This window comes from Heloderma suspectum, chromosome 12 (assembly GCF_057233095.1).
Source record: "Heloderma suspectum isolate Gila_16-S chromosome 12, 16-S_ref, whole genome shotgun sequence".
Classification (NCBI taxonomy): Eukaryota; Metazoa; Chordata; class Lepidosauria; order Squamata; family Helodermatidae; genus Heloderma; species Heloderma suspectum.
The window spans coordinates 20783538-21071895 of NC_139469.1; the positions used below are offsets into that span (position 1 = coordinate 20783538).

At 44.6% G+C, this 288358-nt stretch overlaps 5 protein-coding genes across 11 annotated transcripts in view; 1 reads left to right on the forward strand and 4 right to left on the reverse strand.

The window, feature by feature from the left end:
* The window catches only part of LOC146336660 (uncharacterized), a 24075-nt gene extending 17585 nt beyond the window's left edge, over positions 1–6490 (reverse strand). The window contains exons 1-2 of the mRNA XM_084817875.1: positions 6438–6490; positions 5322–5430 (exon numbers count right to left, since the gene is read on the reverse strand). Of these exons, the coding sequence (XP_084674001.1) occupies positions 5322–5430; positions 6438–6490 (162 nt within the window). The remainder of the gene's footprint in view (positions 1–5321; positions 5431–6437) is intronic.
* An 8445-nt stretch (positions 6491–14935) lies between these two features.
* Positions 14936–154889, reverse strand: MRTFB (myocardin related transcription factor B). 3 transcript variants are annotated; one of them, XM_084818660.1, is made up of 17 exons: positions 154665–154672; positions 145982–146032; positions 118745–118911; positions 50180–50245; positions 48875–48930; positions 46192–46267; positions 42376–42537; positions 40526–40707; positions 34864–35007; positions 31008–31255; positions 29182–29335; positions 23570–24592; positions 21382–21528; positions 19763–19918; positions 18556–18693; positions 17458–17518; positions 14936–16739 (listed from the first exon to the last, which is right to left on the reverse strand). In XM_084818660.1, the coding sequence occupies exons 3-17, from the start codon at positions 118896–118898 to the stop codon at positions 16204–16206; spliced, it is 3303 nt and encodes a 1100-aa protein (XP_084674786.1). In that variant the 5' UTR covers positions 118899–118911; positions 145982–146032; positions 154665–154672; the 3' UTR covers positions 14936–16203. The 3 variants fall into 3 exon arrangements, with proteins under 3 accessions (XP_084674786.1, XP_084674787.1, XP_084674788.1); XM_084818661.1 differs by lacking the exon at positions 145982–146032 and having other exon boundaries at positions 154665–154889; XM_084818662.1 differs by lacking the exons at positions 46192–46267; positions 48875–48930; positions 50180–50245; ... (1 more) ...; positions 145982–146032; positions 154665–154672 and adding an exon at positions 45031–45100.
* Positions 154890–169051: 14162 nt separating this feature from the next.
* On the reverse strand, positions 169052–196184 carry ERCC4 (ERCC excision repair 4, endonuclease catalytic subunit). Its single transcript, XM_084818665.1, has 11 exons — positions 195706–196184; positions 190634–190814; positions 187022–187217; positions 186093–186300; positions 183011–183191; positions 182011–182139; positions 181077–181187; positions 178355–178934; positions 176142–176234; positions 173835–173947; positions 169052–172295 (listed from the first exon to the last, which is right to left on the reverse strand). The coding sequence occupies exons 1-11, from the start codon at positions 195973–195975 to the stop codon at positions 171562–171564; spliced, it is 2796 nt and encodes a 931-aa protein (XP_084674791.1). The 5' UTR covers positions 195976–196184; the 3' UTR covers positions 169052–171561.
* Positions 196185–197070: 886 nt separating this feature from the next.
* On the forward strand, positions 197071–207382 carry NME3 (NME/NM23 nucleoside diphosphate kinase 3). Of its 4 annotated transcripts, none has more exons than XR_014785567.1 (6): positions 197071–197189; positions 199454–199584; positions 200632–200733; positions 202119–202231; positions 205029–205257; positions 206438–207382. XR_014785567.1 is itself a non-coding variant. In XM_084818666.1 (5 exons), exons 1-5 carry the CDS (start codon positions 197147–197149, stop codon positions 205144–205146), a joined length of 507 nt encoding a protein of 168 aa, XP_084674792.1. In that variant the 5' UTR covers positions 197071–197146; the 3' UTR covers positions 205147–206295. The 4 variants fall into 4 exon arrangements, 1 of the variants encoding a protein (XP_084674792.1); XR_014785565.1 differs by lacking the exon at positions 206438–207382 and adding an exon at positions 206008–206294; XR_014785566.1 differs by lacking the exon at positions 206438–207382 and adding an exon at positions 206013–206294.
* Positions 207383–207421: 39 nt separating this feature from the next.
* The window catches only part of MAPK8IP3 (mitogen-activated protein kinase 8 interacting protein 3), a 101848-nt gene continuing 20911 nt past the window's right edge, over positions 207422–288358 (reverse strand). Inside the window, exons 5-31 of one of the 2 annotated variants that reach the window (XM_084818663.1) lie at positions 281578–281601; positions 274902–275043; positions 270155–270398; positions 267858–267957; positions 266373–266491; positions 252069–252126; positions 249832–249984; positions 248859–248913; positions 245927–246057; positions 242170–242226; positions 240152–240322; positions 238483–238609; positions 236253–236348; positions 234021–234182; positions 232982–233147; positions 231075–231260; positions 229723–229909; positions 227978–228100; positions 226101–226181; positions 224484–224551; positions 223444–223592; positions 221512–221683; positions 219287–219400; positions 217985–218023; positions 215920–216102; positions 213541–213684; positions 207448–211997 (exon numbers count right to left, since the gene is read on the reverse strand). In XM_084818663.1, the coding sequence (XP_084674789.1) occupies positions 211876–211997; positions 213541–213684; positions 215920–216102; positions 217985–218023; positions 219287–219400; positions 221512–221683; positions 223444–223592; positions 224484–224551; positions 226101–226181; positions 227978–228100; positions 229723–229909; positions 231075–231260; positions 232982–233147; positions 234021–234182; positions 236253–236348; positions 238483–238609; positions 240152–240322; positions 242170–242226; positions 245927–246057; positions 248859–248913; positions 249832–249984; positions 252069–252126; positions 266373–266491; positions 267858–267957; positions 270155–270398; positions 274902–275043; positions 281578–281601 (3373 nt within the window). In that variant the 3' untranslated portion in view covers positions 207448–211875. Of the gene's footprint in view, positions 211998–213540; positions 213685–215919; positions 216103–217984; positions 218024–219286; positions 219401–221511; positions 221684–223443; positions 223593–224483; positions 224552–226100; positions 226182–227977; positions 228101–229722; positions 229910–231074; positions 231261–232981; positions 233148–234020; positions 234183–236252; positions 236349–238482; positions 238610–240151; positions 240323–242169; positions 242227–245926; positions 246058–248831; positions 248914–249831; positions 249985–252068; positions 252127–266354; positions 266492–267857; positions 267958–270154; positions 270399–274901; positions 275044–281577; positions 281602–288358 lie in introns of both variants that reach the window. The other variant, XM_084818664.1, reaches the window with a different exon arrangement.

Consider the following 288358-nt stretch of genomic DNA (forward strand, 5'->3'; position numbering starts at 1 on the left):
TCAGCCACCTCACCTCATAAAGTTAATTTAAGTACGTGCAATCCTTACAAACCCTCCGCAGCCTCCTAACTTCCTCTGAACCTCTAACCTAACCTCTTCCTAACCTGTCCAAAAGGAGCCAGTTGGCTTAGGGAATTCTCTCTACCCCCCACCTCCGCACACATTTCCAATCACCATTCTTCTTTTCTTCTCCCCTCCCCTCCCCTCCCCTGTTCTCTCTCTCTCTCTCTCTCTCTTCTTTATTCCACCCAGAGTATATCTTGGGGAATTCTTAAAGAGAATTCTCTTCAGTGGGCAAGAGAAGTTCTGAACTGTATTTGACTTTATACAAACAGACAAGAGGGTTGGTTTTTCTCCTTCTCCTCACTCAAGTCTTTGAGAAGAGTGGGTTCACATGGTTGCAGAGAAACAAATCTGGGACTGTTTTGTCAGTTGCCATTATCCAGCGACAGGAAGGGCCATAGCTCAGTGGCAGAGCACATGCTTGGCATGCAGAAGGTCCCAGGTTCAATCCCCAGCATCTCCAGGGAGGGCTAGGAAAGAACCCTACCTGAAACCCTGGAGAGCTGCTGCTGCCAGTCAGTGTCAACAATACTGCGCTAGATGGACCCAGGGTCTGACTCAGTACAAGGCAGGTCCTCTGAACAGAAAGCTTTAATAAAAATAGGAGTTTCTGGTTTGCTTTTTAAGTGGAGGGGAGATAAATATTGCTAATTTATGCAATCCTATGTATGCCTACTGAGAAGTCCTGAAATGTTTAATGAGGCTTACCCTCAGGAAAGTGTGCTTGGATTCCAGCACAAGTTACTTTTTCAGGGAAGTTTGCACCTTGATGTTCTGCATGTTTACTCAGAAATAAGTCCTGAGTTGTGAGTATGGTACTGCAGGCTTAATACAGTGCCTACCCAATTCTGTCTAATGAACTGACTACCCTTTCAGCTCAGTCCTATGCTTGTTTTGTCATTTGTGGGTTTGGTGGGTTTTTTTGCATGAACTCTCACTTCAGTGGTGAGGGAAAGGCACTTAGTGCATGCTTAGAGTTTCTCCATAACTTAGCTCTAGTTTTGAAAACAGACTCAATGGCTGAATCCTGGTGAAGTCTTGGCATAAATGAAGTTATGGGGAGGAAGATACAATGAGAGCTTGTGCATAACAAGGAGGAGGTAGAGAGGAGTTGCACAAAACATCTGTTTTTATGAAGAGTTGCTGGAGGATGGTAGGATGAGGAGGGATGGTTGCATGGAGGGGAATAGAATTGGTAGGGGGAGAATGTAAGTGCTCAGAGGCGCTCTCTATTTAAGAAGAGCTGTGCTGCATCAGACCAAGGTCTATCTAGCCCAGGCTTCTGTTCACACAGTGGCCAACCAGATGCCCATTGGAAACCCACAAGCAGGACATGAATGCAATAGCATCTTCCCACCCATGTTCCCCTGCATTGGTGAAATGTAAATAAATTCTAGTAATTCTAAATTAGAAGGCATGTATATCCTTCAGAAACTTTGCAGGTTTCTTGCTTGGGGGACAACTCTAATGACCTGTGCATTTTCTTACAAATTTACTCAAAAACTATTGGGGAAGGGATGAATGGAAGGGAAAGCAAATCACTCCCTCCCCCAAACTGGAGAACTCCCCTTCCACATGAACTGTGGCACCTATCCTTCTGAAACTTTGCTGGTTTCTTACTTGGGAACAACGGTAAGCTGTCTGTAATTTTCAGAACAATGGTCCACAAGGAACATAGGGAAGTAAGTATGCATTCTTTTGGAGACTTCAAAATGTCAAGGCCACCCTTGTACAAAAAACCTTGTGGCTAGCATTCTGAAATTTGGCAGACATGATCTCCTCTGATGGTGCAATGAATCCTGAAATTTTTATCCAATTCTTCCAAGGAATAAAAAACGTTATTGGCAGTTCCCTTTAAAAGAAAATATAAACCCTGCACCTATTTTTCTGACATTGGGCAGGTGTGATCTCCTTCTAGGGGGCTACTATGCCTGAAATTATCATCCAGTTCTGACCAGGAGAAAAAAGTTAGTTCCCCCCCCCCTAATTTCCCATGGTAGTCAACAGGAAGCATAAAGACTCATTTTTCCAAACCTTGACTTAGGTTTGGTGCTGAGCTGAAGTGGTCTGACTACAAATTGGCCAGAGCAGAAGTGGGATGCTTTCCAAAATGCTGAATTGGAGTCTGAGTTGAAGTGGGGTGGGGGATCAGTGCACACTTCTTATGTATGTATGTATGTAATCTATACACACACACAAGCACACTGCATGCATGCACCACACACACACACACACACACACACACTAGATGTGCGCTTAGACTCGTGTGTGTGTGTGTGTGTGTGTGTATGCACAAATTTGTGTTATGGGCCTGTGCCCTGGATCTTTTAAGACTCTAGCAACGCCCCTGTCCCCAGGTAATTGGTAACAGGCCGTTTCTCCAGATGTTCAGCCGGAATCTGGCTTCCTGTAACTTGAGCCCATTATTCCGTGTCCTGCACTCCGGAATGATCGAGAAGAGATCCTGGCCTTCCTCTCTGTGACAACCTTTCAAATACTTGAAGAGCGCTATCCTATCTCCCTCCGTCTTCTCTTCTCAAGGCTAAACATGCCCAGTTCTTTCAATCTCTCTTCATAGGGCTTTGTTTCCAGTCCCCTGATCATCTTTGTTGCCCTCCTCTGAACCCACTCCAGCTTGTCTGCATCCTTCTTAAAGTGCGGTGCCCAGAACTGGACACAGTACTCCAGATGAGGCCTAACCAGTGCTGAGTAAAGGAGGACTAGTACTTCCCGGGATTTGGAAGCTATACTTTTATTAATGCAGCCCAAAATAGCATTTGCCTTTTTTGCGGCCACATCACATTGTCGGCTCATATTTAGCTTGTGATCTACAACAATTCCAAGATCCTTCTCGCTTGTAGTGTTGTTGAGCCACGTATCCCCCATCTTGTAACTGTGCATTTGGTTTCTTTTTCTTAGGTGCAGAACTTGGCATTTATCCCTATTAAATGCCATTCTGTTGTTTTCTGCCCAGCACTCCAATCTATCAAGATCAATTTTGTTTCTATCTTCCAAGTTATTAGCTATTCCGCCCAATTTTGTGTCATCTGCAAATTTGATCAACATTCTCTGCACCTCCTCCTCCAAGTCATTAATAAAAATGTTGAAGAGCACTGGGCCCACGACTGAGCCCTGCGGTACCCCGCTCATTACCTCTCCCCAGTTTGAGAAGATCCCATTGATAAGCACTCTTTGAGTCCGATTCTGTAGCCAACTGTGGATACACCTGATCGTCGTTTCATCTAGCCCACTTTGAGCTAGTTTGCTCATCAGGATATCATGGGGCACTTTGTCGAAAGCTTTGCTGAAGTCGAGGTATATGATGTCCACAGCTTTCCCACAGTCCACAAGGGAGGTTACTTGATCAAAAAAATAAGATCAGATTCATCTGGCAGGATTTGTTCTTGACAAATCCATGTTGGCTTCAAGTAATCACTGCATTGTTTTCAAGGTGCTTACGGACTGATTGCTTCATCATCTGCTCCAGAATTTTCCCAGGGATTGATGTTCAGGCTGAGTGGTCTGTAGTTCCCAAGTTCCTCCTTTTTACCCTTTTTGAAGATAGGGACAACATTAGCCCTCTTCCAGTCATCTGGCACTTCTCCCATCCTCCATGATTTCTCAAAGAGAATAGACAGTGGTTCTGAGAGTTCTTCTGCCAGTTCCTTTATTACTCTAGGGTGCAGTTCATCTGGCCCTGGAGATTTGAACTCATTCAAAGTAATTAGGTGTTCCTTGACCATATGCCTATCGATCTCAAGTTGCAATCCTGCCCCTTCAGCCTGTACTTCGCCTTTGCCAGGGGGGTCATAGACCCTCTTTTGGGAGAAGACTGAGCCAAAGTAGGAATTGAGCACTTCCGCCTTTTTTTTGGTCATCTGTTATCGTTTTGCCATCCTTATTTAATAGCTGAACCACCATTTCTTTCCTCTGTCTTTTACTATGCACGTAGCTGAAGAAAGCTTTTTTATTGCTTTTAGCATCCCTCGCTTATCTCAGCTTTAGCCTTCCTGACGCCATCCCTGCAATTCTGTGCTACCTGCCTGTACTCTTCCTTTGTTGCTTGGCCTTCTCTCCACTTCCTATATGTGTCCTTTTTTGTTTTCAGGTCATCTCTCAGCTTTTTGTGAAGCCACATTGGCTTGTTCTGTTGTCTTCCACCTTTTTTTTCTTGTTGGAATTGTTTGTGATTGTGCCTTGAGAAATTCCTTTTTTAAAAATTCCCACCCATCTTTGACTCCTTTTCTCGTTAGAGTCGCTTGCCATGGGACCTTACTGATCATCGTTCTGAGTTTATTAAAATCAGCTTTCCTAAAATCCAGGGTACGGGTTTGGCTACACTCAGCTTTTGCTTCCTTTAAAACCATGAACTCAAGTATAACATGGTCGCTTTCCCCCAGAGTTCCTGTAACCGCTACTTTACCCACTAAGTCATCTGTTGGTTAGGATCAAGTCAAGGATAGCCAATCCCCTTGTTCCTTCCTCTGCTTTCTGTAGGAGGAAGTTATCCACCACATAAGTCAGGAATTTCCTGGAGGGGCCATGTTTTGCAGAATTTGTCTCCCAACAAGTATTGGGGAAATTGAAGTCCCCCATTACTACTACATCATGCTTCCTTGAAACATTGGCTCTTTCCATCTCCTCTCACTTTAGAACAGGCGTGCACAACCTCAGGCCCAGGAGCCAAATGTGGCCCTCTGGAGGTTTCAATCTGGCCCTCTAGGGTTCTTCAGATGGCCCTACCCCCTGGCTCCACCCCCTGTCCTCCAACTGACAATTGTTTGTTTCCCTGCTTTTGTGTAGTCTCTTCTCCATTCTAAAAGGTTGAAATGCCTCTCCTAGGGCTGAGTTACTGGTTGTTAAGTGCTTTGAGATAAAATACGCTAGTATTTTTGGTACTTTTGCCTCCCCCCCCCCCTTGCCTTCAGTCCTTCCCACTGCTGGAATGTGGCCCCTGAGAGCCTTTTTTCCCTCTGGGGATCCCAGAGGGCTGGATATGGCCTCCGGCCCAGAGGTTCTCCACCCCTGCTCTAGGTCATTGTGGGGAAATTAAAATGGCAGCTACCTGATGCCAGTTGGATGTGCACTGCTCCTGGGTAAACCCACTGCTGAGAGGCGGTGGCATAGGAGAGGGCTCATTGATGTTGGCCCCCTCAAGCCGGGAATTGGTCCTAGCCAGGCCCACCTGCCACAGGTGAAGGATGTACTGTGAGCTTTTTTTTCTCCCTTCCACCCCTCCCCTGCCCAAAAGTTCTTACCTTGTATTGGGTGAGGTACAACATCCCATTCTTGGCGCCTTGGAGTTCTTCCGGAAAATCTGTCTGCCCTTCAAGCAATAATGACACCTTTCCGTGGTGAGCCAGGACCCTGAAACAAAAGTGGGTGGTAGATCACATCCCAAAGAAATGCACTATGAGGAAAGCGGGAGACCTCACAGGAATTACAGGAATGGGGATGGGAAACGGTGGCACCTTCCACTTGGTTTGAGCCATGTGAGTAGAATAAACTGCTCCTTCATTCTACTGCCCAAGGGCTTTGAACTAGGATGGCCTCCTAACATTGTCAAAAAAGAGGAAATGCATCACCAAAAAAAGAGGACAAAAGTGTCCACCACGCTCATCACCGCAAAAAAAGTAACAAATGAATGTCATTCCCTTCAAAAAGACTCAGTTTGGATTCTTGCTTCTCTGCTTTAAGCATAATGGATCATCTCTCCCACTACAGTCAAGTCCCACATTTTAAGTCACCGCAACTGAACATTATTATACTGTTGTTGCTTTTAAAGAAATGTATTTATTGGTCTCGTATTCCAAATCCTACAATAGCGACTAGAAGCATTACATGAGAATTCCAGTGATATAGTGCAGCTAGGACTGGCAGGGACACAGCGCCAGGATGTTTCGATTAGCAGGGACTCTTGTCATCTGCCACCCCCACTCTGAATTCTCTGTGCTCTCTGAGTTTAGCTGCAATCTTCACAGATGCTGGGGGAAAATTAATTTTCCCAACAATAATATATTGTTTCATGCTGTAATGCAAAGTATTTTGTGGTGACCTGGGCTTGAATGGGCAATTAAGACCCATGAAGCTTTACAAAAGATCTGCTTTGGGTGGAGATGAAAATGGCTAATACTGATTTGTTGATATGGATCAATTTGGCTGCCTGAATTTCTGGACTCTTCTCGGGGTCATGGCTATGGGGGACTGTCATGAGCACCTGAATGTCAAAATTTACCACACCACTGGAAAATTCACAGACGGTATGTTCCTTTATACAAAGTCATGGTGTAACTGGGTTTTTCCACATTCGCTGCTACCAGTAAGTACTGAATAAAGCTTCAATTCCCACTCCCCCTGGGAAAATTTCCATTTACCTTTCCTCGGAACTGTTGGCTGACCTGGAGAACTGATACCGAGTCACCTCCATGGCGAGAGGCAAGTCCTCTTTCCGTTTCAAGTGCCCACACACTCCTTTTAGCTGAGGAGCCCTGGGGACAAGTGTCAGACAAATGTGTCTGAACCATGTAAGTATCTCTGTGATGTCAACAGGTGAGGTAACAGCATAGGCCTTGACTTGAAATTGGGATGGCTGGAAACCCCTTATTTATGTTTTGAAGGGCTGCTCCCATATGGCCAGGTTTGGAGTCATCTGACCACTCTTTTCGCCAATGGGACATTTTCTTGTGGTTCAGTTCCGGTGCCAGGGCATTTCACATTTTAAAAATATTTATCTAGTACATTTATATCCCAACTTTTTCCCACAAGGAGCTCAGGGCTTTGTACAAGGTTCTGCCGCTCCCATTTATATCCTCACAACAACCTTGGAAGGTGTATGTGTATTTATGTATAAAGGAAATGTGTACTCCACCACTTCAGGCCTCCCAATTAAAAATTAAAAAATTGCTATAAAAATGAGATCCAGACTTAGCCACTTTAGAGCAGACCCACTGAAATCAGTGGGACTTAAGTTAATCATGCCTAACCTCAGTTTTATTTATTTCAGTGGGTCTATACTTGAAGCATGACAAAGTCATGCTCCACCCCAATATATCAACTGCAATCCTATACCAACTTACCTGGGAGTAAGTCCTATTGAATGCAATAGGACTTACTTCCAAGTAGATGGGATTGCATTGCGCATCGTTAAAACTGCAGCACAAGAGATATGGCACGCCTGGAGATAGTGATTAGCTCAAGGTCACCCAGTAAGCTTCATGGCCGAGGGCGGCACTTGAACCTGGGACTTCCCAGTCCTAGTCTAATCCACTACACCATTCTGCTCTCATATGGCTGTAGGTCAGTGGTAGAGCACACGCTTTGCATCCAAAAGTCTTAGGTTCAACTCCTTGATGGACCAATGGCTGACTCAGTATAAGGCAGCTTCCTATGTTCCTGTTTTCAAATTAAAAATGTCAGAAAATAACAGAAAATTAAAACCAGTAACATCCCTTCCTCTCATTTGAGATCAAATCACAAAGATCTATTTAGACAATAATAACAATTATAATCATAATCATCAATCAAAATCGTCACCACTCCTCCATAAATGAACAATGTGGAAAACTCACCAGGCCTATGAAAAAATGTGTTGGGAATCTTGATATATTTTGGGAAAGGTGACCAACAAAATCAGCCGTCCTATAACTTGGTCGCTCCCCACTTGAACCTGTTGGGTAAGCTTCTCCATCACCAAAATATGCCAGATTCTATCAGCCCGTTGGTTTGTTGTTGTTGTTGTTTTTACAGAGGAAAGCCTCTGTTTTCAAATATCTGGGTATCTTTGGTTTGGCCACCATTAAAATAATACAATTCAATAAATGAACGTTCATCCATCAGCAAGGATATGTTGATGCCAAAGTGGTGGTGACTCCCCTTCTCCTATATTATAAGAACGTCCTAGGGGATATATTATAATCCCGCAAAGATGTTAAAGAGAGACCAATAAAGATACTCTCCCAGTAGTCAGTGCAGTTCAAGGATGAGATTTTAAACTGGGACTCATACTTGCTCTTCATAGAGTCAGCATGGTGTAGTACTTAGAGAGCTGCACTAGGACCAAGGACAACCAAGATCAAATCCCTGCTGAGTAGCCATAAAGCTCACCTTGGGTCAGTCTCTTTCTCAGCCTAACTGACCCCACAGGGTTGTTGCAAAGATAAAATGGAACAGAGACTACATGCACTGCTCTGATTTCCTAAGAGGAAGAGTAGGATAAAAATGTGATCTTCTATAATAATAAAAGAGGATGTGTGTCTGTCCCTCAGGCTACTCCCCCTGGCTTCAAAGTCTATTGACTGCAAAGTTATGTTGTGGTTAGGGAAGTCTGAACATGGTATTGCAGGCTTCAAACACACAGACACATCTAAAATAACTAAAATTAATCAATGTGCTTTAAAAACCAAATAACCCCAAGGTGCACGCCCCTAGGACTGCTTTAGTACACATGCCAAGTTTCAGGTGTCTAGGCTTCATGGACTGCCCCTCCATCTGCAGAGGGGCAGCTTCTCCTAAGGAGAAAGGAGTGGGAGACCCCTCCCTCAGGGGGCTATAGGATGCACTCCATGCCTAGGTGTGCAGCATCCATGTCTTCACTAAGACGAGGTAGGCACAATGCATCCAAGTCTGACAGCTCCGTAACTTTGCTTGAGGTAATACTGAGCAAGCATAACAAATGATGACCATATATATTAACTGGTTTATTTGACACACAAATTGCAAAATTGCTAAGATAAACATTTTTCCTTAGCTACAATACTGCCACTATGTACAAAATATATGATAAAAGTACTACACATATAAAAATACAGTATGCATTACATATATACAGTACAATGTGCAAAACATGGCAAAAATCAACATATGGAATTGATTTTAGGGGTGCAAACAGCAAACACAAAGGCATCATGGTTTCCTTTACAAAGGCAATGAACCACAGGATGCTCTGCTTGCCAGAATATTTAAATCTAGCACTTAAATGAAGAGGCCTGTACAGACTGGTATTTACCTTCTTTTTTTCATAAAGTGAGATGCTAAGACATAATTGTGACTATGAAAAGAAGAAGAGAAACACCCATCATGCTAAGCATGATTTCTACCGCAAGCAATACAACGAAGGAAAGAGATCTCCTTTATGTGGAGATCTGTGCTCATTTCGTAGCTTTGTTTCACAACTAACAAAAGGAATCTGTATTGCTAGACACCAAAACAAAAGCAACCTCAAAAATATCTACATCTTCAATATAAAATAAAAATTCCCATGGAGAATGTCTGGGGCAGAGGGGGATGGGCAGGGCAGAGGACTCCTCTTTTTCTTATAGACTGAAATGAAGGTGTGTGCTCCTACGCAGTAGAAGGTGGCAATGCTTTGGTTCTTCTCATGGGTGGTTTTGCTCTTACCACGCATTCAAGGCCCTGGATCTTTTCAAATCACACCCTCTGTAAAACTTAAACTTTGAAATGCTGGTTTCATAGTTTGTATTAGAAAAGTGAAGGAGGCACTCGGTGCCTCCTTCACAATTGTCATGGCATTTGCCAGATGTTTATGTATTAGTAATTTGTTCAGACATGTCACAACTTTATGTTCTCGAACACAGTGTAAAATGTGTTGCAGCTTAATCAAATGGGCATGACAGGTTCTAAGATGAAAAATGTATTTTTCTCCCAGTTGGGGTCATTAGGCAGAAGTCATCTTTTACATGATCTTGTAACATTTCTTAACTCAATGTACTAGGTTTGAAAAGAAACAGAGGGGGGCTGCCAATGATGAGGCCTTGTTAAGATGACTCTGCAGCCCAGTTTCATTTTTCCAAAATGTGACATTTAATCCCATCATACATTAGCCTCCTCTCACTAAAGGGTTTGCTTATCCAGAAATATGTGCAACAGAAGTTTCCATATTCCAGTTCTAACAAAACTTTTATCACTACCACCATTTAACATCTATTTATAATAATTCAGGCACAATCCAGCCGAAGTGAAGTACTTTTGAGTCCCCTTGATTCCAGCGGCACTTAAAAGCATTTAATTTTGGCAGGCTCATGACAAGGCTCGTGACCATTGTATTGATGCTACCCATTAAGTATAGATTATGCATCAACTAGCTCCTTAATGCATTTTACCCCCAGCAGTACAATGCCTTCCTGGTTAAAGTATTCTATGGCTCTCTGCGTTTCAGAGCTCTACATTTCTCAAGAATATATCATGAAATATTAGTAGATAAGCTACTTTTTGTGAGCAGTCTCTTAGAATTTCATGGGTCTAGGTTAGGATTCTTCCAGAACAAACAGCTTACACAGCACAGCTCTGAGCACTGATGTTGGCAAACCCACACGTTCAATAGATAAATACTGATTATTTTTTATACAAAAATGCAGTGCAGCCCTAAGCAGGTTTACTCAGAAATCAGTCCCACTAAATTCAGCTGAACATATTCCCTTAGTCATGACTAACCTAGATCCCATTTATTTCAATGGGTCTACTCTAAGTAGGACTAACACTGGATTTAACCCAGGGTATTTCAAATTGCAGAGCTATTCCCCCACCCCACCCCTCTGATGAACTAAGAAGATTGTATTTTTTTAAAGTAAACTCCATATGAAGCAGTCATTTCTGCAAGTCTACCACATAGTTAACTCAAGAACAGCTGTCAATGAGACTTGGGTATTTGTACAACAGGAGCACGTGGATTTCTGCCACAGCAACTTCCATGCTAATTGAAACTCCAAAATATACCTTCCAGATGGCAGAAACTGAAACTGTGGGGAGACCCTTAAGTTCCCATGAGTGGGACACTCCCACAAATGAAGAAACCAGGCAAAAGTGATATTTGAACACAATGGATCTGGAACTGAAGCGTACTTTAGCAAGGAGGGCATGCTTGGTACTGCTGAAAACATTTCAACTGTTTGTGCATTGAAAAAGTCTACACTAGCAGTGAGAGCCACATGACCAAACAATCTGTTTTGAAAGATAAAGATTTAAAATGTCTCATGTTACAAAAAATTGTCAAGTGCATAAAAATTACCCAAGCAAATATATATATATATATATATATATATATATATATATATATAAACTTTTCACAAATACCAGGTTCACATACATGTGGTAACTATTGTACAACAGGCTGCACATCTCAGAACATATGATTAAAAGCAAACTATTATTTAGAAATGTTTCATAATAAAGCTCTATTCTGAAATGCACAAAAAATATCACACATTCCTACTCTAAAAAATAAATAATTTTGTTACAAATGTTTCATGATCCCTTAATGTTTTTGTAGAAGAAAGTTCTGCATGGGTTATCACGCACCTGAAGGGATTTTGTTCTGGGGTGTGTATGTGGGTTGCTCCTGGTTGCACATGCTCCTGCGGCTTGGATAGCACACTAAGCGTGAAGGTATTTGTGTAGCGCAGCATCACAAAGTACATCAAGTTTAAGCTATATTTACATGTGCTCTCCTAATTGGCCAGGAGTAGCCTAGTCAGTCTGTAGTAGTAAGATGACAAAAAGCTCTAGGATATCCTAGAGATGAACTGACTTAACTGTGGCACATTCTAAACCAAGGAAGGTAGCAGATGAATCTTATGATATAAGCTGTTGCTTACAAACTGTAGCAAAGTGCTTCTCAAACTTTCTGATATGTTCCTGGGTAGGTCACACAATGGGAGGCTTTCCCTCCCCATTTCTGGGGCTTTTCTTTTTCTTTTACCAGGCCAACAACTCACTACTACAGGCCTGCTCACTCCCTTTCTATGACTGGGTTCACACAACACGCTAACCCACACTCAGTGGTTGAGTGTGGGTTGTTGTTGAATTGTGGGTTGTTGCTGTACTGAGGGTTATCGTGTTGTCTGAATGCAGTGTGTTTTCCACAGGATGGCTTGTTAAACATGCAGCATGGCTTATTTTTCTCAAAAAAGCTATCTTGAGAACACATGATTTGTTGTTGGGTTATTCAGGGTGGTTAACAAACCACCCTGTATGGTTAACAAGCAACCCTGAAGAAAATGCACTGTGTTCAGACAACACAGTAACCCACCCTGCAAAAAGCACGCTGCGTTCAGACAAAACAATAGCAACCCCACGGTTCAACAGCAACCCACACTCAACCACTGAGTGTTGGTTAGTGTGTTGTGTCAACCCAGCCTGTATGTCATGCTTCAGTTCTATTCAAATATGTACTGCCTATATATATTAACATTCAAAACTATAAATGAAGTAGGAAGTTGTTCATTGTTAACTACTGATGTGATTGATCATCTTGGCATTTTCTGTTGTACAGTGGGAAAGTAAGGCTCAAATGGTAGAGTTAGTTAACAAGGGACTCCCGAAAATTTGAGTAAGTTTACAGGAGTACCCCACTTCAAACTGTTTGAGAAGCATTGCTTAGCAGATAAATCTGATGATGTAAGTTGTTGCCTCATGGCCACAAGGAACCAGCTGCTCTCTAAGGTGCCATGGTCCTTTCTCTTCTCGCCTATTTGTTCTGGGGCAGGATTCAAAGAGGAGAGAGATGCACAGAAGTGGGAACTATGCAGGCAGACAGATCCTTTTGCATCAATTCTCACTGCTGAAGAAACAAGCTGCTTTTTTGATAGCAGGGTTTGCTGCATGAAAAGTCAAAGAAACTCTATATGTATGATTCTTGCATGCATGCATCTTCTTTCTCTTTGGAGTTTGGCCCTGCCCCAAACTTTAAAAAAAACCCTCAAGCTTTGTTACCTATTCATCTCTGTAATATTTAAGTACAAGGTACAGACAACAGGTTCCATTTTGTGTCTATCTTCTTTGGTCTATAACATTGTATATGGCACATCACAGGAAATATACTAGCTCAAAGCAGGGTAGAGCTCAAAACTCATTGGTGTTCCTACTACACCTAAGATAAGCTCCATCAGTGCTAAGTATCTTAACGCAAACTGACTTTTGTGGGAGAAAGTGATACTTAGCATCTCATTGGGAGATACTCAGCACCTCAAAAGATTAGCCTCCATCAAAGGATGGCCAAGCGGAATGGTAAAGCTGAAGTTATGCATTCTCTCTTAAAACCCTTACATATTCGCCAATTAAAACCACCATCACATATATGCTAAGCCACAAGCCAAGACAACAAAAACTTAATGTAGTTATTATGTATCAGTGAATCATATTACTGACTGTACAATCTCCAAATAACCTATGGCAGTACCAAGACAAAGTGGCATAAGAACATTCCCCCAAACATGGGTCCCAAATGGATTTTTAGTTTATTTTTGGTGTGAAGCTACCCTGACATCAATAACATTTTCTATAGCGTTAAAGCCCCTGTCAACTCTAAAGCAAACCTGAATTGGCATCTTCACAGTTGTGGCTCTAGGAGAAAAGAAATTGCAAATATGCACTGCAAATGTGCAACTGGCTCAAAATGCTGCACACAGACTGAATAAACACCAAGCTTTGCAGATATTGGTTGGCTTGACTGGACTTATCATTACCAATTTTGGTGTTTCTAAGAGATTCATAAGTACATTAAAAAGAACAAGGACACAAATGCAGGATCAAAATATTATTGATAATGAATAGTCCAAATTCTGATAAGTTTCTATTATTTTTGAAAGTCAGATAATTTTGTTGCACTTGGTATGAAAAAGAGATCCTTGTTCTGAAAATCTGCCTGTACAAGAAAAATTAATTTCTCTTCATAAGTGTGAGTTAATTTGAAATTCAGGTCCTTGTAGAATAGTAGTTTTCACGACATTTCTTCATGGTTAAAAAGAAGAAAGAGCTTTCTCACGGGAGTTTACGTCTGAGCTATAAGGTTTTTTATCATAAAATTTAGTAGCAAAAGAGGCAATAGGAATATCTACCATGGTGCCACTGTTCCACTACTGGACTTAAAAGAATGCAAATGGACCTGATTCAGAGAGGTTCAATAGCAGTACAAGTCTGGATGTACTGAAGCATCCCTCCTCCTTCCTGCCCAAACAAATTATCAGCTGTAGCTCAGCAGCAGAGCACAAGCATTGCATGCAGAAGGTTCAGGTTTCAATTTCGGGCATCTCCAGTTAAAAGGACCAAGTGGTGGATGAGATGAGAGATCTCAGCCTGGGGTCCTGGAGAGCTACTGGCAGTCACAGTAGTCAATACTGGGCTAGATGAACAAACAGTTCTGACCAGGTATGAGGTAGCTTCCTATGTTCCTATCAGCTGTGGATACTGGGAGGGGAATCCATGGACCACTAAAATGCACACATACAACGTGCACTGAAGATTCCTTCCTTTGGCACCTTTTTGGCAGGGCCAATCTGTCTTGCTAGATTGGGGAGAAGGAGCATGACAATCATTTACATACCTTTATTTGTTCACTTAGAATCTTTTAGAAGTGGGAAATCCAGAGATTTTAAAAATATCTTGGGGCAGAATCCAAAGGGGTGCTTATGACTCTGCCAATTCCCTTGCACCCCACCGATTCTGCTGTGCAAGTGGGACCCACCACTTGTGCAACATGATTTAGTACTTCCCACAGGAAGCCCTGAAACAAGCGGAAACGCTCATTTCTTGATTGGGACAGCTCAGCAGAGTTCCCTTCTGTGAGCTCCACCAACCTGCCCCATTCCAGAAATGAGTGTTTGTGCTTGTTTCCAGTTGCCCTGGATGCACTACATCTTCCTTCCGCAAGCAGTGGGTCCCACTTGCAGACGGGAATTGGTGAGGTGCAAGGCAATTGGCGGAGGTGTAAGGGCCCGCTGGATTTTACCCTTGGAGTTGAACATTGGTGTTGTAGCTTTATCATTCACAGTATTCTTAAATTTTAAGTTTCAGACCTCACTTAAAAGAAATTTCTAATTCTGAATTTGGATCTGGGGACATGGATTTTTCTGTTAATTTTAAAAGTTTTAACATTAATTTAGTGTCTATGAGCTGGACTCAAAGAACTGTGAGCTAAAGCAAATCAGCCATGAGCACTGCTCCATAAACACGGTGCTATAGTAAGCAGAAAAACTTATCTGTGTTTAATTTCTCTTTTCTCATGAAATGTTATAGCACGAAGTATAAAGTCGCCCCTTCTGCAAAAGGAAAATGCTTTCTGCATGTGGAAGGGCACTTTTGGATCCAAATGAAAACTTAGGAACAGTAGTAAAACTGATTGTAAGCAAGCAAATAACTGTTTGAAAATACCTATTGTCACCATATAGATAATAATTGATGTTTCCAAAACATGTGACCTATTACATTTTTTTTCTATATGCACCACTGCACTTCCTATTTCCTCTGGATGCAAATTAAACAGGGCTGAGTCCTGATTAAAGAAATCTCAGTTGACTACTCGTAAGTTTTAGTTGATTACTTAATCAATTAATTGATTAACTCTGCATAAGTCTGCCTATGAGAAAAAACAACAGTTGCTAAGGAAAAAAGTACACTTCCCTTGTTTTGAGATGATGCACATTTACGTTGCAGCAGGCAACCTCTCAGAAGAGGCATTACCCTTTCTCACACACAGGAGGAAGAGGCATCCCCAAGATGGTGCTTTCTATCTAAAGCTTTAGTAAGTACTTGTATTAAAACCTAATTTTTAAAAATCTGATGCCAAATTTTTTAGTCTATCACGTTTTTGTCAAGTCATCTAACTGATTCAATAACTAAATGTTGCAGCCTTAAAATTAAGTATTAGCTCAAACTTTTAAACAGAGAGAACAGGGGGAGAAAGAGACCTTTTATAGTCATGAACAAATCCAAATATAGTCAACTTCAACCATTTTATACAATCCCCTCAGGGTTTTTTTTGACTCAGCCAGAGCTTTCACAATGCAGCTTAAGCTTGACTCAGGCTGTCTACAGTCAAGTGCAGTGATATTATGTCTTTGCTCAAATACATTTTGTTTTCCTCTTTACAATGAACTAAGATCCAATTTCTATTCCCTCCCCTTTAAATGCTTGCCAGTGATAACTTTTCATAGGGTTACAAAACCATCTTCTTATGCTTTTATCTTAGTGGAACATAGTAAATCATTTTTTGTTTTTACGACCTATGATTAAAAAAAAATCATCCCTAAAGATCATTTTAAAAATAATCCTGGAAACAAGGATAGTGAAACAATGGACCTATGCTGTAAATGGATCTTTAGAAACCATGGTCAAGTAGGCTTTGCCTTCTCAGTTAATCTCCCAGTGTAGATCCTGTGTATCAAGAAAATCTGCTGAAAACATACTTGGAGTAATTGAGTTGAGAGGAGTTAATCCTGATGACGTGTTTGGCATGGTAATGTCTAACCACTCCATGTTGTCTAAATTTGTGTCCGGAAGGTCAAGAGATAAACAAGGATTAGAAGTAATGAATTGGGAATCAGATGTTTCCATAGGTGATTGCGAGTGATCTAGTATGCCAGAGTGATTAAGGAGGTCATTTGGAAGGTCCTCAATGAGAGAGAAAGGCTCTCTGTCCTCGCTATTGCTCGGCAGCTGAGGCATTCCGTTCCCTGAAGGTAGAGTTCCTTCTAAGAAGGCTTCTAGTTGGTTCTCCGAACATAAAGAGAAATTGCTTGTTGGTTCTAAGGAGAGAGGGGGGGCCATTTGGACTTGTGGTGGTGGACGAGACACCACTGTGTTCACTGGCATTGTGGTGATGTTGGCAGTAACTGGTCTCATTTTGGAAATCAAAGAAGGTTCTTCCTTGGTAGGCATGGAAATCTCTGTTTGCATAAAAGGCAATGACAGATAAATCAGTAAGATATTTTTTTATTGCAGAAAGAGTAAACAAAAAAAATTTCTCTGCTCACTTGGATGCATTATTTTAGTAAGGTATTTAAGTTTTGGACACACTGAATTCACATTACTTTTAAGGTTTGTGTAGTTTGATATACAAAGAGGTTATCAAGCCGACATCTGGACAACTGTGTCAGTGTGACTATAGACATATATTGTATAACTTATACTACACAAACGAGTCACATTGCCACTCCTTGACACACTGTCTGCCATCTTTTTGTTTCAGTGAATCAGTTACTTGAATCAACTAAGGTAGCCATTAAGACTCCTTGCGAGACTTTCAACAGCTTGGTTCACAGACTATTGCAATGATCGAAGGACAAAAGATACCTGAGCATAATACAATATATTGTAAACCCCTGCTCATTAACAAACCATCAGTAAAAGGTTAGAGATGAGGACTTTGCCAATCTGATGCAATGAAAGGTTTTCTGCACAGTTACAATCACATTGAGAATGAGCTGCTGTTCACTGCTGAATAATGAAGAACTCAGTAACTAACACAAGTTGTAAAAGGCATCCATTTATTCTGTATCTCACTCCCTATGATGCCCAAAGCAATCTCTCTTTAAGATGCTGGACTAAACAGAAAAAGGAATAGGAATCTCCCTCTATCATGTACTCCATTTCAATCTAACTCACCTCCACTCTTAATGAGGATTTCAAAGAGGTCATCCATCTGCTGGCTGTGTGCACTGGAAATCTGTAACAGAGAATTATTCTTTATTTTATCACACAAACCTTTCCCTAAAGTGTGAGGATGATTCATTTTCTGCACTACGTCAGGATCACAATGGGGACTGTGTTTGTATGGCTGCAGTACACCTGATGTTTGTACTTAACATAGGGATACCGGAGATCCCGTTTGCTCCTGAAGAACCAAAGGTCTGGTACATATTTAAATTAGTACAAATGTATACTAGCCAAACAGGCAGGATTTTGCAGATTTGGGATATGTTTTTAAAGGAATAATCCAATTAAGGCTGGAGTCCTGTACATATTTATCTGGGAATAAGCCCCACTGAATTCAGTTAGAATAAATATTCATAGAATTGCGCTGAAAGAGAATTAGTAGCTACCCCTCTAGAAATTAAGATAATCAGAATTTTCTGTCAGGTATGGAGGTGTGTTCTATACAATGGCAGGCATGAGAAGAATTTACTATTGCCCAGCTGGCAGATATCACCACAGAGAAGAACCTGTGGCCGTCTTGGATTCCAACTCCCATCAGCCCCAGCCAGCATGGCCAATGGTCAGGGATGAAGGGAATTATAGTTCAACAACACTTGGTGGACCACAGATTCCCATATCTGATATACCAGAACACCACACTAAACGACTGCTCAAAGTACAGGGAGAATCTTCATTCATTACAGTAGGCATGATGCAGAAAAGAAGGATAGGAAATTTCCCTCTTGCTGAGATATAATTCAGTTCAGGGCTTTACATGCCAGTAATATGATCTTGGATTGATTTGAACAGCTAGCTGACAACCAATGAGGACAGCCCATCAGAGGATAGGGTGGTATGGAAACTCACAGCCTGCTAAAGGTGGCAAGAAATCCATAAAGGTGGAAGAATTTTGAGCGAGACAGAACTGAGGTAGAAAAACTGAGGGGATCATGTCCCCCTTAACCTCCTGACAGCTGCTCCTGTTGATCAATACACAAACTAGGACATGATTATTTCGCGAGGAATAGCTACATCAGGTCAGTGGTTGCATTTCTGTGTACATCCTACCTCTCGTTGAGAAGCCTGCAAGCTGCGAGTCTGTTTGATGGCTTCTTCATAGCGTGGGGGGTCTTTTGTCTTGGTTACTGAATTGCTGAACAACGTCTGCTGTAAAATGTACTGCTGGGATTGAGATGGGGAGGTAGGCTGCATGAAACAATGGCAAACCGTCAACAAAGCGTTCTTGAATGGCATTTCTAGAGATCCATATCACATTCTTTTTTTCCCTTTAGAACAATAATGTCTTGTATGTTATCACAATAATGCAGTGGAAAGGAAATCCATACATAAAGAGCCATTTCCCGTCACATGGCTGAGCAGCAAGTGTAGCCTAATGCAGGGACAGGAAACCTCCAGCCCATAGGGCACTGGCCTGCAGACTACACTCCTCAGCCTGCATCCCCGATCCAACTAGACTTGAAAAAAGCCTTCCATCAGAGCCAGTAGGCAGTTTTTTTCAAGGCAAACTGCTGCATGAAGGGGTTGATTTGGACAGTGGGTTGCAGCAGGGGAGGGTTAACACATTGCCTCCTCCCATGCTGTAATTAGGCTTTTAAAAAGCCTCCTGCTGGAGCCAATGGGAAGCTTTTCCCAAGTCTTATTGCTGTGAAGGTGGAGGGTGGCAGCATCTTTGTATATATGGTATGTGTGAGTGTGTATGTATAATGAGTATAAATATATGTGTATGAGTGTGTGCATTATGTGTGAGTATGGGTATGGTGTGTGTTTGTGCATTAGAAAGAGACAGAGGGAATGAATGGGTGTTTTATGTGCATGGAAATGAGTGTGTGTGTGTGTGTGTGTAATGTGTGAGATGTGTGTGTGTGTACTGTATGCCTATGAATCCATATGCGTTGCGTGTTTACAAAAGAGTGTGCTTTGACTCCCTCCATTTTTTGTAGGAGGGGTATCCACCTCTAGCATGTAGCCCCCAAAAGGTTAGCCACAAGGGAATGCAGACCTCCAGCAAAAAAGGCTTCCCCATCCCTGACTTAGTGCATTACAATTCAAAGGTTTCTGACCCTACCCTATCTGGAAGATGTCTTGAGATCAAAAGTTTAGGTCAAGGAGAGGGAGTGCCTCCTTGCTTGTCCAAAATTCTAGAAGGTTCTATGCTGCAGCCTCTGAGTACACATAGTGCCCTAAATACATTATAAAAGCCACAATGTAACCATCTTTTCATAGCCCATCTTTGTTTTTGGAGAACAAAATATACCTTTTGAGGAGCATTGGGCCCATTTTGCACCAAGGGCATCTGGTTCCCTGAGTGAACTGTGGCATTTGGTGCCTGATTAAACAAAGCTTGCTGTAGCGTTGTTACAGACTGATTCTGATAGGAAAACACTGTATTTGGTGAGGTAGGAGGAAATACCTGTAAAAACCAAACACATTTACTTAAAACTCATGTAAGATACTTTTAAGGCCCCAGTGCCCAATATCACTGAACCAGAGAGAGTCCAAATGGTTTCTTTAACAAGTTACGTTTTAGTCAGCCTTCAAAAAGTGTTCAAAGATGGGGCACACATGAACCCCCCTGGATCGAAATAAACAGGAAACAGGGAACAGGCAATACGATTTTAATATGGTCCTAGCAGTCTACCCCACTTCATATTGTGGGTAGTCATATACTGCACCAGCTATAGCTTATGAGCAGTCTTCAAGGGCAACCTCACATGGTATGTGCTGCAGTCGTGCAGCCTGAAATTTTCAAGAACATGGATGAGGGTTGCCTCATCTGGTCTCTCCAGATCAGAGCTGCATCCAGCTCTGCATTAAAATGTATTGCTGTTTTTATTGTTGTTGTTGTTGTTATTATTATTATTATTATTTACAAAGTGCTTAACATTGCTGGGTGTGCATGCTGGTGTATAGTGGTTGTGATAGTAAGACTGAACCCAGACTTGGCTCCCTGGCTCACCTTAGGGCATCTAACTGCCCACTTCTTCTGTAGGTTCCCATGTACAGCTGGCCCCAGTATTAGAAGCAAAGTTGACCCCGGTATCATGCAAGGGCCTGGAAAAGAGTGGCCTGTTGAATGCCCTAAGGTGAGGCATGGAGAACCCTTTTAGAGGAATGGCCATGTTGAGATACAGCAAGTTCAGAATGACAGCAAAGCACTGAACAAGGAGGGAGCATACATGGGAGGTCACTTCACACCCTGCTCTGCTCATGCCAGATAGAGGGTTACAGCCATAGATTTTGTCTTGTTGTTTTGCAGTAACAATATACCAAGAGCTTCTCCTGAATACGTTCCAGTAAAGTGCATGAGATTTGTGGTCTTCTGCATTTCCTATAGAATAAAAGTTGTTCACTGAAAAATTATTCCTGTCCAATGAACCACAAATTAATGCCAACTGAGAAAGAAATAAAGAACTGTCTTCTGTATCAAAATGTTAAAGAGGGTTCAGAGAATGAACTGCTATGTAATTTAATTTAGCATAGCTATATTCAGAAGAAACAAAATCAGGTCATAGATCACAAGTTCTCACTGCAGATATATTAGCAAAAATGAACCAGGATTGTTTTCCTACTCAAAAGAATGCAGTGGGGTATACCACTTTCACTATTGCAAGGTGATATCTATTCAAGCGTTTGGAGTGCATTAAGGTTATAATTATTCTAATAGTTTTATATGGAAAAATTCAAACCTAAACTTAATCATCAAAACAGAAAAATGCAGTATTAAGTTCTGCATCCTACTCCATGCTATATCCTACTTTACAGAAGATAACATACTTCTAGAGCACATGGGTGATTTTACAAGCCATGAAGCAAAAAATTAAATAGTTTCAGCTAAAGTATTCGATTAATTTGTACTTATATATATTCGCCAACCTTTCTGTTTTGTGGGGTATGACCAAGCGGATGCTGTGGGGAAGCATTTTGATTGGGCCCTGAAGTGTGCATCTGTGATACTTTCTGGGCCAAACTAGAAGAAGCAGATACTTGTGCCATGGTTGGAATTCCAGCTTGTGATTGAGCCTAAAGGAAGAAGAAAATGGCTTGATTTCAGTTGGTACAGAACATAGTTGCTTCAACATCAAGAAGTCTCAGAACCATTGTTTTCCAACAGCTCCACAAACAGATCGCTTACATAAATTAATAAATCCAGGACCATCACAATTCCTTTTTAGAAATTCTATTGTTAAAGTCTTCGGCACATAGCTGGGCATATAGCTATAAGGAATGTGGTGGGTTAGCAAGTTCACAGCCCATGAGCTATACCTGTCATCTGGTAGTGGTATGAGTAGGCAGGCAGATGTGTCATGACTACTCTGGCTGCCACTGGCTTACTTTCTATGATCTCACAATGGACCTTTGCCACTGCTGACCAGGTAGCTGAACGCAAAGGGGAAATGTTAGAATTTTAGTTATATGATAACTATATTAAAAATATTGGTAAGTGAAAGTTCACTATCCTTTTCTGCATGCCAAGTGATTGCACATGACATCTTGTTAATGTGGATGAGCTAAAAAGTTTTGGAGCTTTTTCACAGGCAAATGGCACTTGTTGCTTATATATGCAATACATCCCCCTCAGAGGTTTGACTGTAGGGGATATAATTCCCCATTGAACTGTGCACATCTATTTTGGCCTGACACAGGGAACATATGGCTACTTAATACTGAATCAGACCATTGGTCTATGTTGACTGCCAGCAGCTTTCCTGCTAAGACCTTTCTCGGCCTGACTAGCACAGATCCTTTTAACTCATTCTGAAAGGCATGGGACTTTCTGTATGCAAAGTGTGCACTACCACTTCATTACTGCTTCTCCCTTAATATGCCGAGATGCACCTTTTAGGAATAAGGGAAACTAGCAGTACAGCCAAAAGCACACACCTTTTATTATGCACACCTGACAGAAGTGTCTATCAGCCCAAGCTGCGCATGTCATATTGCCCATTAATCCTGCCCCAGAGAAATTGTGGGAGGGAGAGTGCTTAGGCAAACCCAAGTCTGTTTGGAATAATCCTTCTGAAGTGATGATATCACTTACCTGAATTCATCTGTTCCAGCTCCAGTCCGGCAAGGATATATTGGGAGAGTTCAAAAAGTTGTGCTTGTGTCCCCACCGGTTTCCCACACTACAAGAATGTGTAATTTCTTTGAAATTGTTTGAATTTGTACATGTGAAACATCTCATTTCCTTCATTAGTTTATTCACATGTGAATTTCCCACATATTATATGGTAGGCCGTTTATAAGGACCATCATAATTATAGTAATAAAAGTTTGTTCTATTATTTAGCAATCTAAGGGCACAATCCTATGCATGTTTAGACAGAGAAAAGGCCTACAAGTCCCAGCATTCCCAAGCCAGCATGGCTTGGGAATGCTGGGACATGTAGGCCTTTTCTCTGTCTAAACATGCATAGGATTGTGCTCTAATTCTGTGAGCCACTAATTCTGTGTATTGAAGCCGCAAAGTCACAACACCCCCTGCAATGGTAACGGGGCCTGACCCTAGCAGCAAGCATGGCCTTTGCTGCTACCTTACATAAGATCCAAAGGGCCATGGCAGTCACCATAAATCCTTCGTGTACAATTTTACATCCAGATAAAGAAAGTAGCATTTAAGACTTTTCACTTGCACCTAAGGTCCATGGCCTCATCCTACTTACTACACCTAGGATATTAATTTAGTTGCAGTAATGGAAACCTGTTTCGATAGATAGATAGATAGATAGATAGATAGATAGATAGATAGATAGATAGATAGATACAAATGTTTCCTTAGAATTGGGCTGCCCAGGCTTGCCTGCATATCTGTCAAAGAACTGCTAAGCTATGATTTCAGCTGTTTCATTGCTAGAATGCAAAATCTCTCCGTCCCTACAAGATGTTATTTACAGATTTCTTCTTTGTTGTCCATCCATGTAGTTAAGAAATAAAGTTAGTATTTTACAGTCACTGAAGCTAAAAAAGTAAATTTCCTTTGACAATCAAAGTGTCAGTGAACAGGTTACCCACATTATAATCAGCTGATTCAAATAACTGAAGATTGAGAAACCTTCCATACCTGTACCTGAATACTGCCCACAGGTAGTTGCACTGAAGTGCCTGAATTTGGACCCTGGAGAGACAGTGGTAGTAGCAGCTGTGCTGTTCCTTGTGCAGTAAGTAGAGCTTGAGGCTGGGCAACAACAGCAGTTTGTGGCTGTCTCTGTGAACTTACGTAGAACTGAGATATGACATTTTGTGGTTCAGCTTTGGCCAAGGGTACTTCCTGCTTGATAACAATAGCCTTTTTGGCAACTAGATTCTGGACATCCACTGACACTGGTTGTCCTAAAGAACAGTTGGCTTCAGATACTGATGGTCTTGCATCAGAGCAATCTGCTAAAGTGCCTTCCTCTTTGACAGCAGGACTGATATGTTTCTGATTCAAAGGCAGTGCTGGATTAGTGGGGGCTTGGGATTGTTGCTGATGACCCCGCTTTTCAACCTCAAGCTGCATTTTCAGCACCTCCACAAGTTTCTGCTCTTGTTCCAGTTTTCGTTTGAGCTCTTCAATCTGCTTCTCCTTTTCTTGAAGTTTACGGTCCTTTTCTGCTGCATCAAACTCCACGCCTGACACGCTTCCACTGCTGTGGCTGTCTTCATTTGTCGTCACCCTCAGAGGTGATGTACTGGGGAACTGTGATGGGGACATCATGGTCATAATTTCTGTCAAAGTATCTGCCATGTTGGTGTCATCGGTGCTGAGACTGGACTGTTCTGAAGGAGTTGGGGAAATGGGCAAAGGGGAGCCAATGCATTCCATGTGTGTCGATTTGCTGCCATTTCCAACAGATGTTGTTTCTGAAGAAAAGCTGGGAACTGAACTAACTACCGGTTTATGTAATGTAGCAACAGGGAATACTGCAGCCACTTCCCCAGGATTACTGGTACCATTAGTGGAAGGAGTACCTGCCAGTGTATTACTTGTGCTGACAGAATTATAGTTAAGATCTTGATAGGGTTTCAGACGCTCAATAAGATCCATTTTAGTTCCAGACACTGGCAGTCCTCTTAGCTTTAGTTCCATTTTCAGTTCAGCTACCTGAGATTTAAAAACAACAAGTCAAACAGTCAGCAATAGTGGAAAAGAGGACAACAAGTTATCTAGACAACTCTGAACCAGATGGCTCATTCTGCACACAGGAGCTCTTATCATCATCATCATCATCATCATCATCAATAAAATGCATAAAATTAGACATATTAGGGAGGAATGTAAAGTAAATGGGAAAGTGGGTCAGTTGGGAAAAGCCAAGGTGAACAGATTTGTTTTGAGGTATTGCTTGAATGTAAAAACAGAGGAAAACAGTTGGATGTCAAGCAGAAGAGTAGTCCAGTGATATGGAGCTGCAAGGGAAAAGAGACACAGGCACGGAATCGAGAGAGCAATCTTAGGTTTAAATGGTAGACTGGTACCTGCAGAGTGAAAGTTCCAAAGCGAAGCATACAGAGGAAGAAAAAAAGACAGATATAGAGCAAGACTAAAGATACATTTGAAGGGAAGAAGAGGGGAAGAAGAGAGAGGGAGCCATCAAAGAGAACAACAGAAAGGAGGAGTACGAGTGTAAATTATCAAACAAGAAACAACAATGCATATGTGAGGTCTCTGCATGCAGAAGTTTTTCGAGTTCACTGTTGCGTTTGATCACCTCTATGTACATATCTGTACGATCCTCTCCTGCATGTGCAGAGCTGCCACTGATTGCAGTTGACAGGCAAAACTTTGTGCCTATACTGGGACACTTATGGGGCTCTGGATTGGGGTAACCAATTTAATTTACATTGCTTTTTGAAGGAAGAATTTATTTTCTAACATATTGGGTATACATTATATATTTGCATCTTGTGCATAAAAGCATTTTTGTATTAATTATGTCATTTTGCTTAGTAGAAGACTAAGAAATAAAACTGAGAACCCCTGATTTAATTGTTGAAACGTTACACTGAAACTCCTGAAACCAAGAAGTCACCTCAAGTGTAACAGTTATAAAAGACAGGCATTTAATCAGTATAAATGTAACAATTTAGGTGTCAGGGTGGACACTGAGCCCATAGTATCCCCGAGTAGTTCCGATTCTGAGGTGGAGCAGCCGCTCCTGGGAGAGGAGTGTGCTCATCCTTCCCAGGGCCAACAGCTGGCACAGATTCCTCCCACTGGTATTCCTGACATAGATAGGGGTCCTGGGAGTGAGAGAGCGCGGGAGGAGGGCTTGCTGGACATGCGATGCCGACGCAGGGAGCGGCGCCAAATGGAGGGCGCGGAAAGGAGGCGTAGTGCCTGGTTAGCGCGCAAGCAACAGTTGCGTCCAGAGGATCCAAGGGAAAAGGGGAGGGACTCTCCCTAGCCCATAGGTTCAGGGTCTGCCAGTGATTCTCCTTCAAATGGGGACCAACTGTTCCAACTGAGGGCATAGGTATTCTGCTGCTCATAGCTAGTCGCTAATAGTAGAGTTGTTAAGTTGTAAAAAAGGAATAAAGCTTTGAAAAGAATCCCTTTGTCTGTGTCTGGACTTGGCTACTGGATTAGACTGAAAGAGGCCGTCAAGGAGCCCTTGACATTAGGAATTTAATATTTGAAGTCAGGCATGTAGGCCATAATCCAGCAAAAAATGAATGCATTAATTTACACAGCTGACTATGGAAGTGTGAAGAATTGATTCAAACTTGCACAGGTAATCTCTGCAGTTTCATCACTGACAATGTTAACAAGGATCATGGCCATTAAAAAAAAAAGGTTATTAAAGCCTGTTTTTCATGCTTTCCACTTTTGTAGAAACTGAAAATCTGTTAGTTAGCTTCCATTCCAAGACACAGAATACATTGTTCACTAGAGGTCTCTCTTCTTCCATACTAGAAGGGCTACGGCAAGTATTATTTTCATGAACACTGAATATAAGAAAAGTATTATTTACATGAACACTGAATAGAAGAAAAGAATGAGCCTGATAGCACCTTAGAAACTAACACTTTATTACTTTTAAAATATAAGATCTTGTCAGCTGCAGTCTACTTCTTCAGGCGCAGAAGTATTAATAGGCAAGCACTTGAAGACAGTTTTCAGAATTATAATTTACTACATTTTTATCTGGCTTTTCTTCCAAGGAATTCAAGTTAGCACGGTCGGTGTCCTCCCATTACATGTATCCCCACAACCACCCCTGTGACATATAACAAGCTGAAAGGTAGCAACTGACCCAAGTGAGCTTCATGACTAAACAGGGAACTGAACCTAGGCCTCTGTAGTCTGAGTCCAATAATCTACCCACTACATCAATAATCTATCCCTCAGCTTGTTCGTTATGTGGAATTTGCTTTTATAAAAGGGGAAGGCCTTTACAATGCAAACCACAGTATCAGAGAAGCAGTATCTAAGGTTGTTGTCAACCAAACTCTAACATGAATTACAAGTACGTCTTCATTAATGCTCTTTCATTAATACTCTTTCTAGTAACTGGAGAAGACACGCTTTCATCAGCTAACGGCAGCCACAGAAAAGGCCTTACTTGGACTGACTTCCAGCAGCTTCAGCATTTGATAAGCTAATTGTGCACATCTGCTGCCCCACAGTGGATGAGGTTTATGGCATGCCATTACCACACATTTAAAAGTTATAAATGCTCTGCTCTGTTCTCTACCACCCCAATTATCCTCCAGAACAGGCTTGTTTCAGAACCATTCTTAGGTCTGCAACAGAAGGCAAGGCAAGGTCAAAGTTTTTTTCCCTCTGGGTTTTTAAATAGGTTTATGTCCATTTAATCTTTTTTCCCATAAACATAACATAGTCAAATCTATGTAGACACCAATGCAATCTGTTGACAAGGTGTAATACAAAATTTATTAAGGAAGGATAGATTCAAGAACAATGGAGATAGTTGCTAGCTTTATTTGGGCCTATGACAATATTATCGGGGTTAATAAATGAGTACAATTAATTTAGGTTTACTACAGTTTCTGCTTTCAATAGTCCCCTAGCAACTATTGTTTCCCAATCACCTACACAGGATAGCCAAAACTTGCATGGAGATGTTCTAGAAGTTCAAAATACTCTGTTCAGTGTTTCTGCCATGATAGTTGCTCGTTCTTCCTTCCTGAACACCAGAAGCTTCTTTTGGTTGGACAAAAGGGAATGAGTTTGACAACACGTGTTGTCTCAGTGGTCATTCCACTAACACAATCACTTCAGCTAAAAAGTTTTTCCACCAGCCCACAGTTAGTAAGTGTTGCTTTATTTTACTAATAAATTCTTATACCCTACCATAGGTTGATTTCCATCTCAGTGAATAGTAACTAGATCTGGGAGGAAGATTCAGCAGAACGAACGCCATCTACTGCGTGGATACAACTGCTATGGCTATAAGGGCCTTCCTTTTGGTTTAGGCCTGGCTATATTTCTGTTCTCACTGATCAGCATATGAATGTCTATCTTTTGGAAAACTGCCATAAAACTTCACAGTGATATAAATTAAAGTTCAGCTATGCTTTGCTGCAAATCTGCAATTTATGTTCTTTTCTTGATATTTGTGCATGTAGAAACCATCCTAGGACTGAGCTGAAATTGCCAGGAGCAGGCACTTTTCACAAGCTGCAAAAAGTATTCTCACACACACACACACACACACTGTCAGGGTTGGATCTAAGCCCAGAGATCCCTAACGCAGTTCTGATTCTGAGGAAGAGATAGAAACCGCGGGAGAGGAACCAGTGCGCTGTTCAGAGGAGCAGCCAGGAGGAGAGCCCCTCCCGGTACACATTCCTGAGAGTGATAGTGACCCTGGTAGGGAGAGGGAGGTGCAACAGCAGTTTCTGGATGCTAGGCACCGGTGCAGTGTCAAGTGGGAGACGGTGGGCGCTGAGAGGAGGCGCTCAGCCCGCTTGGCGTGACGGCAACAGCAGCGCCCTGATGCCCCACAGGAAAGGGGTGGACTCTCTCCTCCTAGCCCATAAGTACAGAGGTTTCCCGCCTTCCCCTCCAAACGGAGATCAACTGATTCCTAAGGTTAGAACCCCTGAGTGGGCAGCTCTCTTAAGTCTCACTCGTAGGATCAAGCAATTAGCACCTGTAAGCATCATTAGGTTGAATGGAAATAAAGCCTTGGAAAAGAGCCCTATTGTCTACCTGTTGATTCTGGCTACCTGAGGATTTCAGAAGGCAGCAGGGGCGACCTCCCGACACACACGGTGGCAACTTTGAGGGGGGGATGGTGAGTGGGGGTGAAACTGTCAGAGTGAGGACACACTTCCTGCCTTCACTCTGAATTGGGGTTTGTGACACTGTCACATTATCAAATCTGACTGACTACATGGCAATGTCACAAACCAAATTTGAAGGGAGGAAACATTACCCTCACTCTGAAATGGCTTTGTGCTATCGTCATACAGCCAGTTCTGATTGGCTGTGTAGCAGCATAACATGATCATGCTGATTATATGATCCCTGACTGGCTGGGATACCATAGTCAGGAAGAAGATAGCACTGAAGCATCAGCCAACTGTGTTTGTAAACAGGCTGCAAATAGCAAAGTAAGCAAAGGGGGTGGGGTGGGTTAGGGAACATTTCAGGCTCCCTGAAAGCACTACTTTCTGGTTAAAAAATGTTCACTTATGAAATGTCAGTGCAGCACTTATTTTTACCTTTAAGTCATCCAAGCTAGAAGGCAGAGGTCCTGGTTTTCTGTTGGAAATATTACTGTTCTGTCTTGGCGTGCTGGCTACTGCTGAAGATATGCTATTGCTCAAAGCATTCAGTGGTGCATTCCCAGTGTTTCCCTGTTTGTCACTCACTGGCCTTCAAGGAAAAAAGACATTAAAACTCAAAAGCAACATTTCTCTCTTACATTACTTTCTTTTAATATGTATTGCCTTGAATCTTAGGTAATTTTCCGTTTAATATGAAGCTTTTTATGTATTCTACACAAAGTCAATGAATCTAAAAACACACCAACCATGTTGTTTGGGGTTTTTAGGTATTTTATTATGTTAATATAAAAAACATGGTATAGGCTGATATTTAAAATGCGGGAGGGAACTCTTATTGAAATGAAGTAAGAATTTATAAAGCACTTTGTGCACTATATCCAACAACAGGTTTCCCATGGGCTAAACGGCAATGTGGAACCAGTCAACCCCACATTTCACCATGCAAAAAGGTATGTATGAAATGGCTTTGCATTTCCTGGAAAAGGAAAATCTGGCAGTCTCTAACAGGATAATAACTACCGCCAGTTTATCAGAGGAGCAGACAAATGCCACTGAAACAGCCGTTCTTGAGATTTTTCACAATGGCCCCATAGCAGGAATGTGCCCAACAGCCACAATGTAGGGCTTGCAATGTGAAATATGTACTTGTACAATACATGTTTAACAAGAGCAACTGTGTAGACTAGATGAAAATGTGTAACCCTTTACCTCTGGTGGTAAGGACTGGCAGCCCAATCCTACAGGTGCCTGCAAAGGACTGCTGCTTCAATAGTGCTTGCACCAGAGAAGGATTCCTGGGAGGTATATTCTGGCCCAAACTAAATGAGACATTAATTGCGGGAATGAAACTAAGGTGCACTTTTTTGTGCCTGGAGAAGCCTAAGCAGACTCAGGACCATGCGGGTGGTGACTTTAACCCTTTCTCTCCCTGCCACAAACCTCACAAAAACTGCCTCTCCCAAGCTGCTATTTGCTTTTCAAGGGACGCCTCCATTGCCATCAATAGGAAGGAACTTCCTTTGAAATGCAAATGGCAGCTTGGAAGAGGCCATTTTTATGAGGAGTGTGGCAGAGAGAGAAAGAGTTAAACTCACCTGTCACATGGTCCCAAGGCTGTTATTTACACAACAAAAAAGTGCAAGTACTGAACTCACACAATTAACACCATTTCTAGTTTGGCCTTCAGTCTGTTTGGACTATGGAGTTTGATACTTGGTACTCATTCTGGGTGCAAGCAGAGGAGCTGTTCCTAGTCCTGTATATATGGATAGAACTTTGGTTCGTATCGTCATGTGCCCATCTGACTCATGCAAGCTTTGATAAATGCTGTTGCACTGGCCTGAGCTACTGCAATGGGTGTGTGTGTGTGGTGGGGGTGAAGCAAAAGCATCTGATCCTATCCATTTTTGTCTTGTATAGCAGAGCATACAACTGGGCTTTATGTCATCTCTCTCATTAATCAGATCAACCCAGTTTATAGTGTGCATTAAAAAAACATATGGGGTTGCAGCCCCTGCTTGTTGAATTGGGCTTCTTTTACTTCCAAATCTTCAGGGCTACAGTGAAGCATGACAGGTCCTGCCTTCCTCAATTGCCTGACTTACAATTGAAATCGTCCATAGTCCAGAAACCTGCTCCACCTCCAAACTCACTGCAACTTCCAGAAGACCAAGGTGGGCAATTGCAGTTGAGATTTTTCCCTACTGAAAACCACCCCCTTCTCTCTCAGAAAAAAAAAAAATTGGCAAAGCTTCACATACTTGAGTGGTGCAGGAAGAATCGCCTGGTAGTTGTAGTGTTGCTGCTGCTGGCTCAGGATCTGTAGTTGCAAAAAAAGCTGCTGTTGCTGTAGCAAGCGAGCATAGTTGGAGTCCATCTGTGGCTCATTCTTCTCACCTTTCTGATCAGGTGGGATGTACTGATGGTACTTCAGCTTCTTCACTCTGGGCTTTGGTTCTTTGCATTTCTTGCTCCGAGGCTTGTCATTTGGGTTCTTGGGTTGGGGCTGCTATTCACAGACAGAAAGTAAAAACTATGGTTGGATCCAAAGATGAATCTACATCCAAAGCTGTTGTTCGCTACAAGCACTAGTAGGGATTTTCCTTCTGCGTATGGTTCTTTGGATTCAAATCAGATAAGTTGTGAAGTGCCTTGAGACACATTAAATCTGACTACAATACAAGGGGATATAAAGCATGCAAAAGAAGAAGCTAGTTATCATGAACACGCTCTGGGACTTGACAATGGGGCTCTTATGGTATCTTGTTTGCAAATTGTGGTTGTTTTGAAACTGATGGACTGCCTTTCCAAAGAAAAGCTCTGCCCAAAGTAACATACAAAGCAATGGTTTAAATCCAAGTAACAACAGCCACATGTTCTTAGTCAAAGAAAAAAAAAACCTACCTGTGTACTCCACTTACTCCTATTCAGCAGAACCTTTACTACTAGTAGTATTACTGTTATATATTTTATTTAAGAGAGTTGGCCACCATTGTTCATGCCCTGGTAACTTCCTGTTTGAATTACTGTAATTTGCTTTTTGTTGGGCTATCTTTGAAAACTGTTCAGCATGTTAACAGGTGCTAGCCACACATAATATATTATACCATTTATGATAGCTTCTCCAGCTTTCAGTCTGAGTTGCTGCTCAAAGTGTCAGTATTGACCTTTAAATCACTAAAAGGACTGGGACCCGGATAGTTAAGGAACCTCCTCTTTTGCATTCAAGAAGAAGATTGCAAGCTTCCGTGTTGCATTTGAAATTAACTACAGTTCCCCATTATGACAGAAATCAGGTTAGTTTGGTTAGTTCAAACAAGCCAGGATCATACCGTGGTTTCAGATCCTGGCTTGTTCACCAACTTAATGAGGATTCCCTGAGTTCAGACATAAACAAAGAACCTTCAGGGTATTTTAAAATCAAAAGCAGAAGGTTTTGATGTTTTCCTCTTGCACGTGAAAGAGGTGGATTGGTGAAGGGAAGCCGCTTGAGCTGAAGGGCTGCTGCAGCTGGTGCACATAATGGGAAATCATGGCTTCCCATTATTTATTTATTTAAAACATTTCTTGGCTGCCTTTCAGGGCAGAAGCCCTCCCAAGGCAGCACTAAAACAAAACAACTAACTTTCCAAATGGCACATCAGTGAGGTGAAGCATTAAAATGCGCCCACACACACACATTACTTCTCTCAGTACTAGTAATAGCAGTATTCTATGTTGGCAAATGACACTGTCTATCCCCAAGCCAGCAATCATCTCTGGCAACTGGTATGGCTCACGGCCCCAGATGGACAGCTGTTTCCCCATGCACATGAAAAGATGCAGTTATGAGGCCCAGTTGAGCATCAAAATGGAAATATGTATCCAGATGTACTTGCATCTCCAATGGATATGCACAAAAGGCTGCTCATCTCTCTTGTTGGATCAGGGCAATTATCATTGAGCATATAAACTTTTTAAACTATTTTATACTGGTATATTTCTTTGACTTTCAACGTATCTATATGAAATGTGGTGAAGAGTCATATTAGCTCAGTTCCTAAACAACATCACTTCTGTTATGCCATAGATGTTCTGAAAGTCTCAAATGTTGGAAAGAGAAGGGGGGAACACAGAATTTTTAAGAAACCATTTGCGTCCCCAAAACAGATTTACAATTATTTCTTATGCTCCTGCCCTAGCAGGAAAACCCCCATTCTGCGAAAGCTTTATGTAATCTGCCCAAAATGTTCAGAAATTAACTTGCACATATCACAACACCATTCATTTCTTTCTACCAAATAAATCAAGAAGGGAAACGGCACAATCAATGTTAAGCTGAGTTGTAACTTGACTAAAGATTGTCTATCTAATTCAGAGAACTTATAGAGAAAGACAAAATTGGTCAGGAAAAAGTATTTAAGGGCTTGTAATAGCCACTCAGGTTTTGACAAGTTGTGTTTGTCTTATCACGCTATTCCTATTTAGATACCAATGCCACATTCTGTGTCTACTGTGAGAGAATTGATGCTTTACAGACAGGCATTACCTTGGACAGATTTTAATGAGCATCCAAAGGGATGTTTCAAACATGACAAATTTTTTTCTAATAATTTGAATGTGCAGACTGTCATCTTACCAGTCTATAATAATGCATACCCTCAGAACAGATAATCATTCATTTCCAATGTAATGGTCAATAATTTTTATGTTGGACTTCATGCCATAACCAAAAATGCAATTCATAGCCCATTACTGCAGTTACAGGAACTTAATTTTTAAGGCTAATTCCTCACAACCACTGCAATGAGCTGATTTAACTTCAGTTAAGAAGTCAAAACAACTATATGACAGGTTTTATGTGCAAGAGCCTAATCAAAACCCCAGCCTCCTATTTATGGCAAAAGTCCAGAAGTCCCCTATCTAACTTCCTTTTGGAGACAACACTGAAACTATATACCTGTACGTACATATGAATGTTTGCTTCCAGCTTCCCAAGGAGGGGGAAAATGGGGATTCCCTTAATACACATGCAGCACATTTCCTGCATGGAATTCCATGTGCATCTCAGAACCATGCAGAGTTCTGGATTGTACTTAATATCTATAGGTATAGATTGGTAGCATTTTACAGATCACCATAACAGGCTCAGTTTGCTTAACACCTGCTGTTAACTATTTTGCTGAACTATCTCTCAAAAGAATGGGAAATTAAGATGACCCCAGTCTGTGGCTTCCTCAGCATTGTGCTGCTGGTGAGCAATAATCCTGTTGAAAGAAATATGATACAGAGACAGCATTTCCTGGCATCTGTTGGGGCAGGAGTATTGGCAGATCAACATCCCTCCTCCCCAAGAACTATCTGTCCCTTCTTAGGAAAAGCTGCCGCACAAGTTTGAAAACTGTTGTCTTAAGAGCTTTAGGTGTTATTTGGTAGTCTTTAAAATCTAACTACTGCAGCAAAAGCTGGCATGGCTTATAAGTGACATCACCATTGTGTCTACTTAACTCAGGGAAGTGTCTTATAAAACGATTTTATAGAACTGGCTGGGGGATGTCTTTTCCTGCATTCCTTTCAAGGCCACTAATCCAATGTGCAGTATAAATAAATCTTAGTTATAGTCTGAAAAATATAAATTCTACAAGAATACTAATAACTAAGGTGCAAGATATTTGTTTTAGGAAGATGCTGAACATCTACTGCAAGTGTCCTCCTCACTCCATCATCATCTCAGCAAATGCACGTTTGGGGACAACACATTTACCAATATTCCTTCTTGGACCAAGTCAAAATGCAAACAACTCTGGATAATTTGGAAATTACTATTTGGTGAAAGCTGTAAATGTACTAAATATTTTTATACAATTATTGCTTATTTTCCTTAATAAATCCCTTCTTTTTAACATACCAGAACTATATTGTGGCAAGAATGTGGGCTGAAAATGAAGATATTAGCCAATAGCAATATGACCATGATTAATCCTCTTTATGATGGCTTACGTGGCAATTAAGCTAATAAAAAGTTTTCCTTACCCATGCAATTTTATTTTTCAAATGACTGTTTCAGAAGATGTCCTTTTTGTTAGGTAAAGCAATATCCATAAACCAAACACATCCAATGCTTTTGTTCTTCCCTACCTTTATTAGTGTTGGCCCACTGCAGTGTTTCACTGCAGCCACGGTATTTGTGGTAAGAGCAGCAGCAGTTGTAGGGCGTGTAGTGTGCTGATCTGTGACAGATGGCTTCAAAAATTCAGGTACTGATGATGGCAATGTAGGATACTGCGAATAAAGGAAAGGATACAAAATGAGAAACTACCACCCAAACATTTTCCAAATTAGGCATCGGCTGTTCTAAGACAATTTATAGCACACACGAATTCCCAATGCGGGTCAGAGCAGTGAAATTCTCCTGAAATTCTGAAGACAACAAATGAAAACAAACTTTCCATTATTTAAAGACAAATCCAGATACATTCATGTTTCAATAGCAGCCTGTGGAATAAAACAATATTTTTCCTTTAAACGTTTGTGCCTTCCCTTTGCTACTGAAAGTATCCAAACATATCAGAGAAAGCCGCTGGAAACAGCATACCAGATAAAGTGAACTCACACTACAGGGCTGAGAGCATTTTGTTGAGGCAGGAGGGATGGGGCAAGTGTCTGGTGGGTAGTGTTTTCCTCCACACTCAAGGTCTGATTTCTCCAGCCTCTCCTGCTGCCAGTTTTCTCTAGGATCAAAGCACTAGGATTGCTGGAAATAACATTCTCACCAACTTACCAGCTACAAGCATATTAGGTACAATCCTATGCCCTTTGAAGAAGTGCTCCAATGTTGGAGCACTCTGAATATCCTATGCTTTGTGGGCAGAGCAGAAGGCGGGCTGGTGGTGATTTTTACCTCTGTCCTCCTTGTTGTTGTTGTTTTCTCTAGATGGACTTCTGAGCCTGTCTAGAGAGGTTGCACTGCTGGGATAGGACCAGGCCTGGAGAGGCCACATGTTACTGTGTATCCTGGTCCCTCCCCTCCCAGCAAAATGCTTCCTTTTTCCTCTCTGCAACTTGTATTTGCAACATCAGGAAGCAGGCGTGCAGTTCTTTCCAGAGAAACACAGTCACCCTCCCAAGGTCATAGCAGTGTCTATGGGCTCAAGAGGGGGAGACTCCAAAAATCCCTATGATCCCTGGGACACTCTCCCAGGACCAGAGGATTTCACCCCTAACTGCTTAAATTACATTTAAAATAATTTTAATTTAAAAAAATTAAGGGAGCAATCCTATGGTCCCTAGACAGTGTCTGGGGGGCCATAGGATTGTCTGATTTACAAGCATCGAGGTTGGAGACAGGTCCCCGACCTTGGAGCCAGTAAACCATGCTCCCCGCCCCCGCCCCCACCCCCTCATAGCTGGCATGGAGAAAACTGCATTGGCTATCTCTCTGCACTCAGAAACCTGAACTCGGAAATGGGGAAAAGGGGCGGAGACCAGGGAAGCTGCCTTACGTAGTTTACTATGCTCACCCTAGCCTCTGTTCCCCCTGCTCCAAAGCGCTGCGGCTAGATGGGTGAAATTGCCTGTCTAGACAAAATGCAGGGCGGTTAGAGAACAGAGCCAAGTATTTTAATGCTCCGGCATTAGGATACTCGGCAGCTTCCAACTTCAGAGGCTACCAACTATCAACAAAGGATTGCACCCTAAATCACGAAATGTATTTAACTGCAATTCATTACTCTTTCTGAAGGCGTTTTTAATTGGTTGATCTCATTTTTTGATCAAGTCACCTCCCTTGTAGACCGTGGGAATGCTGTAGACATCATATACCTCGACTTCAGCAAAGCTTTCGACAAAGTGCCCCATGATATCCTGATGAGCAAACTTGCTCGAAGTGGGCTAGATGAAACAACGATCATGTGGATCCACAGTTGGCTACAGAATCGGACTCAAAGAGTGCTTATCAATGGGACCTTCTCAAGCTGGGGAGAGGTAACAAGTGGGGTACCGCAGGGCTCAGTCCTGGGCCCAGTGCTCTTCAACATTTTTATTAATGACTTGGAGGAGGAGGTGCAGGGAATGCTGATCAAATCTGCAGATGACACCAAATTGGGCGGGATAGCTAATACTTTGGAAGACAGAAACAAAATTCAAAGTGATCTGGATAGACTGGAGTGCTGGGCAGAAAACAACAGAATGGCATTTAATAGGGACAAATGCCAAGTTCTGCACCTAGGAAAAAGAAACCAAATGCACAGTTACAAGATGGGGGATACGTGGCTCAACCACACTACGAGCAAGAAGGATCTTGGAATTGTCGTCGATCACAAGCTGAATATGAGCCAACAATGTGATGTGGCTGCAAAAAAGGCAAATGCTATTTTGGGCTGCATTAATAGAAGCATCGCTTCCAAATCCCGGGAAGTACTAGTTCCACTCTACTCAGCACTGGTTAGGCCTCATCTGGAGTACTGTGTCCAGTTCTGGGCACCACACTTTAAGAAGGATGCAGACAAGCTGGAGAGGGTTCAAAGGAGGGCAACAAAGATGATCAGGGGACTGGAAACAAAGCCCTATGAAGAGAGACTGAAAGAACTGGGCATGTTTAGCCTTGAGAAGAGAAGACTGAGGGGAGATATGATAGCACTCTTCAAGTACTTGAAAGGTTGTCACAGAGAAGAAGGCCAGGATCTCTTCTTGATCATCCCAGAGTGCAGGACACGGAATAATGGGCTCAAGTTACAGGAAGCCAGATTCCGGCTGAACATCAGGAAAAACTTCCTGAGTGTCAGAGCAATACGGCAATGGAACCAATTACCTGGGGAGGTGGTGGGCTCTCCCACACTGGAGGCCTTTAAGACGAGGCTGGACAGCCATTTGTCAGGGATGCTCTGACTTGGATTCCTGCATTGAGCAGGGGGTTGGACTCGATGGCCTTGTAGGCCCCTTCCAACCCTACTATTCTATGATTCTATGATTCTATGAGTGCAATTTCTTTTATTTTTTTTTTAACTGTGTTTTAATGGATCTTTTCTTACGTTTTAGTTAAAATTTTCTTTTTAATCTGTATTTTATTATTGTTGATCACCTGTTTTGGCAGAAAGGAGGGATACAGATTTAAATAAATAGATAAATAAGAAGAAAAAAACAATTTATCAACATGCACCCCATGGAAAGTTGAATCAGACTGGAAGCCTTAAATGTTACCCTTGACTTTCAAACTCTTCATAGTAAGAGCCTGGCCCTTAATTTCAATTATATTTTGTGAATATTAATGGTATCAAAAAGTTTACATGCATTATTTACATGTTGTGTTAATACATTATTTTCTTTAACCATTACTGCTAGATTCAGACTATGAAACTGCCCTGGAAGATCCAGTATGTTGCCCAGCAACTTACAGAACAATCCAACACAAACTCTGCGCACCGCCATTTTCTGAAGTTGGCTTTCAGTTGGTCCCTCCCTGACTGTGAAATATCTGAGTGCAATTTTCAACTTGAAATAGAAGTCAAGGTTCTCTTCCTGCTGGAACCATATCCTCTTTGGGTTTTCGTTGGGAGAAAGGCAATCTCAAAAAACACTATATAGCTAGAGCAAACTATATAACGCAAGCCTTCTCTTTCTGTTCCACTGTCAGTTCTTGACAAAATAAAAGCTGTTGCTTAATTGTGGAGCCAGAGGTAGACTTCCCCCAATACATCTTATATGCTTGCAACATGTATGTATTTAAAGCAGGCAACATGGGTATGTATTTAAAACAAGACAAGAAGGAAAAAATGAGACTGAGTCTGCATTGCTTAAATATTTAAAACTAATTCTACTCATTAAACTATATACCTATGAAAAATGGTAATTCCTCATATCTAGTTTAAGAATCAAACTAGACGTTACAAGGAAGACATGTGCAGGAGTCTCCTGATGGTTTACCCCATAGATAATTTTCCTGCTCAAAGTCAAGTCCATATCTGTTATCTTTCCCTCAGTGGGTAGGAAAACAGTTTTGAGTGGACCAAGCCCTCTTCCCACTGTTCCTTCACTTTAATGGGCAGCCACCTGCACTTGTTTTTATTAAAAGACATCCCACTCAGAGACTGTTCATGGATTTTCCATGTAATGTTTGGTTAGGCCTCAAGGGCACATCGTAAAGTTTGGGATTAATAAACTACCAATATTATGCAAGAATCAATCTCTTCAAGGGAGGACACAAGGCTTGAGACAGAAACTTGGAGCTTGGTAAAAAACAACAACTTAGTGCAAAGTTTCCAGCACTTAAATATTTTTATGACAAAGATTTCTAAAAAGAACTGTATAAATAAGCGCTCTGAAATGTTACTTGAAAATTAGTTGGCAATAGTACAATAGTAGGAACACCTGATGCTGTGCAACTACTTGCTTCATCATCAAGCTTTTAGTCTTATAAAAATTTTCCCTTTTTAGAGAAAAAGCTTATTTATTTTTATACTGTCTGTAATGAAAACAATTTTATTTTCTTGGCTAACCGATTGTTCATATGGAGGGGCGCAATCTGGCATAGCTTTTCTATTCATAGCCAGTAAGTGGGTTGATTCACATACAACACTGGGCAGATTCTCCTTCCGAACACTAGGAAATGAGCTCTATGCTTGCACAGGATTGTGAGATTCTGCTATAGGATACCTGGGAGTGCTTTTTGGGCAGACCAAAAGGCTCAGTTAAGGAAACAGCTGTGACACCATGGGCAGAGATTTCCAGCACAACTGAAGGTTTCTACCCAAGCCTTCCTACCATAGAAGGGTGGGGTGAGGTAAGTAGGGGTGTGTGTGTGTGTGTGTGTGTGTGTCGGGGTGGGGGGAAGAGAATGAGAACTGAATCCTGGTCGGAAAGATCAGTTCCCCACCCTAACGTTTTAAAGATACTGAACCTAAAACAGATATGCTATGGTCACACTTGTGTGGTATGTAAACACTGAACAGGGTCTAAGAGAACATGATCTGCAGTCCAGTGTACTGCTTGTTGTTCCTAGTTGAACTGAACAAGAGGCCCAATACTTTCATCTATAGACATGAAGAAACTGATCTAGCATCAATCTGCCAGCTCTTTCAGTATATAGCAGTTCCCTGTTTCTGGCAAGAAATGACTGGAAAATAATCAAATTGGAGCTCTGTATCTGGGTTACTGCCAGGGCTGTGCATGTTTCAGTGACTCCACAAAACCATAGAGTTTGGTACTGGGCACAGTATTCAGCATCCTGAGATGCTTAACTTTCATTAAAAAAATGCAGTGTCTGTGGAAATCTAAGAAAGGTCAGGGGATGGAAGGAAGAAGAGGTCTGCCGGGGGGGGGGGGGGGTGCTTAAATGCCTTTAATAGGCCTCTGCCAAATGTCCCATTTCCAGATGTCTTTTACATTTATGTTTATTTCCCACCTTTCAGCCAACTTCTTTAAGGCAATTAGCCAAAATCAATTATGCAAAAGAAGCCACTATACGCAAGTTTCATGGAAAATATACAGATTACAGAATCTGTTTTTTCTTGGCACAGATACCCCTGGCTATTATATGTGCTGGAGGTCATGTTGAAGAATAGCAGGGAAGATTTTCTACTGCTTCAGAGATGGTTCTGATACCTGCTTGCTATGCATACACATCTAAAGAGAGTGAATGGATCAACCGACCTGAAATAGTGAACATTTTCTAACCACAAAACCATTAGGATTTATGTAAAATGCAACAGACATTGAACAAGGGGAGATAAACACCTTAAGAATGCTTAATTGACATCACAATATGGTGACACTCAAGTTTAAGGGATGGATTCTGGCAATATACCTGGTTGGCAGAGGAGTTTGGTGTGACTGGAGATGGTGCTTCTCTTGTTTTAGATTCACCAGGAGATGCTGCGGAGCCCTGGGATTCCTGACTGGCAGGCTGATCTGGAGATAAAGCATCACTACTGTCCTCATCAAATGAGAAATCATCCAAACCTTGAGAATAGTTCTCCTGACCAACTGCTAAAAAGAAGAAAAAAGTGGGAGGATACTCCTTTTAGCTCTGGGATTATATAGAGAAAGCGTAATTCTCACAACCAACAGACCATGCGATTTTTTTTACATCCATGTCCCAGTTCATATAAAGCAGTGTAGGGGCTTTCTTTAAAAGGAATGCATGGGAGTGGAATGCTGAACTCTCCCCTCTCCTGTGCTTTACCTACCTTCAGTCCACTGCTCGGGGTACTCTTCTCCATTTCCAATATCAAGGTCAGAATGGTAGAAAAGTACCTGGAGCCACAGATTGTGAGGAGGTAAGATACAGAAGGAGGGTTCAGTGCCCCCCCCTGTACTCCTTTTACTGTTTAAGTAAGTCCCCTCCCACTTTGTATGATTAGGGCAGACCCATGAACAATGGCCCTGTCATGTCTAGTTTGGCCATGTATATTTGAGGTTATTCCTCATTGCTGTCAAGACGTTTGGTGTACAGTACATACTCTGTGTAAAATGTTCCAGAATGGAAAGGGCAATAAAAAAACTCACCTGCTTAAGGGAACATGTTCTAACATATATCTATATCTCTTTCTGGGGTTGAGGGAGACGACAAAGGCCTTGACTTGACGATAGCAACTGTCTTACATATTGTCACATAATAAAAAGATTAAAATTCCAAGGTGGGGAGGGAGGAGAGAAGAATACAACTACCTTAAAAAACTTTTTATTGCAGGGTGAAGCTGTAACATGTAAGGGACCAACCTGGTTTGAATCATATATGTATGTAGACTGTAGTTGTCAGATGCACACTGGCAGCAAATCCCCACTCCACACACACAGAGAACAGACATGCAAATATGCTCTTAGGGCCCTTTCTAGATATCTGTAAATTATTTCCTTAGCACTAGCCTTGATCTAGTGTCAGTAGTGAACTATCCTTTCCCACAGAATGGGCCAGGTGATGGGTAGCCATGTTCTGGGAGATAACCCCAACTATGTGTGCTGCTTAGAAAACAAATGTAGGGGAGAGATGTGCTTCAGTGCTGGAGGTTCAGAGCATTTAAATAACTTTTTAGAAACTGGGGGTGGGGGACAAAATGGTTCAAAAATATCAGAATATTAAAAAGTCACAAATAGCTTGGACACAGTGAGAAGCAGCTGTGCTACTGGTCAGTAACAATGTCACAGGCACTATACAATAAGTGTGATTCACAGCCCTTGCAATTGCACTGCATGCATCGGCTTGCTTGTGATGGGAGGTGGAGTTACATATTCCCAGTCATAAAATATAGCTATTTGAGTGCTGCCAAAATGGAATATCCCAGCAACAAAAGTGCTGCCTTGAGGGAAACAATCTGGATCTTCCATAGCAAATAACAAATGCACATTCAGTATATATATCACCAAAACCTCATTGCCTGGAAGGTCCTTAAGACTCAAGTTTTCAGAAGAATGTAAGAAGAGCCTTGCTGGATCAGATCAAGGGTCCATCTAGTCCAGAATTCTGTTCACACAGTGGCCGACCAGCTGCCCACAGGAAACCCACAAGCAGGACATGAGTGCAACAGCATCCTTCCGTCCATGTTCCCCAGCAACTGGTATACATAGGCATACTGCTTCTGATACTGGAGGTACTGGAGGTTTCATTTCCCATTCTCTTCTGCAACAACAGACCCATGTCACAGCTCTTCTACTTACCTATAATTGCTTCTTTAACACTGGAATCTACAGGAAGGATATTTTTTTCCACAAGTTCCATAGGGCCAGGCCTCTGAGCAATCTTTTCATTCAGATCATCTGCCAATCGTGCTCTCTTCAGTTTCATCTGAGTTGCCTGTAGAGAGGGTTCTGCAAACGTCTCTGAAAAAATGGGACACATTTTAAAAAGAACACGTGTAGTTCATTTTTATGGCTTTTGAAGAAAATAACAATAATTGGGTTTTCATCTTTTATGTTATGGACACAACTTTCAAAGTCTAGATCACATTTGTTATTCATTGCAATAGTATCATTTTGAAACAGAGAGCATCAATAAAGTGCTAGTTTATTGGATTGACCTCAGATTAGCTAGGAAAGGTCAAATATTCTGGATGACTGATATAATTCACCCCAGGGCTAAATATTTTTGGTACTGTACAAGCTTTGCAGCTGTATCTGCATTTGAAGCATGAATCAAGGTACACATCTCTGAAGAAACAAGCAGATGAAATCTAGAATCATCACATCACTGTTAATGATCCCAATACTCACCTCACCTCAATGAAGGATTCTAAATCACTTACTGTGCCCTGTTTTTAGCAACCAAAAACTTTACACTGCATAAGGCAGTGTAAAATTCCCAGATCAAACAGATGAATAGGAGAACCCCAAAAATTTCTTAGCAGAAGAAGCTTCAAAAGTTTTATTGACCTACAAGAATAGGAGAGGGGCAAGCTATAGGGAATCTGAGCTTTTATTTTTCAAAAAAGGGACGCTTTTAGCTGCCATGCCTGGACAGATGTAACAGACTATGAAAGTGCATGAAACTGCGTCTTTGTAACTGTAAATGTTCCATGTCCTTCACGTCCCTTCTGTGTGCATTTGGACTTGTAAGGGAAATGGCCAGGCAGAGCATGTCGAAGCTTAAGAGAAGAAGAGAAACAGTTGGCGCCCTGTACAGTGAGGAGTGAAATATCTGGGAGTCTGTCTATTAAAAAGCTGTTCTGCATTTCCAGAAGATAGAAGGAACCGAAGAGAAAGGGAAGATTCTTTGTAGGAATGTGTTGTAGATGAAAAAATACATTGGAAGATTTTTGGAAAGCTGCTGAGGGCATTTGCAAGGTAACCATCATCATCTTTTCAAGACGAGGCTGGACAGCCATCTGTCAGGGATGCTCTGACTTGGATTCCTGCATTGAGCACGGGGTTGGACTCGATGGCCTTGTAGGCCCCTTCCAACCCTACTATTCTGTGATTCTATGGTCACACCTGGGACTGACCTTTGGTCCCCATTCAGCCCACTTGACAGCAGCTCTGTATCAAATAGCCATTTAGCAGGTGGTTGCTTGCAGAAAGCCACACCTTTTTGATGGCTGTTGGGACTAGTTATATACAGCACAATACAGGTATTTTCAGGTCTTTTTTAACTGTTGTTACGGATTTTACATCTATAAGAATCTATTTTTATTTTGTTTGGCCTCCTTATCCCCCACCTCATTTTAATTACTTGGATTGTGAGTCCTGTGGAATATAAAAGTTTGCATTTAGAAAAATTGGAGTGGAATACAAACCAAACAAACAAACAAACAAACAAATAAATAGGGCCAGCTTTTTGTATAGATGGCTATAATGAGTCTGTGTACTGATTAACATCTTGTAATGAATAGATAGTTTATTGGCTATAAAGAAAAGGCACTCTGTGATTTAAAAGGACCAAAACATTTTCTCAAAATCTTCTGACAAGATTTAAAAGCACGAATATATTATGGCAAAAATTCTTGTGGTGGTGGTCCTCCTTGCTGAGCAGATTATCTACTCCACAACAGGGAAAACACTTCAGCTCTTATCACAGTTCCTTAGCTAAAATGTGCTGTCTGAAAACTGTTTTACAGACTATCTTGCATAATGATGTGCTATTTTCATTTTTTTACACAAAACACACCATACATGTCTTAACAAATCTTAACATAAATCTTAAAAACTCAGTTTTAACCAAATGATTTCCCACCTTTAGGGCACAATCCTATTCAGATAGGCGGCCACCTCCAAACTTGGAGGCGACTGCCTATCCAATGCAGGGCAGGAGAAGCACGAAGGGGATCGTTCCCTCTGTGCTTCTCCTGCCTTGCATTTTCGGCTAGACAGCTGACTGCAGTTGTCTAGCTGCGGGAGGGAAGAGCAGGGGAGGAGGCTGCTGCACGACACATTGGATATGTCGTACATTGGATGTGTTGTACAGGCATTTCCACCCTCCTGGCCCAGAACACCCTCCAGGAGCGGGTGCTCCTGCTCCACGCTCCTCTTGTGAGCGCGGAGCATGGGGCTGTTCCGTGTTGCCTCTGAGGCAGCGTGGAAGCGCGGGGAGCTTGGTTCCCAGAAAACCCGATATCCTATGGCCGTCTAGTGGCCATAGGTTTGCTCCCTTACTTTGTTAAATTAATAGAATCAGTGTGGTCTAACACTGAGTTTGAGTGCTGGATTCTAATCCCAATGCAACAACAGGGTTACCATAAAACATGCAAGGAGTTACTATTCACCTTATTTCTCTAACTGTAGAATGGGAATAACCATGATCTCTATGAAAACGGCAGGGTGGTAAAGTGCTTTACACTCTAACATACGTAAAAATAAATCTTCTCTGACAGATATACTGACCCAGTTTGCACAGTTACCACTCCCGCTGTGGCTTGCTTTCTTTCTTTCTTTCTTTCTTTCTTTCTTTCTTCATTCATTCATGCCACCGTGGGTTGCAGTGCTTGCTGGCAGCCATTTTGAATATTCAAGCCACAGTGGGTGGGCGCCATGACTTATTGTGTTGTTGGCGTCGTTAATAAACTACCCACAACCTTGAAACAGTCCATGGGTTGTGGGTGGTTTGTTAACCACACCAACAACCCTTCATTGTCGGATTCAGATGACACGACAAGCCACACTGACTGCCTGCCGCAGCTTAAATATTCAGAATGGCTGCCAGCACACATCACAACCCTTAAATAGGCCATGCTGGGTGCAGCGATCATGCGAACCTGCCCACTGTGAGTTTGTCTTCAGATTATTGTTGGTACATCTCTGAGTGTTCAAACCTGGATAGATATTTTAACATTCTGGTAAGTTAGGGTCTTTTTGCGTTTTTATGACTGAGCCAAAGGAGGTCAACAATAATCTTGCAGCTGGGGGGAAACCTTCCATATAATTAGAGCAAAGAGATTTTACGAACATAAATTAGAAATAAATTTTTAAAAAGGAAGATCCAATGCCTTCGTCTAAACCATTTGGATTACTTATTCAACTTCTTCCACCTAGTTCTTTGGTTAAAGGGCGCAATCCTATGTCTCAGAGATAGCATCTGGGAGACATAGGATAATTTGGTTTCTGAGACCTGAGGTTGGAACCAGAGCTCCAATCTCGGATCCCAGAAACCGTGCCCCCTGCCCCCTCCTCTTCCCCTTCATAACTGGCATGGTTCTCTCTGCACTGACTATGTCTCTGTGCTTGGAAACGGAAAGTAGGAATGGGGAAAAGGGGGTGGTCCTGGGGGTGGAGAGGGGAGGAGACCGCGGAAACTGTGTTGCATTGCTTCCTATGCATGTCCCAGCCTCCTTCCCTCCCCCTCCCTAAAGCTGCAGCTAGACAGGCAAAATCACCTGTCTAGACAAAAACGCAGGGCAGCTGGAGCACGGAGGGGAGGATCGCCTCCATCCTCCAGCCGCCCTGCACTGGATACTTGGCAGCCTCCAACTTCGGAGGCTACTGACTATCTCAACAGGATTGCGCCCTCAGTCTGTTAACTAGAAAACAGGACATCAGGATCCTCACCTTCAAGAATGTGCATTCTGACTAACTCTGATCGATCAGGTCTACTGCGTATCTTGTGCTTCAGAAAGTTCTCAGTCTGGAAGAAAATACATGTACACAGATACACATTTCTGCTACTGGTGATTCACACAAAATATTGCAGCTTACAGAAACATCTTTGGGAAATGGCTTTCAGAATATATGCCTCATGAATGGCTGTCAGGAAAGAAACTCCTGAAATTCTTTGCTCATAAAAAAATATTACCATCTGAGTGTTTTGCCAAATGTTCCATTTACTGCAAGATTATGTTTTATATTTATTATTCAGTCATTAGAGAATATTACAGAACATCAGGTTCCTAGCAACTCACACAGTGAATGATAAAATGCAGACTTCTTCCATTAAGATTTTACAATCCTAGATCTATCTCATTAAAAAAAATACTTTTTATAGGTGACATATTTCAAACCGATTCTTCGAAACAATGATGCAAGCGGATAGAATATAAAATATAGAATTATAATTCTAATTGGTCTAGCATTTAGGATTCCTATCAATGAGCAGCAGCTATAACCAACAGATTTAAAGGTACCTGAAAACAGATTTTGATTTTTGAAAAGAAATTAATGCTGCTGTAATTTCCCCAATAGTACAGTGTGCCCATTTTTCTAGTGCACTTATGTTGAACAGATTAAACTGCATTAACAGCATGTGTAATGTGAGTCAATAGTTCTCCCTAAACATCATTAGGAAATACTGAACTTACATTATTCTATGATGGAGGCCTATATTATATTAGAATCGAAAACATTATAACCAGGAGCCAAAACTGTTAGGCATACTCAAGAGCACTCACACACCCAATGAGATTTTTATTTTTTTCCTTGAACAGCAAACCACTGTGCCATATCACTCCCCTCAGTTTCAAAGCAGATGAAGATGCAACACAGGAAAATGGTATTCTCGAAACAAGTAGAACTAACTGAATGTGTTCACATGGCATGACAGCCCACTGTGGCTTAATTTACTAGCAGGGGCCATGCGTTGTGCCAGGTGCCCATGGGCACCATTTTTATATGGCGTCTGACTCACTGTGTTGCGTGGACCCAGCCAGCAGCGGTTGAGAGTTAAGACAACCCTCAAATAATCCATGGCTTGTTATCGGGTTATTTGAGGGTTGTCTAACCCTCAAACAACCCCTGCCACCTGGGTTTGCACAACACAACAAGCTATGAAAAGCTAGGCGCCCGTGGGCACCATGCAAAAGTGGTGCCTAAGGGTGCCTGGCACAGTGCAAGAGCCCCCGCAGGTAAATTAACCCACAGAAGGCTGTCAAGACATGCCAATAGGCTGTGTGTGGTTCTCTGTGGATATTAGCCAATAACTTTTGATGGTCAGGTAGCCATTCAAACTGCTACTTTAACCTAAAAAGTCTCAAGTTTAGAATTCTAAAGATTAGATGTATAATCTTAATGCTAATCATGGCATTGTTTATCTTGACCTGTTGCCATTTTAATAGAAAGAATCCTGCACCATGGATGTCTGGCTAAAGCCAGGGGCATTGCTAAGCACTTAAAAGATTTGGGCCCCAATCTTAATTGCCATGCAGAGGCAGGATATTGGGAGGGCACAGTGCACAGGGAGGGGAAAGGTTAAACCTTCTCTACCCAGCTGTGATCCCCCTGAAAATCTCCCCCACATGACAGCTAAGCTTAGAAAACAGCCTCCCATTAGCACCAGTGGAACAATTTTTTTAAGTTTGATTGCCATGCAAGGGGAGTTGGGGGCACTGCAGCATGCAGAGAAAGGGGTCAACCCTTTCCTCCACATCTGCAATCCCGCCCTGACAATTCCCCCCTACATGGCAATTAAGCTGAGAAATAGATCCAGGGCCAGGGCTCCATGGGCCCTGGCCCAACAATGCCCTTGCCTAAAGCTGTACATAATAACTACGATGACCCCCCACTCCCAACATATATTCTTCTCTGGAGAATTAAGAACATTCAAATATGTGAATCAAAAAGATTAAACACAACTGGCATTTTAGTGTAACAAGTGGCTAGGGTACTTCCTAACGCAATAATTGAATTGTCAGGTCTCAAATGGATCTTACCTGGAATTATCTACTGTAAATCTATATCCAATTGATCAGCCTGGGAAAGATGAGAGTGACTGTGGAGGGGGCTATAAGACCTGGTAGGTTACCATACTGTTGCCTATGTTTGGATGGCTCATAAGAACATAAGAGCCATACTGGATCAGACAATCTAGTCTAGCATTCTGTTCACACAGTGGCCAACCAGCTGCCCACAAGCAGGACATGAGTGCAACAGCACCATTAGAGCATTAGTTGCTCTAGAAATTCTAAATGTTATTAAAGATAGCCCCAACATTTAGTTTCAGAGTTTATAATCTATTTCAGTTTATTTATTTATTTATTCATTTATTCATTACATTTATACCCCACCTTTCTTTCACTGTGGAAGTCAAGGTGGCTGGCTACATGTGGTTCCCAGGTGGTCTCCCCTCCAAGCACTAACCAGACCCAGACCTGCTTAGATTCAGCAAGGTGGCTGCCTCAGGTGCCTTCATACTATGACCTGGGACCTATTCTATTTGTTTCACAAGTCTTCCATATCTTACCCTTTCCAAAAGCAATCGTATGTGAAGAATGAAGCAACATGTTTAAACTTGATTCCTTACCCTGGCTCTTTCCAAGCTCTTTATCTGCTCATGGAATGCAGCTGGGCTCTTCAAAGCTACAATGGGGAAATAAAAGAGAGAGATGAAACTATGAGAACATGCTAGTAACAACATTATACACTCAGTCACGTTTGTCTCTACTAGTTAAGGAATGTGTTCTATCTGCAATATAACAAACAACTGGATTCCAAATAGTTCCGTGAGTATCATAAATATGGGCTGGGATGTAACAAACCATTAGCAGAAGAAAAAGGGCTATGTGTGCTAGTTTTTACAGAGGTATAAGCATCAGCGCACGAGGTGACCAACTGCATAGCGGTAGCAACTGGAAACTCCTTTGAAATTTATGTGCTTGCGCATGCAGAACAATGGATTGGTCCAGATGTTTGGCAATACATGAATGAATTGTTCATGCACTACCCTCACCCCCACACTCTCCTCCTTCGCCTTGTAATCCCTGCTTAATTAGTAACTTTCTGCTTTTTGTCAAACCATAGTTTGGTGTTATACCTGAACTGTCAGTTATGGCTTGCATGAGCCTTGTGGGTTGCAATCCTGGGTTGCAGGGCTCACACAAACCATAGTTTGTCTGTTTGGATGAAATGGTAAACTATAGTTCGACCCAAAAATAAATAAATCAGGAATTTACTAATCAAGTGCAGTGCACAAAGGGGAGAGTGAGGGGAAGTTCCTGTAACACAAAACCTTGATTTGGTGTCACATGTTAAGTAAGCCACTGATTCCAGCAATATTTTCCTCATGCAAAGCTCTACTGTGCTTGTGTAAGACAACAATAAAGCACTCCCACATGTGTTATTTTATATATATATATATATATATATATATATATAGCGTTCACATGTGGAAGGAGGTCTTTAGATCCTGGTCAACTGAAAGCTGTTTTAGGAAACAGTGCAGGCAAGTAATAAAAGTTTTTTAGTCATATGTTTCTGCAGCAATGCTTCTTAATTGTATACAGCACCCTAATTTAAATATATGAACAATGATCAAGACGCCTGTGGCGAGAAATCAATCTATTACTTATTAAATTACCAATTAAGCCATATTATTTCAGTGAAGTAAATTCCACGTTTAAAAAACAGCAAAACAGTATTTTTCCCAATGACCTTTTATTTCCAAACCTTAACATAGCACAGATATTCTGTGGACACACACACAGTTGTGATTCTCCTTTTGCTTTTTTATGGGTACTAAATGTTACTCACTACTTCCTTTCATCTTTAGCAAGACATCCAAATATTCAATGTTGTACATACAAGCTGCAGAAAATAAAATTAGTCTTACGTGGCATGATTCCCTGGTCCACCAGCTGTTCTCTTGTCCGCCTTTGCTGGAGCCTTAGTTGAAGTACTGGCAACAGAAAAAAGGACATCATTATTTGACAAGCAGGAACACAGTCTTACAGACGGCAAAATATAATGGGTGCAAGGCAGTGAGTTAGGTGTACATAATTCTCACTGAAATAACTGGACTTAAGCCCTACAGTTAAATGCTTAATTTAACTGTAGGGCCCTACAGCTTTCAGTGGGACTTAGGAGCATCTAACCTGCTTCAGAGATGGGATTATATCTGATCTTTTAAATTCAAGTCATGAAGAGATACATATTTTTGCAGTCCTATATTTAAAAACTAGTGGTTGTGATAGGAAATCTTTAAAATACAATTTCTTAAGGCCTTTTGCAGGCAGTAATATTACTTTCACTTAGCACTCAGCTTCATATAAACAGTCACTTTTCACAGCGGACACTGCTTTGGTAGGATAAATGACACAGCCCAGCACCACAAGCCCTAAAATTACTACGGTGCACAGGAAAGTATTGTTTTGACCCAGAGGTGTTAACACACACAACAAACACTAATATTGTCTAATTACCGCTGATGTTCTTCTCTCAGTGGCATTAATACCTGATATTGCAGAGTGATGGTTACCATGGATGAAAACAGGGAAAAAATAGCTGCTTGTCAGGTGTTTACATGAGTAAATGTGAGGGGGAAAGACACTAATTAATTTGGCCACATATCCCTGGCCTTGGGAGCTCTTTGAGAAGCAGAGTATGCAGGAGAAACATCCAGTAGAGAACAAACACACAATCATCAGCATCTCTATGTATCAAGGGTTTCCCTTCCCAATAAGCGTGAGCAAGGCTGCTGTGGTTAGAACATTTTGTATGTTTTAAATGAACAGAACATTCTCCTTTCTGATGTTAAGTAGCACAATAATTTTAACTTGGATATTATACATAAACGTATCAGTAAGTTTCATTTTGAGGGTTGTAGAATACTGCCAAGACATCAGGGCTAACTTTCTATGGGGTACTACATTTCTCCTTGCAAATGTTTGTTACAATCAATCCTCTGGGAAATTCTTTCATAATTGTATATAGCTTTCTTCCAAATCAAAATGAAAAGACTCTTTAAGAACTGGCGTAGTTAGTGGATAAGAGTTCGAGCTCGGAAGCCCCCAGTTCAAATCTCATTTGATGACTTCAGGGAAGGCACTATTATCTCAGGCCTCCACCTACAGTATGGGGATTATAATACTAGGAATGTTCTAAGAATAGGATTAAATATGAGAAATGATTCTAACACTTAACACAAACTGGGCTAGAGCAGACAACACCAGTCACAGGTCTACACCATATGTATCGTGGGAGTGAGCGCATTCCTGTCCACCTTGCCTCCAATGTCCCCAGACATCCACACAGCACCATAACATAAAATAGGACCTATTCACATAAAGTCACATACGTGTAGTCCTAGATCATAGTAATGCTCCAGTTAAATCCCAAAATTGTCTGTATGACCTAGGACTATGCAGAATGAATTTTATACATGGTGGCCTTATTCTAACTGTATGCCCCCACTTGAACGTCAGAGAAGAGGGAGGTACACTGGGTAGGCAAGAAGGGAAAACATGCTTTTACCAATCATAAGGGCTGGATCAGGGACAGGAATTATCTGATCCAGCCCACCATATAAAAGTGCTGAGTGTTATTAAGAAATCATTGCTATAGGTTTGTGATGCACTATTGTGTTCAGGGACTCATACTGAAGCTTAAGACCTCTTGAAAGGTTTCCGGTTATCCATTTTTAATGACAGCATTCTTTTCTCCACACTGAATGACTGTCTATTCCGTCTACTTCATCGATTCTTATCTTGCTGAAGCAACCTGGCTGGGCTGGCATAATTCAAATCAAGTTTCTTCCACAGTTATCACACATACACTTGTGTGAATGCCACATGTAAAATGCCATGTGTGTGGCAAAGTCCCATGAATCTCTTCCATGGAGTTTAAGAGGAAGACTGCTTCACTGCTTTAAAACTAGCAGGAAGGGCCATAACTCAGTGGTAGAACACATGCTTTGCATGCAGAAGGTCCCAGATCCAATCCCTCGCATCTCCAGGTAGGGGATCTGGGAAATAACCCTGTTTGAAACCCTGGAGAGTCACTGCCAGTCAATGTCAACATTACTGGGCTAAATGGACCAAAGGTCTGACTCAGTATAAGGCAGCTTCCTATGTTTCTAGTTCATACCTTCAGGGCCACAGCAACCTTGCTTGCTTTTTAAAGTGTATTCAGCTCCAAATCAAAGGACTGTTGAAATCCTGATTATCTGTGAAGGATGGTGTTGTGACTTAATCAGTGACTTAAAGAGATGTTAGACTAAAAACTGTAGTGCATAGCCATAAAGGATCTGATTTTATAAACCTTTAGACTGCAAGGAAACTTGCTTATTTTTAAGGGACCTTTTAAACTGGGAATACTCCATGGAGTGCACAACCATGGTGTTTGTCCATGGTTTCATAAAGCCTCTGAATGATCATCTGAACTGAGAGCCTTAGAATTGCAGCCTAAAATAAACCTGTTCTGTAGATTCTGTTTTCTCAAAACAATTATATCTTAATGTTTACCCCCTTGAGATCTGATACTATAACAAAGAAAAGGCAATTTAAGCAAACAATTAACCTAAGCATATACACATCGTCTCCTCCAATAAAGGTTTTTAAATACCTTAAACTAGCAAATGTATGTAATAACAAACTGTACTGCATTCTCCTAATCTTTCTTGACGTGTTATGAATGCACATTAAAGACAGGGTAGTTCTAAGTTGGGAAGTTTCTATTCTACTTTTTTTTTAAATATAAAAACAAAGCAAAAGTTGTTGCCAGATTATCAAAATAGAAGAGTTTCCTGCTGAGTTAGATTAAGGACAAAGTTCAGAGTTCAATAGGGTAATAGCTTGCTCCCTGTCCACACACAAAAGGATGCTTCATTGATTAAAAACAGATTTAAAGAAAAAATCATTTTCAAGGCTACTAACATAGCAAGTTTAAAAGATGACTACAAAACATTAGGGGGTTGGGTTGTTGCTGTATTTTACATAATTTAGTTAAGTTGTAGAACTCCCCATCACCAAGAAGAAATGATAAATATCTAAGACTATTATTTTACAAAGTTTTTTTAAAAGGACAAATACTTTCAATATGCAAGGTGTGTTTCTGAAACACGTATGATACAATGATTTTCAGTATATCAACATATCAAGAAGTTATTAGCCTAAAGTACAAATTAAGTCCTAGAAAATAATGGCATTCCACCGTCCTAGAAATGACAACAGTCAATGAAAAAAATTGAAATTATTAAACAATACATAATCTCTAGCCATGAAACGATCAACAATGAGTCAATTTCCCATCACTTCCTCCAAAAAACAAATGGTAATTCCTCAGACCGGAAATTCATGTAGTTTAATGCTCTACTGAGATGACAAAAGTGAGACAAAATACTAAGTGTTCATCAGGGATCAAACTAAGGAAACTACTTTTTGTGCCGCCGCCACCACTCAAAGACTAATCTTGTTTTTCTGAATTTTGTTCTAAATTAATGGAGTACATATTATCTGCATACATAGATACAAATTTATATTTTTCAAGTAACATTTGTTAACCTGAATAATGTAAAGGAGCTCAAAACTAGGAATTTTTAAAATGTCACACTGAGTCTCAAAATCGTTTTGCATTCTGAAAGTTTAACTAGATTCTTCCAGTGAATGCAAGTGGTCCTGTAACTCAAACACTTTTATAAAAACTTGTATAAAATAATCACTGGGGTTTCCGTCTCTTTGTCAGACTCTAGCAACTCTAAGAAACAGAAGCCAGTACATCTCCATGATCAGTAAGTGTACTGCCTAGAGCATCCCTGTCATTGGTTACATCACTCACTCCACACGGCAATGCCTTCAACCCTACTGATGGCGATGGGCACCGCAATGCAAGAGGCAATACAAGAGTGTAACCCTGCTGCCAGGAACGTTCCACGCCACACACTGCACATTGCTTACACAGTATCTAAACAGAAAGGAACCATTGCCACAACCCATACACATGCCCCTATTTGTTCTTCTGATCCTAATGCAGCTAGAGGGCCAGCGAGCAGCAAAATGGAGAACTTGGTATTATAAGGCACTTCTAATTTTGCACGCCATGGCAAAAGAATACGAGGCTTATACTTTCTGCCGCACGTTTCCCTCTCATGAGTGAACATACTTACACTCCAACAAAACATGGCCCTGTCTATACTCACACCTCTTTCTACCTTCTTATCACCTATGTACACCATGGAGGACTGTTGGGTTCACTGGGATCCGTGACTAAACTTTTGCCACCCCATTCAACAAAATGTAAGCATGTACAGACTTGTGAGAAGGATTTTTTAATGACTTAAGTCAAACATATTAATCTCTTATCTTATAGCAAGCCTTGGTCTGAAGTTGAAAGTTGACCACTTGTTACTCCATGCAGACATAGAACTGAAGTGTAAATCTACCACTTTTTCCCCAGTCATAACTGCAGGAAATCTGTGAGACCTAAACAGAAGAGCGAAATTAGCCTTTGACGAATTTATGAAAAATACTTCAGATACCATCTCAGAACATTCAAAATTAGAGTGTTCAGTTCTTTCATTGGTATGAACATTAAGTCACTGAGAGAAATGGATCAGACAGGAAAGACTTCAAGATTGTATCTACACTCAAAGGCTAAAACCCTTAAGTAGAATCCAGTAGTTCATTGGACTTGAAGGACAAAGAATTGCCTTACTGCTTTGAAAACTTTTTATATGCACCTTTATTAACATATGTTTTTATAACTTCTATCTGAAACAACACTTGAGCTGAGCCTGTGCCTTAACTTTTGAATACTTGTCCTTCCATCCAGAGGGCAATACGTGAAATTTGCCAACAAAAACAATTAATGCTAAACAGTAACTCATCTTTTAGAAGAACCTTTAAAAAATAAATCATTTCAGTTAAGAGCATGTCAAGCAATTCAATTGTGTCACAGTGCCAAACATTTATATCTAGTGTGCTGTTGTGAAGTCAACCTGTTTAATGTAATGAACAGGCCAGAAGACGTTGGTGTTCATTGTATAACACTGTATGGACACAGGAAAGTATAAATACGTCTGATGTCTTGAGTCTATTGGAAGGACTTGCACTGTAAAAATAGCTGCTGCCAAAAGTACAAATGACTTGGGACAAGCAGAAATGCTATATGTCATGCAGATTAGCAAAACATTTGCCCTTGCCAAAAATTCAATACAAGCCAAGCCTTGTGCAGGCTCCAGTGTGGGATCTATGTCCCAAACAATATAATAATGGCCATTCTCCATACAGAGTGAGCGAAATGGACATTTTGCCAAGGGGGGAAAATATATATGTATTGTCAAGAAACTATTATTTTCTTTCAATAAGTTACATAGAGCGTAACTTTTGTGTTTTTAATTCCTTCCAATTGGTCAGAGAGTTCTGATAATATTTTTGTAATCTCATACTCTTAAAATGCAAACTCTATTACAGAGGAAGATTTGTTGCACAGTTCTATTAAAATCTACTAAAGTGTCCACCAGGATAATAGGTGGTATGTGTGTTTGTGTGCTGCTCATCTATTTGGTTTTTGTGGTGGTTTTAAACTTTTGCTTGTGTTAGCCACCTTGAGTGGTTCAATTTTGAACTAGAAGGCAGGGATATAAATATTCTTAATAAAATAATCAAAAATAAACCCAGAAGACTAGGTTTAGGCTATAATAATAAAAAAAATTAAAAATCTGTCCCTCCTGCCAAATACAAAGATAGCCCTTGGTAAATATAGGTTCAGATCTAAGTTTGCATGGATATCTCCTTCACTTTGTGTACTTTGAAGCTTTGGGAAGGAAACTCAAGAACTTTGGGGCCCAGATAGTTTTCTCATCCATCCTTCCAGTCGTTAGAAGAGGGATAGAAAGGGAACGAAAAATACTCCGGGTGAATGACTGGCTACGAAGGTGGTGCTGATCAGAGAGATTTGGATTCTGGGACCATGGGCTATACTTCCTGGAAGATGGGTTGTTGGCTAGGGACGGGTTGCACCTCACAAAGGATGGGAAGAATGTGTTTGGCCACAGCATGAAGAACTTCATCAGGAGGGCTTTAAACTGAATCCTACGGGGAAGGGAGATGTAATGTTGGGGGTAACAATGGATGTAGGCGCATGCACTGCAACGGAGAGAACAGCTCTGATAGCGCCCAATAATAGTCTTCAGACACATCTAGGAAGAAAGCCAGACTATGAAGCGCATGGTCTTCGATGTCTATATACTAATGCCCAGAGTATGGGAAACAAACAGAACGAACTTGAACTCTTAATACAAGAGGGAAATTATGACCTGATAGGTATAACTGAGACTTGGTGGGATGACTCTCATGACTGGAATACAGCAATTGAAGGATATAACTTGTTCAAAAAGAACAGGAGGAACAGAAAGGGAAGTGGGGTTGCACTGTATGTGAAAAATACATATCTCTGCACAGAAATACAGGAGGAGGAGCTTGGTAGCTCCATCGAGAGTATCTGGGTTGAAATAAATGGAGCAAAGAATAAAAGGAACCTGGTGGTCGGAGTCTACTACCGGCCACCCAATCAAGGAGAAGACAAGGATGAAACTTTTGAAAAGCAAATAGCCAATGTTTTAAGGAAGCATGATGTAGTAGTAATGGGGGACTTCAATTTCCCCAGTATCTGCAAAACATGGCCCCTCCAGGAAATTCCTGACTTGTGTGGCGGATAACTTCCTCCTACAGAAAGTAGAGGAAGGAACTAGAGGATCGGCTATCCTTGACTTGATCCTAACCAACAGAGATGACTTAGTGGATAAAGTAGCAGTTACAGGAACTCTGGGGGAAAGTGACCATGTTGTACTTGAGTTCTTGGTTCTAATGGAAGCAAAAGCTGAGTGTAGTCAAACGCGTACCCTAGATTTTAGGAAAGCTGATTTTAATAAACTCAGAACAATGATCAGTAAGGTCCCATGGCAAGCGACGCTAACGAGAAAAGGAGTCCAAGATGGGTGGGAGCTTTTAAAAAAGGAAATTTTCAAGGCACAATCACAAACAATTCCAACAAAAAGAAAAGGTGGAAGACAACAGAAGAAGCCAATGTGGCTTCACAAAAAGCTTAGAGATGACCTGAAAACAAAAAAGGACACATATAGGAAGTGGAAAGAAGGCCAAGTAACAAAGGAAGAGTACAGGCAGATAGCACAGAATTGCAGGGATGGCGTCCGGAAGGCTAAAGCTGAGAATGAGCTGAGGTTAGCGAGGGATGCTAAAAACAACAAAAAGGCTTTCTTCAGCTACGTGCATAGTAAAAGGCAGAGGAAAGAAATGGTTGTTCAGCTATTAAATAAGGATGGCAAAACGATAACAGATGACAAAGAAAAGGCAGAGGTGCTCAATTCCTACTTTGGCTCAGTCTTCTCCCAAAAGAGGGTCTATGACCCCCCTGGCAAAGGCGAAGTACAGGCTGAAGGGGCAGGATTGCAACTTGAGATCGATAGGCATATGGTCAAGGAACACCTAATTACTTTGAATGAGTTCAAATCTCCAGGGCCAGATGAACTGCACCTTAGAGTAATAAAGGAACTGGCAGAAGAACTCTCAGAACCGCTGTCTATTCTCTTTGAGAAATCATGGAGGATGGGGGAAGTGCCAGATGACTGGAAGAGGGCTAATGTTGTCCCTATCTTCAAAAAGGGTAAAAAGGAGGAACCTGGGAACTACAGACCAGTCAGTGTGACATCAATTCCTGGGAAAATTCTGGAGCAGATCATAAAGCAATCCATCTGGAAGCACCTTGACAACAATGCCGTGATTACTCGAAGCCAACACGGATTTGTCAAGAACAAGTCCTGCCAGACAAATCTGATCTCATTTTTTGAACAAGTAACCTCCCTTGTAGACCGTGGGAATGCTGTAGACATCATATACCTCGACTTCAGCAAAGCTTTCGACAAAGTGCCCCATGATATCCTGATGAGCAAACTAGCTCAAAGTGGGCTAGATGAAACAACGATCCGGTGGATCCACAGTTGGCTACAGAATCGGACTCAAAGAACGCTTATCAATGGGACCTTCTCAAACTGGGGAGAGGTAACGAGTGGGGTATCGCAGGGCTCAGTCCTGGCCCCTGTGCTCTTCAACATTTTTATTAATGACTTGGAGGAGGAGGTGCAGGGAATGCTGATCAAATCTGCAGATGACACCAAATTGGGCGGGATAGCTAATACTTTGGAAGACAGAAACAAAATTCAAAGTGATCTGGATAGACTGGAGCACTGGGCAGAAAACAACAGAATGACATTTAATAGGGATAAATGCCAAGTTCTGCACCTAGGAAAAAGAAACCAAAGGCACAGTTACAAGATGGGGGATACGTGGCTCAACCACACTACAAGCGAGAAGGGTCTTGGAATTGTTGTAGATCACAAGCTGAATATCAGCCAACAATGTGATGTGGCTGCAAAAAAAGCAAATGCTATTTTGGGCTGCATTCATAGAAGCATAGCTTCCAAATCCCGGGAAGTACTAGTTCCCCTCTACTCAGCACTGGTTAGGCCTCATCTGGAGTACTGTGTCCAGTTCTGGGCACCACACTTTAAGAAGGATGCAGACAAACTGGAGAGAGTTCAGAGGAGGGCAACAAAGATGATCAGGGGACTGGAAACAAAGCCCTATGAAGAGAGACTGAAAGAACTGGGCATGTTTAGCCTTGAGAAGAGAAGAGTGAGGGGAGATATGATAGCACTCTTCAAGAACTTGGAAGGTTGTCACAGAGAAGAAGGCCAGGATCTCTTCTTGATCATCCCAGAGTGCAGGACATGGAATAATGGGCTCAAGTTACAGGAAGCCAGATTCCGGCTGAACATCAGGAAAAACTTCCTAACTGTAAGAGCAGTACGACAGTGGAACTAATTACCTAGGGAGGTGGTGGGCTCTCCCACACTGGCTGGACAGCCATTTGTCAGGGATGCTCTGACTTGGATTCCTGCACTGAGCAGGGGGTTGGACTCGATGGCCTTGTAGGCCCCTTCCAACCCTACTATTCTATGATTCTATACTTTGTTTCCCATCTGAAATTTACCTTTGCCACAGTGTGAATTGTTATACCGTGACTCTATAATCCCAACTGTTCATATTAATGGCTAAACTAATAATTTGGTAGTTTTCCTTATAGCTGTATGTGCCCATTTTTATTTATTTATTTGTTTACATTTATATCCCACCTTTCTTCCTCTTTGAGGAACCCAAGGTGGCATACATAATCCTCCTCCTCTCCATTTTAGCCTCACAACAACAATCCTGTGAGGTAGGTTGAGCTGAGAGTCTGTGACTGGCCCAAAGTCACCCAATGAGCTTCCATGGCCCAGTGGGGACTAGAACCCAGATCTCCTGGCTCCCAGTCCAACACTCTAGCCACTACACCACACTGGCTCTCATTTTCTTGATGTAGGCGGCCATGTTGGTCCATTAAGAAAAAAAAACCAATTAAAAAGCCAGCAGTTATCCAGATCTTTCTCCTGCACTAATACTTTCTGCCTTGCAAGGGACCTGCATGCTCCGATTAGTGCTAGAGACACATCTGAATACCTGTTGGCTTTTACAATTGTCACAGGGAAAGTTGCCATTTCTTCTTTGTCCCCATGCCTTCTTCAACTGGAGATCTTTTGCACCAACTTAAGAATTGTAAAACTAGTTATGTGAATTTAAGGGAACTTGTTCTTCTCAAACAAGCACCCCTACCTGCTTTTGTGAGGGAAGTTTCATAGTTTATGATGTCATTATTTATTATTATTTATTAATATTTCTACACCAGACTTCCCCCCCCCAAAGCCACCCACACAGTGCACAATACATCTAAAATAAAACAATAATACTATAAAAACAAACCTTAATAAAAGCACTGCACACTAAAAATGATTTAAAAGGGTAGGATAAAGAGATACGTCTTAGCCCCTTTTCTGAAAGCCAAGAGAATGGTGAGCAATCATAAATCTGGGGGGACGAGATGTGCAGTTCAGTTTGGGAGCAACACACACTTTCCTTTGTGCTCAACAAATCAGCCTCTGCAGGCAGCAGTGTCTTCAGGAGGGCTTCTCCTGCAGATCTTACTAACTGGATAGGTTCATAATGAGACAGGCAGCTCTTTAGGTACCTTTTAAGGCCTTAAAGGTTAAAACCAACACCTTGAGTTGAGCCCAAAAACCAAATGGCAAATAGTGCACTGAACTTAATGAGTTCTATTGAGTGCACTGAACTCAGTGAGCAGACATTATGCTGAGTAGCCCAGTCCTATACATGTTTACTCAGAAGTCCTGTTGTGTTTGTTTGCTTCCTTATTATTTAAGATATATTTATCCTGCTTTTCAATTTTAAAAGCCCTCAAGGAATTCAATGGGGCATGGGCTCCTTGTCTACCACATCCAAGTATATTGTGTTTAAATGTACAGTGATACCAAGGAAAATTACTCGCTCATCTTTACATTGTGTAATGCTGTCTTGAGAAGCATCAAATTTTAATTCAGATTTTATTAAGATCTGAAAGGTGGAGCAGATGAAAAGAAAAGGTATTATTAAAGTACATTAAATCAATCCATAATTATTAAAGTCAAGACATTAGACTTGATGATACCACTACTCAGTATTATAGCTTATTTCCACTCCTGAGTATTTAAGGTGCTTCATGTATGTTAGTAATTCACAGAGCAACCCTTTATGGTAGGCCAGTTTTGTTATCCTCACATATTACAAATGAAGCACTGTGGCTGAAAATGGTGGCTTGCCCAAGATCTTCCAGTGAGTTCAGAGCTATGGTGAGGGACTTTCTAGCCCATAGCTCATTTTCTTAAGCAAGCAACCTCTCTACAAAGTTTTCAATCTATAGTTTCTGACCTCACTAGGAAGGACATTCCAAAGCCTCAGGGTGTTTACAGGGTGTGACCTTGGTGCTCACACTTGATGATTTTATCTCACATAATGATGGAGCAGCGCCTGGTGACAACTGATTGGAGCGGTGGAGTTCATGCAAGGAGTGGTGGTCTCTAAAAAGTATTATCTATTCTGATGGAACTACTTTAATCATAGCTATATTGTACAAGACAACAAATCTTATATATTCCAGTATTATTTAATCCCAACTCCAATGAGTTTTATAGCATATTCTGTTCATCTTCTGAAGTAGGTGTTATGAATCATGTCATCTAAAATATCCAGCTACAGTTTGGAGTACATGAGTATTATAAACATTGAGATTTATAATGTGGGATTCACTGGCATATATACTCATCTCAGAAGCAGTATGAAGAAAGGGAAAAACGGAAAACTCAAAATGTAAACCATATATTTACTTTTCTCTTAAAGCAACATAGTCTGTTTGATTCTTTAAGAACACAAGGGCTTCTTTCCGCAGGCATCTTAATTATAATTAAATGTGAATTTGTTGTCCATCTGCACAAACCATAGATAGCCCTGACTTGCTACACTACACCAAGCAGAAGAGGTGCTAAAATTATACAACTTATATATGCAGCACAAAAAGTGGACACAAAATTCTCATGTAAACCCCAGGAGACAGTGCTGCCATCAACCTAGTGTTTGGACCAAACCCACTGCATCCTGAACCATCCTGTGTACATATGTGTCTATCCCATTGTTTTATTTATATTATACTTATATTTAGGCACTTATTACCCTGCTCTTCAGCCTATATGGGCTCCCAGAGTAGCTAATAAAGTATAAACTCAATAAAGACAATGCAGTGAAAACAAAAGCAAAGCAGATAAAAATCCAGCAATAAAACAGCTTTTAAGTCAAGATCTTAAAAGCCTGGACAAATAAACAGTTTTTTACCAGTACCAAAAAGAAAACAGGCATCAGGCAAAAATCCTTGGGGAGAAAATTCCACAGATGGGACACCACAACTGTAAAGACCCTAGCTCTGGTCAACAGCCACCTCACCTCCAACACAGAATATATAATCTATCATTACACTACCAAGTTTTGCAGCAAATGCCTTCAGTCAGTCAGTAGAAGCTATGTTCCTTGGATTCCATGCTTGATCTTCTGCCAGCAGAGCAGTGAAATGGCTTTTGATTTCTAATTTATTTTTTGAGTTAATTAAGCTTCTTTCAGCCATGAAAGATTAAGAGTGTGTGTGTGGGGGGGGTACACGTGTGTGCAAGAGCATGTGTGTGGTAGAGATAGAAATTGAGGTGGTTGTGTACGTGGAATAGAAGGAACCCTACCAACCACCCAGAGTGAACACTGATAGCGAGGCAGCTCACTGTATTCCAGGCTGTTTCATTCTCCTTGCTCCTGTTGCACTCACCAATAAGCACTTTGAAGCAGCATGGCTAGGAAGAGTTGGAGAAGGCAAGATGCCACCATGAAGCATATGCAATTACCTGATTTTCATTGGTAGTTTTCTATCCTTGCAGATCACACAGTGCTCCAGGGCCAGCACACACAGGAGCAAGAAAGATGAGAGGATCCTTCCCACATACGCACTCACACAATAGTCCCAACTTCATGCATGGGGGTATAATTGTTAGAGTCACATCTGATGACCTTAGGAGTTGCCAAAGTAGTTGCCATTCACAAATAATCCACAGGGAGAATGTATCTGAGTTGGGTCAGAAGAAAGAGGCAGTTTTGTTTTGGTAAGTTCAGCCACTAGACCAATTTTTTATTTTTATTTTTTACATCCAGTCTGCTCTCTTCCAACCTCCAATCCATCGAAATGCTGTTCTCCTAATCTTCTTTAAATAGAAGCATGCAAATGAAGAACCTGCAATTGTACAATGAGTCCCTGCATACTCAGATAAAGCGTATGTGTTTATATAGTTTTAAAAATATTTTATGATGCAATCTTCAAAATTATTGGATTTCTTTTTAAAAAGGAAAATGATAGAATTGCTTATATTCCAATAAATTCAACATTTACAAAATCAGAATGCATATTCTGACTTCTCTTTTGATGCTCCACAACACAAGCTTGCAAAAAGCCATGGAATATGTTGATTTTTATGACTCATCTTGCATGCTTCCAAAGTAACATATTTAGATAACACTGTGTTCTTTGGTTTCCATAGTACTACTATATTCAACGGAGAGCAGTGCCAGAAGAAATGGTGTTAATGATCCATGGCTTAAGTGAGCATTGCTAGTAATAATTCTCATGGCATTTAACAGAAACTGATTCATAGAGAGTTCTAGAATCACTTCCACCCATTACAAAGTATACAATTGGCCTCAAAATAACAGTCAGTTGTTCTGTCAGTGACCTGGTTTGCGTGATCACTGTGGGTGCATGCCAGGCACCATTTGCATAATCACCTGCCTGGACACGCTTGTCATGTCTTCTTATAATCTGGTGGTGTTGTGGATTACTTAGTCATTCCTCTTTTCCCATTTTTGATGCTACCTTAATGGAGATCTTGGTGTGCCTATGCAGCCTTCTGTCTTCCCTCTTCCTTAAGGCTGTCTACCCTAAGGTCCTCAAGAAGAATGAATACTGCTATCTGAACATATGGGAATAGGCTCATGTTTTGCTTTCTTAGTTTAGGGAGGCTCATAATGGCACAATTTGATATCATCTGCTCAAAGAAAAGAGAACAGAAATAAACCAACCAACCAACCAACAAACAAACAGGGCAAGGTCTTGCCCCTCCAAATTTTACTCCAAAAGCTCCAAGAATAAATCATGCCAATCTTACTACTGTATTTGGAATACTGAAGTCTCGATGCAGAAGTCTTAATAAAGAACCTTTGAAGCAATAATTATATGGGAAAATAAAGTCATAGAGAAGAATGAGAGAAGAATGTAGAGGTAAGAACACTCACCTTCTGACTATCTTTAAGCCCCATTTCCAACCCTTCAGCAGCCATTACCAATACACTAAGTGTTCTCCCCATAAAGGCCAGAAACATTTTTTTTAATAAAAGAATGTACAAGATACATTCTCCACCTCAGATTCTGCTCTCAGTGCATGAGCAGCTAGATAGTGTCAAAAATACAGTATTTAATATTATAGTTCTACGTTGGGTTTCAAAGTGAATTACTCAAAATCAGAGATATTGCCTAAAAATATTCCCAGAGGTTTGGGAGGGAATAACAATGCAGTATCAATACAATATCAATATGTGGATGAGAAAAGCTTGGAGGCATCTGAGGGTCAATATTACTTCTGATAATCAAGATTTTATTTAAAAAAAACATGTTAATTGAACAACTAAGGAGTGACACGAGATAATAGGAAAAACTAAATCTGTCATGACTAATGAGGGTACAATTGGTGAAAATGATAATTTTATTAACATTGATGTTCATTTTTCAGATAATACTTCAGTTAGTCCAAAAGAATTTATTAAATTGGTATCACTGCAACTCCAGACACATTTGCATGATACTGATTATCTAGTTCCATTTCAATCAGACTTTCAGCCAGGGTTCACTGCTTTGGATGGGAACTAGCCATACTAGTTCTTCTGGCCTTCTTGGTGGGTTTCAGTACCAACAACTATAGTATCCTTCTGGACCTCCTGGCAGGGCAGGGCCTTGGGGTATTGTATTGCAATGGATCCTTCCTGTCAGGTTGTGTCCAGAAGGTGTTGGGAGACTACTGTCTGGCATCAAGGTCATTTGTCTTTGGTGTTCCACAGGGTTCTGTTCTGTCCTTTATGTTATTTAACATTTACATGAAACTGCTGGAAGAGAAGTACGATTGCACAACTAGATCTAGAGCATCAGCTGCAACCCCTCCTCAGTCAGTCCAGTTATCCATGCCTTGGTTACATCACAGTTAGATTATTGCAATGTGGGGGTCCCCTTGAAGAGTATCCCAAAGATTCAACTGATGCAAAATGCAGAAGCTAGGCTGCTAGCTGGTACATGGTATCATGATCACATCACCCCAATACTGAAAGATCTGCACTGGTTGACAGTTGTTTTCTGACTCAATTCAAGTTGTTGGTTTTAACCTTTAAAGCTCTGAACAGCTTAGGGCCTGGCTATCTGAGGGACCACCTATCTCAGTATGAACCTGCTCATATTAAGATCAGCAGGAGAGGCCCTTTTGAAGACACCCTCACTTTCAGAGGCCCATTTGTTGGATTTTCTCCTGAGTTGCTCCTTCCTAAATCTAGAATACACTCCCTTTGGAACTGTGATTGGTCCCTACTTTCTCTGCATTTAAGAAGGGGGCTAAGACATATCTTTTTAATTTGGCATTTTAAATCATTATGGTTTTTAATGTTTTACTACATTTTCATTTGATTATTATTTTATATTCTGAACGTTTTGTAAATCGCTTTGGTTGACTTCAGAAAGACAGTGCAGAAATACAACAAGCAAACAAACTAACAAATAAAATGAGTGGCAGCTGTGCCTGGATCGTTTCATTGAGGGAGGGGGGAAAGCATGGACTGCACCAAATACACTTCGAAGTCCATACTCTAAAGACATTTCTCTATAGTATGATGCCTATCTTCTGGGAGAGATGTTCTTGTTTGTAAAGGAATCAAGTCCAAACAAATGATAGGCAATAGAAAGGTTATTCACAGAGGGATAACCTTTGGAAGAGGTTGTTTGGATGAAGTATAATGATAGGCCACACACAATCCAGACAAAGCTGTACTATATGAGACAAGTGGCATAAAATCATAGCACCAGAAATATCCCCAATTTCCACCTTTTGGAAGCAAACTTTCTTTGAATCAGGACAGCATAAACTCTTAAGTTATGGAAGAAGAGTAAGACAGTGACATTAAATATGTTACAACGGGGGGCAGATTTTTTTTAAATGACTGTTACTGAAACTAGGGTGGTAACTTGGTACCAGTATTTACAATTCAGCCATTTGATTCAAGTCTCCAGCATTTGTGCATAAATTAACAGGAGTCTTACTGGGTTCAAAAATTCTCATAGCAAAACAGTCAAAAAGGTCCACCTTGATGCTCTACAACTACAGGGTCTCATGGGTAACATCTCCGTATAATGCCAAATGGTCCCAGGACCTAGGGACACAAATAGAAGCAGATAAGTGGTCTAAAATATGGTCTTGAACCCCACTTCTATCCTCCTTAAAGGACATCAGAGAGGTCTCCTTTAACATAATAGTAAGATGGTACCTTACTCTAGCTAAGATGCGTAATACAAATAAACAACTTTCTGACTGTTGCTGGAGGAAATGAGGAGCTAGGGGAATATACTTTCACCTTCGGTGGTCATGTCCCCAAAGGCAATACCAAACATTAGAAGGGATCGAATCATCGATGGCCTTGTAGGCCCCTTCCAACCCTACTATTCTATGACTATTCTATGATATTATTATTAATGGCTGCTAAACTGCAAGTTGCAGCTAGATGGAAAAAGGCAAGCATCTCCCACCTACTAATGGTTGGTTTGATAATTATGGACAAGATTTCAACCCAGATTAAAAGGGCATGTAACCCACCCTTTGTGGACGACTTTCTAGAAATGATTTCCATTTATAACATATGCTTACTTTGCAAAAAGAGTGCACAGAAGACAGTTGCATCTGAGCTCAATATTTATTGTGTAATGTTAAAAGAAGGGAGTGGGGAAAAACAAAAACAAAGAAAGAAACCACTCTGGAATTTTAATCTTAGCTGAACTTGGATTTTCTGATACTGTTTACAGCTAGAAGTGTACAAGAAATACTGGTTATTGCCTGTTTTGTGATTTTAATTTTAATTTTAAACAAGAGAATGCCAGAAAATAAGCACAGAGGCAAAATACATTTAATCTTTACCATCTAAAGTCCTACTCCTACTTTTTCACAACAGTGGCTTTCCTTTTTAAAATCAGGGCAAGTGGTGACCCTTTGCAACAAAGATTATATTTTTCCAACAGTAAATCAAAGAGGACTACTGTTAATATATTTAGATTAAAAGGAAATAACATATTGCCAACAGAATTTTTAAAGTGGTTGTAGTCATTCCAAAGGAAGAGTGGGATTCAATATAATATAATACAACTTCATGGAGATAGATCATGGCTTCCTGGGAGCTGCACCCTATTCCCACTGGGCCAACCCATGTAGCTGGTCATGTGCTAGACCTTGTGTTTGTTTCTGGAGAAGCGGGGAGTGATCTGGAACTTGGGGGTATATCCATCACCCCCTTGTCATGGTCAGATCACTATCTGGTGACGCTGGACTTCTCGGTTCCATAACCCCTCCGCAGGGTGGAGGACCCATTAAAATGGTCCGCCCCAGGCGTCTTATGGATCCGAATGGATTCCTGAACATGCTTGGAGAGTCTCTGGAGCACACAAACGGCCACTCGGTCGAGATCCTGGTGGGTGGCTGAAATGCCGCAATCACTGGGGCATTAGATCGGGTGGCTCCAAAACACCTTCTCCCCCTGAACAGGGCTCGGACTGCACCATGGTTCAATCTGCGGTTACAAGCTCTGAAACAGGAGGTGAGACAGCCAGAGTGCCGGTGGCGGAAGTCTCGCTCTAAAGACAATCAGACACAGGCTAGAGCTGTATAGGCTGAAGATACAGATAGGCTGTATCTTCAGCCTATCACGTGGCAGTGAAGGCAGCAAAAAAGGAATAGTATGCTGCCTCTGTCATGTCTGCAGAGTGCTGCCTAGCTATGTACGAAAGGGACTTACCTGGTCCCGCAGCTTGCTTCGCGGTGGGGGGGGGGCGATTCGGTTCTCCCTCCGAAGTTCAGGCCGGGGAGGGGAGGTGCCCTGCCTCGCCCGGCCGAAATTCAGGCCGGGGGGGAGGCGCCCTGTTGCGCCCGGCCGAAATTCAGGCCGGGGGGGGAGGCGCCCTGCCTCCCCGGCTGCGAAATACGAAGTGGGAAAAAAAAACACCCATGATAGGCTACATAACGATTAACGTAGCCTATCACAGGTGTTTTGTGTTTTTTTTACTTTATTTTGTAATGGCGGCGGCGGCAGCCGGTCAGAAGACCGGCCGCCGCCCCCGCCGAAACGCCGCCAGGACCCATCGCCAGGAGGGACATTCGCAGGAGGTAAGTCCCATCCCAGGGGAGGGGGCGGAGAATTTCACCAACAATTTCGGGGGGCCGAATGCGTTGGCATTCGGCCTCCCGGAGATTCGGGGAGAAATTCTCCGCCATCCCTAGTGCTGCCCCAGGAAGCTGTTCCAAGTGGTCCGGAGCCTGGTCGGTCCAGTTGCTCTGGAACCACTGGAACATTCTAAGGCTTCCTGTGAGGCTTTGGCAAGGCACTTTGCGGATAAAATTGATCGGATTAGGAGTGTTATTCTGTGTGTCGTGGATACAGTTAGCAAGCAAGAGGCGGTCTGTGGCAAACAGGTTTTGTGGGATCCGTTCCAGTTTCTTCCTTCTGATGAAGTGCACAAGGTGCTTTCTTCTGTAAGGCCAACCACCTGCTTACTTGATCCTTGCCCATCTTGGCTCATTATGAGCTGCAGAGAGAGGGTGGATGAGGGGATCAGGGTGGTGGTGAACGCCTCCCTTGAGGTGGGAGTGATGCCATCAGCTCTCAAGGAGGCAGTGATAAGACTGCTCTTAAAAAAGCCCTCCTTGGATCCCCAAGTTTTGAAAAACCTTTGCCCAGTTTCAAATCTGCCATTTTTGGGCAAGGTGATTGAGCGGGTGGTGGCAATGCAGTTGAAGGCACACTTGGAAGAAGCCGATTATCTAGATCCATTTCAGTCGGGCTTCAGGCCTGGGCATGGGACAGAAACGGTCTTGGTCGCCTTGGTGGATGATATGAGGAGGGCTTTGAATAAGGGCGAATGCTCCTTCCGTGTTCTCCTCGACCTCTCAGAGGCTTTTGATACCGTTGACCACAGTATCCTCGTGAATCACCTGGAGAGGTTGGGCTTTGGAGACACCATATTATGGTGGTTCCAGTCTTCCTCTTCAGCAGGTTCCGGAGGGTAGCACTGGGAGAGGAGGTTTCGGACCCATGACTGCTCACTTGTGGGGTGCCACAGGGTTCCATCCTCTCCCCGATGCTATTTAACGTCTATGTGAAGCCGCTTGGGGCTATCATAAGGAGGTTTGGGGTGCGGTGTCATCAATATGCGGATGACACGCAGCTCTACCTCTCATTCAAATCTTCACCAAGGTTGGCCTTAGAATCCCTGTCTAAATGTCTGGAGACGGTGAGTGGCTGGATGGGGAGGAATAAGCTGAAGCTGAACCCTGACAAGACCAAGGTACTTTTGGCGGGAGACAAGAGGAGGTTGGGGGATGCTGACCTGGTGCTGAATGGGGTACAGCTACCCTTGAAAGACCAGGTCCGCAGCCTGGGGGTCATTTTAGACTCCCAGCTGTCCATGGAGGCTCAGTTGTCAGCTGTGAGCTGGACAGCACTGTACCAACTCCATCTGATACAGCAGCTGCGCCCCTACCTTCCCAACCATCTGCTCCCACAGGTAGTACATGCCCTAGTCTCCTCTCATCTAGACTACTGTAATGTGCTCTACGTGGGGTTACCCTTGAAGACAGTTCGGAAACTGCAGCTGATACAGAACGCGGTGGCTTGCCTGATTAAAGGTAGCCGCCGGCATGATCACATTACTCCGGTGCTGAAGGCTACCAGTTGTTTTCCAGGCCAAATTTGACCTTTAAAACCCTATATGGTTCCAGCCCAGCCTATTTTAAGCAGCGCCTCCAGCAACATGACAGGCTGCTTAACAAGATCAGCCTCGAATGGCCTTCTCTCTGTCCCACCAGCCAGGACAGCTAGGCTGGTGAGGACAACGGAGAGGATCTTCTCTGTGGTGGCCCCCACTCTGTGGAACTCCCTCCCTAGGGAACTCCGCCATGCCCCCTCTTTAATGAGCTTCTGCCGTGCATTAAAAACGTGGTTGTTCAGGCAGGCATTTGGGGGGGGGGGGTTTAGGGTATTTTTAGAAATATGTTTTAATGTAGAATTTTATTGTTTTAAAACTGTTCGTACTGCTGTACATTGCCCAGAGTGGCTAGATGACTGTCCAGATGGCGATTAAGAAATTCAATAAATAAAAAAATAATAATCATAGATAAATAAATAGTAGATAAATAATAAAATAAATCAAAATCACTGTGTTTGGACCAATATATTTTGCAGCTCTGTAAGCTACTCCAAACGGTTAACATCTTTATGGATTAACCTAAGACACCTGATACTAAGAGCATTCCACCTTCTGCATTCTTGAGGTTTTTGTCAAAATCCTCATGGGTTTATGCACTAATGACTGCTCTCTGGAAAATCCTTTTCTGCCCCATCAAAAAAGATTTCAAGGAGAAGGATACTAGAAAATGCTAGCTCACAGTTTTAATGAGTTATCACTCTATTCCAATTTTACAAGTGAAAAAAACCCAGTAACTAAATACTGATGATGTTTTCTAAATAGTTACTATCTCGTACCCAGTAAAAATGCAGAGCAGAACCACAACTGGCATTATGCCTTGAAATTTTCTAGGGCCACTCTAAAAAAAATGTTTTTAATGCAAGTAGAACATTTCATGGAAAGCATTTTTAAAAATTTAGTTTCTGCAAGATTTTGGCAGCAGAGCTTGAAAAAAAACCTCACTATGTGTAATGTAGATGTGTAATATCTGTATGAACTCTAGCATTACTAAATTTCACCGATTCCAGTCTATGAGATGAGAGCAGGGGAAGCGAAGATAAAAGAACAGAAAGTCAGCAGTGGCTAACCTGTTCACAACATGAGGAGTACAATTTAATATTATAAAATGGAGTGCCAGAGATGATCTACATATAATTTACATAACTGAAGCAGAGCTAGGCTGCACATGGATGGTATGATGCACTGATTCACATATTCTTAACCCAGAATTGTTAACCCCAAATATGAAAGATTTTGTGTTAACCTATCACAAATATCCAACTTCAAATGGGCTTTGTAAATGTAAGATCTGACAATAATATAATCTGAACTCCTTTTTTAGCTTTCTGCTTTGGAACCTTTAACACATTGCCACTACATTTTAAAAGTTATGTCTGCAACCATGAAGGCTGGAAATTTGTTTTTAAAAAATCAGATTCTGAGAATGATAAGGAAGGTCTAAGGGATGTACAGAAGTGTTTGGAAGTTTCATGTTGGCCTTGAAGAATGACCAACACATGGCTGGCAATGCGGAAAGATTTTTCTAATTGTATTATATATAAAAATAATAATGTCAAAATACACAAATTACGATATATTAGAACACACTACCTGCTACATATTCTATTTCTTCCATTATAATGTTGTTCCTCCTTTCTTCAATTTGCCATATGTTTCTAAATAATCCTCTACTGGTTTTCAGGAAGTTTTCTTTTGCATTTATACTGAAAATAGCATTTAACTGTAAACTGTTGAATCTGCAAAGGAGCCTGTTTTGCAGTTCATTCAGATTTCTAGCCTGCCTCATTTTCAAGACTTAAGGCTGATTACAATTCAAAAGCAACATCTATAAGATATCCAACAGAATCTGATTAAAATCAGATCCTAAAAAACTCATACCCTAGAAATTAATCCCTGCTACTGAAAGTTGGCCTTATTAAAAAAAGGACTTACAGTGTTTCTGAATGATGCTTAGACCGGTTTTCAAGGGAAGAAAACTCCATAGGTATGAGAGAGCCATTGAGATCACCCTTCTCTGAGCCCTTACTGTCCATATAAAGATGGAACAACACGGGATTGGTGAGAGATGGTCTCTCGTATGGAGGGCAAACCAATACTTTGTGGAACCCCAAACATATTTATAGGTCAAACCAATACTTTGAATTGCTCTCCAAAGAGCGAAACCCAGTACAGATACTAAAGATATAATGATGTATGGTCCTGCTGATCTGGCAGGAGTTGGGACATCACATTCTGTACCAGCAGATGCTCAATTATGAAGCTCAGTGGACGGGTCAATCACCATCTCTCAGCTCAACCTACCTCATAGGATTGTTGTGAGGACAAAATGTATATGCACACTACCCTGAGCTACTTGGAGGAAGAGTGGGAAACATATGCAAGGATGATGTTCAAGGGTAGGCCTTGGAATGATGAAGACCTGAATGACAACTGCACTCTCATCAGTATATATTTATTATATAAATGCAATAAATAAATAAAATCAGATGAAGCTGGTGAAAACTACTCCTGATCACTACCACAACATGGCACTTGGTTTATGCTGAGTCCCCTACATGTGAGCTGCCATGACACCGCACCTCCATGGGGAAAATGTTGGGCTGAACCAAGCTGTACATGAAGAGCATCAGCAGCCATTTCTATGATCACTGCTGGATTTTTTCTCAGTCGTCACAATCACAGGAATAGCTGTGGACAATGTACCTGTGTATAACCAGTTCACACAAATGTTTCCCCTTGTGACTGAGGTCATGAGGAGGGGCTGTGGCTGCTCACATGTGGGAGGAATTGACAGACAAGCTTCACATCCAATTAAATTCAGTTTCTAGCCAAAAGAAATGCAGTGCATGACTTCTTTTTCTTAATCACTATTTTATTAGTGATTGTGTTTTGTGGTAAGAGAGACAAAACTATTCTTTTGCTCTGAGCTACAGCTATTTATACTCCAGGCATCCCGCTTTTGTTCTGTTTTCCAATTATTCAAGAAAAGTGGTCAGTTAAAAACATAAATCAACATTCAGTATTGAAATGGAAGGAAATGTAACATTTTATTCTTAAAAGATATCAGGGTCTAGCATGGACTGCTATGGAACTGTCTTTTCCCCATTTTCCCAACACAGTTGTGTTCCTTGCATTTATATTCTTTCAGTGCAGAAGGAAAAAACATGTTCTGGTTGGAAGGAAGTACCAGTTCTGTATCAAAGGAAACAAACAGTGTTCTCTGGCTCGCTACCAGATACTCTACTGCACTTAGGTATATGGAATCCAGAAAGGAAAACTGTGCTGAGGTATGTAAAGGAAGCAGGATATTGCTCTTGGAGGTTGGGAGTGGATGGGAAAGAAGTATAGTAAGACTTTGTCTGTTATACTATATGGAGAGGACAGACATCATGTATCAAAAACTGGAGACCAATGCTTGAAGGACAAAACAAACTACAACTTCTCATAATACCCTTTACCTCAAAAGATAAAAATGCACATACATGTTGATTCAGGGAATAAATATATTTCTGATACAGCTAGGAGAACATTATCTTAGATAAATCCTGTACTGCTTCTTTAATATTTTTTAGTACTTATGAGTACTTATAAGTCTCTTGACTTGACTAGGTTCCCTGACAGTTCAACAGGCTTTTCTTTATCTTATTGTACTAGTATTAACCACTTAACAGGAGTTTCATAAGCTTCAAAGTACATAGCTGCTGAATATAAAAACATGTTAAAGCAGAACTGCATTAAGCAGCAGGAGCTGGAGGAAGTCAGCAATGACTGTGAATGAGATTTCTACAAAGATATTTCTAATTCTCTTTTCTCTGATTGACCTCAACTGGTGAAATCCTTAAAGGGCAGGTTTCAAAGCATGCTCTGTGAACTGAAGTACACATGAACAGAGCATTTACCTCCAAGTTATCACTGGAAGATTAATTAATCTTCAAGAACCAGCCCTGGAGAACAGCAATATACCCACCCCCCTTTTAAGATTTAAGACTATTATTTTGCACAGATTAATTCCTTAACCATCAATCCACACACAGCACTGTAATTCTAGCCCATCACATTTAAACCAGACCCGATGCTGCCCATTTGCCTTCCCATTTCTGTCCCAAACCATGAAACTGACCTTCCTTAAGACTTTTCTGGTTGCTCGTGTCAAGACATTCCTTTTCTTTCAATGATTCAATATCTCCAACAGATAAAATCTCTGGGAAACCCTGTTGCTGCTTCTTGGAGCTATCGATCATGATGAGACTCCTTTAGAAAGGCAGCATCCAGCATAGGAAAGAGACCAATTTACAAACCAGCAGTATGCTGCTCCTTTCACTCAATGTAGCGATAATTGAGCAATTATGTCTTTAAAGCATTTGAAAGCAGCCATTACCCTTTACTTCCCAGCTTGACCTGAAAGTACACTCAAACGGCTAGAAGGCTTAACTCTCTCTGAGAAAGGAAGGCTGAGGCTATGTGGAGAATGTCCAAATCCCACCTCCTTCCCCAGACAGCCCCTCCTCATCCCTCCCCTTTACAGCCACCCTAGCTTTCTCTGTACTTTGCATTCAATATGCAGTTTGATGGTCAGAATCATCTGACAAACACTGAGTCAAGCAGTTAAAAATAAATCCCAGCAGTTGTGGAAGGAGAACATTTGGCGATACCTAAGATGACAAACTGGTACTGTGGTCTCTCCTTTTTTCTCTCTGCAGCCACAGGCTGTGGAAGCTTTTTATGCTGCCTGATATTTGTTTTGTATCATGTCCTCAACCAACAAAAAGTTATCTATAGGATCAGAAACAAAAGGGGTGGCAGTGAAAAGCAGCTATAATTAAATACACATGTTTATGTTAAGAAATTGATCATAATAGCATTCTATGTGTTCCATAAGCAAGACAGCCTTTCTGTCTGCCTTCTCCTCCTGAACCACTTTGCTGGCCTGGACAGAAGGAGGATTGTAGGAAAACGGAGAAAGAGATGCTTGGGGAGTCTGTGGAACTGTCTGAAATGGAAGCAAAGAAACAGGTATTGCATGGAGGGAACCCATTTCAAAGCAACCTGGGAAGGAAGCCCTCAGTGCCTTTATGACACCACCAGCCAATGGACCAACTCAACCTTTCTTCTCACGGACATCCTAAAACAATAATTGACAAGCATTCCACTGTTACAGAATTAAAACACCTGACAACCAACAGAGTCTACACTTGTGCATGAAGAGAGAAGGCATGTGTAGAGAGGTTGGTGAGGCACATGGGCACAAGGGGAACAAGCAGAGAGTTGCTCTTATGCAACCCCCATTCATTTCCATGGGCTTTGTGTAGGAACATTTCTTGCTGGATTGTTGTTATCCAAAGTTGAACAAAACCCAGTATGGCTACAGCAAGGACACACAACTGAGAGATGGTGTAGGACTTAGGAAAAGAAGTATACCTCACCTGCTGAAATGTGGGGACAGACATACTATCACCACCCCAAAGAAATCTGCTCACTGTGCAAGGATTCCCCAACTTCTGCTCCCCATTTCTGTACACATTCTGTACATCCATAAGGATGGGTTACAGCTGAGTAAGACTGAAGGGAGGGGAGGTAGGCAACCTAAGAAAGAAGGTATGGAGGAAGTACATGTCGAGGACAGCAAAGCTGGGATAGGACCAGGGGGGCTAAGAATGATGTTGGAAGAAGGGGTGCCTAATAGGGGATAACTGCAGGAACAAGGGGCCAAGATGAGAAAAACCAGGTTTAATCAGAGGAGAGAAGTTAGGGTTGCCACTCACCTGCCTACTTAGCTATATCCCATCGTTATGGCTATGTTTCAAGATGTATTCCCACCATTTGATCTCACTAGCATAAAACATAAAAGTAACTGAAATGTTGCAATTCTCCTCACTCACAAGCACACCATGCCATTGCTCTCTTCTTGTTTTATTCCATGTAGCATTTCAAATGTAGCAAAATTAAATTGCTTTCTTTGTGCAGCAACACTTACCCTCATTAAATCACTCCAGAACACCTCCTCCTCCACAGGCTTTTTGATCAGGCTAGCAGCCTTTTAATCTTTTCAGTTAGCAACTGAAAGCAGCTCTTCAATGTCAACCATCCAATAGAAGAAAACAGTTTTCCTTAACCGTCTCTTGAAATTCTTTGGCACAACCAGAGTCAGTTTTTGAGGCAGGAGGAAATCACTTCTCCTCTAGTGTCAGCTAATTTTTTGCCGCTTTGTAAGCAATTCCTATGCTGTTCTTGGTTACCAAATTCATCTTGTGTGCTCCAGCAAAACCATGTAAGTTAAACTACTGCAATCCAGTTTAGCCAACCTACAGCATTGTTAGTTATATTAATCAACATATTCAAGCCACCACATCTAGAAAGAGGGCAATCCCCCTTATGCTGCATTGTCTATGGTGCTTCCCACACAATTATACTGCGGGCTATACGTGACAGCCCAAACGAACTCACTGACCACATTAGCTTATCACAAACTAATTTTTAAAAAGCCCAGTACCACTGTGCTATCAAGATCTGGTAAACATGACTGCAGACTAAAAGAGTAGTTTATCACTGCTGCTAGGGCCCACACTTTTTTGCCAGCAAGAATCCAATGGAAAGCCCAAATGAAGATTATATTTCCACAGTATATTGCACTAAACCTTCAAAATGGCTAGGTAGAAATATTTTAAAGGAAGCCCATTAGGAGTAAATAAAGTAACCACCCTTTATGTTTAAAGAAATGCCTTTACTTCTGAAAAACATTATCTAACTGTGTAAAAGGCCTGGTTATCTGGCTCTTATATTCTCTTTCAATATATCTTCCACTGATACAGGACTAATACAGATGTAACACTCACTGACGTTGATAGTATATGGCCCTGCTTGTGTTGTGTGTGAGGGGGGAGTCCAGCTGGAATAGGCAGCTAGTGAAATCCTTGCCTGCCTCCCTCTCTCCTGATGGTTAAGGACTGGCAAGCATTACATCTGCGCTAGCCTTAAGTAGTGACCATAATGATAAGCACATCATCGGGGAAACAAACCTCTGGATTTATATGTAAGCAAATGCATAACTAGGACCCAAGACTAGTCCAGACCACATGAGGTAGGTATCCTGCCTTTTGTCCATGGTAAATGTTTCCTTCCTTATGCAAAATCAGTGGCATCTCATGTGCTCTAGCCCCTGAAGGCCCATGACCAGTTCAAGTACAGAGGATGTGCAGCAGTTTTACATTGCTCTCCCTCAGACAGTGGGAAGAGCATGAAAACAGTCTCTACCCAGTCAAGCTATCTACCAAATGATCCTTGGGAGAAGAGTGAAAGAGGATCAACCAATAAGATGGTGCACATTCTCACATTGCCATCACTCCTTTCTCCATCTTACTGAAAGGATCTTACAATAGCCCTTGATATACTCTAAGAACTAGCAAGCAGTTCTAATAGCCATGTGCTTACGAACAGAAAGATTATGTCTAAAGGATAGGGGAAATACACTCTGGGCTACAAGGAAGGACACACTGACAATAGATGACATATTTTATTGGGAACTGAGAAACATTCTTGTTATTTTATTAGAATAATGTCTTCAATATTTTAAGAAAGAGTGGTATAAAGTGCTTCAAACCCAAGATCACAAAATAAACTCCAGAGAAGACCAGAAAAGTGAACTATAGACTATGGATGTGATCCAGACAACTGCCAATGCATCTTGGACCCATTGTTGGCTATGAAATAGAAGAACTTGAAGCAAACATTCTCTGTTCCATAATAGAGAATGGGAAAGCTCCAACCATGCTTATGGTACAAACTTGCCAAATCACAACCACCTACACTTGTTAGTGGATTGCAGCAATACTCAGCAGGCTTACATGTCTGGTGGCTAGGGGAATCTCTCTTGAAGATAACAAGATGATTACGTTGATATTTTGGTATTAAAATATTCAAAGAAATCACTAGCTACAATGAGGTGGAGTGGGGCCATACCGGTGTTACACACAGAAAAGAAGAATAACACATTGTGAAGCAACACTTTAGTCCAACTGTGTACCTCTTTACAAAACTGATGTACTGGGAAAAACAGCCAACATTTCCAGCATCCTCCATGCACAGGGGCAAGAATTCACCCCTGCGGGTTTTGTCTCTCAAGTAGGGATGGGGGAGAATTTCTCCCCGAAACTTCGGGGGGCTGAGTGCCAACGCATTCGGCCCCCCGAAATTGGTGGGGAAATTCTCCGCTGGCCCCCTGGCCCCCCCCGGGATGGGACTTACCGTAGCCGAATGTCCCTCTCGGTGGCGGGTCCCGGCGATGGGTCCCGGGGGGCGGGGGCGGCGGCCGGTCTCCCGACCGGCTGCCACCGCCGCCATTGCAAAAAAAAAAAAAGTAAAGTAAAAAGAAAAACAACACCCCCATGATAGGCTACGTAACGATTAACGTAGCCTATCACGGCTAGATTTCCAAAGTCAGCCGTGATAGGCTACGTAAATCGTCACGTAGCCTATCACGGGTGACTTTGAAAAAAAAACAAAAAACAGTGCGTACGCAAATGGCGGCGGCCCATGGGCGCCGCCATTTGCGTTCCTTAATTTGGCACGTCTAGTCTACGTAAAGATTTACGTAGACTACGGCGAAAATAAGGGAACACTATTTGCGTTGCCCTTATTTTCGCCATAGTCTACGTAAATCTTTAGGTAGACTAGACGTGTCAAAATAAGGAACGCAAATGGCAGCACCCATGGGCCGCCGCCATTTGCATACGCGCTTTTTTTTTTTCCCCCCGAAGTCACCCGTGATAGGCTACGTGACGATTTACGTAGCCTATCACGGCTGACTTTGGAAATCTAACTGTGATAGGCTACGTTAATTGTTACGTAGCCTATCACGGGTGTTTGTGTGTTGTTGTTTTTTTTACTTTTTTTTTCGCGGCCGGGTAGACGGGGCGCTTCTACCCGGGCTGAATTTTGCCGGCGAGGGATGGGGCGCCTCCCCCCCGGCCTGAATTTCGGCCGGGCGAGGCAGGGTGCCTCCCCCCCCTCGCCTGAACTTCGGGGGGAGAACCAAAGCGCCTCCCCCCCACTGCGAAGCAACCTTCGAGAACAGGTAAGGGACTTTCGTCCATCCCTACTCTCAAGTATAGAATAGAAACCCCCCAGTTCTCATCTTTTCCTTGCACTTTCCTGGGTTGTTGTAAGAAGCCAATAGCCCATCCATCTCACCAGGTGATCTTCTGTGTAAGTGGTGGACCTGCCATGTGCCTAGTGGGAAAATTCTGCCCCTAGAGGTGCATCCAGTCCCTCATGGTCATGTCTGATTGGAGGATCCAACATCCCCCTCCGTCCCTCCCTTGGTTCCCAGGATGCTATATGGGAATTATTCCCTATGAAAATTAGTCTCTTCTGGCACATCAAAAATGGGATCTGTGCTATTCACATGCAAGACGATTTATTGTTAGGCTATTTAGAATTCAAACCTGTTTTGTTGCTTTTCATGCAGCTTGTTGCTTTTCCTTTATTTTATTTTATTTAATTCCTGATTCCTAATCTTAATAAAGTCTTTTAATTTGGAACTTGAAGTTTAACTGTGTACTTTTGACAAGTCCAAGGATTTACTCCCTTACATGCCTTGCTGCTCTTTCCGCTACAGCTCTAGACCCAGGGAAGGCAAAGGGAGACCAAGCTCATCTCACCCTGCTATGACAGCGGAGCCAGCTAGTGAGTTGCCCTTCCCCTGGTTGGAAGTGCAGCTCAAGCCTCTTGGGGTACTTCTTGCCCAAGAGTGGAGTAAAGTGGCAACATTTTAAACAGAGTTGGGGGGGCTGAGTGATGGGCTATAGCAGTCCTGATCAAAGCCCCCCCCCCTTCCAATAATCTCTGAAAAAAGCCATGGGGTCATTTCTGAATCCATTCCCCTTTTGGTAAAATGTCTTCTAACTGGTGGCAACAGATAATGTTTATCAAGTATATGATTTGAGATGATCTCATCCATCTATCCAAATGGGGTGAGGTCACTCTTTATGTTGCAATACATTTTCTTTCATGGTGATCTTTTTACTGTTCAAAAACACTAACAATCCCATAAATCAACTTAGTTTTCCCACCACTTCAGTATAACTATCATTTATTAAGCATGAGAAGAAGAAACAATCCATCCTGCTGAGAACTGAGGACCGGCCAAAAAAAAAAAAAAAAGAGCTTCCTGGCAAATGCAGTAAAAACAAACACATACCCCAAGGGTCTATATCAAATTTGGCAGGGTCAATGCATTTTTACAATTACACTAGACTATTATTTTTACAGATCCATTTTTAAAAAGCAAGCATTTTGTTGGCTCACATATTTGAAAGAGAAAATGATGTATGTAGTAGTTATTTCAGATAACTTATCTGCTGTCGCTGAACAATAAATGTATATCATAACAAATGCCTATATTCATAACACTTTTTGATAACGACATCATTGTTAAAAATCCCCTTCATCTTAATGACCCTTCCATCCAAGACCAAACAGAGGAAAGATTACATCACAACTTTTACTGATGCAAGAGTATGCACAATTTTGAGTTATGCAGACATCTTCCAGCATCACCTCATAGTCAGTTGCTATTTTTTCACTACAAAGAAAGTAATATTGAAAGCGTACATTTTATAGTTCAGTTAATTACAGTATTAACTGCTTCTATATTTAATCCCTCAAGACCATTGAAGAACAGGACACTCTGCAGAAATGAGCCACAAATTGTTTCAAAGATCATTCTAACCAGTTATTTCTATCTGGGAGGACACGTAGTTACCCTGTTCTGTAACCATTCATCAATAATAATAAACAGATACCTTTAGGATACTTGGACATACTGTGAAATCTTCCAACATTACCTTAAATCAGTCTCAAGACCAAATTAGCACTTCTGGCTTCAACCCCTCTAACATACCATGGTAAGTTATTTAACAGATAAGTTATCTCAGTGTATTAGAAAGCCTTGGGCCTGATGCAAGGGAGGGTGAAAAGGATTTGCAGTTTTACACATACCTTTCAGAGTCCATACCCCTCCCTAGAAAGTGGCTTAGTTTTACACTTACACAATTAATTTCTTATACTACTTGAAATTGTACAGCACAGCAGCTGCCATATAAGTGGTGATTTGACTGCTATTGGGCCCACTCCCACTCTGAGAAGGAGCCTGTTGAAGTTAACATGCAATGTTACTCCTTGCTAGCAAGACAAGTGGGGCTATTTCCTGTAAAGGTTGTAAGACAAGTAACTTGGGGGTAGGGTGGCATTTATAGGGAACTAGCAAGCCCATCTGGAGCTTCTTGGAGCAGGATATAGTTTGCCCTATATTATTTATTAGTTTATTAATAATTAATAAAGTATTAATTCATCCAAGAGTGGGTCCTAACAGATAACAACATTGTTTATTCAGATACCCTTTACATTGCAGGTGAGTCTTTTTATGCATTGTTTAATTGCTATTTCCAGAAAAACTGTGGAAATATGTTGGTATGTGTGTTGCCTATATAAAATTTAAAGGACAAGGAAATCCTAAGAACAGGTGGATGATGATGCACTTGGATCAGCAGCATTAACGTATCAAGACCAGCACCTACCAAGTAGCACAAAGAGAAGGGAAGAGCTGGGAGCGCCCCTCCCCAAGAGACGGTTGGCTGAAAAAGCTGCAAGAAGGCAACCCCTTTAAATTCACCCAAAAAATCAGAGTAAAGAAGATTGTGACAAGAGGCAAGCCATGTCCAGGGAAGAAGTATGGCACCATTTCAATATTTCCCCAGGTTGCCTCAAATGCTTAAGGTTGTGGTTGTCATTATATACCTCCTTACATGCAGAAAGATCAGATTACCTTATATGGGACTACCAGTAGTTCCTAATCAGTGTTCTGATCAGGACCACATCTCCTTAGCTTCATCTGTTTATCAGATTAGGTGGTACCAGACCATTCAAATGACTTTGTTAACTACTGATTAGCAATGTATATATGCTCTCAGTAATTAAACCATGGACCTCTCACCCACAACATGCAAAACCATATGTAGCAAGTGGATTGCTTACAAATAGAACACCTCAATTAAAAATATATTATTATAATGATCTTCAAATTCTGCAATAAATGAAGGATTGTTTGGGTGATTGAGAGGTATACAACCTGAGTTTAAACAGTTAGAATTGTTGAACTGAACAGAGTACTGAAAATAAAGAAAACCTGAGAGTAAAGTTACTCAGGAAAAAATTATTATGGTAGAATTTCCAAGGGAATAGTTTAACGTCTCCATGGAAACAAGATTTTTTTTCCTCATAAGATTGTCTCTATTGATCTGCGTACACAGACAGAGAAGAGTAACACAGAAGGATTATAACCAAGGAGTGCATAGTTCTATACTTTGCTCTGGCAAAACCATCCAGACCTAAATTATCTCTCACAGATGCTCATCTAATCTCCTCTCCAAAAAATATTCGCAGAATAAAATGATCATTAAATACACTAATTATCATATTAGGAATGTGATGTATAATGAGATGTATCAGCTAGCTCTGGCTGCAATTCAGGCTAAGATTTTCCATTGTAAGAACTTGCTTTTGGTTGAAAATAGCTTTGTTCAATTTACCATTGGGACTGAAGACTTCTATTGTGAAGGTTAAGTTCAAAACGATGTTGTCAACTGTGTCAGAAAACCAATTTAGGTTTTTCAGAGAAGTGGAAAATCAGAAAAAAATAGTGTTAAATTAGTTTCTAATACTACAAGTCCCATCATCTCTGGAAGAAAAAGTTATCCATTGTCCATTGTGAGCAATCTGTCATGACACTGGTTTTCTAAAGAAGTTAGAATTGGAACACCTCACAGGAACAGAATCCATGGTTCCCACATTAGTCACACACACATGCTTGCACAGTACATACATATAAGACAGAAACACTTCAGAATGTAATGTCCCACCTGGCAAGATATCAGCCCTGGCTGGACCAATAGTTCAGGTCTAACTTTTGAATTCAAGGTTAAAAACTGATTAAAAATAAAAATGTATACAAACTGCAGTAGGGCACCAAATCTAGATCAAAACGTATATGCAGTATCAGATGTTAGGCTCAGAACAAGTATGCTGGATTAGTTACACTTAAATGTTTTTGATCTTCCACTAATAAATTAATCCAATAAAGCTATTCTCTCTGCCTCCAATCTGCATGGCTTGCACAGATTTCCTTAACCACTACACTGTGTGTGTGTGCATGCACATTCAGAGGGCGTGCAATGGAGATGTATATGCTGAACATCTCACACTATGCAGTGAACAGAGGGATGCTTGCATACAGCAAGAGTTCAAGTTCTAGAACATTCACACATACAAAGTGTTGTTGGATTAGGGCACAAGTATCTAAAATTAATTATATTCTTTATAATGTTGATGAATAAATGCCATTCCAGTTAAATGGGGATTCAAAAATCTACCATGACTGAAAGAGAGCCACTAGTTAGTTTGCTGGTATATTTGGACTGAAACTGTAATGCATAAATAAAATGAAGCCACTGAAGACTTGAGTTACATTCAGTAAAACATGGCTCTCCTAATAATGAGCAAATGTTGAGTCACTTCGAATAAGTAAGTTTTTGAGCGTGTGGACATATTTTTCTTACACATTCAAATTAAAATTCAAGGAATAAGGGCCTTTTCTTTAAGAGTCCCTGCCCACCAATTTTTAATTTACCTTTTCGAAACAAAAACATTTTCTGCAATAACACTAATGGGACAGTTTGCTAAAGTACTTGGCACACAAGCAAATGGAGTTATCCCTGTTCTAATGGGAACTCTGGCATAATAGCAATAGCAGAAACTATTTCTGTAACTGCTTGCTTAGTGCAAGAAGACTGCCAGCATTTCAGAATTACTTAACCTCCCCCACCCCCCCACAACACAAGTAGCTTTTATCTGAAAAAATGTTTTAAGGAAAAATATTAAAACACATTTTCACTAGGCCTCCCAATACAAAGAAAAACTTTACATTTTTGCTGTGAAAATGCAAGAAGTCAATTAAGGCATGGTTACAGAAAATAGCTTGGCTATTTTACTTACATGGATGATACTAAGGTCTCAGAGCATGCAGAATCCGTGAGGCAAAAAAGTGTAGAGAGCAGAAATAATGGAACCAAAGGCATTTCAAATGAAGGGAGATGCATCACAATCCAAAAAAGGCTTTTGAAAATACCAAGATTTCAGAACATAATCATCCATTCACAAGTGTGTTCCCAGAACCTTTAACAATACAGGGAAACAACAACCTTGTCTCTTCACTTACAAAAAATGCTCTCATGAAAAAGGGCAAACTTAGATGAGCCAATCAAGTTTTCATCCAAGTTTATGAGCCCCGAAATGGTCAGCAAACAGGACAAACTTTATTTAACTCTTTAGTTCCCAGGCAAAACAACGAGGACTCATAGGAAGCAAGCATAGCAGGAAGCTGAACCACTAACTGAAAAAGTTTTCCTAAGAATTTTCACTCTGCTCACTAGGATACAAAGACTCAGAGCATCATTACTTCTGATCTTCCCCAACAGGAGCTCTTTGGCAAAACTGATTCATTTTTGTAATGGAAGGTGAAAGAGAAGCATGCAGCCCTATGAAAGAAGTTAACCAAAGGTGTGATTTTCAAAAATGTCTGCCAATGTACATCCAACATGCTTTTACTTTTTGGTTCACTGAGGCACAATGATTCAAAGTATGGGCTAGAAACAGGAAATAAATTCAAATAAAACACTATTTTAAAATATAAATATGTTTTTCAGGCTGGTATTTACTTAAAATGGAAAAAGATGGCTTAAGCTAATTGGCATATACATTTTCTCATATAACAGTGGCTGTTTTTGCAGATAACAATAACCCAGGATTCCTGGTTTATCCTGGTTTACTATAAACAAGCAGCATGCTAATGCATGTAGCCCATTCACTCCTGCTTTACTCCTTCCTTCACATGAGCAGTTAAAACAAACTCAGAAGGAATAACTTATTGTTACACTCAAACCCAAGGTCCTGGTTTGTTGCTTCCAAACAAGCCCAGATTGAAAACCAGCAACAATCCAGGGTTTGTTATTGGTTTATGAATCCTGGTGCAATAATCCAGGATTCACAATCCAGGATCCATCACAATAAATTATCCCTTCCTGGTTTATTTTACTTGCTTGTCCAAAGCTGGAACAAACAGACTGCATGCACAAACATGCTGATTGTTCGCATTAAGCCAGGATAAGGCAGGAAGCTCGGTTTATTGTTACGCGTAAAAATGGCCACTGTTATATGAGAATGTTAGCCAAGAAAATGTATATGCCAATTAGCTTAACATGTTTTTTTTAATTGGAGGTGACATTTGATGAAAAATATATTTATACTTTAAAGGAGTATTTTGATGAACTTTGAAGCACTGTGCCTCTGTGAACCAAAAAGTAAACACTTGTTGGAATTCTAGTTTATTGTTACATGTGAACGTGAACTATTTTCTTAAAATGTTGTATATTGGCAAAGTTATATATTGCATTTTCCCCATGGGATTGTTTTACATATTTGCTATGGCTCTGCACATGAAAAGATTCCGGGGGGTGGGGAGTAGGTTTCAAACAATTATTACAATAGCAGTTAGGTGGGCATGTACACAAGAAAGGGTCTTTTCTGCAGTGATCCCATACCTCTGGAATGGGTTGCCATCGAGGGTCTATCAGGCCCCAACACTGCAAACTTTTAAGAAGGCTCTGAAAACCTACTTGTTTACTCTGGGCTTCCCCTGATTACGTGTGTGTTTTTTTAAATGTTGTACTTTAGAATGTTATTTTTATGAAATTGTATGAGAGCAATCCTATCGTCCCTGGGAGAGCGTCCCACAGGACGGCTCAGAAACTCCTCTGAGGTCAGAGACTGTGCTCTGACCTCAAAAGAGGGAGTCAGAGATCCGACTCCAGACCCCTCCCAACCAGCAAAGAAAGCACTGCGCTGGCTGCTCCTCCAAGGTCAGGAAAGCTACCGAGGAGGAGGAGGAAAGGGGGCATTCCAGTGGGTGGAGAGGACACTGGAGAGGGAAGGATATGATTTATCCTTAGCTTCCTCCAGCCTCCTTCCCTACCCTTCCAAAGTGCCCTTGCTAGACAGAATGAAAAGCCCATCTAGTGAAAATCACCCAAGACGGATGGTGGGGAGGCAACAATTGCCTCTGTCACTCCTCCCGCCATGTCAGCTTCAGCATGGCAGAGCATAGGAAACTCAGAAGCCTCCAGGTTCAGGGGCTTCCAAATGTAAAAAAAAAAAAAAGGGGGGGGTTTACAGCAAAAAAAGTCTGTTTTTTTGCTGTAAGCTGCCTTGGCTCCTGACCCAAAAGGCAGCCTAGAAATACTTTTGGTAGTAGTACTAGTAGTAGTAGTAATAAAAATAGCTAACATTGATATACGCCCTTTAATATAAATATTACCGAATACTTATTTGTACTTTTGCACCAAAGTCCTTAAGTACAATATTATTTCCAAAGCATATTTGCAGCACATATGCTCACTCAGAAGTAAGTCCTATTGGGCTGAATGAGACATACACCCAAGTAAGTGGATATGGGATTGCAGCAGCCATGTAAAAAGACCACAAAAGTTACTAGCCTGCAAAAAAAATTATAAACCTGCTAAGAAATTAGCAGCCTGTGTTTCCCCACTGGCTAGAGAAGAGGGGAAGCTCCCTCCTCTGCAGCCTGTAAGGAAATACAGGCTACTAGCTTCTTAGCAAAGAGGTTGGGGAGTCGTTTATCAAGCAAACTGTGGGGAGGAGAGACAGACTGAGCCATCCCTCCTCAGCCAGCTTGCTTCATTTCCATTGCTGCTTGCAACCAGGCAAGTTGTTAAATACAAAGCGGGACTGCAGGCTCAAGCCCTAATTATTATCATAAAATCATAGAATAGTAGGGTTGGAAGGGGCCTATAAGACCACTGAGCCCAACCCCCTGCTCAATGCAGGAATCTAAGTCAAAGCATCCCTGACAGATGGCTGTCCAGCCTCATCCTGAATGCCTCCAGTGTAGGAGAGCCCACTACCTCCGTAGGGAATTGGTTCAATTGTCATATTGCTCTAACAGTCAGGACGTTTTTCCTGGTGTTCAGACGGAATCTGGCTTCCTGTAACTTGAGCCCATTATTCCGCGTCCTGCACTATGGGATGATGATCCTGGCCTTCCTCTCTGTGACAGCCTTTCAAGTCCTTGAAGAGCACTATCCTATTTCCCCTCAACTCTTCTCAAGGCTAAACATGCCCAGTTCTTTCAGTCTCTCCTCACAGGGCTTTGTTTCCAGTCCTCTGATAATCTTCATTGCCCTCCTCTGAACCCTCTCCAGTTTGTCTGCATCCTTCTTAAAAGTGCGGTGTCCAGAACTGGACACAGTACTCCAGATGAGAGCTAACCAGTGCTGAGTAGAGGGGAACTACTATTTCACAGGATTTGGAAGCTATGCTTCTATGAATGCAGCCCAAAATAGCATTTGCTTTTTTTGCAGCCACATCACATTGTTGGCTGATATTCAGCTTGTGATCTACAACAATTCCAAGACCCTTCTCGCTTGTAGTATTGTTGAGTCAAATATCCCCATCTTGTAACTGTGCTTTTGGTTTCGTTTTCCTAGGTGCAGAACTTGGCATTTATCCCTATTAAATTTTATTCTGTTGTTTTCTGCCCAGTGCTCCAGTCTATCAAGATCACTTTGAATTTTGTTTCTGTCTTCCAAGGTATTAGCTATCCCACCCAATTTGATGTTTTGATGTTTTGATACTTGATATTTTAATTTTCTTTTACTGCTTAAAATTTATATTAGCATGTTTTTCAACTGTTGCTAGCAAACCACATGAATCAGCAGAAAGCTTCATGTACATGAGTTCTCTTAGAAACTGAGATACTAAGTAAGAACTTTCAGAAAAGTTTGAGCATGCTCAGGCACTCCATGGCAGAGTATGATGTGTCCACTTTAAGAAACTCAGCCCAGAAAAGAGCAAATCAAGGCTTAGAGAAGTTACAGGACAATAAAGCAAGTGATTTTGCACTGAGGGCAGCAGTGTTAAGCCACATACTTGGGTCCAGATTTAGCAAGACCACCTAATCAAACAGGACTAGATTAACTGCCCCATAATTAGACTGCTGTCCCCAATCAGAAACATAGATATGCTTGCACCCCAGGCACAGAGTGCTTTCACTCCAGGTGTGACATACATATTTATGAACATTTCCCCAATCTTAAGCACCATAACTTTGGGTACAGCACTGTCCTGATAAGATTTTGCCCATTGGCGCTAGCACCTTTAAGACCCTTGATGGCTTTAGCAACAAATCCAGCTGCTAATGCAGTTGTTTTAAGATCAGTGAGATGTATTATATTTGGCTAGACCCAGGTAATAACCTTACTGGTGTACTTCATATCAACTGAAGTTTCTGGGAAGTTTTTAAGGGCATCTGTGGAATAGCGGAGAGTTGAGGGATTGTAAATATTTTGCAACAGCTAATCTGGATGATGTGGTTCTATATAGTAGCATGTGAGACGAACATCCAAGACATTTAGCGATAGTATCGGGGAAGTCCAGGAAGCTGGTTTAACTATCAATCCAGATAAATGTACTTGTGCAAGAAATGAAGTTAGTTATCTAAGATATATCTTGGGAGGGGGTTTAATATAATCTTGGGTTGACAAAGTTAAGGCCATTTATCTATGCCCTAACCCTGAAACCAAAACATAAAAAAAATACTATCTTCCTTGGGTATGGCAGGATGGTATATAGAATTTTTATCCTTTACTTTTCAACCATAGCAGCTCACTTCATAGAATTGATTAAGAAAGAGAGAGAAAAGAAACAAGGCAGTATGGTCAGAAGAATGTGAAAAAGCTTTTACAGAACAAAAAATTATTTGTGTCAACATCCAGCTTTACAAAGCCCAGATTTTGATAAAATAATTCAATTAACAACTGGATGCAAGTGGGTTTAGGAACAGTCCTATTACAGGAATTTGATAAGAAAGAACACCCTACAGTGTATTTGTCAAGAAATTATCTCTTAGAGAGACATGGTAAGCAGAGAATGTCTAGTAATTAAGTGGACTATGGAAAGACTTAAATATTATCTGTATGGTTGGCCCTGTAATCTTGAAATATATAATACGTCTTTAAAATAGATGAAGCAAATGAAGGATTCAAATTCTCAAATCACTAGCTGGTACATCTTGAGGCTGCCTTATGTATAGCCCACAGACCAGGGAAGATGAATATTTTGGCTGATTTTCTTTCTTGGACAGTTCCAGAAGATATTTCTGATAATATTTCACTGAAGAATTAATGTAATTATGATAATGTTTTGAACATGTAATACTTGAGAATGAATCACTGTATTTGGTGTATATGTGTGTGTGTTATGTATTGCTTAATGATTTGTGTTATACACATGTATTCATGTTATCTTGGATACCAGCATACTCTGGCAGGAAAATTTGTGCAGAGGAAAGGGGGTGGATAATGTGGCATAGCAGAGCTAGCCCAAGTCCCAAGAAGAAGTCTGTTAAGGGAGTGTGGACTGGCCAGCTTGTAAACTACAGTTTTACTTGGTTGGAAAGCAGGCATGGTCCCGACTTCCTCCCGTGTATATGCAGCTGGGGACAGGATGAGGCTAAGCCCTATAAAAGACTTTAATCCTAAAAAAGGAGGGAATTAGCCAGGATGGTAAAAAACAGAAGCAAGCAGACACTCTGGCCAACAAAACTGAATTTTGTTTTGGCTGCTACTGTCATTTTTTGTTGTATATATTACGTATATTATTTTCACTAAGGAAGCATAATCAACCAGATTTATCTACAAGCCATCCACCACAGCACCCCCACATATAGTGCATTACAGGAGCCTTCCCTAACATGGCACCCTCCAGATGTGTTGGATTACAACTCCCATTATTCCCAGCCAGCATGGCCAATGGCTGGGAACTATGGAAATTGCAGTCCAGCACAACCAGAGGGCACCAGGTTGGGAAAGGCTGCATTAGAGTAATTGAAGTGGGATGTCAGCAGAGCAGGGATAACTATAGTCAACCTATCACACTCTAGGAAGGGATATGGCTGTGGTCAGTGCAGGGTACTTTGAACCACAGAAGCTAAATACTTTAAAGATAAAAGATGGATCTAACAGCATCCCCAAGCTGCAGAGCGGATGCTTCAGGGAAAGTACAATCCCATCCAGAAAAAGCTGAAACCACCTCTCAAGTCAGATGAACCATCCACCAACTGCACCATCCACCACCTTTTTCAGACTGAGTTCAGTTTATTAGCTCTTATCCAGCCCATTGCTGATTCAAGACACCAATTCTGCATAAACATTGCCTTGCCTGAATTTGAAGAAAAAGAGAGTTAGAGGTGGATAGAGATATAAAATGTCTGAAAATGTTGAAGCCATAGAAAAAACCCTGAGTTTTTTTTCTGGAGGGGTTGAAAAAAACAGGCATCTGAGGAAAATTTAAAAAATATTTTTAAGCACTCTTTACAGATCTAAACTCACTTTGTTGCTTGAGGACAGCCTTTCCCACCCTGGTGCTATCTACATATTTTGGACTTCAGCTCCTATCAGCCTCAGGTAGGATGGCCACTGGTCAGGAATGCTGAGCAATGTAGTCCAAAACATCTGTAAGGCACCAGGTTGTGGAAGACCGCTTTAGGAACATAAAGCAGCCTTTATGGTCCTAAGTCATATTACGTATAACTTGGTTTGCTTGCAAAATGATGGTTATACCTGAAAACTTTAAAAAGTGAGATCATAGTAAATTAGTAATTATTGTCTGAATAAATTATACTTTAAAAAATTAACTTAGTGAACACTATTGATTTTATGAGCAAATCAAGTTATACATAACATAGCTTGGTCCCTAATTTATGTCTGACCAGAGGGAACTTCAGCAAGTAACCCCTGAAACATCTGAATCATCCTAGAAGCCAGAAGAAGGAGGAAGAACTTGAGGCAGAGAAAGACAATTCCAGAAACACAGGACTCTGTACAACAAAACCCAACTGTCACAAATGTACATTTTCTTCCATATTATGATATGGTAACTCTATTCATATGTTGGGAAGATGAGCATGAGTTGGAGCATCCCAAAATGTTTATCAGTAAAATACAGTCAGGCCCAGAAATATTGGAACAAGGATAACTGTTTTGGCAGTTGGCCTCTGTACACTACCACATTGAAGTTGAAAGGAAACACACCCAGATGGGAGTGAAGTCAGGACTTTCAGCTGTAATTCAAGGGGTTTGACAAAAGTGGGGCACTAACCATTCAGGAAGGGCAGCCAGTGGCATACACACACACCCATCATTGGTAGCTCATAAGTAATGGAACGAATGGCTGACAAGCAGCTGCATGGCCAGGTGTGGCCTGTTTCCTGGGCACCCCATGACCAATCAAGCAGATAAAAGGCCTGGAGGTGGTTCTGAGTGTTACATTTGCATTTGGTAGCTGTTCACTGGAACTGTCAGGGTGGACACTGAGCCCATAGAACCTCAGAGCAGTTCTGATTCTGAAGAGGAACAGCTGTCCATGGGAGAGGAGCGTGCTCTTCCCTCCCAGGCCCTGCAGCTGGCAGAGATTCCTCCTACCGGCATTCCAGACATAGATAGCAGTCCTGGGAGTGAAAGAGCATGGAAGGAGGACTGGCTGGATGCTCGACGCAGACGCAGAGAGCAACGAGCTATGGAGGGCGCAGAAAGGAGGCGTAGCGCCCGTTTGATGCACAAGCAATGGTCGCGTCCAGAGGACTCAAGGGAAAAGGGGAGGGACTCTCCCTAACCCATAAGTTCAGGGTCTGCAAGTGATTCTCATTCAAACGGGGACCAAGTGTTTCCAACCCGGGGCATAGATTACTCTGCTGTTCATAGCTTAGTCGCTGGTGATAGAGTTATTAAGTTGTAAAAGGAATAAAGCCTTGAAAAGAATCCTTTGTCTGTGTTTAGAGTTGACTACTGGAGTAGACTGAAAGAGGCCGGCTAGGGCCTCCTGACAGGAACTCCCAACATGAGGTTCACAGAGGTGTCCATGCGAGTGAAGGAGGCCATCATTAGGCTGAGGAAACAAAATAAACCCATCAGAGAGATAGCAAAAACAGTGGGAGTGGCCAATACAACAGTTTGGAACATCCTGAAAGAGAAGGAATTAACTGGCAAGCTCAGCAACAGCAAAAGGCCTGGAAGACCATGGACGACAACTAAAGTAGATGACCGCAGAGTTCTGCTCATGGTGAAGAGGAACCCTTTCACAACATCTAGCCAGGTCAAGAACGCTCTTGCGGAGGTAGGCATGTAATTGTCAACATCTACAGTCAAGAGACGGCTTTATGAATGTAAATACAGAGGCTTCACAACAAGGTGCAAACCACTGGTAACGCTCAAGAACAGACAGGCCAGATTAGCCTTTGCCAGCAAACACCTAAAGAAGCCTGCCCAGTTCTGGAATAAGATTCTTTGGACTGATGAAACCAAGATTAACTTGTACCAGGATGATGGGAAGAGAAGTGTGTGGAGAAGGAAAGGAACAGCTCATGATCCAAAGCATACCACATCATCTGTCAAACATGGTGGAGGCAGTGTTCTGGCATGGGCATGTATGGTTGCCAGTGGAACCGGGTCACTGGTGTTTATTGATGACCTGACTGCTGATAAAAGCAGCAGGACGAATTCTGAAGTGTATAGGGCTATACTTTCTGCTCAGATTCAGCCGAATGCTGCCCAACTGATAGGACGCTGCTTCATATTGCAGATGGATAATGATCCAAAACATACAGCAAAAGCTACCCAAGAGTTTCTCAAGGCAAAGAAGTTCTGCAATGGCCAAGTCGGTCACCTGATTTCAACCCAACAGAGCATGCTTTTCACTTCCTGCAGACAAGACTGAAGGCAGAAAGACCCACAAACAAGCAGCAGCTGAAGGCACCTGCAGTGAAGGCCTGGCAAAGCATCTTGAGGGAGGAAACTCAGCATTTGGTCATGTCCATGGGTTCCAGACTTCAGGCAGTCATTGACTGCAAAGGAATTTCATCCAGGTATTAAAGGCAATCCTTAAGTTTGAAATGATGTTGGTTTGTTCCATTACTTATGAGCCACCAATGATGGGGGGGGGGGTGTATGCCACTGGTTGTCCTTCCTGAATGGTTAGTGCCCCACTTTTGTCAAACCCCTTGAATTACAGCTGAAAGTCCTGACTTCACTCCCATCTGGGTGTGTTTCCTTTCAACTTCAATGTGGTGGTGTACAGAGGCCAACTGCCAAAACAGTTATCCTTGTTCCAATATTTCTGGCCCTGACTGTATACATTGGATCAATAATTTTAATTAGAAATGGAAGAAATAATTATGCTGAGAATCTTACAGAGAGGATTTAAAAAAACATTTTCCCCCATGGCTTCATTATTTCCAGACATTTTACTTCTTTAGTCTTATTGCATAGTTTTATAAACATCTTATCTTAATTCTGAAAGAAAACATTTAATAATACAAAGCTGTTCAATTTCCCCCCAAATTTTTCAGAACCCCCCCCCCCCAAACAGTCCTTGGAAAAACCAGACAAAAATGGGTTTTTTCCCCCAAATGTTTCCATTTTTCCCCTGGGCCTTCACAGCTCTAGAGGTGGATTTTAAACAGCATGGTGGACAAAATATAGCCTTGTGGCACATCACAGCAAAACTGCTGTGAGGCGGAACAATAGCCCCCCAGTGCCACCTTCTGAGATAGGGACAGAATCACTGGATTCCTGTGCCCCCAATTCTCAATCCAACAGCTGCTCCAGAATGATACCTATGGTCAATGGTATAAAAATCCAATGTAAGGTCTAGGAGAATTAACAGCATCATAGTCTCTCTTTCCTTCTCTCAGCACAGATAATTCAGCTGGACAATCAAGACTGTTCCAGTCTTGAACCCAACCCTGAAAATGGATAGAAATGTATTCCAAAAATGTCACCCAGGACTGCCTAGAGTATCACAGCAATTTCCCACTCAAGCACTTTGCCACTTCAGGAGTAGTTATTGCAATCCTCACAGTTGAAGGAGGATTTTATTAGAAGAGCAACTATAATCCAATTGTAACATGTGAGGTACATTGCCATTGCTTACTCTTTACTTTAGGACAGAGTATATGATGTTTCAAAATACTTTAAGATAGGATATATGATGTTTCAAAACCCCACTATGCCCAAACTCTGCCAGTTGTGTGTCACATTCCACTCTGCATGATGCTGCAAGTGGTAGTTATTCCTGGCATCTTGATGTACCACGGTCTTAAGTCTGCTCATGCTGCTGCTGCAGTGTCACCGAATCACCAGAGGTACTCTATGCGGAATGTGGATCTGAAGCTTGCATCACTTAAGCAAGATCTATGGTGTGTTACAAGCAAAGTTTGCTTTAAGTTTTAGGCACAGAATATAAAGGGAGATTACCCTGTTGCATCAGGAAAAACAATTATCCCATCTAGAGATGGTGAAACTACTGATTGAGAAACTATGACATTTCCTGGAAAACTACTAACTCAGAAGTTCTCACAGATAAAGTTATTCAGAATTCTTCAGAAATATATTACCCAACTTTTGAGCTATGCTTTAATTTACAGATGTCAATGGAAGAATCTTCAAACTGAAGTTAACGGGTAAAGATGATATGGACAACATGGGATGTATATGCTTCTTGTTCAAGAGCACACTAATCAAACAATCAATCAAGTTGTTTGCTAATCACCGTTCTTTGGGCCAACTGATTTTTTCATGTGTGCTCACGCACGTAATTCTAATATATAACCTGAAGTTCATTCATATACTATAAACCAGGATATAAGCTGGCACAAAAATATGATAAATCATTCATTCTCCCTCTTTCCAGTAATGAATAACTTTGAATAAAGACACTCAATCTGTATCTATAACACCTAAAGCAGTGTCAGCACCAGATTTGTGTTTGGGGGGCGGGGGGATGCTTTGGTAAGATGTCGCCCTCCCTACCTGAGCAGGCCCTCCTCATCTCTGTCATCACTGTTCATTTACTTGCCCTCTCTGTCTTTAACAGAATCCTCACTACTATCCAGAAAAAGACAAAGCAAAGCTGCTCCTCCTTCTCCTTGCTTTTGCCATTACTGCTCATACACTTGGAAGGGGCAGGAGAACAGGCAGCAACAGCAAGGAGGAAGAGGAAGATAGGGGGAGGGACCTCTGGGCCCAACAGTGGGGTCCCCTGCTGGTATTTTGGCCTCAGGAGGTGCCCAACAATGCTGACCCCTGACACTGGCCCTGACCTAAAGCCTGTGTGTATGCTTTTCCATAAAAAAGGAATCATGAGGAGCGGGAAATAAATTTGCCTGAAGATCTAGACTGCAAGTATGTGCCACTTTCCAACAATCTAGTCTAACTCCCTGCCCAAACCTGCCACTCACAAGCATGCCTTAGGTTCCGTGCCACAAAGAGAAGCTTTACAACAGAAGTGAACCTGAAGAGCAAGTTGCTCCAGATCATTCAAGCAAGACACCAAAATTACACTCTGAAGGAGAAGGCAGATCGCTAACTAATCTGACCCTGGAGGAAATTTCTTTCCTAATGTACCTTCTCCACCAATAAAAGTTCATTTACACAATTCAGGAAGTGGGAAAATGCAACAAGTCAGGTAGAAGGTTTCCATGTCAGGATGTTGTGGTGATTTTTGCAGCCCTTACTGATCACGTTTTGAAACTATTACTGATAATTTATTCTGGATGCACCCGATTTTGTCTGATCTCGTAAACTAAGCTGGGTCAGCCCTGGTTAGTACTTGGCTGGGAGACCGCCTGGGAATCACGCTTCCTGCACTGAGCAGGGGGTTGGACTTGATGGTCTTGTAGGCCCCTTCCAACCCTATGAGTCTATGTCTATTACTAATAGTTTCAGGCCTTTGCTTACTTTAGGGCTCCTGATTTTTTTAAAAAAAAACCCTACAGTGGAATCGAATTACTGCTTCCCACTGATGGAATTGCTTCTGTCAGTGAAACTGGAAGGAGGAGCTACAGCTCCCCACGACCCTCAAAAATCTGCTCTAGATTGGTTGGGTGACCCTCTGGAGCAGTTTTGGAGTGGTCTAGGAGACTTCAAGGGGGAGGAGAGGAGGAAAAGGAATTCTACTCGCTCAACATTGGATTCCACCTTTAGTAAGAGTTTTTGTATAATGGAAACTGCATGATACTTTGGATATTGGTTTACTAGGTTTCCTCCATTATTATAGCTCTAAACAATGTATCTGTGAAAAGCAGATAATATTAAAATACTATTGTGCTGTTGTAGTTTGGATTGTTGTAATGAAAGAACAGCTATTTAATTTTTCTGGGATGGGAGTTGTGAATATCCCTACACAATAATGCCAACAGGGACAACAAGTGTGTGTGTGTGTGTGTGTGTGTGTGTATGCAGCATTCCCTCCCTGGTGCCTGCCTGATGTTTTGGACTTCAACTCCCATAAGCCCCAGTCAGCATGGCCAAAGGTCAGGAATGCTGGGAGCTGTAGTCCAAAACATTTGGAGGGCACCAGATTACGGAAGACTCTGTTAGTAGGTCCATGAGCTCCATTCCCATGAAGGAAGACCCTAAAGTCAGCAGGACTGAGAGAAAGCAAGCAAGGTCAGCGAAGCTGATAAGAGGTGAAACTGATAATTTGAGTGTTGAAGCTGTTTTGCAGATCCTGCTCAAACTGATCAGCTTGTCAACTTCCCCTCTTCCTATCAGCTAAGACTAGTCATGCTTACTACTCACACACTTGATCTTAGCCAAAAGGCCGAGAAGCGATAGTCATGCTTATTATTCACCAACCAAAGGAAAACAGAGGGCTAACAAGCAGGACAGGAAACAGTTTAAAGGAACTTTTTATAAAGAAGTCAATGCGCCCTATAAATGATCTTAACTCAACAGGCAGGGGAAATGTACCTTATGACTACTAAAGATGTATGAGGATATCCTGTTCTTATATAGGTCTCATCACTAGAAACCAAAAGTATCCATAGTTCAAAAGTTGCAGCATTTTGTTTTGTAAAGAAAGCAATCATTGCTGTAACAACTGACTTCTTCAAAGTTCTTATATACTCATTACAACTTTGAAGTATTTAGGAAGAGAAGCAAACATGTGGATTTAATTGTTAAACAAATGTCTCCTGCAGAAGAAATTCACTGAAGGTTGCAATTATAGAATAATTTGTTTAGGAGAAGTAGGGTAAGATTTCACATAGGCCAGGTTTTATATAGACCAGAATTACACAATAGTAAGTTACGTTATAGCAAACTTGGCAAACATCACTCTCTTCCTGGATCCCTGGCTTGCTGTGTTTCCCTATCAGATGAGTAGTATGTGTGAGAAGTGAACAGAATTACAGGTTTAAACCTGCCTCAATCTCCGCAATCGCACTGCCCAGATGTGTGTGTTTTGGTGTATGCGGGAGAGAAAGTGTAGGGTGGCCCTGCCCACTGCCAGTGCTGGTCATGCCCACTTTGGTTTTGGCCCTGCCCACTTTAGACTCTGGTCCCACCCACTACTGGCACGCCACCCCCAACAGGTTCCAACTGAAGCAACGCAATCCTTGCATCGAAAAAGGTTCCACAACCCTGCTCTACATACTACGGTCTGTTACTTGAAGGTATCAGCCACAGCAGCAAAATAAATTATTTTCTGAAGTATCCACATAATCTATAGCCCTGGATTATGAGTTGTACAAAAAGCACACACTATTTTCCTTCTTTATCTACTTAATTAGTATTTACTGCAGCTGTGACTGCTTGGGAGAAATATATATTGTTTAATTTTATTTTCTTTTTTAAAGGTAGATTATATAACAAGTATAAGTAGTACACAATAAATACAAGGTATCAAAAGAATTTTTTTTAAAAATCTGCATTGTTTACAACAGATTACACTAAATGGATGAGGGTGAACAAGATGAAACTTAATTCTGACAATAAGGAAGTACTGCGGATGGGAAAGCCAGCAAAACTATATAGAATGTTCAATCAATTCTACATTTGGTTGCCCCTCTGAAAGGCCAGGTTTGCAGTCTTGCGGTGCAGAGGGCTCTGTGGAAGTGCTGGAGGTTGCAGTAGCCAGAAATGCCTTTCACCAGCAATAGCTGGTGAACCTCCTGCAAACCTATCTGCATGTGGCAAACCTCACCTCAGTTACTCAGGCTTTAGTTCAGGGGTGGGCAACTTCATAGGGTCTATTTTTGCCCCTTGGGACCAGCCCATGGGCTGCACCCCTCCCCTCATATTATATGTACATCATAGTATTTATTTACTTAGTAACATTATATCCTGCCTTTCCACCAAAAATGGTGCTCAAGGTGGCAAACAGTAATGAAATAAAGAAAAGAATTTTGATGAAAACATAAAAACAAATACATTAAAAACACAATTAGAAACAAAAAAATAAAGGAAATAAACATCACCCAATTTGTTAAAACTACTGTCAGCAAAAAACCAGCTTACATGCCAAAGGCCTGCCTGAATAAAAATATAGTTTTTCATGTAGCCTGGTCCCAAGCTGTATAGGACTTTGGAGGTCATAAATAGCACATTTAATTGTGCCCAGAAACAGACCAATAACCAGGGAAGTTGTTGTAACAAGTGAGTCACATGTTCCTTGTAGCCAGCACTGGTCAACAATCTGGCTACAGCATTCTGGACCAGCTGAAGCTTTTGAACACTTTTCAAAGGCAGCCGCATGTAGAGTGTGTTAACAGTAGTCCAAAAAGGATGTAACTAAGGCATATGTCACCATGGCCAGATCCAACATCTCCAGCAACCGATGCAGTTGGCGCACTATCCATAGCTGCACAAATGAACTCCTGGCCACCACTGAAACTCTGGCATCCAGATTCAGGGCTGAATCCAGGGGTACACCTAAAATGCGAACCTGAGTCTTCAAGGGGAGTATGACCCCATCCAGCACAGATTGAATCCCTATACCCTGATCAGCCTTCTGACTGACCAGGAGCACCTCTATCATGTCTGGATTAAGCTTCAATTTGTTCATCCTCACCCAGTCCATTACCGACATCAGACACTAATTTAGATAGAACAGCTTTCTTGGATTTAGATGGAAAAACTCCCATCGTCCTTCACTACTGGCTATGTTGGCTAGCACTGACGGGAATTGTAGGCCAAAATAACTGGAGGGCCACAAGTTGCCCACCCTTGCCATAGGCCAATGGCCATGGCACTGAACAGGAATCCCCCGGCACCACCATTTGAAATGCTCCTCCAAGAAGAACTAGAACCACAATAAAACTTTGAGAGTCTCCAAATCTCATCCCAGATAGATACCATACAAGGAGACCATGGTGGATGGTATCGAAAACCGCTGAGAGGTTTAGCAGAACCAACAGGGACTCTCCCTGCCCAGTTCCCAGTGTAGATCATCCACCAAGACAACCAAAGCAGTTTCTGTCCTGTAACCCATCCAGAAGCCAAACTGAAATGGTCCTAGATAACCAACCTCATCCAGAAACCCTGGACCTGAGACACCACACATGCTCCAGCACCTTGCCCAAGAATAGAATATTGCAAACTGGCCAGAAATTATCCAATAAAGGGGGTTTTAAATTTTAAAAAGTCTCACCACCACCTCTTTTGGGCATGATGGAAACATGCCTTGTTGTAAAAGGGTGTGCATCACTACACTTACCCAGTCAGCCAGTCCCTCCCACCCTCTGGCTACTTTTGTAAGCCAAGAAGGGTATATTTCACCTCTCCAAGTATCCTGTCCGCATCCTCAGACTGCACAGATTGAAAAGTATCCATTATAAATGGACAATCTGAGACCAAAGTTATATCAACTGAACCTATATCTAGTCAGCATGGATATGAATAATTGTATCTGCAAAATGTTGTGCAAACTGGCCACAACAGCGATTTTAATTTATTGGAACAGGCTCTCTGTATGAGTGGCTGTGGAGTATGAAAACTTATGAACTTCTGTGGCAGTGTGTGAACTGCCCCTAAAATTATGAACATACATGACAATTCTAGAATACTCTGTTGGCTATATTAACCTAACTTTGCACCTCTGAATTCTGTTGGAATTAAACTAGATTGGTGTAATCTATTTTACCTACTTACATTTACTAAAGGACTGGATTGCTCAGAATATTGAATCTGTGATTGCAATTCATGTGTCACCTACTATTTGAGGTCAAATGTAATTATACTGAATAGTGTTGCTATTCTCTTTTTACATCACTTTCCCACAGGTCTACAAATAATTTACCTTCTTCACACAGCCAGACTCAAACCTCAAGAAACATCAGCACTGGATATATAGGAAACTGCCATTAGAAACTCTCAAGACATGCTGTATAGGAAATGATGCATCATCACTGTTATCTCAGCAATTCCTGTCTGTCTAGAACTATGAGAGCATGGCTAACCTCACTTTCAAGTATCAATGATATGAGAAATGAAATCAGGAACATATGTTGGCAATTTTATTGCCTCATTAAACATGAAGTAGATGAACAAACAACCCATTAATACTGCTTGGATCTTATCTTATGGGATCCATCCTATTTCTCCTTGTAATGTCAAGCTGAACAGGTTTTTTTTTTAGTTTTTTCAAACGGACAGAAACCAAAAACAGAGATTAAGGAAAGGGTAGCTATAAAACAGAGTCCAATTCTTTCTTTACTGTAAACACAAAAAATAACTTTCTCAGCTTACCCTGTGAGACTGATCATTTTTTCTTGAAAATGCTATAAAAGATCAACAATCCTATAGAGGTCTACTCAAAAGTAAGTCTTACTGAGTTCAATGTGATTTACTCCAAGGAAACTGGGAACAAAATTGAAACCTTGATTTGTATGTTTTCAAAACAGCAATAATTCAAAGCAGAGGGTTCTATTTTTTTACCACTCTATCACTCTTACATCCGAAGTACAAAAGACTTTGAAATACAAGTAGATTTCACAAATTTACCAGAAAACACATATTTGTTTCTGCCTTGAATAACAATAAAGATGTGAATAAAATAATTATTTTTCATAATACTATCTTTCTCAGTATATATTTACCAAGAAAGAGAAAAAGAAAGGATCGGTTAAAAATACATTAGCACCCCTATCCTAAACACATTAGACACAATCAAAAGAAAGGTAGGAATATCTAATTCAAGCACTTAAGCACCTGTCTCATTATAGAGTTCAATGGGCTTTAAGTATGCCTAACTTTCTCTAGATTGCATGCATTTATTATTGCATAGAAGTCAATTCCATTCATTTTGGTGGTGCTTTCTTCCCGCTTAGAGAGCAACTGAATGGAGTGCTGACAGAAGCTCAGAAGGTGGACCCACCATATCTAAAGCCCCGCTGAGCTAATGCAGGCAGGGGGGAAGAGAGGGAGGAGACTGACCCCCCCCTTCTTAACTATGTTCCTGCCACTGCAAGCAAAGGGGGGGGGAATTATTTACATCAGCTCCAGGGCTGGAGTAAACTTCCCCATGTTGAGAGCATGTTTGGGAATGGGGGGGGGGGGGCTTGGTTCCTCTCCCAAAGAAGCTCCAGTGTTGGGGAGGAAAGGGCTGCAGAAATTTCTAGGGGGGCTGGGACAGAGGTTCCAAGGTCAAATCTCCCCTTCTGAGGGCAGACTTCTCTGTCCACTCTAGGTGGGGTGTGTGTGTGTGTGTGTGCGGAATCCAGCTGATCCTATGGCCCCTGGGACACCCTCATAAGGATCACAGGATTGCCGCCATAGTGGTTTAGTATCACATATACATATGAGAATGTTCACTTACACATGCCTTGGATTTTATAGTAAACCTGTTGCTTTTGTTTGTTTGTTTATTTTTAGCAATATTTATATACTGTTTCTGATTTGAAACAAATTCCAAAAACACAACAGTAAATGGGCTTCTCTTTCAGGGCTAAACTGAACTACATTTTATGTTAAATGCATGATCACATTTAACGTATCTGTTTTCTTTCTTTTTTTAAATAGCAGCCATGGGTGGTTCCAGTCCAGATTAGGATTGTGGTGAGAGTGGAGGAAGATTAACCCTTTCCCCCTGCACTGTGCACTAGATGAAAAACCCTACTAGCAGTGGGATGGGGGTTGGTTTTCATTAGGACCACAGTCAAGGCGGGTGTGGGTGGGGAGGGAGGTTAAAAGAAACCTCTCAATGCTCTCCTCTCCCAATCCTGATCAGACTGTCCCTATTGTTGTTGTTCAGTCGTTCAGTCGTGTCCGACTCTTCGTGACCCCGTGGACCATAGCATGCCAGGCCTTCCTGTCCTCCTTTCTCTCCCGGAGCATGATCAAGTCCATATTCATTGCATCAGTGATGCTATCTAGCTATCTCATCCTCTGCCGTCCCCTTCTCCTTTTGCCTTCAGTCTTTCCCAGTATCAGGGTCTTTTCCAGGGAGTTTTCTCTTCGCATTAGGTGGCCAAAATATTGGAGCTTCAGCTTCAGTATCTGTCCTTCCAATGAGCACTCAGGGTTGATTTCCTTGAGGATGGACTGATCTGACCTCCTTGCAGTCCAGGGGACTCGTAAGAGTCTTCTCCAGCACCACAGTTCGAAAGCATCAATTCTTCGGCGCTCAGCCTTCCTTATAGTCCAGCTCTCACACCCATACATTGCTACTGGGAAAACCATAGCTTTGATTAGACGGACCTTTGTTGGCAAGGTGATGTCCCTGCTTCTTACTATGCTGTCTAGGTTTGCCATAGCTTTCCTCCCAAGGAGCAAGCGTCTTTTAATTTCATGGCTACAGGCACCGTATGCAGTAATCTTGGAGCCCAAGAAAATAAAATCTGTCACTGCTTCCGTTTCTTCCCCTTCTATATGCCAGGAAGTGATGGGGCCAGATGCCATGATCTTAGTTTTGTAAATGTTGAGTTTCAAACCAGCTTTTGCACTCTCTACTTTCACCCTCAACAAGAGGCTCTTGAGATCCTCTTCGCTTTCTGCCATTAGGTTGGTATCGTCTACGTATCTGAGGTTGTTGATAATTCTCCCAGCAATCTTAATTCCGACCTGTGACTCATCCAACCTGGCATTTCTCATGATGTACTCTGCATATAAGTTAAATAAGCAGGGTGACAATATGCAGCCTTGTCGTACTCCTTTCCCAATTTTGAACCAATCGGTTGTTCCATGTCTGCTTCTTACTGTTGCTTCTTGACCCTCGTACAGGTTTCTCAGGAGACAGGTAAGGTGATCTCGTACTCCCATCTCTTTAAGAATTTGCCACAGTTCGTTATGATCCACACAATCAAAGGCTTGAGCATAGTCAATGAAGCAGAAATAGGCATTTTTCTGGAATTCTCTTGCTTTCTCCATGATCCAGCAAAAGTTGGCGATTTGATCTCTAGTTCCTCTGCCTCTTCTAAACCCAGCTTGTACTTCCGGTAGTTCTCGGTTTGCATACTGCTGAAGCCTAGCTTGTAGGATTTTGAGCATCACCTTGCTGGCATGTGAAAAGAGCGCAATTGTACGGTAGTTTGAACACTCTGTGGCATTGCCCTTTTTTGGAATTGGAATGTAAACTGACCTTTTCCAGTCTTGTGGCCACTGCTGAGTGTTCCAAATTTGTTGGCATATTGAGTGCAGCACTTCAACAGCATCATCTTTTAGGATTTTAAATAGCTCAGCTGGAAGACTGTCATCTCCGCTAGCTTTGTTGTTACTAATGCTTCCTAAGGCCCACTTGACTTCACTCTCTAGGATGTTCGGCTCAAGTTCAGTGACCGCACTATCATGGCTATCAGGGACATTCAGAGCTTTCCTGTATAGTTCTTCTGTGTATTCTTGCCACCTCTTCTTCATCTCATCTGCTTCTGTTAGGTCCCTGCCTTCTTTGTCCTTTATCACGCCCGTCTTTGCACAAAACGTTCCCTTGAGATCTCCGATTTTCTTGACGAGATCTCTAGTCTTTCCCATTCTATTGTTTTCCTCGATTTCTTTGCATTGTTCATTTAAGAAGGCCTTCTTGTCTCTCCTTGCTGTTCTCAGGAACTCTGCATTCAGTTGGATAGATCTTCCCCTTTCTCCCTTGCTTTTCGCTTCCCTTCTTTCCTCAGCTACTTGTAAAGCCTCATCAGACAGCCACTTGGCTTTCTTGCATTTCTTTTTCTTTGGGATGGATTGAGTCGCTGCCTCCTGAACAATGTTACGGACCTCCGTCCATAGTTCCTCAGGCACTCTGTCTATCAGGTCTAATCCCTGAAATCTATTCCTCACCTCCACTGTATATTCATCAGGGATATGATTTAGGTCATACCTGAATGGTTTAGTGGTTTTCCCTACGTTCTTCAATTTCAGCCGAAATTTTGCAACAAGAAGCTCATGATCTGAGCCACAGTCAGCTCCAGGTCTTGTTTTGACTGACTGTATAGAGCTTCTCCATCTTTGGCTGCAAAGGACATAATCAATCTGGTTTCGATATTGACCATCTGGTGATGTCCATGTGTACAGTCGCCTCTTGTGCTGTTGGAAAAGAGTGTTTGCTATGATCAGCGTGTTCTCTTGGCAAAACTCTATTAGCCTTTGTCCTGCTTCATTTTGTACACCAAGGCCATGCTTGCCTGTTATCCCGGTGATTTATTGACTTCCTAATTTAGCATTCCAATCCCCTATGATGAAGAGGACATCTTTTTTGGGTGTTAGTTCTTGAAGGTGCTGTAGGTCTTCATAGAACCGATCAACCTCAGCTTCTTCGGCATCAGTGGTTGGGGCACAGACTTGAATTACTGTGATGTTGAATGGTTTGCCTTGCATTCGTACTGAGATCATTCTATCGTTTTTGAGATTGTACCCCAGTACTGCTTTTCCCACCCTTTTGTTGACTATGAGTGCTACTCCATTTCTTCTAAGGGATTCTTGCCCACAGTAGTAGATATGATGGTCACCTGAATTAAATTCGCCCATGCTTGTCCATTCTAGTTTGCTGATTCCCAAGATGTCGATGTTCAATCTTGCCATCTCATGTTTGACCACCTCCAGCTTACCTTGATTCATTGATCTGACATTCCAGGTTCCTAAACAATATTGTTCTTTACAGCATCGGATTTTCTTTTCACCACCAGACACATCCACAGCTGAGTGTCCTTTCGGCTTTGGCCCAGCCGCTTTGCTCTTTCTGGTGCTACTTGGAAATACCCTCTGCTCTTCCCCAGTAGTATATTGGACACCTTCCGACCTGAGGGGATCATCTTCCGGCATCATATCTTTTAGCCTTGTGATATGTTCCATGGGGTTTTCTTGGCAAGAATACTGGAGTGGGTTGCCATTTCCTTCTCCGGTGGACCACATTTTGTCAGAACTCTCTGCCATGACCTGTCCGTCTTGGGTGGCCCTGCACGGCATAGCTTATGGCTTCACTGAGTTACGCAAGCCCCTTCACCACAACAAGACAGTGATCCATGAAGGGGGCTGTCCCTATAGCTATTTCTAAAAACAGAATTGTGACCATTCAATGTAAAGTGAAGCTTGGCCCTTAATCAGCAATATATCAGCGATGCTTGCTGCAATTTTTACTCATAGGAATACATTTCACTTCTATACTGCTTTTATATTAATAGTAAGTTATTCCACACACAATTAAAAAAACAAGTTTATTTATTATAATGAATAAAGGCAAAAAAAATACTGGAATCTCTTCCCTGTCTCCTAGAACAACAGGCCAGTTTTTATCATGTAGTAAACATGTAGTTAGCCACAAGATATACCTAGAAACAAATTCGTATTAAGATATATGGGCTCCTTTGGTGTTTTGTACTTAATTTAGGAAGTCTTAAATATCAATATCTGTAAACAAGATTTCTCATACTTCTGCCACTAAAAACTAGTCACCAACCATCTCCCATTTTAATTACATCACTCTGTTATTACTGTTGGTAAGAAAACCGGGGCAAAAACTCTAATAAATCTCACTGAAAGTGACAAAGTTTACCAAATGGAATGACTCTGCAGAAATTCCTACAAGTAGCCTGTGAAAATGTCAGAAGAGACTCGACTTCAGAGGTCAACTCTCTAGAGACCACTGAGTTTTGGCCTGTGGGGCTTTTCACATGCTTTAATATTTGAAAATTGTTCCTTGCAGACACTGACTGATGCCCAGGGAATGTAAGGATTGTGGGAACTGGCAGAACTAGTAACAATGACAGACTGAATGGGAAAACAGTATTTACAAAGTTTGCCTTCTAATTTCTTATAGTGCAAGAGATGTCATCTCTTAGATAACGTACACATTCCCACAATGAGTCAAAATGATTTCACACATCAGAAGGTTTTTTTCTCCTCTACTCAGTGTTTTTCAAAACATCAGTGCTGAGGAGAAAAAAAAAAAACCCTTCAAAGTGATAAAATATCGCAATATATTCCATTCTTCTAGGATCTAAGATTAAAATTATTTGTATTACAATAGAATATTTCCATTTTAACAATCTGTTCACTACAGAATGTCTACATTTTAAACTCAACTTCAATTTTTTCTTCTATCAAAAAGCAAACTTTAATTAACACTCATCTAAAATTTATGTTTACATTTTGATGAATATTTACATTTAGTTTGAAACATTTTTGTGACTGAAATCCAGGGAAGCAGAGATTCCAGGTGGTTTCAGGAACTCCTTGTGACTGGGTGAAATACAGCGTCACTGGAATTTAACCTGTTGCCACAGGAGGCAACCCTGCAATCCCACTAAATAACCAGGTAATTTGAACCAGTAAGGGCTTGTTCAGATGATGCTTCAGTTAGGGTGAACCCATGTTCAAATACAGTCAGGACCAGAAATACTGGAACAAGGATAACTGTTTTGGCAGTTGGCCTCTGTACACCACCACACTGAAGTTGAAAGGAAACACATCCAGATGGGAGCGAAGTCAGGACTTTCAACTGTAATTCAAGGGGTGTGACACAAGTGGGGCACTAACCATTCAGGAAGTATAGCCAGTGGCATACACACACACACCATCATTGGTGGCTCATACGTAATGGAACGAATGGCTGACAAGCAGCTGCATGGCCAGGTGTGGCCTGCTTCCTGGGTACCCCATGACCAATCAAGCAGATAAAAGGCCTGGAGGTGGTTCTGAGTGTTACATTTGCATTTGGTAGCTGTTCACTGGAACTCCCAACATGAGGTCCAAAGAGGCGTCCATGAGAGTGAAGGAGGCCATCATTAGGCTGAGGAAACAACATAAACCCATCAGAGAAATAGCAAAAACAGTGGGAGTGGCCAATACAACAGTCTGGAACATCCTGAAAAAGAAGGAATTAACTAGCAAGCTCAGCAACAGCAAAAGGCCTGGAAGACCACAGAAGACAACTAAAGTGGATGACATGGGCATGTATGGTTACCAATGGAGCCCGGTCACTGGTGTTTATTGATGACCTGACTGCTGATAAAAGCAGCAGGATGAATTCTCAAGTGTATAGGGCTATACTTTCTGCTCAGATTCAGCTGAATGCTGCCCAACTGATAGGACGCCGCTTCATATTGCAGATGGATAATGACCCAAAACACACAGCAAAAGCTACCCAAGAGTTTCTCAAGGCAAAGAAGTGGGATGTTCTGCAATGACCAAGTCAGTCACGTGATCTCCACCCAACAGAGCATGCTTTTCACTTCCTGCAGACAAGACTGAAGGCAGAAAGACCCACAAACAAGCAGCAGCTGAAGGCAGCTGCAGTAAAGGCCTGGCAAAGCATCTCAAGGGAGGAAACTCAGGGTTTGGTCATGCCCATGGGTTCCAGACTTCAGGCAGTCATGGACTGTAAAGGATTTCCATCCAGGAATTAAAGGTGATCCTTAAGTTTGGTTTGTTCCATTACTTATGAGCCACCAACGACGGGTGTGTATGTATGCCACTGGCTGTACTTCCTGAATGTTTGTGCCCCACTTTTGTCAAACCCCTTGAATTACAGCTGAAAGTCCTGACTTTGCTTCTATCTGGGTGTGTTTCCTTTCAGCTTCAGTTTGGTGGTGTACAGAGGCCAAATGCCAAAAGTTATCCTTGTTCCAATATTTCTGGCCCTGACTGTATATAGTGGCTCTCCCCAGTTATGAGGATCTGCCAGGACTAGGGCTGGGAACTCACAACTCTGTGCAAAGCTGCCCTGTGTGGTGAGCCACCTGAGCTACAGGTTGGAGCATCTATCTTGGCAACAAAGGGATCCCAGATACTCAATTATCTCTGCCTACCCATACTGGTCACCAGCAATCTTCACCATGAAGGACTATAAAAGCTTTCTGTTCAGTCTGGGCAACAAGAAGTCTTTCCCAGTTCTGGCTCTCAGCTTGTTTTCTGCTTCCCACCTCCTCGATCTGGCTCCTTGCTCCCACCTGACAGCTGCCTATGGCTCAGCTCTGATACCAGTTCACTTGTTACCTTCTATATGTGGCATGAGGAGTGGGGGAAGAAATGTGCCCGTCTGACCTCAATCTCATCCTAAGCAGAAGCCCAGGAGCAAAAATTGTATCAAAAGAGGCCCTAAAAAGGAGAAGCAAAAGACTGCTTTGAAAGGGTACTTAAGTCTTCTGAACTGCACTGAAAACCCTGGCTTCAGCAGAGGGAAAGATGGGAATTAGGGCCCACTCCATTAGCTCTGCTGAGAGACCAGCTCCATTTGGCTCCTCCTCTCCCCAAAGCATTTTCATTCAAGCTGGTTATTATAAAGACTTTGTAACTTTAAGGACTTGTGCCTCGGATTTCTTGTTTTCCTCTTCCCTCCCCATCCCTATTTCTTTTTGTGTTTTGCCTTTAGATTGTAAGCCTGAGGGTGAGGACTATATTGTTATTGTTCAGCTTTTTCAGCTGAACAGCATGGTAGAATTGCTTTAAATAAACAAACTTATTGACAACCTGAAGACCAGTGAAAGACTGCCTGCCTGCACATTTCCCAAATACTAGCTCATGTAAAGCATGTGCCAGGTTAACTGAGTAGAAGGTGATATATATCTTTTTAAAACCAAGTTTAGAATAGCATTTGATTTTCCTGGGATAGGAGGGCCACTCCCTTTGAACTAGTTTGGATAACAGGAACTGGAAACACAAAGTATTTCCACAGTATCACAAAGATACTGTGTTGAATTAGATGCTGCTATTTTTTGTTACTGTTCTGCTGCTATTTTATTATTATTGATTTTTACTGGTGTTTTTAATGCTGTCCCTTACATGGTGTTTTTGATGTCTTATGGTGACTTTGTTTTATGAAATATTGTAATTTTATATTTATATGATAGAAGTTGCTCTGTGAGGGCTTGGCCCTAAAAGGTAGTTTATAAATAATGTAAACATATTTAACTAATTAAGTAAAGAAATAAGTGGGCTAGAACTTTGAATTCATGAGAGAGGCTTGCGTATCATGACATCTCAGTGCCATTCAGGATCATACATATTTTGCCCATTCAGAAAGTCTGTCAGGATGGCATTGTGTCTTAACTTGAAACCATGAAGGTAAAAACCAGTTGTTTTTAAAAATGAAAGCTGGAGATTTACAGGTTTTTGAAGAACATCTGTAGGTGTACACACAAAGTATCTGTGGCCACATGCAGACCATAGGCTTGATACTGTCAATCCCAGGCATAGTAAAAAGGACTTTCAGAATCAAAATCCAAGATCAGTACTGAAAGCTTTTTGATGGAAGTGATCAGAGGCAATTCATTTTTGGAAGTTTGATTTTGCCAACAGTTAGTTTGTATTCACTGTGTACAACAAAAAGTTTAGAGGCCAGAACATTTCCTGCAGCCTCTTAGCCCACCTCTAATTTGTCTGGAGGCCCTGCCAGGCTTTGGTCTTCTATGTCCATTAATATACTAAGTTTCCTGAGCCAAGGCTGAGCACAAAGATGAACCCTTAACATGTGTTTTTGAAATAAAATCAAAAGGCTATTCACTATTGGACCCATGACCCACTGAACTCAAATAGACACAATGTACAACATTATTTTTAAACTCCAGATGTAATGCTAAAACAGCAATAGAAAAACACATATGCATTCACTGGCATTTAAAAATGTATCAAGCTCATTTAAAGAAGGGAACAAAAGAAAGAAACAAAAATATATAGTTGTCAAATTACTATCTGCAGTAACACTTTAAGTACACATCCAAGTGTAGGGCCATACTCAAATACTGCAACCAGGTTTGAAAGGAGTGCCATGAAGATCCAAGGATGGTCAAAGCTAACGCAGCTACAGAATCATAGTTGGAAGGGGCCATTTAGGCCATTGCATCCAATCCCCTGCTCAGTGCAGGAATCCAGTTTAAAACATTCCTGACAAATGGCTGCCCAGTCTCTGTTCACATACCTCAGCTTGTGCTTTGCTGCCTCTGCTCAGCTATCTATTCACTTATCCTGAAAGGAAGCCACATAGCCATAAACATAGAAGCAAGGCCAAAGCAAACATGGGTGATGTCACTGAAGCTGCCAATATGTTGACAGCACTGCTTCGACCTGTTGGATCAGACAAGAGAGTAACCCAGACTAAGACAGGGAACAAGCTCATGGAGGGCAAAGGTGAAAATTTTAAGGCAATCCTACTGAAGGTTTGCCTGGAGTTTATGGAACATTTACACCCCACTTTTCAGGCAAGATTAGCTCCCAAACAATTAAAATACTGCACAAAGGTACAATATATTACAGATACATGGGTATGAATATGGCAGTTGCTTCTAGCCCCCTGAAGTTGATACCATAGTTTACCACATTCCAGGCTACTCCCTGCAAAGAATGGGGAAAGAAGGTGCTACAGATGAGTGCTAAGACTGATTGATTGTAAAGAAAGTAGGACCTGCAACAAAATGGTCCAATGTATCCCCACTTCAGGGCTCCAGGCATCCTGGCACAGGGGGGTGGGAAGTGCAATTTCAGAAGGAGGAGGAGGATATTTCCACCCCCCCACCAGCCCAAACCTGCTCCTCCCCCCCGCAGGAAATTTACTATAAGCTGTTGGGTGCTTGAGCAGGCTAAATCCCTCTTCTCCTACCCATCAACCTCCAGTTTCTTTTCCTTTTTTCCTCAGCCAACACCTCAACATTCTGTACACCATAGAACCTCACAGGTTCTTCTCTAGAGGGGATGTGATTAGGTTTTTTAAAAAATACTTTTAATTTACAAACACATAACCCCTTTGGATTCCTAGAGAGTCACCCAAGTGTATTCACTACCTTATTTTGGGTGGCCCCGTTCACTTCCAAAATGACAGGCACTTGATCACCTGAGTTTACTATTAATGTCTCTCTCTCTGTGTATATAGATAATGATATCACCCACAGAAGCAGCTTGTACACTGACTGTGAAGTGAAAATAAAAATTGTTTTTATTATTTTATTTTAAACATTTGTATCTTGCCTTTCCTCAAAACAGTCCAAGACAGCTCACAACATAATAAAAATTAAATTCAAATTAACGGTACAAATTTAATTTAAAACAGCATAAAACAGTGAGATAATATATTCAATAAAAGCAAATTCCCTAAAACAGCAGCAATAATAGCAAAATGGCCCCAACGTAACTAAAAGTCCGATTAAAACCAGGTTGAGTATGTGACCTATCCAAGAGGCTTTCCAAAAAAGACTTTCACCATAAGGCAGAAGGCCATCAGAGAGTGGGGTGAGACAAGCCTTCCTTGGGAGGGAGTTTCAGAGTCTAGGGCCTTCCCCCTAGTCCTGACAGGGCAGACCAAAAAGACAGATGGAATACTTAAGAACGCCTGCACTGATGACCTTAGCAAACAGACAGGTTCATATAGGAAAAGGCAGTTCTGGCTTCTCATCACCTTTTACCTTGTCTCAATTGTCCTTGCAGTTTTATTTTATATTTCTATTTGTATGCTTTTACCATTAATGGCATCTAACCATACCTAGAAAATAAGCCATCAAGAACTTCTCTTGAAGTCAACATCAAAGCTGACTGTCCATTAACCTGCCTCTCAAAATATCCTCTGGAATATCACAACTGCTGAGAGAATACCCATCACTTTCATAAAACAGTAGTATAGATTCCTGCCACAGCTGTTACCACAGCAATTTTAAGATATGGGGAAGATTCTTGTCAGAACAGATCCTCAATGAAATGGGGAAACAACAGTAAAGGAACTAACTACTGAATTACAAAGCAGCTATTTTATAAAAGTTGAACCCTGCTGCTATTTGACCTGCATACGATCAAAGAACATAAAGCATTGTATGTATATAGGTGCAGTCACCAACATTCAGAAGGTGTTTTATTTTTCCAACTGTCAATTCTCAATACAAACTGCAAAATCAAAATCAAGCAGAGGATGAATAATCCACTTCAAACTGCAAAAACCTGCCCAAAGTCTAGGTTGAAAAGAGTGCTGGAAGCAATCCAGTGAGCTTGGGATTAGTTGCTAATAAAATGATATAAAATCTAAGCATCCATTTTCAAGCTCTGAATGGACTTGTTAGCAAAACCACCATGCCATCTTCCTTATGCTGAAGAGGACAAAGCCATAGAACATTAGAACTGCTACATCTAGAGCAGTTTATTCAGAAGTATGTCCCGCCCCACACTGTTCAGCCTGGCATCCTTCCTAATAAAACTTCTCAGGATCACAGTCTTAATTATGCTGATCTTATGTAGATGCTAGTCCATAGAGAGCCAGGGCCTGCAGGAGAAGCCACCACCACCGGGGAAGAGGCGTGCTTGCCGCCGCTGGGCCTGCTGCTGCCGCCGCTGGGCCTGCTGCCGCCACCGCTGCCACCACCACCAGGCCTTCCTTGTGGACTTCTGCCTGGCAGACCGCCAGTCCCTGCAGGACCAGGCCCCCAGGTACCGAGCCAGCTGTGCTGCTCCACCTGCCCCTCCCTGGAGGGGCTACATAAGCTGGCTGGCTGAGGTGGCCTGGGAGAGCCAGGGCCTGCAGGAGAAGCCACCACCACCGGGGAAGAGGCGTGCTTGCTGCCGCTGGGCCTGCTGCTGCCGCCGCTGGGCCTGCTGCCGCCACCGCTGCCACCACCACCAGGCCTTCCTTGTGGACTTCTGCCTGGCAGACCGCCAGTCCCTGCAGGACCAGGCCCCCAGGTACCGAGCCAGCTGTGCTGCTCCACCTGCCCCTCCCTGGAGGGGCTACATAAGCTGGCTGGCTGAGGTGGCCTGGAAGAGCCAGGGCCTGCAGGAGAAGCCACCACCACCACCACCACCGGGGAAGAGGCGTACTTGCCGCCGCTGGGCCTGCTGCCGCCACCGCTGGGCCTGCTGCCGCCGCCGCTGCCACCACCACCAGGCCTTCCTTGTGGACTTCTGCCTGGCAGACCGCCAGTCCCTGCAGGACCAGGCCCCCAGGTACGGAGCCAGCTGTGCTGCTCCACCTGCCCCTCCCTGGAGGGGCTACATAAGCTGGCTGGCTGAGGTGGCCTGGGAGAGCCAGGGCCTGCAGGAGAAGCCACCACCACCACCACCACCGGGGAAGAGGCGTGCTTGCAGCCGCTGGGCCTGCTGCCGCCGTCGCCGCTACTACCGCCACCAGGCCTTCCCTGTGGACTCCTGCCTGGCATTTTTAAGGGGATTTTAATTCTTTTGTTTGTTTGTTTTATTTTGTTGGGGGGGATTTTGTTGTGTTTTTAGGGGTGGGTAGCCTGCCTGATAGGTGGGAGCGAGGGGGCATGTGTCCACCTGATGGAGGCAGTGGGGGGAGTGTTGGGGGCCAGAACATACCGAGGCTGGGCGGCAGGCGCTGGTGGAGCGCTAGGGGCAGGCCATGCCAGGTAAGGGGAACGAGGGAGAGATGTGTAGTATCTGTCCCCTGCTCCGGGCCTGTCCAGAGCCAAAGGATGGCTGGGGGAGGCGTGACCCCATCTTCTGGCCTTCGTTTGCTGCTCTGCAATGCCAGGTCTGTTACCCAGAAAACCTCCCTCATCCATGATATGATCCTGGATGAGGGTGCAGACCTGGCATGTATTACGGAGACCTGGCTGGCCGAGGCTGCTGCTCCAACCCTTGCAGCCATGTGTCCAGCTGGATTTTCGTATGCACAGCAGCCGAGGGCTGGGGATCGGGGAGGGGGAGTGGCTGTTATCTACCGAGAGTCCTTGGTCTTCACCAGACCCCCTCTCCGGGAGACCAAGGTTGTTGAATGCATGTACTGGAGGTTGGGCCCGAAGGGCAGTCTGGGGATTCTGCTCGTGTACCGTCCACCCCGCTGCACGACTGACTCCCTGGCCGAGGTGCTTGAGGTGGTCTCTGATGTGCGTGTAAAGTCCCCTAACTTACTGGTGTTGGGGGACTTCAACGTACATTCGGAGGCCATCCTCACAGGAGCACCTCGGGACTTCATGGAGACCATGGCCTCCTGGGAGCTGCACCATATTCTAACTGGGCCCACCCATGTAGCCGGTCATGCACTAGACCTTGTGTTTGTTTCTGGAGAAGCGGGGAGTGATCTGGAAGTCCGGGGAATATCCACCACCCCCTTGTCATGGTCAGATCACTATCTGGTGATGTTGGACTTCTCGGTTCCACAACCCCTCCGCAGGGGTGGTGGACCCATTAAAATGGTCCACCCCAGGCGTCTTATGGATCCAAATGGATTCCTGAACGCGCTTGGGGATTCTCTGGGGCATGCCAACGGCCACTCGGTCGAGACCCTGGTGGGTGGCTGGAATGCCGCAATCACTGGGGCATTAGATCAGGTGGCTCCGAAACGTCCTCTCCCCCTGAACAGGGCTCGGACTGCACCATGGTTCAATCCACGGTTACGAGCTCTGAAACAGGAGGTGAGACGGCTAGAGCGCCGGTGGCGGAAGTCTCGCTCCAAAGACGATCAGACACGGGCTAGAGCTATATCTTCAGCCTATCACGTGGCGGTGAAGGCAGCAAAAAAGGAATATTATGCTGTCTCCATCGCGTTTGCAGAGTGCTGCCCCAGGAGGCTGTTCCAAGTGGTCCGGAGCCTGGTCGGTCCTGTGGCTCCGGAACCACTGGAGCATTCTAAGGCCTCCTGTGAGGCTTTGGCAAGGCACTTTGCAGATAAAATTGATCAGATTAGGTGTGTTACTCTGCACACTGTGGATACAGTTAGTGAGCAAGAGGCGGCCTGTGGCAAACCGGTTTTGTGGGATCGGTTCCAGCTTCTTCCTCCTGATGAAGTGGACAAGGTGCTTTCATCGGTACGGCCGACCACCTGCTTACTTGATCCTTGCCCATCTTGGCTCATTATGAGCTGCAGAGAGAGACTGGGTGAGGGGATCAAGGCGGTGGTGAACGCCTCCCTTGAGGAGGGAGTGATGCCATCAGCCCTCAAGGAGGCAGTGATAAGACCGCTCTTAAAGAAGTCCTCCTTGGATCCTCAAGTTCTGAACAACTTTCGCCCAGTCTCAAATCTGCCATTTTTGGGCAAGGTGATTGAGCGGGTGGTGGCGGTGCAGTTGAAGGCACACTTGGAAGAAACTGATTATCTAGACCCATTTCAGTCGGGCTTCAGGCCTGGGCATGGGACAGAAATGGCCTTGGTCGCCTTGGTGGATGATATGAGGAGGGCTCTGGATAGGGGTGAATGCTCCTTCCTTGTTCTCCTCGACCTCTCGGCGGCTTTTGATACCGTTGACCACGGTATCCTCCTGGACCGCCTGGAGGGATTGGGCATTGGAGACACTGTATTGCGGTGCTTCCGGTCCTTCCTCTCTGGCAGGTACCAGAGGGTAGCACTGGGAGAGGAGGTTTCGGACCCGTGGCCACTTACTTGTGGGGTGCCACAGGGTTCCATCCTCTCCCCGATGCTATTTAACATCTATGTGAAGCCACTGGGGGCTATCATCAGGAGGTTTGGGGTGCAGTGTCATCAATATGCGGATGACACTCAGCTCTACCTCTCATTCAAATCTTCACCAAGGTTGGCCGTAGAATCCCTGTCCAAATGTCTGGAGACGGTGAGTGGCTGGATGGGGAGGAATAAGCTGAAGCTCAACCCTGACAAGACCGAGGTACTTTTGGTGGGAGACAAGAGGAGGTTGGGGGATGTTGACCTGGTGTTGAATGGGGTACAGCTACCCTTGAAAGACCAGGTCCGCAGCTTGGGGGTCATTTTGGACTCCCAGCTGTCCATGGAGGCTCAGGTGTCAGCTGTGAGCCGGACAGCGCTGTATCAACTCCATCTGATACGGCGGCTGCGCCCCTACCTTCCCGACCATCTGCTCCCATCGGTAGTACACGCCCTGGTCTCCTCTCGTTTAGACTACTGTAATGCGCTCTACGTGGGGTTACCCTTGAAGACGGTTTGGAAACTGCAGCTGGTACAGAACGCGGCGGCTCGCCTGATTAAAGGCAGCCGCCGGCGAGATCACATCACTCCAGTGCTGAAGGAGTTGCACTGGTTACCAGTTGTTTTCCGGGCCAAATTCAAGGTGTTGGTTTTGACCTTTAAAACCCTATATGGTTCCGGCCCAGCCTATCTTAAGGAGCGCCTCCAGCAACACCAGACAGGCCGCTTAACAAGATCAGCCTCGGATGGCCTTCTCTCTGTCCCATCAGCCAGGACAGCTAGACTGGTGGGGACGAGGGAGAGGGCCTTCTCTGTGGTGGCCCCCACTCTGTGGAACTCCCTCCTTAGGGAACTCCGTCATGCCCCCTCTTTAATGAGCTTCCGTCATGCATTAAAAACGTGGTTGTTCAGGCAGGCATTTGGGGTGGGTTAGGGTATTTTTTTTAAAAAAAAATTATGGTAAAATTTTATTGTTTTAAATTGTTTATGGTGGGTTGTACATCGCCCAGAGTGGCTGGGTGACCAGTCAGATGGGCGATTAATAAATTTAATAAATAAATAAATCCAGTTCTAAGCATTTATGTACAAGCACAGCGATCCTCAAGTTTGGATGGGGAAGAGTAGCTAAATATGACTGCTCTGATCCAGAGAAGAGGTTTCCATGTCAGGATCAGGAATGCAAATGTCACCTATCTGCATTACTTTCACTGGGACATGCATTTGAACCTGCTCCCACGCTCTGATCTCCTCCTTTGGACTGGACAGATATCTTCAAGTGAGATAGTTCTACCTCCACATAAGGGTCTTCTTCACCAAGCTTGGAATTTTGAAATGCTATGTGTATATTTAAATAGTAACATATTTTGGTTAAATAAAGAATATTTCTTATTAAATTTGTACAGCCACAACATAGTGTGGTATTATGACAGGGAAAACTGTGCTGTATTAAAGAGGGCTATTTCTTTCTCCTGCTTCTGTTTACCACTCTACAAACATTTATTTATTTTATTTATTTATTGCATTTATACCCCGCCTTTCTCCCTCTCGCAAGGAACTCAAGGCGGCTTACATTATCCTCCTCCTCACGGTTGTATCCTCACAACAACAACCCTGTGAGGTAGGTTGGGCTGAGAGTCTGTGACTGGCCCAAAGTCACCCAGTGAGCTTCCATGGCCAAGTGGGGACTAGAACCCGGATCTCCCGGCTCCCAGTCCGTCACTCTCACCACTACACTACACTGGCTCTCATGAGATTTGAGAATCCCCAAATTTAACACTAAATTTGTTAGTGTTTATTTAATTACTTATTTATTTAAGGAATTTATGTCCCTTAATGTTTGCATTGCTTCAGAACTTTCAAGGTGGCTCAAACATATTAAAACAAATCTCAAAATTACAGCAAGTACGAGAAGCAGTGACCAATGGTAAAACAGCACATAAAAATCACAAGACAAGTTAAAACTTAAAATTTGCCTAGGCAATAAAAAGGACTTAAACTGCGCCAGAAACTCATCAGAGCCTTCCTTAGGGAGAGCATTCCTGGGGAGAACATTCCAGAGACAGGGTGCAAGAACAAAACACACCCTTTCCCACTTACCATACACCCTAGCCCTGACAGCAAGAGCACCAAGAGAAGGGCTTCCGATCTTAATAGCTAGGCAAGTTCATAAGGGGGGAGGGTCCAGGAACCAGGGTCTCAAGCTATATTTTAAAGTTGAAAAGCAGCACTTTGAACTGCACCTGGAAACAGATCAGAAGTCAATAGAACCATTTCAAAACTGGTAAGCTACATTCTGACTAACCATCCCAAGCCAATAATCTCGCAGATGTATTTTGAACTAATAGACATTTCTGACTTGCTGGCCTATGACCGTAATAAAACTGATTGAAATTGATAGACATTTCTGAGTAGCCTATAGAAGCAGCCCCATATAGAATGCATCACAGTAGTCTGGATGTTACGAAGGCATGGGTAACAGTGGCACAGACAACTGTGTTGCACCATTGTGCATTATTTTTGCTTTAGAAGGTAGGATATGTTTTTTTCTTTTACTTGATTATTTCCATGAAAAAAATTTCCTCAGTTGTCTCCATGGTAAGAAATAAAGGAAATTAGAAAAAGCAACAGGTGAGTTTACTATCAGATGGGCACAATTCCCATTCTGGAAATCAGATATCATAGTTAGGTATCCCAGAATAATGCAGCTGCAAGTAGACACCGGAAACAATTCTACATGGGTCCAGTAAGAACAGCAAATGACCACATGCAAATGTGTGCTTTGCCAAATAAATGCAAAGAATGAAGACCACACCAAATGGAAACATATTTGGATTTCAGACTAGACATGCCCTGATTAGAAACTCCTGTCTTCTAGCCAAAAGAAACAGCAAAGGAAGAGATGAAACTAACATCCACTAAGTTCCATAAATGCCTAATAAAGTTAAAGCAGAATTGAAAATTTCCAAACTAAATATTACTATTTCTGGAAATACGGAGCATTCATTAGATGTGCCTGGTATATTATGCTAGCACCGAAGGGACATTACACCTGCTTTTTCATACCATTGAAAAAATAGTATGAAAACTGAGCATAAAACCAAGAGCATAGTAAGTAAGTATTAGATAAAAAATACAACAATCCATGTCTTGTACTCACCGTTCTTTCTTTCATTGAGCGGAGGCAAATACTGGTTGGTTTGCAAGGAGAGTTCCTGAAATTCATGAGCAACTGCTTCACTGTGAGGACTAGGTGCAAGACGTGGTAATGATCCTGAATCATCTTCTGGGTCCACCGTCCCCAAGTGTTCCATTGTGTTCAAGCAGCTGGAGATATTGACAACAGAGGGTGGTTTAGTGACAGAAGTTGATAAAACTGGTTTTAAAAAGTCATCATGTGCTAATATTTAAGTTGCATCTAGATCCAGCTCAAGCTCATCATCATAACATTTGAAGCCCTCCGTGACCTTGCACCCCTCATCTCTCCACTCTTATATCCAGATATATCACTGCCTATGACTTTCATACCACCACTCCAACCTTAGCCATCCAAAAGTCTCCTGCACCTACCAACTCTTCCCTTTCTCTTGCTGTCCTTTTTACCCAAAACTGCATCCCAGAACACCTCTTACTTCCTTCAAATCCCTCTGCAAACCCACCTTTACAGTGAAGCCTTTGCCCCAACCCCTTTGTCCCCATACCATATTGCAACTAAGTGTAAATAAGTATAACTGAAATAAATGCATATTCTTCCTATTTACGCCTACCTCCAACTTTCCTGTGTTGTCTCCCTTGTGTTAAATTTTAAGCTCCTTGGGGTGGGAGCTTGTCTTAGACTTTGTAAAGCCCCACTGATGGCATAATAGAAGAAACAACTGCTGATCAATGTAATACAAGCTATAAAAGGAGCAATATGTTTCCCTAATACTACTTCCTTGTTTATAATAACACTATCACTGGAAAATGTAAAGGTCTATTAAAACATAGCAAGCACATGCAGCCATCTACACGGCTTTTCACACACCTATCCTCCCCCCGTTTGATAGCTGTCTATAACATCTGAACTGACAGTCCAATTAATCTCTATACACAACTATGTATGCATACCTGAGGCCTCTTACTTTTAGTTACTTCCTAAAAACATTTAACCACTCTTGGGCTCACAATCACCTTTCAGCATGTCATTTTGGGTTAAGCACAGATCCCATGCAGTTTTGGTGATGGTGGGTATGATGGTAACCATTGCTGCAGATTAATACCCTGTCCAAGATTTGCATATGTAAATCTTGAATTTGCATCTAATTAACATACCATTTGATTTCACATTAGGAATTTAATGGTCAACACCACACACACAGCCAAGTTTCAGCTGAAAATAAATTGTATCACTGCCATTAATAATCAGCTTTGAAAGAATAACACTATGTTTATCTACGGGCATCAATACTGCCATTTTTCTTCTTTAACAGCTTTGCTGGCATGCCTCCTCCACAATCCAGTGGGAGGACCTCCTACAAACATAATAGGGACAGTTTGGTCTTGACAGAACATGGAGTTCTTGGCCTTTGCTAAGTTTTACTAATTAAAAACAAACTGTGGTGATGTACTAGTTATGTTGAGGCTAGGAATCTGTTGAAAGGAGGCAGCTTAGCAAAGGCAGCTCTTTTAATGCGATATAAATCCCGCTCTCTGCGTGTGTTCAATATTACTGAACACATCCAAGAAGAATGAGAGGAAAAAAAGTACTGGTTCAGATGTATACTGTGATGGTAAAGAGCTCAAGTACAGCTTTGATCATGTGAGAGAAGTACTGTCTTAACAGGAAATCCTCAAATATGCCAGTACATGTGATTACACAGAATTCTTGATGCCCAGATACATCATGTAGAAATGATTTGCCTAGTAATTCACTTCAGATGGATTGTCATTTAATCACAAAACATTTGGCTAAAACAAGTAGATACAATGTATTAGAGGCCTGTAAATTGTTGTAATGACTGAAAACAACAAAAACTATTTTCTTCTCTTAAAAGGAAACAAAGGTGTAAGCTCTCTAATACAGGAAACATGGGTTGAGTAGATATCATTGGGGAGCAGGAAATATTTGCGGGTGAAGGGATTATCTCTCTTTGGCTTTAAGTGAGTCTACTTCTAAGTAGATGGTGAGGGAAACTTGCATTTTTCCTTCAACCCAAGTTATTCCCAGAAGAATGGAAGTGCCTATTTTAAAAAAAAAAATGTTTTCAAAGCTAATTGCATGGAATGCTACTGTCATGAGAAGCAGTGCTGCATCAGGTACCTACACTCTTCACTCAGGCACTGTCCCTGGGGATTTGAAACAGAACAGGCTTGCCAGTTGTGATGCTGCCACCATCCTAAGCACATAATCAGGAACAAACAAAACGAATTTTGGGTTGACAAAGTCATTGAGTCCACCATGTTTTACCGTTCAGCCATTTTCAGATTCAGCATCCACACTTTGCATATTCATTCAGCCCAAACAAAAAGGCTTTTGGGATAGTGAGTCATTCTTAAACTTGCATAATGCAGAATGACCACATACGTAATCAAAGTATGAGACAAAACAATATTATTCAGTAGGGCTGTACTGAATATGCCTCTGGCAATTTTTTGTTTGCTTACAGTAAAAAGGTGCCTTAAAGGGGGGGCAAAAATTCCTCCACCACAAAAACTACTTTTGTGACAATTCATGTTTTACGCACCTGCTTGCAGCCCTTATCTGCTGCTAAACCAACACAATTTTCTTTTCTCCCCTGTGATCCTAGCCAACCAGGGATCACATAGTGAGCATGATGACATTGTGGCATCACGCAGCCAATCACATCTAGCTATGCAAAAGTGTCATTGAGGTTGAACAAAACCAATCTCATTGTCTTCCATGTGAATGCTATGGGGACACAGACAGACACACACACTCTCGATCTCATTACTTAGGCAAGTGGGCCAACACTCCCAGATTCGCTGCACTGTGGCTGTTTCATTGCTGCCGTGCAGAAGGGAGTATTGGCCCCCTTGCCTTGGCAAGGGGGGACACTCCATTTCTCCAATTCCTATTCTGAGTGAGGACCACCCCATGCAATGCACACTTTCCCACCCTTTTGAAGTACTTCTCCCCCTACCCAGTAAAAACAAAATCGTTAAAAGGAAGTGCTTTTTGTGGCTTGCAGAAACTTTAGTGAAAACAACCACCATCCTTTTTAGGCTAAGCCCTAGTATTTAGACATTTAGGGCAGTATCCAACAAGGCCAATCTGCAGGTTCTGTTGCATTCACAATGGCAAATACTTGTGCAATGGGGCTTTCACACTTCTAAAAATAATCCCAGAAATGAGCAGAAGCACTCTTCCAGAATGCACCAGGTCAGCGGAGTTCTTGTTCTGAAAACGAGCATTTCTGCTCATTTTGGATTATTCTTAGATGTGCAAAAGCCCCACTGCACAAGCAGTCACTCCCACAAACATACAGGCACAATAGGATACTACCCTTAGAAATAAAACAATGAAGGGTGCATCCTATGCATGTTTAGACAGAAAAGGCCTACAACTCCCAGCATGCCCCAGCCAGCCTGTCTGGGGCATGCTGGGAGTTGTAGGCCTTTTCTCAGTCTAAACATGCACAGGATTGCGCTCAAACTAGATTAAGCACTGCCTTTATCTAGGAGTTACACAAAGCAAGGTATAATTCTTGGCTTTCACAGATTATACATCCATTATCCTAACAATTTTAATTACTTCAGGCATAAAACCAGGAAGAAGCTGACTGAGAAACAAAAGTGTTACATGTAAACACCTGCAAGTTTAGCTCTTTTTAACTTGAGATGCCATTATGAAATGAAGTGACTGAAAGTGAAGAGGTGCAAGGAGGAAAAGAGGATGTGCTTAACACTTTTCCCATATACTGTTTCCCCACTCCAAATAGCTTTTCAAATGTGTATTTGCCCCCACAGGAGAGATTTGATGAAAGAAAATGGCAGGCAGGGAAGGGATTAAGCGTGTCTCTCCGCATCCTCTGCCATTTCTCCACTCTTAATGTAAAGAAGAGACATCAAGTTACAGTTACATGAATTTGCATACAAAATTTGTCTCTCAGGAAAAAAAACATGTTAGTCCACAATCTGGCTCTTTCATGTAGCAAGTTAAAGTTATCCCCAAAGAGCCCCATTTTTCAAAGGTACCCCAATCTGGCAAATTAACAAAGTTGTCACCAGAACCCAATGTCACTCTGGATCAAATATGTTTCTCCACAGGGACTACATAGGAACTAATGATAGCTAACAAGAACTGTTAATTAGCTATGTAGATTATTATAAAATAGAGGTGAAGGCAAAAGATATACATTTCGCTCTGCAGGGGTATCTTAGGGATTACCAATGAACAGGTGCTACTAGGTGGCCATCACTGGCAAGAAAGAAAATATTTAAGAAATGAAACAGCATTATTTGTGGGGCCTCTGATGTAAAGCTAGAATCCGTACAGAGAAGATAATGGATTTAAATTTACATTTTATTTGACAGTATTTGGGCTTCATGGATGTAAGTCAGTTCTAAAGAACAGATAGTTTGCTTGAAACGGAAACTTTGGTTGCTCTGGGATTCAAAAATACAAATAATAAACAGCAAGATTATCCTCCTTTATGACAGTGGCTGTGTTAGCACATGGAAGCCAAAAATTCTGCCTAAATAAACTAGAATACATGCAGCCTATTTGCTCCCTCTTTGCCCCTCCTTTTGCACAAGTGGGAAAGCAAGCCAGGATTCTGCACTTAAGCATAGTTTCCCATTACATGTGAACCAGGAACTCTGGTTAAGTGCTTCCAAACAAGTCAAGAGCAGAAGCCAGCTTTAAACCAGGGTTTGAATTTGGCTTACAAGTCCTGGCTTGTTAGGAAGCTTTTAACCAGAGTTCCCAGTTCACACGTAATGAGAAGCTATGTTTTGCTGCCTGAGTGAAGAAGCTTCTTTTGCTACTTGAGTGAAGGGAGGGGCAAAGCAGAAAGAAAGGGGGTGCAGGTGGGTGCACACTGCTCACAGATATCCTAGCTTATTAAGCCAGGACTGTAAGCTTAGCATTATGTGTGAACTGGATCATGGTAAGTTTAAGGCCCTGCATATTACAGCTAAACTCATTATCTGCCTGGCAAGAATTTATGTTGACAGGGCTGTTATTTGCTTCTCGAACAACCGTGAACTGGATTGCTGCAACTGTCAGTCCCTGCCATTGCCCTGAGCTTGCCTAATTGCAGTTTTGTGCCCTTCTCCATACAGTCGGAAAAGACAAAGGAGACATACCACCAGGTGAAGACAGAAGAAAACATAAACGTGAGGACTATGTGGAACAAACATAGAGAACTGAAAGAAAGAATGAGAAACAGTGTACCCCTCTTTTCTTTCAACTTACGAATACCAAGGCAAAAAATAATAACCGAACAAGGTATTTTTCACAATCTGTCTCCATACAATTCTTAGTTTTGAAACACATCTTTGTACTGTAACAGCTGTAAGAAATAAATAGCTTCTCATATTACCAGCATATTTATTAGAAAAACCTTCTTGATGCTCACAGTAGAATATTCTGGCTATACACCCTCTTTCATAACCTCCCATCAAGTTAAGAGTGAGCCTTTTCAAATTCTTACATAATTTCTCAAAACTCATATTAATAGGAAATAAAGTTCAATGTTACTTATGATAGATTCTGTGGGTGTATCATTTGCAAAGCTTTTCTCTTTGTACGTCTATGACTCATTTCTTCTTCTAAAGCTTTTTTCATTTTCAAGTCTTGCTTACCTTCTACTCTGCAGTCAAATGTTCTTTTTATCCTTGTTGCCTAGGTCACCAATGAGTACCAATAATATTCTAATACACTATCATGGCCTTGATTTCACAAGGACTACGACTGAACGAAATACAAGCCAGAACTGCTGAAGTGGTCATCCTTTGTTTAAGGAAGACTCATTTGAATGCATTAGCAATATACTCCACATCTAGTCTAACGGTGTAAAATAAAGCAGCAGCAGGTCCAATTCAACCTGGTCATTTATAATATCCCGCCAAATGGGAAGTAAAATATTACCACATCATGTGTAAGTATGTGTCAAAATGGTAGTCTGTAAATCAGCTTTTCCCAATCTGGTGCTCTCCAGATGTTTTGGACTTCAATTCCCATCAGCTCCAGCCAGCATAGCATGGAATGCTGAGAAATGTAGTCCAAAATATGTGGTGGGCGCCAGGCTGGGGAAGACTTCTGCTGAGTAATCACTACCTTCTGGGCCATCTTTTGTTAACTATGCAAGCCAAAATGAAGGATCTTTGTTCCTGAGTATGCCTACCGTACTTAAAAAAAGAACCCAAATCTTGTGATATCTTAAAGCAGGGCTGGGGACCTTTTTTCTGTTGAGGGTCACATTCCGTTGGGGTTAAATATACCTTTCTTTTTAGCATTTGGATAAGCTGCATGTCTGGGCTATGTTTTAATGCTGTCTCTTCATTTTGTTGATGCTGTTCTTTTTGCTCTTGTTTTTATGGAATATGTTTTACCATACCGTTTTTCTGCTGTTTTAATTGATTTTTGTCAACTGATTTTTGAAAATTGTTTTATTGAATGTGGCAAACCACTTTATACTAATTTTAATTAAGGCAGGATACATTTTTTTAAAAAGAAATAAATGCCGTCTTATTGTATAGTCATGTAGTGCCTATACTGAGGCATCTCCCATTAACTGAAGATAATCAGTATATGCTTTTTGTGATGGTTGCTGGTGAATCAAGGTGTGTATTCCATCCCAGGTAACACCACACGATTTGGCTTGTATTGACTTTCATCAAAGCCTGCAATGATTCTCCTTACTTTTGTTCTCTCCCTACCGAGGAACCTGTATGATTTAACTAAGGTTAGGGACAAATCCAAGTAACTATTGTATTTCATATTTTCAAAAATGGAGGATTCAGCCATTATGTGTTTGTTTGTCCTAACAGTCCTAGGTGAAATTACACCTAGTAGAGCCTAGTCTGTTTAAGTTTGTGAGAGAGCAATCCTATGTCCCCTAGAGAGTGTCTGGGGAACATGGGATATTTTGGTTTCCTGGCTCCAAGGTTGGAGCTAGGACCCCAAGCTCCCTGCCCCCTCCCTTGCAGCCTGCACGGAAAGAACCATGTTGACTGCTGCTACAAGCTTGCAAACACGAGCTCGTAGGGGGTGAATGAGGTGGGCGTTCCAGGGGGCAGGGAGGGGAGGAGACTGGGACATGGAGCTACAAGGTATCCCCAGCTGTCCCCAGCTTCCTTCCCTCCCAATCCTCAAAGCCTCCACTAGATGGGTGACATCGCCCATCTAACTAAAATACAGAGCAGGAGGCACAAGGCACCTCCCACTCTGCATTGGATATTTATAGGCCTCCGAGTTCAGAGGCTGACAAGTACCCAGGGTGCATCCCATAAGATTGCTCCCTGACTCTTCCTCCATTCTATCTTAAGGAACTAACAATGCAGAATCCATCACTTTAATATTGTCAGCCTTTTTTCCCTCCTCCCCCACTCCCACCCACTTTTTGTAATATCTTGTCTGATTATCTGGAGATCTTGAAGGCTTGCCCACAATTTTGCGCATATTGGTAGGTCCTGATAAAAGTATTTCCTGACCATGGATTTTCAGACCAGCACCGCTTACTTAGTTTTATTTGGATCCAACACGTTAGGGTAGATGAAAAACAGGACAGACAGAAGGACTCAGGGGGAGGGATGGGTAGTTGTGAGAACGATAATTTAAAAGTCTAGATCCATCCTGTTCATTTGGAGAAAAGCAGGAAGACAGCAGTGGACCTCTTCTCCAGATCACATACCAAACAGGAGGACTGAAAGACAGCCTTTTTAAAAATGTGTGCTTTCAACCATCTACCAACCCATGAGGTCGGGCAGCCTCAGCACCACAAGTTACTATCATAATTAGCATTTGAAATTTGATTTATAGGTTACCAGATTGGCACAGGGGCCACTTCCTGTTGGATTAGATCCCATGCCACTCCAGTTAATGATTGTTAGAAGGAAGCACACATTTTCTTCCCTTGCAGTGCCACTGCCATTCATGCTTAATGCTTTTCTGTGCTTTACCACATGCTTAACTATTCCACTGAAATCAAATGTGTTCAGCTTTAGCTGGGTTGTGCCCTACATTACTAATTTCATTTCAAAAGAAAGAAAGAAAAGAAACTAAAATAATCCAACCAAACAAAACTACACAGAAACTCCAAGAGCTTGGTGCAGCTGCAAAAGAAGTGGTTGAAGATGAACTGCATGGTGGTTAAAGCCTCTTTACCCACTACACCTTCATGATAATATCCACTAGTGTTGCTAGATGGGTGAAGAGAAATAATGTGGAGAGTGTAGGTATAGCTAATTCTGAGATAAGATTTCAAATAATATACTTTCTGATAACTCCAGAATATCATGTTAAAGAATTCAAAATTCTAACTGGGGCAAAATCCTAAAATGTATTTATTTATATTTGCTTAATTTAGATGCCATTTTGTTGTATTTTGTGAATGTGGTGGGAGGGTTGGGAAAGAAAGTAGATTTTAGAAAAGTCAATTCCTATGATCCAAAAAATGCACTTCTTTGTACATTATGAATAGTCAGATGCACCTCCCAGACACAGGTTTGGCTAACTGGATTTACATACAGATAAAAGTAATGTGGGAAATGGCTTTCAGATTTAATAAAATTTACAATCATACAGTTGCTCATGGCTTAATAATTAGCTTTTAGAAAGCACAGCTTATCATACTCCCATTCCATGACATTATACATTCCCCAAACTCCCACATGCTCATTAAAATAGATACGTAATTAGGGGAGTCATTTCAGAGCAGAATTCCTATTAAAAATCTTACACAAATGCATATTGCTTAGTGGCTTGTACATCAACAAGACACATTCCTTTTAACTGCATACACTAGTATGCACTAGTATATGCATTGATTCCACTAAAAGCAATGGGATTCATAAATAAATGTATTTGAAATCAAGAACATACCAACAGCTTTGTTAGAAGTTTGACACCATTTGAAATTACAATGTAGATAAAACCAAAATTCAAACTATTTGAAAAAGGCAAATTAACCAGTTGCTAAGATGCATTTTATAACTTCAAATTTCTTGTGATTGAGATGTCAGATAGTACACATATCAGATTTTATTTGCTTTTTCTACTATATTTGTTACTTAATACAAAAAAGGCTTAAACCAGGGAACAGAGGCATGATACCTAGCAACAGCTGCTCTTAATTCTTATCACTATGGTTACATGCAATATAAAAAGAACCACCATTATTGGAGGATAGCAAATTTTATGAACACAGGCAAAATTAGGCAAAGCAACTATTGCTCTCCTTAGAAATCAGCATCCAGTTAGCGGCATACAGAACATGGGAAGAGTTATGTTAACAAAGGGGATGTGAAAAATAGGATGATCAAGAAGGGGACCAATGCTTATGCCACAAATTCCAAAACACATCCTGCAACACGGCTCTTACATATTCCAAAGAAACCAAGCATTCAGTAATTATTTGCAGCAGGTTTTTAATTCTCATGCGTAGAGCTGGAAAAATACTACAATTCTTAGGCATCAGCTTCATTTTTTCATAGGTACCAGGTTGAAAGTTTTAAAGGTGCGACCCCTGCACAGAGTTGCATTAATATTTACATATTCCTTGACACTAGAAACAAACTTTTGCAGCATGTAGATACATGGGATTTTTCCAGCCCAGCCCAATGTCAGAAGAAAAACCAGACAATATACATGAAGTACTTGGGGGAAAGATGACAAACTAAATAAAGTGTGTGTAGGGCTTCCAGGTTTTAACCAGAACATGTTAATTCAGCCATTACTTCAAGCCCTTCCAAAACTATACACGAATGAGCACCAATATTCCATCAGGCCCAGTCGCTTGGTAAAATCTGGTATATCTGCCAAAATAGAATAATTTCCCATTTGACAAATTCCAATTGTACAACTTGAACTAAGTATGCTAGTTAAACAGATGCAATGAGAAATGCCTGTGCACAACACCTAGGCACTAGTCCACAAAAGCTTAAGCCACAATGAATCTGTTACTCTTTAAAGCGCCACAAGCTTCTTTGTGTATGTGTGCCCACAATAAACATTTGCTTAGGAAGAAGTCACATAGACAAAGTGTCTTGAATATTTTATCCTAAATAGTGTAATCCTTAGAGCAGGGGTGGGCAACTTGTGGCCCTCCAGGTGTTTTCACTTACAACTCCAATCATCCCTCACCATTGGCTATGCTAGCTAGAGCTGATGGGAGTTGTGGCCCTCCAGATGTTTTGGCCTACAAGTTCCCCACCCCTGCCTTAGCAAGATTTTGCAGGATAGGCATGGCATTCTAAATAACCAAAATCCTCTGCGTAACCTGGGGGAAAGATATAACAACAGGCTTCCCCACCCCACCCCAAGGAAGTGGACAACAATCGCCCAGTTCAGATGTCATACAATAGTTTGTTGTTTCATGTAAAAGCAGCAGCAAACTTCAGCCTTCAGTGCTCCCTCACTTCTCCTTTGAGCACAGTTATAAGCTTCTGTTTCTCATTTGTGGTAAGACACATTTTTGTATTTCATCCTCATATGGGGAGCTGTGGTATGTGAATCTAGCGCTAGTTTACAAACCAGGATATGCATCTGAACTGGGCCAATAGTGAGGAGTGTGAAAAAAGATGGAGCTGGTGCCTTACTTTGTCAACAAAGCAAAAGTCATTAGGGGTGCAATCCTATACATGTTTAGACAGAAAAAAAAGTCCTACCGTTCGCAGCATCCCTCCAACCTGTGTTGCTGGCTGAAGAATGCTAAGAATTGTAGGACTTTTTTCTGTTTAAACATGCATACAATTGCGCCCTTAGGGTGCAATCCTTTCGACTGCACCCTTGCTGCAGTGCCAGCCTGAAGCCAGCAGGGCAGGAGGAGCAGTGGAGGCGATCTTCGCCACCCCATCCTCCATCTTCAGTGATTGACACTAGACAGGAGTTTTAGCCCATCTAGCAAGGGCACTTTGGAGGGGGAGGGAAGGAAGCTGAAAGAGGCCCAAGGTTATCTCATATCCTGGCCTCTCTGGTCTCCCCTCCCCCTGCCCACCAAAACACCCCCCTTTCCTCCTCCTCCAAGGTCACTTTTCCAATCTCAGAGGGCAGGTGGTGCAATTCTTTCCATGGCAGCTGCAAAGGAGCAGGAGCAGGGGGGTGGATCTCCAACTCCTCCTTCCAGGGGCAGAATGCTATCTCCAACCTCGACGGGTTTTTCCCAAGCCATCCTATGGTTCCTGGGACACTCGCCCAGCATCCATAGCACTGCTGCCTTAGCAATTAACATGCACTATCCAAAGTAATGTTTACTTAACAATGTGGTACTTAATTGTCCTGAGACCAATTTTAATTTCTAACATCAATATTCTCTTACAATTATTTCTCCTCCCATGCCTCAGATCCTTTATACAATTGATGTTACTGTATTCTCTTAATGCTGGTAGACATTTATTGAAGCAGGTGAGATTTATTTATGATTGCATTGTTATGCTTAGCTATCAAGACATTTCCATTTATGACCAACGTGCAGGTGCTACTCTGTTTATTCATGTCCAGCAAGCCCTTGAACCAAACAAAGCAAGGAAAAAGTTAGAATCAAACTACGGAGGAAGGAAGTCCAGGTTTGTTTCCTATGTGTACAACAAATCACTTTTCCAGCTGCTTTTTGAGACTCTCTCTCCTGTGCCGGAACTTCTATGAACAATAACATTTATTCTAAAAGAATGAACCTACCTTGTTTCAAGTTCTAGTACAGTGGTACTTTTTTTGTCCAGAGATACTGGAAACCAAATATTAATCTGGAACAGAAATCATTTTTCAGCAGTGGCAACAACATGGCAAACTCTGCCTCAGGCTGTGAGAATGAGGAATGTTCCCAGCTCAAGGTTCCATAGAGCTGGCTCCAGGGACTGCTGCTGCCACTGCAACCCCTCTGCTCCAACCAGAAAAGGCCCAGAGATCCTTGAACAGAGATGCTACAGTGGTATGGGTTGTCCTGGAGCCAGCCCCATGGATTTCAGTCTGGAAAGACCAGGAGTGGTTTCTCTGCTTCTATCAGGTGCTTCCTAGGTCAAGCAGAGTTGCTGGGGCAGTGGCTTTCCATACATCCCAGTGTGTGTGTGTGTGTGTGCGCACACGCGTGCATGCGAGAAAGAGAGCTTGCTCCCCTTTTCCCTTCCCAAGACTACAGAGGCTTGTCTTAGGCTCAGGGGATGAATGCACAAACAATCACAGTGGTGAAGGGGGAGAGCAGCTCTTTTACAGCTTAAAAGTATCCTTGTTTGCATCCATGCCAGCTTGCTGTTGCCACCATTCCTTAGCAACCTGAGGGCAGCACACATGCAGACCCTTTGACTCCTCCCGCCCAGGTTTTGGGAAGTTAGGGAGGAAGAAAGTGTTGTTTTTTGAAACACACACCATGTTTTTGATTTAAGAAAATACCTCCTCTATAAGGACATACCCCTGTCCTCTCTCCAGTTTTGCCACCTAGCGTGTCAGCACAATAGCTATCCACTTTATTAATATAGAGAGTGATTAATTCTTTAAACCAGCAGAACACACTTCCCACACACTTTTAGCATGATAATTTATAACACCGTAATTACTTTCAGTTTGCGACAGATGCAACCCCTAAGAATGGACTTCCTTGGAAACCAAAATAGAATTGAGTTAACAATTACTCTTGAATATATTTCTCTTGACTCTTTTCCTTGTATCTGTTAAAGAACAATGATATTCAATGGGTTTTTTCCCCATACTTAAAAAACAACAACCAGAAACAGCACTTTTAAAAACATTTTCAGAGAGATTTGTGTTGGATACCACATCTTCCTAACATTTACCACTTAACAGTTAGGAATACCTACATGTCTTTAACAGTACTGCCCTTTGTATGCTCGAATTGCTTCTGCAAAAAGCCTGCTGACTTCACACTATCACACCACCCGCTCTGACACACTACTCTTTTATTTTAAGATGAATATTCTATTCTATCAAAAGCAAAATCCTGAATCCCTAACTGCCATATGTACATAACTGCCATTGTCATATGGTTCTGTTTTACCTGATAAACTGTGTGCGTAAGTTCAGAACGGCAAGAACTTTGCCGTGTGAAACAGCTCTTTGAATCCTAAGAACCAAAACTGTCAATTATAGAAGCCTTTCTAGCTGGTCAGAAGAGATGCAAACACTCCAGTGTCAAATAAGTTCACACTTAACTACATTTCCAAACACTACATCATTGCCAAGCTCCAAAAAAGAGGGAAATGAAAGGCTGCACTTGTTTTGGTTAAAATTGCTAGCCTTGGTCTAACACTTAAATTGTTCAACAAAAAGGTGTTTCACACCCATGGATTTTTAAAAAGCAAATGAAAGACTCCACTACTAGCTGGAGATATGGTCACCAGGCAGGTACACTGACACGCAAGATGCATAGTGTGCATCATGGATGCCCAGATTTCGGTGGTGGCCAGGAGTGTGTCTGCAGTTGAGGACAGTATGCCAACTGCGCCTGTTCCTAAAGATGTCTGACCTGGCCAACGTCACTCATGCCTTAGGTTTGGACTACAGTAACATGCTCTATGACAGATACTGAAGCTCAAATATTTTGGCCAAAAAATGCGAAGAGAAAAGTCACTGGAAAAGACCCTGATGCTGGGAAGGATTGAAGGCAAAAGGAGAAGGGGACGGCAGAGGATGAGATGGCTAGATAGCATCACGGATGCAATGAATATGAACTTGAGCACGCTCCGGGAGAGAGCGCAGGACAGGAAGGCCTGGCGTGCTATGGTCCATGGGGTCACGAAGAGTCGGACACGACTGAACGACTGAACAAAAACAACAACAACGTGCTCTACATGGGGCTGTCTTTGAAAATTGCTTAGAAACTTCAGCTGGTCCACAATGCTATGGACAGACTGCTGACTGGATCCACTTACAGTGAGCATGCGACTCGCTTGTTACAACAGGTTCACTAGCTATCGGTCTGTTTCTGGGCACAATTCAACCTACTGATTATGACAATAAAGCCCTCTACAGCTTGGGACCAGACAGCCTGAAAGACAGTGTTCTCCCATATGAGCCTGCACAGGTTTTAAGATCTTTGGGGGATCCTCTTCTCTCGGTAGCATTGCTATCAGAGGTGCATTTGGTGGGGACTCGAGAGAGGACCTTCTCTGGAAGGGAAGCCACTTGGAGTTCCAAGTCAGACCAGGATATACATATAATAAAAATATATTTTAAAATGTGTGTTGGGTGGCAGGAGAAGTGATATCCTCCCAGGCACCTCCCAAACATGTGTGGTTAAGATACAAAGCCATATAAAAGTGACAATAATGAGCAGTACAACCCAACATGATCCTGTTGAAGACAGTGGCGATGCTTCATGACTGCACCCCATGACTTCTTTGAAGTGATGGGCCACTCAAGGCAGAATTTGTGGTTTTGCATGCAACACTAAGCAACACTACTTCTTGCACAACTGCATCTATGGTAACAACAGAGCCTTGACAACAACTGAAAATATTATCTCTCAAGTGCTTTAAAGGGTAGAAGGATTTCTATATTTTAACATTTCTTTTCAGTGTTTGCCTATTGGTTTTACACAATTTCAGAGAAAAGGGGACATTTTTTACAGTGAGTAAGCAGGGTGTGTATGGTAATGAGACTACCATAGCATTTGGTACAATGCCCCAAATTGCTACAATTTATCATTTTCCCAGGGCACAGTCTGAAGGCATATGAGGCAGCCACCTTACTGAAGCTAAGCAGGTTTGGGTCTGGTCAGTGCTTGGAGGGGAGACTACCTGGGAACCACATGTAGCCACCTTCAGTTCCATGATGGAAGAAAGGTGGGATATAAATGTAATACATAAATGAATTTTTCATGTTTCTTTTCAGACCATAAATACTCTGATTCACCAGGGAAGACCCCTGTTTGTCAAAGAAGGCTTCCATGCAATGATTCCCTTGTTCAATTCAGAAACATATATGCAGAAAAGATGAGAAACATCCAAAGAGATTCTCATGCACGTTGTAGCAATGGGAATGCAAATTCAGATCATTCTCACAAGGTGGATGGGAAAGATTTATCTACACAGCTATCATAGGCAACTTGTTGTGATCAACTATCTCTAGATGGGAACCAAAGTATTTTGAAACTTTTATATCACTTAATGCAAATAACTTTTAATTTCAAAGTGAACATTTCCCCGAATTCAGATGTCATGCATTTGGCAAAACATAAAGGATCTCCTTCCCAAACACACAGGAAGTTAATAACTTTAACTGTTTAATTGTTAACTTATTAACTTTAACTGTTTAATTGTTAACTTATTAACAATAAGTTAATAATTGGCTATTAATTAAGCCAATTAATAGCTTAATTGGCTATTAAGATAGCCAATGACATTGTGCCAACTAAATAAATGCAGTATGCAAATAAACAATTCAGTGCACATAAAAAAGAAACAAATATGCATTAAATACAGTCAGGCAGGGACGGGATTATTAATAATGCTCTTCCATAGTCTAGGTGCCACAACTGAAGGGGCACAACACACCTCAGGCAACTAAAGGAGAACATCCAGCAAAGGGCCTCCATTAAGAAAAGGAGCTCTCGGGCAGGCTCTCTGGCCCAATTTAAAGTGTTGGTTATTAATTTTAAAACTCTAAATGGCTTCAGACAAGGTTACTTCAAGAACGGCTTCCTATCCTATCATGCTATTTCCTACTCTATTCCTACTTCCTCAGTTGACTGGGAGAGGCCCTCCTGCACGTCCTACCAATATCCGAGACTCGACTGGAAGGAAAGCAGGACAGAGCCTTCTCTGTCACCATGCCCCCAGCTTGGGTATACCTTCTGCTTGGCCCCTTTGTTAATGGCAAAATGAAGGCATTCTAAGTGGACCTTTTTGTTCTGTCTGATACTTGAGTATGTATTTCTAACTCCTATGCTTTGTTCCCTTTTGTGAATCTGGTTAGCATTATCTGCTGCTCCACCTTTTTAGATTTATGTAGTTTTTGTTTTAGATTTGATTATTTTTGTATTGCTTATAGATTGGTAGCCAGTCACCTTTACTGCCCCAAAGATTTTTTAAAAATAAGCAAATACGCAGGGAGTATCTACTTAATGTTATTGTTCTAGCTGAATCATCAGCATATTTACTCAGAAGTAAATCACACCAAGTTCAATAGGATTTATTTCTTGCTAACTTACACAGTTGTAATCTTACCAGCAAAAAAGCCTACATGAATGCAGACAAATTTCAGGCCTCCACTATTCTATGGTCACATTGCTCCTAAAATAAAGTCACTGTTAAGGTAGGTTTTCCTCTATCTCTGCTTTGATCTGGGCTGAATACACTCCTTGCAAGACTGGAAAGAAATGGTAATGGAGGGAATGATCCTATGGCCATAGGATAGTTTGGATTCCCAGATTTGAGGTCAGAGACACCACTCCGACCTCAGAGGTGGGAATCAAACCTGCAAACCCCCTCCCCATCACAGCCAACGCGGAAAGAACTGCACCTGCTGCTCTGAGGTCAGGAATCTGACCTCAGAGAATGAAAGAAGGGGGTATTTCAGTGAATGGGGCGGGGAGAGGCCAGGATACAAGCTATCCTGAGGCCTCTCCAGCCTCCTTCCCTCCTCCTCTGAGATCGGCAAAAAAGCCCATCTAGTGAAAATACAAAGGATGACCATAAGCCTCAGAGTTTGGAGACTTACAGTCATCGCACAGGATTGCACACTAAGGGACTAACAGTGCACTTCTACGCATATTTACTCAGAAGTAAGGCCAACTATGTTCAATGGGACATAACTCCCTGGAAAGTGCATTTAGAATTGTAGCCTTTAGCTTTCCCTTTCCAGGGAGCAAATCCCACTGAGCATAATGGGAGATGCTTCCAAGTAACCATGCATTTGCACTGTATGACATACCACAGCAGAAGCTGTAACAAGACACATGCTAGGTGTGGAGCCCACAGCTCTGAACACTTCAAATAGAGCACACAGGACAGCACTGGGGGATCATGTCTTTATGTGGACTGGGCAACAGAGCCAGGGCACGGTTCCCAGAACCTATTTCTTAAATGCCAGGTCTGAAACATATGATGTATTTCAAATAGCCAAGTGCAGAATGCCTTTCCCCATAACACGGAGAATTTTCACCACACAGCTAGGATTACCAGAAAGGATTTCTAGGCTAGAGACTAGATCTTCCAGGCAGCCTTGATCCCCAGAACCTTTCATTCTAAATTTAAGCTCTGATTAGAACATTTTATTATACATGGAGAGAGACTCACAGGTTGGGTTTTTAAAAAGTTACTTTGGAGCCATTCATTTTTTTTAAAAAAAGTAACAAAATTTAAACATAAACCACATTATTATTTACAACATACTTCTAATATTAGACCATGATAGAAAATACAAAATAATTGGCCTACTTTTGCAAAAGATACTTATTAAATGTACTAGTTTTATGAAATCCCTCTCTGAATGAATTTTTTTTAAATAAATGTAGAACATGGCCTTTGTTTTGCTTAAGGTTTGTTTGGGTTTCACAATTTAGTCAAATCCTATGGGGTAACATAACCAGAGGCCCCTTTCTCATTGCTATTGGCACTGAGCTCAGAGTTAACCTGATTTTCAAAACACTTTGATAAATGGTTAATGTCCAAATATTAATATCTTGAAACCAATTCCACATTCATTTTGGCATATGAGTACATAAATACAAACATTTTAAGATCTAGACTCATAGCATCTGAATATTATTTGTTTTATGTTGTGTTGCAATCTGCAATATTCAACACCTTGGAAGTTTAAAGGCACCAGTAATTTAGCACTTCAGCCGTTTGTTTCTCTCATACTTAAGAGGGAAGAGCTAACCCAAACCAGGTGTATAAAAGAATGAGTGCTGGAGGCAGCAATAGAAGGGGAGGTTGTCTTGGGGAGGGCAGGAGTATGACAAGACCATGGTCTGAAGGCACACGATGCAGCTATCTTACTGAAGTGAAACAGATCTGGGTCTGGATGGGAGACCACCTGAGAACCTTATGTATACCACCTTGACTTCTATCACGAAGAAAGTGGGATTTAAATGTTAAGAAAGGGGGGTCACTTGGTGCTGGGATCAGGGAAGGGTACTTTGTTAGTGGAGATAACTAGGAGACCCAAGGTATTTTTCTCCAGGAGAGAGCTGGAACAGGTTTTCTAGGGTACCTGTGTACAACGTTGGTAGGAGTGTTATGGTCATAGAGGGGATTTTTTTTGCCCCCTACCAAAGTAGGGCAAGTGCTTTTAACTAACATGCTACTTAACTGATGTCCTGGTTTTAACAAGTGCAGTTGTGGATTTTGTCTTGTTTTCCTGCTGATATGTGTTTGGCAGGTTCGTACAGAGGAGGGGAGTATGTCCCAACTGGAAGTTTAAGGGGTTATGGATGTTGGTGGACGGTAACATGTGGGATTAGAACATTAAGAGCTATCCCTACTTCTTGTCCTTCACCCAACTCTAGGAATTATGGTGGTGGATCTGGTTGCTCACTGAGCCTATAGCTAGAACTCTGCAATGCCACTTTGGTTGCCAGTACAACAGGACCATCTTAGATAAGGCATCAACCTTGCATGCTTTACTAAGACCTTACTGGTTAAGGTGGAGGAATGGAATATTCCCAATTAGGTTTATTTATTTATTTTATTTGTGCATCACCTTTCTACAAAAAGAATGGCACTCAAGGCAGCTTACAATCACAAATAAAACTTGATTAAAACAATAAGTATTCCATGAGGCAAGCCAGTGATATATCAAAGCACTCGTACCTAGTGCCAGTCCTAGTGTATCTAGGAATCTGCTAGTGTACTGACTACCTCGCTGCCTTACAGACTTCCTGGCTGATAGATATTGTCTCAGACCAGTTGATGAGCACCCAAAACCTAGTTGTGTTGGGCAACCATGCTGTGGCCCCATGACTTCATAGCACCACCTTACAGCTGCCTCTATGTTCACATAGCCCAATGTATGCTACAGGAGATTATCTGGATTTGGTGTTTTATTCTCAACAGGCTGATGGTGATCTGTGGGTAGGGGTCAGCACTATTACTCCCATCATGGATAGATTATAACCTTGTGAGAGTGGAGATTATCGTGACTTTAGGCCCATGAAAGGATGGTGGGCTGATTAAGAAGTCCCATGCTCAAATGTTAATGAATTCAGTGTGATTCCAAGATGTTGCCAGCCAATCCCTGACTAACCTGTCAAAAGCCTGAGGAAGCATCTGGAATAGGGAGTTGACTCAGGCAGTGGACATATCTTTGAGATGGGGCTTGAGTCCATGTTTCTCATTGCTATCCCAGGGCATTGAGAACAATGAATCAGCAGAGACAATGGCTTGAGTGATGGTGGAATGAAGTGAACTGTCCATCTGAAGGCCAATCATGATGGAAGCAGCGAAATCTTATTTCTTCACTGCTACCACTATATACATGTAATGGTGTCCAGCAGAACTTTTTCAAGTGGTAAGGAGCAGTTACATATTGGTTTACATTCTGATCAAATTCAGCCCAAAGTGGCCTGCTGTGACATGTTTGTGAGGTGCAGAGTGTGTGTGTGTGTGGGGGGGGGGATGCTCACAACTATTCTTAGATTAGGTCCTCTGCATCCACAGCCTCTGCTTATTGTGTTTGCGTGAATGAGTTTCAATTGTTGATGCCTGTGAATTTTTGCTGATTAAAAAAAAAAATCAGGATGACAAGCTGATTTTTGCTAGTCAGGATAGGTTAGCTAAGTTGGTCTAGGTGAGGGGTTGGGCCTGATTGCCACCCAGGACACCTCCCAGAAGCCTCAAGCCAGTGGTGAGTATGGCCAGAGCCTGACGTGCTCATGGCCACCCCATTCTCTCACACACCTTTCACAGCGCCCCCCGCCCATTCACACATGCAGCCTTCAGTACCATTCACATATGGACATACATCCCTCAAGTACATCTTTCACACATGTACACACACGTATTTATTTACAACATTTGTATACTGCTCCACATCTAAACAGATTCCAGAGCGATGATCAATAAGAGATAAAAATGATACAAAGACAAAAAGAATAAAACATAGTATTATAATTATTTTTAAAAACACATCACCAATTAAACTGGGGCTGTTCTACCAAGGAAGGCTTCCTGGAGAAGAGCTATTTCCAGAAGGCACCAAAAACAAAGTGTCGGCACCTGCCTGACCACCACAGGCAGGGAGTTTCATAGAAAGGGGGATATCACACTGAAAGCTCTTCTCCGGGTGGACTCCAATTGGGCCATAGGTCCATGTGGAATCACCAGGAGCATGCCCTTTGATGACCTCAGTGACCGGGCAGGTTGGTAAGGGAGAAAGTAAAAGTACTATGCTACTATCACTAAATAAAATATTTTATGATAGTGAAATAAAAAGTCTTAGTACAGACAAAGGCAGCCTCGGGCTTGCGGGCCTAATGCATTGACTCGATGGCCTTGTAGGCCCCTTCCAACCCCACTATTCTATGATTGCACGGAGGTTGCCTGTCCAACCTTCCAGAATTTCTCCAGGGGGCAAGGCCAGGCCTCCAAGCCTCACCCCCTGGAGGAATCCTTGCTGTTATCTCCAATCACAGTTCAGAGATAGCGGCAGGAGATGCGGGTGGGCAGGGGAGTTTGTAAAAGATGTGGTCAGTTAACAAATCTAATGAAGCCCTTCCCACAAAATCTATCCACCTAATAACACAAAACAAAGATGCACTTTTTAATTATATTTTCATGCAAAGAAATGAATATTGCCTGTATATAGTATGGAGTAGACAAAATGTAAAAACTGATTTTGGAATGCGAAAACACTAACCTCTGTGATCAATCTACTTTGTCAATCTTATGAATATTTTCTGAAGAACAGAAAGAGTGTTGATAAATATTTAGACAAAATCTGTTTTTCTTGTCATGAATGTCCTGTATGCAAATATTAAGCCCATTACTGGTACCATACCATCAGTTTTCATCTCTAATTCATTCTGAGCAGGTGGGAGGAAGAGTTTAGTCCTCAGCCTACAGGAACAAGTTTTAACAATACACTTCTCTGGGCAGTATCCAACCATGTCATTCCACTAACACAAATTATGTTGCACTAATCTAAGAGATCCCTTCATGGATCACTGCCTTGTTGTGGCGAAGGGGCTTGCTTAACTCAGTGAATCCATAAGCTATGCCATGCAGGGCCACCCAAGACGGACAGGTCATGGCAGAGAGTTCTGACAAAATGTGGTCCACTGGAGAAGGAAATGGCAACCCACTCCAGTATTCTTGCCAAGAAAACCCCATGGAACGTATCACAACACTAAAAGATATGATGCCGGAAGATGAGCCCCTCAGATCGGAAGGTGTCCAATATACTACTGGGGAAGAGCAGAGAGTATTTCCAAGTAGCGCCAGAAAGAGTGAAGCGGCTGGGCCAAAGCCGAAAGGACACTCAGCTGTGGATGTGTCTGGTAGTGAAAAGAAAATCCGATGCTGTAAAGAACAATATTGTTTAGGAACCTGGAATGTCAGATCAATGAATCAAGGTAAGCTGGAGGTGGTCAAACATGAGATGGCAAGATTGAACATCGACATCTTGGGAATCAGTGAACTAAAATGGACAGGCATGGGCGAATTTAATTCAGGTGACCATCATATCTACTACTGTGGGCAAGAATCCCTTAGATGAAATGGAGTAGCACTCATAGTCAACAAAAGGGTCGGAAAAGCAGTACTGGAGTACAATCTCAAAAACGATAGAATGATCTCAGTACGAATCCAAGCCAAACCATTCAACATCACAGTAATTCAGGTCTATGCCCCAACCACTGATGCCGAAGAAGCTGAGGTTGATCGGTTCTATGAAGACCTACAACATCTTCTAGAACTAACACCCCAAAAAGATGTCCTCTTCATCATAGGGGATTGGAATGCTAAAGTAGGAAGTCAAGAAATCACCGGGATAACAGGCAGGCATGGCCTTGGTGTACAAAATGAAGCAGGACAAAAGCTAATAGAGTTTTGCCAAGAGAACACACTGATCATAGCAAACACTCTTTTCTAACAGCACAAGAGATGACTCTACACATGGACATCACCAGATGGTCAATATCGAAATCAGATTGATTATGTCCTTTGCAGCCAAAGATGGAGAAGCTCTATACAGTCAGTAAAAACAAGACCTGGAGCTGACTGTGGCTCAGATCATGAGCTTCTTGTTGCAAAATATCAGCTTAAATTGAATAACGTAGGGAAAACCACTAAACCATTCAGGTATGACCTAAATCATATCCCTGGTGAATATATAGTGGAGGTGAGGAATAGATTTCAGGGATTAGACCTGATAGACAGAGTGCCTGAGGAACTATGGACGGAGGTCCGTAACATTGTTCAGGAGGCAGCAACTCAATCCATCCCAAAGAAAAAGAAATGCAAGAAAGCCAAGTGGCTGTCTGAGGAGGCTTTACAAGTAGCTGAGGAAAGAAGGGAAGCGAAAAGGAAGGGAGAAAGGGGAAGATATATCCAACTGAATGCAGAGTTCCAGAGAATAGCAAGGAGAGACAAGAAGGCCTTCTTAAATGAACAATGCAAAGAAATCGAGCAAAAAAACAGAATGGGAAAGACTAGAGATCTCTTCAAGAAAATTGGAGATCTCAAGGGAACGTTTTGTGCAAAGGCAGGCATGATAAAGGACAAAGAAGGCAGGGGCCTAACAGAAGCAGATGTGATTAAGAAGAGGTGGCAAGAATACACAGAAGAACTATACAGGAAAGCTCTGAATGTCCCTGATAGCCATGATAGTGCGGTCACTGAACTTGAGCCGAACATCCTAGAGAGTGAAGTCAAGTGGGCCTTAGGAAGCATTAGTAACAACAAAGCTAGCGGAGATGACAGTCTTCCAGCTGAGCTATTTAAAATCCTAAAAGATGATGCTGTTAAAGTGCTGCATTCAATATGCCAACAAATCTGGAACACTCAACAGTGGCCACAAGACTGGAAAAGGTCAGTTTACATTCCAATTCCAAAGAAGGGCAACGCCAAAGAGTGTTCAAACTACCGCACAATTGCGCTCATTTCACATGCCAGCAAGGTGATGCTCAAAATCCTACAAGCTAGGCTTCAGCAGTATGCGAACCGAGAACTACCGGAAGTACAAGCTGGGTTTCGAAGAGGCAGAGGAACTAGAGATCAAATCACCAACGTTCGCTGGATCATGGAGAAAGCAAGAGAATGCCAGAAAAATGTCTATTTCTGCTTCATTGACTACGCTAAAGCCTTTGATTGTGTGGATCACAACAAACTGTGGCAAATTCTTAAAGTGATGGGAGTACCAGACCACCTTATCTGTCTCCTGAGAAACCTGTACGAGGGTCAAGAAGCAACAGTAAGAACCAGACATGGAACAACTGAGTGGTTCAAAATTGGGAAAGGAGTACGACAAGGCTGCATATTGTCACCCTGCTTATTTAACTTATATGCAGAGTACATCATGAGAAATGCCGGGTTGGATGAATCACAGGTCGGAATTAAGATTGCCAGGAGAATTATCAACCTCCGATATGCAGACGATACCACCCTAATGGCAGAATGTGAGGAGGATCTAAAGAGCTTATTGTTGAGGGTGAAAGAGGAGAGTGCAAAAGCTGGTTTGAAACTCAACATTAAAAAAACTAAGATCATGGCATCTGGCCCTATCACTTCCTGGCATATAGAAGGGGAAGAAATGGAAGCAGTGACAGATTTTACTTTCTTGGGCTCCAAGATCACCGCAGACGGTGACTGTAGCCATGAAATTAAAAGACGCTTGCTCCTTGGGAGGAAAGCTATGGCAAACCTAGACAGCATAGTAAGAAGCAGGGACATCACCTTGCCGACAAAGGTCCGTCTAATCAAAGCTATGGTTTTCCCAGTAGTAATGTATGGCTGTGAGAGCTGGACTATAAGGAAGGCTGAGCGCTGAAGAATTGATGCTTTCGAACTGTGGTGCTGGAGAAGACTCTTACGAGTCCCCTGGACTGCAAGGAGGTCAGATCAGTCCATCCTCAAGGAAATCAACCCTGAGTGCTCATTGGAAGGACAGATACTGAAGCTGAAGCTCCAATATTTTGGCCACCTAATGCGAAGAGAAAACTCTCTGGAAAAGACCCTGATGCTGGGAAAGACTGAAGGCAAAAGGAGAAGGGGACGACAGAGGATGAGATGGCTGGATAGCCTCACCAATGCAATTAATATGAACTTGAGCACACTCCAGGAGAGAGCGCAGGACAGGAAGGCCTGGCGTGCTATGGTCCATGGGGTCACGAAGAGTCGGACACGACTGAACGACAATCTAAGAGATCTCAAGGGCAACACCAACAGCATTAGCTTGTGCAGTGGGTTTTAGGGGGAATCTCGTTGTGCAAGCTAATGCTACTGACATTGCACTAGAGGTTCCTTACACTAGCACAACATAATTTGCATTAGCGGAATGACACCGCCCTCTGATAGATCCACTTAGATTTCACAACTAATAAACCATCAAACGTTATACACGGAACTAGATTTGATTTACTAACCAGGGACTGGAAAACAATGTTGATAAAACCAGTTGTTTGGGAATAATTGCCCCATAGGAATAGAAAACTACAATGCAATTAGAATTCATTTTATTTTATTTATTTATTATTAAATTTATTAAATCGCCCATCTGGCTGGTCACCCAGCCACTCTGGGCGATGTACAACATACAATAAAAACAGTTTAAAACAATAAAATTCTACAATAAAAACATTTCCTAAAATACCCTAACCCACCCCAAATGCCTGCCTGAACAGCCACGTTTTTAATGCATGACGGAAGCTCATTAAAGAGGGGGCATGACGGAGTTCCCTAGGGAGGGAGTTCCACAGAGTGGGGGCCACCACAGAAAAGGCCCTCTCCCTCGTCCCCACCAGTCTAGCTGTCCTGGCTGATGGGACAGAGAGAAGGCCATCCGAGGCTGATCTTGTTAAGCAGCCTGTCTGGTGCTGCTGGAGGCGCTCCTTAAGATAGGCTGGGCTGGAACCATATAGGGTTTTAAAGGTCAAAACCAACACCTTGAATTTGGCCCGGAAAACAACTGGTAACCAGTGCAGCTCTTTCAGCACTGTTAATCTCATTATTTTTAGAAATAGATTTTCATTGTTTACAGGGAATAAGGATCAATTCATAAGTCTCATCTACAGTGTGATAGCCACTGAAAGAGTGACACAAGAGTGGAAAACTATTTGTGTCAATGGCTCAACTACATGGCGACAGCAGTTTTAACTATGCCAGTAGAGCCTCATAGAAAAGAGAAGCCACAACACAATCAACTTCCCATGTGGAACAATGCCCACATGGCTCCATTTTGCCAGCTACTATTTCGCAAATGTATCATATGAATCAGGTGCAGGCCTAAATTCAATAATACGAAGTTATTCAATCTGGTCCTGCATCATGGTTATTCTCATTCATGACCAGCGCCATCCTATTGAATGCAGGAATTGGTGCTTCTTCCGATTTTCAAATCACAGCCAAATAAAAATGCCCTTATAGCTGATGAGACAAACATGGTCTTTTGTTAATTAAGTATAGCAATAGTATTGCTGTCAGTTATTAGATTTTAGAAATATAGGGCAAAATGCATTAATATTATTATTCTTAAGATTAATACCAAGAATAAAGCCTGTACCCCTTTTTAAATCCACTTCCCTAGATCCAAAGAGCAGGTCAGGCATGCAAGGAGCTTGCTCCAGCGCAGCTGAACTAGTTTTTTTATTTGAGCAGATGACTTTCATGCCATATCACAAACTACACCACAATTGTATACATGTTGCCTTAGAAATAAGTTCCACTGAGTTCAACAGGGGCTTACTCCCAGGTAAGTGGGTTAAGGATTGCACCTTTTGTTTCAAAACTGATCTGCCATGTGGCTGGGGAAAGGTAGAAGAGCTGCTGTTTGATGAAAACAATTCCAAAGCTCCCCTGCATTTAATGGAATCAATTTCATAGTTCTCAGTCTTGACTACTGTCAGGGGTAAAAAACGCACACATCAGTTATATTATGCATCTGATTATATGAAGTCATTCGCCCTATTTCTAAAGTCTTACTCCAATCGTAGCAAGGGGGGGGGAACCCCTGAATTAAATTGAACACATATTTCTATACAGTAAAGAATGCACACTAACAGGCTACAAGCCTTTCAGTTCCATGGGATAATGCAGAAGAGTGGCTGAAATGCAGCATGATACAACATAATTAAAAACATACAGTGATAAACATTTTTCTGAATGTTTGTTATTTTAAACTGCACTCTTTAGTCAATAACTACAATGTTATACATTATGCTGGTCTTACCAAGACTCAGGCTACAATCCTGCACCCACTTACCTGTGAGTCAGCCCCTCTGAACTCAACAAAATATATTTTTGAATCACGTATAGGATTCCATTGTAAATCTAAGTAAAATAATGGCAAGACATTTGAAACACCATGAATATAAGTATGTCTTAATTCCAAAGGAGTAAGACTTCATTTTCTAATTCTTCAGTTACTTTCAAAGATATACCCAGTATCCAAACCTTGACTGCAAAAAGTGCAAACCCTTTCACATGATCTTTTAAAATGCTCATAATTATCCATTTGACTTAGAATCCTTGAACAAGAAATTCATTAAAGTCACATTCCTTAAATCAGTAAAATATTTGCCCAGGGAAAATTGCAACAGATGTGTGAAACTGCTTTTATAGTTGAAAATATAATTATGAAACATGTTCAAATAAATATGAACATATAAACATGAAATGCAGGGTGGGGAGATGCCAATCTCCCCTGTCCTTGAAAAAGCTGGGCACTGGGACTGCAGACAGGGGAAACTGATGCGTGTATGTGTCCCATGTGTGAGAGGAAGTGTTGTTCCCTCACATAGGAATCTTTGGATCCAAGCCATTCAATTAAGTGAGCCAGCTACAATTATTTCTATCAGATGAGAAAATGGGAGAACCTAGGAAAAACATTAAAAACTCTAATCCATGCAATTATTTTTATAGTCCATCTAAGAATACATAAGCAAACCGTGGAAAGTGCATTGCAATCAAAAGATGATCACAAGATAAACTGATGAAGGAAAGTTATGACTGTCCTGTAGAAAGTTGGTAGATTTGACAGTTGCCACAAATTCCACCTTCCAACTCTACAGTATGTTTTGAAAAAATATATTGAGAGCACTAATGCATGCCAATACATAAAATTACTTACCTCAGTACTAACCACTTAGCGTGTCCTTTCCAGTCTGTTTCAATACATTCACTGTAAATATGAAAAATGAAAGATCACAAAAAAACAAGATCTAAAACAATATTTTAACATTTCTATAATCGTATGCTTCTGATCCAGGAAGCTGCCTTGTATGGCTGGAGCAGATCCAGCTTTCCTGTTTCAACTGAACCCATTGAGAAGATTTAAAGGGACCCTGATTAGTCAGAACATAGCATCCAACTACAGAGTTAACACAATATAACACAATATAATTAGCCTGCTAGAGCACTAGAAATGAATATTCTATTAACTGTACAGGACTGTGTTATCAGTATTTAAAGTTTGACCTGACTATGCTGTTTCTGTTTGGAATTGTATTTAGGACAGACTGTGGGCATGGCTTACTTAATAAACATTAAAAAACCCGAGTCTTGTTACAAACTTGATTTTACAATCAAATACCTGGGGCAAGATGGGGATGTTCACAGTTAAGAGGGGTTAAAAACAATACTAACACAAGTTTTTCCTATCAAAATCACTGTGGTGCTGAAAAATCATAATTTAAACACACTTCCACTGTAACTACATTAGAAGTAGTGAAACCACAAGCACATTCAATATTTTCTTCTCACATCCTGTTTACATTCCCAATGGAAATTGCCACTTGGGGAAACAGTCATAGACAACTCTACACAAAAGCAAGTCGTACTTGCTTTTGCGGAATGAGATATGAAAGACAGAAAAGAATAAAAACATGTACAATGTTGCATGAAACACCCTGAGAAAGTATCTCTGTGCATCAAAGGACTGCTTTATGTCAAACAGTTCCTTTAATATACAACATGTGTACTTGATGTAAATCTAAGCCTCAAAGCATTTCAATACATGGGATGAATTCATCTGAAAATGAATAGAGGGTCATCTGAGGATAGTTGCTGGTTAGCTTCTAGTGACAGTTGTACTTCAATTATTTAGTTTTTCTTAATCTTAGTCCAAATATACACAGTACCAAGCACTGTGTATAAAGCATTGGGCATCTTAACTTTTTGTGTACTTTTCAAGTTTCATATACACAAATAAATGTTGTAAGATCAGAAAAATACCACTACTATGCTATAACTCTTGTTCACAGTGCATACACAAATTTCCCAGCTATTCAATGGCTACATTCCAGTAGAAGCATAAAGGATTCCCTCCATTTACAACAGAATCCATGCTCTCTCTATCCTCTTTCTAGTACAAGAGGTTCAGGCAGATGAGAATGGTGTATCATACATGTAATTAGTGAAGGAACTTCAAGAGAAGTAGCAATGTGGTCTTACATATTCCACTGCATTCCCCTACAAACTAGGCTGACAGGAGGGATACTTTATAATACCCTAGTGTGCAGAGTTTCCCAGGCAAGAAGGCGCAGGATGACACATCCAATTTATGAGTTTAATCCACATAAGAAGTCTCTGAATACCTATCTGGAATCAACTCTTAGCTTAATGAGAACCCCTTCTCCCCATTTTTATTACAGAACAAAAGCAATCACTACCAACAAAGAGCTGAATACACCAGGATCCGCAATGCTTGCTTTCTCTGCATGATGCCCAATTCTAAACATGAGTAAGCTGAACCAGCTCTGACACTATATTCTCCAAAGAAATCATAGTATAAGCTTGCTTCTCTGTTTTTGCCAAATATGTAGAACTGAAGAAACCCAAATAAATCTTGATTACAAATTGAATTCAAAACATAAAAAACCACCCTATGAAATATTAAACTGTGCTGCAGCAAAGCCCTCTTAAATAACAGCCGCATTTAAGTACCAGTTAGAAAATGTTTGTTCTGAATGGGAAAGCAATGTTAATGGAAGGAGAGCCATAACATTCCTTACATAAACAATAAAGAGCATATACCCACAATTGTTAACATGACTGACTTGCTTGCATTGCTAAGTAAAACCACTTATATAATTTCAATTTCAATAGAACTATTCTTGCATATATTGTTTCAGAATACAGCCATCTTTTATGTTTCTGATAGTATAGAATGGGAATACACACGGTTATGATCTGCTGTATCTTGAAAATAAAATTACAGTTTTAAAGTACTATGTGCAGAGAAGATGCGTTTTTGGCTCTCGTGACTGTGGAAGAAAAACCTGTGAAAAAGTATATATCCCAGAGGGCAAATGTTAATTACAAATAAAGTAACAAGCTGCATTCCACAAAGGTTGTCCTGACGCCAGTGCTATTCAACATCATCTTACGCAATTTGGAAAAAGGAGTGAGAAACATGCTTAACCAGTTTGCAAATAATACAAGGATCTGCAAACAGCTTAAAATATTAGATTAAGTAAGGATAACATTAAAAGAGTTGTGTGTGGAGGGGGAGGCTAATGCTAATAAGATTATATTAACAAAAAAAACTGCATGCAAAAGTCGTAGGTCTACTCAGAAACTTACAAAGAAATCCTAAGTACTGGGGGGAGTGGGGAAACTAATGGGAAGGAAGTTAAATATTACATTTTGGGGAACAAGGGGGGTTTGCATCCAGTGGATCCAGGAATACCTCCAACCCACCCCGGAACACTCCATTTAGGCCCCTACCCCTGGAACACCCCATTAAGGTAAGAACTCCTCCAGCTGTATTCCTACTGCTGCAAAGAGTACCAGAGGCTTCAGCACCATCCTAACTCCCCTAAGTTAGGATTGCTCTCTTAGTCATCACAATACCATCTAAGGCAACAAACATGCATCTGGACTATATCACTTCAACCCAGAGGTGGGGACTCACATGATAGAACAATCCATGAAAAAAACATCCCTACACATGGAAAACTAACATGTCAAGCAAAAGGCCTGGGTAGAACCCTTCATCTTCGTATCTAGTTTTCTGCGTGGAAGGATTTTTTTCGTATGGAGAAACATTCAATCATTTATGCTCCCAAGATCAAAGTGGCATAGGCCTGAGACAACTTACCACCTGATCTACTGTTTGAGAAGCATACACCTCAGTCATCACATTTTAAGGATACCAATTCACAGGAAAAGATTCAGAGAATAGCAACAAATTAGGGGATCCACTCAGTCAACACCACCACAATAAAGAAAAAGGTTGGAAAGGGGAAAGTAAAACAAAACAAAAAGCAGACATATGTGTGAAAGCTGTCTTAGACCAGGCAGGAATTTAAATCTGGATGATGGAAGCTTTCAGTAACGGTAGGATAATGTGTACAGAACAGAAACACTGTGACTGATTCAGAGTAATATGTCTACACCTACTCATTTTCATGCACTCTGTACAAGCTCTTGAGTGTCTTTTCATTGACAGTCTGGAACACTAATTGTGCCCAATTAGCACCCCTCTTTAGTTGTGCAGAAGATAGCACTTCAGTAGACAATATGCAAACCTTTCCATCACTGGTATGGACAAGACCCAAGATACTATTCTTCCTGGTCAGTGTCCTACCCCTCCCGTTATTAGAACTCACCCCCCTATTATTATTATTATTATTATTATTATTAACATTTCTATACCACCCCATAGCTGAAGTTCTCTGGGCAGTTTACAAAGGTTAAAAACATTAAAAATAATATATGCAAAATTTAAAAACAAAAAAAACACACAAACTGACAGTATACACAGAGACAACATATATGTAAAAACAACTTTGAGCAATCAGCCAAACTATAAAACAAACCCAGGATCAATTAAAACTCATCACATGCTGCCAAATGCCCGGGAAAGAGAAAAGTCTTGACCTGGTGCTGAAAAGATAACAATGTTGGCAACAGGCAAGCCTAATTGGGGAGATCATTCCTTAATTGGCAGGCCATCACCAAGAAGGCCCTCTCCCTTGTTGCTATTTTTGAAACGCATGATGCATTGTACAAATACATAAATTCCTTGCTAATATGGGTATACACCACAGAACTTGCTAATTTTCTAATGTTTCTTTGGACATTAGGTAAAACCACATATACCTCACAAACTCATCTCAAGATCTTTATCCTCCCTCTTTTATTAGAAGCTTTTTCCTACAAGAGAGTACTAATTTTATGCAAACACACTTCAGTTATAGGTGAACAGGTAAAACTCCACAAATTCAGCATGATTTTAAGAAGAAAAAATCTGACATCTACAATCCTGAAATAAGAACCTGTGCATGTATAGGAAACATTAAACTATTAGTATCAGGAAAAGGAGTGGCTAGATGTAATTTAAGTTCCGTAAGAAGCACAGCTTAAGGTCCCCAGATTTCCAAACCTGAAGGTAACAAAATACTGTTTCCTCACTTACACCAAGTTTACAGAAGTTCAAAAGTGACAAATGCATCCAATGGAACAATCCAACTACCTCTTTCCTTGATATAAACTAATTCAGACATCAGTGTAAAAAAACACAACCACACATTTTTTCTTATACCACAAACTCATGGTTTAGCTACCATCCTAGACAATGGCTACGTTCGGACGTCACTTTAAGCCATGGTGGCTTAATAAACTACTCACAGTAGCTTAATTTTTAAATAATCCATGATGCCCCGCCACATGTATGGGCTAATAAACTACTGTGAGTAGCTTATTAAGCTACTATGCATAATCTGAGTCATCACCCCATCCTGTCCTGCTGCAGTCCTCCCGCCTGAGCAGTGGCACTGTTTCACCCATTGATAATATTGCAACATCACCCAGACAAGAGGGTGGCGGCTCTAAAGCACTGGAGGTTTGCAGGATCTGGACCAAACGTCATACCCAGCCTCCCCCAGTGAGGAGGCACCCAATCCACCATCAAAACCCTGTGTGACTATTCACCTATTCACTTACAGACAGCTGCCCAACCTAAACAGTGTTTACCAGCAACAACAGACCACATAAGAGTGCAATCCTATGCATGTTTAGGCAGAAAAAATCCTACAACCATACCCCAGTCAGCATGGCTGGTTGGGGAATGCTGAGAGGTGTAGGACTTTTTTCTGTCTAAACATGCATAGGATTGCACCCTAAGGGAGATACACAAACAGGAACCAAATCCAGCGGCAGACCCAGATGTCCCCATATTTATTCTGGCAACACTATTACAGAATCCAATAATGAATTTTAAGTTAATAATGTTTTACACTGGATGCCAAGTTAATGTTTTAAACTGGATGCCATTTTATATAGTTTTAGTTAGTTTTATGTTGCTTATTTGTTACTTTACTTTTTAATGTAGATTTTATTATTTTTAACCACTTTCCGCATTTTTATGGAAAGGCGGGATACTAATGTAACAAACAAAAATAATTTAAAAAGGAAGAGGAATTAAAAGTTTTGAGGAAACGCAAAAATGTCAAGGTAGTCTCTTTTGAAGGGCCAAGCTTACAAGTCATGAGAGGGTCAAGTTCCCCCTATAATTTTTTTTGGCTCCTGTAGAAATATCTTCATTGTTTTCCCCTTCATTTTTATTCCATTTTTTAAAAATGCAAATAAAAATTGTTTGTCAACTAAAACAAATAAAGTGTCATGAAAGACATAACTAGCTTTTAAAGTACACAAACCTCTGAGGAGAACAACAACTGGAAACTATGTCACAGAGACTAACCCACCAATTTTAGCTAAAAGCCTGGGGCAGCCCATCTACATAAACATTAACAGGCATATGATAAAAGGTGTAACATTACCAGGCATATGAAGCATGACTGGCTGGGGCATGCTGGGAGTTGCAGGCCTTTTTTCTGTCTAAGCATGCATAGGATTACACGTTAAGACTTGCACACAGGCAACATAAAACATATTAAAAGTGCACCTGTTACTGCAGATTACAAATTCTACAGTGCAATCCTACGCACGTCTACTCAAAAGTAATGGCTAGGTTCACACAACACATCAAGCTAGAGTACGGACTGAGTATGAGTTGTCATCGAATTGTGGGTTGTTGTGTGAACCCAGCTGCGCTAACAAATTATGGTTTGTTAATGTGGCTGGGTTCACATAAAACAACAATCCACAATTCAACAACCTACACTCAACCCATCCTCAACCTGTACTCTGGCTTGTCATGTTGTGTGAACCAGATTAATGGGACTTACTTCTAGATAAGAATGGGATTTACTCCCAGGTAACTGTATAAGATTCCAGCCTAACTAAAGCCCTTCCAAGGCAGGCAGCCTCGGTTTCCTCTGCCTATTAACACAGAGATTATACTGATCTACAACATAAAAGTGTTGGAAAGACAAATTAGAACAAGACTGTAGAACTCTTTAAGGGTCTCCTTTACTATAAGAATGAGAACTGCTGGAGTGCAGCGGCTAAGACAATGAGGGGTCATCTGGGAAGCTGCTGGTTGAAAACTCTTGTGAATTCTGAACCTGCTACTTGGCTTACCAAGATGCAATGCCAAACCACAGTTCAGAATTAAGTGAACAAGCAGAGAGGAGCCATGGCATCATGTGCTCTCTCCCTAACCCAGCCCAATCTGCTCAATCTCAGTTTGCAAGGCAAGTGCAAATCCTTGTTTGATGGTTCAGACGAAATAACAAACCTTGGTTTGCTGCAAACCAGGATTAGAGGGAGGGAATCATAGAGCACAGGGGGAGAAGGAAGTATACTATTTCGAGGGTCATCTCTGCTCCTTCATCTAAGGCCAAACCACATTTTTTTGTAATATCTGGACCACCCCCCATCCTTACACATACTCACCCCATATAATAATACTGATCTACCTACAGGGGTAGGTTTGGGGGTCAAGATGTACCCTAAACTGGAAAATTCCAGTTTAGTGAGAATATGTACTTTTGTTTTTACTGATAAGCTGGTCTACAAGAAATGGTTAGTGTATACTGAATTGCTTCACTTGCCAATACTGTTGCTGTGTAGTCCTAATCTCTGAGCATGCATAGATGTACTTTTGCTATGTAAAGAAAAGTATATAGCCTCATGGAATGTGGCAATGGGGATCTTCTCTTGCCCAGGCTTGAGTCCACCACACAGCTGTGTTGTTTTGGGAATAAACCAGACCTTGAGAGTATCTGAGATTCATGTCTTAAAATTCCTCCACACTGTTTATTATTTATTTATAATACTTATATACCGCTTAATAAATTCTCTAAGTGGTTCACATATAAATATTAAAAATCACATTTATCACGTTTTTGTTGTAAGAATTGCTGTGATTATTAAAAAAAATTAATCCACCTTTCTTCAAGAAGCTCAGGCCCAATGCAAATGCTTCACCTCCCTATTTCATGGGGTTTTCACAACCACCCTGTGAAGTAGGATAGGTCGAGAAAAAGAATGACTGGCCTAGGTCACCTAGGAAGCTTCCCGAGAAGAAAATCAACCCCATGTCTTCCTGATCCAAACACGCATACCCTGTGATCCACTACACCATACTTGCTCTCTATATATGAAGTGCTATGAATGCTATGAATATGAACTTGAGCACACTCCGGGAGAGAGCACAGGACAGGAAGGCCTGGCGTGCTATGGTCCATGGGGTCACGAAGAGTCGGACACGACTGAACGACTGAACAACAACAACAAATGAATGCTAAATGTATAATATTATACGTAGAAAGATATAGACAGATATTATTTTTCTTCCTCCAAGGACTCAGGGCAGTGTACATGGTTCCCCTCCTCCCCATTATCCTCACAATTCTGCAAGGTAAGTTAGGCTGAGAGTGTGTGACTGGCCCAAGGATCACCCAGCTTCATGGCTGATTGGGGATTTGAACCTGGATCTCCTCACTCCTAGTCCAACACTTTAAGGCTGCAATCCTACGTGTGTTCAGACACTAAAAAGTGCTACAACTCCCAGGATTCCCCAGCCAGCACAGCTCACTGGGGAATGCTGGGCATCATAGGCCTTTTCTCTCTCTAAACATGCATAAAATCGCACCCTTAACCACTATACTTCGCTAGTTAAGTATTACTATTATAACTTCTAAGTTCTATTATTATTATTAGCATAATTCAACCAAGTTTTAACGTTTGCTTTTAAAAGTGCGTAACCATCCCTGAGCTTCCAGGCAAAGCAGATGATTAGTTTGATCATCATCTCTAAAACAATGCCCTGAGGGCGCAATCCTATGCACGTTTAAACAGGAAGAAAAAAAAAAAAAGTCCTACAACCCCCAGCATTCCCCAACCAGCCATGCAGGCTGGGGAATGCTGGGAGTCGTAGGACTCTTTTTTTCTGTCTAAACATGGATAGGACTGCGCTCTTAAAACACATTCTGCCCGTTCTGCTCACTCTCGCTAGCATTTGGGAGAGGAGCCAACCGAAATAAGTGCCAACGGCTCCGCCTCTTTTTGTCCTTCCCAAATCCTGTCAGATTGCCTCAGAGCCTGCAGGTTGGGACCCTGCACGTGCACACGCGCACGCATTCCTCGCTGACCCCTGGCGCCTCGAATGCAGCCGCTTCTGGGGAGGGGCCTCGGGGAGTTGCCAGCCTCCTGGAAGCCCCGCCCCCCCAGGACCCTGAGGTAAAAATCAGCGGTCCCTCGTCTAACCAACCCAGACCGAGGGGCGGGCGGCGAAAAGTTACCCTTCCTCGCCGCTCGCCCCAAGCCCACGCTGCCACCGTCGGCGGAGAGGGAAATAACGGTCTCGTATCTATCTATCTACGGTACTTCGCCGTCGACGACCTCTCCCCTCCCTAAGCAAAACCGCCCCACCGCCGCGAACTACAAGTCCGCCCCTCACTCACCCGCTCTGGACGCTGCTACCGCGGACATGTCCTCTCGCGAGCTTTGGGCGGCGAGACTTCGCAACTCGGGCGGGGGGGGGGTCGGTGTTGGGAGAGGAGCGCGGGGCGCGGGCGAAGGAGCGCGCGCCCCCGGCTGACTTGGGCTTCCCTTCGGCGCCGAAGCGCGAGGCGGGCGAAAGCGTTGGCGAAGGCGCGCGCGCGCCTCTCGGTCTCTGATTGGCGCGCGCGCGCGCTAAACCGTTGGTGGACTGGTTTTCCTCACGTTCGAACGGGGGTGGGGGGAGGGGATCGGGGGCTGCCCTGGCGCCGCCTCCTCTTCCTCCTCCTCCTCCTCCTCCTCCATCCGGGTGTTTTGCCCTTCTTTCTGCTGCCTCTGCCGCTTTTTGTGAGGCGGGTTGGCGCGAGTTGTGTGTGTGAGGAAAGGCGTTGGTGACCTGTTGTGTGACAGGCAGTGTACAGTGTACACAGGCCGCCTAACACTTAGGAAACGAGATATACTCCATTAAAAGTTTTCCTCATGCCTTGTCCTTCACTAAAAAAAAAAAAAAAAAATCAATGTATATAAGACAATTCTGGTTGCAGTATCGTTCCTATATAATACATTCACAAGCGAAGACCAGTGGCAGCCCTTCAGACTAGCAAATTTACCTGCATACGGTCTGGTAGTCTGGGGCTGAAGTGAGGCTTTAGGCCATAAAAACTGATTCCACAATAAATCTGTTAACCGTTAATATGCCAGAAACAAATTACAAATTAGTTAATTTTCTTTTTTACCTTTTTTTACCGATTGCATCTACAATCAGTGTAGTTAAAGCTCAGATTTTTGTCTAGCCTTTACAGTGCAGGCCTTTGGGTTCATTTCCACTAAAACCTGTATGACAGCACAAATTTCAACAGGCAAAACTTTCTTATCACTAAACCTCAGCTAGGAAATGCTGCACTGGTTGAATTTCTTCCTCTTACACTGATGTTAAACGTTCCAGGAAAAGAGGTGGCCACCCTATTGTTTGTGATAGTGATTGTTTGAAAGGACAGAGCGTTGATATTTTGACATTAACACGGTGTTCCAAGTATCTGTTCACCGCGAGAGGGCATTTATACAGATGAAACAGCAAGGCCCACTCCATCAGCTTGGTTGAGAGACCAGCTCCATCTGGCCCTTTTTCTCCCTCAGCTGTCATCTTGTAGCAGTGCTGGCCCAAAACATTTTGCTGAATGAGGTGAAGAACAATATGGCACCCCCTCCCATTCCATGTTTTAAAAAAACATGACTGGACTAGAAGATGAATCTGTGTTCAACACTAATGATGGAACAACACCCTCCACTGCACCTGAAGGCAGCCGGCTAACTTAGGGGTGCACACAGCAGACTAAGTTAGGCTGCATGGCACACAGGTCTCTCCTTCAATCCCTTGCTGCCTCCCAACATCTGCCGCCTGAGGCAACTGCTACACTCTGCCTAATGGTAGGGCCTGTCATGTCTTGTAGCTGCCATTCCATTTGGCTGCAGCACAGAGAGATTGGACTTATTCCCAGTGTATATAGTAGGGGTGGGGGACCATTTGTGGGTGGGGGAAGTAGTCTTCCAATTGGGGGGGAGCAGCCTGCAGGGGAACCCCCCCCCCAGCAGAGTTCCCCGCAGAGATTCCCCTCCCTGCAAGTTTTCAGGGGGTAGGTCTTCGGGAAAGACCTTGCCTGAGGCCCTGCAGGCCAAATTTGGTCCACGGGTCAGAGGTTCCCCATCCCTGGTGTATAGGACTGCAGCCTTAATTAACTTCGTAGCTGAGTTAATTAGTCTGCCCAACCTTCATGGAACATAACCAGTATACCACATTGGTTCCAGGCATGGCGTGAAGGCACATGAGACAGCTTACCTTGCTGAAGCTAAGCAGGTCTGGGTCTGGTCAGTGCTGGGGACCACATGTAGCCACCTTGAGTTCCACAGTGGAAGAAAGGTGGGATATAAATGAAATAATAAATAAAACAAACAAATAAATAAATTGGCTCCCACAACAAAAATGACAGGAATAAAAGTGGCAACTCTGTTAGTTCAGTTTGGCTGGGGCCCGAGTGATTAAGCCAGTACTCACATTGTCAAGTAGGCATGCTTTTCACATTTTACTTTCTACAGCACAACAATTCCTTCATTTAAAATTCTAGAGTTCTGTATATGTACAGGCTTGGTCTTAATCAGTACCTGCAACCTAAGGATTTATAAAATTCAAACATCCTCATTGTGTCTAATACGTATTGTTTTATTTATTTATAGTATTTCTATATCACCTCTCCAGATGAATCAAGGTGTCTTAAAAAAGGTCCAAACATAAAAACCAGATAAAAACATAGTAAAACAGTAAAAACAACATTAAAAAACATAGTAACAATTTTAAAAGCCAATTTAAAATATGCATCATAACCCTCTTCCTGAATGCAAAAACAGTGGAGACCAATCACAACTCCAAAGTGAGTGCATTCTGGGTCTGGGAGCAACACAGGAAAAAGCTCTTTCTCGAGGCCTCTGTAAGTAAGGTAAGTTTCTTCAAAAGGGCCTCTCCTGCTCATCTTAGTAACCAAGCAGGTTCATACCAAGATAGGTAGTCCCTCAGATTGCCAGGCCCTAAAACATTTATGATGCAATCCTGTGCATGTCTATACAGAAAAAAATGTTCTATAACTCCCAGCATTCCCCAGCCAGCATGGATCACTGGGGAAGGCTTAGAGTCGTAGGACTTTTTTCTGTATAAAATGCATAGGATTGCACCCTTAGAGTTTTAAAAGTACCTAATCACAGCTATGCTAAAATCTTGGATTTCTCCATTGTTTTCTATGGGAAGCTCTTACTTCTGCCCCAGGGATAAAGGGGTAGCTGGGTCTAAAGGAACAGAAAATCAAGCAGACAGTATGAGTTTAGGCTTCAATTCTATACACACAAAGCCCCATCAAACACACTGAGACTTACTTCTGAGTAAACATGCTCCGGATTGCAAATCTATGGTTGAGGGCAGTTGAGCCCTAGGATCTTGAAAGAGACGCTTAAAGAAAGGGAGGGCATTGGGTTACTAGACCCCCTAAAAGCTTATGATATCTTGGAGATGAGCACTACATTCAGGCAGATGCATGCCATGAGTTTAGCACTATATAGTACAGTAGGGGAAAGTTTCAGGGGACGGAAAAGAAAATAGGTGCTCTTTGCGAGACCAACAGTTCAACAAAGCTCTTGTTTGGGGCTAGTTAAGGCCCTGAACAAATGCGATCCTGTTATGGGCTAGGATACACTTCAACATTTTGTTGCAGATCTCTACTTATAAATCTGTTTCAGGCCAAAGAACTCCCAAAGCAGCATATTTCTGATGGAAGATTCAGTTGAATTTATCTTTAGTAATGCTGACAAACTCTGTGCAGAGGTTTGAAAGAATGCCCGGAGGAACAAGGCCAGATCAGTTAGTCTTCCTGTAAACAAAAGTCTTACAACTGATTCTCCTTTAAGTCCCTAACAATTGTGTATTTCCAAAAATAATCATAAGAAAACAACTTGACTTTATTGCACAACCAAACGAGCTTCTCAGAAGAGAGTGTGCAATTGAGTTTCAGTTACCAAAAACAAAATCAAGATAAAAGGTACATTATTAGATCTTGGGGGCGGGGGGAATAAATCATAAGCTTGGAATGGGAAAATGTTACATGAGTGCTCTGCCCTACCATATCTAATTAGGCTTGCAAAAATAAGCTTACTAACTAGATAGTAAAATGAACAATCACATTTTCTGCTTCTTGCTAAAGATGACCTTGTGTATCTTTTATGTAGAAATATACATTGAGTGGGAGCAGGAACATATACAGGAAAGGCATCGACCCATTAGACCACCATGATCCAGAGTACTAGCTCTTGCAGAATCCTGGCTTTCCCAACCATTACCTTATCTAAATGTTGTGCTTTTATAATGATGAATTGTTTTATAATTTTGTTGTAAACTGCTTCACGGCTTTAAAAATAGGAAGCAGTGTATTGTTGTTCAGTCGTTAAGTCATGTCCAACTCTTCGTGACTAAATGGACCATAGCATGCCAGGCCTTCATGTCCTCTGCTCTCTCCCGGAGTGTGCTCAAATTCATATTCATTGCATTGGTGATGCTATCTAGCCATCTCATCCTCTGCCGTCCCCTTCTCCTTTTGCCTTCAATCTTTCCCAGCATCAGGGTCTTTTCCAGAGAGTTTTCTCTTCACATTAGATGGCCAAAATATTTGAGCTTCAGCTTCAGTATCTGTCCTTCCAATGAGCAGTCAAGGATGATTTCCTTTAGGATGGACTGATTTGACCTCCTTGCAGTCCAGGGGACTCGTAAGAGTCTTCTCCAGCACCACAGTTTGAAGGCATCAATTCTTCGGCGCTCAGCCTTCCTTATAGTCCAGCTCTCACAGCCATACGTTGCTACTGGGAAAACCATAGCTTTGATTATACAAATCTTTGTCGGCAAGGTGATGTCTCTGCTTCTTACTATGCTGTCTAGGTTTGCCATAGCTTTCCTCCCAAGGAGCAAGCGTCTTTTAATTTCATGGCTACAGTCACCACCTGTGGTGATCTTGGAGCCCAAGAAAATAAAATCTGTCACTGCTTCCATTTCTCCCCCTTCTATATGCCAGGAAGTGATGGGGCCGATGCCATGATCTTCATTTTTTTAATGTTGAGTTTCAAGCCAGCTTTTGCACTCTCCTCTTTCACCCTCAACAAGAGGCTCTTGAGATCCTCTTCGCTTTCTGCCATTAGGGTGGTATCGTCTGCGTATCTGAGGTTGTTGATAATTCTCCCGGCAATCTTAATTCCGACCTGTGATTCATCCACCCCAGCGTTTCTCATGATGTACTCTGCATATAAATTAAATAAGCAGGGTGACAATATGCAGCCTTGTCGTACTCCTTTCCCAATTTTGAACCAGTTGGCTGTTCCATGTCCAGTTCTTACTGTTGCTTCTTGTCCCTCGTACAGGTTTCTCAGGAGACAGGTAAGGTGGTCTGGTACTCCCAACTCTAAGAATTTGCCACAGTTTGTTGTGATCCACACAATCAAAGGCTTTAGCGTAGTCAATGAAGCAGAAATAGACGTTTTTCTGGCATTCTCTTGCTTTCTCCATGATCCAGTGAATGTTGGCGATTTGATCTCTAGTTCCTCTGCCTCTTCGAAACCCCGCTTGTACTTCCAGTAGTTCTCGGTTCACATGCTGCTGAAGCCTAGCTTGTAGGATTTTGAGCATCACCTTGCTGGCATGTGAAATGAGCGCAATTGTACAGTAGTTTGAACACTCTTTGGCATTGCCCTTCTTTGGAACTGGAATGTAAACTGACCTTTTCCAGTCTTGTGGCGACTGTTGAGTGTTCCAAATGTGTTGGCATATTGAGTGCAGCACTTTAACAGCATCATCTTTTAGGATTTTAAATAGCTCAGCTGGAAGACTGTCATCTCTGCTAGCTTTGTTGTTAGTAATGCTTCCTAAGGCCCACTTGACTTCTCTCTCTAGGATGTCCGGCTCAAATTCAGTGACCGCACTATCATGGCTATCAGGGACATTCAGATCTTTCCTGTATAGTTCTTCTGTGTATTCTTGCCACCTCTTCTTCATCTCATCTGCTTCTGTTAGGTCCCTGCCTTCTTTGTCCTTTATCATGCCCGTCTTTGCGCAAAATGTTCCCTTGAGATCTCCGATTTTCTTGAAAAGATCTCTAGTCTTTCCCATTCTATGGTTTTCCTCGATTTCTTTGCATTGTTCATTTAAGAAGGCCTTCTTGTCTCTCCTTGCTGTTCTCTGGAACTCTGCATTCAGTTGGATATATCTTCCCCTTTCTCCCTTGCTTTTCGCTTCCCTTCTTTCCTCAGCTACTTGTAAAGCCTCCTCAGACAGCCACTTGGCTTTCTTGCATTTCTTTTTCTTTGGGATGGATTGAGTTGCTGCCTCCTGAACAATGTTATGGACCTCCGTCCATAGTTCCTCAGGCACTCTGTCTATCAGGTCTAATCCCTGAAATCTCTTCCTCACCTCCACTGTATATTCATCAGGGATATGATTTAGATCATACCTGAATGGTTTAGTGGTTTTCCCTACGTTCTTCAATTTCAGCCGAAATTTTCCAAGAAGCAGCTCATGATCTGAGCCACAGTCAGCTCCAGGTCTTGTTTTTACTGACTGTATAGAGCTTCTCCATCTTTGGCTGCAAAGGACATAATCAATCTGATTTCGATATTGACCATCTGGTGATGTCCATGTGTAGAGTCGCCTCTTGTGCTGTTGGAAAAGAGTGTTTGCTATGATCAGCGTGTTCTCTTGGCAAAACACTATTAGCCTTTGTCCTGCTTCATTTTGTACACCAAGGCCATGCTTGCCTGTTATCCCGGTGATTTCTTGACTTCCTACTTTAGCATTCCAATCCCCTATGATGAAGAGGACATCTTTTTGGGGTGTTAGTTCTTGAAGGTGCTGTAGGTCTTCATAGAACCAATCAACCTCAGCTTCTTCGGCATCAGTGGTTGGGGCATAGACTTGAATTACTGTGATGTTGAATGGTTTGCCTTGGATTCGTACTGAGATCATTCTATCGTTTCTGAGATTGTACCCCAGTACTGCTTTTCCCACCCTTTTGTTGACTATGAGTGCTACTCCATTTCTTCTAAGGGATTTTTGCCCACAGTAGTAGATATGATGGTCACCTGAATTAAATTCGCCCATGCTTGTCCATTTTAGTTCGCTGATTCCCAAGATGTCGATGTTCAATCTTGCCATCTCATGTTTGACCACCTCCAGTTTACCTTGATTCATTGATCTAACATTCCAGGTTCCTAAACAATATTGTTCTTTACAGCATCGGACTTTCTTTTCACCACCAGACACATCCACATCTGAGTGTCCTTTCGGCTTTGGCCCAGCTGCTTCACTCTTTCTGGTGCTACTTGGAAATTGCCTCTGCTCTTCCCCAGTAGTATACTGGACACCTTCCGACCTGAGGGGATCATCTTCCGGCATCATATCTTTTAGTGTTGTGATACGTTCCATGGGGTTTTCTTGGAAAGAATACTGGAGTGGGTTGCCATTTCCTTCTCCAGTGGACCACATTTTGTCAGAACTCTCCACCATGACCTGTCCGTCTTGGGTGGCCCTGCACGGCATAGCTTATGACTTCACTGAGTTATGCAAGCCCCTTCGCCACAACAAGGCAGTTTTTATAATGATGAATTGTTTTATAATTTGTTGTAAACTGCTTCATGGCTTTAAAAATAGGAAGCAGTGTATAAATACTCTCAAATAAAGGGAATGGAAGTTACAAATGAAGCATCAGTTCTCATTGAGCAACAGCATATTTTTGCCTGCTCCCCACTTTCCCAAGTGGTTCTAAGGGTAGCACTTATCTGGACTTGGCTTTCTTTGGAAGGAGAGATCACTGAAGACTTAAAGCTTTTCTAGACAAAGCTGTTAATGGTAGTATCTACTTTTGGTTTCGTCGCAGAATTGAGACCTGAGCACTACATGAAGAGCGTTTCATTTCCTGCTTTTCTACTACATAAGGTCCAGGTGGTGCTGTGCTATAGCAAAATATCGCAATTTCACAAGTAGGAAAACACCTTTTCTTTCGCATTTAGAAATAATAGTCCATTTCCCCCACTCTAAAAACCCCAAAAAAAGTGCTCTTGAAAGACAGAAGCGAAACTGGAAGATTGTGACAATATCTAAACAACCCGTAAACAACCATAAGTAAGAAATCATGAGCACACAATAAATGCCTTGTGTAGAAAAGCTCTTATGGTGTTTTGTAATATTGGTTTATTTACAAATATACAAGCAGAAATAGGTGGGGGCAAACAGCTTATGCACTGTTAATAGCAAACCTACTTCCCCACATCATTTCCCCAGAGAAGTACCGCCAGATGCCTTCATCTTCACCACTCTCCCTGTTCTCTGTTTCCATCTCAAAAACAGCCATTTCTTCATACTGATACCTCAGATTGATCAGCCTCCACCCCACAGCATTAATCAATTTAATGTATTCCACATTTTCTACAAATATATTGTGCTCAAAGCATTTCACAAAATAGAGAATTTAAATACAGTAACTGCAATTATAAGACATTAAAATATAATATTAATAACTCAAACATATCAAAAGTTTTAATTAGTGTAAAACATACCAATAGGTCAGTTAACAATATCCATGTTAGCTGGTTGGGGGAAGAAGCATGAGTCCCCTATAAGTGGTTGATTTCACATTCCAGTGGCCTGTGTAATTCAAAACACTCTAGAGAGATCTCCAACTATTTTCTAGCCATCCTGGGCTATTTACCTGTAATTTCCCTAACATAAGATGTGGCTGATGGGGCTTGGCCACTGCTCATTAAGGAACATTAACCAGTAATTCTGGCCTTTTAACCCTCTTTTTCCCCCCCAAACCCCATCTTCATTCATACTAATCAGCAAACTCACAAGAATGTGCTCCAACTGTCTCTATTTAACAGGGATAGTCTTCTGGTGACTGTTCCTGATAGGTTGGCCATATGCTCTACTTTACAGAGGACAATGTAAACGTTTGAAAGACAACAGTCCTCTAATTTAAGACATCCTCATTTGAAGGGCTGTTTAAGTTTGGTTTAAAGATAAATAACCATCAGAAGAGAGAACAGGGGTTTTGAAGTTGCCCAACAGCAATTAGCACCCGGATAGTGGACTGAGCAGGCACACAGATCAGAGATTACAGATTTACACGCTGCAATTACAAAAATATATTTGAACTGTTGATATCTGTGGAACTGTTATGGTAATAAGCTTAAAACAGGAACAGTAGAAAACAGCATTAGTCAGATTGAATAAAAGTTCAACGTTTAAAGGCTTGGGTGAATAAAAAGGTTGAAAAGGCATCAGATTTGGTGCCAGGCTGTTCTGTTGTGCAAAGCATTAATACCAGCAGGGGAGGGTGGGGGGAGGGTCCATCTGACCAGAGGAAGAAAGTATGGCTCCAGGAGCATATCATACTGGTCCTCTCTTGCCTGCACTGGTTTCCAGTTGATTTCTGGGCCCAATTCAAAGTGCTGGTTTTGGCTTATAAAGCTCTACATAGCTTCCAACCTCAATACCTGATAGAATGCTTCCCCCTGCCCCCCATATGTACCTGCTCATACTTTAAGGTCATCCACAGAAGCCCTCCCTGCTAATTCTGTGGCTCAGAGGGTGGTAACAAGAGAGATTTTTTTTCGCCCCCCCACCCCCACCCCAGCTTTTAAATATTCTCCCAAGGGAAGCTTGCCTGGCTCCCACACTGCTATCTTTTCAGCACCAGGCTAAGACTTTCCTGTTCTCCCAGGCCTTTAAACTCTTTTAGGGTGCAATCCTATTCAGATAGGCGGCCGCCTATCCAATGTAGGGCAGGAGAAGCACAGAGGGGATCATTCCCTCCGTGCTTCTCCTGCCCTGCATTGTCGGCCAGACAGCCAATTGTGGCTGTCTAGCCGCAGGAGGGCAAAACGGGGGAGGAGGCTGCTGTACGACACATTGGATGTGTCGTACAGGCATTTCCGCCCTCCCCGCCCCGGAACGCCCTCTGGGAACTCCCCCTTTCAGCCGCTCCGCACTCCTCTTCCAAGTGCAGAGCACAAGGCTGTTCCACGCTGCCTTGGAGACAGCGTGGAAGTGGGGGGAGGTCGGTTCCTGGAAAACCAGATATTATATGGCCGTCTAGCTGCTGTCTAGCAGCTATAGGATTGCTCCCTCCATGTTTTTAAAAATTTTAATATTTTGTGTGTTGGACTCAGACTGGAGACAGCATGCTGATAACCCCCTTTTGTGCGTGGGTGGTGCTGTTTTGGATACATAAGCAATGGCACTCACAGCCTGAACATTGGAAATAAAGGGTATGATGCTGAAAGAGAAAACGTTATTGACTAAAATCAATCAGTAAAATTTAAGAATATGGTGATAAAGGGATGACAATTAATATCCACCAACAGATATGTAGGCTATCAAGAAGCTCATATACTTGAAACGTTCAACCAAAATGTTTTTTTTAACTGAGTTTTATATCTCTTTTCTCATCTTGGGAAGAAGGGCTTTGCAAAGAGTGTTTAGCAAAAAGAATAGAACAGTAAGTCCCAGCAAAATAATGAAAAACAGAAAAATTATCCCAAGGCAAACCTAAGCCCAGTTTATCCCACAGATACACAGCTTTTGGTCTTTTCAGCCGTCACTGTTTTCTAGCAGTCTTATGATCCTTTCCCATGGTTTTCAGTGTGTGTGTCATCATATGCAGAGTGCATTTGTTCCAGTTCACTGTATAGAACCTAAACGGTAGATGAACGTGTATTTCAATTATTCTCATGGCAGCCAATCAGGATGTACGTAACTGGCCCCACCCAGACTTCTGCACTAGACATGACAGGTTGACATTGTTTAGAAGACTTGAGTTATGACGTTTTAAACTACTCTTTGTAGCCTCCCATCAACTATTAATAAAAAATATATTTCTCCATTCTAACGCCACAAAGCTTTTAATGTGAAACTGTCACGAGAGGCATTTTTCATCTATTTACTGTCTAAAAAGATGTTATACAAAGGACTATTGGGGCAAGTTTTTAACTAACTTATCCTAGCCAACAAGCCAGAGGAGGAACACTACTGACAGGAATTGGCCACCAGCTTCTGAAAATAGCTACATTTAATTAAATCTGTAGACTACATGACTATAGGCTGCCCTTGAAGTATTTATATCCAGCCTTAGTTGGTCAGTCGTCTGTCTCAGTCAGTAGTGGACCTATGCAAAGTCCATCAGAGCTCCCAGGTGGACAAAACCTGCTACTGTAGTGTGGTGGACAAGCCTACTGCTACCGCAACACATGCTCAGTGGGCTGCCAGAGTCCAAAACCCCTGGGAAGTCCCACTCTTGACACCTGCCCTGGCCCCCTTTCAAAAAAAGAAGAGTACCTTAGACAAAATTGTCACTATGAAGCCAAGCGTTTGTAGCCGCCATCTTGATTTTCTCTCAAAGAACCAGAATGCTTTCCAGAGCATTGTATGTTGGGGAGGGGGTGGGATGGCCACTACAACAAAACCATGGTGGTTGCCATGATAGGTGGGGGAAGGAAGATGTCTGGTACCCTCTCCCCCCGATGGCCAGCGCTATGTTTTTTCTGTTTCAATGGCCATCTTCCCCTCTCCCTCACATCCTCTTGAATGACTCAAATGGGCATTGGGGCAAAGCCAAGATGATGACTGAAAGTAGCTCAGTGCTGGAGCATTTTTTTCAAAACAACATCCTCTCTAAATGAGCCGAATGTTTATTTCTATGTTGTGAAAAGCTTCACCTTCTAATTTCTGTTAAGCATTCAGTAGCAGACCAGGCTGTGTGTGCATGTATGCTTCTTTCATCTAATCACCTAGCACTGGCAATTTAGCTGAACTACACTGCAGTTCACAGGAGTTCCTATGAGCCAATCAAACATATCACTCTCTAAAAATACATTAATTAATAAAAATATGTATTTATACACTTTGTCATCCACAGGAGTCACTTTTGAGAAATTTAACTGGGAAAGCTGCCTTAAGCTGACAACAGTTCTTAGGCGTAAGCAAGAGTGCTATCTGTGCTGGTAATGTGAGACTGTGCCTGTATCTATGAAGATGACGCATGGAAACGTAAGCTAAGCACAACTCCACTTTATATATAGAAACTGTTTGTTTTATTTGTAGACCATACCCAGAATAAATAATGAGGTAATTTTTAAGAGGATCCCAGAGTCGTTGGCTGTTAATGATAACCACACAAAGCAGCACAGTTTTCTCCTTGGTTTTTGGAAGATGGTCATTTTCTGAAGACTAGCAGCCTCTTGCCGAAGGCAGCGCTTAAAAAAAAAAAAGTCTTTGAGCCATAATACTTTCTCACTGAGGTTCTTCTTGGACACTTTGTGCAGCCTGATCTTATGCAATGGGAAGGAAGACCCACTGGGTTCAATAGGTCTTACTTAGAAATAAAAGGGCATAAGTGCTACCTCCAGCAAAATGTTGCTGTGTTCAAGGTTACAGCCAAACAGCTATGCCCTTTTCCAGGATATTCCATTCCATTTCCCCTCCTCCACCCCCACCCAGCGTTCCATTCCCTGACCAACAGTTAGTCAGCATTCCTTGACCACTGAGCATGCTCAGTCCTCATTGGGCTGTTGTTTTTCCCCACCCTCTAAAGTTTTTTTGTACTTCTACAAACCTTGGGTTTTCCTCCAAGTATGCTGATACCCCTATTTTGTGTGTGGGTGGTGCAGTTTTGGCTACTTAAGTATCCACATTTGGACCAAGTGTGTTGGACTCCGACTGGGAACACCCAGGTTGAGGCTCAGGCAGGAATCTTATTCAGGGCCGGTGTCAGAGGATGGCATTGCCGGCCACCTGCCAAGGCCTACTCCACAATGTGGGGCTTACTGTTGACCCCCAGAGCCTCTTGTTCCTCCTTCTCCTCACTGTTCCTGCCTGTTCATCTGCCCTATCCAAACACAAGCAGTGACAAGAGCAAGAAGAAATTCCTGGGCCTGTAGCCAGGGGAAGGGGAGACTGCCCCCCCCTAAATTTTATCTCCCCCCTAATTTTTTTTTACAAATAAAAAAAACATTTACAATTTTGTCTTCAAAAGGCCTGCAAATCAGATGAACTGCCCCCCACCCCAACTTTTAGGCTTGCTACAGGCCTAGAAAGGCTGACTGTCTCCACTTTTCTTGCTCTCTCCTTCTGAGCAGTTGTGTGGATTGGAGCTGAGAGGGCAAGCAAATGGGTAGCTGAGACAGTGGCAAGGAGGGGCTCAGGGAGCAGCCCTACCTGAGGGCATCTTGCCCAAGTGCACCCCAAAATCTGGAGCTGCCACTTATCTTATTGGGTGTTATTGGGCCTGTCATTATCTCTCAGTTTAACCCACTTCACAAGGTCCCTGTAATGCAAGGAGGAAAGAAGGGAGGCACCATGTAGGCTCTTTGGAGGAAGGGTGGGATAAGATGTAAAAAACAAAAGGCTACTGATGGTAAATTCAGGATAAGGCACAGAGTCTGTCTGGGGCAGCCACCTTACTCTGCCGAATGGTAGAGCCAGCCCTGATGGCATATCACTTTGGGCACTCATTGAGCTGTGGGGCAATTCATAAATACCTTAAGTAATACATATTTATGTTTTTTTTTTAAATTAGTGTCTCTATTTTGGGAGCGATTCAGTGGGGGTACGGGGGCCACACAACCCACGTCTGGGGACTGTGGTTTGTATGGCCCTGCTTTAAAGGGAAGTTGCAACTCCCAAACAAGAAAAAAAGCAACTAGCCTCTGGTAGAAGGGTTACAAGTCCCTTATTGGTGCATGGGAAGGAAATTGGCACAAAATACTGGCAGCTGGGAAGTTCTAATGAAGGTAACAGGCATTGCTTGTTTGGAGGGCCTGTTTACTCCACAGACTTCTCTGGGATTGGGGAAACTGAGTGTCTCAGCAGAGTGGCGTGGGCAATCTTCCCTTAAGGATAATTTTTATTCTGGCGATACTGCGTTTCTTTTATGGTTACCAGAACTGTTGCGCTGCTATGGTAACTCCTTCTTGTCAAAACAGAAAGCACTGCTGGGGTATATCAAAAGAGACAGCCTATAGATTCATTGGGCTGCTGCTCCAACCAGACCAAAGTAATGTTTGGAATCCTACAGTGCCAGCAACATAAGCTTTCTCTGCCCCGCCTTTTTTTTATTTAAAAAGATTGTCTATTGTGCAGCTGAAAGAGCATATTCCTTTTGATGGCAAAGCCAGTCTATACTTAAATGGTCCTTACTTCAGACCCGTCAAGATTTTTCCTTTTGGATTTGGAAATGTGGATGGCCACAGCAGGATGCTTTTTCTGTCACCCTTTTTCTTTGGCCTTTGTGATGTGCCAACTACTATTCTTAGGCGACATCGTCCTTGTCCATTTGTCATGCTTCCACCCCAGCTGAGGTGGGAAGAAGGGGAGGGCAATACAAGCAGCTCTTGTTTAAGCCTGACCATCACAGGGCAGTGTGAACACTTTACTGTGCAATCTTATACATGTCTACTGAGAAGTCCCATTGAATTCAAGTGCATTACAGCAGTCCTATGCCCATTTACTTGAGATTAAGTTCCACTGAAGTCAATGGGACTTCTCAGTAGACATTTATAGAATTGCACTCCTAGCTTCTTAGCAGAACGCTACTGTTCTCTTTGTGCCACAGTGAAATGCAAAATATACCAGTGCAGGAAATTTAAAGTGTTCACTTCCCATTTTGGATTTTCCTCCAGTTGTGTTTTTTAAAAATATCTCTTTCCATTCATTCTCTCCCAAAAGCTGTAATTTCTATATGGAGACAGGACAGAAATTAACTTTTCATTCCCAAACCATAGTTAGCGAAAATTCCTTTAATACAGGTATTTTCAAAATCCTTTTAAACAAAGAGAACTCTGCAACATATGTAGGGTACTTGGAAAATGTGGATTATTACAGCATAGTATAAAAATCCACAGAAATATTCAACTAATAACAACACATACTAGACACAGCAGAATAACTTTTGACTCCTAAGTTTACATTTTTGCTTGACTGCCACAAAAGTCAAAATATTTTACAGAGAAGTTATGTTTTGAATATAAGAAATCTTCCATCTGTCTTAGAGTCTGCTTCAGTGGGTCCAAGAATTAAACATTTAATGATTATAAGGTTCATAGGCAATTGTTGACTTTTTTGCATACTGGATTGCATGCAAAAAACCAAAGAATACTCCATGAAGTTCCACAGGAGGTGAATATCTGTACATTTTCCCAGGAAGTCCCTCCTATTCCATTTCAAGTCAAAATTGTAAATGACATGCATGATGCTTCCTCACCACATTCAGAGAGCTTACAGTCAACTATTTGAAGTCAGCCTCTATTTGAAGAACTGTCTAGTCCAAGTCTGGTTTAAAGATAAAGAACCATCAGAAAGGAGAGCAGGGGCTTTGAAATTGCTCATCAACAGTTAGCATCTGGATAGCAAACTGAGCAGGCACACAGATCACCTGGTCCCAGTCTTCACTGCTATGGTGAAATGTATTGCATTTCTACTGAACTTACAGTAATTATTTAAAAATTTGCATCTATACATATAAATCAGGATATGGCAATTTTACGTACGTCACTGCCCTCTTCTGTGGTGACACATTTCCATTTTTTTGGTGACCCATTAAGCGTCCACCCTAAAAGCAGTGCACACATATGAACCTTGTTCACCACCAGCAAAGATCAGCTTGGCAGCAACCAGGGACAGTGGTGACTGGAATTCCTTCTCCGTTGGATGTTTCATTTAGGCCAGAGGTACACAACCTTTTTGGCCCCGAGGCCTGCCCCAGGTATTTGTAGTGGCGCTGCAGGCTGCACTCGCATGCGTCGTGGGAGGCTGCTTCGGGGATCACTGAAGGGGCAGGGCGAACCCTCTTCTGCCCCCAAGTGACCCCAATGGGCACTGCTGCTTTTCAACCAATATTAGTGTCATGGGAGCAGCAATCCTAGCTACTGTGGGGTCTCTGGGAGCAGGAGGTGGCTTTAGTCTCCTTCCCCAGCCGGCTTTGCTGCCCATGCGCCACCACCACAGGTAGCAATGCTGCTGTAAAGTCTCAGGTAGGTGGGAAGATGCTTTAGCCTCCTCCCCCTCCCAGAACCCCCAACCAACATCACTGGTTGTGCACACCATTAATGGCGTATGTGCAGCAATGCCAATTTATGCAGGAGAGGGGAGAATTTGACAGCAGTGAGTGGAAGCATGGGACCACATAACGCCCGTCGGGGGGCCACAATTTGTGGGCTCCTGTTTTAGGTTTTCCTGGAATGTTTTTAGGCTAGCCACTGTGTATAAATGTTAAAACTTTGCATTTTAAAAAATTTGGTATAATTGTTTACCTTATTGTATAGTAATTTTTAAATTGCAAATTGTTATCTGCCTTATGAGGACTTTGCCCTGAAAGGCATGGTAAAAATGTTTTTAAAAAATTATTAATAATAATAAATACAGGGCTACATTGTCGCCATCTGCTGCTGTGCCATGCTCTCCTTGCCTCAGGTGTCCTGATGCTCTTTTGGGCACAGCACACCAAGGTATGATTTTTTTTCCTTTTGAAGTCCTTTAAGCCAAGGATCGCAATATTTATCAATTTTTATATACATTGTAACTATACAAAGGTGATACGGTCCTGGGCAGAAAAATTCCACAGAAGAGCAGGACCTGGTAGCTACCTATAGCTCTCCTCTCACTCCCTTCAGGCAACCTAAGACTGTAGGATGCAGTTGTTAATTTAAGATTAATTGCAGGACTTATATGTTATATAAGTTCCAAGAAAAATTGAGAAGGGGAAAAAAAGAGATATTCCCTTGTGCTAAATAAAACACTGGAAAAAAATGAGCATGTGGGTGAAAAAGTACCAGCAATGAATTTATTCACCGATATTACACCCAACCTACCAAATAATTATAGAACACTTCATTTAATGTTTCTAGAGTAACCGCACAAAACACCAGGAGCTTCCCAATACCATTTGGTGCCGTTACATCCTGGAAAAGGATATAGCAAAAGGGGAGATCACAGATTTGAGCAAAATTCCCCCACGTTAAAACAATAAATAAATCCCTGCATGTAGAAAGCTAGCACATCAAAGAGAAAGCAATCCTTATCCTCTGCATGCTAGTTTTCCAAAGGAAGGGAGCTTTTGATATAGGAGAGCATTCAAACATGTTAACACCTTCGCCTACATTCTGAAGTGGTACAATTCCAAGAGAATCGTAGCAAATAGCTTGTCTGAATCTGTACAGCAGTCCTAAAGTACAGCAGCAGTTAGTCAAGGCACTGCAATGTGATACCCCTCCAGGGCCTAATGCGATTCTTCACCTCTTGATTTTCCCTTGAGAAACAGCTTCTGTAAAAGGTAAATGAATGAATTCATAAAGCTGCTTGGCATTGGCAGTGTTGCCCAGAAGTTCAGTCAGCTTGTCCTGAGAAAGGGCGATGAGTTCGGCAATGCTCTTAACATGGTTCATTATGGCCTGGCAGTTTTTGGCATTCACACCAGGCATTTTTAGTAGGAAGTCTTGGGGACCAGGGTTGTATTTGTTTGATTCGGGGAGGCTTTCGGAATCTGCTGTGACAGCCATGGCTGTCGCTGCATCAGGCTGAGCCCGGTTCCGTTTCAATTCCTCAAACAATTCAGCTGTGGCATGGGGAGAGGGGCACCACAGGAGCCGAAGCCGGGGGAAATGAAGAGTGAGAAGGGTGAGTTTAGAAATAACGTCATTGCTGGAAATCTCCTGATGGAGACAAGCCCGGGGAGTGAGAGAGAAGGATTTGCTGGGGTCAAACTCTATGAGGAGGACAGGCCGCTTATAATAACGAGACATAGAGATGCACTGAGTATAAAGCCTCCCGTTATTCAGGGAGCCAATAAGATCACTGATGCTTTTCCGCTCCACGCAAATGTCAGGCGTGAGAATGTAGTCGCCAACTTCCAAGGTCACGGGTTCAATGTCGATGCCGTGACGATGGATCAAAGACGGAAGCTCACTACGAAATTCACGCATGTCCACGACAATGCTGTGCTGCACTCCTTTCTGTTCCTGGCCACCTGATAAGAAGTAGAGATAGTGTTAGAGGACATCATAAATCAATTAAGCAAGGTAAATTAGCTGCGAGTTTGAAACAGACAGGTCTAGGACAGAGTGTGCAAGATCCTCTACCAGGTCGAAGGTTAGCATGTATTGATGCTAATATTGAAGACTGAATAGTGTTAGCGATGTCTTATCATGAATGGAAACCTGGAAGAGTAGGTAAGCTGTAGCTTCTGTGCCATACCTACATTCCATGTGTTGACACTTTACAAGGCATTTGTGTGGTGGGGAGGACCCACAGCTCAGTGGTAGAGCACTTGCTTTGCATGCACAAGGTCCCAGGTTCTATTCTGGGCATCTCTAGTTAAAGGATAGGTAGCAGAACTAGCAAAGACTGAAATGAATGCTACTGCACCGATGTCCTGCTTGCAGGCTTCCTATAGGTATCTGGTTGGCCACTGTGAGAATAGAATGCTGGACTCTCGGCCTAATCTACCTCATAAGGTTGTTGTGAGAATAAAATGGGGCAGCGGAAAAGAACTGTGCATGCCTCTTTCAGCTCCTTGGAGGAAAAGTGGGATATAGAGGTAATAAATAAATAAACAAACAACGATATATATTAGGTCTGCATTTAATCTCCCTGGCTGATTAGTTGGTTATTTTCATTCCTTCATCACCTTGTAAGTCACTATGGGCACTTTTTAGTGGACAGGTGAAGTAGAAATATTTAAAATTACGTAAAAGGAAGTAGCCAAAGACCACAGTTTACCCACTCTAAAAGGGATATTATGACAGTTTCCAGACCATTAACAGGAAACATCTCTCTTGCCCAGACTGCAAAAGTAATGCCAAAATGCAACATTGAAAGGTAAGTCTATCAAGATGTGTGCAGCCTGCTCAAACAGAGCATATCACCAGATGCTTTGAGGCCCAATGCTTGCATGCAGTAGCATAATGGCTGCCCCGTGAACATCCAGCGATTGTCTTCCCCTAGGCAAGGAGCACTGCCAAGCCCCCTCCTTGCAAAGCTCTGGCACCAGAGCGATGGGACTGGCCCTTGAAATGGGGTGGGTCAGCCCCACCCACTAAGACTCACCACCTCACACTGAGAAGGACACCCTAGAGAACCAGAGTCATCCAAGTAGCTGCCCTTCTTTGGCCTTTCTGGGGATTCCACCTCGTCACAGACTCGTTCATGGGGCAAGCCACTGGATGTGAGTGAATTTTCACAAGGAGTAGATTCTGCAACAGTAGAGCGTGGGAAGCTGCCTTATACCAGGGGAGACTATTTGTCCATATAGCCCAGGATTGTCTACCGTCACTGGCACCTACTCTCCTCAGTCTCAAGCAGAGACAGGACTTTCCCTTCCCCGGCTAGCTGTTTCTTGTGCTCTATCACCGAGCCATGGTCAGTGCTCTACCATCGAGCTATGGTCCATTCCCAAGTGGGAACAGGATGTGCAAGCAGCTATGTTATGTTAAAGATGTCTGTGTAAATCCAGTCCAAGGAAGTACATGAACAGAAATGTTAAGCCTCAGAGATCTCAACAACAAACCTGCTTTACGGGTGTCTGTCGAAACACCAGCTGCAGTGGCATCTCTTACAAGATCTAAGTTGGTTTCGTCTCTCCCTTCTCTTTCTTCAGGGATCACCATACTGGCCTTCTCTCTGGGCAGGGGTGCGGGAAAAATGCAATTATGAACAGAAACCTTTGAAATGTCTTCCTTCTAACTAAACACCAGGGTTAATGTGTAAGCTCTAAAACGGTCCTGCTTTAGAGCTGGAGAAGAGGCTACAGCAGCCATCCTCAAGCTGGCATCCTCCAGCTGTGTTGGACTACAAGTCCCATCACCCAGCCAGCAGACCCACTGGCTGGGTGGGCTGGGGATTATGGGACTTGAAGTCCACCATGGCTGGGAGGCATGAGCTTGGGGATGACTGGGCTAGACTGGCTTGAAACTGACACTCCCATCCCCCACCCTAGTGCAAATTAGAAAACTGTATGAAGGCCTAACTTTCATTTATTGTTTATATCACACATTTTCCCATGAGGGAACTCCTGGCAGCACACGTGGGGAGTTTCCCAGGCAGTCTTCCATCCAGGGAGACAAATTCATGGAGGACAAAGCCTCATCTGGATCATGGCAGCTCCTGTGCTAGCTCCAAATTCTGAAGGAGTATGCCTCTGAATTACCAGTTGTTGGGGAACAACTGTGAGAGAGGGCAGTTGCCCTCACATCCTGGTTGTAGGCCACAGTGTGAAACAGAATGCTAGCCTCATTGGACCTTTGGTCTGATCCAGCAGGGCTCTTATTTATTTATTGCATTTATATCCCGCCTTTTTTCCTCTTGCAAGGAACCCAAGGCAGCTTACATTATCCTCCTCCTCTCCGTTTTATCCTCACAACAACAACCCTGTGAGGTAGGTTGGGCTGAGTCTGTGACTGGCCCGAAGTCACCCAGTGAGCTTCCATGGCCAAGTGGGGACTAGAACCCGGCTCTCCCGGCTCCCAGTCCATCACTCTCACCACTACACTACACTGGCTCTTCTTATGTGATGGAAAGCCATTGTGTTGTAGTGGTTCAAGTGTTGGACTAGGACCGGGGAGTCCCAGATTCAAATCCCCGCTTGACCATGAAGCACATTAGATGACCTGCTACTCATTCACACTCGCCCTCTCTCTCTCTCTCTCCTCATCACCTCCTTTCACAGGGTTGTTGCGAGTATAAAACAGGGAGAGGAAGAACCACATATGTGCCAACCTGAGCTCCTTGGAGGAAGAGCAGTATGCAAGTATACAAATGTTATAGTTAAGAATATGTTCTTATGTTCAGACCTGGACCTGCTTCATTTTAGCAAGGTAGCTGGATCATGTGTCTTCATACGAGCCGTCGAACCAGCTAAGGCTATACCATATTCTATATAGTATTTCAAGCTGCTGGCAGAGGGCATGGGGAGAGTGCCACTTTGGAATGTTCCCAAATGTACAAAACTCCATGCAAGGAGTAAAACAAATTACTAGCACCTCGGGGAGAAACGTTCTATCCCAGTCTAATCCCTGCTGTGCTGGGTTTCTAGGTTGCTGTGCTCAGTTTCTCTTTGCTCTGGCTATAAATAAACGTTTCCCCTTAACAAACGTTATATTTTTTATTATATAATTCTGTGCCCATCCTCAATGGTATTCAGCTTCTTACATAAGTTTGCTACCTTGGAAACACACTGGGGGGCGGGAGTGGGGAGGAATGAACGAAACCAAAGCTCAGATCTGCATAGCAACATGAAGATACCCAATGTGGTTTCTCAGCCTTTCAAATAGCTGGAAATCTTTACTGGAAAAGTGAAAGCTCTAGCAGGTAATTTATGGGAATTGGTATTACAATTTTGCCAACTTCAAAAGTAGGAAGATTGTTCTGAAGAAGCCAACAAATTATTTGATGCCATACAGCTAGAACCAGCACTTAGCAGCCTTGTGGGAGATGTTGCGGCTGTAGCATTGGGCTTTCCTTTAATTTTGTTTTCTGGCCCAGTATCCTGAGCTACACTGGGTATCTGGGGCTAGCCACTCTCTTAATTTCCCTACAGTGCCCAGGATGATTCTATATGTCAGGGGCATTGTGAGAAATTTAAATGGCAGCTATATGCAGCTACCTAGCACTGTTTGGAGAATTCCTCAGACTGCTACTGCCACCACCACTAGATAAGCCCACCAATGCCCAGGATGGAGGAGGGAGCTCACCAGGGAGCATTTTCCCCAGGGCCTCCTCATACCTGGAGCCAGCCCAGTGATGCCACATACTGGCACACCTATGAAAATATAAACAGCTGATGTTTTGCAACAGGAGCACACAAGATCCATGTTACCGAATGAGTTTTTCGAAGGCTTCTTTTTCTTTCCTTAGCGTAGTAAGGTAGCGCTGTTCTTCTGTCGAACCTCCATAGATAAGGAAATAAACCCTGCAAGGCAAGACACAAAGATCTTGTCCAAATCCAGAAAAAACTGAACTCCCAAATAGCTGCTTCTTGGCCATTTTTTGGGTGTTTTTGACCAATGTGATGTGACTGCGCATATTTATAAATAACAGCCCTGTTAAAATCTAGCTGTTTAAAGATCTGGTAACCCCTCTTTCCCCAGGTGTAGGGGGAAAAAAAGGATTCAATACCAATGAGCCCTGATCCTAACTATATCTGCTCACAAACAGAGGCTGTCATTTTTTAAAGAAGCATTTGGTCCCTTTGAATTCATCGAGATTTAGTTGGAATTAAGGAACAGTTAAGTATTACTTCCAGATTGATTCGACAGTCTGCTAAGCAAGGCAAAATGCAAATACGAGCAGGGGCAAAAGCCTTGCCGTAGTGTACAGGTCATGGGGCTAGTTCTCACTGAGGCAGTAAAGTAAACCCTTGTCTGGACTGTAAGATTTTAGACTTTACAAGGGGGCTCACACATGATGGAATGCTCCTCTATCCCCCCACCCCCACCAATGCCCTCAAATATAGCATGTCAGGGAGAAGGTTAGGCTAAGCTAGAATCCTTCTCCCCATCATTCTGCCTGGGCGGAAACCACAGCTCAGTGACAGAGCGCATGCCTGGCAAGCTAAAGGTGGTGGGCTCAACCTCTGATGTCTGCAGTTGAAAGAAGAATCACAGGAACACAGGAAGCTGCTTTATACTGAGTCAGACCGTTGGTCCATCTAGCCCAGTATTGTCGACACTGACTGGCAGCGGCTCTTCAGGGTTTCAGGCAGGAGTTTTTCCTCCCCCACCTGGAGATGCCAGGGATCAACCTGGGACCTCCTATATGCAAAGCCAGTGCTCTACCACTGAGCCAAGGCCCCTCTTCAGGTACCCTCCCCTCAGGCAGCAGGTGTTGGGAAAGAACTCTGCCAGAGACCCAGGCAGAGTATTGGGCTAGAGTAGATAAGCAAAGCCTGGCCTGGTATAAGGCAGTTTCCCTAGTTTTCTATTGAAGGGAACTGACAGGGCTGGTCCTAACATTAGGCAGAGTGAGGCGGTCTCCTCAGTCAGCTGATGCTAGGGCGTGGGGGCGGCGGCACTCCACCCATCCCAGCTGTTTCCATCCTCTTTAGCTGGCCCCCAGCAGTGGCAATGGTTGGTTGCTTGCTCCTGGCCTAAGTTTTGTCTGTCTGGCCTAATTGCCCTCTCCTGAAAATATGACAGACAGTGCCACTGGGAAAGGGACCTGGCCAAGCAGACAGGTGGAGAGGCACCCAGCCCAGGCCATGCACTCCCAGCAGGCATCACAGATATGCGCCCGTTGCTCTGCTCATGCAGTGCATGCTGGCAACATGGCTGCTGCAGTGCAGAATGTGAGAGGAGGTGAGAGGTGGAGCAGTGAGCAAGCAGCAGTGAGAGAACAGGGGACAGAGCTGTGTGCTTCATGTGGACTGCCCTGTGCACCCCCAAACTACCCTGCTGCCCTCAGGCATGGTGGAGGACTCTGCCCCGTCACCAGTGTTGAAGGATGATTCAATTGCCAGTCTGGCAATCCCATGTGCATGGAATGGGGGGTGGGAGGGATCACTTTCTCCTTTGCCTCAGGTGGCAAAATGTCTTGAACCAGCCTCGAGGAGTGTTTTTTGTATGGACTGAGCCATCACCCATAGTCTGAAGTGGTACAGTCCAGGCTTCCTACCTCAGTAAGAACTAGGCCTATGACTCACGATGGTGGGAAGGACGGGCTGTAATGGGGCTTTGCGGCCCCCATATAAAAGCTCTTCGCTCCTCCTCATGGCTGGATAAATTATGTAAAACAACCTCATTCTGGACAATTTTAGCTTCCACAGATCACAAAGCCAGCTTTTCTTAGGGGAGCAACACAATTGTTACCCAAGGCTGGGAAACTTGTGGCCCTCCAGATATTTTGTCCTAAAGCTCCCATGATCCCTCTACATTGGCTCTGCTGGCTAGGGCTGATGAGAATTGTAGGCCAAAACATCTGGAGGGCCACAAGTTGCCCAGCCCTGCTTTAAGTGCACAGTCCGAAACAGCCCTGGGTACACACACAGCTAGAACACTCTCTTTCAGGGGACTTGCCCCCTCAAACTGAACATACCTCAAGGGTTTCCCAGGCCTGCTGGCCTTGTAAATTTCCAGCTGGCGAACAAAAGTAATCTCTGCATCATACAACACAACGTATCTTGGCTCCACTTCGTGCAAGACCCGAGTGAGGGCGTAAGGATCCCCGCAGCCATTCAGCGGATGGATAACTGTTAGCGGCTCCTTTAAGATCCCATAATAGGCATCCGAGGAAGACAGGTTCAGCTGGAGGTCTTCAGGTTTGGCTTCACCACCGCTCTCTCGGCCACTGCTTAATTCCTCAGAGTCTTCTGGCTCTCCCACGATGTTTTCCTGCTCTTCTTTGGTCAACATTTGTGTCAGGGTCAACTCTGGCTTCTTCCTTCTCTTGCTTGGTTTGGAGGACCCCATTTTGGTTCTTTTGGCCCGGGATTCTTGGGCGTTGCTGCCCTGGCCCTTGGCTGCTCGCCTGTCCCTCCGGCAGGGTTCTCCAGCTTCCTTGTCCTTCCCAAAGGTTTTGTTGTAGAGCCTCATTAAAATAGCCTCAGCCCCCGCTGTGATATTCTCCTTGAGCTGAGCACAAGTGCGGTCGTCACTGGCACAGATAAGCACTCGCCCTGCAGTCAAGAAATGATTGCCAGGCTTAAGGGTTGCTACAAAGAGCACGCCCCCGCCTCAAAATGGAAAAAAAGAAGGGACAAGCAACAAGATGGTGTGGTGTATTCCCACCCCTTTACAGGAGTGTTGCTGTTCAGGGTTCCAGCCAGCCTGGAACGAGAGCCTTGTAGTACTATTTGAGGCTCAGGGGATGGCAGGAAGAAGGGGAAAAGATACCTCTCTCTTTCCTGTCCTCTTGGAAAAACCTTCTCCTGCTGTGCTACACAGCCCCCAAACCTCAGCATTTAATTGCTGGAAAGACGATTTTCATGGAACGTTAGGAAGAGGGTCTTGCCGGTACAAGCTGTTTGATAGTGGCACAGACTGCCTCGGGAGGTGGTGGACTCTCCTTCGTTGGAGGTCTTTAAGCAGAGGCTGGAAGGCCACCTGTCAGGGATGCAGCTGCAGTGGACTGCCTGTACTGGCAGGTGGTTAGACTAGATGACCTTTGAGATCCCTTCCAACTCTGATGATCCTACGATATAGTGGGGGGAGGGAGCATGTTCTACAGAGTGGAAAAAGGAAAAGGCATCCTTCTTCCCTTTTTCCCTGCTGAGCCCCTCCCTCCTCTGTATATCATGTCGAGGGGAGATCTTTAATCTCCCACCATGCAACCACCCAACCCTACTCCACCCTCTCCAGGATACTATAGGCCAGCAGTGGGAGAATTCAGGCTTTCAAGATCTCTTTTGTTTCTGAATAGAACTCCACGGTCCACCAACCAGAGGCAGGTGCAAAGTAGAGGCTCTGGCAGGCAGGCATATGCTAAGGATTAAGGAACAGCATGCATTTGTGCACATGCTCAGCCCAAGAATTGGTCATGAGCACCAGAACCACACTCTCAAGTCCTTTCATGCAAAAATCCACACCTGGTTTCCCACCACGCATTCTTATTCAGCAACCCAGTTTTTAGCTGTTGCTGTGGTTAGACAATTGGGAGTCAGAAATCCTTGGCAATCTACCGCAAATCATCCAGAGGCCCACCAGTAGATCCTGCTCTGCTTTCGCCCTGCCCCACTATAGGCTTTGGCAGGCTAATTCCCCACCCAATTTTACTACTCGACCCCTGCACGGACATCCTCAATATTCTGTGGCTCAACCATCCACCATACCTGGATAGAGCTCCAACCGAGCACCCTCCTCCCTCCAGCTACCAACTGCCAGTGGTGAGGCCATCAGACAAAGAAGCGAAAGCCCTTCTGTTGTGCTTATCCAGCTACATAACTTGCTCAACTTTGTAACGAAGAATGTAGTGCTCAGGTTTGCTTTTTCCCTCCTCCCTCCCCACGCCCTTTTCCTTATGTGTTGTGTCTTTTATATTGTAAGTCTGACGGCAGGGATTGACTTATTACTGACATTTTAAGCTGCTCTGGGAGCCAATTTTGGGTGGAAGAGTGGGGTAAACAGGCTTGAAATAAATACGTGCCCTCAACATTCCACAGATCCTAGAAGCCGCAGAGCAGAGATCCTCATCTGGCAGTTTTGGGGTTTGCACATGAACTGTCTTGGGCATTTAGGAAAGCTGCTTTATAGAAGATTATAATAAAATACTAAAGAGCAGCAGCAACTGACACAGGCCAGGATGAGAAAATGTGTGTGTATGGGAGAGGCGGCATGGGTCTATCACTCCCCAAAACCGCCACAGATCTGTGCTTCCAGAAACTTAGGGACAAACTAGATGTTCTGGGGAAGCCAGGAGCCTTTTTCCATGTCTCTGCCCCATTCATGTATAATGAGAAAGAATGTGTGTACGTATTTCCACGAAAAGCAGCAAGCAGGGAAGGCGAGATGAAGCCTTTTCCCTGTGTCCAGACTGCACTCTATTGTTTGAAGCACTTTTCTTCAGTTCCAGCTCTGATATCGAAAGAGAGCTGTGCTGTGGGGAAAACTGCTTGGCGCAACAAGAGTGCCGTGAGAGGCAGCGTGGGAAGAGGGCAAGGTTTTGCTTTCATCACCCCTGTGTCCCATTCCATGTAAAAAAAAATCAGACCCGCCCGCCGCTTCATATGTGAATGGGGAAGACAAATGAATTAAATACACATGGCTGCCCCTTCATGCCTATCGTTGTCAATATACTGCCTTGGAGCTCCGGCCCCTCTCACCTGGACCACCCAGAGCTTCACTGTTGGCATTCTCCATTTCAATCTCCTTCAGCACTTCTCCAAGAGCATCCCACTTGGGGTTGCTTTCCAGGATCAATTCCCTTTTCTGTTCTGAAATACAGGAAAGAAGAAAAAGTGAAAAATAAGAATTTCCCATCACACCTTTCTTGGATGTATGAAAGCTGGGCCATCAGCCTGGCAACTGTTAAGTGATGCCAGGATGAAAAGGCAACTGTTAAGTCTTGAGTGCAGACATCACAGCGTGGCTTGTGCTAACCATGGTTTCGAACCCAAACCATCCTTCAACGGACCAACGGCTCTACCACCAAGGTATGCCCCCCTCTCCTTAATGCCATTATGCCAAACCATCCTTAGCCCAAACCATGCTTTGCAAACATACCTGACACTACATGATTTCTGATTCTAGTTGGTTGGCCAGTCACAGACCATGGTTTGTCAACTTAGACATCCCCTAAAACTTAAACCATGGTTAAGCTTCCTTATTCCAGTTTGGTGTGATAAGTCTGAACTGAGCCTAGGTAAAATTGCATCTGTCATTGCGGTGCGTAAAATGATTCCTTCCATCGTAGACCGGCAGCCTTCAGATCTAACTCAGATCAGTAAGTTAATTCAGGATGTTAAGTTATGTATGGATGCGTTTCCATAGAATTTACAATACAGTTATCAATTATGAGAATTTTATTAATTGTCAATGTAGAGCTCAATTTCAGAGTCTTTCCATTTCCTCTTCTCTGATAAACATGTATTTATACAGTAATACTGTTAATAACATTGTAAGTGCCTTGGTGCAGAGACCTATTCTATTCTACTCTGTAAAGCACCATGCACACTGATGGCCTGATAATAACAAACACCAACCCAAACACAACAAAAGTAACATGCATTTTTATGTTTTAAACGCTTTTTGTCATACCTTTTTCTTCCTTTACATCTGCTTTTTCAGAGGCTTTTCTTTTCTTACGTGCTTTGTCATCTGGAAGGCGATAAACTCTGGCCCGAGCATTTAGAAACATTGATGTACTAGAATCGAGAAAAAGCCAACCTATGGATGGGGAGATGGATGGGGACCAAAAAAAGAGAGAAAATGATTCAGACATAATTGCAAATACCCATCTTTACTTTAGCCCCTTTCCTTCCCTCCTCTCTTATCATTTTCTGAAACAGTTGCTATGACTTCAAATATATTTAATTAAAACTGATTAAACTGCACAAGTAAAATAATAGTTTTGAAGAACAAAAGCACACTTTGTGGTTAAGCAACGCACGTATGTGTCACAGTAAGGCTCTCTCTTAGAAGATGCATCTCCTCCCATGTGACAGTGAATGGAACAGCTTCTTCTAAGACAGACCAGCCATTCAAAAAATGTGCACCAAAATGTGTTTATTTGAAAAAAATATGCACAATACCTGCTTTATTTATTGGAAAATAGCTTTTGAATAATGTGTACATTTGCAAAGGTGCACACAAAAATGTACACATTTTTTAAAATGCATTGCTTTAAAAAATGCCAACAAAAATCTGAACAAATATTTATACAGATGAAAAAAAAATCACATGCCAATGCAGAAATGAGACAGAACAGAATTAAAAGTAAAAAAAATGAGAAAAATGGAGCTTCATAGATTTGCCCATCCACAGTCCTAAGCTTTCCCTTCCTCCACTGGCTAAGTTCTTATGTAACAACCAACCTAAGAAGAAACAGCAACTCAGGTTTCTGGTGAGAATGCTGCAAATTTTCAAGAAACAGAAGTTTAGTGGGAGGCTCAATATATTTCACTTTCAGTAAATCCTACAGCCTTATGGCTGGATAAAAACACTTCGGAGTGTTTGTGTGATGTTGTTGTTTTTAAATTAAGACTTCACTTTTTACAGTCCTGCCGATTCATTTGTTAAAGCACCATGCAGTTCATACCTGAATTCTGACCAAAGGCTTTTTCTGATGCTCTTAAGGACTCCAAAAGGTTAAGGAAAGTGACACAGTCGTACTGAGTCAAGTACTGTAGCAAAGTACGTAGGATCTTCAAGTCTTGGACCAAAGATTTGGTTTTTGCTCCAAGCTGGTGCCAAAGGGGATCGAGATAGTGACGAATTGTCTAGAAATATAAAATTGGAGAGAACTACCAGCGTGTGCTGTGATATGGACTTGAACCTTAGCAGCCTTCCTGAGCTCTAGCAGATTTAGAACCCGAATCTCGGATTGTGTCTTTAAAAAAAGTATAGTCCTCATGAACATAACTGAACGACTTAAATATTGTATATCATGTCTGTATTCCACCCTTCCTCCAAGGAGCTCAGAGCAGCCAGGTACAACTATGGAAGGGTCAGAAAGGAAGGAAAAAAGGGGGGGGGGGTTAAGTAAGGCTACTGGATCAAGTGTTGGGGCACCTGAGCCTTAGAGGAAGCTTTCTATTCCTCCCCCACCATCCCACTCCCCCCCCTCGCGCATGCACACGCACACACTATTACTCTATTGCCCAATCTAGAATTCAATGTGCATTCTGATGAATAGAAGGATAACCCTGTTCATGCCAAAGGAAACAATCCATGTCTGTTAACACCTGAGCATGCAGAATGGCCCTTTTCATTTCTGCTGATGTGCATGTTGTCTGGGGTGGATGAGCTTCACACCTTCATCCCCATGGTGACTGGAGTTGTCTCAAAGCATGGCTCCCAGCAGCCAGGCTTTGGCAGCTCCCTCCTGTGTCACCGAGGCACAACCATTCTGGCAAACTGAACTCAGTGCTTTGAGGGCACCATGTAGGCAGCAGCACCAGCCCACCTGAGCATCCAGTCAGCTGACCCCCAAGGGCCGATCCCTGTCCATCGGGCCCTATAATCCTCTACTCTCTGGGTTTGCTTGTCAATACAAGCAGCTCACCTCTGGTGTGGGGGTTCAGCCCTAGCTCTTGCTTGCCTCTCCCAACTGTTGCCTTGGATATTGAGCCCTGCCTATCATGGACCATTTTGACAACCAGTTCCTCCCTGGTCCCAAACATGCTTGGAGCTTGATCCTTGCTGAGGCTTGACAGCATAAGAGCGCCCATACTACAGAAAAGATTGCCAGCTCAGGGGGAAAATTCTCCCTCTCTCAGTCCCTCCCTCCCTTCACTCCTTCCTTGCCCTCCAATGTCCCAATCCTTGTCCAAATGACTAAATATTTACAATCCCAGAAGTATGAAAACTACGCAGGTTATTACATGGTGGCCACCCATCCACCCTCTGTCTTGTCCATTTACAGCCATGCCTGCTTCCACTGGGATTTTTTCCCCCCTCAACTTTCAGGTTCAGTAGATTAAGGTTGTTTAACGCAGATATATGGAGAGAGAGAAAATATATATATATATATATATATATATATTTACAAAGAACAATTCCAACGATGTTATGATCCTGGCACGCGACACTCAAACAAAAGAACGTTTATTTCATTGTTAACAAGCTTATGAAAAGCAAGCCAGAGACTTAGAGAGCTAATAAAACATTCTTTTATGCAGCTCAACTATTAGCAGATGTCTAAATCCTCCATTAAAAAAAAGGTTATAATACAGGCTTCCCTCCCCTAAACAAAAGGCAGCTGGCAGGAAGGGAGAAAAGTTCAATCAGAGAGCTTCTCCTGGGTTGCGCCTCTGATGTTCAAGACCCTTCACCAAAGAAAGGATCATGCTGCCTCTTCCCCCCCCCCCAACCCTAACAGATGCGCAATCTGGATTGCAGATCACCAGATTAATGAAAACAAGGGAACCTGTCATTAATGAATGCAAGATTGCCAAGCAATGTGTGGTGCTTTGTAAGCTGGCCCATATTCAACAGAAATATTTCACTGCTCTGACCTCCTTGTGAAGAAGCCAAGCGCTTCTCCGAGCAGAGATTCTGCCTGCAGAATGCATTTCGAGCTCCAGAGCGAGCCCTAGAAGATGAAGGTAGTCTCATCTTCTATTATGACTTTACAGGAGTGTACAGGAACTATCCCCTCATTGTTGGGTAACCACAGCCAGTTGAGTACACACATGCCTGGGATCAAGAGCAATGGAAACGCCAGAAGCTGCAGGGGTTTAGATGGGCTAAAGACACCAGCATGTCTCTTTTTAGAAATTAAAACACCACCGCCCCAACTGAATGAAGGAGATCCATACCTCGGTGGAGTGGGAACCGCGAGCACAAGCTGGATGCGTAACGGAGGACAGGAAGCTGTCTATCCACACTCCATTGCTTTCAATTGGATGTACACTTCTTATATTTCCCACCTTCCCTCCAAGGAACTCAAAGGTGGCATACGTGGTTCTTCCCACACCCTTTCACATCCTCATGATGACCCTGCGAGGTAAGTCAGGCTGGACCTCCAGGTTCAGAGGTGATTGCCCTTTGCTTGTGGCTTCCCAAGGGCATCTGGTTGGCCAACTTGGGAAACTCGATGGTGGACTACACAGCCTTTTGGTCTGATCTTGCAGGGCTCTTCTTGTGTTCTTTTCAGCTGTGATAACTAAATGGAACCTCCAGGTTAGAGGTAGTCTACCCTGAAACATCAGTGGTCAGGGGGCAATAACCAAAAAGGGCAACTGCCTTCATGTCCAGCTTGTGAGCCTCCCAGAAGCTTCTGGTTGGCTACTGTGGAAAATAGGACGCTGGACTATGGACCCTTGGTCTGATCCAGCAGAAGTCCTCTTATGTTCTTATTTGCTGTAATGGTTAGGAGTGAAACCTCCATGTTCAAGAGTAGCATACTTCTAATGATCTGATGCTGGGGATTTACAACAGGAGAAGTCAAACTGCTTTCATGCCCTGTTTGTGGGCATCCCAGGGGTGTCTGGTTGGTCACTGATAGAAGCAGGACTCGACAGGCCTTTGGTCTGAGACAGTAGGGCTCTTGTTATGTTCTTCACAAAGCAGTTCTGTAGTCACAACTCCTCAATGATGGTGTAATGGCTAAGGCGTGGGGTGCCACAGATGGCACTGAGAAAAACCCTCCACAAGCCAAAGCAACGAAAAAGACGTACCTTGTCAAAAGCCTTCCCGATTGCATTTTCTAGGGATAAATCTTCTGCTTCCAGAGCAGGATTACAGTGCTTCAGTTCTCTCAAACACGCATTCAGGATGTCCAGTATCGAGCTCTGGATGGTGCGCATGGCTGGGGTCATGGTGACGTGCATTTCAACCACTTCAGGCTTGTGCTGCTCTAAAAAGGAGTGCACCACTACGTGAAACCTGGGGAAGAGGAAGAGTGAAGGGCATCACAGAGAAAGGAGGCCCTGCATTAATTCACATGAATTGAAAAAATGGACACAGGGACATAGGAAGCTGCCCTAGACCAAGTCAGAATATGTGTCCATCTAGCCCAATATTGGTACTCTGCCTGGCAGTGGCTTTCCAGGGTCTCTGGCAGAGGACTTTCCCACCAGCTGCTACCCCATCCTGTGTTCAGACATCATGATAAACCATGCTTTATCGTGATGGGAGTGATCCTAGCCTCCCTCCACCCCCAGGCTCATGTACTCTCCTCTTTCCTCTCGTCCTCCAGCACAGCCATGAAGATATCGGAAGGTTTTACTTCTGATTAACCACAGTTTGGTGTTATGTCCAAACCCTAAACTGTGGTTAATCTTTAATATGGTTTGTTGAAACAAGCCAGCTTCATAAACCAAAATTTGAAGTTGGCTTGTTTCAAATAAGACATGGTTAAAGATTCACCACATCTTGTCGGTTTTGGATGATGAGGCAAACTGTAGTTCATCAAACCTGGAAGAAAAAGCTGACAAACTCCTCTTTGTGGTTGTGTGAGAGGAGGAGAAGGAAGATGCAAGCCTAGGGGGCAAGCTAGGCTTGACCATGTTGTGATAAACCATGGTTTATCATGATGCCTAAATGATAATTAACCACTTCAACCGTGGTTAATTCATTTGTCTGAGCACTGCATTGAACTCCTTACCGTGGCCAGAGGTAAAGCTTCCTCACAAAGAGATTTCTCATCACCCTTTCCACCTGACAAAAGCCAGTGTTAAAGGCAACGGCGTTGTCTGTGAAGGCTTTGACGAAACCCTGCTTGTTCTTCTGCCGATAAAGACGTAAGATAAAGGCTTCTTGGCAAGACTCAATGATTCTGTGTGCTTTGTACACCAAAATACCTGGCAGAACAACAAGACAAATAAACTCAGGCCATGGGGGGGTGGGGGAACAATCAACCAAACATAATGCGGCACAGGACATGATATTTTGCAGAAGAGGTTAGGAGTTTCAAAGGTTTTACTGATTAAAGAGCGGGACACATCCTAACTGTCCTTCAACAGTTTTTTCAGAGATGGAAGAACCGAGCCCCATTTAATTCCTCCTCCTTCACTGCCTTCAAAGCCTTGTCAGTGGAAATTATTGCTACAATTTAAAATATGCTCACTGAACGTAAAAAAGAGGAAATGCCAGGAACCCCAAACTTTATTTATAGGAGCATTCTTGGAACACAACAACAATGCAATCTTACACATATCTACTCAGACACTATGTCTCATGGAGTTCAACAGGGCTTACTCCTAAATAAGTGTGCATAAGATTGCACTGCACACGCAAACATCCCTCTAGTCCAGCAACCTGCTTTCCACAGTGGCCAAGCAGATCTTCCAGAAAGCCCACAAGCAGAACATGAAGGCAACAGTTCTCCCCTGCCCCAGAGAGCTGTTATTCAAGGCTACAATCCCTCTAAACATGGAGATTCAATTTAGCACTCATGACTAAATGGCACTGGTTGATCTCTCCTCCAGGAATTTGTCTGATCCTCATCTAAACAAGTCTCCATCACATCTTGTAGCAGTAAATTCTGTAAATTAAACCAAGTAAATCAAACTAGAATGGAATGAAAATGCAGGTAAATTTTATCCTCGTAACAGCCCTGGAAGGTAAGACTACTGGCCCAAAATCACCCAGAGAGTTTAATGACTGACAGTGTAATTCTACTCAGAAGTAAGTTGAGTTCAACATGTATACAGCCTTCTCCAACCTGATGCCCTCCAGATGTTTTGGACATCTGGATGTTCAGGATCCCAGAATGCCTGACCATTACTCATGCTGGCTGGGGCTGATGGGAGTCGAAGTCCAAAACATCTGGAGGGCACCAGGTTGGGGGAATGTATAGGGTTGCAGCCTAAGTGGGGATATGAACCTGGATCTCAACAACCCTAGTATGGCACTCTGACTGCTACACCACACTAGCCCTGTTCAGCCATAAAGCTAAACTGTAAGTATAGTGCTACGTGAACGAACCTCAGACTCTCACACGCCCCCACCAGGTCCTCTCCAGCATGGATGTGAGGTGGAGATCGGAAGCATCCACTCCCTATATGTAACTAACTGCACTTTCTCATTGTATCCAAAAAGGACAACTTTGCAGTAAACTATGGTTCACATAATTAACCAGGCTGCCACCTCTCCGCAAAACTTTGCATTTGGCACTCCTAATAGAGACCTGAGCACTTTTCATCTGCAGCCACCTGGTGAGGCCACCATTTCCATGCTCCCACAAAAGTTTGGAAAGCCACACCCACGTGTCTGTTCCTGGTCATGTTCATCTCAAGAGAGAAATATAGGAAGTTGCCTTATACCACATCAGACTATTTGCCTGATGTAAACCATCCAGAGAGCCTCAGCTATGGGGCAGTATAGAAATGATAATAATGATGATGATGACGACGACGACGACAACAACAACAACCCTAGTGTTGTCCCCTATGACTGGAAGAAAAGGGTATTTCCCATCACATGCTACTCGCGTCTTCTTTTTAAACTAGAAAAAGCAGGGATTAAACCTGGGACCTTACTACACAGCACTGCCATAACCTACAGAGGTGGTTTTCAAACTGAGAAGCCTGGTGGTTCCTCGGGAGTTTATTTTCAGATTCCTCAGTAACAGCAGGCAAATTTCCCTGAAAGGCAGCGGGCCCAGTGCAACCAACCATCCCCTGTAATGCACAGTTAACTGGGGAGTGTTGGGTTTGCTAGAGCCGCGAGGCCCAACAGGCCCAGCCAGCACTCGGCCCAATGAAGCATGGAGAACATTTCCCAGAACCCTCTGGAGCACACAGTCAGTGTGGAAAGGGCGCCCTGAAACTAGAAGGCTTGAAGATAATTGATTGGATGCGCAGTGTATGTTTCTAAAGAGTTCGGTGGCGGTGCATTTCCTTTTCCAAATACACTTTTAGACATTTGGGCATTTTCCCTTGATGAAAAATATTTAAAAATTAGTGCACAGTGCTGATTTTGAGGACCGAATATAGCTCCTGCTTCCCTGTTCAGCAGCCCTGAGCCACAGTGGGTTATTATTTTACATTTTTATCCCATTCTTCCTCCAGGGAGCTCAGAGTAGCACACACCGCCTCTCCACTTCCAATATTATCCTCACAACCACCCTGTGGGGTAGGTTAGGCTGAGGGAGACTGATGGGGCCAAGGTCATCCATCAGTCTAATTCAAAGACCGTATCCACTACACCAGGCATGAACAGATTTCAGGCTTCCAGGAACTACTTTGTGTTTTACTAGAACTTCAAGGTCCACCAACTGGAGTGAGTTTCAAAGTAGTGGCTCAAGGCACACACACACCTAGGAGAATTAAGGAACAGGATGCGTTTTTAAGGAGAATTAAGGAACCAAGAATTTGTTTTCATTATTCAGTTCTGAGAACTAAGCTCGCAGTCTTTTCTCACAAAAATCCATTCCTGGTTCCCGCCACCCAAACTTTTTTCATTTCAGCAGCCTAATTTAGAAGGGGGGGGGCAGGGAGCCTTTTTGTTGTTGCTGTTTTTAAACAAGTAGGGGTCAGAAGCCCCTGAAGATCTACTGCATATCATCCAGAGACCTATCAGTAGATCCCGATCTACTTTCTCCTCACCCCTGCACTACACACTGGCTGGATTCACACAACATGACAAGCCAGAGTACAGGAGTGTGGGTTGTCATTGAACTGTAGGTTGTTGTTGAATCGTTGGTTGTTGTGTTGTGTGAACCCAGCCACAAGAAAAAAACATGGTTTGCTAACCACAAGAAACCCAAGAAGACAACCCATGGTGTGTTGTTGGGTTGTGAACTGTGAATTGTTCATGGTTAACAGCCCATGGCTTGTTAGAGTGGCTGGGTTCACTCAACATAACAACTCACAATTCCACAACCACCCATGGTTCAACCCATACTCAGGCTTGTCATGTTGCATGAACTCAGCCATTACCTCTCAGCATAAGGGGGAAGGGGAGACTGAACACCACACAGGGGAAACTCCAGAGACCACTGCATGGCTTGGTCGTTAATCTGTACTTTACTTAGCATAACATTTAATTTAGCCCTTATGTAGCGCTGACCTCTAGTGGGAACAACACTGTAAAAAGGAAATATACAATTTTCAACAATAGACAATGAGATATCTTAAATCTGCATAAATGTGGATGAGTTAGCACAGGGGAGCAATGGTCCCAGGGCTTTTTCAGTCTAAACTCAAATTATGCATGGTGGGGGAGAAGGGGGGAGAAGAGAGTTAAAACAAGTCCTCTCTTGTAAGCTTCTTACCAGTGATAAGATCTGAAGGAATTCTGTCTGTCAGAAAATCCACCACCAGAATTCGGCTGGTTGCAAAAATGACCCCCCCTTGGGTGTAAACTTCATAACGACTGCTGCTTGCAATTTCATTTGTAACACGCCGAGGAAGATGAGCAACATTATCGGTTCTTAACTGGTCAATAAAAAACTCCTAAACCAAAAGAAAGTGATTCAGAATTAATGCAATGCAAAAAAAGGATAATTTAGAAATATGTGTAGAAAAGATGTTCATATTTACAGCATGATCCAGAACTGGAGGAAGAGGAAACTGGCTATCGATGTCTACTAGTCTTGATGGCTATGTGCTACCTCCAGTACCAGAGGCAGTGAGCCTAGGTACACCAGTTGCTGGGGAACATGGGTGGGAGGGTGCTGTTGCACTCATGCCTTGCTTGTGGGTCCCTGGTCGACAGGGGGGAAAAAACACCTGAAACTGCCCAGTGAGGACTGAACATGTTCACTGGCCACAGAATACTGAACGTCTTGCGGAGGGCAGAGGGATCCAGAAAACCAGCAAGGGGGGCGGGGATGCAATGGAGTATCCTGGAAAAGAGCATGGCTGGCTGGAACCATGAACAAGAGCACTCCACACAGCAACATTTTGTTGGCGGATTCGACTTGTTAGTAAATATTACAAATGGTTTTCATTACAGCTCTCCTACCACTTCTTGTGTTTAGGCTGTGCTAGACTTCAGTGATTTATTGTGGTTTCCATTGTACTATTGTTATATTTTCAATGTATTGTACAACACCTAGAGAATTAGTTTTAGGATGTGTTTAATAAAAACAACAAGAGTATGTTCAGGGACGATTCTAAAAGGCAAACTCCATGTCAGGCATAATTAGAAAAGGGATTGAGAATAAAACTGCCAATATCACACTGCCCCTATACAAATCTATGGTGCAACCACACCTGCAATATTGTGTCCAGTTCCGGCCACCACACCTAAGAAGAGATACTGTAGAGCTGGAAAAAGTGCAGAAAAGGGCAACGAAAATGATCAAGGGGCTGGAGCATCTCCCCTGTGAGGGAAGGTTACAGCAGTTGGGATTGTTTAGCTTGGAAAAAAGGAGGGTAAGGGGAGACATGGTAGAGGTGTACACAATTAGGCATGGTGTGGAGAAAGTGGATAGGGAGACATTTTCCTACCTCTCTCTTAATACTAAAACCCAGTGGGGTCATCTCATGATGCTGATTGGTGGGCGATTCAGGACAGATAAAAGGAAGGACTTCTTCACACAGCGCATAGTTCAACTATGGAATTTGCTGCCACAAGACATAGTGATGGCCACCAATTTGGATGGCTTTAAAAGAGGGTTAGACAAATTCCTGGAGGAGAAGGCTATGAATGGCTACTAGTCCTGATGGCTATATGCTACCTCCAGTACCAGAGGCAGTGAGCCTATGTACACCAGATGCTGGGGAACATGGGTGGGAGGGTGCTGTTGCGCTCATGCCCTTCTTGTGGGTTCCTGGTTGACACCTGGTTGGCCACTGTGTAAACAGAATGCTGGACTAGATGAACCCTTGGTCTGATCCAGCAGGGCTCTTCTTAGGTTCTTAGTTTCATATGCATAGAATCTGTGATGAATAGCATCAAACATTCCGCATCTGCTGATGCTTTTGTTGTTGTATAATTGTTACCTTGTATTTCTTAAACAAAATACTTTAAAATGGGGAAAAAATAACAAACAATAAAGAAATATGAAGCTGCAGTATGCCAATAAACCATTGGTCCATCCACATACTGGCTGGGCTCTCCAAGGACTTTCTGGGCCATGCCACCAAAGATCCTCCTTAACTGAAGATGCTACTAGAATTGAGCCTGGAACCTTCTGCACGCAGAACTCATGTCTACTCACCATGCAATGGCACCTAACACAGAGCATATAAACATGTGTGAATGTATGAGACCACTGTGAGGGGGAGCGCACACTCTGATTCCAGAATTAGTTTTTAGAAACTAAACCCTGAACACCAGAGTTTAAGAAGGGTATCTACACACTGCAACATGCCCAGAACAGGGTGACAAAGATGGTGAGGTCCTCTGAAGAAACTGTGAAGAAGTCGGGTGTGTTTAGCCTGGAGAAGAGATTATTAAGAGGCAATATGATCGCCATCTTCAATACTGGAAAGGGCAGTCACATAGATAATGGAGCAACTTTGTTTTCTGGTGTTCTAAGTAGGACCTGAGACAAGGTCAGGAAAAGCAGGGCCTTTCAAATTACAAGAAAGGGGATTTCAACTGAACGTTAGGAAGAACCTCCTAACAGTACAAGCTATTCAACAGTGACACAGACCACCTCGAAAGGTTCTCCTTCATGAGAGGTTTTTAAGTGGAGGCTGGACAGGCACTTATCAGGGATGCTATAGCAGTGGATTTCCTACACTGGCAGGGGGTTGGACGAGGACCATTGGTCTAACTAGCCCAGTACAGTCTACTCTGCTGTGACTGGCTGGGCTCTGCAAGGGTTCAGACAGAGGTATTTCCCAACCTTCCTAACCGAGAGCCTCCTTAACAGGAGATGCGAATGGGATCGAACGTGGCACCCGCTGCATGCAAAAGGCTAGTGTTCTGATGCACCTGGCTCCATTGAACTTGGAGGGCCTTACATCTGCGAAAGCACAATTGTAATTGAATTGTTCGGCTCTCCCAGGGACTCTTGCCCAGCTCGGCTCCTCAAGATCCTTTATGCTAGAGACAGAACCCCATATCACATCCATAAAGGCTATAGGAGGCCCCTTCCCAAGAGAAACAGGGAGCAGGAAAAGGGGGCTGAGCTCAGGCTGACATTCAAAATCCAATGCAATGTAGCAGATAAGAGCATAGGATTATGACACCACAGGTTCATAAGAACATAAGAAGAGCCCTGCTGGATCAGACCAAGGGTCCATCTAGTCCAGCATTCTGTTCACACAGTGGCCAAACAGCTGTCAACTAGGAACCCATAAGCAGGGCATGAGTGCAACAGCACCACTCCGCCCATGTTCCCCAGCAACTGGTGTACATAGGTTCACTGCCTCTGGTACTGGAGGTAGCATATAGCCATCAGGACTAGTAGCTGTTCATAGCCTTCTCCTCCAGGAATTTGTCTAACCCTCTTTTAAAGCCATCCAAATTGGTGGCCATCACTATGTCTTGTGGCAGCAAATTCCATAGTTGAACTATGTGCTGTGTGAAGAAGTCCTTCCTTTTATCTGTCCTGAATCGTCCACCAATCAGCATCCCTTGATCATTTTCGTTGCCCTTTTCTACACTTTTTCCAGCTCTACAATATCTCTTCTTAGGTGTGGTGGCCGGAACTGTACACAGTATTCAAATCCCCACTCAGCCACAGAGTTCACCAGGTGATCTCCAGCCGATCGCACACACAAGGCCTGTTTGTAAAATCATGGAGAAGGAAATAAGCACAGGCTTATTTCCCCCTGCCGCACATGCCAGTCATGTGCCAAAGGGATATGAATAGTTACGTTCCTCAGAACCTAAAACAGCCCATGGGTTCTAGGTGGCTTGCCGGGTTCACACAACACGGCAAGCTACACCAGTGAGGGTAATTATGCAAATCCCCCTGGCACTCTGTGATCATGCAAACCTGGTAAGACCTTCTCTTTGCCTAAATTGGTGGGTGTGGGGAGAATCATATGCGCTTCCTCAGCTCCTTAAAGGAAGGAAGGCCAGGATAAAAATGAAATATATAAATAAAAGTAGGTTCTGGGACTGCATCCTCTACCAAATCAGTAAGAGGAATGGCTGGGGAAAGACCCAGGTTTAAATTTCCATTCCGCCATGAAGCTCATTGGGTAACCTTGGGCCAGTCACCATCTCTCAGCCTAACCTACCTCACAGGATGGTTGTGAGGATAAAATGGTGGTGGTGGTGGGGAAAGTACACCACCTTGGACAAAAGGCAAGATACACATGAAACGAGAACCACTGTGGTGTAGTGGTAGAGTGTTGGACTGGAAGTGTAGGGAGACCCAGGTTCTAGTCCCCACTCGGCCATGAAGCTCACTGGGTGACTTTGGGCCACTCACTGACTCTTAGCCTAACCTACCTCACAGAGTTGTTGTGAAGAGAAAATGGAGATGAGGAGGGCCTTGGAAACCTGCTGTCAATCAGAGGAGACAATATTGCACTAGATGGACCAATGGTCTGAATAAGGCAGCTATCTTAATATCCAGGACTGCAGAACTCACCTGTTCCTTATGGAGCCAATTAATTATTTAATAAGATTTCAAGTTTCAAGTTGATATTTGACGTTGTTGCACGTTGTTTGGGTGTGGCCAAAAAAAGGTGAAAGGTAGCATACTAAGGCTGTTCCTAAAAGAGAGCCAGTGTGGTGTAGTGGCTAGAGTGCTGGACTGAGAGTCGGGAGATCCGGGTTCTAGTCCGCACTCGGCCATGGAAGCTCACTGGGTGACTTTGGGCCAGTCACAGACTCTCAGCCCAACCCACCTCACAGGGTTGTTGTTGTGAGGATAAAATGGAGGAGGAGGATGATGATAATGTAAGCCGCCTTGGGTTCCTTGGAGGAAAAAAGGTGGGATATAAATGTAATAAATAAATAAATAAAATGTTAGTTCCTAAAACGTTATGTTCGTAAAATGTATGTATGTAAAATGTATGTTCCTAAAACGTTAGGAACGTTTATCTGGGAGTGAAGCCGCACTAAACCTGGCGATTCTCCCCTGCATCGCCGTTAACGGGACTGCGCTGCAAAGCAGGTTACTTGAACAGCTGCCTAATGAGAGCCACTGCGGCGTAGCGGTTAGAGTGCTGGGCTGGGCCTCGGGAGGCCCGGCCTCTAGTCCTCACTTGGTCGTGAAGCTCACTGGGCGACTTTGGGCCAGCCACAGGCTCTCAGCCTAACCTACCTCACAGGGCTGTTGCGAGGACAAAACGGAGAGGAGGGCCGCGTAAGGGCCTGGGTTCCTTGCAAGAGAGGAAAAAGGCGGTACATAAATGCGAGAGACAGACAGAGAGATATAAATAACCAGGCAGCTCAGTTAATCCGCGCCCTCCCCGGAAGCGCCCTCCCTACCTCCTCTGCAGGGCTGATGTTCAGCACCAGCACCAGCCTGGCCGGCTCGCAGTACAGGCGGAGGAAGCGGAGGAGGAGGCGGTCGACGCCCAGCCCGCGGGCGCAGATGACCAGCCCGTCCTGGTGCAGGAGGTCCAGGAAGATCTGGGTCTCGTGCTCCAGCGGCGCCCCCCCAGCACCGGCCGCCGCCATGACGCGCCGCGGCCAAGCGCCGGACCCCTCGCGGCCGGAAGTGCGGGGGAAGGAGAAAACCGGGCCCCCTCCCACCATGGAGATACGAATGCGGAGCGACGCACGAGCGTCAAGGCCGCACTTCCGGTTGACGCTGATAGCCGCCGCTGGGGTCCCACGGGCGCGTCGCTCTATCCCTGGGGCCTCTGTGGTAAAAAACAAAAAACACAACCTTCGCTCCTCTTGCGTAGAGAGGACTGGGCAGGGAGTTCGATTTTCGACCGGAAGTGTAAGGTTCCGCCCTTTCCCCCGCCGTAACTCTATAGACTAGGGAAAGCCTCGCCGTAAAGCTAGGAAAAGGACCAGCGGAGGCGGGTGGCTCCGATCCCGGCGGGGCTGTGCACCGCGCTGGGTCTCAGTCGGAACCAGTCAGGCGTCTGAAGGAGCGCCTTGGAGAGCTCTGTCGGAGTTCTGACCCGAACCCAGAGGTGAAGGAGGGAGGGGCTGCGGCTGCGGCAGAGCGGCTGACAGCAGCCCTGCCGCGCAGCCCGCTGTGACCGCGGCAGGTGCGCGGGGAGGCTGAGGCTGGGCTGGATGCCCAGCCAACCCCCCCCCCCGCAAAAGTTGTACACCGCTCGGGCAGCGGCAAAGCTCGCCTGCGTAAACTGCCCCTCAGCCAGCGCGCACCAGCCCGAATCCCTTGGCATGCCACGCCTTCATGGCCCAAGGTCTTGCACGCGGCGGCCCCCTGAGCGCAATCTCATGCGGGTCGAGACGGGGAAAAGTCCAGCCTGGCTGGCCGGGGAACGCAGGGGCTTGTGGGGCTTTTGTTCTGGCTAAGCCCGCATACGATCGCGCCCTAAATATTTCTTGAAAACAAAATCGCATTTCCCCCCCCAAAAAACAAAATCACACACCCCAAAACAAAATCACACCCCCCAAAACAAAATCACCCCCCCAAAACAAAATCACACCCCCAAAACAAAATCACACCCCCCAAAACAAAATCACACCCCCCAAAAAACAAAATCACACCCCCCCAAAACAAAATCACACCCCCCAAAAAACAAAATCACACCCCCCCCCGCCCCCAATAAGACCGGAGTTGGCCAGTGTCTGGAACTCCGGTCTTCGCAGCTACCGCTGGAGCAGCGGCGTGCGCGCTCCCGACCGCTCGCCCCGGCCTGCGCGCGCGCTCTCGCCGCTTCTTTCTCTCAGCTCCGCGGCTCTTCCGCGCCGCCGCCGCCGCCGCCGCCGCCCAGCCGCCGCCATGCTCTCCCTGCTGGCCTTGCTTGCCGGCATCGTCCAGGCGGGTGAGTGCCGGGCAGAGGCTTGCGCCCTCCGCCGCCGGGTGCCCCGCGCGCGCTCCCGGCCCCCGGCAACGCTGAGCTCGCCCGACCGGGTGCAGCCGCGCGTCGCTCCCGCGGAAGCAGCGCCCCTCGCTCCCCCCGCCCCCGGAGGCGATCCGGCCCTTCCCCGCGCCCCGCCGCCTCTCCCCCTTTGCTTCTCCTCCTGGTGCACAGCGCTGCTTCCCTCCACCCGCTGGTCACCGTCGTCCTGCGGCCCCGCCGCCCCCTGCGGAGCTGCCGGTGGTGTATCATGGGATCACAGAACCGCAGGGTAGTGGGGATGAGGGGCCTGTGAGACCGCCGCGTCCAGCGCCCTGCTCGGTGCAGGAATCCAGGGCGAAGCATCCCTGGCAGGTGGCTGTCCAGCCTCGTCTTGAAGGCCTGCAGAGCGGGAGAGCCCGCCACCTCCCTGGGGAGTTGTATGCACGTGCGTGCGTCCGCACACACGCTCACCAGGGGAATCCTAGGATCCTGGAATAGTGGGGTTGGAAGGGGTCTCTAAGACCGCCGAGTCCAGCCCCCGGCTCAGTGCAGGAATCCAAGTCAGAGCATCCCTGACAGGTGGCTGTCCAGCCTCATCTTGAAGGCCTGCAGTGTGGGAGAGCCCGCCACCTCCCTAGGTAATGGGTTCCATTGTCATATTGCTCTAGCAGTCAGGATGTTTCTCCTGATGTTCAGCCGGAATATGTCTCCCTGTCACTTGAGCCCATTATTCCGTCTCCTGCACTCTGGGATGATGGAGAAGAGATCCTGGCCTTCCTCTCTGGGACAACTTTTCAAGTCCTTGAAGAGCGCTATCCTATCTCCCCTCAGTCTTCTCTTCTCAAGGCTAAACATGCCCAGTTCTTTCAGTCTCTCTTCAAAGGGCTTTGTTTCTTTGTATCTTTGTGTATACAGTTCTTCTCGCCTCCCCACCACCCCATTTATCCCCCTAACAACCCTGTTAGGTAGGTTAGGCTGAGAGATGGGGGCCGGCCCGAGGTCACCCAGTGAATTTCGTGGCTGAGTGGGGATTTGGAGACAGCCCTAGTCTGGCACTCACAGTACAACATTAAGGCCGGAATTCTATGGGGATAGGCGGCTGCCTCCAAACTTGGAGGCAACCGCCTATCCAATGCAGGGCAGAAGTGCGGAGGGGATCATCCCCTCCGTGCTTCAGCTGCTGCAGCTGCTGGACAACACATAGGATGTGTCATACCAGCATTTCCACCTTCCTCACCCCGGAACGCCCCCGGAACACCCTGTTTTTGCTGCTCTGCACTCCTCTTCCAAGCACTGAGCCATTCCGAGCTGCCTGCGAGGAATTGTGGGAGGGGGGAAGATCAGTTCTCCTGGAACCGACCTTGGAGCGTGGGCTCTGAGGTTGGTTCCTGGAATCTGACATATCCTATGGCCATCTAGCAGCTGACTAGCGGCCATAGGATTGCTCCCTAAGGGCGCAATCCTGTGCATGTATAGACAGAAATAAGTCCAACTCCCAGCATGTCCCAGAGCCAGCCATGCTGTCTGCAGGATGCTGGGAGTTGTAGGATTTATTTTTGCCTGAACGTGCATAGGATTGTGCCCTAAATATCCAAGTACTTGACTCCCCCCCCTTCTATTAATCTGGAATAACTTCCACAAGTCAAAATGCATACACTCGCCCAGGTGTGTGTGTGTAAATTTACACAGTCTTGTAGATTAGAATCACTGCTCCATACATTGGGGGAATTCTCCTTTTTCTACTGAATTTCCTGATATGCCTGTATGCAGAAAGGTGGTTGGAGCTATGACAGTGCTGTTTTTGCACTGGAGCATTTGTGTGTATTTGCCTTGAGCTATTTCTTTAAAATAGGTGGTGGCAGAGGGAAGCCAGAGAATCCCACCACCACTCCCTTTACTGAATTCCTGTGGTTACTTGAAAGAAAAGCACTTTTTGCACACAAATTATAACTGGAATCATGAACTGAAAATTTAAAATCAGCCAGAAACCTGAAGCCTGCTTTCCTGGAAATTACTCCATCGAGCTTCCGCTTCTTAGGAACATCAGAAGCTGCCTTATACTGGGTCAGACCCTTGGTCCATGTAGCCCAGTATTGTCGACACTGACTGGCAGCAGCTCTCCAGCGTTTCAGGCAGGAGTTTTTCCAGCCCTACCCGGAGATGCCAGGGATCGAACCTGGGACTTTCCATATGCAAGGCAGGTGCTCTACCACCGAGCTACGGCCCCTCTTCTTCCCCGTTTCCAGCTTTCTCCGGTGTGAGCGAACGCACCTTCCTTGCCATCAAGCCAGATGGGGTACAGCGACATCTGGTTGGTGAGATCATCCGGCGCTTTGAGAAGAAGGGCTTCAAATTGGTGGGAATGAAACTCATGCAGGTAAGGATAGCTGGCGGAAGACCTGTGTAACAGGGTCTCAGGTGGAGAGGTGTTTCCTATCCCACAACATTTGGAGTGCTCCAGGTTTCTGCCTGTCAGTGGCGCTCCAGTGTCTCGGATAGAAAATGCCTTCTCCATCACTTGTTCCCTAATTGTTTAAACTGGAGATGCCCAGAATCGAACCTGGGACCGTCTGCATGGAAAGCTGGTGCTTTACAATGGAGCAATGATCCTCCCCGTGTAAATGCCACCCAGCCCTTTCCCCTCCCTCACAGTGAAATCTCTCCGTCCAGAGATTGGAGGTTAGGCACACACTCCAGGGCTATTTGATAGCAGCCGACTCTTAACAACAACAATTCAAGGTCAGGAAATTTTGATCCTGATCAAAGTTTCTAACCTGCCCTTCAAGCAAGTGGTTTACAAAAAGAAAAAAGGAACAGCTGAAAAAGATAGAAAACAGTTAACACATGAAGAGCACATCTCTATGCATGTTGAGACAGAAAAAGTCCTACAACTCCCAGCATGCCCCAGCCAGCCATGCTGGCTGGGGCATGCTGGGAGTTGTAGGACTTTTTTCTGTCTAAACATGCATAAAATTGCACCTTATGAGCAGAAAAATTCTTTAAAAAGCAGCATAAAACCACAAGCAGATTAATTTACTAAACAACTAAAACTTGGAAAATAAAAGCATCTTCGCCTGCTGTCAAAATAACAGCGGAGTAAATGCCAGGTGAGCCTCCCTGGGGTGAGTGTTCCACGCTCAGGGACCCACCATGGAGAAGGTCCTTTCCTCATTTGCCACCCTGCAGCATCTCTGGCAGCATGGGCACACAGAGAAGAGGCAGCCTCTCTTGAAGATCAACGCTTATGGACAGGCACTATGGTTCTGTTCCAGAATTATTTCACCGGATTTAGAGAGACTGAACTTTTCTGGGACCCTTCTGACTTTGCGTGGTCACTCCTGGCCCCTGGCCTAAGCGTACAGCTAAATGAACGACATGCCTGAATACAACGTTGATTGGAGCAGTGGGCTCTGTTTCTGTGCAGGCTTCGGAGGACTTGTTGAAGGAGCATTACGTCGCCCTCCGCGAGCGCCCTTTCTACAGCCGCCTAGTGAAATATATGAGCTCGGGACCTGTCGTGGCCATGGTGAGTAAGGGGGCATCCTAGGAGCGGCAGGGCTCCATGGAACCTTCATCTCTGTTCCAAGGTAGTTCTTGAGTTCTTTTGAGGTCAAATGGCGCATAGGAGGATGCCTTATACTATGGGCGGCCGACCCCTGACCCGCGCGCCTGATCTGGCCCGTGGAGTTTGCCCATCCACTGTGGGCTGTGGGGGGGGTCATCTGGTCCCACCACCCAATTTTACTTCACCCCTACTTTATACCAAGTCACACTATTGGTCTGTCTAGGCCAGTACGGTTCATGTTGACTGGCAGTGGCCCTCCAGGGTTTCAGGCAGGAGTCGTTATCATAGATACTAATAGGAAACTCCATTCTCCAGCTCCTTATGTAGACAAAACGCCCCCATCCTTGAACAAGTGGGAGGTATCGGCAGGCTTGCAGAAGTACATAAAAATCATTAGGGGACACACACACACCCAGCCCCCAAATCATAGCCCAGTGAGGACTGAGCGTGCTCAGTGGCTGCGAAATATTGGCTGACTGTTGGGGGGCAAAAAAATGGGAAACCATGTGGGAATGGAATGGAGTAACCTGGAGCAGGGCTTGGCTGGAGCCCTGGAAAGAGCAGTCCTGTTCTGCATATGGTGCTGCTGGGAGAGAACTCCAGGGATCCTCTCCAAAAGCAAGGCAGTACAAAGTTAAATGCAGGGAGATCCCGAGAAGAGCTGGGTTAACAGGGAAATATACATCAGGGCGCTGGTACTCAAACATGGTTTCAGCATTGAGTGCCTTACTCATGGGGAATGGTCTACTCATCAGCAGAGCCTTACTCACAGGGAGTCCTATTCTACACGTGGCAACTGCCCAAGTCTTACCCTTTAGGCATCTGCACTCCCTGGGGCTCAGCATCTGCCTCTGAATCTGAGAGGGGGCGAGCTATGTTGCAAGGGAAGGGTCACTGGCTGTCATTCTCGAGGATCTAGGGTCCCCTTAATCCACTTCAGGGTCCCCAGACACTGGCAGCTCCTATGCGTTTCATGGCTCGGGGTCTCCCAGTCTTCCCCCAAAGAGGAGTCCTCCAGAGGGGACAAGACAACTCCAAATGGCAATGTTTTGTGGCCATGTCTTTGCGCATGTCTCTTTCAGTCACCATCCGTTGACCTTCCTGGGTGATTCCCACCTCTGCAGGGTTCCTACTCATCAGCTGTGGCGAGGTGTATGGAGGGCAAAGTTTGGGGTTCACCAGGGAGAGCAGGACAATCGCAAGAGCTATGGGAGCAGGCGGAGGCCCACAGCTTCCATCTTTTTCCAGTGCTCCAGCATTCCCTTGGGCCGCCTGGGTGATAAAAGAGAGGCAGGGCAAGGCTGCAGCCACTGCTAGAAGTTGTCTTTTCCTTCCCTTTGACGCAGGTCTGGCAGGGACTGGGAGTTGTGCAGACGGCTCGCCTGATGATCGGAGAAACGGACCCAGCAGATTCCAAGCCTGGAACCATCCGAGGAGACTTCTGCATTGAGGCTGGCAAGTGAGTAGAAGCTGTCGGTTTGCTTCTATGGGTAGGCCTCGTTTCTGGAAGGCAAGAGGCGCAGGCAGTCATATGGTGCGTGCGGGGCTGGCGTCAGCGGTAGGCATGGTTGGGCACCTGCTGAGGTGACAAGAACCCCCTGGACTTGCTCCTCCTCTTCACCATGGCAACCTGCTTGTTCACCTGCCTCTCGCTCTGGCCCAAACAACGGTGGTGGCGAGAAGGAGGGGCAGGAGATGCCACAGCCGATTAGCCTGAGGTCATTGGAAAAATCCCCCCAAGAGTTCTCGAATCGAATCATAGCAGTTGTACGCGTGTCCAAGCAAGGGTGGCATCAAGGGTAGGCATGATTGGGCACCTGCTCTGAGCCCACACCCCGGCAGGGGCCCACGGACAAGAGTCCCCTGCGCTTTCTCCTCTTCTCCATTGCAACCTGCTTGTTCAGCTGCCTCTCGCTCTGGCCCAGACAACGGTGGAGGTGAGGAGGAGGGGCAGGAGATGCCAATGCTGACTTGCTCCCTGGCTCGCTGCCTGTCCAGCAGTGATGAGAGAGAGGAGCAAAGGCAGCTGGTGACAATGGTGACGAGAGGGTAGACTCACTGAGGGGGGGGGCCCACGGAGGGTGGCTTGCCCAAGGGCCCTGAAAACCCTGGTGCTGGCACTAGGTGTGCGAAGTACCGTATTGCACAATAGAAGGATGCAGTGCAATTTGGGAATCGCTTCTTGATCAGTCATGCCCATTCCAGCATTCCGAAGAGTGATTATCAGCTGCCTGCCAGATAAGTTCAGATAGCGGCCTTCAAGTCACTGCATGTTGCGGAACTTCTACACAGGAGGCATTTGCCAGGGTGGTGTAGTGGTGAGAGTTTCTGACTAGGACCAGAGAGAGCCCAAGTTCAAATCCCCGCTCCACCATGATGTACCACTGGGTCATTCTGGATGCTTCCAGACAGTCCACTTCTAGGACTACCAAAGGACTCTGTGCAGCTACTCTGCCTTTACCTCCTTAACAGCTTTTCTGCGCTAAGGAAACAAGATGGAAGAAGTAGTGGGAAAACACAGGAGGGTTACAAATAGAATACGGACCCCATACAGACTGGACCATACAATTCCACGAACAAGGCAGGGCGATGTCACAATAAAAGCCTTGTCTGAAAGCACCCCCCGTCTTTCAGCCTAACCCACCGCACAGTGTTGTTGTGAGAATAAAATTGCGGAGTAGTGTGGAAATGGGACGACACATAAGCTAACTTGAGCGCTTGGGAGGAAGAGTGGGGCAAATGTAGTGATTTTTTAGAAAGTGAGAATAATGGGACATTTTGCTCGACTAAAAGCTACAACATCTGGGAGTGTTTAGCTTAGAGAAAAGGCAAGTAAGGGGAGAGGTGGCAGAGGTGAACAAAGTTTATGTCCGGTGTGGAGAAAGTGAATAGGGAGCCGTTTTTCTCCCTCTCTCATAATACTAGAACCCAGTGGGGTCATCCCATGACACTGATTGGTGGGCGATTCAGGACAGATAAAAGGAAGGACGTCTTCACACAGCACATAGCTAAACTATGGAATTCACTTCTGCAAGATGTAATGATGGCCGCTAATTTTGATGGCTTAAAATGGAGGTTAGACAACTTCATGGAGGAGAAGGCTATCAATGGCTACTAGTTCTGATGGCTATGTGCTCCCTCCAGTACCAGAGGCAGAGAGCCGATGTACGCCAGTTGCTGGGGAGCGTGGGTGGGAGGGTGCTGTTGCATTCATGTCCTGCTTGTGGGTTTCCCGTGGGCAGCTGGTCGGCCACGGTGCGATGGACCCTTGGTCTGATCCAGCAGGGCTCTTCTTAGGTTCTAATGTATGGTAAAAGCTGAAGGTGCATTATTCCTTACATCCACATATGTCTGTGTGCGGGGAAACTAAGGGCAGTCAGGGCTTCCAATGACATGTACAAGGGATGGAAAACATTTCAGAGCCTGGCCCACACTTTCTGCCTTTCGTGCGGAAACCTAGCAGTGTGTGCAGTGACCCAGACTTTGTCTTCTGTGTTTTCTGCATAGGAAGCTGCCTTAGACCAGACCACCAAGCTCTGTAGCATTTATGCTGGTTAGCAGAAATTCTCCAGCATTTCAGGCAGACAGACGGGTCCCTCCCAGCCCTAACTGGAGAGGCTGGGAACTGAACCAGGGCCACCTTGTATGCAGAGCCTGCTGTCTACCACTGAGCCACAGCCCTGCACATTTCGTAGGAATAGCGAGAGGTGCAGTGGCAGCTGGTGACTCCAGTTCCGGAGGGGCGGTGATTCCATGCTGGCTTTTAGTAACCACCAGCCAAAGCATCTAAAAGTGATATCCAAGGTGCTGAACCTTATCTCTAAAATGGGTTCAGCACCTTGGATAGCATCTTTAGAGCTTCAGCTAGTCATAACTATAACCCAGAGGGCTGGCCTCGCCCCACCGGAACTGGAGTCAGCAGCTGCCACTGGAAAGGTGCCACATTCAGAGTCAAGCCATTTCTCCATCTAGGCCAGTGCTGGCCACAGTGGCTGGGAGTGGCTTGCCATGGTCTCTAGCAAGGGTCTTTCCCAACCCTGCCTGGACATGCTGGGGATTGAACCTGGGACCGGTTGCAGGCAAAGCAGGGGCTCCACCGCGGAGCTGTGGCCGTTAGGGCACCACTTAGCTCTGTCAGACTCCAAATGCCCAGTGGCTCAAAAACGTTGCTACCGCTGCACAGCATCGTGCCGCACCCCCCACCTTCTAAAATGTGTTCTCCTCCGTCTTAGAATAAAAAGTTTCTTTCCCTACAGGAACGTGATTCACGGGAGCGATTCGGTAGAGAGCGCCCAGCGAGAGATCGCACTCTGGTTCCGCACAGATGAGTTGAGTTGCTGGGAGGACAGCATGGGGCACTGGCTTTACGAGTAAAGAAAAGCGCACTCCTCCTTCCGCCATCGCTCGGGCGCTGTACAAACCTGTCCGTTTCAGCTTCTGCGAGATTTCACTGGACTCTGACTCTGGACTCCTTTCTTCAAGCAGGTGGGCAGAGGGGAGAGAAAGAATGCTCTAGCCCTGAAAGAATAGATCTCGTCCGGTTGGAGCTAGCAATTAATTCCCTCCCGCCCTCTCCCCATTATTGTAGCACAGCGTCCCCTAATCTAGCACCCACCAGAAGTGTTGGGACTACAGCCCTCATCATGTTGGCTGGGGATGATGGGGGTTGTAATCCCGACACATCTGAAAGATGCCAGATTGGGGGAGGCTACGGTAGCCTTTTAGTGCAATATTAAGGAGACATCGCTGCGTGAAAAGATGGGCAAAGGAACACTCCAGAGGAATTCCAATCATCTTTTTCAGATGTATTTTTCACAGGTGTTCTGTCACCGCCTTTCAGTGCTGCAAAGATCACTCCACTTGGCTGTGTCAGGGGTTGGGTTTTTTGGGGGTAGCAGTCGGGGGGGGGGGTTGTCTAGCATCTGCCAGAACTAAATCTTCAAACAAGGTAGAAGCAAGACAGCCTGTGCAGTTTAGGTTTGACTGTCCAGCGGCGAATAAAAACTGTTGCTCCCAGTTAGCACGATTTTAGGCTTGGACATCGATGCTTCTACACTTTGCTTTGCCCTGCGTGTGCTGCTGCCGTTTCCTTTTGGGTTGGGAAAGGGTTGATGTGGCAGGATCCATGTGGCTGGTATCTCTAGTGGGTCCCCCACTAAGGTAACAATAAGCTTGATATTCCAGGGCAGACAGAGGGAGGGACCTGCTTTAGTACATGTTTTGTCTTTTTCCCAGCACAGAGCTGCTGGGAATGGAGGGAGGCAAAGCAGAAGGGCCCTGAGGGTTGTTCCGAGCAGCGGACATCATGAAACCCCACCGGAGCGGGACCTTTCTGATGGATTATTGTCGCTGTGCTATCAAGGCATCTCTGTGTTTTCTGGAGCTTTCCAGATCCTACGTCTGACTTCTGGGTACTTGCAAATAATTCTCCAAGGGTTATTTACATCTGTTATGTACAGGGCTACTTTTTAAAAGACTGTCTGTGCGTTTGCTTTTGTAAAATAAATTTTGGAAAGACGTGGGCTTTCACTCTTTTTCTAAGACGTCGTCCGATTAGGGGCTGTTGGGTATGTTTCGCCTGATGAGGCGACAGGAGAGCCATCTTCAACTATTTCGACCGCCTCTCACAAAGATGAGGGGGCTGACTGGTTTTCTGTTGCTCCAGGGGGAAGAGCCCAGACCACCGTGTTCGGATTACGACAGGGGGAATGTCAACTGAACATTACGAAGTCCTCCCTGACAGTATGAACTGCTCAAAACAGGCTGTCTCGGGGTGGTGGATGCTCCTTCGTTAGAGGTTTTTAAGCAGAGCTGGATGGCCACCTATCGGGTCAGGGCTGGCCCAGGACATTTTGCTGTCTGAGGCGAAGACCAAGATTTTGCCCTCTCCCATTTCATGTGCAAAAGCAGGACTGGATAGTTTCTTCAGCACTGGTGATGGAACAGCATCCTCCGTTGAACCTAGCTTAGGGAACACAGGGCAGACCGTGAGGTATACAGCTCTCTCATCTTACACCTTGCTGCCACCCCCAGCATCTGCGCCTGAGGTGACTGATTCACCTTGCCTAATGCTAGGGCTGGCCCTGTATCAGGGATGCTGTAGCAACAGATTTCCTACACTGGCAGGGGATTGGACTAGAGGACTTCTGAGGTCCCTTCCTACGATTCTATGACTGTACGTGTGTGGTTGAGACAGGGGAATGAATGACCTTATGCCGGCATTCTGGCTGCAAGGACTCAAATAATTGTAACTGAAAGCATATAAACGGCGAACTCTGGTCCTGAGATGACAGCTATGTAGAGCCAAAACTTGGCTGCTCAGCTCAAGAGGGAGGGATTTGCATGGTTGGGGTTTGTAGAAATAGAAAAAATCTTTAGGAAAAAGAACCCAAGGGGACAGAAAGACCTGAGGACGGCCCAATGAGGACTGAGCATGTTCAGAGTCACAGAATGCAGAATGTTTGGGGGTGGGAAGAATGGGGACGATGGAACGGAGTACCCTGAAAGAAGACATGGCTGGCTGGCACCCTGAACAGGAGCATTCCACGCTGCAACATTTTGTTGCAGGGTCCCACTTGTGTGCATTCTAATAAAAGTCAGAGAAAAGTGCAGTTCCTATTCGGCCATAGCAACTCAGAAATGCCTTTTTGGTGCGCTCACCAATGCTCTCGTACTGGTGATGTTAACAACATTTTTATTACATATAGAACAGACACGGTTTTGATTTGTTCGACAGTGTAGAGGAGACAAAAAGCATAGGAGAGTGTTGTCAGTTGTTGTTTTTCTTTCGTACAGCAGTCTCTTTACATCTTCAGACCAAAATGGCGGAGTTTACAGGCCTTAAGACACATTTTTAAAAAATCCTTTTATAACATACATGTTAACTTTACATACATCACAGTGGAGATGTGGTGGGGGAGGTGTGTGTAAAGTCAATCAGCTTCCACCTTGCTGGCAGGTAACCACCGAACAGAGCAAGACCCAGTGCTCTGGGGCTGTTCTCCTTCGCCCCGTCCTCCCCCCACCCCATTCCCATGGAACGTGTGCTTCTTGTAAAGGAAAACATACTTCAAACCGCGAAAGGTTCTTCAGGCAGATACATAGGCAGGCAAGGCAAGGAAGCAGTGTTGGGACTAATAATTGCTTGGAAACAGGAGCTGCTGGAGGCTTCACAAACTTGATAGCTCTACCCCTGTTTTCCTTAACCAAGGTGTGATTCTATGCAAGAGCAATCCTGGTCTCTACATCTATTTGGTATTTGGCAACAGGTCAGTCAGTTTAGAACACCGGCACTTGTCCTTGCTGCAAATTCTGCGCATTGGTCATCGGAGCCGTTGGGCTACCACAGCCTTCGGGGCCACCGCAGAGGTTCTGCCCACCCGCCTGGCCTCGCCTTTCCATCTCTTTCCCTTCCTATCCATTCCCTGGGTTGGGTCCAGATTTAGGCACGTGCAAGTGGGCTGGTGGAAGAGGCCTTCCCTCCCCCCCAAGTCCCCTGGAAAATGCTACTCTTGAGGCTTGGGGGACCCTGCTGAATGGATTGGGGAAGGAAGGGGGGAATCTCCGAAAATCTGGCAGAGGCACCTTTTGTGAGTGGGCCCCTGCCATCCATGGAAGGCAGATGCTGAACCCAGCCCCATCTGTGCTGTCGTCTGCTCACTCTGCATGCCGCAACTCCTGGTTGTCGTTCAGTCGTGTCCGACTCTTCGTGACCCCATGGACCACAGCACGCCAGGCCCTCCTGTCCTCCGCTCCACCGCTAATGCTGCGGTCTTTCACCACCAGCTGAAGCTGCTTTACGCTTTCCCTAAGCTGGGATGAGCACAGGGCCCTTAGCCAGGTTACGGCTCTTGCTCTGAAAGGGCCAGAGAGGAAGCTGCGCCTGCTCTGTGCCCCTTGTGACCTGAAGGAAGAGCACTGGGGGGGGGCAGCAGTAGAGAGCGAGGAAATGGGGCAGAATAAATACCGTCCTCCAAATTGGAGCTCTGGGTTGATACTCCCTTACTGCCCTGTACTGGGGCTGGCCCTACCATTAGGCAGAGTGAGGTGGGCAGAGTGAGCTGTGTTGGGGCCGGCCCTACCATTAGCCAATCAGCGGATGTGACGGGGAGGGTGTTGGCTGTTGGCTGTTGGCAGGGCCATGATCCCCCCTCCCACAATGTATCGCATCAGGCTGCACATGTAATTCCTCTTGGGTAAATGCAGCAAAAAAGGGGGCAAAGCATGCGTAAACCCATATAGGATATACTACAGCTTACAGCAAATACTTATCTCTGTTCCTGCTTCAGTTCTTTTGGGGGGGTTTGGTGGGGAGTAGGGACACATCTTCAGTGCTAGAGGAAGAGGAGGAAGGCAGCATCTGCGCACTGATATGAATGGATCTGTGCACCTTCGGGGTACGATGCACCTTGATTTGGTGGGGGATGAACACCACTTGCTGCTCTGCCTTGGATGCCAATCTGTCATCTGCTACATCCCCAGCTCCAGTCCGCCCCACCCTGACAGTGCTCTAGGTATGTACGGTATTGGTCTGGAAAAGAGCGAGGGCATGTTGGTGTCTCCTAACAGGGAAGCACCACTCCTTTCCTGCTATCAACATGGGAGGAGTTCTGCCCTTCTGTTTACGGCTCCAACAGGGTTCAAACTCCCGCTGCCATGCTAAATCCAAGCGCTGTTGAGGACAATGAAAGGAGTGAGGGTTCTAGTCCCATGCTTCGATCCCAGGTCTGTCTACTAGGGGAAATTCTAAGACCGAGGGTGGCCAGAAATCTGGAAACTAGGAATGATAATGGGCAAAATCCCATTTAGAAATAAATATAGGAAACCCAGGAAAACCGTCTTACACTAGGTCAAACCACTGATCCTCCCTAACCTAGCATTGTCTGTTCCGAGTGGCAGTGGTTCTCTAGGGTCTCCACAGAGAAGGTCTTTCCTTACACTTTGGTGTCCGATCCTTTTTAACTGGAGCAGCCAGAGAACCTGAGACCTTCCGCCCACAAAGCATGTGCTTAGCCACTGAGCGACGGATGGATCTGTTCCACCTACATTTTTCAATGTGTGACTTGGCTCCTAAGGTTGCACTATGACAGAGACTGCCCTGGAGAAAGTCTGGTTTCCTGTACCATGGGCATTTGTAGACTGGAGACTCACATTATGGCTGAGCTCTAAAGCAAGAGGCTTTTTGATGGAGCCATGGTCAGTAGCCATGAACTGCAAAACCAGGGAGCGAAAAACAAAACAAAAAGCAACAGTCCACAGGACTGGGTACAGAAAAGTTACAGAAAGAAAGAAAAAAGATGAGCATGGCTACATGGGGGCAACGCAAGAAAGACTGCAACTATTTCTCCTGGGGTCACTGCAACTAACTCGCATCTGTTACAGTCGAGACAAGGAACAAGACACCCAGGTGATCCCGCCACTGGCCCAACAAAACCTGTTAGGCTGTTGACCAACCCTTGTGCCTCAGTTAGGAGGCCCGCCGGGCTTGATGAGAAACCTTAGCTGTCCTCTGGCAAGTTTAAGAACTTTCACAACTTAATGGGTGGAATTCAAAGGAAGATTAAAGGCAGCATTCTATGGGATTTCAATGGGCTGGAAGCACACTGAACTTCTGAGTTGCTCCCACTGTTCCTTGGTGGAGCTTTTAAGGTAGGGGCAACCAACTTTACCAGCCTCTGAACCGCCTGCAAAAACCTCCTCACATCTTATGAGTAGTCTCATCTCAGCTAGCAATTTGCTGCTGCTTTCTCTTTCCCACCACAATACCCTTCCTGAGGTTGGGACCCTCTCGCGCCCCTCCGTGTCTCCACAAGCCACTCGCAAAGGGCCAACGTCTCCTCCTCAGGTTGCACCTCTCGCCGCAGACGACATTGCTCCATCTCCCAAGCCCCAGACCGTTTTCCTCCCCATTTCCTTCCTTCCCTCCCTTGGCTTCGACATGCGCAGCGAATGGGAGGGACCTAGAGCCTCTGTCTCAGGACTGTTTCTTTCCTGAACAGCCTGCAAGAGACACTGGAGTGCATCGAGTGCCGCATGAGATGCCTATGCCTCAGTCTGGCCCCTGCCAGGAGACCACCCAAGCTGGCTCTAACAGAAACATGAGACACACCTTGGTAGCCTTTCAACATCTCAAGAGCAAAGAACTCCCCCAAATCTTTCTTGGCCATTCTCTACCCAGCCAAACTCCTTCCCCTCCGTCAGCACGCTGCTTGTCCCTACAAAGAGAGGAGACCATTCCACCTTCAGGTCTACCTCTGGTGGTGACCTCTGGAGCCTCTCGCCCAGATGATTATCTATAATATTTGTTTGAATTCTTTCCTCCAAGAGGCTCAGAACAGTGCACTGGGCTCTTAAGGGAGTCTCCCATCCCAAATTTAAATAGCTCCAGCAACAGACACCCATCACGTGCCTTTGGCCCGTTCTCTGGGTGCTGATCTCCCAGTGTTGACCAATCACCACACTCCTGAACACATCCGCACACCCTTTTGGCGTATACTTTGGATTCTTAAATTGGGTCTCAACTGTTCCCAGATTATCCTGGGTTAATCCTCAATGATCACTGGGCCCCACACAGCTGTAGTGAAGGAGACAGGATAGGAGACCTTTCCTCTTGGAGACCATCTCTTTCCATACCTGCCTGTAGATGGATGCATGCCATCAGTGCTGCCTCCGCGGCAGCAAAGGGGGATAAGCCAGAAAGTGGCTGGAGGTGTTTTTTCCCATGCAGGCGGGCGAGGGAAGGAGGGAGGGAGGGGACAGTCCCTGAAACCTCATCCAGCCCTTCTGAGCCAAGTCCGTCCTTCCCATGTGCTCTTCAACACCCGATCCGCTGGGCTTCGCTCTCATGGTTCTCCTCCTTGGGAAGGCCAATGGTGAGCCAGCCAATTCAGAAAGCAGACAGGCCCGAGGTGAAAGCCGTGAGCTTGGCGCTTACAAGGAGCAGGGGAACCGCCATCCGGTGCGGGAGCTGTTTCCGTCGTCTGGGGTTGGGTTTTCCAGCGGTAGGAATAATGCAGGAGTTCTGTATGTACATCTTGGCATTCAGGGAGTTTGGGGGTCGGTGGGGAAAGAAGTTACGTTGGCAGAGACAGGAAGAGGAGGAGCTCATTCGGGGATGTAGGAAACCTGCCATACAATGATGTGGCTCCGTTCAGCCTTGGAAAGCACCGGCTTGACCTGGGCAGCCTCTCCGGTGTTCTCCTCCGCCTCGTCGTCTTCTCCGTCTCCTGTTGAGAGAACTTGTGCCATGTCACACAATATGGGCGCTGCGCATTGTTACTGTAATCCTCACAACAGGGGTGTGGAACCTCAGATCTGAGTGCCAGGTCCAGCACGCTTAGGATCCCAATCTGGCCCTGCAGGGTTCCAAAGACGGCTCCACCCCGGTTCCCCCAGCCGCCGATTGTTCGGTGCTTTCCAGGCTTTTGTGTAGCCCCCCCGCCCCCTCATTCTAAGCAGTCAAGATGCCTCTTTTCAGGCTTAATTACTGCCAGGTCAATTGTCAGTCCAGCCCAGTAATGTCTGGCAGTAGCTCTTCTGGGACCTTCTGCATACAGAGCAGGTGCTCTACCCTTGAGCAGGGCCCCTCTCCTAACAGCGGAGTGGGTCCCACGAGCCTGAAGCCTGCTAACGTCTACCTTAGGCAAGCCACTGTGGGCCCAAACAGATGTGACATGGGAGATCCGTGACTGGATGTTCCAACCTTTTTAATCTTCACGGTCACAGCAGCCTGGGAACCTGGCCTTAGACCTTAGGACTTTGCATTTGGCACTCCTAAGGAAGGATGTCGGAGAAATCCGCAACAGAACCAAGTGAGTTTGGCTTTTCACGAATCCAACCCACAGATTCCGCAGCGGACTGCCTTTTGCACTAGCGGGCGGATTCCGCAGACTCGCAGAACATTTTTTTCTAACTTTCCCAGATGTTGCGCAAATTTTGTCATAGAAAAAGACCAATTTTTTAAAGAACTGGCCAAAAATGCGCAAATCCCCCATAGGCTAAAGTGTGAAAATGCGCACTGGGGAAATGTGCCCATTTTCACACGTGTGAATTTGCACAAATTCAGAAACAGAAGAAAATCTGATTCCGTGGATGGGCGGACAGTGGAACAAAAGGTGCCTGTCAGTCCATGAAACACAGAGAGAACGGATTTTACACAATCCATTTATCTCTACTCCCAATAGAGAGCTGGTCACCTGTGTCTGTGGCCACCTGGTGGCCGCCATTTCCATGCTCCCGCAAATATTTGGAAAGCCACAACCATGTGTGTGTCCCCCTCTTCATGCTCATCTCGGAGAAACATAGGAAGTTGCTGTATGCCACATCAGACTAGATTCCCGGGATTGAACGTTTGGCCTTCTGCATGCAGAGGCTATAGTCTACCCCTGAGCTAGGGCCCCTTGATAATTTAGACTAGTGGGATTTACTTTGTTGTTTACTACAACCCTGAGATCCACCCATTGAAGCCATGTGCAAAATAGTGCCTTTGGGTGCAAAATGAAGGCTCTCTGGGGAGGAACACACCCCAACAGCCATACTGGAACGATTGGCGTATACAAGTACAAATCTACATGTGATCAAAGATCCAACAGTCACGTGTATGTGTGTGTGATAGAGAGAGTGAGTGTGTGAACGAAAGCATTGCTGCTGATGCTATGGTTAAACAATTGGGAGCAAAAACCCCTCGCTGGTCTACTGCAAATCGTCCGGTGATCTCAGTCTCTTTTCTGCCCCCTGCTGTAGCAGGTGAGAGTATGTAGAAGAACTCACCAATCCGGAAGTCGATGTAGCCTTCACCCCCACTCAGCACCAGGACGTTTTTCAGCTTCTGCCCCTCCGTCTCAATCGTGGCCGTGCTGGGGTTCTCAGAAGGGCTGTCCAGCACACTCCCGTTCAGCGTGGCAAGAACGTTCCCTGGAAGAATCCAAAGCTGGTTAGGAGCAGCTCAGCGATACGCCTCCAGCTGTAATGCTAGAGGGCATCATGGAGCTTTTCACGGTGGGGGTGGGGTGGGGGCACTAATGAATAACCAAATAATAGAGGGTGTGAGTAGCAGAAGGGCTAAGAGATGGAACTGCGAATCATGAGGTCCCCAGTTCAAATCTCCCCTGTGACATGAATTTACTATGTAGGTTTAGGCAAGCCACACTGCCTCAGGCTCCCCATCTGCAGCTAGGGATGGCGGAGAATTCCACCACGGATTTCAGTGAGGCCGAATGCACTGGCATTCAGTCCCCTGAAATCCATGGCGGAATGGCCTCCCACCCCTCCCCCACCCCACAGAATCCCCCCGGAACGAAACTTACCTGGGGCTCCGGAAGCGGCGGCGGTGGCTCCTGCTGGTCTTTCGGCCGGCTGCTGCGGCCGCCATTTGCGTCCTGCCAAGCTGCCGTGATAGGCTACGTAAGTATTTACATAGCCTATCATGGCAAAGAGCAGGAACGCAAACGGCAGCCGCTACGCCATTTGCGCCGCTGCTCTTTCCGTGATAGGCTACGTAAGTATTTACGTAGCCTATCACGGTAAAGGCAGCCACGCAAACGGCAGCCACTATGCCATTTGCATGGCTGCCTTTACCGTGATAGGCTATGTAAATACTTACGTAGCTATCACGGAAAGAGCAGCGGCGCAAACGGCGTAGCAGCCGCCGTTTGCGTCCCTGCTCTTTGCCATGATAGGCTACGTAAATACTTACGTAGCCTATCACAGCAGCCTGGCTGGATGCAAATGGCGGCCACTACGGCGGCCGCCATTTGCGTCCGCAGCAGCCCGGCTGTGGTCTGCGGAGCTGCCGTGGAGCGGAGCCAGCCAGGGAGGATTCCGGGGGGAGGAATCACACCTGCAAAAAGGTAAGTGACTTTTGTACATCCCTATCTGCAGCACATGGGGATAATTATGCTGACTTGCCTAACAGGGCAAGACTTAGAACCAGATGTTGTGTTGTGATATTTGTATGCACTTCCTTCTTTTGAGTTAATAAGATGTTTGTCCCTTGAGGGTCCCAGGAGGAGGGGAGAAAGGAGGAGGGAAGAGAGAGAAAGCGGAGGAAGGAGGCTGTGAGTGGAAAAAGACAGACAGAAATTTAAGGTTTAGAAATAAAGTGATGTTCTGTTTACATCCAAACCTTGTTTCTGGATCCCCCTTACTGAGAAGAAAACACTATACAACTGTTAATTATTTGTATTATTAACAACAACAACAACAACATTCCCTCTCAATCCATCCTTGTGATCCTAGGATGCTTCCGCACTAGGTCTTTAGTGTAGAATCACCATACTTTGTTCACTCATGTTCTGCAGGACATCTACATGATACCGTCATCCAGTCACTGTTCTTCTACTTTTCTCAGACCGCAGAAAGTAAGAGTAGCATTACTCTTTTTTCTTCTTCTTTTTTTTTTTAAAGAGCAGGGGTTGGATGTATTGGGAAAGTGAACCTCTCACACTTCAGCACGCATTCACTCTAACCTTTGCAGTGGGCACCATTTTGTCACCCTGTTTATTTTTTAAAATCGATCTTTAAATTAGTGCTAAGATGCTTTTCCAGCTATTTTTAAAAATGTAAATATTAGCGAAATACCACTTCATGATCAAGGTGTCTCCTCTGCCGGGTAAGTATGTGAAATACCACTTCAGTCAGGCATAGGGAACTCCAGCCCGTGGGCTGAATACCCCGTGGCCAGGGGTTCCCCACCCAGACTGCCAAGCTTTAGGCTCTGCCCCCTCTCCTAGGCCCTACCCCTTTCCCCTGCCCCAGCACCGAGAGAGGATTTATCTCCAACCTGCAGCATATCAGAGATGAGCCCTTGTTAGCCTGTTTGATACTCCAGCCTTGGTCAGAAAGGCCTCTAGCTCCATTATCAGAACAGGGCAGAGCCAAGATATTCTCAACTGTTCTGCACCCCTTTCCGCAGGCCATGTAAACGGAGTTGTGGACCACTGGTGGTCCACAGATCAGCCTGAGAACCTCTGTTAGAAGATAGCATCTTTCCATGCCACATAGTGTCTAATTAAATTGGACCTGGATAAACCGAGAACAACAGGAACACCCTCAGAATTCTTCATAAACGGTGAAATTTTGCAAGAACCACTTGGCCCCACATTGCACTCTACCACTGTAGCCACAGAGACCTTGAGACACCCTGCTTACCAGGCACAGAGACAAAGAATTTGACTGCATCGCGGTGACCATGGAAGCAGAGCTGGGCTTGAGCCATGGAGCAGTATGGGATGAAGCTGCTGGCAGACTTGTCGCTGCCGTCATCACTGCCATACACATGAATGATTCCACCAGGGCGGTTCCCTTCTCCAGACGTTGGTGATGTCTTATTGGCTGAGTCCAAGGAGGGAGAGAAACATATATTACAAATGAGAAAGAAAATAATAAAGGATGTATCTGCACCACAGGCTTAAAACTGGTTTAATAATAATTTCTTGTCCCCAGGGAACCCTGGGAAACATTGCTCCATGAATTCCCTCCTCCCTAGGGAACCCTGGGAAGTGTCACTCCTTGAATTCCCTCCTCCCTAGGGAACCCTGAGAAGTTAATGAATGAATGTTTATTGTTCAAAGCCACAGGCCATCACAATTTAAAAATACAATACAATAAAAACCAATTTAAAAACAGTAGACAAACAATGGTTAAAGTGACACGTTTGCATCTCACTTCCCCTCCAATGTAACAGCCGCAAAGTCCTTCCCTCTAGATTTATAAGAGGGTTCAGTATGATGCCTGGCTCTTCATTTTCTGGCAGCCAGGGCAAATTTTGCAACCTGGGTGGTAACATATACATTGTTGCCTGCAAGCAATATACAAATCTGATCCAAAGGAGGTCTATTTGACAGAAAACAAAGGATATGGTGGAGAAATTTATATCTTCGGGACTCATACAAATGGCAGCAAAGTAAATAGTGTTCAATATCCTCAACTTCGCCTGACTCACAGATGCAGAGTCATAAATGAGGTGGGGTATTGTCAAACCTCCCATCAAGATAAGCAGAGGGAAGTGGAGCTCCATGAATTCTCTCCTCCCTAGGGAACCCTGGGAAGTGCGGCTCCACGAGGAAAGGCAAATGGGTTCTATGGGCAGAGATATATGTAACATTTATAGACAGGAGCTGGGGTAGTTTGGAAGTGACTTTACTGCATTCAGTTCAAATGTACCTTTTCCTCTCCCAGGGAGAGCTATGAAAAAACATATTCTGCAGCTTTTTCAAAGTAACTCGGTGACGAACCGTATGTTACATTATTCACATATTTTTAAAAGCGTGCTTAATTTGCTCAATAGTATTTTGAAGAAAATCAGCTGCAGGCAGACCTTGCTCTCAATTCAGATCATGGACCTGCGCTAGATTCCTGCCAAAAATCATCCTCCCTGGTTGCTATTTACTGCAAACAGCACCTTCAAGGGCAAATCACAGCCAAGGACAGCTGTGCATCAGTCCTGCATCAATAGTCCCTGCATCATATTAAGGCCCTACTGATGCAGGGCCTTAATCCAGATTGAGAGCACATTCCAGACTGGGGCTCTGTGGGTGTTTTTTTCTTCTTCTTCCCAAAATAAAAGAGGTCAGTTTAACCATGCTTTTTTTTACAACGCACTGAAAACGTCACATAGTATGCCATTCATTTGAATGGAGGAAAGCCAGGAATGCACAGCACTGATTTGCTAGTGCCCATGACATAACCCTCTTCACATGCAATTTCCAGTCTTCTGAAGTGGTGCAATCTTAGGAGGGTGGTGCTGTAGGGTTTTGTTTTGTTTTTTGCTTAATGTATAGATAGCCTCCCAATAAAAACTGAAGAGGAATGAAAGAATCTGAAGGGTATGTTAAGATGAAAAAACGTTCTATGCATATAGCCACATTTTGGTCCATTGCCTTCTTTCAATTTGAGAAAGAAGGCAACAGAAAGCCTTTCTTTTCCTTTCACCAACAGAAAGAAACTGGTTTACGTTTTTGAAGCATTAACATGTCAAGCTGGCCTTTAGAAGCGGCCTGTTCAACATTCCAAACACAGATTCACACACACAAAAATGTTTCTGTTGCTACAAATCTTGGTGGTTTTTAACTGAAAAGGAGAGAAGATGAATAAATAGTTGAGGGAGAGAAATCAGTGGATGGATGCAGGGATGGAGAAGTGAGCAGAAAGGTCAATGGTCAGATATAGGATGACATCCGGAATCTAGACGGAAGGAAGGAAGTCTAGGACTTACCCCTAAGCCCAAGGAGCTGACCTCGGTGGAGGACAACGGCTAGGCAGAGGAAACAAGTAGGAGCACAAAGGGGAAAGGGGAAAAGAGACCACAGGTTGGGGAAGAGAAGGAAACAGCAATTACTGGGCGAAACAGCAAAAGGAGCTTCTTAATACTTTGTGCATTTGCAAAAAAAAAATACATTTTAAAAATGAAGAAGGTACAACAGTGCAGGCTACAAAGATAACAGACTTGATTATAAATATTCTCCCAGCAATGGGGGCTTAAGAGCCAGGGTAGCGTCCACTCATAGCACACTGCATTGCATTTCCACTCTGTACCACTAAGGGTTACCTCTGGGGTGGCAGGCCAACTGCAATGGCTGGGACCCATCCCTTGCTCTCACTGGTCCTCCTGATGTACACAAGCCCCTTGGAGGATGGGAGGACACATTACAACACCCCCACTTAAAGATGATCATGTCAGAACAAATGTCCACAATTACTTTGTGAAGCTGCCCTGCTGAGATAAGCTATGTTATCAATGAAAGTCAGCCTTAAAGAGTATGCTTGAGTAGACTACCAAATGCTTGAGTAGAAGGGGCGAGGTCTTGGTCTATTGGAAGGGCGTTTCAAAGACTCAGGGCCACCACTGAGAAGGCCCTGTCTCTAGTTCATACCAGCCTCACTGAAGTTAACAACAAGCTCTCAAGAAGTATCCCCAAGATAGATCTTCACAAATGGGCAAGATTGTATAGATGGGTGAAGGCAATCCTTCAGATGACCTTGTTGCAAGCTGTTATGGGCTTTAAAGGTTAAGACCAGCACTGTGTATTGGGCCCAGAAACACACTGGCTGTCAGTGCAACTAACACCAGATTTAGTGCAACTAACATCAGTGCAACTAACATTCAGATTTTCTGGCCCTCACCAGCCTCCATGTGGCTGCATTATGCACCAGCTGTAGCTTCTAGACCATCTTCAGAGGCAGCTCCATGTAAAGCACATTGCAGCAGTCTAGTCTGCAGATAACCAGAGCACAGGCGATTGTGGCCAAGTCCAAATACTCCAGATAGGAGCTTGTAAAAAGCACACCTGGACTTTGCCAAGTGCAATCTGCAAGGGATACCTGTTGCACAAGTTTTACTATAATGAATTCAGAGTTGCATCCATGGGAGCCCCCAAAATTAAGTCTGCTGGACTGGAATCCATGTGCAAAACCTCATCTTTTTAAGGGAGGGAAAAAAATAACCAATTTGTCAGAATCCAAACTTAGCACATTGAGCAAAGGAAATGAAAATAGATGCCCAGTAAAGACCACTTACTCTCAGTCAAAGGGATGGAAATGACGACCCCATTGCCCGTCCCGACCCAGAGGCGATTGCCAGCGATGAGCAAGGCTGTGATCCGCACAAAGGAGAAGCCCAGCTTCCCAGTCCCTGAATGAGAGATGCAAACAGAGTTGGTCAGGATCACGTAATGCAAGGTTCCCCAACATGGCACCTATGGGCACCTCCAACGGTGCTCATGAAGCTCTTTGCTCCCTGCCCCCTTCAAAAAGATTTTTTAAATAAAAAACTTGGAAAAATGTTAGGGCAGTCTTCCTTCTCCCCCTTTCTAGCCTCTAGACTTGCTTTTTCTCTCTGCTCAACCCCTTTGCCTTGCTATTTCCCCCTCCCATCCAGCCTCCAGCCCTGCTATTTCTCCCAGTACCTCTTTACCTTGCTGTTTCTCCCCACACCCAGGCTTTAGCCTTGCTTTTTCTCTACACCTTTGCCTTGCTGTTCCCCACTCCCACCCAGCCTCCAGCCTTGCTATTCCCCTGCACCTCTTTAGCTGTTTCTTCTGCTCCTAGCCTCTAGTCTTGCTCTTTCTCTCCCCAATCCCTTCCAGCCTCTAGCCTCACTATTTCTCCCCCCACACCACCACCTCTTTACCATTAAGTGACTAGCCACATCCTCCGTGGGAGCCGTTTTGTGATGGTGCCCACAGCAGTTTTTTACATTCTCAACTGTGCCCAAAGGTCCAAAAAGGTTGGGGACCTCTGATGTAACTCACTGAAAAGGTAGTGGTAATATTTATTTTCAAGTGGGACCTACAAGGAAATGTTAAATGTGTTCAGGGCTCCAGCCAGCCATGCTCTCCTCCAGGACACTCCATTACATTCCCCCTTCCCTGTGTCCCCCCCGCCCCGCCCACCTCCAGTCAGCTTTCCTGGCTATTGAGCATGCTCAGGCTTCATTGGGCTGTTTTGGGTGCCCCCTTCCCCACAAAGTGGTTTTGTATTTCTACAAACCTTGGGAGTCCCTCCAAACCTACTGATTCCTCCCTTTGGTATATGGATGATGCTATTTTGGCTACATATGCAATGGCACTCACTGGCTGAACATCGGAAATAGAGGGAATGATTTATATAGCACCATCAATATGTGTGGTGCTTTATAGACGTAACGAGAAGAGAGGCGTCTGCCCTGAGGAGCTTACAATCTAAAATTAAATGCAGGGGATGGGCAGGCGATGGAGAGGAGGGTAAACAACAGAAGAATATGTATTCTGTTCAGTTCCATTCTACATCTATAGGCTGGTTTCAACAGGTGGTGGGGAATAGGAATATAGGATGCTGTCTTAGACCGAGTGTCATCACTGGCCTATCTGGTTCAGTATTGTCTGCACCAGGGGCAATGAACCTCTTTCAACTCAAGGGCCAAATTCAATTTCATAGAAGCTCTCAGGGGCTGCGTTCCAGTGGTGGGCAGAGCTGAAGGCAAAAGGGGGCAAAAGGGCCAAAATACAAAAACCAGCAAGATACTTTAGCTTGAAGCTTTTGCTGCCAGTAACTCAGCCTTAGGAGAGGCATTTCAACTTTTTACAATGGGGGGAAAGCTACCCAAAAGCTGGGAAACCACCAATCAGTGGACAGGGGAAAGGGGGTGGCCTTCTGAGGACCCCCAGAGCAGTGACAGCTGGTGACTCCAGTTAAGAACATAAGACGTTCCGTAGGGGCTGCGATTCCATTTAGGGTTTTAGTTACCACCAACCAAAACTCTTAACGGTGCTATCCAAGGTGCTGAACTCTACCCCCCAAATGGGTTCAGCACATTGGATAGCACCTTTCAGCACACTGGATAGCACCATTAGAGTTTTGGCTGGTGGCAACTAAAACCCTGAATGGATCACAGTCCCGCTCGAACTGGAGTCGCCAGTCATCACTCCCGCGAGGGCTAGATTTGGCCACTGGGCTTAAGGTTCTGCTCCCCAGGTCTACACTGGAGAGCTGTGGCTCTCCAGGGTTTGACAGGAGTCTTTCCCAGCCCTACCTGGAGATGCTGGGGATCGAACCTGGGACCTTCTGCATGCAAAGCAGGGGCTCTATCACCGAGCTATGGCCCTTCTCCAAAGGCTTCATGGAAAAGCTACAGCTTTGAAGGAAGCCAGAGAGACCACAAGATGACGGTGTTCTGAGAGGGACTGCCATGCACAAAGGCAAGCAAGGCAGAAGCCTCCTAGGGGGGAAATAATGGGGGGCGGTTTCTGGGGGTGTTTTGTTTACCGAGCATTTTGCTGACATATGGTTCGATGTCTACATCCTGGAGATGCTGATGGCTGTGAGCATGGTAGAGCCTCAGGGTGGAGTCCAGGCGGATGGAAACCCAAACGCCATCACCGATCCAGGCCAGCTGCCGGATCTGGCTCTCCCGGCGAGGGTGGGCATCGAAGGACTTCTGAAAAGAGGACGGAGAAAGGAAAGCTTGAATTGGCACTCCTGGAATACGTTTCTGCTCTCAGGGTTTCCTGGGCGAGGTTGTCTTGACTTTTGGGAAGTACTTCCCCTCTTGGGTACCAGGCAGTGTCTTCCTGCAGGACATGATGTCATCTTAGTTAGGGGATCAGGCCGTGAGTCCTCTATGCAGGCCCTAAAGCAAGGACAGTGTTTGAACTAGGGGGTGGAGGTACGAAGGCCCATAATGAAATCCACAAGCCCTAAACCTGATACTGCATCCCAATTTTAGCCAATCGTGGCCTCCCTGTAGCCTTCTAAAACCTGTCAACTAATTGAGAAATAGTTCGCTAATCATGTGTACCTGCCTGGACCTTAAAGTCATCTTCAGAGGCCCTTCTCCAGGTCCCTCCACCAAATGAAGTGAGATGGGCGGCCACTAAGGCGACAGCCTTTTCAGTGGTGGCACCCTAGCTGCAGAATGCCCTTCGCAGAAAGGGTCGCCTGGCACCTAAGTTGTGGTCTTTTCAGCACCAGGTGAAGATTTTTTTTTTCTTCCCCAGGCTTCTTGGTTCTCAAGTTTTTTAAAAAAAGTTTGCATATTTTAAGTTCCTTGTGGTACTCCTGGTTTTTACTTTGGTTTTTTACTCCAATTTTATTCTGTTTTAAACTTTTTAATGTTTTTATTTATTTTATGCTTTGTATTATATGGTTTTAAGATTTCTTTTGTGAACCGCCCAGACAGCTTCAGCGACAGTGGTATAGCAAAACAATAAAATAAACAAATCTGCTTTTTAATCACTTTGAATGTGCATGCTGCCAATTAGAGGTGCATTTTTTAAAGAAACCGAAGAAAGTGTACGATGAGCTAGCAGTTCAACAAAAGCTCCTGCTCAGCAAGCCAGTGTGGCAAAGTGCTGAGGTTGCCAGGAGATAGAATGGAATGTACCAGTAGATCTCTCAGTGATTTGTAGTAGTTCAGCAAAGTTTTCTGGCTCCTGATAATGTAAGGATAGCAAGGGGAAAAAAACACACAATGTAAGGATAGCAAGGGGAAAAAAACACTCAACTGTGGCTGGTCTTGAGCTACTCTCTCAGCCTCAGTGTTCCTCATCTGTAAAATGGGAATAGTAACTGATTGCCTTTGATTAGGTCTTTTGTGCAGTTTTGCTGGCCACTTGTATAGATCTGTAGCCTCAAATACAGACCTGAAGTTGTATATGAAGATCACCCATTTATAACTCATGAGAGCCAGTGTGGTGTAGTGGTTAGAGTCTTGGACTGGATCACGGGAGATCCAGGTTCTAGTCATCACTCAGCCATGAAGCTCACTGGGTGACTTTGGGCCAGTGACTAACTCTCAGCCTAACCTACCTCACATGGTCGTTGTTGTGAGGATAAAATGGAGAGGAGGAGTATGTAAGCCGTCTAGGGTTCCTTGCAAGAGGAAAAAAAGTGGGATGATAATAATAATAATAATAATGGGGGCAGTAGCTAACACCTGAATGATGGTGCCAATAAATCGCAGCCTCCATGATAAAAACTTGGCCTCCCTGATTAAAACTGGCTCGTGCCAACTAATCTCCTAAGCCTTTGTTGGTCAATGTAACCCTTTAACCTTTCCGTCATGAAAGCACTTGCATCTTTAAGCATCCTGCTAAACCACAGAGACATGGCCATGAAGCGATTTGCGAGCATTCCCCGATGCCCTTGCACATGGGGCAAGCCGCCATGTTCCTTCGTTCAGGCCCGCCCTCACCGTACCTCTATCTGCATCGTCTTGGGCTGAATGACGTGGATTTTGTTCTTGTAGCCACACCACACCCGGTCATACACCACAGCCATGCAGCGAATGGAATGGTGGGTGTGGCCCAGATCCATGAGATGGTAGTTGCTGAGGTCCCACTGGCCATCTAGAGAGAAACAAAAAGAGGAAGGAGGAGAGCGGATGAACAGGAGGGAACTGGTTGACTATGGAATCGTCTCAATGGGTCAGGTCCAGGGGTGGGGAAGCCCCGTCGTGCAGGCCTGATCAGGCCCACGGAGGTTCCCCATCTGGCTCACGGAGGCTTGGCTCCCTCCACGGGCCTCAACCCTCCCCTCCCTTCCCATAGCCCTGCTTCCTGGCTGCTGGGGAATTTTAATCGTTTGGGGGAGAATACAGTCATATCTTGAATTCTGGAAGCTTTGTCAGCCATCCCAAATCTCCGGGAGCAGGACTGCCCAAAGAAAAATCTAAATGAAGAAATTAGGACTGTTTCACTACCAAATCAGTCGGACGAGTGTTGCTTTTAGCGGCTCTCTAGCAAAGGAGTGAGACAGTTCGGTTTCCCAACCTTCTGGACTTAGAAGATAATGGGACAGGTTGGGTGATGCTTCTCCACAGCCCAGAGCTTATGCGTGGAGGGAGGTGGGAGCACACCGGTCCTCCAGGCCACTTTGCAATCTGCCATGGCACACATCGGATTTTACATGCATAGGTCATCTTTAAAATGAACATTGTGGTTCTGTGCCAACATGCAGGGGCGTCAGATGTAGGCAGGCATGCTGGATGGGTGAGGAAAGCAGAGTGCACTCTCATCCCCCTCCACGGATCAGGAAGAAGTCGGAAGAAGCATTATCCAAGGTAGCCTAAACTGGGATTTCCCAGGCTTCCTTCCAAGTTATGTCAGTTGTGGGCCATGCAGATAAGACAGCTTGTCTCTTTGACCCCCATCTGAGTACCAATTTCCAAAATCCCAATGAAAGGTCTTTCTACAGCTTTGCAGGAAAGCTGCATCATTTCCCAGGATGCTGAATCTTACCTTCTCCCCGATGGAATATTGCGAGAGTCCCATCGGCCAGGGCCACAAGAACACGCCCTTTCACGTGCCTGAATGCACAAGAGAGCGGGGGCGAGGGGATCAGTTTCAAAGTAAGGGAGTAATATTATGTATTTATGTATTTATTTTGTACATGTCTTATCCACCCAATAACTAACGTTCTCCGGGAGTATTACAACCAGTTAAAAACTAAAATGCCATTTTAAAAGACAGTTAAAAGTATAAAATACAATACAAATATTTAAAAGAATAAAATATAATATAATGCAAAGCAATAAACAGCACAGGAATCAATAAAACAGCCATAACTTGGAACTAGGTCTTTAAAATAACTGGGAGAAAAGAAAGGTCTTTGCCTTGCGTCAAAAAGATACCAGTGTAAGTGCCAGATCAACCTGTCTGGTGAGTTTATTCAGGAAGTGGGGTGCCACTGAGAAGGCCCTCTCTCTTGTAGCCACCCACCTTGCTTCCTTTGGCAGGGGCACCCGGAGGAGGGCCTCTGAAGACGACCTAAGGGTCTGAGCAGGTACATGCGGGAGATGTGCCTTTAGATATGCCCTGAGAAAGAACATGACTAGGGCTATATATACTCTACAGTTCTATAAAATTGCACCATACAAGCTCAGGAAACAGATGGGGAATTTGGCATCCTGAAAATCTAAACTTTTAATTAAGTACTCACACACACACAAGTTTCTAGCCCCTAAGGCTGTGAGCAAGGGTGTTCAGAATGTCAGCACCTGTGACGATTATGGTAGGGGGTGGGGTGGCTGGACAGGATTTCCAGTGGTTCAAGGGGCAGGGCTTGAATGGTCTACATCAGCCTTCCCCAACCTGGCACCCACCAAATGTGTTGGCAGTTGTACTCCAACACATCTGGAGGGCACCAGGTTGGGGAAAACTGGGCTACCTGAGTCCTTGCCCCTCCTCGTGACTAACAGAATGAATTGTGCATCATAAACAAACACCAATGCCACTTTGCTTGCTTTGTGTAATTTAAATATTAATAGATATTAATAAATAATATTAATAAATAATACATATGAATACATATTAAATAAATAAATAACTCCCGATTCTGGGCGGATAATTTAGTTATTCACGTGCAACTATGGCACTGAATGCAGGACATGGGAAGCTGCCTCCTTCCAGGTCAGACGATTTGTCTACCTAGCTCAGTGTTGTCCACTCTGACTAGCAGCACTGAGTCCATTCGCATCATCTGCCACCTGATCCAGTTAACTGGAGATGCCAGGGACCTTCCCCAGGTAAAGCACGTGCTCTCCTGAGCTGCGATCTTGCGCCTCTATAGAAAAAGCTGCCTTACACTAGGTCAGACCATTTGTCCATCTAGCCCAGTATTGTCTACGATGACTGGCAACAACTCTCCGGGGACTCAAGCGGAGGGTCTTTCATGCCAACTGCAACCCAATCCCGTTGGTAAACTGGAGATGCAAGGAACTGAACTCGGGACCTTCCGTGGGCAGCGCACGTGCTTTGCTCCTGAGCTGCATCCCCTTCCTCCAACCAGTCGAGCAAGTTTAAAATTGGAGATCTCCCACACACCCCGTCGTTAGTTCCACACGTACGCCTACTTACACCAAGCTCAGCACCGAGTCCTTCAGCTTGATTGAGTGTAGGCACTTCTTCCAGTTTGAGACGGCCGAGTGCACGTACAACCTGGGGGAAAGGCAGTTTAGGTTGCTAGACAGGCCCCCAAGTTCTGTACCACACTGCGCCGTGAGGCAGGGCTTGCACATTTATCGGCAGTCAAAGGAACTACCAAAGTGGGTTTCAGAGTAAGTGCAAGAAGGCAGAGGGGACAGTTCTTAAATCAGGGTTCCAGCATGTCACTTCCTGTGCCACTTCCTGTCTGCCTGAGATGATATCTGTTTTTCAAGGGCAACTGCCTAGGCTGCCCAGCATGTGACAGAGCGCTCAGGTCAGCTGACCCTCCAAGGGCCAATCTCTTTCCATCAGGCCATATAAAACCACTGCTTTGAAGCTCGTCCCTCAGTCCTGAGCAGTGTGTTTCGCTGTGAGGACCATGACCTGCAAGGCTCAAATCTGCCTTGGATTTCGCTTCTTGCCCGTCTGATGTCAGTTGTTGCTTTTGGAACTTGACCCTCGCTTGCCCTGGACCACAAAATTGAAGAGTTGCAAGGGACCTTGGAGGGTCCTCTTCTCCAACCCCCGGCTCAGTGCAGGATCTGCAAGCAATGCAGGATGCAACGACAGCATCCCTGACAGGTGGCTGCCCAGCCTCTGCTGAAATACCTCCAGAAAAGGAGAACCCGCCACCTCCCGAGGCAGTCTGTGCTCCACAGCCGAGCAACTGTTCCTGTCAGGTGCGTTTTCTTCATGTTTAGCTGAAACCTGCTCCCCTGCAATTTCCTCCCAGTGGTTCCAGTCCCCCAGGAGCAACAGAGAACAAGTCTGCTCCGTCTTCTGCAAGACAGCGTTTCTGATCTTTGAAGACCATGACCACACCTCCCCTTAATTGTCTCTTCTCCAGGCTAAACATAACCGGCTTATTCAACTATTTCCAGGCTCCTTCCCATCCTGGCTACCCTTCTCTGGATGCACTCCAGTTTCTCAATGTCCTTCCTAAAACGTGACACTCAGAACTGGAGGCAGTACTCCAAATGCGAACTGACCGGTGCAGAATAGAGCAGAACTATTGGTACTACTCACAGCTTGACATAACGGCCAGTTTCCCTCTCGCCCCAGATCCCAAACTTTATCCCCTGGAGGACCCTGACAGTAAAGCTGGGTTCCCATGTAACGCTAAACCATGGTTTATGTTAGTATGGGCTGTTGAATTGCGGGTTGTCATTATGTGTGAACCCAGGATTATGGGCTAACTACAGGTTGTTAACCACAAGCAAACAAACAACAGAACCCATGGTTTGTTGTTAGGTTGTGAACTCTGACTTGTTTAACCCATGGTGTGCGAAATCAGAACTGAGTGTTGTTCATGGAGTGTTTCGCCAGGCTACAGAGACAGAAAGCAAGAGCAAGTAAAAAAACACACCAGACGCTCTACATGATAGTACTACAGTGCTGCAAAGGCAAGTGGGATACAGGGAGGGAGTGGGTGAAGCCAGCAGGAACCAAACAACCTGGGAATTGAAAAAACAACCAACAGTTTGCTTGGCCATCTAGCAGCCAAATCATGGGTTAACTCTGGCTAAGGCAACAACCCATGGGTTAATTAAACCATGGGTTGTCGTTACATGGGAACCAGATCTAAGGCTTGCTACAGGCAGCAGGCAGATTTCATCCCAAGCTCCAAGAGGCGCCCCACCATTAGTTTTCGCCCAAACAACTGGACGTTGCTTTTGCTCTGAACCCAGTTCCACCACCCAATCGGTCTCTCGCAGCATGCTGTTTTTAACACTCCTCCCCTGTAGACTCGAGCCCCACACACACTGACGGGTCCCTGAGCCACCGTCGCCACCCCGAGAGAGTCGTACCAGCCATTCTGTGCTCCAAGCCACATGGTGGGGGCAGCGCTGGTGGTAGTGCCAGCCACGTTGCCGTTCGCCTCTGGGTCCTGCGCTGCCATGCTCGACTCCGTCTTTGGCTGTCCGTTCTCGCTGTTAGGAGGAAGAAGGTCACATGAAGCTGTTTCATCCCAGACAAAATTATTTCTCCATCTAGCCCAGTACTGTCTACTCTGGCTGGCAGCAGCTGTCCAGGACCTCAGGCAGAGGAAGGTCCCTTTCCCATCACCTGCTCCCCGATCCTTTTAACTGGAGATATCAGCTGACCCGGTGGCTTCATCCCGCAACAGATTACCCACAGGGAACGTGGCCTTTGGCAGCAAAAAGGTTGCCCACCCATGCTTTACAGTAGTATGGCCCTGCTGGTGCTTAGGGGAGGTTAAACACCCTTTTATTTCTGCCATTAGCACCGAACTGAAGCATGTACAGCAGGACAAGGGCTGAATTCCAGTGTGGGAAAGGTCTCGGGGCCTGCGTTCCAACAGTGGCCAGGGCAGCAGGCAGAACCAAAATAGAGTTCGTACCAATTTTAAGGCTGCTCAGAAGTAAGCAGAACAAGCCTCTGTGTAACTACTCAGAAGTAAGCAGGACCGGATCACTCAGCAGCACTTTCAAAGAGCATCCCAAACTCCAAGCCTCTCTATGTCTTCTCAGAAGTAAACAGACAAGCCTCAGGAGACAGCAGGACCGAATCAGTGGCTTCCTCCCTGAGCTCTGCCCTCTCTCCCCAGCAGGGAAAAAATGTAATCTCCAATCAGCAACTGACCGGAGATGAGAGCTTTTCTCGACCAGGAGAAGGGGCGGGGCCCAGGGAAGAAGCTGGCGGGCCAGACGGCAAACCCCCGTGCACCGTATCGGCCTGTAGGCCAGAGGTTTCTCATGCCTGATTAGGGATGTCCGTTGTGGGGAAATCTGGCCCTTTTAGGGCCAGACGGATTCCGGTGACACTCCTGGCTTGGCTTGCCTTGCCTTTGGGAGCCGAGCAAGGGGTTTCTTCCTGAAATCCGGGAACTTTCCCCCCTTTTGCGGAACTGCAATGCTCCACAAGTTGCGGCCGTAATTTACACAAATTAGGCAAATTACGGCGGAACACCACAGTTCCACGAAACGGGAAAAAGTTCTGCCTGCCACCGTACATACCCCTCAGGCTCTCCTTTCCGGTGTCAGCACTGAGAAGGAGAGGGCAAGGGGTGTGCACGGTGCAGTGACGGCAGGGAGGGAGGGAGTTTCCTCTCGCTTTAACCTATGAGGGATATGTGCATTTTGGGCCGGGGGTTGTGTGTATTTTTCTACAACAATATTTGCGCAAAATTCAGGGAAGTTAGAAAAGTAGTCCGTAACTCTGCAGAATCTGCCCAACAGGGGGAAAAGCCAATCCACTGCAGAATCCACGAGTCAGAGTCATGACAACCTGAACTCGTTTGGTTCCACTGCGGATTTCTCTGACATTCCTATCAGTGACTAGCTCAAAGTCACCCAGTGAGTTTCATGGCCCAGTGGAGACTAGAACCCAGGTCTTCCCAATCCCAGTCCAACACTGTAACCACTACACCACACTGTCTCTCAAAATTTAAGCCCAACCCTACCAGGGCTTAGACTTCCTGCGTCAAAGGGCCCTATCAAACCTGCAATCTTTGCTTTCGTTGGACTCCCGAGAGTTAATGGGACTCCTCAGAAAGACAATGAAGAGCAGGCTTGAAGCAACGTTCCTGTACCTGTTCTGCCTCACAGGTGCCTGAGCTGGGGTTGGATCTGTAAAGACATGTTCCGTCAGCGGGCCCGTCCGGACTTGAGCTGGCTCCATTTCGTGCACACCATTCTCTGGCACCTCTGTAGCTTCCGTCGCCTCCTCAGTGGACTGAGACTGATTTATCTTGCCATTGCTTACTGCAGGCACCTCACCTAAAAGGCAGAAAAGGAAAAATACAGTAGAAGGAAGTGGCAAGAAATGGGATGCAGAAGAAGTAGCTTGCATTCATCAGATGTGCAGCTCTCCACTGTGTTTAACTGGCCATTGGGATATAGAAAACGGCAACAAAAATGAAAGCGGACAGCTTCTAAACAGGGGAGAAATCTTTGTGATGCACACATCTTACTTGAAGGAAACACAATAATCTCCAGATAAGAGGTTTTCCAGAAGGTAAACAAAAATGTCATTTCTAGTTGAATTCATATAACCCATTTAAAACAACAACAACAGAAGCCTGCATCGGAATGTTGATGGCCCAAAGTACAACCCTATGCAAGTTTACTCAGGAGTTAGTCTTGCAGATTTCAACAGGATTTACTCCCTCTAGTAAAAGTGTTTTAAGATTTCAGTCAAAACCAAACGTTTTAAAAAAAAAGAGAGTAATTGTCTTCCTCCTCGCTGCCTGCCACACATACACCCCTTTTGTCTTTCCAATAATTCCCTCCCTTATTTTACCCCTTAAAGGGTAGAAAATATCCACAATTATTTACATGTAGGGCTGCTGGAGAAATTTGAGACAAACTAAAATGAGCTCAGATTTCTAAGAATCCAACCTGCAGAATCCACTGTGGAGTGACCCCCTCAGGCCACACAGAGTCCACGGACTTCCAGATGAATTTTTTTACTTTCCTGAAATTTCCGCATATAAATTCGTAGGAAAATACATACGTTTCTGCTCAGGAAACGCTGAATGGAATGGGGATAATACGCTAAATATTACGTACTGAGGTAAATTATGTAAATACTTGCATAAATACTTGCATAAATACTTGCGTAATCATTTGCGTATTTCTCCGCACCATGAAAAAATACATTCACATCTGTCTGTGGGCGGACGACGGAACAAAAGGCGCCTGACAATCCGCGAAACACAGACGGAGTGGATTTTACACAGTCCGTACATCCCCATTTACACGTGCTATTTTTTAGACAGCATGATTCATTCTGTATTGGATCCATTTGCCTGATCTGTCTTTGTCCCATACAGGTGAATTTGAGAGGGTCTTAGTTCAACCCTATAAAATGAATACATTAAATAACAAAAACAGAAACAGCCCTGAGTTGCAATACTGCGTGTGGAAGACGCACAAGACATACTCTGCCCTTTATCCAGGACTGGGGTGTCTCCGCGGGACGAGCAATTGCTGCTGGGGACATTGCATCGGGTCGCACAGCCCACCAGGGTAATGCCTGCCAAAACTCCATCCGTTCCTGAGGACTCTTCGGGATTCATGTCCCCTTCCAGAAAAATCTCTCCAGGAGGATAGTCAGTGTCGCAGGCAGCTGCAACGAAGGAAGAGGAAAAGGTCCTTGGTCAGTGCATAACTTCTGGATTCACTAGCCTTGCTGGGGAGGGGCCGTAGGTCAGTGGCAAACTGGCAGCCGGTGCAATTGTTGTAATTTTCCCATGAAAAAGTGCAGAAAAGGGCAACCGAAATGATCAACGGGCTGGAGCATCTCCCCTATGAGGGAAGGTTACAACAGCTGGGATGGTTTAGCTTGGAAAAAAAGACGGGTGAGGGGAGACATGATAGAGGGGTACAAAATTAGGCACGGTGTGGATAATGGGCTGGGGAGATGTTTTTCTCCCTCTCTCATAATACTAGAACCCAATGTGGTCATCCCATGAAGCTGAATGGTGGGAGATTCAGGACAGATGAAAGGAAGGACGTCTTCATAAAGCTATGGAATTCACTTCCATAAGATGTCATGATGGCCACCAACTTGGATGGCTTTAAAAGAGGGCTAGACAAATTCCTGGAGGAGAAGGCTATCAAAGGCTACTAGTCCTGATGGCTATGTGCTACCTCCAGTACCAGAGGCAGTAAGCCTATGTACACCAGTTGCTGAAAACATGGGTGGGGGAGGGGGTGCTGTTGCGCTCATGCCCTGCTTGTGGGTTTCCTGTTGGCAACTGCTTGGCCACTGTGTGAACAGAATGCTGGACGACATGGATGCTTGGTCTGATCCAGCAGGGCTCTTCTTATGTTCTTACATACCTCCAGTATCAGAGGCAGTATGCCTATGTACACTAGTTGCTGGGGAACATGGGTGGGAAGGTGCTGTTGCACTAAAAGCTGCATCCAATAGCAAGTGTCAAAGCTGGCGTAGAATCACAAGAGGGCACATAGCTCTCATTTAGAGGTGGGGCTGATTTACTGGCAGGAGCCCTTCAAGCTCTAGAAAGCATTTTCCTTCTAGATCAGGACCGCCTTCAGCCCAAGGGCGAAACTACATATTGGAGAAGCTGTCGGTGGCTGCATTCCAATGGTGGGAGGGCCAAAGGCAAAGGGGGCATGCCCAGATACAAAAGGGGCGTGGCCAGAGGCAAAAGGAAAAGAGCCAGGGCAAACTACCCCATATGCCAGCATATTTTAGCAAGAAGCTCTTAATGGCAGTAGCAAAGCCTTAGGAGAGGCATTCCAACCTTCTAGAATGGAGAAAAAACTGCATGAAAGCTGGGGCATCACCAAATGACTGGTGGTCAGAGGAAAGGGGGTGGGACCAGGGGACCCCTGAAGGGCCAGATCTGGCCCCTGGTTCTGAAGTACCGCACCCCTGCTCTAGATCTAAATAGGCTGCCAAACTTTTTTTAACTGAGTTTTAACATAATATAAAAACAAAATAGGTACAGATTATGAGGCTAGGAGTGTGACAGTGCATCACTGCAGAATTTGAATGGTGCCGCTGAAAGAGCAAGGGATGCTGAATATGCATTAGAATCTGCAATAAATGGATACCACACTTCTATGAATAAGTCTCGGTTTTCTAAGCCTTCTAGAAGTCTCAGTCTATGCGTCAGCTTTTCAGAAAGAGGCATTTTCCATATTCTGTTCATCCATTTTTGTATCGATAGTCCAGTAGATGATTTCCAATTTAAAAGCTGCCAAACATTTGAAGTAGCGGCTTAATAACTACGGACTGATGGTGCACCTTAAAAAAACAAAAAACAAAAAAACACCACTGCAGGTGGCAAGGCAATTCCAGGCCCTGTTTTCACTTACCTGGGATGCTGGAGATGCAAAGCACGTGGGCGTTGCAGACGGTGAAATGATCCACCACCGTGCCCGGCTGGTTGGCATCGATGATCACGACTTTGCTCGTGGACAAGGTGCTCGTGAGGATCCACACCCTGCTGGACGTAGCATCCATCTCGTGCAGCTCTTTGGTCTGCCGAAGAGTAAAATGGCAGAGGGGGCAGAAATGAGAGTGAATTAAAGGGAATAGCACTGGGTGTCAGGGTTCCAGGAGCATATTCGCAGTGAAATGCTAGGGTTCTTTCATGGAAATTAGAACCTGCACACTATCTAATCAGGCTGCCTCGGGAAGAGCTGGGTTTTCCTTGGCTGGAGGTATTTAAGCAGAGGCTGGATGGAATGAAAGAATGGATGAATGAATCCTGGAGTTGCGTCCTGCATTGCAGAGCCTGCATTGAGCTGAGGGTTGGACTAGATGATCTCTAAGACTCCAACTCTTATGATTGTAAGTAACAGGCAGTTCGACCCTCTACCCAGCTCTGCAGTGAGCTGACCATGGTGTTGCTCTCCGTGAATGTGTCTTGACTCTAGCCAAACCCCACCTATACCTTCTGGGGCCCCCAGTCTGGAATGGGATAATACTTTCCATTTTACAGATGAGGAAGTGCAGCTGAGCGACAACGGCTTACTACAAACCATCTGGTGAACCCCTGGCCGAATCTCCTAGATCCCAAGACCAACACTTGACTTGCTGAACCCCTCCACCCATGGGATGTTCACTCTAATTGAAAATATACCGTAGCTCCTCTCTGTGCTGCCCAAGTCGCAGCCATTAAATCCACCATTGACACTTGCTGCAGAACCAGGAATGCCTCACTGTGCTTATTCAATAGCCATTAGAGTTAACTGAACAGCACTAAGCTGCACTGAAGCGCGTTATATGCACTTTAAGTGCAGAGCGGCTGTATTGCTTTCCTGCATATCTAGTCCATGACAAACAGCTCAGGTTGGGACACTTAAACCTATATGCAGGAGAAGAGGGAAACAGACAACTCTCCTTTCCAACCTTTTTCTTTTCTGGAGATGTGTGGTTACTCTTGGCGCTCTCTCCTTCCACTTCTCGGTCACAAGTTAGAGGGTCGCATCCTGGATCTGGCTTCTGTCCATTGCCAGTATCCGGTTCCACAGGCTTCCAACCTGTGAGGTTGACACCAGCTGCGCACCATAACTGAAAATGCATTGAAGGGAGTTTGACTGAAGAAGAGTTCCAAGATTCTAGGTTCCAAGACGAGACCCACATACAGTACCTCTCAATCCCAGGACCTCCACGACAAAGAAGAATGATGCTCAACAGAAAGTCAACGCATGTTTTTTAACTCCTGTGCCTTTCGTCTCATTTCAAACAACAGCAAAAACAAAATACATCCTCCCAACAAAAAAAGAGAAAAAATAATCGTCCTGAAATGAAGAAAGCTTGGGATACCCCGGAGTTTATTTTTCTGTGGACGGACTGTGAGTTCTGTTCAGTTCTGGTGCTCAAAACAAACACCTGGGTTCCGGATCCTTTTGTTGTAAGGGTATGTCTTTTCTACCAGGCTTCAGCTGATTAACCTCAAGGTTTTAGTAAAACAAACAAAAACACAGTGGATTCCACAAGCCTGAAGACTACCCAGCCCCTGACCTAAGGCAGGGGTGGGCGACCTGGGGCCCTGTACAGCTCTCGGCCTAATTTCATGTGCCTCTTGGCCTGATGTCAAAAGTCTTTAAAGACTTTGTTTGCAATCAAGGAGCTCAGCAATAATTTCTAGTTCTCAAATGTTTCACAATAAGAGTTTGAATAGGAAGGAGTTTGCGGGGAAGAGGACCAGCTGCACCAGTTGGACCTTGAGGTTGGGTTTGTTTCTGTCCCTGCCCAACCATGTACTTCAGGCAGGGCTGCCAGAGGCAGCACCTTGGCGTTGCACCAAGTGCAACGCTAAGTGCGCACTTAGCGTTGCACTTGGAGTCATACAGGAGGTCAGATATGTCCTATTGCTTCTTCAATCAAAGCAGTCCCTCCATCATCCTGCGATTCATCGGAGCATGAAGACTCATCTTGGAATGTGTGAACAAACCCTCATAGGATTTGGCCTTACCAATATTTCATTTTTTGTAAAGTGGGCGTTGTAGTTATTTCAAGATTTATTATTATTCATGAATTTAATTGTATATAAGGGATAGATATTTCTGGATAATAATAATTAATTCCTGGTTGTCAGTTGTTAATGGGACAGACTGGATCACAAGTAAAGAAATGGTTTTTACCAGGCAAGGTTATACAAATTTGGGGCTTCAAGTCGAAGTTTCATCCGAAAGATGGAAAGAGAAACAGAAACCGAAATCTCAGTCAATAATCCCACAATTTTTCTCCCCTAGAAGAGAAGAAGCAGTGGGAAATGACTCCACAATTAACTCTGTATTAGATTGGTCTATTGACCACAGGTGTCTTATGTACGGAAAAATCTCAGACAATGATGCTAGAGATCTTGCATCTGAACTGGTTCTTGCTGGTAATATTTCCCAGATAAGAGCACAAGAACTCCAAACTTCTCTAGATGAATTAATGGATGAGCAGGTAATTGAATAAACAATGTATTCCCCACCATCAGCTCAGAAGGGAAACTCTCACAGCTGTGCATAAGTAACCTGGAAATTAAGGGTGGACAACTAATAATTGAACAGCTATTTGAGATTGAGAAACGGGTGGACATTACTGCTGAGCTCCTGTAAATTATCCAGAAATCTACCAGTAGATCCAGACAGTGGAGGCTGGTGGCTCCAATGTCAGTGGAGCAGTAAATACATTCTGGATTTCAGCCAGAACTCAGTTTCAACTGAGTTGATTTCGGTCAGCTTGGATAGCTCGTTTAGAGTTCTGACTGGTTCTGACTGAAACCTGGAGCAGATTCATTGCCTCACCGACATCGGAGCCAGCAGCCTCCACTGGTTCCAGATCTGCTTTCTGCCCACCCCTGCCGTAGGAAGGTCCCAGATACTGGAGTGTCTCTGCCCATGAAGTAGGCTTTCCCTATGCAGACGTCCAACCCAATGTGTAGATGACCAGCGGCATGGCTAGTTCCAAGCAGCATGTCCAGGGCAGAACCCACAGCGCTGTCCCGCTGCCCTTTGCTTCACAGTTCTGCTCATGGACAATGCCTGAGCAGGGCTATCCTGTCCGGAACATATAATGCAGTGTTCAAGCCAGGCAGGCATCTCTGCTAAAATAACTGGGGAGTTCTTGCACATTCTTGACATTTACCTTCATGGTTGGGTCCTTCTCCACCAGAGGGCGGCAGTACACAGGCACTGGGACGTTCTTCATCCGGTTGTCTTCTTGGCCGCCATTGGGACTCAACTATTGGGGGCGTAGAAGACACAACGCAATCAACGCACATGACGGGGATGTGTTTTCAAGATGACAGTTTACGTAAGAAGACTCCTACTGCATCAGACCAAAGGTTCATCTCGGTCCTCATCCTGTTTCTTACAGAGGCTAATCAGGAGAAATGATTTCATATGTGTGTATGAGAAATGATTTCATGTATATGTACACACACACACACACACACACACCATGGGCGGTCAACACATACGGGTCACATGTGCCCTCCGCCCCCCCCATGCAGTCCCCACTGCACCCCAAATTTACTATTTTATTTTTTCTGCAAACAAATGGCACTCCGTAGTGGCTATGGAGTGCTAAAACGAACACATTTAGCTTGTTTACAAACCAAATTTGTCCCTTTTAGGCACTGCAGCTGCTATGGAGAGCTAAAAGGATCAAATTTAGCATTGGTGTATGTGTATATATGTGTGTATGTGTGTGTGTGTGTGTGTGTGTGTGTGTGTGTGTGTATATATATATATATATATATATATATATATATATAAAAATAAAAGGTAAAGGTGTCCCCAACCAGTCGTGTCCGACTCTAGGGTGCGGTGCTCATCCCCGTTTCTAAGCCGAAGAGCCAGCGCTGTCCGAAGACGCTTCCGTGGTCATGTGGCCGGCATGACTGAACACCGAGGTGCACGGAACGCTGTTACCTTTCCCGCCGAGGCGGTACCTATTTATCTACTTGCAATTTCTTGCTTTCGAACTGCTAGGTTGGCAGGAGCTGGGACTGAAGACGGGAGCTCACTCCATCACGCGGCACTCGGGTCTCGAACTGCTGTCCTGCCAACCTTCCGGTCTGCAGTTCAGCATCTTAACCACTAAGCCACCGTGGCCCTCATATATATATATATATATATATATATATATATGTATGTGTGTGTGTGTGTGTGTGTGTGTTTGTGTATATATTTTCTTCCCAGTGTGGCAGGTTGGGGGTGGGGGAATGGCCCCTGTGAAGTGGCCCATCCCTGTCATACACACACTAAACTATGTGAATTATTTGCTATAGGCTTACATAATATGTTGAAAGTGAAACAGAATGTATAGTAATGGAAAGACTACTGATATCCTTATAGCAATGTTGCATTTAAGCACTGGCCTGATAATTCCTGGTGACAAGAAATGGCATGGAGGCAAGTGGGCAGGCTGGCAGAGGAGGGACCTCTGTCTCCCTCCTCTGCCAGCCCCCAGCAGGCTAAGGAGACAGCCTTCTCGGTGGTGGCACCCCAGCTGTTGAACAGCCTCTCCAGAGAGGCTGACCTGGCATCTTCTTTTATCAGCTTTCCAGTGCTAGACAAAGACCTTTTTATTCACCTGGGCCTTTTAAACAACTTGTGTTATGTTAAAAAGACTTGTTAAAAGAAAGAGTCTTTTAAGGGCTGAGCTGCTGATAGGTCTTATTTTTCCTCTGCTAAAAAAAGCAAGTTTTTTAGTCTGCATTTTACAGTATTTTAAACATTGTATTATATTTTAAATTTTTATTTTATTCTCAGTTCAGTAAGCTGCCCAGAGGACATATGTCGATAGGTGACTATGTGAATATGGCAAATAAAATAAAGGAAGGAATTTGTGCAGGCTAGTACCGTCTCTGAGCTTATTTCCAAAGTTGCAATATAACCCCAAGAGCGGTGAACAATAAGAGTCACATTGAATCAAGAAAGGAGTGAGCAAGGAAAGGGAACAATTTGTCTCCCTTCTGCAGGGGTGTTGGACCTATTTTAACCCAAGGGCTGAATTCCTTTTCTGAGAAGCTCTTGGGGGCTGCATTGGGGGGGTGGAGCCAAAGGGGTGGGGCTTAAGCCAAAAGGGGTGGGGCCAAAATACTAAACAATACCAGCATATTTTAGCTTAAAGCACTTGGTGCAAGTAACTAAGCCTTAGAAGAAACATTTCAAGCTTCTAGAGCGGAGGGAAAAGCTGCACAAAAGCTGGGAAACCACCAAAGAAGTGGTTGATGGGGGAAAGGGACGTGGCCCTCTGACGACCCCAGGTGGGGTGGATTTGGCCCTCAGGTTCTACACCCCAGCTCTCACGTGGGATGGTCTCCCTGACGCAGCCGCGTGATCCTCCCCTTTCCTCCAGATGAGCCTACCTGCTTGTACTTGGCGGGAAGGCTCCACCCACAAGCCTGCAAGCGGCCGTCGTCATTCCGCACGTGTTCCCGGACTTGGCGGTACTGCTCACGCTTCTGCTCCCTCCGTGCGGATGACGTACAGTCGCTGAGGAGAGAAGCAACAGGGTTACTTCTCAATCTATGCTTAGGAGCGAGAGGCAGAGGGTCAAGGAAGCACTGCCATGGCAGCAGAAAGAGAGAGAAAAGCCCAGTCAAGATATGCATACAAAGCAGAAAAGAAAGTATTGGCACTCGAGCAAAGAAACACAGAGAGAGACACACACACACACGTGCAAAATTTAATCTGAGGTGCCGTGTGTCTGTCCACAGCCCCAGGCAAAATCTTGGCTCCTGTGGAAATCAAAGCTAGCCCTCCTTTACTATGGGGTGGTGACATGCTTTGGCGGTAGCTCGTCAATTACTGAAACAGGTGTGACCTGCAATAAAATGTTACAGTATATTCTCACCTCCTAATAGGAATGTTCAGGGCTCCAGCCAGCCAGCCATGCCCTTCTCTGGAAGGCCATTATGTCCCCCACCTACCAGTTTTCCACACTTTTCTTTTCCAACTAACACGCCACAGTCTGTGGCTACATGCTCAGTTCTCATTAGGCTGCTGATTGGGGGGTTTTGCCGCCTTTGGTTTGGGGGGTTTAAAAGATGTTCTTGTATTACTTCAAACCTTGGGACTCCTGATAGCTCAGTGGCTCTGCTTTGGCTTCACTGCTGTCAGCACTCACCACCTGAGTTTGCAATTAGAAGGAGTGATTGTTGCCAGCCCAAAGAATGAAACAACTAGTAATTGACCCAGGGTTCCGGCCTAGTCTTCGTTGGTAAATCTGTGGTAAAATGCAAAAAAACACTCCTTCAAAAAAGAAATAAAGAACAGAAATTATACTGAGTCAGAACGTCAGTCCACCTAGCTCTGTATTTACACAGATTGAAAGTAACACTTTATCAAAGATCTAGAGCACAGTTGGGGAACGTGGGCCGCCCCAGAGGTTGCTGGACTCAAACTCTCGTCAGCCCCAGACAGCATGGCCAATGCACAGGGATGATGGGAGCTGTAATCTAACATTTGGAGGGTCAAAGTTTCCCCACCCCTGCTCCAGAGTAACTTTTCTATGATTCACTGAAATTTATCCCCACCAGTTAACACGCATGACGAATCAAGTGTCTGTAACAGGCAACAGTTTAGCCTGGTTGAACCTTGTCTAAGAATCTGGAATATGTATGTTTAAATTAGGATTACTTAAAAATGTCGTGGAAGCCCTGCTCATTTCTTTGAAAAGTGTATTCTGTGTTTTTTGGTGCAAGAGCTTGAATAAATATTAACCAAAAAATGTTTCCTCTTTTACTTTGGCTGATGTGTCTCACTATATTGTTCACTTTTACGTTTTGTATGGCACCCTAAAATCTAACATGATGAAGGGTGGGATATAATTTTTAAAAACAAGTAAAAATAAAGCGATGAACAAAACAAAACAATGGAAATGAGATTTTCAGGCTGCCTGGAATCCAACTCATGGAGGAATATGCTATAGCTTCGCCAAAATCCGGTCAGTACACACTTTGAAGCCATAATTTCCCACCAAGTGATTAAGCCAAGCCACTGCAACATTGTTAGGCAAAGCAGATGATAACTCACTCGTCTGGGAAGAACTCAAGTGTACGGCTCCCGGTGGAGATCTGGCACATAGTGTGGCTACGGCGCTGGCTGAACCCAGCCGCCGTGGGAGATTTGTAGTGGATGTTCACCGATGGGTAACTCCGCTTTGCCGGTGGGGGGCTGGAGGAGGAGCTGAACAGGCGGCTGAAGCTGGGGAGAAAGAGGGAAACCAAGCTGTGTTGAATACTGATTTTATTATTGTTCTAATTAAGTTTTTGATCTAATCTTGGTTTTCTTATTGTTGATAATGAAAATTGGCCGTCTTGAGTGCCATTTATTTTTTTTGGTGGAAGGTGGGATATAAATAAATAAATAAATTCTGAACCTGTTATTAATATTACCACTTCAGAAAGAGGTTTGGGAATTACTGCAAATGATAGCTTCGGCTATTAGGCGGTATATAAGTAAGTAAATATATAAACAAAATGCTGTACCTCCCTTCTTCTTCTTGCAGAGCTTATAGCAGCTTTGGGATGGGTGGGGGCATGATTTGGATCAGCCCTCCCCAACCTGGTGCCCTCCAGATGTGCTGGACTGCACATCCCATCACTCTCAGCTGGCTGGGAACAGTGGGATTTGTAGTCCAACACATCTGGGGGGCATCAGGTTGGGGAGGGGTGATTTAGATCAAGGAAAGGGGGCACGATTCATGATTTAGATTGAGGGGGGACACGGGAGAAAAAGGGTTACTAAACACCCTCTCCCACTGTGCCCCGTCTTCAACGCAGCTGGATGGGCCTGCTAATTAGTAAAAAGCAAACCCCTAATTACGCATCTCCCACGTTGCACCTACTGTAGACCCAAATTATTGGCTGTCATTCACTCCCAAGGACAGCCTTGGGGGTGGGCGAGCTGGACGGCTGCCCAGGGCACCAAGCAGAAGGGGGCGCCAAGCTGAACTGAAGGGGGCGCCAAGCTGAACTGAAGGGGGCGCCAAGCTGAACTGAAGGGGGCGCCAAGCTGAACTGAAGGGGGCGCCAAGCTGAGTTCAGTGGCGGTGTTTTTTCAATGTACTGTCTGCAGCTTTACGTTTCTTTTTCAGTTTCCACTTTGATGTCGTTTATGCTAGGTAAAAATCAGTGGAACACAGCTTTCCTTTGAGGCCACAGTAGCTAGCACTGTAAACACTATGAGCACTATATAAATAATACTAAAATAAAGCCGTAAGTGTAAGAGGGCAGCTGGATACCTTTTTATTTATAATTTTTCTTTATTACCTTTAAAGATAAAAATAACGGATATTCTAAAATGAGGAGTGCTTAGCAAAAGACAGGAACTGCTAAAAACAAAGAAATAGTTTAAGTAAAACCTGTGATACTTCTGCTGAGCACGGCTACGGCTCAGAATGTGGCTTTTCAAACTTTGGCTTGTGCGAACCGTAGCACAGTGGCTGAGAGATCACGCTTTGGAGCAATGTCATTCTCAGTGGGCATCACACCTGCACCAGACCCTGTAAACCTTCCGGGTGGCCCTACAAAACCGACCACGGGGGAGGGGAGGGCACCAAGGACACTCCTTGCCTGGGGCGCTATTTATCCTACAGTCGTCCCTGTTCACTATAGGGAAAATATATAGTTAGGGATGCCATCATGCAAATGCAAAACCTCCCCCTTGGCCCTGATGCCAAGACAGGGGTGGGGCCTAAATTGAGAAGGACCCGATGGGAGAATTGCATGCAAGGGACAGGCCCCTTCTTTGGCCTGTTCACCCTCTTTGACCCAGCCGTAATAATGACGGGCATTGTGCTGAGCCTCCCCCACCCAAACAGCAGAATGAAGTGGTCATGAGGAGGAAGAGTCCTACGGTGGTAAAATGGACAGGGGTGTTACTCCTCCCTGTATCCACTGTGTGTGGCTAGGATTATCACATTTTAGCCACTCCAAAAGGCACAATCTTTATAAAAATTATGATGATTGTGCCTTTGGGCAACTGTGTGGAAAGCTCTTCACAAGACACCTTTCTGCTTTTGACTCCTCCCAAGCAAGCACATTACTTACAATTGCCAAATGGTTGATTTCTTTTTCTCCTGGACAGAAGGATGCTCCCGGGAGGCTCTGTGGACATACATAATAGAGAATTCTTAAAGGGTATATACAGTGAGGCGATGGCTTGCCTTCCGCTCCAGTGGCTGGATGGATGACACCAACGGCAAAGAGATTAATTTGGGGCCGTTAAATCCGTTTTCCAACGATAACCGAATCGGCGTGCTTTGCCCAGGATGGAGACATTCTGAGTAATGGCTGAATTTTATATTTTCAAAAATGGGGGGATGAATCTTTTCTGCCTTTCTTGCTCCCAGCAGTCCTAGGGGCAACTCCAGGTGAAACCTGAAACCATCACATCACCTTGTAAAGCCTTATTGGAATGTCTGCAGACCCAACCTCCATCATTCCATCTCAAGGCTCTGATTGTGCAGACATCATGACTTTAACAAGCCAGCCTTCCTCCACTCTTCCTGCACCCGCCCCCCACACACTGCTTTTTGTAACATCCTACCTGATGAAGAGATCTGGAGATCTCAAAAGCTTGCACATTTTTGGTGACCCTTTGGTTGGCTCAGTAAAGGTATTGCATTAAAATGGATTTGGGAATTATTATTATTGTTATTATTGTTCTCTAGAAGATGCTTTGAGAGCCTTTTGGGGCTGTAGAACAGGGCAAAAAATACCTCAAATAAAATACATAAACGAACACAGGATCCTGCTTTATACGAGGTCAGACTGTTTGACTGTCTGGCCCAGCAGCCTCTGCTCTGACTGGCAGTGGCTCACTACAGTCTCAGAAAGAGAGTCTCCCATAATCTGCTACCTTACCCTTTTAAATGGAAATGTTGGGGATAGAACCTGAGACCTTCTGCTTCCAAAGCAGGTGCTCTTTTCCACGGTGCTGTGGCCCTTCCCCTAACCCGGACAAAGTACCCGAGTTGCCAAGCCCGATTCAAGGCACTGGTTCTTTAAAAGTCTGCAACATTTGGAAAGTGTAATTTACACTTACCCGAAGTTTAGAAAAAATGAGAGTCTTGAGATGGAAAGTTTAGGGGGAAAAAATTGACAGAGGGAGCAATCCTATGGCCACCAGACAGCAGCTAGACAGCCATAGGATATGCTGTTTTCTGGGAGCCAACCTCAGAGCCCGCTCTCCGAGGTCAGTTCCCAGAGAACCGACCTCCCCACTTCCGTGCTGCCTTGGAGGCAGTGCGGAACAGCCCCATCCTCCATGCTCGCAAGAGGACCGTGGAGGGGCCAGAAAGGGGAGTGGCTGGGGTGTTCCTGGGCAGGGAGATCGCAGCTGCCTGTATGACACATCCAATGTGTCATACAGCAGCCTCCTTCCCCGCTCAGTGCTCCTGTGGCTAGACAGCCGCAATCGGCAGTCTAGCCAAAAATGCAGGGCAGGAGGAGTGCGGAGGGAACGATCTCCTCCGTGCTTCTCCTGCCCTGCTTTGGCTAGGCTGCTGCCTCCGAGTCCAGAGGTGGCTGCCTATCTAGATAGGATTGCGCCCTAAGGGGGAGGCATGATAGGGCTTTGTAACATTAGGTATGGCGTGGGGAAAGTAGATCACAGGAAGTTTTTCTCCCTCTCATATAACACTAGATCCCAGGGTCATCCAGTGAAATTGAGACCAAACAAGGTAGCACTTCTTCACTCAGTGCACCCCATGGCAGCCTTCTCCAAGCTGGTGCCCTGCCAATGTCTTGGACCAGTGCTGGCACCAGGTTTTGGGGAGCTCTCGAGCCTGCCACTCTCCACAGGCCCCCTCCCTCAGTGAGTCTAACCTTCGCAGTGCCACTGTCACCAGCTGCTATTCCTCCTCCTCCTCTTTCTCATCATGGCTACCAGTGACAGGCAGAGAGCCAGGGAGCAAGGAGGCCATGGCATCTCCTGCTTCTCCTTCTCACCACCACCGTTGCCAGGGCCAGAGCGAGAGGCGGGTGAACAAGCAGCTTGCAAGGGTGAAGAGGAGGAGCAAGTCCAGGGGGCTCTTGTCAGTGGGGTCCTGCAGGGGTGGGGGCCCTCAGCAGGTGCCCAAGCATGCCTACCCGTGACGCTGGCCCCGTGTTGGACTAGAGCACCCAACGTGTCAGCCAGCATGCGCTACTTTGAGGAAGGCTGCGCTATGGAATGCACTTCCACAGGATCGATGGTGATGGCCATCAACATAAAGCAGCTTGAAAAAGGGATTACACACCTTCATAGAGGATGGATATGTACAATGCTGATGGATATACGGACCCCCAGATCCAGAAGCAGTAATCTCTAAATACCAGGTGCCGGAGGGAGGCAGCAGCAAGGGGTGAGGAGTTGCTTGCGGGCTTTCTTGGAGGCACCTGGTTGGCTATTGTGGGAAACAGGAACTCGTGCTAGATGGACTTTTCTTGCCTGATCCAGCAGGGCTCTTATGTCCTAAAGAGGGCCTTTTCTGCTGTGGTACCCCAGCTGTGGAATGAGCTCCATGGAGAGGTTTGCCTGGCGCCTACATTGTACTCCTTCCGGCGCCAGGTGAAGACCTTTTTATTCTCCCAGTCTTTTAGCATTTTAGCTTCCTAATCTTTTAGCTCAGGTGTTTTAAAATCTCTGCATTGCAGCTAGGTTTTATTCTGGTTGTACTGTTATATTGTGTTTTTAAGCTTTCATATTTTATATTGTTTTATCCTGCACTCTGAGGTTTTAATTTTTGTGAATGGCCCAGAGAGCTTCGGCTATTGGGTGGCATGGAAATGAAATGAAATAAAATAAAAATAAAGTATCAATGAAGCTATGAACAGCTTTGAGCGCCACTACCCATCTCTCCCTGCTGGATTCCTCCCGATGCCTGCTGGCTTTCTTTCTCTCTCTCTCTCTCTCTCTCTCTCCCTCTCTCTCTCTCTCTTGCCTTTCTGAAGTGTATAAACTGCCCTTCATCCACAGGGGATCTCCAGGGAGTACACACAACATTAAAAACAAACAAATCTAATATAAAAATGACCATACACTTAGACATTAAAAGACAAATCAAAACGGTAACGTTTCAATCAGCAAGCCAAATGGAAACGCAACCATCAATTGTGTTTAAAAATAAGTTAAATTTAAAATTGTGATGCTGCAACAGTAAGAACAGAGGAACATCAGAAGAGCCTGCTGGATCAGACCAAGAGTCCATCTAGCCCAGCATTCTGTTCACACAGTGGCCGACCAGCTGCCCACAAGAAACCCACAAGCAGGACATGAGTGCAACAGCACCCTCCTGCCCATGTTCCCCAGCAACTGGTAAGCATAGGCATACCACCTCGGATATTGGAAGTAGCATATAGCCATCAGGATTAGTAGCCAATGATAACCTTCTCCTCCAGGAATTTTTCCAGTCCCCTTTTAGAGCCATCCAAATTGGTGGCCAACACCACATCATGTGGAAGCGAGTTCCATAGTTTATGCGATGTGTGAAGAAGTCCTTCCTTTCATCTCCCCTGAATCTCCTCCCAATCAGCTTCATGGGATGACCCCACTGAGTTCAAGTATTATTAGAGAGGGAGAAAAACGTCTCCCTATCCACGTTCCCTATCCATGTTCTGGAGGTGACGGACTCAACCTTGGGGGAGCTGGGGGTGGCGACGGCCAACAGGAAGCTCTGGTGTGGGCTGGTCCATGAAGCCACGAAGAGTCGGAAGCAACTGAACGAATAAACAACAAAATCCACGTTCTCCACACGAGGAATAATTTTGTGCACCCCTATTGCGTGTAATTTTGTACACCTTACAATAAAAACTCTGCTCTCACCTGATCATCTCTGTCCACCTGACCGCCTCCTGCAGCTCCATCAATCTTTCCTTGTACTGGTTGCGCTCCATCAAGACCCGGGCCATCTCCACGCGGGTGAACCGCCGTCGCTGAGCGATAGGGATATTGTCCTGCAGAGGGGAGGAGGATGGCTTCAACCAATGGGAAATGGAAGGGGATGGAGGTTAGTATAGCGCAAAGCCAGGAGACTAAAGCATGAAGTTAGCTTATTCTGGGTATCTGGTGCATTGCCTCTCTCTGCCCCAGATGTTTCTTAATTCTAGCCAAGGAGGATCTAGCCACAACCTCGCAAAGCAAGGAAAACATTATGTCTGGAGGAGAAGTGATGAGCAAAAAGCTAGTTTGTTTTTTCCAAGCCTCCAAGATACACAAGGTAGCATCCAGATCTATCTAGCCCTGCTTACAGGAGTGAAATGTTAATACGGGTTAGTCAACTCATATTAATCCCATGCACAGACAACTTTAATACAACAGACAGGAGCCTAATTTGGGAACAGTGCAGTATGATGCAAAAGTGGAGGATTATTTAAGGAGAAGACAGAAGTAACAGTCTTTTAGCAGTGGCCAAAGCAGTCTTTCACCCGCACTGTGAATTCAGTCTAGTCCCTCCCTTCCTTTGCGCTTCAGAAAGACTGCCCGTCTTTCCTTTAAAAATATTTAGAAGCGCATATGCATTTATACACATATATGTCCGTCCTTCAAAAGTAAATTCACAAAATTTCAAAAATAGTTTCAGAATTACTCCAGGATCAGGGTTGTGGGGGAAATGTCAGTGACTTCACAGGCGCCTACCACACCCTGCTTTCCCCCAATATGCTAGAAACTTGAAAAACTGGGAGGGAGGGCCCTCCAGAAAAGAAGAATGTAGATGTGTGATCAGGGAGGCAAAAATGCATTCGAACCATCTCTTCAACACTTAAATTGTTATGTCTGTCTTCACCCCAAGTTCAGAAAGAAACTGGGTCTAAACGAACGGTGCCTGCATGGGTGTATCAACCATGTTAGCTGGTCAGCAATGAGACACACACTGGCAGCTCACAGGATTCAAACCACCCAGTTTTTCTCTACAAAGATGTTCAGAAACACAAGTGGTTGGCGACCAAGGGAACAGCTACTAGGGTGGAAGGCTTGGCATCTCTTACTCAGCATGGCCAAGCTTACCTGGTCACACTCATCATCTGGATGGTTCCTTGGGGGAGATCCCAGTGACTACTGAGTAGCAGGGAGAGAAGGACAGGTTCGAAATACAGCCCCTTGCATCTACCCAAATGGCTAGTGTTAAAGGCTAGTGGGCTGCAGATTAGGAGGCTGGAGGAAGCGCTGTTAGGTAGCCGGAAGGCCAGTTATGAGTGGAGCTGAGCTGAAATAACCACCCAACTTTGTCAGCCTGTTCATAGGCTGCAACCCTGGGGGCCATTTCACTGAGGCATGAATGGGCATGAAGTGTTTGTTCCAGTTATCAGTAATTCTTTTCCCACTTCCCACTGATGGGAGGCATTACTTTCCTTCAAAGTTCCTTCCTACCCAGAAGATGCCAAAGCGAGAACAGGATGTACAGCTTCCTGCCTCTGCCCCCACTCGGAGTTGACTTCAGGATGATGCTCTCACAACAAGGGCAGGAGCAGGGAACAGTGCTTTCTGGGAAAGGAACTTCGTGCCTGGCAGCAGTGGCAAGCATGATTGCTATTGCCCTGCTGCCAGGATCACACTGACAGGTAGTGGCAATAGCAAAAAAGATGAGGAGGGGGGTGAAGTTTGGGGAAATCTTTCCCCCACCCAGCCACCCTGCTCCCAAATTTGAGCCAAATAAGCTAAAAACGTTCACTTCTGCCCTAGTTACGAGATATTGGGGAAGTTCATGATTAAGGAGTGACAGCTGTGCAAGGTAGCTCATGTCCCTGTAAAACAGAGAGCTGAGGGAAAAAAATGGCAGCTCATCTCCCTTTGGGAAATTTGCAGACAGAAGCAAGGAACTTGGGAAGACGCTTCTCCTCCCAGAGGACAGGTCTGAAAAGTGTGTTCTTTAGGGGCAAGCCAATGTCTTCCCTGTTTCCTTAAGCCAGCACCTAGGATGCAGTCTCCCAGGAGAGCATCAGGGTCCTAAGGCAGGGGTAGGGAATATGGACTGCAACTCCCATCAGTCCTAGCCAGCTTAGCCAATGGTGAGAGATGATGGGAGCTGCAGTCCACCAACATCTGGAGAGCCATACGCTCCCCATCCCTGCCCTAATGGAACTGTAGCCCCCAAAACGGAACTGCCAGTTTAGCTGCAACTAAGGGTAGTATCCCATGTTAGTCCTATGTAGAGTAGAACCATTGAGATGAATGAGACCTAAGTTAGTCATGACTAACTTAAATCCCATTCTTTTCAATGGGTCTACTCTATGTAGGATTAACATTAGATGCTACCCTAAGTCAGGATTTCTGTTTCCACACACTGCACTATATCATGTTAGATTTCAGGAGCCACTAGACAATACATGAAATGTATGGCAGCATTTCATGTATGTGGTGTGTGGTTTGTTTGTTTTTAAGCTGCTGTGGTGTGTGTGTGCAAGTGAATTAACCATTTTCCCAGCACCAGGAACACTTCTGCTCACCCCAGGAGAGAAGCTATCACTGGCAACATGGACTCCCTGACATTTTTGGCATAAAGCCTGCAAAGTCAACTCCACGCAGTCATGACTTGTCGTGGCACACCTCGTCTGTTCCAGTTTCCACATGACTATGCCCAGACACGGGTGCCCTGCACATGGTGATATTCAAATGCAACGACCTGGCATTGAGTACCGCACACCCTGAAGGTCAATAAAGCAAATGAGGAAGAATCCCCCTCCCCAAAAAGAAACCCTCCTTCCCCAGGCATTTTAATAATGTCATATACCAATTCTGTACAGAGATAGCTGCTTACATCCTCCACCTCTTCTTTGGGGTCTCGTCGGGCAACGATCACTTCTGATTTCACTCTGGAAAAGAGGGTGAAGAAGATCAAACAAAGCAGGCGGTTCCATGGTGGCACTCCTTGGCCAGAAAGACATAGCCCTGAGCCTCTGGTCGGCAACTTTTTTTTCCTACAGAGCCATTCTGAGAAGGGGGGGCCTCTACCCTACCCCCCAAATTGTCCTGACAAGTTCAAGGTCCACAAATGCCACTTACTCATCTGCCTCTAGGTTGCCAGTTGAAGGACAGGAAGTACCTCTCAGGGGGACAGATTTGGTCCATGGGCGGTCAGTAGCCAACGCCATTTTCCTGCACTCGGCACAGAAAGCGTACGGGGGGGGGGGGGGCGTGGGAAAGTGATGAAGTTGTCACTGGGGACATAGAACAGCTCAGAGCAACTAGTGTTGACCCAGCAACTATAAAGAAGGTCCACAAATTCCAGCTGTGTAGGAAAAGACTATAACCTTTCAGTCCTAATTTCCCCAGCCCACCCAAGAGTTGCAAACTTTAGCCCTTCCACCAGGAATTACAGCCTCATCGCTAAGGTGAAAGACATCTGAAACCAGAGCAGGGGCAATAAGCACTAATGTGAAGAGCCACCAATTTGGATGGCTGTAAAAGGGGTTAAGAGGAATTCCTGGAGGAGAAGGCTATCAATGGCTAAGTGTCCTGATAGCTATCTGCTACCTCCAGGATCAGAGGCAGTCTGCCTCGGCTTACCAGTTGCTGGGGAACATGAGCGGGAGGATGCTTTTCCACTCATGTCACACTTGTGGGTGTTCCACAGGCTCCGATCAAAATTACAGGCCCTCCTGGGCTGTTTCTAAAGCTGTATTTTTAAAGGTTAGGAGCTGTAATCAAGGCTGTCCTGTTTGTTTCAGTCCCAGGGAGCTCACCTATGGATGTCCAGCTGAGAAGCCACTCCGGCAGAGTCAGACACTCACCTTTTCAGCTCCTCTTCAAGTTCCTTGATTCTGGCTTCCATCTTGGCTTTTGCTTGCTTTGCCGCTTCGAGCTCTCCTTTCAACACCTCCTGTTCTCCGGTGAGCTGGTCTACCTTGGCAATCAAATCATTCTTCACGATGTTCAAAGCGTTTCTTTGGGGCAGTGGAAAGCAAACAGAAATGTCTTTAGGCTGGAAGGCATTGCATGGTGCTAGCCCTCTATGAAAGAGTTTTTGGAAAATGCCCACCAAAATGCTTCCAAAAAGGAAGACTGGGGGAGAAGAGCGGCAGGGGGACCGAGCTGTTCAATAAGCAACTTCTCAGCTAAAAAAACTAACATTCTACTACAGCGAATTCTGGGAGCTGTTGGACCACAACTTCCATCACCCCCAGCCAGTAAGGGCAATAGTTGGGGATTACAGGCACTGTAGTCCAACCACATCTGGGGACCTGCCATTAGGAAAGGCTGCAATATAAGATGAAGCAGAGCGGCTTTTTCAGAGAGAGTTAAAGAGGGTTTGAAAGAGGGTCTGCTGCCACTTTTCACCTCTGGTGAACAGGTTTGGCAGGTTGTTGCCTTGTTTCAGAAACCTGCAAAACCTCTTTGGCCAGAGGCAACAGTGGGACAAAAGGAACATGTGTACACAACAGGAACAGGCGAGCAGAAGGCTGCTTGCTCTGAAAATGAATCAGACCCAACTTGAGTGGCACAATCAAGCAGTGAAACAGGTTGATGTTTGATTGGGCCACTCCAGGAAGACCAACCAACCACCTCCACCCTATGACAGCCTATCCTGGTCCCTGCCATGGAGACTAGGATGGGGTTCCAGGCTCTGGTGGTGGCAGCTCCAGACGCAGTGCCTTCTTGAACTGGTGACGCTTGCTGGGCCTCTTCCTTCTCCCTGGTGCTTCTTTAAAAACCAGTGAAGACACTTTGCAGTATATTGATGCTGTGCCATCTTCTGCCGGGATCAAGGGGACTGAACTGTCATCCCTGGTGGAAAATGCAGCTGGAGCACGCTGCCCTGTCCTCATTCCCAGAGTAAGCATTTCCCTGTTTGGGGCCAGGGCAAGGTGGCACAGAGGGGGTGTTTGAGAGGAACTGGGCAGGCAGCCCACTCAAGGCGGGCTGTAATGCCCACCATGACTTTGCTTGCACCAACCGAGCAGAGCGGTGTTCATCATTGTGGGCACCCCATCCGATTTCTCGCAACACCCTTAGAAGTGACCCTTCTCTGAAACCACTCCCAGTCCTCTTAAAATAAAGACCTCTTAAAAAGCATTGTTGGTCTCCAGCTAGAGCAACTCTATGGCCCCTAGACAGTGCCTCAGGAGGCCATCAGATACTTTGGATTTCTGGATTCGAGGTTGGAGACAGCACTCCGACCTTGCATCCGGGAATCCACGCTCCGTCCCCCTCGCAGTGGAAGTGGAAAGAACTGCGCCGGCTGCCTCTCCGAGGTCGGGAACTTGACCTTGGAGAGGGGGTAAAGGGGGCATTCCAGTGAGCAGGGAGGGGAGGAGCCTGGAGAGGCTGAGATATGAGCTAACCCAAGGCCTCTCCAGTCTCCTTCCCTCCCTCACTGGAACACCTCAGCTAGATGGGCAAAAAAGCCCATCTAGTGAAAATGCAGAATGGGAGGAGTGGCAGAGGTGACAATCACCAAGTTTGGAGGCTTACAAGCATCGAGGGCAGAAGTCATAGGCACCATAAACAGCTTAAGTAGAATGTCATTGTCAGGGTTCCACCATTGACCTGGACCCCCTGAATAACTCCTTCAAGATCTCTTGCCTCTGGTCTCCCTGATTCTCTTTATATACCCTCCTCCCTCAAAACCGAAAGTACTGTTTAAAAACTGAAGAAATGAAACTTAACTGGGGAAATGAAACTGAAACTTAACCGGGGAAATGAAACTACTCCTCTCAGGGATATCCCCTCTAGGCCTGACCTTTTTTCCCTTGCCTCTGTAGGCCTCAAACCTTCACACTAATTTTTAAACATTCTCAAAAATGCAAGGTGAAAAAGCCCAGCTTTGCAATATGAGGGGTGACTTGAACATTACTTCTTCCAGTTTTTGTAGAAGCGGGAGCTGCTTGTGCACTCCAGCGGTCCTGGGAAAATGTTTAACGGGCAAAGCAGCAACAAGCAGAGCTCACCCAAGGCCAATAATATACATGCAATGCACAACATAAGCAAACAAGCCCAAATACTTCTAGAAAAGGAGCTGGTTTCTTACTTAGTTTCGAGCAGCTGTGTGTTCTCCATCAACAGATTCCCCACTTCTTTGCCCATCCCTGGGGGGGGGGTGGAAAAGAAAAAATAGTAAAAGAAGCCACACTATGCTGCATGGCACCCTTTAGAATGCTTCATATGCTTCACTAGCCAATTCTCCTTATTTAGGAGAAGCAGCCTTGTGGTTCAAGAGCCTGCAAGGGCATGTTTTGCTGCACAGTGCAAAGAGACTCCCGCCCCCTTGAAGTCATGGAACAGACGCAAGATGTCTGAAAATGCAGAGACTTATCCATTCGCTCAAGTTCAGAGACTTCCTTCAGAGCTTGGGGCAGAAGAGACAGCTGCACTAAAAGGTTATTCCTGGATCTAAATGTTGGATCTTGGATACTCTGTCAAATGGAGAGTCTAGGCAAGGACTGATTTACACAACTCCTGAATTTGGGGCAATTCTGCTTGTTTTCAATCTGGGTTCAAGAGCGCAAACCATGCCAGCACTGTGTTACGAACACGGTTGAAGGTTCTGTACAGCCAGCGTAGCATAGTGGTTAGGCTGTTGGACTTTGGAGACCCAGCTTCAAATCCCCGCTTAGCCAGGGAGCTTGCTGAGTGACTCGCTCTCAGTCTGGCCTAACACACAGGGTTGTTGTGAAGATAAAGGGGGAGTGAAAGGCCATATGTGCTATTCTGAGCTCCCTGGAAGAGAGGCGGGATACAAATGTAATAAACAAAACATAGTAGATAACTTCTTTAGAATATAACCACCAAATTGCCCTCTGGCTAGGCCAGGAACAGAGAACAAGTGGCCCTCGAAATGTTCTTGGACTGCAACTCCCATCTTCCCTCACCACTGTCTATGTTGGCTAGAGCTGATAGGGATTGCAGTTCACACAATACCTGGAGAACCACAAGTTCCCCACCTCTGGGCTATCCAAAGGTTTCTACCTAGCCTCCGAGCAAAGAGATAAGCAAGCTGCCTTAAACCAGGTCAGTCTGTGACTGTGTTCAGACAACATGATAACACATGAGTATGGCTTCAGTGTGTGTGGTTGTCGTCGAACCACAAATTGTTGTTGAAGTGTGGGTTATCGTGTAGTCTGAACCCAGCCGTGCTAACAAACCACGGCCTGTTAACCACGAACAACCCATGAAGAGAACCCACGGTTTGTTGTTGGGTTGTGAACTGTGGGTTGTTCATGGTTAACAAACCATGGCTTGTTTTCACAGCTGGGTTGAGACAACACAACAACCCACATTTCAGTAACAACCCACGGTTCAACGACAACTCACACTCAACCCATACTCAACCCTTGAGTGTGGGTTATTGTGTTGTCTGAACCCAGCCTATATGTCCATCTAACCCAGTGTTGCCTACCCTGACTGTTAGTGGCTCTAACTGACTGTTAGTGGCCCTCCAGATATTTTGGACTACAACTCCCATTATCCATTACCATTAGTCATGCTGGTTGGAGCTGATGGGAGTTCTAGTCCAAAACATCTGGAAGGTACCAAGTTGCCCACCCCTGCACTACAGGGTCTCAGGCAGAACTCTTTTCCATCATCTGCTACCTAACCCTTTTAAACAAAAAAAATCATTCGTAAGATCCAAGATTCTACAGTAGTGCAGAACTACACAGTGTGTCCAACATGGGGGTGTCAAAGAAAAATGCGCCTCGAGTTGTGTTCTCCTCCATCAGCTTGCAGCATCGCGCATCCTGTGTCATGATCTCACCGTATGATGCGCTTTCCTGCCACAGCCCCATTGCTGGCAGAGGCAGTGAAGCGCACCACGCAATGATGTCATATCCATTTCGACTCTTGGACAATCGTTTCTGTAATCTAATTCTCAACGTCTGTCTGATTTGTCTGTTCTCCTGGAGCCCTGTTTCTGGTCATCAGGTTGCCAACGCCAACAGGAAAATGAAAGATGTCACTACGCTGTTTCATTGGAAGTACCTGACCTCACTCAGAAGCAGCATTGCTTAACTGTCGGACTTATCTCTGAACTTCTGAGATTCATATCTTATGTGGACTGGCACCCTGCTAGCATGGGAGCATTCAAATGCCAGCTAGAAAGCACAACTTACTTCCAAGTAAGCATGCAGAGGAGGCATGCTTAAGATGCATGCTTTGACACCCTTATTGGGCTATTTTGTGTTTTTGTGCCTGAGTGTTGTTAATACAGAACAGAGAGTAGAAAAGAGCCAATCGGGTGTAAGTGGAGAGAAGGTGGCACTTCGACCAGAGTTCAAATCCCCACTCTACCAGTGAGCCCACTGGACGGACTTTGCAAAGTTAAGGACAGTCTCTCAATGCTGAGCATTCAATATAGGGAGACTACAGGTTCCATCTCATTTCAAGTTATTAAAAAAAAAATCCTTCTCATCATGACTCAACAGCTAGCACCCACGCCCCCTTTCTACATACCAAACTCTCTTCCACTTCACACTGTGTAGAGAAACATTTGTTTGCTGTTTGTTTAAGCTCTCTAATTGTAGGACAATGACGAACGCACACTCAGGACAAATGAAAAGTTAAAAACGAGAATCATGGCAGTGTACAAGGAGTGAGAACACATCACGACACACTGGGGTGGCACACGGACCTTCTTCCCACAATGAGATGGGATGGGCAGAGATGAGGGCAGAGGCAAGTCTCCCAGCAAGAACAGAAAAGAAGCAGCGATTGTGTTTAAAAGGGAGAGAGAGAGAGAGAGAGAGAGAGAGAGAGAGAGAGAGAAACCCCACTACAACAGTCAACAGAACAGGAAGAGATGAATCCCTTGTGATGTTTCAGACAGTGTGTGGTCTGCATGCCATTTCTCTCAGGGCATAACACAAAAATTCAGACCTAAGTCTGTAATGGGAGATTTATTTATTTATTTATTACATTTATATCCCACCTTTTCTCCTCCTTAAGATTAAAAACTCCAGCCTGGTGGCAAACTATAGGCTACTTCAAACAGATTTACTGCTGAGTGAAGACTCAGCTGGGAGCCGCGGCCAATCCCAAATGCCCAATTAATGTGCCTGCATGACGGCTGCATTCCCACGTTTTGTTTCTCGATTTCACTTGAAATAAGCGTACACCTCAAATGTGAAATGGCCCGGGTGTGGGAGGGGAGAGGGGGAAATGTAAGCAGTGCCTCTGACTTGCTAGAAGGATTGGGGGAAGGGGGTTTACACATTTCTCATGTTAGGCACCAATTATCACATTTTAGGTGCCTGGACAATGGGGCTCCAGGAAATTTTCCATCCTTGGGTCCAAGACACCTGGACTCAAAAACAAAAGATATTCCAGACAGGCAACATCTGACTTAGGCACTGCTGTTTTTAAAACAATAAAAGTTCACCCATAACCTCATAGTTGTATGTTAAAAATCAATCAAACATAATTAATTGGGGATATGTGTCGATTTGGTACAGGGATCAGAATCCTGACAATCAACCTCAGTTTCTCAGGAAGTTACTAGCCCTTAAGATGGTAAAGATAGGCTTGTAGTTGTATGATGGATGCCACGTGAATATTACGGTGGGCGTGAAGCCCCATCTGAATTTCCAGCAGTTTAGAAGTAGAGTGTTAATATCCTGGATAGATCTTTGCTCATACCAAAGATTATGAGAAGTGGAATAAATCATACCCAGTAAGTAAATATATGCAAATTTGCTGGGGTTTCTAAAGTTTTATACATTGATCTTGGCGCAGGATTTGCAGCACCGTGGCACAGAATCCTGGTTTGTTTTTAGCACACAACGTGGGCAGATGCCAGGCTTAGGGGAATGACTTTGATCTTTTACTAGAACTCCATGGTCCACCGACTGGAGCCACGTGCAAAATGGTGACTCAAGGGCTGGAGCCAATTACCTAATGTATCCCAGGGACCACGCATTGCAATGACCTGCATACACAAGTATAAATCAGGGACGGTCTACTTCCGGGGGTTGCATGGCCCCATTGCTGCCCCCCCCGAGAAATCACCAGGGGCTGCACCCCTCCTCTGCCATCACCAAAATTGCCACTGCTGCTGGATTTGCTGTGCTGGCAGCAACACCACCACCATCCCAGCACGATTTTGCAAGAAAACAAGCGACGCAGGGATCACACACATTGTGCATACAAACAGAATTTTTAAAAGGTGTGTATTTCCCATGTGCCTTATTTTCTGGCAAAATTGTGTCTTCTTTTTTTCCTACTGCCACAACGGCAAATTTAGCAGTGGTGGGGTTGCAAACCTGTCCAAAACCGGGTTTATGCAGCGCATGGGCTGCACTGTGTCCTCCCCTGGAATCTATCTCGGAGTCTGCAATGGGAGGATGCTTCTCCATCTCTTTGCTCTTGTCACGGCTTCCATGCTCAGAGGGGGCAGGCGAAGAAGCGACAGCAAAGAAGACGTGTATCAGAGCCAAAGGCTGCAAGGGTCAGTGGGTGTGGGCCTCAGCTAGTAGGAGCCATCCCCTGATGCCGGTCCTGGGTTCAAGGTTCTACAGATCAGGGGTTCTAGCAGCCTAATTTAGAGAACAAAAAGCCTCTTTGTCGATGCTGCTGTGAAACTTTTGGGAGTCACATGGAGAATCATCCAGTGATCTATCCCAACCTACCTTCTGTTATATCTGGCTTGCTAAATATGCTATTGCAATACACTTAAAACAACTCAGGGCTAATCTAAAGATCTGAAACGAAAAGCAAAAGCACATGGTAGATTTGCCCTGATACTGCTTCAAGGTGACTCTGCCATGAGCAAATGTTCCCCACCTGTAGAAAAGGCCTCGCCTGGCCTTTTGGAATACAGAGTGGTTTCTAAAATCAGGGCTTCGGAACATTAAAACCAGTGCTTTGGATCTTGAACCCGGAAATCTACAGGGAGCCCCTGTGGCCATTTCACTGAATCATGACGGAGTCTGTTGTGTAGACACTTCTCATCGAGGGTGCCTGGGTTGGTTTTTTGTTTACAGTTCCCAGAAAATATTAGCAGGGAAAGCAACACATTTCATGGCCACATCCCTCAGCCAACATCTTGTGAGCTGCTTGAAACATCAAAGTGGATCATCATCTACATCCTCGAACAGAAGAGAGTATTTCCCAAAAGATGGCAATTGAAGAATGAATCTACTTGTTCACCACAAAGCAACTTCATCACCAACACAGGAACAAAACAAAACAGAACAAAAAGTCCCAAGAAATTCCAGGGGTGGGGGCTGCAGAAAGGATGAAGAGATGCTGAGTGAACAAAAAGGTGGACGGGGAACACCCATATGTTAAAAAATGGCCTTCGCCTTACCAAAGAAATCATCCCGTACTATGAAAGTCATTCCATATGCAAAAAGAGGAGGGGAGGAGCAGAGGTACAGAAAGAGGTAGGGACAAAGAAGAGAAAAAGAGGGGAGAAAAGAAGAGAGAGAAAAAGCAGCCATTAAATACAAATCTGTAAACGGCAAAACGGTGATGCTCTCTTAGCATGTATGTGTGCAGAAATCAGGTACGCTGCAGCAAGAACCACTCCGTCTGCCCTCTCTGATCCAACTTAACAGAGAGGAAAGTCTTGGATTTTGAAATAATTGGATCAAGTAGCTGTTCGAGTTCTGGTCCTACCACTGTTCTCTACCCTGGTGGAACAACGGTCCTTTATGCCTATTATGGCAGGTAACCAAAATGACAGCATAGACAAAGTTGAGGGGGAAGAAAACAACAGCAGGAGAAGGTAAAATGTGGGGCTGAGGAGATTGTTTGAGGGCCCCTTTCTGATTTTGAAAAGGGCTACTGGCAGAAAAGGTGCCCCTCCCTGGACATATTCATCAGCATGGGGTTAGCTAATGGACAGCCATCTTGGGTCGATAGTGAAATGCCAAATGGAAGGAACCACATGCCCCATTTTCATTAGGTTGGATCCAAAGATTCCTTTCCTCCAATAGAAAAACACAATTTTTCGAAAGACTCCTTCCATTAGAGGAAGGGAACTTTTGGATTCAACCCAATGTCCTCCCTTTTTTCTCTTAATTGGCCACGTTACTCATGGAGGATCCTGCTAAAAATAAAAAATCACATAACACTGTGATAACATTTCCAACATGGCCATTATCAACTTTCACATGGCAACATTAATCTCCACTCCCATCCTTACCAGGAGAGGCCCGAAGAGGTCCTACTCCCAGGAGGAAAGAAGTCCAGATCCTCCTTTTTTGGTAATGAGATTAATGTGCACACCCATCCAAGATGACATAGAATCATAGAATCATAGAACAGTAGGATTGGAAGGGGCCTACAAGGCCATCGAGTCCAACCCCCTGCTCATTGCAGGAATCCAAGTCAGAGCATCGTGCACATGCACTCATCGGTGGCCAAACCAGCATGGTACATCGCTTTGCAATCAAATTACAAATGGCACATCTCTTGCCACTTTTCAGTCACTCCCACAGGCCATGAAAAAACCTTAAAGGGGCTTCTTCATTTCAGTTGAGAAAAAAATGAGATCAGTACTGAGGATGCTCGTGTACCCTTTTGTTATATTAAAAACAGGGTCTGTTAATGATAAAGATGCCTTGAGTGGATTCAGACCACAGCTGCTTGACAGCTTCTCTACACTGACGGCCGTTGTGTACGGAGAAGTGGTAGGCTGTAGCGAGAGGTCGCTTAAGCGAAGTCCAGCATTACCACTCTGTCTGGAGAAGCAGAGAAATGGTAATGTTGGAATAACCATCAAGATTCCAAACTAGGGGGTGGGGAACCTTTTTTATGTTGAGGGTCACAACCCCTTGGTGGAAATCTGTTGGGGCCCACATGCGAATGGTGGGCAGGGCTGAAGTCAACATTGGGTGGGGCCATCCCTTTTCTCTCTCTGGCACCCTTCTCTCTCTCTCTGCCACCCCTTTCTCTCTCTGCCATCCCTTCTCTCTTTCTCTCTGCTACCCCTTTTCTCTCTCTCTTTTTCTCTGCCACCCCTTCTCTCTCTCTTTCTCTCTGCCACCTTTTCTCTCTTTTTCTGCCACCCCTTCTCTCTTTTTCTCTGCCACCCCTTCTCTCTCTCTTTCTCTCTGCCATCTTTTCTTTTTCTGCCACCCCTTCTCTCTCTTTCTCTGCACCCCCTTTTCTCTGTCTCTCTCTCTGCTGCCCCCCCCTCTCTTCTTCCTCCATGCCCAGCACACTGCCAGCTCCCTCTTGCTAATAGTCTGAACTGATCATCTGCAGAGGGCTTTTGAAGTTAGGTTGAGGGCTGCAGGTTGCTCACCCCTTCTACAGACAACCACTCCCTGTATGATTTCAGGCACCTCTGGAAAGCTGTCGAGCCTCATCCATCCTGTCTCCACTCAAAATATTCCACCACTGCTTTTAAGACAAGCAACAACTGATACAAGGATATAAGAATAACCCTGCTGGATCAGACCAAAGGTCCACCCAGTTTAGCATCCTGCTTCCCACAGTAGCTAAAGCCACCACTTGGGCTAATATGACTGAAGAGTGACTGTGACTGATTTTGCAAGACTCTGACTCTTCCTCTATCATTAACACTTTAAATACTGCACTTGTTAAGTATTATCACAGATATCAGCCATTGCCCTAAAAAAGGCCACTCAGAGGTGGCTGAACCTCCCTAAAACAAACTTCCTCTGTAACATTGCCAGTCAGCGCTTTTCAGAAGCTGCTGGGACTAGAACCGAGAGCCCACTGGGGCTAGAAGCCACAGCTTTGCCTGGGCAGTAACAGTTTCCTCGACTCTGCCCACCCAGGCCACCCATGCACTACCCTCTGACTTAGGAGACCTATAAAGGCTTCCAGATCTAGCTGGGAGCTCGCTTTGGTGCCAATGGAGCTTCTGCCGTGAAATTGCCCTGCCTCATTCACAGATTTTTATGGGGGGGCCAAACAACATTGCCTTCCATTTGTAAACATCCCGTGTTTTCCCATCACCTCTCCCAGACTTTTTTCTGTTCACAGAAAATCTGTTCAGGAAAGAAAGATGGAAGAGCTGTACAATATCTTTTAACTGCTCACGCTAGGAGCCACCCGTCTGGAAACACCGTGTTTGGCTACTGGCTCTTGCTTCCTGGCTACCGGCAGCAGGGCAGCCTGCTTTTGTTCAGCCTCACCACTTATGGGTTGCCATGGCAGCCTATCGTTGCCCCACCCCCTACAGTGACCTACACCCCCTGGTGGAGAATTCTGCAATTATGCTTGCTGTATAGCGGAAGGAAGGAAATCCACATGTTGAGTGACAATTAAAATGCAGCAATTTACCACTTTTTCTTCTTTTTTGCACACTGGAAGGCAGAAAAATCATCTGATCTGCTTGGTGAGCCACTGCATGTGAACGGCACGTCGCCCCTTGGAGTTTGGAAGGCTCAGTTACCCACCTACAGCAAGGGTAATCCCGCTCTGTTCTGTTAGGTCGGGGGTGGAGGGCCTGTGGTCCTCCAAATGTCCTTGGACCACACAGACCCCATCATCCCTGATTGCTGACCATGCTGAATGGGGCTGATGGGAGTTGGAGCCTGGAGGACCACCAGTTCTTCACCCTTGCATTACATGGATACCAAGATCTAATACGGGATCCGAGTGAAGAACATAAGAGCATCCCTGCTGGATTAGACCAAGAGTCCATCTAATTGAGCTGGGCTGGATCCAGAGCAAGTCCATATGGAAACGTTAGTCATTTTGGCTAACTGAAGTCCTACTGATTTCAATGGGAGATCCACTCAAGCAACTGCTATTCAAAGGCATCCATCCTGCCTTTGAACATAGAGGCGCCATTTAGCCATCATGGCTAATACCAGTTGACATTGGAGCCCCTAAGAAAATGTTGCAGTGTAAAGTTCAGGGTTCCAGCCAGCCACATCCTCTTCCAACATACTCCATTCCATGCTCCAACCTCCTGTTTTTTCAATCCCCCCTCCAAAAAAGCCTCAGTTGGCATTCTGTGCCCACTGAGCATGTCCAGTACCCACTGAATCTACTGCCAATCAATTTCTCTGGGTGATTCACAGAGCAATCCTATATGTGTCTACTCAGCAGTAAGACCCATTGTGTTCAATGGGGCTTACTCCCAGGTAAGTGGGTACAGGATTACAGCTTCAGTTCTACTGTTATGAGCGAAAGTTAGCATGTCTCTCTATCCACCTCTGTCTTGTCATCCTTTGATTCCTAAAACTAAAACTCCCCCAAATGCTTTAGTCTTTCCTCACAGAGAACAGTATTTCAGTCCCTCCATAATTTTGACTGCCCTTTTTGATAACCTTTTCCAGTATTAAGATATCCTTTTTGAGATGAGGGGACCGGAAATAAACACAAAACGAAGAGGTTCAAAAAAAGCTGCACATTCTGCAAAGCAAAAGAAGGGGGAAAGGCAGAGGTACAAGTGAGTTGGCTCCAGCTTAGGCGAGATGGAAGAGAAGCAGTCAAAAGCAGTGTCCACCTCACACCCCAGACACCAAGCAGCTTTCAAAGAAATTTACCCGGATAAAGAAAATATCTTGAGATATGCCTGGAACTAACCCATTTGTGAGGCGGTCTTTTCCCCTTCTGTTTGTGACCACAACTGTGCCTCGGGCCAACTAGTCAGCACTGTTCAAGTGGTGATTCCAGATCTTTTGTCCCCCAAATGTTGTTGGACCACAAATCCCCACCATCCCCAGCTACTGGCCATTCTGGGTGGGGCTGTTGGGCATTGTAGTCAGTCAACATCTAGGGAACCCAAGTTTGTGGACCACTGATTTAAGGATTTCCAAACATAAGCGGACTTTGTACGGCTATGTAGAAAAGATGCCCTTTGACCTCCATAGCTCTCTTGGGCTAGAACCCTGTCTGACAGTCTCGCTCCTTCGCAAACTTATCACCTATGAGAACTGAACTTTGATACCCATCCTGCAAGTAGTTTGTTTGTTTATTAAATTTATTAATCACCCATCTGGCTGGTCACCCAGCCACTCTGGGCGATATACAACAATAAAAACAGTTCATACAATAAAATTCAACATTAAAAACATCACATTTCTAAAATTATCCTAGCCCACCCCAAATGCCTGCCTGAACAACCATGTTTTTAATGCATGGCGGAAGCTCATTAAAGAGCTCTAGACCCTCTATTATGCCTGCAAACCGCCCTGAGGGAGGGAAAGGACTAAAAAATGGAACCTGCAAGATGAAGGAACCTTTACTCTCTCAAAAACTTTGGGTCTACTCCTTAAAAAAAAAGGTTTCCACCCCACAGGGAGACAGAAATCAATAGCAGGTTTCCCCAGGTCCCACCCCGCAGGTTTCCCCAGGTACAATAGAGGGAGGGGTCCAAGCAGAGAGAGTGGAGCGAAGCTGCAGAAAGCCAGAAAGCAAAAGCTTTACCATGATGTAGCAGACATGTGAGCAAAAAGCAGAGAATGTTCTATGGGATTTGGGACCTTAGTTGTGCAAACCAATCAAACAAGGGAAAGGCGGGACCACGTCCGCAAAGCCAACCATGATTGGACAACAACAGGGGAGTATCATATGTGTGTACCCACGTCATTCAATTTAAATTCGAGACAGAGGAAAGTGGGGAAAAAGGAGGAAACAAACAAGGAATCTGAACAGAGGAGAGATACACACCTGAAAACTCCCCTATGGGCCATGTCCAGCGAAGCACAGAGAGACAGAAGGAGGTGGGGGGAAGGAAGTGGGGAAAAAGAAAGAGTCCATCAGTGACTGAAACCAACAAAATAAAAAGTTCTGGATTTTTTTTTTAACAAAACGAAAGAAATTAACAATGATCTTGCCATTTCAATGTCAAAAGGCATGAAATAGTAAAGACAGGACCCACCATGACTGCAAACGGCATGAATCTACGTAGGGGACATTTAGGAATGTGGGAAAGAAGGGGTTGGTTTTTCAGATGAAAATAAGGGTGAGGAGCCTAGAGACGTTTCTGCAAAACTCGACAACCTCGTTTTTCACGCCATGGCATCCGGTTTTCCTACAGTACTTTCCATTAAAACTGCAGGACAAGGACCATTCCCCTAAGGGGGTTTTCTCCATTCCCTTCTCCGCCAACGCAAATGGCAGAATCATGATCAGAAAACTACTATCTTTTGCTACTAAAATGTCATGGCAACACTCATGGGTGTTGGTGGCAACTGAATGTTTTAACCCAGCCTTCCCCCAAGCCAGTGCCCTTCAGATGCATCGGACGACAGCACCTATCACCCCCAGCATGGCTGGGGATGGTGGGCATCGTAGTCAACACGTCTGAGGATGCCGGCTTCGGGGAAGGCTGCTTTGGCCTTTACAACATTCATGAGAACACACAAAAGCACAGTTTGAGACCCACCAAGTCAAACACAGCTCACCAGCTATGGATCGTGGCCCACCAGGAACCTGATCCCCACCGTTTAGGAACCTGGCAATCTGCCTTATCACCGGTTAGACTGCTAGTCCTTCTAGTCTAGCGCTGTCTGCTCTGTCTTGCATCAGTTCTCCAGGGCTTCAGGCAGAGATCTTTCACATCCCTTGATCCTTTCAATGGGAGATGTGCAGGATTGAACTTGTGACCTTCTGCCTATGTGCCTCAGTACCTCTACCACTGAGCTACAGCCTCCCCGCTATGTTTTGTTTGCTTTGGCAGGTGCAGGAAAAGCTGTAAAAGCAGGAGGCTTCTTGCACCACTGGTGGGCTGTGTGCAGGGCTGGTGGGCTGTGCTTGGCTTGGCAGCCCACAACCTGAGCAGGCCGGCATGACCGAGACCGTGTTAAGCTCTGAACTGGATCTCCGCTCCTTTCAGAATGGCAGCAAGGCAAAACTTACCAGCTTGCGCATCCTCGGGGTCCCTCTCGTCACCAAAGATTCCCTCTTAGTTGAGGGAAAGAAAGCTTTACACTCCAAAATGCTTGAGCCACCTAGAAGTAAAACCAAGTTGTTTCCCCGCCCACCCCGCTCAATATCCCGCCAGCAGCCCCAGCTGTTGTTAATCGGCTATTCACCCCTCCCTTCTAGATTCTGACTGGACGGTGAACAAAAATATGTTAGTTTACTATGGAGTGGAGGGCCAGACTAAACATGGGGATGAGGCAGCCATGTATGTTTTAGCTCTGTGTCTGCCCCATTCACATGCAAAGGGAGGTTAGGGGCGTCTATTCTTTACATCATGGATTAGCCTACAGTTCCCATCATCCCTCACTATTGGCTGTGCTGGCTAGGGCTGATGGGAGTTGCTGGCCAAAACATCTGGAGGGCCACAAGTTGCCCAACCCTGCTTTTCATGAAAAGGAGCAGTCAGAGGAGGGGAGAGAGATTCCCTGCCTTTGTTGCTTTAAGCAATTTAGACGCTTATAGGGCTAAGCTATAAGTATTTTGAGTAGAATGGGGAGATGGCTCAAAACTTTGAGCCCCCACAATAGGGGGGCATTTCTCTGAGCCTTTCAGGGGTGCAAAATTCATTACCAGGGTGGTTGACGCTGTTTAGGAGGGTGACTCGCCATCAGCAGGAGAGATGGGTGGCTTTCTTCTTTACTTTTTCTTTGCTGCCAATGTCAGAGCCCTCCTTTTGGTGACCCAGCCATCATTTTAATTTCCCAAATAATGCCCTGGACGCAGCATCATTCTGGGCCACCGTGGGGAGTGGGAAGGGAATTGGCATTGGTATACACAGCTGCCACCAGTGGGGCACATTAAAAGAGTAGGGAAAAAGAAGATATCCAAAGCTGCTGCTAAATGGTAAGTTCCCCTTCACCTAACAGTGAATTTCTTGCCCCCTCAAAAAAAACTCAGAGAAAGGCTCCCCCCTACCCCAAATTCACCCTCCACAAACGAGGCAGCAAAATTCAGGGGTCAGGAGAGTTCAGCCCTTTTTTGTTATAAAAGAGTGCTTTTCTCAAACTGCTGTCACTGTTTTTGGCAACACTGATTTGGTTCACTGCCTTGAGCATTCCAATGGAAAGGCAGGATATAAAATTAATAAAGGAAATAATAACATAAATAATGATATATGGCATAGCTGACTGAGAATGTTGCGGGGCAGGGGGAATGAACCTGTGGTTGCGAGTATGAGCTTGAGTGTACAAAAGCACTCAGTGTGACAAGGAATCAAGAGGGAGGAAAATTAAAAGACTGGGAGTGTCAGCAAGTTAAGACTGATTTGCTTTGATAATTCTGCATTTTACTTCTCTGCTTATTGACTTATTAACTGATGTCCCTGATGCCTCCTCATCTCCTTTTATTAACTGCTTGGCAGTACATATTGGGTAAACTTATTTAGGGGGCAATCCTATGCATGTTTAAACAGAAAAAAAGTCCTACAATTCCAAGCATTCCCTAGCCAGCAGCATTCCCCTCTCAGCATTCCCCAGTGCTGGCTGGGGAATGCTTGGAGTTGTAGGACTTTTTTTCTGTCTAAACATGCATAGGATTGTGCTCTTATTCATTTAACTTCAACATGTGTTGTCAGGACCTCTGCTAAGCAGGGCTTTGTGTAAGGGAAGTAAAAGCACAGAATATGATTTTGACTACACAATTCTGCTTGCTGGGAAGATCATTTTCGTGTTTCTATTTTTTTTAAAGTTTCTAGTTCGTATGGTTAGGGGTGGGGGTGGGGACTGCCTGAATGTGAGTAGGCAGGCTTTCCCCAACCTGGTTCCCTCCAGATGTTTTGAACTACAACTCCCAGAATTCCTGACCATTAGCCATGCTGCTGTGGCTCATGGAAGTTGGAGTCCAAAATATCTGGAGGGCACCAGGTTGGGGAAGGTGGGTGTAGGCAATCCCTGGTGAAATCCCCAAAGCCCAAATATGGGATGAGTAGCATTCCCAGTAGCCAGAAGATAGGAAGGCATCCATGCCTTGATTAGCTCTTTCCGAATCTCCAGACTGGGAAAGAACATAACAGGCAAACTGATTTTAAAAATGCAAAAGGAATCATGCAAACATGTTTCAAGTTGCATACTTATACAGGCCAGAGAATTCTACAGAGTACACACAGGCCTGCTAAGTAACTGCCCTTTTATTGTTTCTGTATGTTCCAACATTTGTTAGGATAAATCATAGAATCATAAATTGGATATAAGCTTATCTGATCACTATAAGCTCTGCCTCTTCTCTAGGCTCTAAAGAGTCAAATGATCTAGCTCAGCGGTCTCCCAACCTGGGGCCCTCCAAAAGTATAGGATAGCTGGCTGGGGGATTCTGGGAGTTGTCGTCCTACACATTTGGAGGGCCCCAGTTTGGAGAGGGCTGAGCTACCTGAACCTCCTCCAGCAATTTAACCAGGTCATTATCACTCGACCTAATCTACCTCAAAGGATCGTTGTGAAGATAAACAAGCTAAGAATTCTAAAAGCGGAGCTCTTTAAGCATCCTTTACCTAGCAGGTCCGCTCCTTCATCCACGTCCCCGATAGCCTCCGAGCCCACTTCAGTAAGTTCGGTATACAGGGAGTCGGTGTTGATGCCAAAGGCTTTGTTCACAATCCCCTGCGTGGGGCTGTTGTGTAAGGAAAAAAACCAAAGAAATGTTGCAACTGGCAATATTTGCACTTTCCTCTATCAGCATGGGAAGTCATCCATCGTTTCAGCCAAAGGATTAACTCAACAGTGACAAAAAATGGAGCCCTCTACATGTTCCAAGCTGTCCTATGATATAGTCCCTTCCTGGACTGTGATACTTCAGACTGCAAGTGGGGAACAGCATGTTTCCTGCTCAGACTGTACCACTTCAGTCACAAAAGTCTCCCTGTACAAAGAAAACTAGCATGTTAGAGGGAAGGCTAGTGAACACATTCCCTGGCATGCTAGCTTTTCATGTGCATGGAGTGTTAACATGGGGAAGACACCCAGACATGCAGCTCCCACCCATAATCTGAAGTGGTACATTCCAAGGAGGACTAGACCACATATTAGGGCTAAGCGTGTAGATAAAATGGCACTACTTTATTCAGTGCACATAAAACCGAATTACTTGCTCTTCAAAGTCATCGAAACTTGTGGTTTGAGAAGAGGCAACTCTGATTTGCTGGACTGATGCATCCATGTCTGGGCGCAACTCACGATGACCCTCTTGTAGGAAGCAGCACTGGCCAATGGAACCACTGGACCAGATGTTCTCTCCTCCTCTCTGTGTGTGCTTACATCCCAATACATCTCTTCCTGTGACCTTTGCTCATCCAGCTCCACCACCCTCAGCCATCCAAAAGGTCTCCTGCTCCCTGAAACAACGCCATCTATTTTTCCTTGCTGCCCTTTATGCCTGGAATTGCTCCCCAGAACACCATTGCATAGCCACCTCCCTTATTTCCTGTAAGTCCCTCTAAAATACTTACCTTTTCCGGGAAGCCTGTGGATCATCCCCCGAGTCCCTATACCAGCCTTCTCCAACTTGACACCCTCCAAAAGTGTTGGACTACAATTCCCAGAATCCCCCAGCCAATGCCCTATACATTACTGCAATTAAACCAAAATACGTATAATTAAAATAATCACATCTTCTCTGCTGGCTTACCCATGTTTCCATGTCTCCCTTTCCTCTGTGGTTTCCCTGTGTCCATTTCAGTTTGTAAAGCACTGTGTACATGCATAAGCTATATATAATCAAGCGTATCCCAGCGGAGAGAAAAACAAATTGTTGCAGAGAGGAGATGGGGCACTGAGAAAAGGATAACCATCCTTTCCCCCCACTGTTTCTCTGCTCCAAACTGTGGTTTCCTGATACAGTGTTTACCTGGCAATAGGCACAATAGGCGGTTTCACTGTACATAGTTCGGCCCTTTACAATCCATCAATGGCAGGCCACACCAAACCCCTAGTAGCTTGCCCAATGAAAGGGGGAACATCTGCAACAAAAGTACTCCCACCTGTTCCCTGTGCGCTCCAGCCGGGGATCCTGACTCATGTCCAACTCCGGAGTAGAGTCGATATCTTGAAAATCTGAGCCCTCATCACTGCTGCCCATTCCTGTAGGATGGAGCAAGGAAAGGGAAGTGTTTGTGCTCGGGGAAAGCCAACAAAACCTTGGAACTGGGAAGGGTATTTTCCACCTCCACTTATTAAGGAGGATATTGGCTATTGAGTGCAGAAGCCTAATGGGAACATATTACACCACTTCTGAAGGAGCCACACTGGCTGCCAATAAGCTACCAAGCCAAGTTTAAGGTGCTTGTGTTGACATATAGGGCAGTATCCAACGGTGATGTTCTGCAAACCCAATTAGCGCTAGCGGAGCTCTGCTGAATCTTTCCATTGCACAAGGGGTTGCCTATTATGCTTGTGCAACCGCTTGTATTTGCACAATGGGTGCAAATAGTTGCGTAACCAGTTACACAAGTGGAATATGCAACCGGCTGCACAACGCACCGCGCAAGATTTATGCAAAACCGTTTGGGCAAACGCAACTTTAGTTGGATTCTTCTCTTGTGCATAGTTCAGAACCTAGTTTCCACTACCACAACATCATTTGCACTAATGGAATGACACAGTGGGATACTACCCATAAAGCCCTACATGGCTTATGACCTGGTTATCTGATGGAGCACCTTCTCCCTTATGTACATGCCCGGATATTACATTTGAGTGAGGATGCCCATTTGACGGTGCCCATTGGCCTAGAGTTCGATACATGGCGCCCGAGAGTGTTCTTGATACAGGCACCCCAACTGTGGAACTCCCTCCACCCCTCATATACGAGCAGCACCAAGTCTTACCAATTTTCTCTCTTTTCTTTTGCTGCACTGTGCAACTTGTTATTTACCTGTTACTGTCCTCCCGTTTGGTTATTTTTGTTTTTGTCAGTGCTGCATTATTTCACTCTGTTTTATTGTTTGCACCATGCTTTTGGATTATTTTCTAGTGGAAAGTGAGTAAGATATTTCTTTAATAAATATGGATGCAACCCTATGCATGTTTAGACAGATAAAAGTCCTACAACTCCCAGCATTCCCCAGCTAGCATGGGATGGCCTATTGTGATGGTCGTAAGCCTCCAAACCTAGAGGCTTACAGTCGTCCAATCTTCACCTCCACGCTCCTCCTGCTCTGAATTTTGGCTAGAAAGGCTCTTTTGCCCATCTAGCTGGGGCGCTTTGGAGCAGGAGGGAAGGAGGCTGGGGAGGCCTGAGGATACGTCATAAGCTAGTCTCCCCAGTACCCTCCCCTCCCTGCCCACTGGCACACCCCCTTTTCCTCCTCTCCAATGTCTCTACTGCTAGCCGGCAGCCAGCGTGGTTCTCTCTGCATTGGCAGTGAAGGGGAGGGGGCGGGGAGCTCGGACTCCTGGGTCCGAAGTCGAAGCACTGTCTCTGACCTGGGATCCAGGAATCCAAACTATGCCATGGCCCAGCACACGCTGTCTAGGGGTCATAGGATTGCTCTCGTAATAGATCTTTTTTAAAGGAAAACTGAGATGTTCAAAGATGCTAAATTTGAAATGCTGCACTCGTGCAGAACCCACAGAATAAGAACAGAAGAACATATGAAGAGCCCTGCGGGATCAGGCGAAGGGTCCATCTAGTCCAGCATTCTGTTCACACAGTGGCCAACCAGCTGTCGACCAGGAACCCACAAGCAGGACACGAGCGCAACAGCATCCTCCCACCCATGTTCCCCAGCAACTGGTGTATGTAGGCTCACTGCCTCTGGTACTGGAGGTAGCACATAGCCATCAGGACTAGTAGCCACTGATAGCCTTCTCCTCCAGGAATTTGTTCACCCCCCTTTTAAAGCCATCCAAATGTGTGGCCATCATTACATCCTGTTGTAGCGAATTCCATACTTTAACTATGCACTGTGTGAAGACATCCTTCCTTTTCCCCATCCTGAACCTCTCACCAACCAGCTTCATTGGGATGATCCCGGGTTCTAGTATTTTGAGAGAGGGAGAAAAATGTCTCCCTATCCACATTCTCCACACCATGCTTAATTCTGTAGACCTCTGTCACGTCTCCCCTCACCCTCCTTTTTTCCAAGCTAAACAATCCCAGCTGTTGTAGCCTTCTCTCCAGCCCCTTAATCATTTTAGTTGCCCTTTTCTGCACTTTTTCCAGCTCTACAAAATATCTAAAGCCCCGGCAATACAGGATTAAGGGTTTCCTTTTGGCATGCTATGCCCAAACATGAGGATTCTAGGAAGCCAGTGAAGCAGAAAGGCCCACCGATACCTATGCTCACGTTCCTCGTCTCCTGGGCGACCTGAACTTCCATGTTCCGGCTGTTCCGCTTCTCCCGCGACCGCTTGTTGTTCTTCGACGTGATGTAGTCATTCATGGGCTGAAGGCTCTCGTTCAGAGGGGTGACGGCAGCGGAGGGCACAGACGAGGTGGGTGTATTGGATTTGGTGCCGGTAGTGCTCGGCGTAGCCGCTGCGGAGGACTGCCCAGATTCCGACATTTCATCCGGTGGGCACTAGGGCACAAGATTGTTTGGAGCGGGAGGGGAGGGGAAGAGAAAGGTGTGGGGAGGAAAAGGCATCCACGTCTATCAGTTAACTTTTTCATTTACTGGCTTGGCAGTTGCCTCATCGCGTTATGATGGGGGTGGGGAACCACTTTCAACCCAAGGGCCATATTCAGTTTTGGAGAAGCTCTCGGGGGCCACATTCCAGGGGGCAAAGGAAAAGGGGCGTGGCCAAACCACCAGCATATTTTAGCTTAAAGCTCTTCCTGCCAGTCACTAAGCCTTAGGAGAGGCATTTTAACTTTTTTGGATGGGGTGGGAGGGGGATGGGCTGTGTAAAAGCTGGAAAACCACCCAATGGTAGGTGGTCAGGAGAAAGGGGGGCTGGGCTTGGCCCATGGGCTGGAGGTTCTCCACCCCTGCTTTACGATATATGAGCACTACACACTAGAAAGCTCATAATGGCAATGACAAAATGAACAACTATGGGCCAATGTAGGGCAGTGTTCAACGGGGGCAGGGAACCTTTTTGCTGTCAAAGGTTGCATTCCCTTGCTGGGAATTGTTGGAAGGGTGGATGCAACTCAGCTAGCTTCAAAGAGAAAAGAGCAAGGCAGGTGTGTCTGCATGGAAAGGGAATAGACAGAGGATCTCCAAGCATTCTATAGACTATCCTCTGATCTGTGCTGTCCTTCCTTCCCATGGTAGACTGATAACCTCACTTCCCACTTCCTACTTCTTCATGCTCTTGCCTCTCAGAGAGAGGAGACCCCTTTTTGGGTCTCCCTTCATCATGAGTTGGGGATCCTCCTCTACAACATGTATTGCCTGCAATAAATGCAAGGGTTCTTATTCCTTTGACCCAGAGCCTCCAGTGGGATTTATCCAGGGTAAAGCGTGCTCCTTCAGCTAGGATTTCACACAGCTCAGCCTCGTCACGTGTATCGCTGTTCTGCCAACAGGAACAGGGTAACCTGTTGGGGGCTGCATGTTGACAGTGGGCAGGCCAGAGCCAAACATGGGCGGGGGTCCTTCTCTCTTGGCCACACACCTCTCCTCTGTCTTTCTCCATGTCCAGCAAGCTGCTGGAAGAGCGACAGCAGTCTCAACTGACCCCTTGCCGAGGGCTTTTGAAATTAAGTCTGAGGACTACCCCTGGTTTAGAATGGCATGCCTTCGCATTATGGAAAAGAGAACAAATCTCAGGATGGAGGAAAATAAGGTTTTATTCTTTGGGGCTCCTTTGAAGACTAAAACGTTATTTTTCCCCCTATGTCCTGAGACTTCTCCTCTCCTTTCCATTGGGTTATCCAGTTTTGTCTGACCCTGATGACTTGACTTTAAACAGGCAGGTTCAAATCCCCATTTAGCCATGAAGTAAAGTGGAGGCCCTTATTAGCGTAGCCCACCTTACGGAGCTGTTGTGAAAGATAAATTAAATTAGAAGCCTTAACAGAATTCATTACGCTGAAACACAGTATTGAAGCTGCGTGGACTTCTGAGCACACGCCGACACACTCCAGGGTTATATGGGCTGTGTGTGCATCCAGACGTTGTTATCTTTCATTCGTAACCCTCCCACATTTCCCCACTGCTTCTTCCGCCTTTTCTCCCACCACAAAAAATCTGTGAAGGAGGGAAAGACCTAATAGCTGCACGCTGCCTTTTTAATCAGTAGCGCTAGGAGCTGTCTGTCTGGAAGCATCAACTGTCAGAAGGGCCCGATCCTCTCTACCCACTGAACCACACTGGCTCTCATTGTCTCCTAGGTAGCAAAGATCAGACTTCACTTATGACTGTATGCTGGACTTGCTACTTAGCGGCGAACAAGCCATAAGGATCCCTTCAAGGGTCCAGCACCAGCATTGACTTCAGACAGGACTTAAAAAAAAACACAAAAAACCCTCAAAGCAGCACCATTAAACCCAAGACGCGCGTTTGCACAATGCCACGCCCCTCCCTGCTACACCCAAGAGCATCCACTCCTAGCAGCATCATGTAGGGTTTGAGGAAATGGGATTTCACCACTAGGAAATTCATTGGCCAATCAACTCTAGGCTCGATGGACAGTTCAAGTGAATGCCCAAGACAGGAAAATTCTAGGTGTCAAGGCAGCCCTTTCATGCTCATTCCATTTGCTCTAATTACTTGAATGGAACAGCGGAAAGGGAGGGAGTGCAATCAGGAAAAGCCTTGAGAAGAAAACACAGAACCTCTCCTCCCACCATCCACAAGAACTGAAGGGCAGGGAAATAGCAAAACTGAGTCTCCCCCACCCCCTCTGGAGCATCCTTCCAGATGTGTTGGACTACAACTCCTATTGTTCCCAGCCAGCATGGCTGGAGGCAATGGGGATTGTAGTCCAACATATCTGAGTAGGCACCAGGTTTGGGACAGCTGTCCTAGGGCAGCAAAAGAGTCTGAGCGGAGCCTGTTCTTAATTCTCTCAGGGCATGTCCTTAATCATATCTGTCTATCTAAACAATTAATATATTAGGGTGCAATCCTATGCAGATATAGGCAGCTACCACCGAACTCGGAGGCGACCACCTATCCAATGCAGGGCAGGAGAAGCACGGAGGGGATCGTTCCCTCCGCACTTCTCCTGCCCTGCATTTTTGGCTAGACAGCCGATTGCAGCTGTGTAGCCACGGGAGGACGGAGAGGGGGAAGAGGCTGCTGTATGACACATTGGATGTGTCGTACAGGTATTTCCGCCCTCCTTACCCTGAAACGCCCCCAGACACCCCCCTTTTCGGCCGCTCCGCACTCCTCTTGTGAGCGTGGAGGACGAGGCTGTTCCCCGCTGCCTCAGAGGCAGCGTGGAAGTGGGGGGAGGTGGGTACTCTGGGAACAAGATATTCCCGGAGAACAAGATATCCTATGGCCATCTAGCCGCTGACTAGCGGCCATAGGATTGCTCCCTCCATAATTAATATATTAATCATAATAATTGTTGTTGTTATTGATATATTGTTATGTATATATAGCTTGATGGTACTTCTCTGTGTTTCTACATCCAAATCTTTGTGGTTCCTCTTTAGGAAACCGAATGAGGGTTTCAGCATACCCTACCAGTGCAGTCTCCATATGGAGGATGCAGTGAGGCTCCAGTTGTCTTTGTGGCTATCAAGGACTGCTGCCAGCTGACCATCTACCCTTTCATCCAGGGACAACTCCATGCTCATAGGAGACTCTGCTGTGAGCATGGGGCTATCCCTGGAGAAGCAGGTCCCTTCTTTTCTTAAAGCACTTCTGACATCTCCACCTGATCCCAGCCACCGACTCTCAACTTTTGTCCAGCCTGTTTAAAGAACTGCTGTTGCTTCAAGGCCAGCGAAGATCTCGTTGACATCGGTCTAGGATATTCTTTTACTACAATCCCAGCTAGAATTTAACAGAGGACACATACACTAAAAAAGCATAGCAGAATGACAATGAAGACTGTGAAAAGATGGCCACTTAACCCTTTGCAGCCACACCTTTCTTAAAGGCAAGTAAGCTCTGCGTTGACAAGCAGCAGAATTTGAAGCCACAGACATACTGCGTTGGTGAGATTCAAGTTATCCTATGTGGTACTTAGATACCGATTGTTTTTAGGTGTATAACAAGACCAGATTAGCAGCAGAGACCCAGGACAAAGGGGCCGTCACTGGCTAAACCATCGCAGAGAAATTTAATTTGACAGTGGCGTTTTCTCCATGCATAGTGAGTTTCCCTAAATGGTTTTATGCTCATTTTGGTGGCTGGCTTTCCCATGGACAACTATGGGAAAGTATGGGAAACACTGACGTCATGACGGCCTGCACGTTTCCTTGGATATTACCATCCCAGCATCAAACCCCAGCATGCAGTAGCCAGACCATGAAGATGCCCCCGCCCCCCTCCATCAAAGAGCTGTGGAGAAGGGGCTGCTTGAAGCGGCAGCTGAAGCCACAGAGGGGAAACATGTTGCCTGGGGACATTGGCTATCACTGGGGCAACTGGGAAGGGACCAGGAAGGAGAAACAGCCAATGGGAAGGGGGAACACCCGTACCAGGGCGACAGTGATGTATCTCCCTGACAGCCAGGACCCGGAAGGGAGGGAACCTCCTGCCACGCCTGCTGGGAAACATTTAAAGGCTGGCATGACAGGGACCGAGGAGGCCTCCCTGGCTGTTCCAAAGAGTTTGCATGGTGGTGGATGCTGGTGGGAGGTGGCCTAGCATGAAATAACCCCCTCTGCTCTCAACTGAGGACCAGGGGAGCAAAAGGAAAACAGTACAGATGCTCAGTAGCATTGAGTGTACAAAACCTGACGGGGATAGGCATGTGTGTGTGCCGCTGCACCAGGCCATAAAATCCCCTTAGGAAAGGAAAGGATACCCCTCACAGGCAGAGCTAAGCTAAGCACAAAAATGGCTCTAGGCTGCAAAGGGTTACAGACACACAGAGGTCTCGCTGCCCCGATGGAGATGCCATTTGACAAGTAGGCCCGGAAGGCCTCGTTTCCATGGCGGTGTGAAAAAAACCTTGTAGCTGGAGTTGGACTGCAGCTGGCCGAGGTCACTCAGGTGCCAGTGGTCCACTGCGGGGGCGAGCTTGGCCCCCACCTGCCCACGTACCATGTCATCTGTGAGGGGGATGTTCAGAGAATTAGGACGCCTCTTCATACTAGAGCAAGAGACAGAGGAGGGTGGGAGAAGGGGAGAGAGAGAGAGAAGGTGGGAAAGTGTCAGAGAAACCATCAGAGCTTTGAACGGGAGAAAGCAAAACAAGATCATCTGTCATAGCGAATAATATGCCACCAACACCATTCTGCTGTTGACATTCCCACAAAAACGTGGTCCCCAGGCCTTCTGGCATGTATTTGGTGCTGGAAGGAGCCCAACTAACACCGGAGACTCCACTGGATGTATTTGAAGCAGATGACGCATACAAGGAACGTAAGCAGGGCTGTGTATGTATACTTCCACGGGACTCAAAGATTCAAATGCCTGAGAATGAGCCATTACATTTTACAAAAGGACCACCCAAGTTTCTAGCCCTTATGGCAGCCTTCCCCACCCTGTTACCCTCCAGGTGTTTTGGACTCTTAACTCCCATCAGCCCCAGCCAGCATGGCCAATGGTCAGGAATGCTGGGAGGTGCAGTGCAAAACATCTGGAGGGCACCAGGTTGGGGAAGGCTGCCTTAAAATGGGGTACGGAAAGTAAGCTTATACATGGATGTACCTGCTGAAACCTCTGAAGTCAGACCATCTCGGTCAGTATTGTCTATATTGATAGGCAGGTATCTCTCCAGGGTCTCAGACAGGAGTCTTTCCCAGCCGTACCTGGAGATGCGGAGGACTGAACCAGGAACCTTTTGCATGCGAAGTGTGTGGTTTGCCCTTGAGCTACAGCCCTTCCCTGGGAGAACTAAAATAGTTTATGCAAAATAGCAAAAAAAGTGGAATAAATTATGAAAAACTGGAGAAACGATTCAAATCGGTGTGGTTGATCCCTGTTGCAGAATGCAGCATTTCTTGCCACAGATGTTTACTGCAGGGCTCACACAGAATCATGTGTGTAACCGGAGCCAGTGTGACCTAGTGGTTAGAGCATTGGACAATGACTGGGGGAAAGTAGGGAACAAGAGACGGGGCTCAAATCTCTGCTCAGCTTTGAAACTCCTTTAGATAACCCCAGGCTCAGTCGTTAATCTCTCAGCCTATCATCCCTCGCAGGGTTGTCACGAGGAATGAAAAGGGGAGGAGCAGATTGTGCAGCACTCTGGGCATTTGGGAGAAAGGAGGGGATACAAACATAAGAAATAAATATGTGATACATCTGATATACAATTCCCCCAACTACCATGTTTGTGCCTCAAGTCCCATTACGTACACGAACAAGAGGCGGACAGCATATTCCTGCCCAATGATTTTGACACCGTCCACTTTTCCCTCTGTCCTTAAGAACATAAGATGAGCCCTGCTGAATGCTTTCTAGTCCAGCATTCTGTTCATACAGTGGCCAAGCAGATGCCCGTGGAAAGGCCCAAAGTAGGACATCTGTGCAACAGCACCCTCCTGCCAATGTTCCCTGGCAACTGGTGTACATAGGCCTACTGCCTCTGATACCAGAGGTAGCTCATAGCCATCAAGATCAGTAGCCACCAATAGCCTTCTCCTCCATGAATTTGTCCAATCCCCCTTTAAAGCCATCTAGTTGACAGCCATCACTACATCTTGCAATAGCATATCCCATAATTTCACTAAGCACTGTGGGTGGGTGTTTACATGCCTGGAAGCAACGAGTATTTTCTTCCTCCATCTGCCGTCTTCTCCTGAGTGGGAGGCAGGCGGGCGTGTGTGAAGTTGAACTTCAGTTTTTATCTAATTTCTATAAACATCTTCCATGTCCCACAGGTAAGGTTCGAAACCATTTATATGACCCTCTTCCTTGGAAACTCTACGTCAGTAGCAACGGGGGAGGCTGCCAACTTTCATGTTGCACAACCCTCTTCTTCCAGCACAAATCAAACAGGGAGGGAAAAAAGGGTTGGTGCAAAATGCTCATGTTGGCGCCCTTACTGTGCCCTTAAGCTTTTCTGAGCAGACGCCAGAACCACACAGCCCGAAGCGTTTTCCATGCTGTTCTCCCGCATGGATCGCTGCTTCTGCTGCGCACAGAAAAAAAGTGTTTCCCCACAGATGCAGCTTAGAGGTGGTTCCAAGCAGACCTTGCGTGAAACTGCTGTAATGGAACTCAAGGCCCTGGGGACCTAGAGAAGCAAAGGCAGTGAACGCAAAGTCTGATGAGCCATGCTCAAATTCCTTGGAGGATGAGGAGTCAGGGGTGGGGAGTCGAGATGTACAAATTGAATTTCCTGGTCAGTGGGAAACAGAAATCACATTGCTAGCAGTTCTGATGGCAGCCTTCCTCCCGAGAACCCGTATTTCTGTTTTGCTGTGTCCAGCTAAAATAAGAGTAAAGCAAGGAGAGAAAGAGGGCATTTTTCTCTGCCTTGCACATCACTGCAATCCAGGGTTGCCCAATGAAAACTGATTGCCATTAGGTTCAGGAAAAACAAAAGAAAATAATTTTTCGCTCAAGGGATAATTCGGGTCAAGCCAGATATGAACTTCAGTGCATTTGCCTCTCTGCCTCTGTGCATGTGCGTGTGTGTGCTTTTAAAGCAGTGGCAGAGTCAGGAAGACAATCCAAAACTCTGTAGCACATGTGGAAAGGATACTAAAGGCACAATGCTATGCACGTTTAGACAGAAAAAAGTCCCACAACTCCCATCACTGCAGGAATTTTTTCTGTCCAAACTTGCATAGGATTGGGCCTTAAACTCCCCCACCCGCCAGCAACACCATGGTCCCAACAAAAATCATGCACACACACCCCGGTTGCTGTTTGCCCTAGGAGGGAAGCTAACTCTTTTGGTGCTAAAATCGGGATCCCATTGAGGGGAGACAGGTCATAGCAGCTGCTATTTAAAATTCACGCACAAATGCAATCCCATCCCCACTCCTGCATTTAATGGAACGTGTGGTTTGGCCTTTAATTTATGGAATTCATTGTAAGAGGGGATTATGATGTTTATCAGCCATCGTTGTTCAGTTGAACCTCCATGTTCAGAGCTGGTGTGCTTCTGAATACCACTTCCTCAGGGTGGGAGGGGAAATAACAGTGAGGGCTGTGGGTTTCATTCATGTCCTTCCTGGAGGCACCAAAATGGCCACTGTGCAGAACGGGATACTGGACTAGAGAGGCCTTTGGTGTGATCCAGCAGGGCTTTTCTTGTGTTCTTAAGGGCTCAATCCTAGGCATGTTTAGACAGGAAAGAAGTCCTACAACTCCCAGCATGCCCCAGCCAGCATGCTGGAAGTTGTAGGATGTTTTTCTGTCTAAACATGCCTAGGATTGTGCCCTAAGTAAAAAAGAGAGAAAAGAACAAAACTGGGATCCAAGCAGCCAGGATTCCCAGGCTAATCCCAGGAACAGAGGACCTACTTATGACCGATCAGGGTTTATTTATTTATTTATTTATTGCATTTATACCCCGCCTTTCTCCCTCTCGCAAGGAACTCAAGGTGGCTTACATTATCCTCCTCCTCACCGTTGTATCCTCACAACAACAACCCTGTGAGGTGGGTTGGGCTGAGAGTCTGTGACTGGCCCAAAGTCACCCAGTGAGCTTCCATGGCCAAGTGGGGACTAGAACCCGGATCTCCCGGCTCCCAGTCCGTCACTCTCACCACTACACTACACTGGCACTACACTACACTACCACTACACTAACCACTACACTGGTTATTTCACCTATTCCAAGATTCCAATATGGAAGCCACAATTTGAGGCATGTGGAACGTGGAAGGCAGCCTACACCGTCAGGCTCTTGGGTCATCTAGCCCAGTATAGCCGACACTCATTGGCAGCAGATCTTTGGGATTTCAGGCAGGAATCTTTCCTGGCCCTACTTGGAGGTGCCAGGGATTGAACCTGGGATCTTCCACATGCAAAGCAGGGGCTCTACCACTGAGCTAACGCCCTTTCACACTGTCCCCTTCCCAATGTGGGAACCCTCTTCAGAGCTAGAGATCTGGGATTTGGAGCTCTCCAAAAGGTAATTCACAAAACAAGGAGCCGGATCCTTGACCACAGCTTTATCATTTTGCCAAAGGCATATATCAGAGGTCGACAGCATGGTGTCCTGCAGGTATTTTGGACCACAACTCCCATAAGCCCCAACCAGCATAGCCAGTGCTCAGGGATTATGAGAGTTGTAGTCCAAACATCTGGAGGGTACCAGCTTGCTTACCTCTGCTTTGCATCCATGGATACCTCCCTGCTCCCCTCAGATCTTCTGCGGGATTCCCAGCTCCCCTCCACCCTCAGTGGTGAAACTGGCTTTAGTTTGGAGCAGGGCCTTCTCGGTGGTGCCGCGGCGCCTGTGACACTCCCTCTCTCATGAGATCCACCAGGCTCAGTTGCTTGGAAGACTTCAGCAATCCACAATGTATTGGGGTGGGGGTGAGGTTAACGAAGCAGTGTGAAAAACTGTTTTAAATGGGCTGCTCGTATGACAGCTTATTGATCTGTATTAGATTCACTTTGATTTGTAGCATTCCTGTGAATTTTGTAATGAGCTCCCCAACGAGGTCCGCCTGGTGCCAACCGTGTCATCTTTTTGGCACCAGGTTAAGACTTATCTCTTTTCCCAGGCATTTGGCAGCACATGATGATATTTAATCGGTCCTGGATGTGTCTTTAGTTATGACTGACTGTTCAACGTTGTTTTTAATTATACGTTGTTTGTGTATATTGTCTGTGTGCATTTATGTAAATGGCTTTTAAACTTCGTATGTTGTATTTTAATGTTCTAGCTTCTGTAAACCACCCAGAGAGCTTCGGCTATGGGGCAGTATAGAAATGTAAATGATGATGATGATGATGATGATGATGATGAAGCTCAGCTCTACTGTATTTGTTTATTGATTGCATTTCTATCCCACCTTTTTTCCTCCTTAAGGAACCCAAGGCGGCATACATAATCCTCCTCTCCATTTTATCCTCACAACAACCCTGTGAGGTAGGTTGGGCTGAGAGTCTGTGACTGGCCCAAAGTCACCCAGGGAGCTTCCATGGCTGAGTGGGGACTAGAACCCAGGTCTCCCAACTCCCAAACCAACACTCAAGCCACTACACCACATTGGGTCTACCCTGATGCCCTGCTGTCTACCCATCACAGTGGCCTCACCTGGACTGAAACCTCAGCATCAGGGTTCCCCTGCCCCACAAGCTTACCAGCAGTGGCAGGCAGCACCAAATGATAATCTGTGGCTGACAACTGCAAACCACCCGCCATTGTAATTACCCACAATGCATTGTTGGAGTATTACTCTGGGGCACTGTGGGTAACTGCAATGGCAGGTGGTTCTTAGCTTACTACAAGCTGTGGTGGGCTACCATCTCTCTCTCTCTCTCTCTCTTTCTCTGTCTCACACACACACACATTATACCCTGCCTTTTTTCCACCTTAAGGCGGCGTACATAATCCTCCTCCAACTCCATTTTATCCTCGCAACAGCAACCCTGTGAGGTGGGTTGGGCTGAGAGCCTGTGACTGGCCCAAAGTCACCCAGTGAGTTTCCATGGCCAAGTGGGGACTAGAGCCCGGATCTCCCGACTCCCAGTCCAACACTCCTGCCACTACACCACACTGGCTCTCTCTGTGAATCGCCCGCTGCTATTGCAGCTACCCACAATGCTCTACCACAGCACTGCTCGGGGACATTCTGTGCCATTTTAAATGGCACTTTGCGGCTGCTGCCCCCTGCCACTTTGTAAGCCTGGGCCTCAGGCAACGGGAGGGAGGAAAAGCCTCAAGCAGGCCCTGGCATGGATGGAGATCAGATGAAACTGGAGAACATCCAAAATAACCCAGTGGAATGACGACACAAAGATGTTGGAAAAATATTTATAGTTTTATTCCTGGAAGTTGCCCAATGCATTTTGATCATGTATGAGAGAGACAGAGAGAGCGCACACGCTTTATCCATGTAATCAGAGAGATATAAACTACTGCCTATCAAACATGTCATCAGTCACAGGAATCTTGGAGACGTATCTTTTTCAGAGATCTCTGCAGGCATTTTTTGAAATAGAGAGTGAGTATACACGTGCGTTATCGCAGTGTGATTAATGTAACAATTTTTAATCTGAATATTTTATTTTTTAAACGTATACTTATGCATTTGGGGCCCTTTCTGCTTTTGCTTTGGCCCTTGAAGAAGGCCCATATATATCTCACAGGGCCGAAACGGGGTGGGCTACTTCAAGGAATAAAACTATATATATGTTTTCAACATCTCGAGACATTGTCTCTTCATTCCATTGAACTGGTGTGGATAGGCCATAACAGAGCACTCGGGGTCAGTCCGCTGGGTTGGGAAGTTAGGTGTTTCCACAAGGCCCGATTCAAACTCTGGGCCTTGCCCCTTGTTAAACATATGTTCCTGCCTGATGTGATCTGGGAATGTTTTTGACGGTTCTTTGGAAACTAGAGAAACAGATATTGCCACCTCCATTCACCAATTTGGCCCGTGTCAATACAAAGCAAAGCAAAATGTGGCTGAGGGTTGCACAGCTACTAAAAAAAATCCCTCATCTGCCAACAGCCCCCACCCCCAAGAGACACAGATTCCCCCAGAATTACCTTTTCCTCCATGACTGGCGGTGACTGAAGTAACAAACAGAGAGCAGCCAACACAAGAGAGACGCAACAGCACAAGAAGCAAGACAAGAGAACAACCATTAGAGTGCAAAAGTCATGCAAGCACGCACACACACACACACACATGTAGTTACGTGCTCATACAAATACTTGCTTGAGCAGAGATGGAAACATTGGCACCCAGCCTCACAAACATGCAGGGGGTCCAGAAGACACAATGATACACAGATACAATCACACTAAGTAGCTGACTCCTGACCCAAGATGGTGCCTGTCCCTTTAAGGCAGGGGTGTTGGGCCTCTTTGAGGGCTGACATCCATTTCCGAGAAGCTCTTGGGGGCCGCAGTAGGCAGAGTCAAAGGAAAACAGGGGTGGAGCCAATGGCAAAAGAGGCAGGGCCAAACTTACCAGCATATTTTAGCTTAAACCTCTTACTGCCAGGAACTAAACCTTAGGTGATGCATTTCAACCTTTTAGAATGGGAAACAACTGTGCAAAAGCCGGGAAACCATCAAACGATTGTTGTTTTGGGGAAAGGGGGTATGGTCTTCTGGGGAACCCTGGAGGACCAGACTAGGACTCCAAGCTGGCCAGATTTGGCCCATGAGCCAGAGGTTCAACACCCCTACTTTAAGGGTACATCGACACAGAACATTTCTTTCAGGAATGTGGAGGTGCTCGGTGAGCACATTTGACCCCACATGAGTGCACATCTTTGATCCAGCTCTGGCCCCTCCTTGCCTGTGCTGCTGAAGGGGGCAACCACATAGCCAGTGGTGTCAGCACAGAAGGTTCTCGCTCTGGAGCTTGCATTTCAGAGTTTTCATCCCAGCAATTCCACTTTAGCACCAAAATCAGGCAGGGCTGAATGTGTTCTACAACTGTATCACACTTACATAGAAACTGGGGGCCAAGCCAGAGATGATAGCAGTATATCTATGGGTTTAAACTTGGGCTGAGCTGTAAGTTCTCAATCGCAAACGTTCAGCGAAATTCAGGGGTGGGTGCAAAAGAGGTGAGCATTTATGGGGGCAATTTAACAGAGGTCACTGTAATGTATTTCCTGTTTTTGTTTCAATTGGGGTTAGCTGCGTCAGTGCAACAGCAGCACAGGTGACGTTGCTGTCCTCCCGGCTTCACCACTGCTGGTGAATTTCACATTGAAATTCTCCATAGCATGCCTGAAACGATGTGACATTATGGTGTAGCATTGTTCTGAGAAGCACCGAGGATGGCAGCCGCCATTTCTTCCCCCAGAATGGCCCTTGAATGCACCATTGTTCCAGGGGCATGGTGGGAAATGGAAGGTTGCGGCCAGCAACTATGGAGTCAGAAGGAGCAGTGGCAAGTTTCACGCGTGCAAGCCCTCCTCAAAATACACCCCATCCTCCCAGAAATATGCAAACTGTCCCCCTCACTTCTGTCATCTGCAAATGGGGCGGGAAAAGGGAGGAGGGTTTTGGTTCAGTCTGTCCTGTTCTGTAGTCCCTTGAGGCTTGCAGGGAAGCCGGCAGAAGATCAAGGCAAGAAGGAAGTAGGACCTTGGATAGCTCCAAGGGGGTCCCACTGGCTGGAACTCTCTCGTACTAGGATGATAGGGGGATATTGTCTCAGCAGGGAGCTAAAGCCAACTGAAGTCTTAGGTAGGCTGACAAACCTTGTGGTATGGCTAACTCCACCCCTCCTGGAGGAGTTAACTGGATTGTTAAAGGGCCCTCATCTGATTTTGTAGCCTGAGACTTCTGAGAGGCTGCAGAGATGGAGGTGCTGCTGGGGACTCATCCACTGAGCCAGAAGCAAGGCTGTACCCTCTGGCCAGAGGGGCCCTGAATAAGGCAATGACTGTCCAACCCGCAAGGAAGCCCTGTGCCTCATCCTCATCAGAATCTTCTGCTGCATACAGGAAGCCCTGAGGGCTAGAGGTCATGACACAGTCCTGGTTTAAACTGTTACCTGCCTGTGAAGGTTTGAGGCTTAGAGAGGCAAAGCGGGGAAAAAAGGTCAAGCTTAGCGGCCTGGAGTTTTTGTTGGGAGGGGCTACCCCTCAGAGGAGTAGTTTCATTTCCCTAGGTAACTTTCATTTCTTCAGGTTTGAAGCAGTACTTTTGGTTTTGAGGGAGGAGCGTATGTAAAGAGAGCAAGAGAGCCAGTAAGACCAGAGTTGGGGAGACCAGAGCCTGAAGAGGGAGCAGGAAGAAGCAGCCTGAAGAAGTCTAAGTACAGCTAGGTTAAAAGAACGTGCGTTTTGCAGCTTTTATTTTCTCTTAAGGCCTTTTGTAGCACTCAGCTCTATTCTGTAAATACCTTTAGTTGTGAGCTGCTTGCTTTAATTTGACACTGCGACAGTAGCAAAAGACCTTTAAGGAACAAAAGGACCATTTGGCCAAAAGCCCTCACCCCTGGCCACTGCTTACTTCCCCCCAGCCCATTTCCCTCATCCCTTTTTCTTCTCGCCAGGCTCTAGGAAGCAAGCCTGGCCAAGAGAAAAGTGCTTTGAGAGAGGGGCTTGAGGTAAACTGTGGGGAAAGCAAGAGCTCCACTCCCCTCACCTGTGCTCTCCTTTTGCTCCTTATATTGAACCACCACCCTGCATATTAAGTGATCGGTGAGGGGCTGTAGCTCAGTGGTAGCACTTTGCACACAGAAGGACCCAGGTTCAATCCCCTGCATCTCCAGTTAAAAAAAGGACCAAGAAGCTGGTGATGGGAAAGACTTCTGCCCGAGAGTTTGGAGAGGCACCATCAGTCAAGAGTACTCAATACTGGGCTTGATGCACCAGTCACTCTGCCCTGGTATAAGGCAGCTTCTGCATGTTCCATCCAGGCTCAGACACATAGATCTATGCTATCACGTCTAGTTTGGTTCTGGCAATGAATTCTGTGTCTTGAGAATTTCAAGTTTCATTTGTTTAAAATCAAGTTTCTAGTCCTTAAGACAGTAGCGGCCCAGTGAAATCTCAGAGGCCAGAAAAGGGAGGTGAGGAGACTGAACAGACCTTCTAGTAGTCATGGCTTCATTGCCCTGAATAATAAATTCTGCAAAGCAAGCAAACCTACACAAAAGGAAAAGGAACCCTCTCTCTCTGGTTCAGGACATGACCACCTAGACCAGCCTTTCCCAATCTTGGGTTTCTAGATGTCGTCCAACAACTCCCATCTTTCCTAACCACTGGCCATGCTGGCCAGGGATGATGGAAACCATAGTCCAATGACATCTGGAGAACCTGAGGGAAATGATGCCCCAGATGTTCGTTCTCCTGGCTGGGTGTTGTGGGATAGAACCAGAAGCAACTGTTTACCTCTGCCTGGGAAAAATGACAGGTAAGCTGGGTTGCGCCTGTAGTTTTTTTTCCACCCAGCTCAGCTAACTGCAGCTGAGCAGGAGGGTTGATTTAGAACTGGAAACTGATGCAGGGAGAAATGATTAAAAAAAGCCCTTCCAGCACCAATGCTCAACTCCAATTCACCTGCTTTGATGCAAAAAATAAAGACCATCATGGATCCCTGATATAATGTGTTGTTTAGCCTCCTGTCAATTTCCCCTATGAGTGAGGAGACACCATCTTTTTCTGAGCTGTGTGCCCACCTGCAATCATATCAGGAGACACTAGCCCAAAGTAGGGATGTGAACGCTTAGGGAAAAACAGAACAATTAGGAGGAAAACCCATCCCCCCTCCAATTTTCCAAAAATCCCTGGAAAAAACAATGGAAAAATCTGGGGGGAGGGTCAATTTTTTCCTCTCAATTTTTTTCTGTTTTCTTTCCAGGCTTTCACATCTCTAGCCCAAACAGATAATCCAGATGTACACAGATAAGACCATTAAAGGGCAGACAGCTTCTTTTACATTGACCTCTTCCTCTCCTTACTGTGGCAGGGTTGGGAGAACTGGGGCGGTGTCAGGGTGGACACTGAGCCCATAAAATCCCAGAGTAGTTCTGATTCTGAGAAAGAGGAGCTGCTCCTGGGAGAGGAGCATGCTCCTCTTTCTCAGGGCCAACAGCTGACAGAGATTCCTCCCACCAGCATTCCTAGCTTAGATAGCAGTCCTGGGAGTGACAGAGCGCAGGAAGCAGACTTGCTGGACGCGCAACGCCGACGCAGGGAGCGGCGCCAAATGGAGGGCGCGGAAAGGAGGCGTAGTGCCCGGTTGGCGCGCAAACAACGGTTGCGCCCAGAGGATCCAAGGGAAAAGGGGAGGGACTCTCCCTAGCCCTTAAGTTCAGGGTCTGCCAGTGATTCCCTTTCAAACAGGGACCAACTGTTCCAACTTAGGGCATAGGTACTCTGCTGCTCATATCTAGTTGCTAATAGTAGAGTTGTTAAGTTGTAAAGGAGGAATAAAGCTTTGAAAAGAATCTCTTTGTCTGTGTCTGGACTTGGCTACTGGATTAGACTGAGAGAGACCTCCAAGGAGCCCTTGACAGGCGGGTGGGATTAATAAAAGTCTCCATCAGGATAATATTTGCTAGCATTTCCACAAATGAACAGTGAGCTGTAGCTGCTCACATCTAGGGGAATCGGACTGCGTGAACCAGCCCCCTCTCTTTGCAATAAACAGCCTTCCTTACAAGAAGTGACCCGCAAATCTGCCCCAGTGCAAAAACTATGACATAACATAGACCGCAAGTTGCCAGGAGCTCACACATCAATGGAAGCAAGTCACAAGAAATGCACAACCTGCCCCCACAAGCACACCAGAAAGTGCAACAACATACACAAATAATCTAGAAAGTGGTGAGGCATATTGTGTCTCTCTCACACGCACATAGCGCACACACATGCACATGTATCTTACAAAGTGTGCAACATGATCTCGCCTCTCTCGGAGGCTGAACAGAAAAAGATGCACGAGAAGCCATATGGAAGGGGGGGGAGTTCATGGTGGGACAAGTGTGCAGCTCTGAAGCCATATGCGCACAATGCGCAGCCTGGCATGAAGGACAAAGGCCCCTGGCTCTGGTTAGCTGGCCACGGGAGACTCATGGGAGGATGCCTCCCGCCCTGCTCCCAGGATGTTTGCCCAAGTGTGGTCTTCTCTCTTCCCAGGAAGCAAGTCCCCCAGCAGCACCCACAGGGTCTCAGAGAAGACGGCTCAATTGACCAATCCAGAGCAAGAAACTGGCAGTGCCCTTGTCTCCCTTATCTCAACCATTGGTTGGTTCGTCACAATTTTTTATTTCCCTTCCTCCACTGCATGCCCATCCCGTCCTCATCCACTGCATAAGAGCACATTTGGCTGAAACCAGAGCAAGACAGTTTTGTGGCTGGAAACATTCTAAGCCTTATTATGCTCCGCTTCCCACTGAGTTATGGGGCAGTGAAGAGGTGGGGAGAGGAAGGCACATTATTATTGCCAATATTATGGCCTCTAGCAACCTCACATTAGAAATGCTTGCTGCTGGCCCCTGAAAAGCCAGGATTCTATTAAAGGCAGCCTTTCCCAACCTGGCACCTTCCAGATGTTTTGGACTACAAATCCCATCACCCCAACCACTGGTCATGCTTGGTGGTGCTGATGGGAGTTGTAGCGCAAAACAACTGGAAGATGCCAGGTTTGGGACGGCTAAAATAAGGGAAGCAGTACATTAGAAATAAGATGTTGGATCAGGCAGTGGTCTTCAACCATCTTTAGCCCCAATATGTGACATGAGACCCACTAATGTTCCTCCCCACGTGCCCATTTTTATTCTCCCTGTTTTTCTCTTCCCCGCCTAGAAACTCTTTTTTCCTTTTCTATCCATTCTCCAACGTCTCCTTCTCTCTTTTTGTTTCTCATTCTTTGTGTGTTTTTAAACAAAACAAAATTGATAGTGGTACAATTGGTGTAACCAACTTTAAGTCAGGGTGTGCCAGATTCCAACTGGAGTGGAAATGATGGAAACAATTGGAAACGACTGTATTTCAGAGCAAGGCTGAACAGTCGAGACACACAACAGCGTTGCTGAATTTGGTCACACTAAATTTCCCTGAAGAAGGACCTACATGCCCCAAATGCTCTGGAACGGTTTCTTTTTGTGGGAACAAAACACCTCTTCTGCTTGCCCTCTTGCTTTCTGGCAGCAATTAGTTTGCCCAGTGGGTCAGTGTGGGGCACAGCACACAGGCAAGGGTGGTCAAGCCAGGAAATAGGTGGTTGGTGGAGACCCAGCCCTGGATCCTGAGCAGCTGCCAAGTGATGGGCAAGGGGAGTGGGATTCAGCGGAGGCTGGTGGCTCTAATTCTGGTGGGGCTGTGGATCCATTCTGGGTTTCAGCCAGAACTCTAAAGGGGCTATCCCAGGTGCTGAACCTATTTTGGGGATATGATCCAGCACCTTGGACAGCTCCATTAGATTTCTGGCTGAAGCCCAGAATGGATTCACAGCCCCATTGAAATCACAGCCACCAGCCTCCACTGGTGGGATATGAAGCAGAGGCATGGCTAGTAGGGTGGTGCTTAATCCTTCCCATGCCCCCAGCATTCTGCCCTGTAGCCTCCCCTTTTCCACAGCTGCTGTTCAGTTTTTGCTGTATCACCAGGGGAAACATCTGGAAGGAGGAGAGCTATGGGGGGGCCAGCCCCACCCACTATTCCCTTGCTTCAAATTGCACCTTCCCCCACCACTCTGCAACTCTTCCACAAAGACCTGGGACCCCAGAGCCAGGTTGCCACCAAATATCCCTACTAAATTACACACACACACACAACTTCCTGACTGTTAGAGCAATACGACAATGGAACCCATTACCTAGGGAGGTGGCGGGCTCTCCCCGACTGGAGGC

Excerpts from the sequence above, each read along its gene's own strand:
- MRTFB (XM_084818661.1), bottom strand. The coding sequence starts at position 118,898 with ATGGAACACTTGGGGACGGTGGACCCAGAAGATGATTCAGGATCATTA. Across the intron at positions 24,593-29,181 it reads CTAGCTTGGATGACTTAAAG|GTAGCTGAACTGAAAATGGA; the intron begins GTAAAAATAAGT and ends TTTAAATCTCAG. Across the intron at positions 16,740-17,457 it reads AATCCTCATTAAGAGTGGAG|AGATTTCCATGCCTACCAAG; the intron begins GTGAGTTAGATT and ends TTATGCAAACAG.
- NME3 (XM_084818666.1), top strand. The coding sequence starts at position 197,147 with ATGCTCTCCCTGCTGGCCTTGCTTGCCGGCATCGTCCAGGCGG. Across the intron at positions 197,190-199,453 it reads TGCCGGCATCGTCCAGGCGG|CTTTCTCCGGTGTGAGCGAA; the intron begins GTGAGTGCCGGG and ends CCCCGTTTCCAG. Across the intron at positions 199,585-200,631 it reads TGGGAATGAAACTCATGCAG|GCTTCGGAGGACTTGTTGAA; the intron begins GTAAGGATAGCT and ends GTTTCTGTGCAG.
- ERCC4 (XM_084818665.1), bottom strand. The coding sequence starts at position 195,975 with ATGGTGGGAGGGGGCCCGGTTTTCTCCTTCCCCCGCACTTCCGGCCGC. Across the intron at positions 183,192-186,092 it reads TCGGGAAGGCTTTTGACAAG|ACAATTCGTCACTATCTCGA; the intron begins GTACGTCTTTTT and ends TTATATTTCTAG. Across the intron at positions 178,935-181,076 it reads TGAAGCTCTGGGTGGTCCAG|GGCGAGTGCTTATCTGTGCC; the intron begins GTGAGAGGGGCC and ends TCTTGACTGCAG.